We start from the raw sequence: 256,869 nt of genomic DNA, 5'->3' as shown, positions 1-256,869 counted from the left end.
CACATTACCACGGATACCAGACTTCGATGAGTGATTACTCAGATCTAGAATGTTGTCATTGATGAGAATGAGTAAAAAAAAATTATTGACATTCAAAATTGACTGTGTAAATATCCAGCCTGTATTGTAGTTTCATAACAAGAGACAAATCTTCAAATGCACAGTATTTATTTATTCGGAGTAGTGCAGGCATTCACACAGTCTTGATTTATAGAATCTGTTTGTTAAGTCTGCGATTTAACTGCAGACCGTTTTTCTTATGTCTCCCCTCGGTGCAGGCCATCAACAGCCATAAAAATGACAGTATGTCATAGACAACTGCATTTGGTGTTTAATTCGATTCATTAAACTTTTTTTTCTGTTTTGGGTGGTAAAAAGAGGGGGACCATGTTTTATTAGTTTAAACCATTGACAGATTTAAATTATATGAATGACCATCTCAGTATCATTATTTCAGTATAGCTGGTCTGAGTGAAGGTCAGCCTACATTACAAGGGAATAAGGGACCAATTTCTGCTTCCATGTGTCTGGCTATACACACTTTTAGGAAGTGCTTTTTTGGTTTTGCTGTTGATATGTCACGTGATAAATCCCAAGTTATCAATTAAAAGTTTATGGAAAAACTGCACTTGTCCTCATGTGAAAATTACAGTTGATTAAATATTCTACAGCTGTAATGTCATCAATCATATCAAACTTTATTTACATAGAACATTTCTTACAACAAATGCATTTCAAGGTGTTCAGTCATTGGATGGGGTGTTGTCTGAGTGGGGCACAGATAATGAAGAGCAGGGCATCAAGGCATTCAAAATGGCTACAGGGATGGTGTGCAGGAGTCAGGGCTTTGGGCTTTGGGTCTGGGATCCTGGGTGCCTCACCGGATGGTCTGGTGGGCACCACAACAGTGGTGGAGGTCAAGTGTCCCTATGGTCCAAGGGAACCTTGCCATTGAAGAGGCAGTGTCGAAGGATTTCTATATCCAGGAGGAGGCAATAGGGGCCAGCTGCGACTTTGTCTCTCAGAGCAGTCATCCCTCAGGGTCTCTATGCCAAGATGGCGTCGCTGTGAGAGGGAGTGATTTCTCACTTGTACAAGCAACTTTGAGGGTTAGGTGGTTAACAGTTTAATTTTGGCTATGAATGTAGCTAGAAACAAACTATAGCTGGTTTTAGCTACATACGGCAAGTTTAGAGTTAATTTTTGTCAAGTCGAATGGGAAGAACACAACAGAAAGAAAACAGAAGACAGAATATCCAATCCTCACAGAAGATGGCAGGCATGCTAGCTAGCAACGACGAGAGCCAGAGTAGCATGGATAGACAAGATGCCGCAAGCTCAAGCAAGAGAAAGATCAAAACGGACCAGGACGAGATCCTTGCAACCTCTTTACCTCAGCCCCCAATTAAAAATCCACCGGAGAAAAAAGTTAACTTCTCACTGCAATCCAGACCCTGACTACTAAACAAGACGCCATTTTCTCTAAAGTTTCCATCATAGAGTGGGCTACCAAAGAAATATCAAAGAAGATTGATCATTTGTCTGTGACTGTCCGTCAGCTTCACACAGTTTCTAGAGAACGAGCTGAAGAAACTGCAATCCCAAAATGATGAGCTGTGTGATAATGCAGCTGAACTTCAACGGTACTGTAAGAGCAAAATTACAAGATTATGTTATAATACTGTTTATGCATCAAATAGTTTTAATGAGTACTTTCTAATCTATGTCTGTGTGAACTGAGAGGAGCCTAAAGATCTACAGCTGGCATTCCAGAGATAAGATGTGGTGGGTGTAACTGATATAGGGATAGCCTGGGGGAGTAGAACATACAGTGCCTTGCAAAAGTATTCACCCCCATGGCGTTTTTCCTATTTTGTTGCATTACAACCTGTAATTTAAATGGATATTTCTTTGGATTTCATGTAATGGACATACACAAAATAGTCCAAATTGGTGAAGTGAAATGAAAAAAAATTACTTGTTTAAAAAAATATTTTCTTTTAAACTGAAAAGTAGTGTGTGCATATGTATTCACTCCCTTTGCTATGAAGCCCCTAAATAAGATCTGGTGCAACCAATTACCTTCAGAAGTCACACAATTAGTTAAATAAAGTAAACCTGTGTGCAATCTAAGTGTCACATGATCTGTCACATGATCTCAGTATATATATACACCTGTTCTGAAAGGCCCCAGAGTCTGCAACACCACTAGGCAAGGGGCATCACCAAGCAAGTGGCACCATGAAGACCAAGGAGCTCTCCAAACAGGTCAGGGACAAAGTTTTGGAGAACTACAGATCAGGGTTGGGTTATAAAAAAAATATCCCAAGCTTTGAACATCCCACAGAGCACCATTAAATCCATTATTTTTAAAAATCCATTATTAAAAAATGGAAAGAATATGGCACCACAACAAACCTGTCAAGAGAGGGCCGCCCAACAAAACTCACGAACCAGGCAAGGAGGGCAATAATCAGAGAGGCAACAAAGATACCAAAAATAACCCTGAAGGAGCTGCAAAGCTCCACAGTGGAGATTGGAGTATCTTGTCCATAGGACCACTTTAAGCCATACACTCCACAGAGCTGGGCTTTATGGAAGAGTGACCAGAAAAAAAATAAGCAAACATGTTGGCTGTTTGCCAAAAGGCATGTGGGACGACCCAAACATATGGAAGAAGGTACTCTGGTCAAACCTGTTTCAGTCTTCCAGAGATTTGAGACTGGGACGGAGGTTCACCTTCCAGCAGGACAATGATCCTAAGCATACTGCTAAAGCAACACTTGAGTGGTTTAAGGGGGAACATTTAAATGTCTTGGAATGGCCTAGTCAAAGCCCAGACCTCAATCCAATTGAGAATCTGTGATATGACTTAAAGATTGCTGTACACCAGCAGAACCCATCCAACTTGAAGGAGCTGGAGCAGTTTTGCCTTGAAGAATGGGCAAGAATCCCAGTGGCTAGATGAGCCAAGCTTATAGAGACATAGCCCAAGAGACTTGCAGCTGTAATTGCTGTGATCGGTTACCTGCTCAGATAGCTGATGTTTAAAGTTAGTGAGGGAAATGTAAGTTTCCAGCTTCAGCGATTTTTGCAATTCGTTCCAGTCACTGGCAGCAGAGAACTGGAAGGAAAGGCGGCCAAAGGAGGTGTTGGCTTTGGGGATGACTAGTGACATATACCTGCTGGAGCAGTGGTACTGGTACCTCGACTTGGGAAATTAATTAATATCTGATGGACCCCCCTCGCAATGTCATCCTGCGCATCACTATGCACCATTTACAGGGACATCATTTGGAAATTGGCCAAGAGGAACAATTTTCTGGATGAGAAGAATCTCCGCATCAGAGTGGCTCTGATACCACAGGATCAGGCTGCCAACGAGAAACTGTGGCCATTTAAACAGAAGGCTCGACAAGAGGGAAAGAAAGCTAGGTTCAAGGGCCCATATGCGTTCATCAAAGGAAGAAAGATTACTGGTTATCTCTGGTGACATGACATGAACCACACTTGGCTGTACATTCACTGTACAGCCAAGACTGAATTTACTGTTCAAACTATAACTTATGTACACTTGCCACCCCCCCCCCCTCCCCACCCCAAAAAAAGGTTAGTTAAACTGTTAGTCTAGTTTGAGTCTTTCTTTTTTTAAGAGTTTCTTTTCAACTCAACAAATATCGTTATTTTTATTTAACCTTTATTTAACTAGGCAAGTCAGTTAAGAACAAATTCTTCAAATAACAAATGGTAAATACCAGAAATCTTCACAATAAAAAAATTGAAAAATATTTCACCTTTATTTAACTGGCAGGTCAGTTAAGAAAGAAAATCCAATTTACAATGACGGCCTACCCCGGCCAAACCCTAACCCGGACGACGCTGGGCCAATTGTGCGCCGCCCAATGGGACTCCCAATCACGGCCGGTTGTGATACAGCCTGGAATCGAACCAGGGTCTGTAGTGATGCCTCTAGCACTGAGATGCAGTGTCTTAGACTGCTGTGCAACTTGTTAGCCTGAATTTCAGGGATTTGAGGGATCTTACAAAAAGGAAAGATTTATTTTTATATTGTAAACGCAGTGATGCAGATGTTGTCCTTCAGGAAACTAATTAGAAACTAAAATTAATTAATTAATTTTTGAAATCACAATTGGGAGACATGGCCTATCTCAGTTGTCGTATCTGGCCTATCATTAAATGTGAAGACTGTATATTATCAAATCAATTATCTAGGTTTAATTATTACGTAATTAAACTAATCATGTAAACATTAGTCTCACAACTCAATCGCTGGTTTAAAACTGTTTTCTGCCCCTCTGAAAATATAGAATTTGTAGATAATTGGCCCTCTTTCTGGGACTCACCCACAAACAGGACCAAGCATGGCCTGCTGAGGAGTGATGGACTCCATCCTAGCTGGAGGGGTGCTCTCATTTTATCTACGAACATAGACAGGGCTCTAACTCCTCTAGCTCCACAATGAGATAGGGTGCAGGCCAGGCAGCAGGATGTTAGCCAGGATGCCAGCTTAGTGGAGTCTGCCACTAGCAAAGTCAGTGTAATCAGCTCAGCTATCCCCATTGAGACTTTGTCTCGATCTAGGCTGGGCAAAACTAAACATGGCAGTGTTCGTCTTAGCAATTTCACTGGAATAAAGACCTCCTCATTTCCTGTCATTATTGAAAGAGATTGTGATACCTCACATCTCAAAATAGGACTACTTAATGCTAGATCCCTCACTTCCATGGCAGTTTTTGTCAGTGAACTAATCACTGATCATAATCTTGATGTGATTGGCCTGACTGAAACATGGCTTAAGCCTGATGAATTTACTGTGTTAAATGAGGCCTCTCCTCCTAACCATATCCCCCACACATCCCGCATAGGCGGAGGTGTTGTGAACATTTACGATAGCAAATTACAATTTACCCCAAAAAATGACTGCGTTTTCGTATTTTGAGTTTCTAGTCATGAAATCTATGCAGCCTACTCAATCACTTTTTATAGCTACAGTTTACAGGCCTCCTGGGCCGTATACAGCGTTCCTAATGGAGTTCCCTGAATTCCAATCGGATCTTGTAGTCATGGCAGATAATATTCACATTTTTGGTGACCTTAATATTCACATGGAAAAGTCCACAGACCCACTCCAAAAGGCTTTCAGAGCCATTATCGACTCAGTGGGTTTTCGACCTACTCACTGCCAGAGTCATAGTCTGGACCTACTATTGTCCCGTGGAATAAATGTTGTGGATCTTAATGTTTTTCCTCATAATCCTGGACTATTGGACCACCATTTTATTACGTTTGCAATCGCAACAAATAATCTGCTCAGACCCCAACCAAGGATAATCAAAAGCTGTGCTATAAATTCTCGGACAACCCAAAGATTCCTAGATGCCCTTCCAAACTCCCTCCACCAAACCAAGGACGTCAGAGTACAAAAATCAGTTAACCACCTAACAGAGGAACGTAATACCCTAGATGCAGTCGCACCCCTAAAAACAAAAAACATTTCATGAGAAACTAGCTCCCTGGTATAGAGAAAATACCCGAGCCCAAAATGGTCTGCAGTTCTGGCCTGCTTTAGATCTTATCTGTCAAGATATCAGTTTGTCTCTGTAGATGGTTTGTCCTCTGACAAGTCAACTGTAAATTTCGGTGTTTCTCAAGGATCCATTTTAGGACCACTATTGTTTTCACTATATAATTTACCTCTTGGTGATGTCATTCGGAAACATAATGTTAACATTCACTGTTATGCGGACAATACACAGCTGTACATTCCGATGAAACATAGTGAAGCCCCAAAATTGTCCTCCCTAGAAGCCTGTGTTTCAGACATAAGGAAGTGGGTGTGGGCAAATGTTCTACTTTAAAACTCGGACAAAACAGAGATGCTAGTTCTTGGTCAGAAGAAACAAAGATCTTCTTTTAAATCTGACAATTAATCTTGATGGTTGTACAGTCGTCTCAAATAAAACTGTGAAAGACCTCGGCGTTACTCTGGACCCTGATCTCTCTTTTGACGAACATATAAAGAATGTTTCAAGGACAGCAATTTACATCTTTGTAGCATTGCAAAAATCTGAAACAAAAATGATGCAGAAAAATGTATCCATGCTTTTGTCACTTCTAGATTAGACTACTGCAATGCTCAACTTTCCTGCTACCCAGATAAAGCACTAAATAAACTTCAGTTAGTGCTAAAGACAGCTGCTAGAATCTTGACTTGAAACAAAAAACTGTGATCATTTTACTCCAGTGCTAGCCCCTCCACACTGGTTTCCTGTTAAGGCTAGGGCTGATTTCAAGGTTTTTCTGCTAACCTACAAAGCATTACATGGGCTTGCTCCTAACTATCTTAACAATTTGGTCCCTGGCGTCGTAGCTGTCCTTCCTGAGTCCTCTGCTACTCCCGCCAAGGAAGGGTCTCGCATCCTCCCATGATTTCCTCCCATGTCCAAAACTCCTTAACCTCATGAACACGCTGCTTGGTCCTTGCTTGGCTGGATATTCTGTCACGTTCGTGATGAGACGGACCAAGGCGCAGCGTGTGTTGAGTTCCACATCTTTATTACGGTGAAACTATAAACAAAAAACCAACAACGAAACCTGAAAGTAGTGGTGCCACATGCACATACACAAAACAATATCCCACAAACACAGGTGGGAAAAATGGCTACCTAAATATGATCCCCAATTAGAGGCAACTATTACCAGCTTACCATAGAAATATTGAACTAGAACACCCCCTAGTCACGCCCTGACCTACTACACCATAGAGAACCAAGGGCATGACAACATTACTGTATTGTACATAGGCTGGTCATCTAGGTTTGTATCTGTAGACTTTCCATCACCATGGAGAAAAACAATGTTTAATACAGTAATTGAGTACATTGAGACATCCAGTGGTTTGTGATTTTTTTTACATGTTTTATTTATTTCACCTTTATTTAACCAGGTAGGCTAGTTGAGAACAAGTTCTCATTTACAACTGCGACCTGGCTAAGATAAAGCAAAGCAGTGTGACACAAACAACACAGACTTACACATGGAATAAACAAGCGTACAGTCAATAACACAATAGAAAAAAAGAGTGTATATACAGTGTGTGCAAATGGCGTGAGGAAGTAAGGCAATAAATAGGCCATAGTAGCGAAGTAATTACAATATGATGTGGCTCAGTTATTCACCGACATTCACAAATTACATTATGCTGTAGAGACCTTTGATAATTCACTGTTAAGGGTTCATAAACATTTTTCTATGACTTATAGCTTACATGGAAAAAGTAACCATTATTGACACTGGAAGGCTGCTGTGCTTGATCCCATGTACAGTGCATTTGGAAAGTATTCAAACCCCTTGACTTTTTCCACATTTTGTTACGTTACAGCCTTATTCTAAAAAATTATTAAATTGAGGGAAAAAACTATCTACACACAATACCCCATAATGACCAAGCAAAAACAAGTTTAACATTTTTTTTTGCAAATGTAAAATTACAAAACTTAAATAACATTTACATAACTATTCAGACCCTTTACTCAGTACTTTGTTGAAGCAACTTTGGCAGCGATTATAGCCTCGAGTCTTCTTGGGTATCACGCTACAAGCTTGGCACACCTATATTTGGGGAGTTTTTCCCATTCTTCCCTGCAGACCCTCTCGAGCTCTGTCAGGTTGGATGGAGAGCGTTGCTGCACAGCTATTTTCAGTTCTCTCCAGAGATGTTCAAATGGGTTCAAGTCCAGACTCTGTCTGGGCCACTAAGGACATTCAGAAACTTGTCATGAATCCACTCCTTTGTTGTCTTGCCTGTGTCCTTAGGGTTGTTGTCCTGTTGGAAGGTGAATCTTGTGATGGAAAATTCTAATCAAGTGGGAGAGTTTGTTTGAAGAAATGGCAATCATTCTTTGAACAACTTCGCAACGCTCCACTTCTGCTCAACTTCCTACCCGATCTCGTCCTGTCCTGTTTGTAGCCATACTAGCCTTCATAAACATGGGTTATGCCTAGTCCTAGACTAAGCAATGCCTCTTAATGCAGATCTCCATTGACAGAAACTTCGTAGTCTAAGACTAGGCTTCATCTCTGACTGTGTAACCTACATATAGTGTGTCACAAACAGCTGACTTTTCACACTACACTCACTGTGTGGTTTCTCATTTTTCCTCATGGACCTGTAGCAGGAAGCCCTTACGCTGACCTCTCCTGTCACTTTGTCCCTGTTCGAAATGTTTGGAATAAAAAGAATGAGCAATCATAATGTTAGCTAGCTACTGTAAAAGGCATGTCTTAAACTACATTACAGCTTTCAGTAAACGTCATTGTCTGGTCTGATAGGCAACTTGGCTATACTTAAGTTACCTTCGTAGTTGAAAAGGTAACTGGAGCCAAAGTTTGAATCGTTTTTCCAACTTGGAGGTCGGTGCTTTGCTACTTGTCTTGGCCAGACGATGTACATCCGTCACTGTTATCTTTGGCAGCTCTTGCAAGCGCCTTGAGTAAAACAGTGCCATGGTTGGTAAGGTAGGGGGGCGTTGGCTAATTGCTAGCCACCTTACTAGTTAGCTAGCTAAGTTAGCTATTAACGCGCTAAGAGGCAAAAGAAGATACAGAACACAATAATCGAATTACAAAAATCACTAACTGAACGGATATGCAGAATTTTCAACAAGAATGATTAAAAAACACTCTAGAAATATGATTATATTAATACATTATTAATATAATTATGAAACGAGCGACTTCGATGCTAGTATGGCTACAAATAGGCTGACAGGACGCGATCGGGTAGGAAGTTGAGCGGAAGTGGGCGTTGCTACGTTGCGCAAAAGGGCTGAATACTAAACGGTGTGGATCATTCACACAAAGAGAAGTGACTATATATGTTATGCCAGACTGTATAGACAGAGGTATCTGAGTTAGTGACCGGCAGTTGCTCCATGGACAATCTCGGCTTGTTACTTTGTAGTTAAGTCTGTACTGAACTCACAAGCTCCGGTATCTGATATATTATTGAACCAATATTTGTTCGACACAACGCGTCCATGCACGATGATGCATACAGGTAAGATGGGCTAGCGTTAGCTAGCTAACGTTACATTTTCAGATATTACACGTTTTCTCATTTTGACAGAAAGTGCCTTCATTTCAAGCTAGTGTACTGTTAGCTAGCTGGCTCCCTAGCTGACGTTATTATGTGTTTCCCAGAGCCGTGTGCTGTTCTAGTTCGAGCCTAATGTTAGGGAGCTAACATTGAACATGGTTGGTTAACTCCCATCGCTATGGCATTGTTCATTGTTGCTTAATTAGCTAACGTTCGCTGGCTGGCTCGTTAGCTAACGTGATGTGTGTGAACTTACACTTTGTTTACCTAGCTAGCAAGCTATATGTCTTAAGCTAAGTGTACTGTTAGCTAGCTGACGTTATTATCTGTTTCCCAGAGCCGTGTGCTATTATAGTCAGAGCCTAATGTTAGCTAGCTAACATTGAAAATGGTTAGTTAGCTCCCAGCACTGTGGCATTGTTGCCACTGTTTATTGTTTAACTAGCTAACTTTGGCTGGCTGGCTCGTTAACTAACGTGACATGTACAGCACATGTTGAATATGGCCGGTGTCAGTAAACGTCTGCAAAAAAAGTGTAATGAAATTGTTGCTAGCAGAGCTGGTGAGGGTGTGAATTATGCTGAATGCTGTAGACAAAGAGCTCTTCACTAGATGGCAAACTATTCACAGGTGGTTTTTCTCAAATGAGTTTACAAGTTGAGCAACTTTCAAAGCAGAATTACTTTCCCATTGTTCCTCAAATGCAGGGTATGGTATACCATTTTGTAGCTCTGAGTGTCTACTTTTTCTATAATGTGAAAAACACTATTTCAAATTTTGCTACTTAAGACCAAAACTGGTGACTCACCACCTGGATATCAAAACTGTCTAAACTGTTTCTTTGTCATTATGGGGTATTGGTGTAGATTGATGAGGAAACATATTTTTATTTAATACAATTTTTCATAAGCTGTAACCTAACAAAATGTGGAAAAAGTCAAGGGGTCTGAATACTTTCCGACTGTACAGTGCCTTGCGAAAGTATTCGGCCCCCTTGAACTTTGCGATCTTTTGCCACATTTCAGGCTTCAAACATAAAGATATAAAACTGTATTTTTTTGTGAAGAATCAACAACAAGTGGGACACACAATCATGAAGTGGAACGACATTTATTGGATATTTCAAACTTTAACAAATCAAACTGAAATTGGGTGTGCAAAATTATTCAGCCCCCTTAAGTTAATACTTTGTAGCGCCACCTTTTGCTGCGATTACAGCTGTAAGTCGCTTGGGGTATGTCTCTCAGTTTTGCACATCGAGAGACTGACATTTTTTCCCATTCCTCCTTGCAAAACAGCTCGAGCTCAGTGAGGTTGGATGGAGAGCATTTGTGAACAGCAGTTTTCAGTTCTTTCCACAGATTCTCGATTGGATTCAGGTCTGGACTTTGACTTGGCCATTCTAACACCTGGATATGTTTATTTTTGAACCATTCCATTGTACATTTTGCTTTATGTTTTGGATCATTGTCTTGTTGGAAGACAAATCTCTGTCCCAGTCTCAGGTCTTTTGCAGACTCCATCAGGTTCTCTTCCAGACTGGTCCTGTATTTGGCTCCATCTTTCCATCAATTTTAACCATCTTCCCTGTCCCTGCTGAAGAAAAGCAGGCCCAAACCATGATGCTGCTGCCACCATGTTTGACAGTGGGGATGGTGTGTTCAGCTGTGTTGCTTTTACGCCAAGCATAATGTTTTGCATTGTTGCCAAAAAGTTCAATTTTGGTTTCATCTGACCAGAGCACCTTCTTCCACATGTTTGGTGTGTCTCCCAGGTGGCTTGTGGCAAACTTTAAACAACACTTTTTATGGATATCTTTAAGAAATGGCTTTCTTCTTGCCACTCTTCCATAAAGGCCAGATTTGTGCAATATACGACTGATTGTTGTCCTATGGACAGAGTCTCCCACCTCAGCTGTAGATCTCTGCAGTTCATCCAGAGAGATCATGGGCCTCTTGGCTGCATCGCTGATCAGTCTTCTCCTTGTATGAGCTGAAAGTTTAGAGGGACGGCCAGGTCTTGGTAGATTTGCAGTGGTCTGATACTCCTTCCATTTCAATATTATCGCTTGCACAGTGCTCCTTGGGATGTTTCAAGCTTGGGAAATCTTTTTGTATCCAAATCCGGCTTTAAACTTCTTCACAACAGTATCTCGGACCTGCCTGGTGTGTTCCTTGTTCTTCATGATGCTCTCTGCGCTTTTAACGGACCTCTGAGACTATCACAGTGCAGGTGCATTTATACAGAGACTGATTACACACAGGTGGATTGTATTTATCATCATTAGTCATTTAGGTCAACATTGGATCATTCAGAGATCCTCACTGAACTTCTGGAGAGAGTTTGCTGCACTGAAAGTAAAGGGGCTGAATAATTTTGCACGCCCAATTTTTCCGTTTTTGATTTGTTAAAAAAGTTTTAAATATCCAATAAATGTCGTTCCACTTCATGATTGTGTCCCACTTGTTGATTCTTCACAAAAAAATACAGTTTTATATCTTTATGTTTGAAGCCTGAAATGTGGCAAAAGGTCGCAAAGTTCAAGGGGGCCGAATACTTTCGCAAGGCACTGTAATGTAGGCCTATCATCTACTGCCGTCATGCTCTTGAAGGCACTTAACGTAGAACTGTGTTGGTGTTGAATTACAGGAGAGTGAGACCAAATCATGGACGCTGGACAGAGTGGATTTCAGTTGTAACAAAAAAGCAGTTTATTGAGTCAAAAGATATCTTGTCCTGCAGTTTAACGTGCACGGACCTAGTCATATGACTCAGTAAGGAGTCAGCTGAAAAGGGACCTAGACAGAGGTTGCAGCAGATTTTATACATGGAATAATGTAGGTGGAGTCTTGTCGTGTTGGTCTTCTGACTGGTCCCGAAGAGTTGGAGGCGGGCCTGCTCCAGCCAGAGCAGGAGCCCCATTGGTGCACAGCAGAGTCCTCTGCTCTTGGCACCCGACCAGTAGAGAGGGGAGTGAGGTGTGTGTTCGTGCGATGGAATGTCTGTGTGTCAAGGAGTCGTGAGATAAGGGGAACTGAAACTGGCAGTTTATGGCTGGGGCTAGGGTGCGTGCAATGACTTGAGTCAGGCGGATTAGTTTGGCGCTCTATAACTGTTTGTGCGGTTAGTATCCTTGTAACAATGGGGAACCATGTTTTGTGCAACACCAGTCTTGTGTCTCAGTCATGGGGTGTGTTGTGCAAGCTTTAATCCTATGGTCACAAGCAGGCTCTAAAGCAGCCTGAGGGCACTAAGGCCACTTAAATGATGCTTAATATATGTGCTTGATATATGAGCTATGAATATGTGTATATATGACAACTGCCAACCCGCCATGCCATCTGGAAAGCTCCTGGGTGTGCAGGCTTTGCTTTTGATACAGCCCTGAAAAGCTCAAGTCTTCTTTATGGTCCTGTTGATCAGCTGATGTTTAGGCTACAATATGGTTAGACCAGGGCTTGAGAATATGAATATGTTCTTTAAGATAGGAGACAGAGCCAATCATGTAGGAACCAATCCAATGAATCATGTTTATGTATGTTTTATGTAGCCGTACGTAAGGAACGCCCTTTTAGAGCTCACTTCAGACCGGTACTTTATGCATCGAAGTTTGACTGTGACCTTGTCGTAGAAATATTCGGCCAATAATATTTCTCAGATGCCAGAACTTGTGAATTCAAATAGACTTTATTACAAAGTAACAACCTGAGTACTTCCATGGAACAACTGATCTTTTCAGTCTCGGCACTCTCCTTTTATACAGTTTTACCCTTACGTAACATACATAATAATTTACATAAAGTGGAGTGACTTATACCCTTTAGCCTTGGCCACCCTTATCTTTTTGCCTTGCACTCATTTTTAGCTTAGTTTCCATTCTCTTATTTGCGTAGATTATATTGATGGCGTGCACTCCTAATGTAGGTGCATGTCTAATTGTGCCTATAACTGATTAACTAATTTGTCTGTCCAATGGCCTTCACAAGACCAGGCATGACCCAGAATGGCTAGGCCTGTGTTGATCCAACTTTGCACAATCATATGGATTCTGTTTTCATTCTGCTTACACATGTCTAATGGTTAACCCAATATTGATTCTGCTTACTACTTCTAAAAAAAACAGTATAGATACTGGAAAATACCCACAACCTCTGTTGTGGATATTCATACTGAGAGTTTTCTTCAAACAATCATCATTTAATATTGATTAATTATTGCTATCATGAAGCCGTCGACACAACACTCTTGAGTGTGTTGCCGAGAGCTTAACCTTTACAGACAACGCAGAGTTCTTATATAGCTGTATATAGCTGAGAAATGCTTGTTGACGTTTTCGATAATCATGGATCTATCGGTGGTGACCGTGTTACCTAGCCTCAGTGCAGTGGGCAGCTCGGAGGAGGTGCTCTTGTTCTCCATGGACTTTAGTGTCCCAGAACTTTTTGGAGTTAGGGCTACAGGATGCACATTTCTGCCTGAAGAAGCTGGCCTTTGCTTTCCTGACTGACTGCGTGTATTGGTTCCTGACTTCCCTGAACAGTTGCATATCGCGGGGACTATTCAATGATATTGCAGTCCGCCACAGGATGTTTTTGTGCTGGTCGAGGGCAGTCAGGTCTGGAGTGAACCAAGGGCTATATCTGTTCTTAGTTTTGCGTTTTTTGAACGGAGCATGCTTATCTAAAATGGTGAGGAAGTTACTTTTAAAGAATGACCAGGCATCCTCAACTGACGAGATGAGGTCAATATCCTTCCAGAATACCCGGGCCAGGTCGATTAGAAAGGCCTGCTCGCAGAAGTGTTTTAGGGAGCGTTTGACAGTGATGCGGGGTGGTCGTTTGACTGCGGACCCGTAGCGGATACAGTCAATGAGGCAGTGATCGCTGAGATCCTGATTGAAGACAGCGGAGGTGTATTTGGAGGGCCAGTTGGTCAGGATGACGTCTATGAGGGTGCCCTTGTTTACAGATTTAGGGTTGTATCTGGTGGGTTCCTTGATGATTTGTGTGAGATTGAGGGCATCTAGCTTAGATTGTAGGACTGCCGGGGTGTTAAGCATATCCCAGTTTGTCGCCTAACAGAACAAACTCTGAAGCTATATGGGGGCGATCAATTCACAAATGGTGTCCAGGGCACAGCTGGGAGCTGAGGGGGATCGGTAGCAGGCGGAAACAGTGAGATACTTATTTCTGGAGAGAGTAATTTTTAAAGTTAGTAGTTCGAACTGTTTGGGTATGGACCTGGAAAGTATGACATTACTCTGCAGGCGATCTCTGCAGTTGACTGCAACTCCGCCCCCTTTGGCAGTTCTATCTTGACGGAAAATGTTATAGTTGGGTATGGAAATCTCAGAATTTTTGGTGGCCTTCTTAAGCCAGGATTCAGACACAGCAAGGACATCAGGGTTGGCAGAGTATGCTAAAGCAGTGAGTAAAACAAACTTAGGGAGGAGGCTTCTGATGTTGACATGCATGAAACCAAGGCTTTTTCGATCATAGAAGTCAACAAATGAGGGTGCCTGGGGACATGCAGGGCCTGGTTTACCTCCACATCACCTGCGGAACAGAGGAGGAGTAGGATGAGGGTGCGGCTAAAGGCTATCAAAACTGGTCGCCTAGAGCGTTGGGGACAGAGAATAAAAGGAGCAGATTTCTTGGCATGGTAGAATATATTCAGGGCATAATGCGCAGACAGGTATGGTGGGGTGCGGGTACAGCGGAGGTAAGCCCAGGCACTGGGTGATGATAAGAGAGGTTGTATCTCTGGACATGCTGGTTGTAATGAGTGAGGTTACCGCATGTGTGGGAGGTGGGACAAAGGAGGTATCAGAGGTATGAAGAGTGGAACTAGGGGCTCCATTGTAAACTAAAACAATGATAACTAACCTGAACAACAGTATACAAGGCATATTGACATTTGAGAGAGACTTACAGTGAGGCATACAGTAATTGCAGGTGTTGATTGGGAGGGATAGCTAAAACAGCAGGTGAGACAACAGCTAATCAACTAGCACAACAACAGCAGGTAAAATGGTGTTGACTAGGCAGAGCGGGTCATATTAACTACACACAGAGCCTGAGTTCGCGGCTGGGATCTGACAAATAAACATAAACAAACAGAATGGAGTACCGTGATTAATGGACAGTCCAGCAGGCATAAGCTAAGTGATCAGTGTCCAGGGGGCAGCAGTAGATGGGACATGGAAGCCGCCACTACGCTAGCGACACAGCGTTTAAAGTTAGTAGCCCGGGGGTGGTAGGGGGGGTTGGCAGGGAGATGTGCCTGGCTCACGGCTAACTGGTGCTAGCTTCGTGGCAGTGGCGTTAGCCAAGGTCCAGAGTTTACAGCAAGGATCCGGTGGAGTATTGGGCTCTAGCTGTGTATGAGTGTGGTTCGGGTGAACAGCTGAGTAGGCCGGGAAGTGGGCCTCGGGGATAGCTTCGGTACTGCGTGAAAGCTAGCTGTGAAGATCAGAAGTAGTGGTCCAGGGATTACGGCAGGAATCCGGCGTTGTTGTGGAGAGACAGTTCGATACTGGTAGACTGGCGAGTATTATCCAGGCAAAAAAAACTGTCTGGCTGTGCAGAAGGTAAAAGCCGCTAGCAGTGGGTAACAATGACCAAATAGCTTCTAGCTGGTTAGCTTCTGGAGGTTCTTGAATGTGTTCTAAAATTAAAAATAATAGCGATTCCGTATCACATTTGGTGAGGCAGGTTACCGGAAGGTGTAATTGAATTAAATTCTTGCTCCTACTTGAGACGCAGACGTCTCAAGTAGGCACCTGGAAATGCAAATGCGCTACGCTAAATGCTAAATGTACTCGTTAAAACTCAAACGTTCATTAAAACACACATACGGGGTATTGAATTAAAGCTACACTCGTTGTGAATCTAGCCAACAAGTCAGATTTTTAAAATGCTTTTCGGCGAAAGCATGAGAAGCTATTATCTGATAGCATGCAACACCCCAAAATGCCTGAAGGCGACGTAAACAAAATAATTAGCGTAGCCGGCGCTACACAAAAACGCAGAAATAAAATATAAAACATTCATTACCTTTGATGATATTCTTTGTTGGCACTCCTATATGTCCCATAAATATCACAAATTTGTATTTTTCCCGATTTAAATCCGTCCATGAATGCCCAAAATATCCATTTGTATAGCCTGTCTGCATCACGAAAAAAGCTCTCTTCCAACACGCAACGTCATGTTTAAAAATTATTTAAGTTGCCTATATTCTTTGACAAAAAAACTTCAACCTACTTTTATAACCCAACTTTAGGTATTTGTAAACGTTAATAAGCGATCAAATTGATCACTGGGCGATCTGTATTCAATAGCAGCTACAAAAGAAAAGTGTCCATTTTTCAATCTTCCAAAATCGATTGAGGTAGGCTGGATGGAATCATGGATCTATTTGTAATGTCTCAAAGGATTTTTGTCAATGAAAATGACGTTTTTGGCGACATCGTGTGGAAGCTGTAGGAATTGCATCAGTCTCCATATTAAATTTGGTTTCCTTTAAATAATCCATGAAAGGGGCGCATGGATACTTTTTTCAGATTTCAGTGACCAGTTTTTCTTGCGCTTTTCGATGAAACACACGCTCTGTTATAGTCACAGCCGTGATTTAACCAGTTTTAGAAACTTCAGTGTTTTCTATCCACACATACTAATCATATGCATATACTATATTCCTGGCATGAGTAGCAGGACGCTGAAATGTTGCGCGATTTTTAACAGAATGTTCGAAAAGGGAGGGGGTAGGATAGAGGTTAAAAATTGAGAAGAGATTGAAAATAAATATGGGTCCAGTGAGTGGTTGGGCTGGCTGGGGACACGGCGATTCAGACAGTTAGCAGGCCTGTGCTAACAAGCTAGCAGTTAGTAGGCTGGGGCTAAACAAGCTAGCAGTTAGCAGACCGGGGCTAAACAAGCTAGCAGTTAGCAGACCGGGGCTAAACAAGCTAGCAGTTAGCAGACCGGGGCTAAACAAGCTAGCAGTTAGCAGACCGGGGCTAAACAAGCTAGCAGTTAGTAGACCGGGGCAGGCTAGCAGTTAGCAGGCCGAATTAGCAAGCAAGCAGATAGCAACGGCTAGAAAGTTAGCCTTTGGGGGATGTCGCGATGGGGTTAAGTCTGTTTATGCCTCTTCATGCGGTGACCGATAGACCGGTCGTGGAATTAGTAGGGTTCCAAATAGCTCTAGGTAGCCAAGCAGGCCTAGCTGGTTAGCATAATGGGCCTTCAGCTGGCGTTGCGCCTGGGTCCTCAGGCAGATTATGTCGGTATTCCAGTCGTAGGGGATCTGCGGGGTTCCATGCCCCGTACCGGCTGTAGAAGGGGTCCGGATATTGTAGCCCAGGAGTATGCTTCGGTGGTAGCACAGGAGCTCTGGCCGGGCTAGCTTCAAGCTAAGTGGATGGAAACGCTAGCCAGGAGTAGTCATCCGGGGTTGCGGTTAGCTAGTTGTGAAGATCCAGATGAAAATGTTCCGTTTGCGGTGAGAATCCGGGGATAAAAATAATAGGTCCGTTATGCTCTGGTTAGAGTCGCGTTGTTCGAACTGGCGAGGGCTTTCTGAGCTAAAGGTTAGCTAATGACCGCTAGCAATGGTTTGCTGACTGATAGCTGGTAGTTAGCCTGCTAGCTTCAGTTGAGGGGTTCCAGATCCGAAGTCAATTTAAATACTTAAGAAAATAAAAAAGCAGATCTACGCTACATTGGGTGAGGCCGGTTGCAGGAGAGTATTTAGCTGTTGAGGTTTAGTCAAATATTTTAAAAGATATGCGAAGAAAAATATGTAAAAAAAAAACTATATATACAAGGGACAGGACAAGACGCCTGACTGCTATGCCATCTTGGATGGCATGTAGCGTCACCTGAATGATAGCTCAGCAGGTAGTCAGGAGCTGTGTTCAAATATCCATAATAACATACTGTATACTACATAATGAGTATATACTACATACTGTTAGTTCATTTTAGTATGCTTTAAACAAACGGTATCGTTTCAGTTGAGCGTACTAGCGCTTCGTCTGTCTACAGGAAGTTGATTCTGTTGCTTTGCAACCTCTTGCTAGCTTGTTAGCATAACAAATGACTAGCTAGACATTTTTACAATTTCGGGTGTGTTCGAATCTGAAGTGCCAGAGAGCGCTCAGTGTGCTCTGGGCATTCATAAATTCAGAGCTTTGTCAGATTGTCCATTCGTAGGGTTGATCCGAGCGTTCTGACCTTACAATGGCAGTCAAGCACTCAAGCTAACTGGCTAATGTTGGCTAGATACTTCCAGACACAAATGTGAGAACACCTCACTCTGACCATTTTACTCGCCCTAGCAGAGCTGGTTAGGCTGTTTTCATGCTATCCAGAGCGTTGGTGACTGTAATTGCATTCAGCCATTTTCCAACCAAAGAGGAGTCACAAAAAGCAGAAATATAGATAAAATTAATCACTAACCTTTGATAATCTTCATCAGATGACACTCATAGGACATCATGTTACACAATTGTTACTGTAATTTCATTATTCCAATATGTTTTCATTAATTGAATTCACTTAATCTATTTTATGAGAATTTGTAAGATTCTTGTTTGCATAAAATAGACAATAATAGATAATAGTATTTATTCTCGGAGCGCGCTGCCATGTAACAACGAACAACAGTTTATATACAAAATATGACGTCATTGGTGACTGAATCTCCCCCTCTCGACCGAGACAAAGCAATTTTAAAAGTTAATTCAAAGTTCATTATGACCCACTAGCACACACACAGGACACACAACATATCTGAATTAACTCTTGACCCCTCACCATTATCGATCACCACTTAGCTGACAGTTCTAGTTAACAAAAAACCTAGGAATGCACTCACTGCCTTATCTAAAACACCCCAGAGCTAAGTTTCGTCGGTTCAACCATAGGTTAATGACCCTATCTGCTTAATTAATCCACAACCCATTCCTTCCCAGGCTAGTTGGAATGGTGTTCATTATGTTTAATTACTCCTTGTCCATGCCACATAATCCCTTTTTATGAACTCATATTGTTAATCAGATATAATAAAACAGAGTATAAGTTTACTTAGTTACAGTTCTATTTAAAATGAGGATATTGTTTAGTCATTTATTCATTAAATTCCTAACAACAATACATGTATGTTTTTGTTTTGTTTGGTAAAGTTCATATTTATATCCAAAAATCTGAGTAGTTCCAAAACATCTGGTGATTTTTGCAGAGAGCCACATCAATTACAAAAATGCTCATAATAAATGTTGATGAAAATACAAGAATTATGCACAGAATTATAGATGCACTTCTCCTTTAATGCAACCGCTGTGTCAGATTTTTTAAAAAAACGTTATGCTTTTTCGGTAATCTGAGTACGGCGCTCAGACAACAAAATCAAGCCAAACAGATTTCCGCCATGTTGGAGTCGATGTCAGAATAACATGATAAATATTCACTTACCTTTGATCTTAATCAGAATGCACTCCCAGGAATCCCAGGTCCACAAATGCTTGTTCTGTTTGATAATGTCCATAATTTGTCAAAATAGCTCCTTTTGTTGGCGCGTTCAGTACAATCTAAACTCACCAAGCGCATTCACTAGTTTCAGACAAAGTTTTAAAAAGTTCCGTTACAGTCCGTAGCAACATGTCAAACGATGTTTTAGAATCAATCTTTAGGGTGTTTTTAACACAAATCTTCATTAATGTTCCAACTGGACAATTCCTTTGTCTGTACAAATGAAGCGGAACATAGCTGCTACCTTTCACGTGAGCGCGCCAAACCGAGGCTGTGGCACTCTGCCAGACCTCTCACTCAAAGAGCCCTTATGAGCCCCTCCTTTAGAGTAGAATTGTCAAAACAGGTGCTAAATACTGTTGACATCTAGTGGAAGCCTTTGGGAAGTGAAACATAACTAATATCACACGGTATATTCAATAGGAGCTGAGTTGAAAAACTACAAACCTCAGATTTCCCACTTCCTGGTTGGATTCTTTTCTCAGGATTTTGCCTGACATGAGTTCTGTTATACTCACAGTCATCATTCAAACAGTTTTAGAAACTTCAGTGTTTTCTATCCAAATTTTCTAATTAAATGCATATTCTAGCTTTTACGGCTGAGTAGCAGGCAGCTTAATTTGGGCACGTTTTTCATCCAAGCTTCCCAATACTGCCCTCTACCCCAAAGAAGTTAATCATGCCTTTGTTTGTGTGTGAAGTTTCCTGACACCAGCCATATTCAACGGGTGTTGAGCGTTTCTAAATTCATCAGTTAGTCTGTGTTCTTGTTACGAGAATTATGTTATCAATGTTCATAAACTGAACCTCAATTAAACCCAGAATTGATAAGATTCTAGTTGAATGAAACAGACAGTCCCGGCCTACAATAGCCAGAATGTTTATTTACGAGAGCTGTAAAAATCATACAATGCACATAGCCTTTTATACCTCACATTTGGTCATAAAAATGCCCCTCCTCTCTAACCCTGCCAATTTTGTTTACAGGTTTTCTCCAACATATACATTGCTTATCATATCCTACAACATGTTACATAATCTACTGCAAGCCTAACGGTTTCCCCCCTCCCTGGGTGGGACCTCCTTCCCTGTTATCAGTTTCACAGCGGTCACAAGTTGTCTGCACAGTTCCTTCTCTGCTAACAGTTCCTCTTTTTCTATGCACATACAGTGCACAATTATTCAGCCCCTTTACTTTCAGTGCAGCAAACTCTCTCCAGAAGTTCAGTGAGGATCTCTGAATGATCCAATGTTGACCTAAATGACTAATGATGATGATTACACACAGGTGGATTGTATTTAAGTCTCCGTATAAATGCAAATGCACTGTGATAGTCTCAGAGGTCCGTTAAAAGCACAGAGAGCATCATGAAGAACAAGGAACACACCAGGCAGGTCCGAGATACTGTTGTGAAGAAGTTTAAAGCCGGATTTGGATACAAAAAGATTTCCCAAGCTTTAAACATCCCAAGGAGCACTGTGCAAGCGATAATATTGAAATGGAAGGAGTATCAGACCACTGCAAATCTACCAAGACCTGGCCGTCCCTCTAAACTTTCAGCTCATACAAGGAGAAGACTGATCAGAGATGCAGCCAAGAGGCCCATGATCACTCTGGATGAACTGCAGAGATCTACAGCTGAGGTGGGAGACTCTGTCCATGGGACAACAATCAGTCGTATATTGCACAAATCTGGCCTTTATGGAAGTGGCAAGAAGAAAGCCATTTCTTAAAGATATCCAATAAATAGTGTGGGCCTGCTTTTCTTTAGCAGGGACAGGGAATATGGTTAAAATTGATGGGAAGATGGATGGAGCCAAATACAGGACCATTCTGGAAGAGAACCTGATGGAGTCTGCAAAAGACCTGAGACTGGGACGGAGATTTGTCTTCCAACAAGACAATGATCCAAAACATAAAGCAAAATGTACAATGGAATGGTTCAAAAATAAACATATCCAGGTGTTAGAATATCCAAGTCAAAGTCCAGACCTGAATCCAATCGAGAATCTGTGGAAAGACTTCATGATTGTGTCCCACTTGTTGTTGATTCTTCACAAAAAAATACAGTTTTATATCTTTATGTTTGAAGCCTGAAATGTGGCAAAAGATCGCGAAGTTCAAGGGGGCCGAATACTTTCGCAAGGCACTGTACATTCAAGAATTCTAGTCGTATGATTCAAACACATTTCACTCTGTTATACAGTGACAGATTGGAATACTGTTGGTTAATTCTAGCCGTAATATTACTTTAACCGTATAAATCATTTAGTCATTATCTTACCATTACCTTAAACATTCTATAACAGTTCTGGCACACTCTGACGAGAGTGCTCTGAAATCTGAGTAGATAGCTAGAATTAACAATGTCCATTGAGACTGCACAACGACTATACCGCTTAGCTAAGAATGACGTGAATAAATAAGTCTCTACGTTGGGTAGTTAGTTAGTATACTGCCTGGCAAGTTCAATGTATTAGTAGCCAACTAGCCTTAGGTAACTAGCTAACATACCGGTACATACTGCTGTAATGCTATGTGGTTTGTAAGGATGGTGTAGCTAACAAATTGTCAGCCAACAACATAGTGTAACTTAACTTATTTGAAAAGTAATTTACTTTATTACATTGCTCAACATTTTAACATTTGTCATAATTAGTTAAAGCAATTAATTTGTATCCTCTCGTCGAAATCGGATGCATTTTTCCTGCCGTTGTCTTCAAATCTGAAAATGCAAAGCCACGGCCATTTTCTGAATTGCGTTATGGGCCCTAAAAGCACGGAAATAGTGTCCACCGCTTGTATACTTTGTATTTTGGCACATTTAGTACGACACCCTGGAACTTTTGGCATACTAACTATGACCAATAAGCATACTACATACTAAATTTACATTTCAAATAGTGAGGTTAGTTTGAGTATATGAATACAGCTAGGTACTCTGGGACCAGAACTAGGGAACGGGGTCGAATCCTGGCGACGGCATATTATTTTGAAAATGGTTTTGTTAAATTACACTTTCTGCGCATTGTTGTTCAAACAATTTAATTTTATTTAGTCAAGTACATGTTTCTGTCTTAAGCATCCTAAATAATGCCATAGATTCAAAGTGGAAGGTGTGAACTTGTATGGTAACTGATAGTAGGCTACTAAGTAAGACCCGCGACTAGCTGCCGTGCCATGACGATTTTATGAATATTGTGTAACAAAAACTTCTATATGAACATCACACTGCTTTTCATTGCTGACCAGCACATGTCACAAATGTGCATTGTGTTAAAAGCTCAGAGTAATAAACTGTTTTCTGGCACAATTTGGTAAAAGACCCAAAGGCTTCAGAAAGCCTCAGTTTCCCATCACCACCATGTCTGAATGAACCAGAACTAATTTCTGTGTTTTAGTACTACAAGCTGGAGAGCTCTGAAGCAGGCAAGTTTAGATGTTTACATGTGTGATTTACAGATGCGTGTATGCCACAAGATGTGACTGACTTTTTAAATTTTTTTATATATACATTTTTTTTATATCTGAATTAGGCCCACAGAATTATACCTACGGAGGAGCGGCTTCTGTGGAGGAACTTTATTTGGCTTAACGCTGGACTAGAGCTAGCTAGCTAACAAGCTTGTGTGTGCAGAGCAGTACCAGAATTGACCTTTTTTGTTATTAATACATCTAATGTGAAACGATAACTATAATATCCTGAACTAGCATAGAAAAAGTTAATCCATTCATAAATAATTTAAACTCTATCTTCTGAATCACACTTGTAACTTCAGTACTGTTGCTTACACTTCGGGGGGGGGGACTTAATTAAAAAAAATATATATATATAATAAAATATATTTGCAGGCTAACAATAAAATATAATTCCTAATGTGATTAGTAACCTAGGCATATGACAAGATTTGGTAACAGAAGTCACTGCAGCCTAAAGTAAATATATATGAATTTTCCAAAATGGTATAATTAATCCTGTCTATACATTAAATAATAGAAAATACTTCACCAGAGAATATTACTTAGCCACAGAGGATCATTAGCTTCTGTAAAAAAAAAAAGATGTGCGGTGGATTGTTTCAAATTACAAGTGTGTAGGCCTATATGTCTAGTTGGGAAGCTGGCAATCTGGGCAGCGCTCGTGGCCGAGATGCGGCTATCAGTGAAAAGCAATACAGCTAAAATATGTGTACCGATAATATCTTGAGTATAAGATATTGGCACATCTCTCCAGAATGTGCTCAGCTCTGAGCTGTCTCCTGCTAAATCTAGCACATTCATTGTGTTAATTGTTTGCCCTTTTGATTTGTAATTATTTTTTGTCATCAATGTGTTTGGAGCGCTCCATGTGAGCAAGGAGCGTGTGTCTGGTTTCTCTGTCAACATCAAGGAGACAGAGATACAAGTAGGCTAACTGGCCTGCTGTTAGGTTCTGAACAAAACGAGTAAACTCAAACGGATGACTAGAAAAAGCTCAAACCATGTTTATTCACCCACTGGTTCATACAGCTGCAAAGACAACATACAGTTGAAGTCAGAAGTTTACATACACCTTCGCTAAATGCATTTAAACTCAGTTTTCACAGTTCCTGACATTTAATCCTAGTAAAAATTCCCTGTCTTAGGTCTTTTAGGATCACCACTTTATTTTAAGAATGTGAAATGTCAGAATAATAATAGAGAGAATGATTTACCCCACTGGTAAAACATATCAGCTAGTGTTGTGGAATATTGACTCAGAAATATTACACCTTTACTGGAACTTGTGAATTCAATTTAGACTTTATTACAAAGTAGCAAAGTCGTACAATTCCATGGAACAACCGTCTTTCTCAGCACAGACCTTTCCCTTTATAGCATTACATCCTTACATAACGCATATGTGTACTCCCCATATGCAAATTAAACAACTCCCCTTGTCCTTTCGCCACCATTATCTTTCAGTCCCAGTTCTTGCTTGTTCACGCCCACATCTGCTTTGACTTAAATTATAATGGTGGCATTTTATGTATTTTATTGTATACATATGTTTCACGTATTGGTCATTTTGTTACCATCCTGTCTCCATGTTCTCCTGACATTAGTATGTCCAGATGTAACAAATGTAGTTATGGGCATTAGCTAATTAGCTCAGAAACAGCAAATACACTAGGTGACATAATTTCTACATCTAGCCAATGTAATTATTGGTATGATCTTTTCTCAGAAATAGCACATGCAATTTGTGGCATCGAATTATCTCCCACACTAGCCTATCTGTCATAAGACTATGCTGCCAGATAATATGATGAGGGCTTTGTAGTACCAGATTGCTATACTTTAAATCTAGATTTTTGGGGGGATACAGGCTATGTTGGTTACTGTGTGTGTGTGTTGCGCTAATCGCCTGTTTATCATGTGTTTTTTCACTTCAGAAATGGTTTCATTCAAGGCAGTAGGCGAAACTGAGGAGACCAGGAGAATGCAGACCTATACCTGGACCCAAAGTGGACTGGATCGATCCGTCGCTGGACAATCCTCAAGTCCCCAAGTTACCAGTGGTCAGATGAGTGAGATTCCAAGCAGCTATTCTCGTCAATATGGGCCAGTCAGACCAGCTGTCCTGTATATAGAAGGTGGTCAATGCCTACCACACAGCGGACAAGTAACCAGTGGAGGTTACTGGAGTGGACCGACCCTCAATCAACAGGCTTCAATGGTTAACATAAACTCATCTCAGCATTCACCCACCAGAGAGCAAGTTCTGATGGGTACTAGTCCCCTTTTGACATCACTCTGGACTAACAATGCAGCGGCTCCTCAATCAACTGGTGTTACATCACAAAGTGGAAACCATCACACCTTGCCCGGAAGGGTTAACAGTGTAGCTCTTCCCAATTTCCAGCAGGGACAGGGGTTTTTGGGTGTTAAAAATAACAATCCACAGAGGCTCGTTAAGGATGGTCAGGGTGCAACCATTCACTGCCCCCCTCATATTAATGCACCACTGAATGCAAATGTTATGTATCATATAAGCCCAGCGAGTGGCAGTCAGCAGCTTGTACTTGGCAGACAAGATGGGGCCTCCAGTGGTACCTCTGCTTCTCTTGCAATGGGTAGGAGCCCCAACCATGTAAATCATGTAGTGAGTGGGCAGGATTCAAGAAGGATAGCAGTTCAAGCTCCTCATCAGGGAAACCCACAAACACCAAACTCTTTGCAAAGTGCACAGGAAACAACATATAACCAACTGTTGTATTTACTTCAAAATCAGAACAATGACAGCAGGACTGAGATGAACAGGGTTCAACATGGAGCACCTGTCCACACTGGCTCATCAAACCACAGTCAGATGTATCCCTCTCAACTTCTCACTGGCATCAACAACCAGGTCAATGTACCAAATGCTGCAATGGGAATGCCAATGCATAACATTAGCCAGAATCCTCAGTACAATGTACAAAGTACAAAGTATAACCCCCCTTTTAATAATTCTCCAAGACATGTCCCCATCTGCCCTAAAAGCCTTCCCATCCCACCACAACAGAACAGACTCCCATCTTATTGTGCAAATAATAACAGTCAGTTAGGGCCCATTGGAAATAATGCACACCATGCCTCTCATCCTAGGCTCCATATCCAAGGCACAGTCCCTACCCTACATTACAAGCCAGACTGCACCAATATTCTGGTATCCAACACTGGACCATCTCCATCTGTGCCAAACTATAGTATACAGTCCTCAGTCCAGCACAACCGTGAAACCGCGCCTCCACCATACCCAGTCCAGCAGATACGTAAGTCCGCGCCTCCACCATACCCAGGCCAGCACTCCCATGGGCCCGTCCTGAACAAGACAGAACATGTGGTTGGGGCAGGAGCACATTTTCTGCAACACTTGCCTAACCAAGGCGCAGCCCCTACCCTACATTACAAGCCAAAAAACAATTATGTTCAGTTATCCAACACTGGACCATCTTCATCTGTGACAAACCATGGTATGCTGTCTTCAGGCCAGCGAAACTGTGAGTCTGTGACTCCGTCACACCCCATAAGACAGGGCTATTACATAACAGTAACAGAGGACGAAAGTGGAAATGGATTTAGAACAGAAAATTGTATTTTCATAGGAGATAAACCTAATGAAAGTGCTCTGGTCTCGCAAGGATCATCTGCAAGTAATGCCCCCTCTGTTCTTACGGCACAGAAGGCCATTGCAGTTGTACAACCACTATCGCAGTGTATGCAGACAAACACACCTCTACATGTGTCTGATAAAATCTCCTTGACCACCCAAGCTATGTCTTTCTTAACAGGTGTTGGAAATGTGAGCAAACCTGGGGAACATTCTTGTGTCCAAAGTCCATCACAAGGCCAAACAACCCTTGCTCGATCTGCTTCTTTGACAAATGAATCAGAACAAGAAGTCCCCAGGATCAGACTAGAATCAGGGGCTGATAAAACATTGACTCAGGGTTCAGAAACTTCTGATGTTGAAATGGCCAAGACATATTCATGTTTTAAGTCTCAACGGTCATTATCAAATGGGTTACGTGCAGAGAAATTTGATTCTCAACCATTATCTAATGTGGAATGTCAAGCCACTCTGAGAAAAGAGTTAGCTGACACAGAAATGACCACTCATGTGAATGTTAACCAATTGAGTGAGGAAACAAATGAAAAAGTCGATTCCGATGAGGACATTTTTGATTTGTCCTCCATTCCTGTAATCAAATGGACCCTTGGTAAATTGAAGGAGTTGGTAGATACTGTGCAACGTCAAAAATGCACTGCCACACCAGTTGAAAGCAAAATACTAAGCCTCTATTGGGATGGAGATGGGCCAAAGCTTATGGATGCTGCAAGATCTGGTATGTTACAAAATATAATGCAAGAGGTTAGATCTGTGTGTGGCGACGATGACGATATGTCATCACAGTCTGTCATATTTTCACAAGCCAGGCGCAAAAACTGGGGTCAAGTTGAAGAGAAATGTGCTATTCTTAAACATGATTCTGTTCACCCCGAGTTCCCGGCACAAGAGTCATCATGGTTGAACACAAATAAGCAGCTTGATGACATAGACAAGGAGTTTGGATTCCCATGGTCACTAAGATATGACCAAAAGACTCTTCAAAGAGGAGATGAACAACCAAAACTGATTTGTACCGAAAATGAAAAATCTACAGCCTCTGCCATTGACATGCAGACTGAGGTCACTCAGGCGACGAGACCAACACCCTCTGATTCTGATGCTAAAGAAATTCAAGGGTCAGGTTTGGCACACAGTTCCACCCAGACCCTCTCACTGGTTAAGAGAGAAAAAGCAGGTATCATTTTTAGTGACCCATTTTCCTCCCTGGAGATCAACGTGCTGACACCAGAAGAGGCTTTGCAGTTTTTCAGTGGGCAGCTACTACAAGATGAAGTGAACGAAGACCTGTTGGAATTGCCAATGGAAATGGATGCGGAGCTGATTGAGTTGAAAGATTACTCAGTGGAGGATAAATCATCTGAGAGGGTAGATGTGAAGTTGACTGATTTAAAACTCAAAAACAAAGGGGATGTCCAATCAGAAGATTACTGTTGCCTCTCTCGTTGGATGTCAGTGTTCAGTGGGTCCACCAATTCTTCGTCCTGCAAATGCCAATACAAGACGAAATTGGGTTCAGCAAAGGCCACTCTGAATGCGACGGCATTGGTTGAGGTAACATTGTCTGTTGAACCCAGCACAACAAAAGCAGAACAAAGGGAATGCGTGCATTTGTGTAAATCAAATGGCACAGCAGAAGAAAAGCGTGAAGAGAATCCTGTAAAAAATGTGAATCCTCAATCTTGGAAATCTACAGGCATTGAAGAATGCCAAACAATTGTCTTGTCTGATAGAAAATCTGAGACTGCTCACATATACACAAATGGGGTGAAGAGCTTGCCTTTGTCAAAAGCCCCAGCACTGCAACTCCCCATCAACCACACAAACATTGTTGAAATTGAAGAGGTCTTCTCGCGTTATGAAGACTTAATCAAAGTAGCCACCTCAATGTCGGAGCTAGTTTGGGACGATGTACAGCCAAAGCAGAAACTACCAGGTCCGTTCCAGAAACATGTGGAATGTGTACAAGAACTTGGTGTTATTTTGGAAGAAGGAAACCCTAGAGGTAGTGAAGTCGTTCCTACAGCTCCCATTCCTACTTCTAATCTGCAACCTGAAGTAACAGACAAAATCGGTTTCCTTACATCACTTTCCTTGGCACAAAGATGTCACAAACATCTATCTCCTAAAACAAATTGTAGCTACAAGGTTAAACAAAAAGGGGTTGGACTCAAGAGAAGATGTGTTGAAAGTCCTCATTCAAATGTGCCTGTCCCAAGAAAGCAAAGGAAAATGAGGGACGGATTAGGTCCCTCCTTTCACCTTGTTCCTGAGGTCAACTTGACTGATGATGATGATGAAGATTTTGAGCCCCCCAATACAACTACTTCTAAGTCTTTGGAAGAAGAGAAACATTCAAAAGGTAGCAATCTCCAGAAGCCAACAGAACATGGAATTGGGAACAACATTTGCAGGGTTGGCACAGTAAGTCTAGCCTTGTTTGGTTCCACGCTCCAACGCAAGGACCATAATGCTTCTCGAGCCAGACCTTTTGCAGACAATGCTCCAGCACCTCCTGTAACCCTCAGTGTGAATGTCAACTCCTGGACAACGGAGCCCTCCGAGACCAGTCCTCCAGTGGAAAGCCCAATCAAACAATGGATCTTAAGCGAGTGGAATAATAGTTTTATCCCGACAAAGACAAAGTCCAGGGGCAAAGTGCCAAGACTACAAAACAGAAGAGGCGTTGCTCCAAAAATGATTTGTGCTGAAATGGCTAAAAAGATTGTTGCCCTCACCAACACAGATGGAGGTGCATTATCCTCTGAAAGGCGAGCCACACCAGAAAGAACTGTAAAGGCCAAGCAGACTTTGCGGCGCATTGAAAGAGAAAGAATCTTAAGCGGCCTGAAACTCAGACTGAAGAAATCTAGGATTGAGGCAGTGCCATCCGGTATCCCTGATATAGTGGAAAAGGGTAAATATGAAATCGGAAACCCTGCTTCTTTGCCTCGTGAGGAGAACAGTCTTATGTTTAGTGTGCTGCCGGAGTCATTCAACTTCAAAGAAGTCATGGACCCTCCGACACAGACAGGTTCAATGAATGGTAAGTAATACCAACACAGATATGCTTGCTCCTACTCCAGTTAATGTTACCTGTAATTAGACATTTATTCCTGCTCTTTTCACATTGAAACACTTTTTCCATCAGACATGGCTGGTCCAGTTGCTGTGAAGGCTGAGAATCCTAAGGCAATAGTCCAAAAATCCAAAGGTAATAAAGCATGCTGTCTATTCAACCATGTGTTGAAAATGTACTGTACAGTGGCGCAAAAAAGTATTTAGTCAGCCACCAATTGTGCAAGTTCTCCCACTTTAAAAGATGAGGCCTGTAATTGTCATCATGGGTACACTTAAACTATGACAGACAAAATGAGAAGAAAAAAAATCCAGAAAATCACATTGTAGGATTTTAAATGTATTTATTTGCAAATTATGGTGGAAAATAAGTATTTGGTCACCTACAAACAAGCAAGATTTCTGGCTCTCACAGACCTGTAACTTCTTCTTTAAGAATCTCCTCTGTCCTCCACTCGTTACCTGTATTAATGGCACCTGTTTGAACTTGTTATCAGTATAAAAGACACCTGTCCACAACCTCAAAACAGTCACACTCCAAACTCCACTATGGCCAAGACCAAAGAGCTGTCAAAGGACACCAGAAACAAAATTGTAGACCTGCACCAGGCTGGGAAGACTGAATCTGCAATAGGTAAGCAGCTTGGTTTGAAGAAATCAACTGTGGGAGCAATTTATTAGGAAATCGAAGACATACAAGACCACTGATCATCTCCCTCGATCTGGGGCTCCACGCAAGATCTCACAATACTTATTTTCCACCATAATTTGCAAATAAATTCATTAAAAATCCTACAATGTGATTTTCTGGATTTTTTTTCTCATTTTGTCTGTCATAGTTGAAGTGTACCTATGATGAAAATTACAGGCCTCATCTTTTTAAGTGGGAGAACTTGCACAATTGGTGGCTGACTAAATACTTTTTTGCCCCACTGTATGTATTGTGGCCGCTGCCTACATTGCATTTTCCATATCTTTGTAAGGAAAGCATTTCTTGTATCTATTCAGTTTGTTCCCTATCTCCATTTATTCCTTTCTGTCAAATATGAGGATGTAGGTTGTTTTATTTTTTGTAACATTTATTGTAACAAATGAATTATTACTCCATTTAGGTGTATGGTCTGTTGGCATTCAGAAGAGATATTGTCCTCTCACCTCTTTGACCATTAAAGTTCCCAAGACTTCCTCCACCACCTTCCAGAAGTTTCAGAAGAAATTCAAGCAGAAGAAGTAGGCCTGGCAGCTGACCCACGACAAATTGTATTGCTTCCAGTTATGGACTGGGGGAGTGGAGTGAGGACTGTCGGATGACAATCTGATTCTTGTACCTTGTTTCCCATGGAAATATATGTACAATTTTTGTTTTTAATGACAAATGTTCATAACCAATGTATTTTCTTTGGGAATGCAGAAATTGACCTCATTGTGGTAAGGTTGGGCAGCTCATAATACAGTTATTATTTACTGTAGTTAGCGTTTACATTCTTAAGTGACTGAGAATTTATCTGACAGTGTCCTCTCTACCTCAGGCCTGACAGGTGTTGGTTACACTTTTCTTGGCTCTGTTATTTACTTAACAAATAAGGAACACTCAATGTGCACTTATAAATCAGAACAATTTTAATCAAAATACAGCTGTAGACAGAAGTCAAACATCACACATACAACTGATGTCTCTCCTGAGTTCTGCCAAATAGGAAAAGTCCAAGTTGCTTTTAATATGCTTGCAGTCAACCCCTAGTGATGTAAATGCCTACGTCATTACCTTCTTCTCATGAGTCAAAGTTTATGCATGCACAGCTATTCAAACAATAGTTCCAGTGTTATCTAAAGGCTCAGCAGTAAATGCCCACTCCCCAAGTTGATTTATGGTGGTATGTCTGACTCGTCTCTTATCTCTTTCACTCCCCTGCAGGGTTCTGTGTCTATGAATCTCTTATATTTGAGGCACTTTCTCACAGACACCTTGTTTTGACTGCAATAACTCACATCTCTCAGACCGTTTCTTATAAGAAGCAGAGACTAGAAAATAACTGGAACAATATTACACCTTATAATGCACATATATTGTTAATCTGTAGTCTAGGACCCTATAAATGTAAGGGGGAGGGCTCTTATAACCCTTCCCCTTCTATTAATACAACCTAAGCATAACCAATTATTATTATACATCAAACATTTGGTGCAGCCCAAGTCATGACCCCAAGTTGACCCCATCACAGGCAACATTGCGAAACTTAATCTAATTTAAAAACCCTAAACTAAAGTTTTGTGTGTCATTGGATGGCTGTTTTTGTAATGTTTATTTTCTTGTCAGTGTTGTAGCTGACATTTTTGGGGGGTAAACAGTATTTTATGCAAACCTCATGTTTACTGTTTTGAACTATGCAAAATTGACTGCGGTTTGTATGAATTTGTAAGATATCATTCTGCCCACCTCTCTACTGTTCCCTTTTACAATCTTATAACAAGTGGGTACCTTACCAATAGTTATTTTTCTGGCTTTTAAATCGATTCCGTTTGTTGACGCGGGATGAACAGTATTGTATGATTTAGAGATCCTAAGCCAGCTGAAACAAGGTTGCTTTGCAGTATTCTGGATGCATATAGCAGGAAAACTATGTATTTGTTCTACCTAGTGTTATTTCTTTATGTTGGTATATGTTATTTGTTTCTATAAAAAAAATGTACACTTAAAAATATATTGTCAGCAGCATCCTTCACTTGGCTCTTGTTGATTTTATAGGGGACTAAAGTAAGACAGGCAGGGTGCATTCTTACCAGAGGTGTCTGTTGGTTAGGTGTGAATGCTAACCCTTTTTATGGTTAAAAGAAGGCTATATAGACTAAAGTGTAGTACTGGGATGCAAACTCAAAATGTAATACATTTCTAATCTGCAATTCTAAATATCTGACATGGTACACGTGTGTATTCTTTTTTTTTAAGCCCATAACCATGTGTGTGAGGTGTTTACTTTTGTTTCAAAGTTAATCATCTTTAAACACCAGTCTCAACATCAACAGTGAAGAGGCGACTCCAGGATGCTGGCCTTCTAGGCGGAGTTGCAAAGAAAAAGCCATATCTCAGACTGGCCAATAAAAATTAAATATTAAGACGGGCAAAATAACACAGACACTGGACAGAGGAACACTGCCTAGAAGGCCAGCATCCCGGAGTCTCCTCTTCACTGTTGACGTTGAGACCGGTGTTTTGTGGGTACTATTTAATGAAGCTGCCAGTTGAGGACTTGAGGCGTCTTTCTGAAACGAGATACTCTAATGTACTTGTCCTCTTGTTCAGTTGTGCACCGGGGCCTCCCACTCCTCTTTCCATTCTGGTTATAGCCAGTTTGCGCTGTTCTGTGAAGGGAGTAGTAAACTGCGTTGTACGAGATCTTCAGTTTCTTGGCAATTTCTTGCATGGAATAGCCTTCATTTCTCAGAACAAGGATAGATTGACGAGTTTCAGAAGAAAGTTATTTGTTTCTGGCCATTTTGAGCCTGTAATCGAACCCACAAATGCTGGTGCTCCAGATACTCAACTAGTCTGAAGATGGCCAGTTTTATTGCTTCTTTAAATCAGCACAGGTTTTCAGCTGTCCTGACATATTAGCAAAATGGGTTTTCTAATGGTCAATTATCCTTTTAAAATTATAAACTTGGATTAGCTAACACAACGTGCCATTGGAACACAGGAGTGTTGGTTGCTGACAATGGGCTTCTGTACACCTATGTAGATATTCCATAAAAAATCAGCCGCTACAATAGTCATTTACAACATTAACAATGTCTACACTGTATTTCTGATAAATTTTATGTTATGTTAATGGCCAAAAATGTGCTTTTCTTTCAAAAACAAGGATGTTTCTAAGTGACCCCAAACTTTTGAACGTTAGTGTATATGGATAGAAACATTACCCCCAGGTTGAACTGGGGGAGGTCATCAATAATCTGGTAATGTGAAATTTCCTGGCAATGATTGATGCCCAGTACAATTCTACAAACACTTGTCACAAATTACTAAAGCCTGTTACTTATGTTCACAGCAGCTATTAGTACAAAAGCAATCTCTACTGAATTTTTTTACATAATCCATCATACCAGGAACTTGGAACGCTCCAAAAGTGGCAGTATCGTTAGATGCTGAAAAAAATATTTGGAGTAGAATGGGCATAAAAAAGTAGTTTTTTTGTCTGTTATCTTGTTGGATTGAGCTATTGTACCATCATTTAAGTTATCAAGGGAGACAAGGATGCTGTCTGTCGTTATCTATTTGCTTTAGCCACAGAACACACAACGCCACCGTTGCAGGAACAATCCATCACAGCTGCTTACTGCCAGAGGCCAACCAACAGGATACATCCAGACAGACTGGACTCAAGCAAGAAGTGTGGGAGCTAGTGTAATATATTATTGATAGGCTGGGCAGATGCTATACTGAAGTAGCAAGGACATAAGCACGAAGGCGTACATTAAGCTGAACATAAGTGCAAAGGCCAAAGCCAGAAGCACTTAGGACACCAGGACAAATCAATACTAGAAGGACACACCAAGGAGAGTGCTTGCCAACGGACCAACAGATGGGACATAAGCATGATAGATATATAATTTTTTTTAGGACATGAAAGGGTCCTGCCACCATTATAAACTAACCAAAAGCAGAGATGGGCGTGAACAAGCAAGAAACTTGAACTAAAAGATAATGGTGGCAGAAGGACTGAGGGAAGGAACTTCATTTGCATGTGGGATAGACTGATATGCTGTATGTGTATAAAAGCAGGGCCAGTGCTCAAGGAAAACGGTTGTTCCGCAGACCAACACGGCTTATGAATTCACAAGTTCTTGTAAGTGTCATATTTCTAAGACAATTTCCACCACAGAAGACATAGGGAACCATTATCTTGGGAATTATGTTATGTGAGATCAAATGCATAACATGAGTGAACTGGTGCGGATCTCAAAGATTATTTTTTTTTTACCTTTATTTAACATGGCAAGTCAGTTAAGACCAAATTCTTATTTTCAATGTCAGCCTAGGAACAGTGGGTTAACTGCCTGTTCAGGGGCAGAACGACAGATTTGTACCTTGTCAGCTCAGGGATTTGAACTTGCAACCTTTCGTTTACTAGTCCAACGCTCTAACCACTGGCTACCCATGAACACAGGGAAATATCATTCATTTTTTAAAATTGTTTTTTTACTTTGACACATGAAATGTACTGTATCCAAAGTAACCATGTGATTTAATATTGCATGTTATCTATATCAGAGAAGGCTGGTGGGAGGAGCTATAGGAGGGCAGGCTCATTGTAACGGCTTGAATGAAATATATGGCATGGAGTCAAACACATTTTTTCCATTAGTTTGTTTTTGGTACCATTCCATTGATACCATTCCCATTACAATGATCCATTCCTCCTATAGCTACTCACACCAGCCTCCTCTGGAATATATATATATATATATATATATATATATATATATATAGCAAGCTAAACATTTCTCCCTACTGAAAAGCCAATTCTGACGTGTTTTACGAAACTAATAAGAATTGCCTCTGGCCTGCGTTGAAACGGCTGCCAGTTTATGCGCATCTCTATTCTCCTGAACACGCAACAAAGCCGCATGCTCACACGACACCCAAACATTAGTTTGTTTATGTTTCTCCAACTGTACCATGGTAATGAATGTGTCCGGAGTCGGGAAGAGACAGACAGCCTGCATTTCTCAGCCAGTCGAAATCATGAATCACCTGCTATCATTTTTATGGATATATACAAAGAAATGTCAATTGAAAAAAGGTGAAACGAAGTACCGAGGTAAAAACAGTTTCATTTGGATTTTCGACGGATATTCACGCTTTCAAACCTCAATAGCTTTCAAACCACTTGAGCCACAGACTCCAAATAAGTATCAAGATGTTGGAAAATTGCGCACAACATTGCACAGCTATTTTCACGATTTGGACATTAATTCGCTTTCCAAAGCTAATAAACATGTGGAAATGTGAGCAGCATTTTGTATTACTAGTTGAATTCGATATGGAATGTAAACAAAGTACAAACTTTCTTACATTTCAATAGTACTTGACTCAAACAAGGTTCAGAATGTCCACTGACTACCCTTCTATACTGCACAACCTTTGATTTGTTCATTTTCATCTCACACGTTTTTACATATACTTTCGCATTTCAATAGTTCCTTGGTCATGTGACCTACTGATTTCAAACAAGGTTCAGAATGTACAGTCAGTGGACCTACACATTGCACACCATTTCATTTGTCAATTTTCACCTCACACGTTTTTACATTCATTTTTCAAACTTTATAATTTCAATAGCTCCTTGGTCATGTGACCTAATGACTTCAAACAAACTTCAGAATGTCCACGGACTAGCCTTATATATTGCACACTCTTGTTTGTGTTCTGTAAAATCACGTAGTGTAATGTACATTTTTCATAGTTTTACATTTCAATGGCTCCTTGGTCATGTCAATTACACACCTAAGAAGCGTGCAGTGGATATACACCCATATTGCATAACCTCTAGTCATGTATCTTCTATATTGTTGTAAATTAATATTAGTTTGACAATTCGGGGGTTCAGTCCAGTGTTGTGTTAACCCTTTTCTTTAATATTTATCTATAATAATTGGTAGTTCTAAGTACTTATTTTCCCTGTTTTTTATTTTGCCACAGTATTTAACAGCGGTACACAATAGGAGAGGGACAGATAATATTTCCTTTCGTCGTTAATATCCATCATAAATGAAAAGGGAAAAGTACGAGAGTCATGCTAAGAATTGTCCAAAGCAGGGATGGAGAGTGAGCTAGTGAGGTAGGCTGCAGTGGGCTTGCTGGTCAATACATATACTGAGCATGTAACCACAGTAATGGTGGCCAGAAAATCAATGAATAAAAATTGAATATTGACAAATTAAGCAGAAATTGTAGACCTTTAATATTTTCCAACATGTCAACAGACACTTAACTTAAATTAAGTATGAAACATTTCACAGTGTTAACTTTCTCTTTATCCCTAGTTGATGTACATTTCAGAGCCTCTTCAGTGTGGATGGGGTATAGCATACATTTTCAACAACAAAGACATCACTTCCAGTTCCAGTTTCTTCACTCTGAACTCTTGTCTTCATTCGTAGGCACAGCACATGGAATCACTGTTGGCATGCAAAACATTCAGTCTAAAACAAAACAAAGCGTAACATGTTATAAATAATATCAAATATCAATGCAGTATGACAAATTAGCCATCCATTGTGTTATATCATAAATTGTCTTACATGCCGTCACTGTTGGCAAAAGATTATAAACATGTTAAATAAAGTTACTAACCCAGTCAGTCTTTGGCCCACATCCAGGGTTCTTTATCAGTGGCAAACATGAAGCAGTTGTTGGCTTTGTTGAACTCTGAAATCATAGGCATGAACTGAACATGTGGTTGTCCCACACAACTACATAAAAATAAAGAATTTACATTTACTTTGAATTAAATGTCATTACATACCTGACATTTTGAATATATCCTCAGCCATTTCTTTTTGCAGTTGCTCCATGTGTTTTTGCGAAGGTTCTATATCAATTTGGGAGGGGATAAAATAGAGTTGTTTGACCTAATTGTCACATAACAGCTAACCATTCATCATTGAAAATATAACTATCAAACCTGCATTACAAAGACCCCCAGCTGAAGGTGTCCTGCTGCATGGTGTGAGTTATTTCCCTCCTTTCTACTTTATGTCCACCCAGTTGTCTTTTCCATGGCAGGATCTTCTCATTTTGAAGTATTCTCTTTTTTATGTAAACATAATGGGATTCTGATTAGTTATAGGCAAATGAATACACAGGCCAAACAAAACTGTATGCTGATTTCCTTATCACTATAACCTAGTAGAGTTAATTTCCTTTATGCCCCATTCTACACACAGCCTAAATTATAGACACTGAACCATTTACAGGACAATAATAAAAGTAGCATATAGGATCCAACCCTATCACAGAGTGAATAAATGTAGTGTTTGTAGACTTAAAGAAAAAAAATATTAAGTGACAGTTTCATCAGTACGTGCTTAATTAAAGAAAGTCATATCACAAAGATCACAGATACTTCTATTTGCAATAGCAATTTATGATATATGCAGTTGAGGAATATTCCATGTACCAACACTACATGTAGGACGGACATAAGACATTCCCACATACAGTATATATGTACATAGAGGCATTTTTCAGCTATGATTTTATCTGGAATGGATATGACAATGGGGCAGGACAGGACGTAATACACCCTTACGCCAATCTACTTTTTGATCTTCTTGACTTTTTATCTGGTAAACTGCTACTATGTGTCAAGAAAAGAGCCCCAATTAGGGTTGGTGTACTCCAGTAAAAAAAAAGGCTAGTTTAGAGTAAAAACGATTGCCCTGTGTTCATAGGGGCATGAGAGACTAGTTAGTCTATGGTAGAATTGAGTTGGCACTTTATTGGCCCAAACATCCACAGACCCACAAGGTTGAGGTTACTCATGGACAGTAATTAGTAAAAATACAAAGAAGGATGTCTCTCATACCTCTGGCACTTTAGTCAGACTGCCAGACTATATAAAATGTTTATGATGGGGCCGACAATGGAGTTGCCACAGAGACCAATCAGGAGAGAATACAAACAGGTCAAGGGTGCCAATTGAAAGTCAAGGGGTGTGTCTGTGCCTTTTGGATTACTCTCTCTTTACAGAGAACCCCTGTGGTTCAAGTCAAGAGCTACCCTTCCCCTTTCAGTCTGCTCTGCGCATGTCTGAAAGTGACAGTCAGCAACCACATTCACATTGTCATAAAAAATTATTACACTTATGAATGTATGTAAAATGCTAATATGTATTAGATACAGTACAATGGAAAAACTATAGTCCACTGACTACATAAGGGTAGTCAGTGGACATTCTGAACCTTGTTTGAAATCAGTAGGTCACATGACCAAGGAGCTATTGAAATTTGAAAGTTTGAAAAATTAATGTAAAAACATGTGAGATGAAAATGGACAAACTAAATGGTGTGCAATGTGTAGGCCCACTGACTGTACATTCTGAACCTTGTTTGAAGTCAGTAGGTCATATAACCGAGAGCTATTGAAATTCAAAAATGTAAATAAATATTTTAAAATACTGCGAAATGTAAATTGACCAAAAAAAAGTGTGTGCAATGTGTGTCTATGCCATCAGGTTAGCTACAACCAGTTTAGAAAGTTTTAGGAGTAATGGTTTTAAAAAGAGCTATTGAAATTTGAACAATTTGATTTGTCACTATGTTGACAGTCCCTAACTGCTGTTGGTGAACGTGAGGAAAACTAGGCGAATATCCGTCGAATATCCAACCTGAAACTGTCTTTACCTCGGTAAATGAAGTGCAGCTAGTTTGCAGTCTTTCCAGCTTCAGTTTGAAGTGATTGTTTTAGCTGTGTTGTTGGCTAGCTTCTCTGAACAGTGACCTGACGAGTGAGCACATTTTCTATGCCATTAGCTCATTGTTATCGATGTTCCAAATACATGTCACTAGAAAACAGCTTAAGCAAATGCAAGTGCAGTTACTTTGTTGTGATTCTGGCTGCACTTTTTAACGTGACTGTAAATTAGACGTAGTTGGCTACAGTAGCAAGCAAGGGATAAGAACGTTGCCTTCCAGTATGGCAATGGAACATTTAGAATGAACAACTGGGTCACATCCATAGATACAGAACAAAAAGACCAGCCAGCTTGGGTAGCAACTCTAGATTTGTGTCGGGACTATGTCTTGAGGAAGGATGAAATAGTAACATTTTTAATAAATATGTAAATTATTATTTGAATATGTTGGTAACCAGTTGTATAAAAATGATAATGCCCTCAAAGCCGGTGTTTCGAGGATATTGGCACTGTGGTGAACGCGCAAGCACACTCATTCAATTCTTCATTGCTGCGACTTGCTTGCTAGTTGGGATTTGATCATGTTATGTTGCGTTTCATTTTATTTTTTTATGTCGGTTTGATCGCGGGGGAGGCACTAGTAATGTCTTCAGTTTTCAGTTTGGCTATTTGTTTTAAGTGTATTAGTCTATAAATAAATCTCTTTGCCAAAATTCGTCATCTCTCCCATGTCTTTTTCGACTAGTAGTTATTCTGAAATGTTTATTGCTTGCCTACAATTTACTCCCTCTGTGTTTAATATAACACACATCCATGCCTATCCTGGGGTCTATCCTGGCACACTTCAGCGAGGCCTGGCACACTTCAGAATCATTTTGGTGACCTATCGTGCCCTCTGATGTGTGCCACAGGAAGTATTAGACTAGTCACAAAAGGAAGTGGTTATTTCAGCAATAATAGTTTTCAGAGCACTCTACTGTTCTCTACCCATCCCTCAATCCCCCATCCCATCGTGCTTTTCCCTCTTATGGCTTTTCCTTTAAAAAAAGTAAACTTTTTCTGTTTTAGCTTTTAAGAATGTAGGTACAGTAGTAATAATAAAATAATAATAAAAAATAAAAAAATTACTCTGGGTGAAAAAGGAAGTTCAAATATATAAGTCAACATGAGTGCATATCCAAAATCACAGTAAACTGTTCTAATAATATTTTTTTTAAATAAGAAAAAATGAATAAATGTATAATAATATAATAAACAAAACTATGACTGAATGTGCCTCCATGAAGAATCCCCTCCCCAATAGGTCACTTCGCCCTCAATAGGACACCCCCAGCACCTCCACCATCCCCATCAACCTCCCCCCACCCCATGCCCCATGCCCCTCAACCACAAAACACAATAATGATAATAATAATAATAATTGAAATAAAAAAGATATACACACAGATGTACAGTATATATCCATAAACATATTCACAGGACACTCAACTTATCTCTTATATCTTGTCCTACATTATCTATTTTCCTTCACAGTTGTGAATTATAAAGATTGTAATGATATTAATAGGCAGTCAACCGAGCAAGCTTTCTACATTGACACCTTTGAAATGACTGGCATTTGGGGGAGCAAGAAATGTGTGTAAAATGTGTGTGTGCCATATGTGTGTGTAATATGTGTGTGTGATGTGTGTGTCTTTCTGTCTGTCTAAACTTGAAATGTTATGCTGCCATCCCAGAAGAGGGCTCTGTTCCTCGACCCAATGGGGGAAAGTGCCGGAAAGATAAAAAGATGCCAGGTCAAGGTCATTTTACAATGGAATGAATAGTCTTCGAAATGCTATGCTGTTATTTACCTCTATATTGTAATCAATAAAGTGTTTCAAAATGCTGTACTTGTATTAACATATATGTTCAGATCATTCCTGAGAGAGAAGGGGGGTAAAATCTCCAAATGGGCGTGTGGTACCCTTCCTCACCCATGCCAACAAGAGGCTACTTCTTGTGGAGTCTTTGCCTTGAAAGTAAGTATGAGAGTATATACATAAGTAATGCACAATTAACCTACTGAAAGTATACTGACTAAAAGGCTAAACAGAACTGTCAAATTATATAATAGCTGTGTCGTTGTAGTCTTGCGAATTAGAATCTTAAGTGTAACATAATTTTTTTGGGGAAAACTGAAATGCCCATCAAATTATTTTCCCAGTTTGCTGAATGTGTTCTGAAGGAGGAGTCGATTGTCTTTTTAAATACGGACAAAGATGTTAACATCATGAGAGAAGAAATAGCACTCACTCTCCTCCAAAACACTCTTATGTTCAATTTGTAATTTAAAATAATTGGAGATATATAAACATTTATATGGATCTTTCAAGGTTATCTTTGATCCAACTTCTGACTAGATGGCCAATAAAACACATGTATTTAAATATTTATGTTACAAGAAACCTTTACTATTCCCTTGTTCCCTGTTTGCTCAGAAAAATACATGTAAAGATGTATAGTCTACTTGACATTATGTTTTGCTAGATGATCTGAGCCAAATGTGCCACTTCTGTGGGGAGGTGGACAATAATGAGGGAGGCTGAGTAATTGCTTGTTCACTTCTAAAGGCACCTTTTTCCGAGTACGAATTTGTATAAGCAGTAATATTTCTAGAGGTAGTATCGTCTGCTTTGTCTGGTAATTAAATAATTGTAATTCAAGAAAATCTATTTAATGTTTTAAATATATTAAACATTTTTCATCATAAATTTCAGATTGGTTGTGACTGCTGCCCACGATGGTTTAACCAGTCCTGTATGAAAACCATCCCATAATTGGAGGATTATGTCTGCGCTGCCTGTCAGGACTAGGTTAGCCTTGAGTTCCAGGCGACGGTATCACCTGGAAAACTTTCCATAAAAAGTGGACTAAATGTTCAGTCAAGCTGTTGCAGCTTTCCAATATTTGTTTGTTATTTATTGTGTTTTTATATTTGATTTATTGTCATTTTATATCTTATTATGCAAAGATCGAAATATGTGTTTCTTATTTAATGTTTGTTTACAAACTTCACTTTCTGTGATGTTTTTGTGTTATTGGGTGATAATATTTGTGTATTATCTTTATTTTAAACATTACAAAATGTTTCTAAAATAAATGTTTATGTTTCTTTATACTCTAATAATGCTTTCTGTGGCACACACCACTGGTCAACATGAGTAACCAAAATGATTCTGAAGTGTGCCAGGCCTTGCTGTCCCAAGACAGAAGGGGAGGGGAGAATTTTGGCAGGCAAGAAAATAGCCTTGCCCCCCCTTCAAGTCGCAGTAATGAAGAATTGACGCAGCTGCTGCGAGTCATGTCATCACGGGTCATGGTGACCGACCTAAACATCAATCCACTGCAGGTTCTGGAGAACTACTATGTGTGCAGGTTTTCTTCCCAGTCCAGTACTTATCTCGTCCACCTGCGGCTCTCTCACAATCATACCTGGGGAGGTGGTTCGCCCAGCACTAATCAAAATCGTGGTATTCATTCTGTGTTACTACTTGGCTAGAACCAACTCCTGATAGCGGTCTCAAAATCAGAGCGCTCTACATTGATTCTTATAAAGTCTAAATTGATTTCGACTGCGCTTGCCCTCAGCTGATGCATCCTGGGACACACACGCTGGACATGCTGAACTGCAGAGTGTCTGACTCTGCCCACCGACAAATCCGGTGTCCGCTGCTCTGGAGGATCTGTCTGCAGGGCTACCCGTGCATCGCCTCAGAGGGTACTTATTTGTCATGCCCTGATCTGTTTCACCTGTCTTTGTGATTGTCTCCACCCACCTACAGGTGTCACCCGCTTTCCCTATTAGTCCCTGGGTATTTATTCCAGTGTTCCCTGTTTGTCTGTTGCCAGTTCGTTTTGTCAAGTCAACCAGCGTTCTTTTCCATGCTCCTGCTATTTATTATCTCTCTTTTGCAGTCCTCCCGGTTTTGACACTTGCCTGCCTTGACTCTGAACCCGCCTGCCTGACCATACTGCCTGCCCTGACCTCGAGCCTGCCTGCCACTTTGTACCTCCATCTCTCTGACCTTATGCCGGTCCATAGCTATTCTCTTGCCTGCCCCTTCGATTATAATAAATATCAGAGACTCAAACCATCTGCCTCCCATGTATCTGCATCTCGCCCTTATACTTATTAACTACCAAAAGTAACCATATCTGTGTTTAAAAATATAGTTTGTATATACTTTGTAAAATGTTTTACAACGTTTACTATTCTGTTTGTCAGCACCTCTGCCAACATTATCTAGTGTGCAATAGCTCATGTTTTTACTGTATTGTAATTGTATTGTAAACAGAGGTGGCCAATACAATTACAATAATTTACTATACAACACTATGACAATGTAATGTAATACAATTACATAGCGCTCTACAACTTAAATTATGATTTGTTGGTTCTCTGGGTTCATCCTGTCATCTGCATAGGGGTTGTTGTCTTAACCCCAACCTGGCTTAGTTTCACAGATGCCAGGATGATTTAGAGACAATGAAGGATTATTCTAAACTCTTTCTGGCTATCTCTATCTCGGTTACACCCACCACATCTTGTCTATGGAATGCAGTTTTTAACTCATGTGTCAGCTCAAGCCATCTCTAGTGACAATACACCCAGATTAGCTGCAGGGATTGGACACCATAAAGACACAGCATTAGTAGAACAGAAATATCTTACTATTAGTTAAATATGAATTGTTAACCATTAATATCAAATAAATGAAGTAAATACTTAATTTCTCTCACAACATGTTCTCTGGAGTGACGAATCACGCTTCACCATCTCGCAGTCCAATGGACAAATCTGGGTTTGGTGGATGCCAGAAGAACGCTGCCCGAATGCATTGTGGCAACTGTAAAGTTTGGTGGATGAGAAATAATTATCTGTGGCTGTGCATTCGGGCAGGTAGCATTCTCCTGGAATCCGCCAAACCCAGATTTGTCCATCGCACTGTCAGATGGTGAAGAGTGATTAGTCACTCCAGAGAACGTGTTGCCACTGCTCCAGAGTCCAATGGCGCCGAGTTTTACACCATTCCAGCTGACACTTGGCATTGCGTAAGGTGATCATAGGCTTGTGTATGGCTGCTCAGCCATGGAAACCCATTTCATAATGCTCCTGACGTACAGTTATTGTACTGACGTTGCTTCCAGAGGCAGTTTGGAACTCCGGTAGTGAGTGTTGCAACTGAGGACAGACAATTTCTACTCGCTACAAGCTTCAGCACTCGGAGGTCTCGTTCTGTAAGCTTGTGTGGCCTACCACTTTGTGGCTGAGCCGTTGTTGCTCCTAGACATTTCCACTTCACAATTACAGCACTTACAGCACTTACAGTTGACTGGGGCAGCTCTTGCAGGGCAGAAATATGACGAACTGACTTGTTGGAAAGGTGGCATCCTATGACGGTGCCACTTTGAAAGTCAGAGCTCTTCAGTAAGGCCATTCTGTTGCAAATGTTTGTCTATGGAGATTGCTTGACTGTGTGCTCGTTTTTATATACCTGCCAGCGACGGGTGTGGCTGAAATAGCCAAATCCACTCATTTGAAACGGTGTCCACATACTTTTGTATATTTGGTGTATAGCTGGTTAGTGCTTGTCCCCTGGCCAGTATATTGCCCAGAATGTAAGAGACGGGCCACAGTTCTGGTCTTGTATTCTAAAACCAACAATTTGGAGTGAGCAGTCTGAAATGCATTTCTGTGGTTAAGTAATGCTTACTTACTATTGCAGCGTTTTCTATAATAAAGTTATTTCTATCATTATCCGAGCCAAAGCCTTGAAGGTATCTATTTGTACTAGTGCAAAGTGCTTTGCAAATTTTCATGTAACCGTTGACTTTCAGGTACAAAACTCCAAAATGCTTGGTTAACATTACCTGCGCTGAAGACACCTATATTCGTCTGCTAAATAAGGACTAGCAATGGCCCAGTGCAGTGCTTTTTGTGGGAAAAAAATGTAAACTAAATGTATTGGCGTGTTTGCTAGCATTTGTAACTTGAGTCTGATAATTATCTGTACAAAACAGTTAGTCTAATGATACTTGTCGTACTCTAGATGGCACGGTATAATTAACTTGACAATGGAGACTGATGTACTATAACTTTTGGCTTTAAATCTGAAGGGTGGCAAGAATTGTCACTGTGCGCACTTCAAACTGAAAGACCGCTCATTAACATATCCCCTTGACCTTCAACCTCAAGAGTGATACTGATTGGCTGTTAAACATGGGAGTTATGGACTATCATTAAAGGTGTATAGCTCCATATATTACACTTGTGGAATATAAAAATACTTGCTTGATATGTTGGATGTTTTAAAGAAACACCCCTCAAGATAAGAGTGGAGCTGAATGGAGAGCGAGAACTTTCTCTGCTGAGTTTATAAAACTGTAAAGAGTGTTTTATGTACAATTGTCAACTAAATTAGATAAACTTCACTTTTTCAATAGTAGTAAAATCAATCTGTTCTTTTGTTTTTTGATATGCAGTCTCTCCCTACTCAAGTGCTGTTGGGGTATATAAACTACAGAGTCAGAGAATTTATCCCAAGACCAATGCAGTGTGATAATTGTAAAGATGTTGGTCATGTAGCAAGTGTTTGCAGAAGGGAGAAGCTGAGATGTCCAAGTTTTGGAAAGGATCATATTATTTGATATAAAACTGTCCAGTTAGTGGTAGCAATACAACTTTTTGGGTGTAGTTTGCCATAAAACCCACAGAAGAAAAAGAAGAAGCTCTTCTAGTGGTGGTGTAGGAGGAGCTCCATAGAAACCTTTGCATACTAAGGTTGTGATTTTCTTTCAGTTTCAGATGTCAGAGTCACAGCACCAACAACAGTCACTCAAGGTAATTTCCATTTCAAACGTACAATAGGTTTTAGGTTGAGGACATTAACAAGTGCTTGTTGCGTGTGATTTGTTTTATAGCCTGCTTCCTGCTTTTGAGAACAATGCCTTTTACTCAAACCATTCATCGAAAGTTCTCACTAGTGTGTCTGTCTCCTCTGAAAGGCGAGAACCTCTGATTGTCATTGAAAGATGCTGGCAAGTGTGAAAATAATACAACCAATCGACAGATGTAACTCATATTAGTGATATGGGGGCTCTATAGCCCATTCAATAGACGGTAAACATATATCGTCTATTCACGAAGCTGTCTGCTGCCTGAGGGAAATTCCCCGAAGCTGCACAAATGCTCTGTCTAAACGTCTGTACGCCTCGCTTGCAATCCACCCCAAAACTATGTTTTTGTATTTGGTTCTTTAGTCCGTTGTTGACATAGTCCCACAATGTTTAGCTTGTCAGCAATCAAGTTTTCAAGATATCTAACTTTCAAAATACAGAAATCATCCCTGTATGTTCACCTGTGTGTAACTGAAAAATACTGTCAGCTGCAACTGGGTTAAAACAGTTTACAGTAAGTGTATATTTTGCTTTTCTGAAATTATTTTTGGTGTGATATGGAGGTAAAGTAGTTCGCAGAGATCCAGCTGTGGTCCATACGTTCTGCTGAGAACCCAAGACGGAAAGCTGTTAACCCCCCTTGGGTTCTCGAGAGCAAGGCAGTCTATTGAAATGAGCTGCTTACGAATTATTTCCTTGTCAGCACTTGTTATTCAGTTACCTCCTAGAGGCAATATGAAAAACAGTTTAGGTTGTAGAATTACAGTTCTGTGATTTTTGGAATGGCTAAGACAGATGCTATTGCTTTGAATGATCCTAAGCAGGGTTTGCCAGCCAACACAAAGGGGTAGCTACATCATATCCATGACATCACCAGCAATTTTCTCCATTAGAATACCCATTGAAAGTGCATTGTAGTCCAGGACTTGGCTTAACCTGGGTCTGGGGAATCAGACCTTATTGTTTGTCATAACTACTGCTGTTCATTTGTCATTGATTGCTCAACTGAACATGACTTCAAAATCAAGGCCAAATGAAATGCACTTCCCTCAGCTTTCACAAGAGCTTAAAAACTGCACATTAGTCTCACATCGGATGTGTCTCGGAGATAAGCAAGTTTCCCTTCCTCTGCTTGACTAATGTTCGAAAGACATTAACTGACATTACTCAGTGCCAAAGTAGCTATGGAAATAAGAAGTTATGGTTACAAATGACCAGAAAACCTGATGTATCCATTTCGGATTTTATTATTTATGTAATTAGGTGGTAACAATGCCTTCCCTGCGTGCACACACACACACATACACACACACATATAATGTCTAGCTGAAGAGAGAGAGGCGTCTCCAGAACTTGTATGACTGTTGTGATTTTTTTAGTTGTTATATATAATAAGGCAAGTCAGTTAAGAACAAATTCTTATTTACAATGACGGCCTACCAAAAGGCCTCCTGCGGGGACTGGGGATTAAATATATTTTTTACATTTTTATCAAATATAAATGTAGGACAAACACACATCACGACAAGAGACAACAACACTACATAACGAGAGACCAAAGACCGCATAGCAAGGCAGCAACACATGACAACACAGTGTTTAACATGAATTATTGAACTAGTTTGGTGCTGTCAACAACAAGGTCAGTTGGACAGGTTAGTATACTGCTACGGTTGATAGACTTTCTCAGAGCTATGATTTGGGAAAACCTTGTCTAATGCATTTCTTAATCCACTCTTTTCCCTCCAGCCATGGACATCATAGATCCCATCTTGGGCATAGCGGAGACGCTTTACTCTCTATGTGGTGAAGTGAAAGCCAATAAGAAGCGCTGTCAGCGTTTGGCCCAGCGCATAAAAGCCTTGGATGAGCTGGTGAGAGCAGTCAAGGTGAAGGGACTGGGGCAAAAGCCTTCCCTTGTGAAGAATGTCCTATGCGAGCTCAAACTCACCCTGGAAAATGCCCAGGACGTGGTTAAGAAATACTCCTGTGCCAGCTACCTGAAGCGCATCCTGAAGGCATACGACCAGGGAGATGATTTTGGGAGTTTAAATGAGCGTCTGAATGATGCGGCTCAGGGGCTGTCGCTAGCCCTGCAGGTGGATCAGAGTGACGATCTACTTCAGGAGTCTCGAGAGACGACACGATGGAGAGAGGATGAGGCTGACAGGGAGAGTGATCGTCTGGAGCTGCAGAAATGTGAGACAGCTCTACCATGCCGTTTCAGTGCAAGGTCATAATCAAATGGCCTCTCTGTATGAGCAGGTAGGGAAAGCTCAATTTGTTGATCCTGCTGACTACCCCAAATTTATTTGTGTGTGTGTGTGTTACTGTTATGTCCCACAGTGCTACTGTCTCTGGCGGAGGACACGAAGGAAAGTGTGGACACAGTGCATGAGAAAGTGGACTCCACCGAAAAAGACGTGAAAGACATCAAAGCCATGTTGGAAACCTGTAAGTAAGCTTCTATGGATTAATTGTCATTACAAAATGTACTTGTAACTGTCGCCGTTTCTAATTTCTTACTGATTTCAACCTGCGCCCGATGATAAAGGAGACTGTGAGTATATCCTATCGGCACAGTTTTGCATCCTACATCAGGCCAGCATCCCATGGTCTCTCCATTCGCACTGTATTTTGCGTGACGATGTGCTGTGATACCTTCAGTTTTCTGTGTTATTGGTTTGATGTGCCTATGTGACTTGCCATCTCAGTGACTTTGTTGTGTGTTTCCCATTGACAGTAATGAAGCCCAGTATTTTTCATGAAGACATCAGAGAGATCAAGCCAGAGGAACTGATCTACGACGTGCCCAAAGAGCCCTTCATCAAAAATGACAATTCGGAGATATTCAAAGGAGAGTACAACAAATTCACAGTGGCCATCAAAAGATACGCCTACTCAAGGGGCACAAGCCTGAGGTATGTAGCGTAGCATACAGGACGTCTCAGAGAGTTCTTGTAATATCAGCTTCGGTGCTAAATATCTATTTGTTTTAATGGGCTAAGTGTGTCCCACACAGTCACATGAGATGCATCTTTAAAAAGGAAGTGGAGACTATGAAACGCTTTGAGTCACCAAACATCCTGCGAATGTTTGGGATCTGTGTCCAGGAAGAGAACGGTGAGTGAGCTTCTGTATTTGTTTTACAGTATGTGTAATAATTGCTGAAGAAATATAAGATGGGATCAAATCACCATGTGATTGCAGGATATTTCAAAATGTTTTTTATTTTACCTTTATTTAACTAGACAAGTCAGTTAAGAAATTCTTATTTTCAATGACAGCCTAGGAACAGGTTAACTGCCTGTTGTCAGCTCGGGGATTTGAACTTGCAACCTTTTGGTTACTAGTCCAACGCTCTAACCACTAGGCTACCCTGCCACCCCACTTCAAAATGTGATGATGATGTGCCCTTGTTGCATTTAATAATCTTTGTCTCTACCGTGGTTGTCCCGCAGGACCCAATCCAAACTTCCTCATTGTCATGGAGTTTTGTGAGAAGGGCAGTCTGAGAGAGGTTCTGGATTCCCAAAGGAAGCTGCCCTGGGACAGAAAGGCTCGCTTGAGTCTGGATGCAGCACGGGGCCTCTACAGGTAACAGGTTGATGTTTATTGTCATGAATCTTGACCTGAAGGCAGTAATGATGGGCTAGATGGGCAAGCTGCTTTTTGGTCTTGATTGAAGGTATTTTTTTAGGCATTAGGTTTAGTAGTGTGGTTAAGATTAGGTTTCAAATCTGATTTTGTGTCTTTGTGGCTGTTCCAGCTAGTGACCACTGCAGAGCTGCCTCCAGGGCAAAATTCGTGACAAAAAAATGCCAACCTACCTACAGTTATACAGTACCACTATTTAAGTGAATCTCTTTACCTTGTGCCCTACACACATGAAACCAGACAGTACACCTATTACACATGACACACGGAGCCCCATCTCTATCATATCTTTGCCATAAATGTGTTATATTGATACAATTTTAGCTAAGGAATCGATCTATCATACATTTTTTATAGTTGAGTAAGTCTTTCTCTTTCGCTCGCTCTCTTTCTTTCTTTAATTCATATACACTACCGGTCAAAAGTTGTAGAAAACCTTCTCATTCATGGGTTTTTCTTTATTTTTACTATATTCTACATTGTAGAATATTAGTGAAGACATTAAAACTATTAAATAACACATATGGATTCATGTAGTAACCAAAAAAGTGTTAAACAAATAAAAATAGATTTTAGATTCTTCAAAGTAGCCACCCTTTGCCTTGATGACAACTTTGCTCACTCTTGCCTTTCTCTCAACCAGCTTCACCTAGAATGCTTTTCCAACGGTCTTGAAGGAGTTCCCACATATGCTGAGCACTTGGTGGCTGCTTTTTCTTCACTCTGCTGTCCGACTCATCCCAAATTATCTCAATTGGGTTGAAGTCGGAGGATTGTTGGAGGCCAGGTCATCTGATGCAGCACGCCATCACTCTCCTTCTTGGTAAAATAGCCCTTACACAGCCTGGAGGTGTGTTGGGTCATTGTCCTGTTGAAAAACAAATAATAGTCCCACTAAGCACAAACCAGATGGGATGGCGTATCACTGCAGAATGCTGTGGTAGCTATGCTGGTTAAGTGTGCCTTAACTTCTAAATAAATCAGACAGTGTCACCAGCAAAGCACCCCCACACCATGACACCATCTCCTCCATGCTTTATGTGGGGAAATACATATGCGTAGATCATCCGTTTACCCACATCGCTTCTCACAAAGACACGGCAGTTGGAACCAAAAATCAAATATTTGGAGTCATCAGACCAAAGGACAGATATCCACCGGTCTAATACCATTGCTGTGTTTCTTGGCCTAAGCAAGTCTGTTCTTATTGGTGTCCTTTTAGTAGTGGTTTCTTTGCAGCAATTTGACCATGAAGGCCTGATTCACACGGTCTCCTCTGAACAGTTGAGATGTTTGTTACTTGAACTCTGTGAAGCAGTTATTTGGGCTGCAATTTCTGAGGCTGGTAACTAGTGAACTTATCTTCTGCAGCAGAGGTAACTCTGTCTTCCATTCCTGTGTCGGTCCTCATGAGAGCCAGTTTCATCATCGTGCTTGATGGTTTTTGCGACTGCACTTGAATAATCTTTCAAAGTTCTTGAAATGTTCCGTATTGACTGACCTTCATGTCTTAAAGTAATGATAAACTGTCGTTTGTCTTTGCTTATTTGAGCTGTTCCTGCTATAATATGGACTTGGTCTTTTTACCAAATAGGGCTATCTTCTGTATACCCCCCTACCTTGTCGCAACACGTCTGATTGGCTCAAATGCATTGGCTCAAATCCACAAATTAACTTTTAACAAAGCAAACCTGTTAATTGAAATGCATTCCAGGTGACTACCTCATGAAGCTGGTTGAGATAATGCCAGTGTATTCTTTATTTTTACTATTTTCTACATTATAGACTAATAGTGAAAACATATAAACTATGAAATAACACATATGTTATGTAGTAACCAAAAAAGGGTTAAACAAATCAAACATTTTGAGGTTCTTCAAGGTAGCAACTCTTTGCCTTGACGACAGCTTTGCACACTCTTTTTATTCTCTCAACCCGCTTCATGAGGAATGCTTTTCAGTTGGAAACTATTCATGCAGCTTATGATCCAACTACTTAAACTTCTATCCAACAATACTATACAGTATGCTCTGGCGTTTCATCTTCTCTAAAATGGTGGGTACATTGTATCAGTGGTCTGCGCCTCTCTCACAAAAGTTCACATAAAAGAGAAAGTGTATCCTAATCACATTGAGCTGTCATGACTAGCCAATCCCTCTCTAATTGTAGATTGCACCAGTCGGAGGAGAAGTTTAAAGTGCATGGATGCATCAACAGCAGCAGGTTCCTGGTAGATGCTGGGTACAGAGTGAAGGTATGAGGTTCAATGCAGCCCCGTACACATCCATGTGTGTTTGACACTACAAAGTGATACGTTAAGTACTCTATCTGGATGTAATGTTCTGTTCTTTGTTATACATGGGTAGCTGGGAGGTTTTGAGCTGGCCAAAACCGAGACGTCATTGAAGAGGACAAAGGATAGCAGTAGAAGCTCTTTATACTACAGCTCCCCTCAGCAGCTTGAGAGTATTAATCATAAGTACAACAAGGAATGTGAGATGTACAGGTCAGCTTCAAGTCAAAATACTACGCTCTCAACCATTGAACCATGAATGTAAAATCACAAACTCATTATAGTACCTTTTTTTAGAAAGTATTCACATCCCTTGACTTTTTCCACATGTTGTCGTGTTACAGAGTTTAAAATGGATTAAATTGAGATTTTGTGTCACTGGCATGCACACAATACCCTGTAATGTCAAAGTGGAATATTGTGTTAGAAATGTATCAAAGCTGAAATGTCTTGAGTCAATAAGTATTCAACCCCTTTGTTATGGCAAACCTAAAGTTCAGGAGTGAAAATGTTCTTTACTAGTCACTTAATAACTTGCATGGACTCGATCTGTGTGCAATGATTGTGTTTAACATGACTTTAAGGACTACCTCATCTCTGTGCTCCACATATACAATTATCTGTAAAGTCCCTCAGTCGAGCAGTGAATTTCAAACACTGATTCAACCACAAAGACCAGGGAGGTTTTTCAATGCCTCTCAAAGAAAGGCACCTATTGGTAGATGGCTATAACTAAAACAGAATATTCCTTTGAGCATGTCAAAGTTATTAATTACACTTTGGATGGTGTATCAATACACCCAGTCACTACAAAGATACAGGTGTCCTTCCTAATTCCGTTGCGGAGGAGGAGAAAACCGCGAAGAGATTTCATCATGAGGCCAATGTTAACTTTAAAACAGTTGCAGTTTAATGATTGCGATTGGAGAGAACTGAGGCTGGATCAACATTGTAGTTACTTCACAATACTAACCTAAATGACAGAGTAAAAAGAAGGAAGCCTGTATAGAATCAAAATATTCCAAAACATGCATCCTGTATGCAGTAAGGCACTAAAGTAAAGAATGTGGCAAAGAAATGAACTTTATGTCCTGAATATGAAGTGTTATGTTTGGGGTAAATCCAACAAAACACATCACTGAGTACCACTCCATATTTTCAAGCATGTCATATAGGCAGCGGTCGGAACCAAAATAATTTTCCAATCGTTTTGTTCTGAACAGAACCATTATTTGTGTTACGTTGCTGTTCCGACCAGCAAAATCACGTTCTGAATTTATTTCAATTTTTACATTTAGCTCGACATTAAATTTCTAAACCAATCAGTGCGGACAGAGCAGCTTACTATGGAGTGGGTAAGCAATTTAATCTGCATAGGAAAGTTGTTGAGAGCAAATTGTATTTTGCCGTAACATCATGGTTTAATCATAATAAAAGAAACGCACACACTGACATTTTGTTGGAAGCTTGCCTTGAAGCGCTGGGCATCGTTCAATTACTTTGACCTTCCAGGTTGGTTTAACATTGGATCAGAGGAAACGCTATCTAGCTAACAAGCTTGTGTGTGCAGAGCAGCACTATAATTAAAAACACGTTTTATCTTTTTTGTAGTTTAATAAATCCAATGTGAAACGTGATGACTTTAGTATCCTTAACTAGCATTGAAAAAGTTAATCCATTCTCTAATTAAACGTCTCTCCCTAATTTCTAAATCATGCTTGTAATGTCATCAGGAGGCTATAGTAACCTATGCTTCAGAGGGGAGGCACATACGCACACCCACTGGCAAAGATCAGCTGGCAGGCAGACACTCTGTTATTGAGAAACTCAGCGAGGGCTTTGCATAGGTACTTTGATGCGATATTTGTGGGACTAGAAAAATTGCCTGGAGCGTAAAATAACATGTATTAACCGGTTCCCATGCTTTTAAAATAATGGTTCTGTTCCGGAACTGTATAGATCACTAGTTTCAGGCTCTGTTCCTCAAAGTTATTTTTCGATTCTGTTTCCTGAACTGGTTCCAACCCTTGGTTATGGGTATGTTTGTCATCAGCAAGGACTAGGGAGTAAAAAAACAAAATGTAATTAAAAAAAAGACTAGAGCTAAGCATAGGCAAAATCCTACACTCTTAGAAAAAAAAGTGCTCTCTAGAACCAAAAAGGGTTCTTCCTGGCACCAACAAATGGTTCTCCTATGGGGACAGCCGAAAAACCCTTATGGAACCTTTTTTTATTATATATATATTTTTTGTAGGAGTGTAGAGAAAAACCTGCTTCAGCCTGCTTTCCAACAGACACTCTGAGACAAATTCACCTTTCAGCAGGACAATAACCTAAAACTCAAGGCAAATTTAACACTGGAGTTGCTTACTATGACGACATTGAATGTTCCTGAGTGGCCTGGTTACAATTTTGACTTCGCCTTAAATCGCCTTAAATCTATGGCAAGACTTTACAATGTCGTTCTAGCAATGATCAAGAACCAACTTGACAGAGCTTGAAGAACTTTTCAGATAATGTGCAAATATTGTACAATCCAGGTGTGCAAATCTCTTAGACTTAACCAGAAAGACTCACAGCTGTAATCACTGCCAAAGGGGATTCTAACATTGACTCAGGGATGTGAATACCTATGTTAATGAACTAAAAACACGTTTTCACTTTGTCATAATGGGGTATTGTGTGTAGTTTGGTGAGCAAAATAATATATTTATTCCATTTTGAATTCGAGTTGTAACACAATGTGGAATAAGTTAAGGGGGGTATGAACACTTTCTGAAGGCAATGCAATTTTTTCAAATGTTGAAATGGTCTCTGTTGTTCTAATGTAGGCCCCTCAGGCCTAAGTCTACTGCAATTTAACTCTGTTTAAAAGTGTTGTGTTCTTTGCAGTTTTGGCATTGTCCTTTGGGAGATTGCAACCCGCAAGATTCCCTTCAGAGGTGTGTCAATTAGTGACAAGGCTGTGTGTAACAAACACTATCAGCAATATCAATGACACTGTATATCTGAAAATAGCATGGTTGGGGTTTCTCTCCCTCCTAAGCATGTGCTTGCTCTGTCATATTTAGAAATATATCATTACATTTCTGTTTTCTCTTGTACTTCTGATCAGACTGCTCACACAAAGAGGTGTATCAGATGGTGTGTGAAGACAAATATACTGAACCTCTTCCTGAAGACTGCCCTAAACAGTTGGGGGAACTGATCAACGACTGTCGCTCCTATGACAGCTTCCAAAGGCCAACGGCAGGAGGTAATACCTTCAACACACACAACTAATAGGCCTAGATATACAGTGTCCTCCATAATTATTGGAACAGTGATTCAGTTTTTCTTCTTTTAGTTCTATACTCTCAAAGTTTGGATTTTAAATCAAAACAATTACTCCCGGGTGTTGGATTCTAGCTTGAAATATACTTTTTCATGTTACCAGACTAGAACTTATTGACTACTGTGCATGTGTAAGGAATGTATATGTTGGGGCCAATGGAGGATGGATAAGAACTAGGTCTATGGAATGTTACGGACTTTGACGAGGGAGTGCAGAAAGTTTACGTTCTGTCAACATGTTATTGTTAAATCTCATGGCTCCTAAGGCTTGAGGGAAAGAGCAACAGTATGGTTTAAGTCACTGATAAAGTAGGACAGTCGAGGATTAGGGAGACGCAAAGAATTCGGCCCGAGGTCACTTCCGATGAAGTGAGAAGGAACAGTCCTCTCTCACACCCACGTACTTCCACGCTCACAAAGGTTATAGTGTGAGGCAGGGCTAGGACTACACCAGTGAGAGGAACCAATTAAGTTCCTGACTAGCAACTGAGATGTATTGGCTGTCTAGATGTGCAAGGAGTTGACTCCGCCTAGTAGGAAGGTATAAATATATATGCTTGTGTAGACATGTCTTTGCAGCTATATGACCCAGTGGGTGAATAAACTTCATTTGAGCTTTTTCTAATTGTCTGAGTTTTTACGCTGTTCAGAACCTAACGGGTTAAAGTGCAGACTGTCTGCTTTAATTTGAGGGTATTCATCCATATCAGGTGAACTGTTAAGAAATGACAGCACTTTTTGTACATGATCCCCCCCCCACCCCCACCCCCCACCCCATTTTAGGGCACCAAAAGTATTGGGACAAATTCACTTGCTGTATGTGTATTGATGTAGTAAAAAGGTAAGTATTTGGTCCCATATTCCTAGCATGCAATGACGGCATGAAGCTTGTGATTCTACACATTTGTTAGATGCATTTGCTGTTTATATATACCAACTTGATTGATGTATTCCCTGCATGCTATAAATATGGGACCAAATACTTTACATTTTAATACAAGTGAATTTGTCTCAATACTTTTGGTGGGGGACCATGGGCAAAAAGTGCTATAATTTCTAAACGGTTTGCCTGATATTGATGAAAATACCATCAAATTAAACCTGACAGCCTGCAAATCCAAACTGTTGGAGTATAGAGCCAGAGGAAGAGAAAATGCTTCACTGTCCCAATCATTACGGAGGGCACTGTATGATCTACTGTAGGCCCACATACACCTGTCCATATTGATTCCTTTTTTGTCCTCTCAGTTATCCTTGTTTCTTATTTCCATCCTTATAATCATCATTAAGAGGTGTTATCATACCCAGGACAGATTGAGTAATCAAGTTTTTCTGTTCCACAGTGTTAGTGGACAAGCTCCGCAAAGTGGTTGAGCAGCTAGAGGAGGACTAACAAACAGAGGTTTCCATCCCCAGAGTACTCCGAAAAGAGGAAAACCAAAAGCGGTTATCAACCCCAGGTCAAAGGAAGACCAATTTACTGTCTCTCATTCTTTATGGGATTAAAACTTCTTCTGGATCGGTGTCCCATCCATGGGACGGTTGAGCTAATGTAGGCTAATGCGATTAGCATGAGGTTGTAAGTAACAAGAACATTTCCCAGGACATAGACATGTCTGATATTGTCAGAAAGCATACATTCTTGTTAATCTAACTGCACTGTCCAATTTACAGTAGCTATTACAGTGAAAGAATACCATGCTATTGTTTGAGGCGAGTGCACAATTTTGAACATAAAATTATTAATAAACAAATTAGGCACATTTGGGCAGTCTTGATACTTACATTTGAACAGAAACGCAATGGTTCATTGGCTCAGTCTGAAACTTTGTACATACACTGCTACATACAAAAGTACATACAAAATCTAAATAGCACGTGATGGCCTTTATCTTGCATTTCAAAGATGATGGTACAAAAAAATACAAAACTTTTTCTTTGTATTATCTTTTACCAGATCTAATGTGTTATTCTCCTACATTCCTTTCACATTTCCAAACTTCAAAGTGTTTCCTTTCTGTCGTGTCTTTGGCTATGCCGGATTAAGTGATATGACATGCTATGCTATAAAATAATTTATCCGTAAATATATCACCTGATTGAGCTAATCGTGTAAATGTAATTAACTAGAGTCGGGCACCACAAAATAATATTTATAGAGCTGTTATCTTCCGAATAAACTCTTGAAGACCTAGTAATATTTTACATCAATAGCAGTCAATATTAATCCTCCTCTTAATTCAGTCTCATCTGAAAGTTGTAAATTATTTTATCTGCACGAACCCTGGCTAACAAGTTGAATCAGCAATACAAAATTGGGGTTAATTATTTATTTACTAAATACCTAACTAATCACACAGGATTACACATACACACAATTAATCATAACTTGATTACAAATTACATCATAAAGGAAAACATCCCTAGCGGGCGGAACAGATATGACAGCTTGTTACACAAAGGAAAAGGGGCTGGGTTGAGTGAAAGAGTGGGAAGACTGAGGAACAAAGGGAAGAAGCTGGGCTATCGTAAATACAGTATCTTATGCATCCTAAATTACCACCCATTTGGAAAAGGAAAATGCAATAAATATTTACTCTGAGCTGCGCTTCAGTAGGTTGGTGGTAGATGGAAGGCCATGTTGCCAAACCAAGTCCTTTGAAGAATGTCTCTGGTGGTCAATTGGGTACGTTGTAGTTACTTTGTTGTGTGATACTCTGTCTGTTCCTTCCTAACCCTCGTTTGCAGCAGCTATTGCTAACTCAACGGCTAGGAGGTATCCCTTCTGTAGTGAAGAGTTCAAAGTTCATAGTATTTGCAACCAAAGCTCACGCTGATGTTGGCTTCGTTCTGTAGTTATTATCTGAACCATTCTGACATAGGACTGTCGTCCTCACGTCCTCAGAACAGGAAGTTATGTTGTCGTCAAGGGCTTATATAGGAAGGGAGACAAGGGGTGTGTTTCATAGTTTTACAACCTCTGTCTCTTCACGTGGGCGGGCCACTAAGTGAGCAGCCCTATGTTATGAAAACCCACATCTCACATTTTAGAAGCTAAAATCACATTTCATCCCATCACAAATAATTTAATATTCAAACATTTAAATCGAACAACAATTCCATGTGAATCCGGTAACTCTCCCTACCTACTAATGTTCCCAGACTCTCTAGGTTAGCCAAGGGTTTTGCAAATGTACCCTCAGTAGGGTAGAGAGAGGAAAAAGGGGGGAAGAGGTATTTATGACTGTCATAAACCTACCCCCCAGGCCAACGTCATGACATTTCAAATGGTATCAAGAATATGCATATCCTTGCTTCAGTGCCTGAGCTATAGGCAGTTAGATTTGGGTATGTCATTTTAGGTGAAAATTCACTTGAAAAACAAGAAAAAAGCAGCAATAGTACTGTTTGTCCATTTTGAGACGCTATAGTCAGTATAAACTTCTGTCACCTCTACTGGTGCTCGACGTCGCCAGTTTACTAACCACCGATCCTGGCAACCCATCTTTACACACACCAGGCAACCCTCATTATGCACACCTGTATCTCAGTCACACCTGGTCTTCATTACTCCCTTGATTACTCACCCTTTTTATATAGTAATCTTCTGTTAGTAGTCGTCAGGTAGTATTGTTTATGTTTCCATGTCAGGTGCTTCTCTTGTTTTGTATTGTTCATTATTATTAAACTCACTAACTGCACGTGTTTCCTGACTCCTTGCGCATACGTTAGAACTAGTCTGAATTAATCTAAGATAACTCAAGAAATCTGTCATTAATTTTGACGTTTTTGCTGAGGAGATCTTAGCCACGCAATTTTACATCTAACTAATATGTTTGGTGCAGTATTTCTCAATGAAAAGATTTGCAAGAAAATTAGTCGTCTCACGTTGAATGACAAAGACTATTGAAGAATCCCTATTGTTGACCAATCACAGATGAAGGGGTGTAGACTTCGGCATGCCTCCAGAAGAAATGTTGTGTTCCCGAACAGCTGAAAAAAAAATTAACCGAAGTCGAAAACAAACAAAAAAAAGTCACAAAATGTCATAACATCACAATATGTAGTCATTATATATGCATGAACTCTTCCGGCTGGGAAGCATGCAGAATTCTTTACCAGGGTCGACATCATTGGCTACTACTGAGCTTGGCAGCTGTAATAATTTGGAGGGTGCTTATATTTGTCCAGTGTTTTTTGCATATCCCATTCTCCCTGAGACACCCTCAGAGAGTGGGGTCACAGCCTGGGTCTACCATTCAACGGCGACCCTGGAGTTTTACTTTAGTGCCATATTGCAAACGGGATGTATGTTTTGGAAGGCTTTTATTCTTCTCACTCTGTCAATTTGGTTAGTATTGTGGAGTAACTACAATGATGTTGATCCATCCTCCATTATTTCATATCACAGCCATTAAACTCTTAACTCTTTTAAAATCACCAATGGCCTCATGGTGAAATCCCTGAGCGGTTTCCTTCTTCTCTGGCAACTGAGTTAGGAAGGACGCCTGTATCTTTGTAGTAACTGGGTGTATTGATACACCTCTAAAGTATAATTAATAACTTCACCATGCTCAAGGAGATATTTAGTGTATGTTTGTTTTTTTACCCATCTACCAATAGGTGCCCTTCTTTGCGAGGCATTGGAAAACCTCCCTGGTCTTTGGTTGAATCTTTTTGAAATTCACTGCTCGACTGAGGGACCTTACAGATAATTCTGTGTGGGGTACAGAGATGAGGTAGACATTCAAAATTCATGCTAAAATAAATTACTATGAGACTTGTTAAATATATCTTTACTCCTGAATTTATTTAGACTTGCTATAAGAAAGGAGTTGAATACTTATTGACTCAACACTTCAGCTTTTACTTTTTGAAAACATAATTCCACTTTGACATCATGGGGTATTGTGTGTAGGCCAGTGACGACAAAAATCTCAGTCTAATCCATTTTAAATTCAGGCTGTAACACAAATTGTGGAAAAGGTTGAGGGGTGTGAATACTTTCTGAAGGCAGTGTATCCCATTCTCCCCGAGACACACTCGGAGAGGAGTTACGGCCAGGGTATGCCATTCAACTGTGACCCTGGAGCAATTAGGGTTAAGTGCCTTGATCAAGGGCACATCAACAGATGTTTCACCTTGTCAGCTCAAGGATTTGAACTAGCAACCTTTTGGTTACTTGCCCAACATTATAATTGCTAGGTTACCTGCCACCCATATTTATATCTGAGGCTTAGCATCATTGCGAACCAGATTTCTGTGATAACAAAGGGAATTTGGAGGTGTGGCAACACAATACTAGCTGAGTCTCCGAGCCACACACCATATATTAATACTCTCTTGCCCTGTGATACAACCAGGGTTACTCAAGATAGCTTGCTGGAGAGAGGAGGTGGGTTGAGACTATTGGGTTATTAGTTATTACGAGGATGATGGCACTGTACTGTATGACTGGAAATCAAGAGGGGAAGGGGTATGTATCTTCAACAACAGAAATGGTGTGATGACTGTAGCGCAGTGGAAGTCTTGACACATTGTTCACACATTTTGAAATACCTGATGGTCAAATGTCGACCCTTCTACCTCACGAGAGAGTTTTCATCTGTTATCGTGACTGCTGGCACTTAACTGTACAAGGTTATAAACAAGCAGGAAACCATGCACCCGGAGGCAGCTTTCCTTGTTGCCAGTGACTTAAATTCCACGTCATTAAGACACGTAATGCCCAATTTCCATCAACACGTCTCCTTCACCACTAGGGGCGATAGATAAAGTCCTAAGCCCCTCTTACTCTACTCAAAAGCAAGCATACAAGGCCGTCCCTCGTCCCGCTTCTGCAAATCAGATCATGTCTATATCTATACCCCTGCTTCCTGTCTAAAAGCAGAAGCTCAAACAGGAAGTATCCGTGACGGGCTCCGTTGAGAAATGGTCCTCCATAACGGAGGCTATGCTACAAGACTGCTTTTCTAGCACTCCGCCGATAGCATTGATGAGCTAACCACCTCCGTCACCGGCTTCATTAGGAAATGCATCGGCGACGTCGTCCCCACAGTGCAGGTTTGCTGCTTCCCCAATCAAAAGCCCTGGATTAACACTGAGGTTGGCGCTAAGCTAAATTGCAGGGCAACCGCAAACAGGACTATCGCCGCCAACCCCGAGGATACGGCTGAGGACACAAACAAGTACAAGGAGTTCCGCTACAACTTCTGCGGAGCCATCAAACAAGGAAAAGGACAATCTAGGAACAAAGTGGAATCTTATTACACGGGCTGCGACGCAAGTGACAGGGGCTACAGTCCATTATGGATTACAAAGGAAGATCCAGTCGTGATCTGCCCAACGATGCCCCTCTACCAGATGAACTCAATGCTTTTTATGTATGCTTTGACAAAAACAATACCGAGCCGTGCACAAGGGCAACCGTTGACCCAGGGGACTGGGTGATCTTGCCCTCCGAGGCTGACGTGAGTAAGGTTTTTAACCTTTTCACGTGTGAGTTCCAAATTATCTCTTAACGGTCGCCCCAGCGTGAGTTTTGATTGTTACTCAACAGGATAGTTAACCCGTGCTGCCCTCCAACCAAGGCACTCTGCCTGTTAGCCTATAGATACAGTGGGGCAAAAAAGTATTTAGTCAGCCACCAATTGTGCAAATTCTCCCACTTAAAAAGATGAGAGGCCTGTAATTTTCATCATAGGTACACTTCAACTATGACAGACAAAATGAGAAAAAAAATCCAGAAAATCACATTGTAGGATTTTTAATGAATTTATTTGCAAATTATGGTGGAAAATAAGTATTGTGAGATCTTGCGTGGAGCCCCAGATCGAGGGAGATTATCAGTGGTCTTGTATGTCTTCCATTTCCTAATAATTGCTCCCACAGTTGATTTCTTCAAACCAAGCTGCTTACCTATTGCAGATTCAGTCTTCCCAGCCTGGTGCAGGTCTACAATTTTGTTTCTGGTGTCCTTTGACAGCTCTTTGGTCTTGGCCATAGTGGAGTTTGGAGTGTGACTGTTTGAGGTTGTTGACAGGTGTCTTTTATACTGATAACAAGTTCAAACAGGTGCCATTAACACAGGTAACGAGTGGAGGACAGAGGAGCCTTTTAAAGAAGAAGTTACAGGTCTGTGAGAGCCAGAAATCTTGCTTGTTTGTAGGTGACCAAATACTTATTTTCCACCATAATTTGCAAATAAATTCATTAAAAAAACTACAATGTGATTTTCTGGATTTTTTTTCTCATTTTGTCTGTCATAGTTGAAGTGTACCTATGATTAAAATTACAGGCCTCTCTCATCTTTTTAAGCGGGAGAACTTGCACAATTGGTGGCTGACTAAATACTTTTTTTGCCCCACTGTATATATACAGTTGAAGTCAGAAGTTTACATACACTTAGGTTGGAGTCATTAAAACTCGTTTTTCAACCACTCCACAAATTTCTTGTTAACAAACTATAGTTTTGGCAAGTCGGTTAGGATATATTTTTCTAACAATTGTTTACAGACAGATTATTTCACTTATAATTCACTGTATCACAATTCCAGTGGGTCAGAAGTTTACATACACTAAGTTGTGGTAAAATGGCTTAAGGACAACAAAGTCAAGGTATTGGAGTGGCCATCACAAAGCCCTGACCTCAATCCTATAGAAAATTTGTCAGCTGAACTGAAAATGTATGTGCGAGCAAGGAGGCCTACAAACCTGACTCAGTTACACCAGCTCTGTCAGGAGGAATGGGCCAAAATTCACCCATTTTATTGTGGGAAGCTTGTGGAAAGATACCTGAAAAGTTTGACCCAAGTTAAACCATTTAAAAGCAATGCTAACAAATACTAATTGAGTGTCTGTAAACTTCTGACTCACTGAGAATGTGATGGAAGAAATGAAAGCTGAAATAAATCATTATCTCTGCTATTATTCTGACATTTCACATTCTTAAAATAAAGTGGTGATCCTACCTGACCTAAGACGGAATTCTTACGAGGATTACATGTCAGGAATTGTGAAAAACTGAGTTTAAATGTATTTGGCTAAGGTGAATGTAAACCTCCGACTTCAAATGTATGTGTGTGTGTGTGTGTATATATATATCCTGAGGTCTGATAAGACCCCGAGTTTGAAATAAATGTTTATTTACGAAACGGGGCAGGCAAACGACAGGTCAAGGGCAGGCAGAGGTCAGTAATCCAGGGCAGAGTCCGTAAGGTACAGAACGGCAGACAGGCTCAAGTTTAGGGCAGGCAGGGGTCAGTAATCCAGGGCAGTGTCAAGAGGTACAGAATGGCAGGCCTGATCACCCATGACGATGAGATGATCTACAGGGAGGCGGTCAGTGACCTGATCGTGGACTACAGCGCCGCTTCCCAATCAGAAGGTTCAAAAGATTTAGCATAGTTCCTCAAATCCTCAAAAAGTTATACAGCTGCACCACCTAGTCACCTTACTACACATCTTCTTTTTTTTACCTCTTTTGGATTTCATGGATTTCATGGTAGTTACAGTCTTGTCTCATTGCTGCAACTCTCGCACTGACTCATGAGCGGGTCAAAAAAAAAAGGTCAAAAGCCGTGGGTCCCCTGAAGCACAACCCAACATAGCTTAGCTTTTTGACACAATGCCCGCTTAACCCGGAAGCCAGCCCCACCAATGTGTCGGAGGAAACACTGTACACCTGGTGACTGTGTCAGTGATTACTGCGCCCGGCTCACCACAGGAGTCGCTAGTGCGCAATGGGACAAGAGCATCCATGCCGGCCAAACCCTCCCCTAACCCGGATGACGCTGGGCCAATTGTGCGCCGGCCCATGGGTCTCTCAGTCGCGGTCGGCTGCAACAGAGCCTGGACTCGAACCCAGAGTCTCTGGTGGCACAGCTAGCACTGCGATTCAGTGCCTTAGACCACTGTGCCACTCGGGAGGCCCCTACTACACATATCTAACCCTATCATTCCAGTATCCCTGCACATTGTAAATATGGTATTGGGACTGACCCTGGAACTGACTGTGTAATTTAGCTTACTTTCTCATGTTCTTATTTCTATTACTCATATGTTTTTGCTCTACTGTACGTTTTTAAATTATATACTACTACTGATATTGCTTACGGCATTGTTGGGAAAGAGCAAGCAAGAAAGGCATAATGTACCTGGCGAGTGCTTGTCCCCCTGGCCAGTATATTACCATGAATGGGTCAGAGAAGGGCCACAGTTCTGGTCTTGCACGCCAAAACCAATAGTTTGGTGTGAAAACTCTCAAATGGATTTCTGGAGTAACGTTTTTTTTACTATCTAAGGTTTCTGTAATAAAGTTATTTATATCATTTTCCGAGGCAAAGCCTTGAAGGTATATATTTGTACTGTACTAGTGCTAAGTGTTTTGACAATTTTTATATAACCCTTTTTACATAGAATGTAAACTTTATCCTAACCAAGAACAGCACAAGCTCGTTGTTCCCATACTGAAACAAAAGATGACAGGACCAAATGTACAACGGTTTTAAGATGCCCCCGTACTACAGCAAACAATACTTTGGGTTCCGCTCCACTTTTAGCAAACACAGCGTTGTTTTCTATTTAGTTCTGCTTTCTTTTGTGCGGCTCAAATTTTAGAATGCGTAGTGTGCGTTGGACCCTTAAGGAGGATCATATCGACTCTAAGCTTCTCCTGGATGGGGCCAAAGTACTCAATTGTAAAAGAGTAAAACTATGAAGTTAAAATAAATGCTATTCATAAGGTTTCTTATATTTAGCAAAGCAGACTGCACAATTTGTGTTTTTATTTTATTTATGGTCAGACTGGCACACTCCAACACTCAGACATAATTTAAGTAGTTATTTTAAGTACTGTTACTTACAGTGCCTTGCAAAAGGAAAAGTGGTGCATGCATATGTATTCCCCCCCTTTGCTATGAAGCCCCTAAATAAGATCTGGTGCAACCAATTACCTCCAGAAGTCACATAATTAGTTAGATTACACACAGGTGGACTTTATTTAAGTGTCACATGATCTCAGTATATATACACCTGTTCTGAAAGACCCCAAAGACTACAACACCACCAAGCAAGCAGCACCATGAAGACCAAGGAGCTCTCCAAACAGGTCAAGGACAAAGTTGTGGAGAACTACAGATCAGGGTTGGGTAATAAAAAATATCAGAAACTTTGAACAAAAACCCATTGCTCCAAAAAATGTATATGCAAACACGTTTGGTGTTTGCCAAAAGGCATGTGGGAGACTCCCCAAACATATGGAAGAAGGTACTCTGGTCAGATGAGACTAAAATTGAGCTTTTTGGCTATCAAGGAAAACACTATGTCTGGCGCAAACCGAACACATCTCATCAACCCGAGAACACCATCCCCACAGTGAAGCATCATGCTGTGGGGATGTTTTTCATCGTCAGGGACTGGGAAACTGGTCAGAATTGAATGAATGATGGATGGTGCTAAATACAGGGAAATTCTTGAAGGAAACCTGTTTCAGTCTTCCAGAGATTTGAGACTGGAACGGATGTTCACCTTCCAGCAGGACAATGACCCTAAGCATACTGCTAAAGCAACACTTGAGTGGTTTAAGGGGAAACATTTAAATGTCTTAGAATGGTCTAGTCAAAGCCCAGACCTCAATCCAATTGAGAATCTGTGGTATGACCTAAATATTGCTGTACACCAGTGGAACCCATCCAACTTCAAGGAGCTGGAGCAGTTTTGCCTTGAAGAATGGGCAAAAATCCTGGTTGCTAGATGTGCCAAGCTTCTAGATGTGATTGCTGAAAAAGGTGGCTCTATAAAGTATTGACTTGGGGGGGTGAATAGTTATGCATGCTCAAGTATTATTTTTTTGTCTTATTTCTTGTTTGTTTCTTCAAAGTGGTAGGCATATTGTGTAAATCAAATGATACAAACCTCCCAAAAATTCATTTTAATTCTAGGTTGTAATGCAACAAAATAGGAAAAATGCCAAGGGGGGTGCATACTTTTGCAAGCCACTGTAAGTATTTACACCACTGTCACCTTCCCACTGCACGCTCAGTGCTATTTTTGACATATTTCATAACTTTTGATTGATTGGACAAAATACATTTATTTAAACATTTGGTCATTTGGGGTCCCTTGTTAAGCAAGTAGGTACGTGGCATGCTATACTGTGTTTTAGCAGGCAATCACTATTGTTAAGAAATAAATTAGATAAGCAGACCTGAACTGAAATAAACCGAGGAAGTGCACAGCTGTAGCCTATTGTATGTTGTAGTGGGGTTGTAGGAGGAGCTCAAGACAAACCAGCGTCAGTGAACATAAAGGGTGTGGTCTCCTTTCAGTTTCAAAAGTCATTGAAGTCTCTGCACCAACAACAACAGCCTCTCAAGGTATGTTTAATTTCAAACTTACGATAGATTTTAGGTTGAACAGAGAACAGTAACTGCTTATGATGGATGTGATCTTTTCTGTAGCTGAACTGTTATACTAACTGTCCTTAAAAGTTCAAATTAACTGTATACTTAATGGCAAACCTGTATGGGTATCCTAAAGCCTGCTTCCTGGTGTTTGTGAGCAATGCATTTTGTTCAAATCATTCCTCATAAATCCACGAGCAAGGCCTCCAAATCTGGGCCATTGGGCTCAGTTGGGGTGATGATGTCTCGTAGTGATTTTGGGAAATGCGTTTTAGCATTGCAGCAATTTCGTAGTGTGGTGGAAAAAAACACTTGTAAGACATTCCAGTCTCAATATGCACGGGAAAACCAATTCAACTCGCTCTTAGTTCTCACAGACATTATATAAAGACCCAGGATGTGTGGGGGTGTTTCACATGCCGTTCGTGTGAGTCAGCCACTTCTGCTTATCCCTAGTTAGCAGTCCCATAGGCAAACAGACAAATCATGCCAAGGACACACGATTGAGAGCATAGCAGAGAACAGAGCAATCTTACAGAAATGAAGAGGAAAAGGATGATCGGTCCCTTCTTCAGGCCATATAAGATACCAAATTAAATGTTCCTCCTCCACAGTTGCTTTCTCTGCGTTACCACTCATCCCTCTATCCCATACATTTTTTTCCCATAGGGATTTTACCCTATGACAAAAAATGTCAGTATACAACAAGTTATTACTCACCCGTTAATCATAACTTTTCACACACACAGCTAGAACAGGGTTTTAGAAATATGTTTAGATATAGGACCAACACAGGATCCACGCATTAACCCCACAGAAGCCTTTTTCCAATATGGCCGCCAAACAACTCTGTTCTCATCTGACCATACCAGCATGAAATATTATTGTAGTATGCCCAGTAATATCTTACAATGTACATAGTGATGTAGAATACACAACCAAATGACTCCAGTGTACCAGGTACATAAAGATGTTAAATTATTCACAGAAATGTGGTAAGAATGTGTCCTGTCAGAATCAAAGCTGTCAGAATCTGTGTTTTCTGAGTATGCTTTGATCCTTTTTTGCTATATTTAATCTTCAATCACTTAAAATGTATTTATACATGTAAAATGATATAAAATGTTATCCTATTAACTGTTTTAATTTTGAGAACTATAAACCTTCCATTACGATGTTATCAAATCCAATGTTGGACCTGTTATCAGGTTTTAGGTATGACCCAGATGCAGACAGTGTCAAAGAAACAAAAGTTTAATTCTAGTACAGGGGCAGGCAAATGACAGGTCAAAGGCAGGCAGAGGTCAGTAATCCAGAGAGGGTGTAAAAGGTCCTGAATGGCAGGCAGTCTCAGGGTCAGGGCGGGCAGGGGTCAGTAATCCAGAGAGGGTGTAAAAGGTCCTGAATGGCAGGCAGGGTCAGGGTCAGGGCAGGCAGGGGTCAATAATCCAGTGAGGTGGGGCAAGGTATATAACGGCAGGCAGGCTCAGGGTCAGAGCAGGCAAAACGGTCAAAACCGGGAAGGACTAGAAAACAGGAGCAAGAACAGACAGGAGCAGCGGAACAAACGCTGGTAAGTTTCACGAAACAAAACGAATTGGTAACAGGCAAACAGGGAACACAGGTATAAATACACAGGGGATAATGGGGAAGATGGGCGACACCTGGAGGTGGGTGGAGACAAACACAGGTGAAACAGATCAGGGTGTGACACTTGTTGAGACCACTTATATTAATCTATATTTTTGGCATTCTAGTAACAGACCAATCTGCTATGGCCCCATAGTAAGAATACACCTTCATTTAGAATAGCTATGTGTAATGGTTTTTAATCCTATGTTTTATGAAATGTGAATAGGATAATGGAATAACGTTGTATAGGTTACAAGATAACTTTGTATATAATTTTCATAATCTTATATCCACGAATACTCACATCTGCATAACCATTTTACATGTTTGAAGATTAAATATTGCAATTATTGATCATGTCATCTTCAGAAAACAATGATTCTGACAACTTTTTGGGCACATTCTTACCAAAATTCAGTGAATTATTTAAAATATTTATATACACGCCTCCCTCCGTATTTATCTGGACAGTGAAGCTAACATTTTTATTTGGCTCTATACTTCAGCATTTTGGATTAGAGATCAAATGTTTCATATCTGTTTTACCTTTTTAGAAATTAAAGCACTTTACTGTATGTATCTAGCCCCCCCACCCACCAATTTGAAGGTCTCATAAGTATTTGCACAAGTAAAGTGTTCATGTGTATACGAGATAATAGAGTATTTCAGGTGTACTGTACTGGTTGAGTAACTCTGCACATCTCGTAATGGTGTTACAGTATGAGATACTCAACACCAATGTATTTCTGAGACTGACCTCCCAAGGACCTTCATATTTTATTTGATTTAACTTTTATTTAACTAGGCAAGTCAGTTGAACAAATTCTAGGCGAGTCAGTTGAGCAAGTCAGTTGAACAAAGTATTATTTACAATGACGGCATTCTCTATGGACTTACCTTTCACCTTTACTACATTAGTTAACAGTTTACTACAGCAGTCACCAAGTTGACACAGATTCTCAATCTCACCCATGTGAATGTGGATGTAGCTGATAAAAACATCTCTAAAAAAGGTATCGTACCATAGAGTATGAAGGTCATCAAACTTGTTTCTGCAAGTGGTATGCAATTACCATTGATATGAGTAGGTCTATATCAGCATACATTTAAATGTGAAGATTTACAGTATCTTATATAGGGCCCCGCATTAAATGACGTAAGCTTATAAAGGCTTCATAAAGCCTTCGTAAACTCGACATAAATGTGTTAAAAATCATATAACCATATGTCATGCTTTATAAAGGTTCTTTAACCTCTCTAGGGTATGTGGGACACTAGCGTCCCACCTGGCCAACATCCAGTGAGATTGCAGAGTGCCAAATTCAAATATAGAAATACTCATTATAAAAATTCAGAAAAGATACAACTATTTTACATAGGTTTAAAGATTAACGTCTTGTGAGTTACACAAGTCAGAAATAGAGATAAAACTAATCACTTACCTTTGAAGATCTTCATTGTTTGCACTCAGAAGATATTCAATAAACGTTCCTTTTGTTCGTTAAAGTCTCTCTTTATATCTGAAAACCTCTGTTTTGTTTGCGCTTTTTCTTCAGTAATCCACAGGCTCAAACGCAGTCACAACAGGCAGACAGAAAAATCTAAATTGTATCTCTCCTATAGTGCTCCATGCATTTTAATGAGGGAAATAAGTATTTGACCTCTTTGCAAAACATGACTTAGAACTTGGTGGCAAAACCTTTGTTGGTAATCACAGAGGTCAGACGTTTCTTGTAGTTGGACACCAGGTTTGCACACATCTCAGGAGGGATTTTGTCCCAGTCCTCTTTGGAGATCTTCTCCAAGTTATTAAGGTTTCGAGGCTGACGTTTGGCAACTCTTGCACTGTTTAGCTCTGAAGCCTGGGGGGAATTTAGAACGTACGGGGGAATTTAGAAGGTACTGTGGATCGCTAAAATATCCTAATGATTATGAACAACACACTTCTTCAATTGAAATGTTGTGGTGACACTATAGGAAATATGGGTTGGTATGGTTTGGAAACCTTTGATTGAACATGATTTGGAAAGACACACACCTAAGGTCCCACAATTAACAGTGCATGTGTAACAGTATAGACTTTACGCCCGTCCCCTCGCCCCGACCTGGGCGCGAACCAGGGACGCTCTGCACACGTCAACAGTCACCCTCGAAGCATCGTTAACCATCGATCAACAAAAGCCGTGGCCCTTGCAGAGCAAGGGGAACCACTACTTCAAGGTCTCAGAGCAAGTGACGTCACCGATTGAAACGCCACTAGCGCGCACCACCGCTAACTAGCTAGCAATTTCACATCGGCTACACATGTCAGCAATAACCAAGCCATGAGGTCAAAGGAATTGTACATAGAACTCAGAGATATTTTAATCTTTATTTAGCTAGGCAAGTCAGTTAAGAACTAATGCTGATTTACAATGATGGCCTACCCCCGACAAAACTCTACCCCTGGACGACGCTGAGCCAATTGTGCCCCGACCTATGGGACTCCCAATCACGGCTGGTTGTGATACAGCCTGGAATCAAACTAGGGTCTGTAGTGACGCCTCTAGCACTGAGATGCAGTGCCTTAGACCGCTGCACCACTCGGGAGATCTGTGTTGATTCACAGATCTGGGGAAGGGTATCAAAACATTTCTGCAGCATTGAAGGTCCCCAAGGACACAGTGGCCTCCATTTTTAAATAGAAAAAGTTTGGAACCACCAAGACTCTTCCTAGAGCTGGCCGCCCGGCCAAAATGAGCAATCAGGGGAGAAGGGCCTTGGTCAGGGAGGTGGGGATATTTTTCAGCGGCAGGTACTGGGAGATTAATCAGGATCGAGGGAAAGATGAACGGAGCAAAGTACAGAGAGATCCTTGAAGAAAACCTGCTCCAGAGCGCTCAGGACCTCAGACTGTGGTGAAGGTTCACATTCCAACAGGACAACTACCTTAAGCACACAGCCAAGACAACACAGGAGTGGCTCTGGACAAGTCTCTGAATGTCCTTGAGTGGCCCAGCCGGAGCCCGGACTTGAACCCAATGACCTGAAAATAGCTGTGCAGCGACGCTCCCCATACAACCTGACAGAGCTTGAGAGGATATGCAGAGAAGAATGGGAGAAACTCTCCAAATGCAGGTGTGCCAAGCTTGTAGCATCATACCCAAGAAGTCTTGAGGCTGTACTCGCTGCCAAAGGTATGGAGTAAAGGGTCTGAATACTTATGTAAATGTAATATTTCTGTTGTTTTACTTTAATAAAATGTACAAACATTTCTAAAAACCTGTTTTTGTTTTGTCATTACGGTTATTGTGTATAGATTGATAAGGGGGAAAAAACCATTTAATACATTTTAGAATAAGGCTGTAACGTAACAAAATGTGGAAAAAGTCAAGGGGTCTGAATAGTTTCCAAATGCACTGTATGGGGGATACAACAATCCCAGCTCTGCAGATTTTGCTGCGAAGAGACAGAATCGTTAGATAATTTGTTTTGGTACTGTCCATATGTAGCTTGTTTTTGGTTGCAGGTTCTGGAATGGCCGAAGATTTGTTTACCTGGCGCTAACTCTGTGCAAATAGCACTGCTGGGTGTTTTCAAAAGTCATAGTCAATTGATCTATAAAATAATAATACTCTTAGCAAAAATGTTTCTCTTTCATTTACAATATGTAGAAACTATGAGAATAGAAAGGTTCAGACATTTTGTGAAACGTCACAGCTCAGTTGAGAAATATATGGCAAATAGAAACTGGATAGTGTTCAGAGATAGATGGGAGGGGTTGATGGTAGCTGAAAGAGGGGACTCAAAACAAACAAAAGATAACTAATGTCAAATGTACTGTGTCTGTAAAATGTACATAATATGTAGAAGCTGGATGTAGAAGCCTAAGTGTTGTTGTCCATTAGTTTACTCCAATTTGGGGTAGGTAGGGTTAATTAAGGGAAATTATTCAAGGAAATATATATTTATAAAAAGTATATATGGGGGATTGGAAATTATACAATTACATTGATAGAAGCCACAATCTTTTTGCAATATTACAAATTATCTACACCCCCCAAAAATCCCCAAAAATGTATACTGTAGCTAGAGACATTCTCAGACCTATGTTTGGGGGGGAAACCTGTCTAATGCATTTCTAAACCTTTGTCTCTTCTCCTCTCTCCCCAGCCATGGACATCATAAAGCCCATCTTGGGCATAGCGAAGAAGCTCTATTCTTTATGTGCTGAAGTGAAAGCCAATAAAAAGCGCTGTCAGCGTTTGGCCCAGCGCGTAGAAGTCTTGGCAGATACGGTGAGTATGGTAAAGGGGCTGGGGGAAGACCCCGCCCCTGTGGAGAACAGCCTGCATGAGCTCAAACTCACCCTGGAAAATGCCCAGGACATTGTTGAGAAATACACTAGCGCCAAATACATGAACCGCGTCTTGAAGGCCTACAAGCAGGGAGAAGAGTTTGAGAGTTTGACCATGCGCCTGTACGATTCAGCTCAGGTGCTGTCGCTAGCCCTGCAGGTGGATCACAGAGAGCAGCTACAGCAGAGATTCAATGAGGAGACGCGATGGAGAGAGGATAAGGCGGACAGGGAGATCGATCATCTGGAGCTGCAGAAATGTGAGATGCTTCTACCATGCACTTTTTAGTGCAAGGTCTTAAATCAGGTAGCCACCCTGTATATGTGTACATTGGTCACTGCCAGGAGGTCTGGGCTGTTTTATGGCCAGTCACTGATCCTGCCGATTACACCATATGTAGCAGTGTGTGTGTGTGTGTGTGTGTGTGTGTGTGGCTTGACTGGGAGCAATTTCAAGCAGGTGACATTGTGCATATTTATCCCACAGTGCTACATGAGAAAGTGGACTCCACCCAAGAAGATATGAAAGACATCAAAGCCATGTTGGAAACCTGTAAGTAAGCCTCTACAGATGAATGTCCAAATGTTCCTAGGCCGTCATTGAAATAAGAATTTGTTCTTAATTAACTGGCTTGCCTAGTTAAATAAAGGTTAAAAAAAATTGTGTTTACTAGCTGCACTACTTAATTTGGAATCTGAGCAACTATTGTTTCTCATTTCTCGTTGACCTTGACCAGCGTCTGATGATAAAGGAGACTGTGTGTCTGTTTGCGTTTTCGTTCCTTTGTGGTTTATACCTTTCTCCATTTTTGTTTGACACCACAAGCACTCATGTTTCACTCATACAAACTCATACACACTACAAAACACAGCATAGTTTACATCCTACACCAGGAAAACACTCCATGGTCTCACTGCATTTTGCATGATGGTGTGTTTTCCTGTTGGACCTTTAGTTATCTGTGTTATTGATGTGTTATGTTCCTGTATGAATTGCCATCTCTTTGTTGTGTTTCCCATTGACAGTAAAGAAGCCGAGAATTTTAGATCAAGACATCAGAGAGATCAAGCCAGAGGAGCTGATCTACGACCTGCCCAAAGAGCCCTTCATCAAAAACGACAATTCAGAGATATTCAAAGGAAAGTACAACAAATTCACAGTGGCCATCAAAAGATACACCTACTCAAGGGGCACAAGTCTGAGGTATGTAGCGTAGCATACAAGACGTCTCAGAGAGTTCTTGTAATATCAGCTTCGGTGCTAAACATCTATTTGTTTTAATGGGCTACGTGTGTCCCACACAGTCAGGTGAGAAGCGTCTTTAAAAAGGAAGTGGAGACTATGAAACGCTTTGAGTCACCAAACATCCTGCGAATGTTTGGGATCTGTGTCCAGGAAGAGAGCGGTGAGTGAGCTTCTTTTTGCAGTATGTGAAATACTGTAGTTGCTGAACAAATAGGAGACTGGATACAATCACAATCATCTTTATTCATCATGTACACCCGGAATTTGATTTTGTGAAATGGTGCTGCCACAGTAAACCAAATGAACAAGCAGAATATAGATGAAAAATGTACATGAATCCTCATACAGTCTGTACACTATGAACAGCAAAAAAATAAACAAATAATTGTGCATGGTATGGATGTGTAAACAAATGTACAGTCCATGATGTGCAATGGAGTGGAACTACATATGCAGTCAGTCAGTGGCAGAGGGAAAATTGGCAACCGCATATGTGCAAGAATGTGCATAGCGAAGTACAGTTACTGTATAATGAGCAAAGTAATCAGGACATAATATCAAATCAAAACTTTATTTGTCACCTGTGCCGAATACAACCTTACCGTGATATGCTTACTTACATGGCCCTTAACCAACAGTGCAGTTCAAGAAAGAGTTAAGAAAATAAACTAAAGTAAAAAATAAATTAAATAGTAACACAATAAAATAACAATAAAAAGGCTATATACAGGGGGTACCGGTACCGAGTCAATGCGATTTGGTACAGGTTTATTCGAGGTAATTTGTACATGTAGGTAGGGGTGAAGTGACTATGAATAGATAATAAACAGCAAGTAGCAGCAGTGGGGGGAGGGGGGGGGGGTCAATGTAAATAATCTGGTGGCCATTGGATTAATTGTTCAGCAGATTTATGGCTTAGGGGTAGAAGCTGTTAAGGAGCCTTTTGGTCCTAGACTTGGTGCTCCGGCACAGCTTGCCGTGCGGTAGCAGAGAGAAGAGTCTATGACTTGGGTGACTGGAGTCTGACAATTCTTTAGGCTTTCCTCTGACACTGCTTAGTATATAGGTCTTAGATAGCAGGAAGCTTGGCCCCAGTGATGTACTGGGCCGTACGCAGTACCCTCTGAAGCGCCTTACGGTCAGATGCCGAGCAGTTACCCTACCAGGCGGTGATGCAACCGGTCAGGACAGTCTCGATGGTGCAGCTGTATAACCTTTTGAGGATCTGGGGACACATGCAAAATCTTTTTAGTCTCCTGAGGGGGAAAAGGTGTTGTTGTGCCCTCTTCAAGACTGTCTTGGTGTGTTTGGACCATGATAGATCATTGGTAATTTGGATATCAAGGAACTTGAAATGCTCAACCCGCTCCACTACAGCCCCGTCGATGTTAATGGGGACCTGTTCAGCCCACAATTTCCTGTAGTCCACATACTGCCCATGATGCTTTGTTTGTTTGATGGTTCGTCTGAGGGCATAGCGGAATTTCTTATAAGCGTCCAGATTAGTGTTCCGCTCCTTGAAAGCGGCAGCTCTAGCCTTTAGCTCGATGCGGATGTTGCCTGTAATCCATGGCTTCTGGTTTGGATATGTACGTACGGTCACTGTAGGGACGACGTAGTCAATGCACTTATTTATGAAGCCAAGGACTGAGATGGTATACTCCTCAATGCCATGGATGATTCTCGGGAACATATTGGATGAATTCAGGAACATATTCCTGTCTGTGCCAGTCTGTGCTAGCAAAACTGTCCTGTAGCGTAGCATCTGCGTCATCTGACCACTTCCGTATTGAGTGAGTCACTGGTACTTCCTGCTTTAGTTTTTTTCTTGTAAGCAGGAATCAGGATAGAATTATGGTCAGATTTGCCAAATGGAGGGCGGAGGAGAGCTTTGTATGCATCTCTGTGTGTCGAGTAAAGGTGGTCTAGAGTTTCTTTCCTGTGGTTGCACATGTGACATGCTGGTAGAAAATAGGTAAAAATTTGCCTGCATTAATGTCCCCGGCCACTATGAGCGCTGCTTCTGGATGAGCATTTTCTTGTTTGCTTATGGCCTTTTACAGATGGTTGAGTGCAGTCTTAATGCCAGCATCTGTTTGGGGTGGTAAATAGACGGCTATGAATAATAAAGATGAGAACTCTCTTGGTAGATAGTGTTTTCTACAGCTTATCATAAGTTACTTTACCTCAGGCAAGCAATACCTCGAGACTTCTTTAATGTTAGACATCGCAAACCAGCTGTTATTGACAAATAGACACAAACCCCCACCCCTCGTCTTACCAAACGTAGCTTCTCTGGCCTGCCGGTGCATGGAAAATCCCACTAGCTCTATATTATCCATGTCGTCGTTCAGCCACGACTCGGTGAAACAAAAGTTATTCCAGTTTTTAATGTCCCGTTTGTAGTATAATCTTGATAGTAGGTCATCCATTTTATTTTCCAATGATTGCACGTTGAACAATAGAACGGATGGCAGTGGGAGTTTTCTCACTCGCCTATGAGTTCTCAGGAGGCAGCCTGACTTCCGCCCTCTTTTTATCCGTCTTTTCTTCAAATAAATGACGGGGATTTGGGCCCGTTCCCAAGAAGGCAGTATATCCTTCGCGTCGGACTAGTTAAAGAAAAAATATTCTTCCAGTTCGAGGTAGGTAATCGCTGTTCTGATGTCCAGAAGTTATTTTTGGTCATGAAAGACGGTAGCAGTAACATTATGTACAAAATAAGTACAAAGATAACTTACAAATAACACAAAATAGCAGTTTGTTGGGAGCATGTAAAACGTCAGCCATCCCCTCCAGCGCCATTCACCAAACTAAAATGTGATTTCAGAATATGATATCAAAATGTGATGATAATGTGCCCTTGTTGCATTTAATAATCCTCTTCTCTACCGTGATTGTCCCGTAGGACCGAATCCAAACTACCTCATTGTCATGGAGTTTTGTGAGAAGGGCAGTCTGAGAGAGGTGCTGGATTCCGAAAGGAACCTGCCCTGGGACAGAAAGGCTCGCATGAGTCTGGATGCAGCACAGGGCATCTACAGGTAACATGTGAATGTTTATTGTCATGAGTCTGGATGCAGCACAGGGCCTCTACAGGTAGCAGGTTGATGTTTATTGTCATGAGTCTAGTCGCAGCACAGGGCCTCTACAGATAACAGGTTGATGTTTATTGTCATGAGTCTGGATGCAGCACAGGGCCTCTACAGGTAGCAGGTTGATGTTTATTGTCATGAGTCTGGATGCAGCACAGGGCTCTACAGGTAGCAGGTTGATGTTTATTGTCATGAGTCTGGATGCAGCACAAGGCCTCTACAGGTAACAGGTTGATGTTTATTGTCATGAGTCTGGACGCAGCACAGGACCTCTACAGGTAACAGGTTGATGTTTATTGTCATGAGTCTGGATGCAGCACAGGGCCTCTACAGGTAACAGGTTGATGTTTATTGTCATGAGTCTGGATGCAGCACAGGGCCTCTACAGGTAACAAACAGGTTGATGTTTATTGTCATGAGTCTGGGCGCAGCACAGGGCCTCTACAGGTAACAGGTTGATGTTTATTGTCATGAGTCTGGATGCAGCACAGGGCCTCTACAGGTATACCACCATAGAAATTAATATTTTTTACCCTGTACCCTTCATAAGTAGACAGGTCACAACACCTATTGCACATGACACAAAGAGTACCACCTCTATCATATTGTTGCCATAAATGTGTTATGTCGATACAATAAAGAATTGATCTATAGTCTGTACCTTCCCTTTCTAATCTCTACCCTTCTACCTCTCCAAAAGTAGAAAGTCATGTATCTTGTCCACACATGAAAGGGCTTCACCAGAGTGGTGGAAAGCAACGCCAATAGCTGGCTAATAATGTCGCACCTCTAATAGCCCTGCCACGGCAAAGTGTCACAGGTAACATGGCAGGTACAATTTGGCCATATTCGAAAGAGGAACGTTAAATTCCTGTTCATGTGTCTACAATCCACCTACTAAAACCTCTGTCCACCATTATTAGTATGTGCTGCTTCTTCTTCACTAAAATAATAGGTACACTGGATCTGTGCCCTGTACCTCTCTCACCAAAGTTCACAGCACTAGAAAGTGTACCATAATCACATTGAGCTACCCTGTCAAGACTAACTAATATCTCTATCACTATAGATTGCACCAGTCGGAGAATAAGTTTAAAGTGCATGGATGCATCAACAGCAGCAGGTTCCTGGTAGATGCTGGGTACAGAGTGAAGGTATGAGATTCAATGCAGTCCTCTACACAGCCATATGTGTCAGGCCCAGAACGTAAGGCCACTGCTAAACAGAGGTAGAGGTTGTTTTGAAGATGTGTAGTTGATGTTCCATGTTTACAGTGTTGCAGTACTCTATCGCAATGTAATTGTTTTGGGTTCTGCTGTGTGTGGTCAGCTGGCAGATTTTGAGCTGGCCCAAACAGAGACGTCGCTGAAGAGGACTAAGGACAGGAAGAGGAGCTCCTTATGCTACAGCTCCCCTCAGCAGCTTGAGAGTGTCAACCATCCCTACAACAAAGCTTGTGAGATGTACAGGTCTGCTTCCAATCAGACTTACAACACACTCTCCACTTTTGTAAATGAATGAATGTCTAAATCACAGAAATTATTTTGTGTTCAAATGTTCTTTTTTGTAAATTAATGAATGTCAAAATCACAGAAATTATTTTGTATGTTCAAATGTTCTCTGTTGGTGTAATGCAGGCACTAAATATACTCAGAGTTCACTCTGTTTGAATTGTTGTGTTCGTTGCAGTTTTGGCATTGTCCTTTGGGAGATTGCAACCTGCAAGATTCCCTTCAAAGGTGTGTCAACTCCATTAATTTAAAGGCTGTGTGTAACAAATACTATCAGCAATAACAGTGATACTGTATATCTGAAAATAGCATGGTTGGGTTTTCTCTCTCTCTATAAGCATGCAGTAGTTGCTCTGTGATATTTAGAAATGTATCATTCAATGTCTGTTCTCTTGTCCTTCTGATCAGACTGCTCACACATAGAAGTGTATCAGAGGGTGTGTACAGAAAAATATACTGAACCCGTTCTTGAAGACTGCCCTCAACCGTTGGGAGAACTGATCAACGACTGTCGCTCCTATGACAGCTTCTACAGGCCGACAGCGGGAGGTAATGCAACACAACTAAATGGCATATGATGAATTTTCAGGAACATACATTTCTTTCAGCTGTTCCAAATGGATTCCTATTTGTCCTCTCAGTTATTGTTTCCTAATCAAGTTGCTCTGTTCCACAGTGTTGGTTGACAAACTGCGCAATGTGGTGGAGCATTTAGAGGAGGACTAACAAACACAGAGGTTCATCTCCATCTCCAGAGTTCTCAGAAACATGGCCGGAGAAAAGAAAAACCATGAACCGCTATCATCCCCACTCCTCAGGTCAAAGGAAGACCAACCAATCCCTTGCCAAAACCTTTGTTTCTGGCAAACCTTTGGCCAATTTGTCGCAAATTTGCAGCAAACTCATATTTTCAAAGGGAAATGTTTTGGGGCAAACTGTTGCTGTACATTTGCGGCAACGCGTGAACTTCTGGTCAAGAATCTTGGAAAGTTTTGGTGAACATTCTATTGTTTGCTGCAAATATGCTGCAAACTCAATATGAATGTGCGAAATTGGATCAGGTTTTTGGTTGCTGTGTGTTGACACTGAAATGTTGTATCTACATAAAACAAGTCACATAACTTAAAATGAACTTACTTCACAGAGAAAAAACAACATACTAAATAAATGTAATAAATATGCTAAACATGTATTCAGTGTCTTAAACAGATACAAATAAATCCAACTTGAAATCATTAGCATGGTAATGACGAAAAGAGCAAAGACTGGACATTTCTCAAATAAATACCTTCAGTTAATTACATATCTTTACATCTGTACCTCTATCTCTCCCCCTTGGGGTGTGTGGGTGTGGAGTGTCTTTGAAGACCCTGTTTTACACCTGTTTCACCTTTACCCTTTAGAAAGAATTCTCAGCTGTCCATATTTAATGGTTAACAGGTAGGCTAATTTAGGGGGTCCCTTACACACAAGGGAACTAACTATATGTACACAAGTGGAACCCCAAGTGTCTTTGAACCAACTGTTTAAAACCTGTTTCACCTTAACCCTTTTAAAAATGGGGGGGGGGGGGGGGGGGGGGGGATTATATTAGATTATATTTAATGAGAAATACAATCTAATTAACAAATGTTTGCATAACCAAAGACATGACAACTGGCTCCAACATTGTATTTAGCTAGCTATAAGACTTTCATATTGGCAGTAAGGTCAGTGAGAATAACAATAGACAATAGTTATTGTTGGTAGTTTAGGGATACATATAGTGAAGGATCATGAATGTTAAATTTGTTAGAAATGTTAGATTTGTTCACAGTGGGAATTTTGAAAGAGGGGGATTAGAACCCCTAAAGTAATAGTGGTAAGAAAGATCATAGTTTCAGATTCAGGTCTAGGGGGTTAATAACTTTTTGTGGATACTACTATTCACACTATGTGGATTATAAACATGTACAGACATAGAGAACTATCACATCAAGAAGGTGTAACAGTGATGAATGGCTATTCAATGTACAACAGTCGTCATCTGTAGCAAGCAATACGTATTAAATATACATCCATGACTGAATGGTTTCATGAACTCCTTTAAAGGTTTTGTAAGTAAATTGTAACAGGCCTCATTCAGCAGTCTGAATTAACCTAGAGTCACCAAAACATCAATGCTTAGAGAAGCTCGGAGATTATTCCACAAGTCATGTGCAAAGAGCTGATTTACTGAACTCTGTACAGACCAAAGGAATTTCCAGAGCTAGCAATCCCTGAGACGGTGTATGATAACTCTGACTCGTACTTCTAATGGTTATTGTAGATGTTAGCTACAGAGGGAGTTTGCAGTATGTCAAAGAGCCTGTCAAAGGCAAAGAGAGCAATTCATTGACCTACGTAACTAACTCATCAATATGTTTTTTTTTTTAAAGACAGCTGAATGTCTATACAAATACACCATACTAGGTACACACACTTCAACATACTAGGCACACACACTTCAATCATTAGAATCATGTTTGTGCACTCTAGAAAACAACATATACTTAGTTTGACACGTATTCAATAATAATTTAAGGTCAATAAAGGTTTTCTGCAAAATAATGAAAGCATACTGTAGTTCAGATAGATCATGATCAGCAGGTTGGGCGATAGAGTACACAGCTGTATCGTCTGCATACAGGTGCAGGTGTCATGTTGTCTTGTCTCTGTCCTTTCCCTTCACCCTGTCTCCCTCTGCTGGTCGTGTCAGGTTACCTTTTCTCCCCTTCTTTCCCCCAGCTGTTCCCTGTCTCCTCCTAACTACCCATTCACCCCGTTCCTCACCTGTTCCCTTTTTCCCTCTGATTAGGTCCCTATATCTCCCTCTGTTTCTGCTCCTGTCCTTGTCGGATTCTTGTTTGTTTGTGTTTCATGCCTGAGCCAGACTATCGTCATGTTTGCTGTAACCTTGTCCTGTCCTGTCGGAATCTGCCGGTCTATCTGAGCCTACCTATGTTTTGTTATTAAAGAAGCTCTGTTTAAGTTAGTTCGCTTTTGGGTCCTCATTCACTCTCCATAACAGAAGAATCCGACCAAGAATGGACCCAGCGACTTCGGATCCTCTCCACTCAGCCGTCGGGATCCAGGGAGCGATGCTAGGCAGACACGAGCAGGAAGTGTCTGCTGCTCGACATGCCGTTGAGACCCTGGCCACCCAAGTCTCCAACCTCACAGAACAGGTTCACCATCTCCGCCTCGATCCACCGGCCACTTCCAGGGCTTTCGAATCTCCGGAGCCCAGAATCAATAACCCGCCGTGTTACTCTGGGGAGCCCACTGAATGCCGCTCGTTCCTCACCCAGTGTGATATTGTGTTTTCTCTCCAGCCCAACACTTACTCCAGGAGCACTGCTCGTGTCGCCTACGTCATATCTCTCCTTATTGGACGGGCTCGTGAGTGGGGCACGGCAATCTGGGAGGCAAGGGCTGAGTGTACTAACCAGTATCAGGACTTTAAGGAGGAGATGATACGGGTTTTTGATCGATCTGTTTTTGGGGAGGAGGCTTCCAGGGCCCTGTCTTCCCTATGTCAAGGTAATCGATCCATAACAGACTACTCTATTGAGTTTCGCACTCTTGCTGCCTCCAGTGGCTGGAACGAGCCGGCTTTGCTCGCTCGTTTTCTGGAGGGTCTCCGCGCAGAGGTAAAGGATGAGATTCTCTCCCGGGAGGTCCCTTCCAGCGTGGATTCCCTGATTGAACTCGCTATTCGCATTGAGCGACGGGTTGATCTGCGTCACCGAGCTCGTGGAAAGGAGCTCGCGTTCTCCGTTGCCCCCCTCTCCGCATCACTACCATCTTCCTCTGCCGGCTCGGGAGCTGAGCCTATGCAGCTGGGAGGTATCCGCATCTCGACTAAGGAGAGGGAACGGAGAATCACCAACCGCCTCTGTCTCTATTGCGGTTCTGCTGGTCATTTTGTCACTTCATGTCCAGTAAAAGCCAGAGCTCATCAGTAAGCGGAGGGCTACTGGTGAGCGCTACTACTCCTGTCTCTCCTTCAAGATCCTGCACTACCTTGTCGGTCCATCTACGCTGGACCGGTTCGTCAGCTTCCTGCAGTGCCTTAATAGACTCTGGGGCGGAGGGCTGTTTTATGGACGAGACCTGGGCTCGGGAACATGACATTCCTCTCAGACAGTTAAGGGAGTCCACGGCCTTGTTCGCCCTGGATGGTAGTCCTCTCCCCAGGATTCAGCGTGAGACGCTACCTTTAACCCTCACTGTTTCTGGTAATCATAGCGAAACCATTTCTTTTTTGATTTTTCGTTCACCTTTTACACCTGTTGTTTTGGGCCATCCCTGGCTAGTTTGTCATAATCCTTCCATTAATTGGTCTAGTAATTCTATCCTCTCCTGGAACGTCTCCTGTCATGTGAAATGTTTAATGTCTGCTATCCCTCCTGTTTCCTCTGTCTCTTCTTCACAGGAGGAGCCTGGTGATTTGACAGGGGTGCCGGAGGAATATCACGATCTGCGCACGGTGTTCAGTCGGTCCAGGGCCACCTCTCTTCCTCCACACCGGTCGTATGATTGTAGTATTGATCTCCTTCCGGGAACCACTCCCCCCCGGGGTAGACTATACTCTCTGTCGGCTCCCGAACGTAAGGCTCTCGAGGATTATTTGTCTGTAGCTCTTGACGCCGGTACCATAGTCCCCTCCTCCTCTCCCGCCGGAGCGGGGTTTTTTTTTGTCAAGAAGAAGGACGGGTCTCTGCGCCCCTGCATAGATTATCGAGGGCTGAATGACATAACAGTTAAGAATCGTTATCCGCTTCCTCTTATGTCTTCAGCCTTCGAGATCCTGCAGGGAGCCAGGTTTTTCACTAAGTTGGACCTTCGTAACGCTTACCATCTCGTGCGCATCAGGGAGGGGGACGAGTGGAAGACGGCGTTTAACACTCCGTTAGGGCACTTTGAATACCGGGTTCTTCCTTTCGGCCTCGCTAACGCTCCAGCTGTCTTTCAGGCATTAGTCAATGATGTCCTGAGAGACATGCTGAACATCTTTGTTTTCGTTTACCTTGACGATATCCTGGTTTTTTCACCGTCACTCCAGATTCATGTTCAGCACGTTCGACGTGTCCTCCAGCGCCTTTTAGAGAATTGTCTTTTTGTGAAGGCTGAGAAGTGCACTTTTCATGCCTCCTCCGTCACATTTCTCGGTTCTGTTATTTCCGCTGAAGGCATTAAGATGGATCCCGCTAAAGTCCAAGCTGTCATTGATTGGCCCGTCCCTAAGTCACGCGTCGAGCTGCAGCGCTTTCTCGGCTTCGCGAACTTCTATCGTCGTTTCATCCGTAATTTCGGTCAGGTGGCCGCTCCTCTCACAGCCCTTACTTCTGTCAAGACGTGCTTTAAGTGGTCCGTTTCCGCCCAGGGAGCTTTTGATCTCCTCAAGAATCGTTTTACATCCGCTCCTATCCTTGTTACACCTGACGTCTCTAGACAGTTCGTTGTCGAGGTTGACGCGTCAGAGGTGGGCGTGGGAGCCATTCTTTCTCAGCGCTCCCTCTCTGACGACAAGGTCCACCCATGCGCGTATTTTTCTCATCGCCTGTCGCCGTCGGAACGTAACTATGATGTGGGTAACCGCGAACTGCTCGCCATCCGGTTAGCCCTAGGCGAATGGCGACAGTGGTTGGAGGGGGCGACCGTTCCTTTTGTCGTTTGGACTGACCATAGGAACCTTGAGTACATCCGTTCTGCCAAACGACTTAATGCGCGTCAGGCGCGTTGGGCGCTGTTTTTCGCTCGTTTCGAGTTCGTGATTTCTTATCGTCCGGGCTCTAAGAACACCAAGCCTGATGCTTTGTCTCGTCTCTTCAGTTCTTCAGTAGCCTCCACTGACCCCGAGGGGATTCTCCCTGAGGGGCGTGTTGTCGGGTTGACTGTCTGGGGAATTGAGAGGCAGGTAAAACAAGCGCTCACTCACACTCCGTCGCCGCGCGCTTGTCCTAGGAACCTTCTTTTCGTTCCCGTTCCTACTCGTCTGGCCGTTCTTCAGTGGGCTCACTCTGCCAAGTTAGCCGGCCACCCTGGCGTTCGGGGTACGCTTGCTTCCATTCGCCAGCGTTTTTGGTGGCCCACCCGGGAGCATGACACGCGTCGTTTCGTGGCTGCTTGTTCGGTCTGCGCGCAGACTAAGTCCGGTAACTCTCCTCCTGCCGGCCGTCTCAGGCCGCTTCCTATTCCCTCTCGACCGTGGTCTCACATCGCCTTAGATTTTGTCACCGGACTGCCTTCGTCAGCGGGGAAGACTGTTATTCTTACGGTTGTCGATAGGTTCTCTAAGGCGGCCCATTTCATTCCCCTTGCTAAGCTTCCTTCTGCTAAAGAGACGGCACAAATCATCATCGAGAATGTTTTCAGAATTCATGGCCTTCCGTCAGACGTCGTTTCGGACAGAGGTCCGCAATTCACGTCTCAATTTTGGAGGGAGTTTTGCCGTTTGATTGGGGCTTCCGTCAGTCTCTCTTCCGGCTTTCACCCCCAGTCTAACGGTCAAGCAGAACGGGCCAATCAGACTATTGGTCGCATCTTACGCAGTCTTTCTTTTCGCAACCCTGCGTCTTGGTCAGAACAGCTCCCCTGGGCAGAATACGCCCACAACTCGCTTCCTTCGTCTGCGACCGGGCTATCTCCTTTTCAGAGTAGCCTCGGGTACCAGCCTCCGCTGTTCTCATCTCAGTTCGCCGAGTCCAGCGTCCCCTCCGCTCAGGCTTTTGTCCAACGTTGCGAGCGCACCTGGAAGAGGGTCAGGTCTGCACTTTGCCGTTATAGGACGCAGACTGTGAGGGCTGCTAATAAGCGTAGAACTAAGAGTCCTAGATATTGTCGCGGTCAGAGAGTTTGGCTCTCCACTCAGAACCTTCCCCTTAAGACGGCTTCTCGCAAGTTGACCCCGCGGTTCATTGGTCCGTTCCGTATTTCTCGGGTCATTAATCCTGTCGCAGTTCGACTTCTTCTTCCGCGATACCTTCGTCGCGTCCACCCGGTCTTCCACGTCTCCTGCATTAAGCCCGTTCTTCGCGCCCCCGCTCGTCTTCCCCCCCCCCCCCCCCCCATCCTTGTCGAGGGCGCACCCATCTACAGGGTCCGCAGGATTTTGGACATGCGTCCTCGGGGTCGTGGTCACCAGTACCTTGTCGATTGGGAGGGGTACGGTCCTGAGGAGAGGAGTTGGGTTCCCTCTCGGGACGTGCTGGACCGTGCGCTGATCGAGGATTTCCTCCGTTGCCGCCAGGTTTCCTCCTCGAGTGCGCCAGGAGGCGCTCGGTGAGTGGGGGGGGTACTGTCATGTTGTCTTGTCTCTGTCCTTTCCCTTCACCCTGTCTCCCTCTGCTGGTCGTGTCAGGTTACCTTTTCTCCCCTTCTTTCCCCCAGCTGTTCCCTGTCTCCTCCTAACTACCCATTCACCCCGTTCCTCACCTGTTCCCTTTTTCCCTCTGATTAGGTCCCTATATCTCCCTCTGTTTCTGCTCCTGTCCTTGTCGGATTCTTGTTTGTTTGTGTTTCATGCCTGAGCCAGACTATCGTCATGTTTGCTGTAACCTTGTCCTGTCCTGTCGGAATCTGCCGGTCTATCTGAGCCTACCTATGTTTTGTTATTAAAGAAGCTCTGTTTAAGTTAGTTCGCTTTTGGGTCCTCATTCACTCTCCATAACAGCAGGTCAAACTTTATTATTATTATATTTATATATTTTTGGACAAAACAATATTTCTAATGTATACAATATCGGTTTTTATTTGACATTCTAACATGTAACATAATACCTAGGTACTAAACAATATACGTGTATATGCAGCACTTGAACAGCAATTTCCCCCTTGGGTTATGATGTCTATGATACAGTGGTATCAGATACATTGGCTATTTTAGTCATCCTTTTTTATTATTTACATGTTTATAATCCAAAAGTATGTTTTTAGAGGGGCGGGAAATATTGTTCATGCTGTCCTGGAAATTATTCTAACCAAAGGAGAGAGACTTAGATTTCTTCAAAACAACTGACCTTTATTTGTTATTTACTGCAGTAATGGAGTCCTCGACACCCACCCCGGGAGGTGACTGTTGAGAAAAACAACGAGCAGAGTTGAGTTACAACCTTTATAGACGAAGCACATCCTTCTGAGCACGTGACAAACAACAGACGTGTGGAATGTGTCAAAGGTGAGGTTTTGAATGGGAGAAAGAAGTAACCCCCCAGCCAGATACAATTTGCTGTGAAGATTGTTCTAGTTGTATAGAAATAGGGGTTTGGCCCCAAAGACAATGCTCCTCCCATCAACTGTCCCCACCAGAGACATCTAATCCCTGGTATTTTACAGAAACACCAACTCATTCTATGGAATGCAGGCTGTAGGTTTTATCACCAAGCTATCATAAATCAATTGCCTGCGCCAAGCACCAGAGGCCCAACTCAGTCACACTCACACAGATGAGAAAATACTCAAAGATATTTGATGCATAAACAGTATTAAAACATAATCTTGCAATTTTCTACCATCATGTTCAACTGTAGAGAACAAGAACCTTTGGTAAATTACAGGTAGTTTTACAACTCTACTTGCAACAATAATCTAAATGTGTGCTGTGCAAAGTATTTTATTCTCAGTCCACCTAATGGATCACGTATCATAGAACCATGATAACGTGAGTTACCATTGATATACACTATTAGATTCTGGGAAATACATCCTGGTTTCTATCGCTTCTAGCATATTTATTGTGACCCATTCCTGAAAGCTCACCCTCCCAGGAACACATATGTTTGTTCCCCCACAACTAAGACCCTTTATACCAATCACATATTGTCACGTCGTGAGTGTAGGTGGCAGGGAAGTCAGGCGCAGGAGAATCAAACTTGTTATAAATGGAATATTTGAATAACTTAAAACATAAACTCCAAAACCAAAGTCCATAATAAAATAAAAGTTGGTACAAGAACCCGTCACATACCAATCCATGAAACACGAACATAACAATAAACAATCTCTGACAAGGACATGAGGGGAAACAGAAGGTTAAATACACAACATATAATGAATGGGATTGGAACCAGGTGTGTAAGAAGACATGACAAAACCAATGGAAAAATGAAACATAGATCAATGATGGCTAGAAGACCGGTGATGTTGACCGCCGAGCACCGCCCGAACAAGGAGAGGCAACGACAGTCCACTCCCCCGGTCGGTCCTGGCAATAACACCTCAGAAACCTACCCACATCCTGGTTAACTCTCTCTACCTGCCCATTACTCTAAGGGTGAAAACCTGAGGTAAGGCTGACCGAGACCCCCAGACGTTTCATGAACGCCTTCCAGACACTATAAGCTCAGGCACCCCGTAGTGCCGGAAGATGTGAGTGAACAGGGCCTCTGCAGTTTGTAGGGCCGTAGGGAGACCGGGCAAAGGGAGGAGATGACAGGACTTAGAAAACCGAACCACATCGACCAGGATCGTGGCGTCACCCTGTGAAGGTGGAAGATCGGTTATAAAATCCACCGACAGGTGCGACCACGGCCGTTGTGGAACGGGTAAGGGTTGTAACTTACCTCTGGACAGGTGTCTAGGAGCTTTGCACTGGGCGCACACTGAGCAGGAGGAAACATAAACCCTTACGTCTTTTGCTAAAGTGGGCCACCAGTACCTCCCACTAAGACAGCGCACCGTCCGACCAATCCCAGGATGACCAGAGGGGGGTGACGTGTGGGCCCAGTAGATCAGCCGATCACGGACAGCAGATGGAAAGTACAGACTCCCAGCTGGACCCTGAGGGGGAACGGGCGCTGCATGTGACACCTGCTCAATGTCCGCGTCCAGCTCCCACACTACCGGCACCACCAAGCAAGAGGCTGGGAGTATGGGAGTGGGATCCATGGAGCGCTCCTCTGTTTCAAACAGCCGGGACAGTGCGTCTGCCTTAACGTTCTGGGAGCCTGGTCTGTAAGAGTGGGTAAACACAAAATGGGTGAAAAACATGGCCCACTTTGCCTGACGAGGATTCATTCTCCTTGCCGCCATGATGTACTCCAGATTGCGGTGGTCAGTCCAGATGAGAAAGGGGTGTTTAGCCCCCTCAAGCCAATGTCTTCACACCTTCAAAGCTTTAATGACAGCCAACAGCTCCCAGTCCCCCACATCATAGTTTCGCTCCGCCGGGCTGAGCTTCTTAGAAAAGAAGGCACAGGGGCGGAGTTTCGGTGGCGTACCCGAGCGCTGAGAGAGCACAGCTCCTATCCCAGCCTCGGAGGCATCTACCTCCACTATGAATGCCAAAGAGGGATCCAGATGCGCCAACACAGGAGCCGAGGCTGGGATAGGAGCGCACCGGGCCCCCCTTCAGCAGTGAGGAAATGGGAGCAGCCACCTGACCAAAACCCCTGATAAATCTCCGGTAGTAATTGGCAAACCCTAAAATTTGCTGCACCTCCTTTACCGTGGTGGGAGTCGGCCAATTACGCACAGCTGAAATGCAGTCACTCTCCATCTCCACCCCTGATGTGGAAATGCGATACCCTAGGAAGGAGATGGCTTGCTGAAAGAACAGGTATTTCTCAGCCTTGACGTACAGGTCATGCTCCAACAGTCGTCCAAGTACCTTGCGCACCAAAGACACATGCTCGACACGTGTAGTGGAGTAAATCAGAATGTCGTCGATATACACCACTACACCCTGCCCGTGCAGGTCCCTGAAAATCTTGTCTACAAAGGATTGGAAGTCTGATGGAGCATTCATCAACCCGTACGGCATGACAAGGTACTCATAATGCCCTGAGGTGGTACTAAACACAGTCTTCCACTCACCGCCCGAACAAGGAGAGGAACCGACTTCGGGAGAAGTCATGACAAAACTACTGTTGTGGAATATTGACTCAGAAATATTACACCTTTACTGGAACTTGTGAATTCAATTTAGACTTTATTACAAAGTAGCAAAGTCGTACAATTCCATGGAACAACCGTCTTTCTCAGCACAGACCTTTCCCTTTATAGCATTACATCCTTACATAACGCATATGTGTACTCCCCATATGCAAATGAAACAACTCCACTTGTCCTTTCGCCACCATTATCTTTCAGCCCCAGTTCTTGCTTGGTTGCGCCCACATCTGCTTTGACTTAAATTATAATGGTGGCAGGACCCTTTATGTAATAAATTTTTATTTTATTTTATTGTATACATATGTTTCACGTATTGGTCATTTTGTTACCATCCTGTCTCCATGTTCTCCTGACATTAGTATGTCCAGATGTAACAAATGGAGTTATGGGCATTAGCTAATGTAGTCATGTACATTAGCTAATGTAATTATTGGCAATGGGTCATGCCTTGCTTTGGTCATGTGTTCTCTTACGGATCAATGATTTGAATTACAATGTAGCAATAATGTTCTCGCCTCGATTACTTAGAAGTGCCTGTGGTCCCACCCCTCATGTGTGCCCAGGTGTATATTTTATAGCACATATACATTCAGGATGTAAGGCTTACTAGTTATGGCAAATGTTAGGAAGACCTGGTTGTTGTGGGAAAAAAAATAAAAAATAAACAACACTTTGACCACATCTTTTCACATATGTTTTATTTGGGTCTTTTTCATGTACCATATTGCTTGGCTCCAGCCATTGGAAGCTTGGCGCATGTGCAAAGAAAAAGAACGCAATTCAATCATTGATGCATGGTGACGAATAATAATGAAATTGCAAGTAGTCATGTTAAGGTTTTGGTTAAACCTTGGAACAAAATTATAGAGGAACCATGCTCCGAGGGCTGTGCTGTGTGGACATTTAAGAGTACATGTGCCACTTATTGTTATTCAATATGTTCCAATGTTCGTAGATGACCCTCAGGGTCATGTAATAACCAGGGTGGCTGTAGAGTGGGGAAAGGTTCAACACTCAGGAGTCAATGTTATGTCTTTTGTCTTTTTCCTAGAGAGAGAGAGAGAGAGAGAGAGAGAGAGAGAGAGAATCTATTACATTAAGTTGTCACATTTACACATTATGTAACACGTTATATTAATAATTGCCTAAAAATTGGACGTCATTGTCTTTCAGAACTGTTGCAATACAAAACGTTGAAACGCTGTTAAATATTTGTTACTTTGGTATACACTGAGTCAAATAGTATACATTGAGAGCGCAATATTACACAATTTAATAATAGATCATCACTCACACACACAGGGCTTCATAGTTGTTCATAGTTTATTATCATAGTTTGATCATAGTTTGTCATAGTTTCTAATTATCGTTTCTAATCATAGTTTGAACATAGTTGGCCATACTTTCTAATCATAGTTTCTAGTCTGAGAGGTTTGATATAATAAGAGGGTCAAATAGACCCTAAGAGGGCATAGACTATTGTTTACAAACAGTATGAATAAAAACAATGGTTACTGTTCAATGGATAAATATCCTTCATTTTTTTTTAAACATACATGTCAATGAAAACAATTAAGACATTTCCTTCTTAATTAAATAATATATATCTATATACAAACATCATATTGAATATTCAACTCACCTTCAAAAACTTAATGAGGAAGGAAGGATTCCCAGATTATCTTTTAGCTGTTTTGTCTTCATGCTGTTCTGGGCTGATGGCTGTTGGAGAGGGGAGGGGCAAGGGCCTTTTATGGCCCTGCCTTTGGGAGCCTGTTCGCTTGTGACATGATGGGAGAGTGAAAGATGGCCTACATGTAAGATATTTTGTGCTACAAACATACTTCTATTTGAAGAGGTTTTGACCATTCAGGGATCTATTACCAAACAGTCATGAAATCATACAAAGATGTATGTCTACACTAAAGAATGTGAATTTGGTCATAAAAATATTTTTGACAAGTTATAAATGACCCCACCCCGGGAAATGCTAAGAAGTCTTTTGGAAGGTGAGAGGTCCCCCCCCACAATATTCAACTATGCCAGAATGTTTAAAAAAAAATAAAAAAATAAATGTACATACAAGATACGTATATTATTATCATACAATACTACACTTTAATATCCTTTAAATGTTTATATTTATAATTGTCTGTTGTAGGAAAGATTGTATTCACATATAAAATAAGGTTTTCAGGATTCTCTCTCTGTCTCTGGGTGTAGAGACCCCCATAGACCTGACACCTCTCCCCCTGAAGCCTGTAGCCTGCAGCCTTTAGCCTGGACACACAGAGACATAGGGAGCCGGATATTTCAGCCCCTTGAAGGTAAATACAATTTTAAAACCCTTTTTATTTTTCCTTCTAAAATGTTAATACATAAATGTAAACATGTCACAATTATTAAAAGTGAACAATACAATATTAAACTATGCCGGAATGTTTTTTTTACTAAACCTTTATATAAATCCAACATATTATCATACAATACTACACTTTAATATCCTTTAAATGTTTATATTTCTAAGTATTTTGTTGGTGGAAAATACTGTTCTCAGCAAGTTTCCCTGCTTGTAACCTAAAGCCCCTGCCCCTGCCACACACACACACACACACACACACACACACACACACACACACGTTCACCGTAGGGGGGTCATGAGATCCTCTGGAAAAAGACAACTGTTGTTTGTATATCCTTATTTACATATAGCCCCCCCTTATGTACATATAGCCCCTGTAAGGGCCCCACCTGTTGAAATGATGAGAAAAAAACATTGGTTTCAAAGATCTTCCAACCCCCCCCCCCCCACCCCCCCCCCCCCCCCCCCCCCCCCCAACCTTTTGAGGTACATAGACAGAGAGACAGCCGGATATTTCATTCAATGTAAATTACATTTTATAAATCTTTAGTACCGAATGCAAACATATTACACGTTTTTATTGACCAATACTACATATACATGTTTATATGTTATTATTTTTTAATTCCTTTCTTAGAGAAAAAAGCCTGGGGAAGGATCTATGGTAAACCAAAACCCCCATCAGTCTCTAAATCACCATTGTCAAGATGTGCCCGGTGCAGACATTGTCTCTTCCCCGCATGATATCCATCCAGGTTTCGTATGTTTTCTTTTCCAGGTTAGATCAACCTTCTTGCCTTTAGGCCCAGGTTCTGTCTTAAGGATAGAATGGCCCATCGACATAAATGTTCACGATGTTGGAAAATATAACACATTTCCAGTTGTTTCCTCATGTCAAGGACTTCATGATAATCTCCCCACCTGAAGCTAAAGACAGACACAAAATAGTTGACCTCTGTGCAGGCTTCTGAAAATACATACGAACTAACTGATTTGGTTGCATTTGAACTATTGAATTTGGCACAACCTAAAATTGTCACTTTGGAGTCTGGACTATATGCCACTGACAAGATTCTTATGGCTTTCAAATCAAATCACCCCTTCCAATGCGTACCCCGGCAGGGTTATTCCACTCAGGGCCTGTTTGATCTGACATAGAGCAAGTCTTATCTTAAGCCATTCTCTCATCCGCAACGCAAGAGAAAAACTCCCTGTTTTTGGTTGAAAAATGGTGATGAGGCAGCTGTTTGTGAAAATCTTCACCGTTGAATCGTCTGGTTGGAAAATGTAACCCATATGTCCGTCACTCATATCCAGCACACCATTAAAGGATTGATTCCAAGATGGCGTAGCAGTGAAGACGTGTTTGTTTGTCCTCTCGTGTACTTTTGTATTTTTCGTATTTTTTGTATATATATTTAAATTTATTTTCAATCTCTTTTCGATTTTTAATTCGATTATACCTTTCGGTAACCTGCCTCACCCAATGTGATACGGAATTGCTATTATTTTAAATTTTAGAACACATTCAAGAACCTCCAGAAGCTAACCAGCTAATTATCTACAAGCTATTTAGTAATTGTTAGCCACTGCTAGCGGCTTTTACCTTCTGCACAGATACCAGCCCTGTTTTTAGCCTGGATAATAGTCGCTAGTCTACCAGTATCGGACTGTCTCTCCACAACAACGCCGGATTCCTGTCGTAATCCCTGGACCACTACTTTTGATCTTTGCAGCTAGCTTGCAGCTAGCTAGCTCACAGCACCTAGTACAGAAGCTATCCCTGAGGCCCACCTCCCGGCCTACTCAGCTGTTCACCCGAACCCAACTCCTACACGGCTAGAGCCCAATACTCCACCGGATCCTTGCTGTAAACTCTGGACCTTGGCACCGGATCACTGCTGCTACCGATTGGCTATAGTGGCTAACGCCACTGCCATGAAGCTAGCACCAGTTAGCCGTGTTAGCCTTGAGCCAGGCGCATCTCCCGGCTAGCAAACTAAATTCTACAATACCTCTTTCGCCATCTGGCTTGGATTCTCTGTCGACACGGCGCCCCGCCGCACCACCACGACTGGTCTGCCGACGAATACTCTATCCGTTGTGCCTTCAACCGGCCTCCATCGGAGCAGACGCTCCTACTAGCCCCGGGCTACTAACTTTAAACGCCGTGTCGCCCGCGTGTTAACGTAGTGGCGGCTTCCCTGTTCCATTAATCACGGTACTCCATTCTGTTTATTTATTTTTATCTGTCGGCCCCAGCCGCGAACTCAGGCTCTGTGTGTAGTTAATCCGACCCTCTCTGCCTAGTCATCGCCATTTTACCTGCTGTTGTTGTGTTAGCTGATTAGCTGTTGTTGTCTCACCTGTTGTTTTAGCTAGCTCTCCCAATCAACACCTGCGATTACTTTATGCCTGGCTGTATGTCTCTCTCAAATGTCAATATGCCTTGTATACTATTGTTCAGGTTAGTTATCATTGTTTTAGTTTACAATGGAACCCCTAGTTCCACTCTTCATACCCCTGATACCTCCTTTGTCCCACCTCCCACACATGCGGTGACCTCACCCATTACAACCAGCATGTCCAGAGATACAACCTCTCTTATCATCACCCAGTGCCTGGGCTTACCTCCGCTGTACCCGCACCCCACCATACCCCTGTCTGCGCATTATGCCCTGAATATATTCTGCCACGCCCAGAAATCTGCTCCTTTTATTCTTTGTCCCCAACGCTCTAGGCGACCAGTTTTGATAGCCTTTAGCCGCACCCTCATCCTACTCCTCCTCTGTTCCGCGGGTGATGTGGAGGTAAACCCAGGCCCTGCATGTCCCAGGGCACCCTCATTTGTTGACTTCTGTGATTGAAACAGCCTTGGTTTCATGCATGTCAACATCAGAAGCCTCCTCCCTAAGTTTGTTTTACTCACTGCGAGCAGGCCTTTCTAATCGACCTGGCCCGGGTATCCTGGAAGGATATTGACCTCATCTCGTCAGTTGAGGATGCCTGGTCATTCTTTAAAAGTAACTTCCTCACCATCTTAGATAAGCATGCTCCGTTCAAAAAATGCAAAACTAAGAACAGATATAGCCCTTGGTTCACTCCAGACCTGACTGCCCTCGACCAGCACAAAAACATCCTGTGGCGGACTGCAATAGCATTGAATAGTCCCCGCGATATGCAACTGTTCAGGGAAGTCAGGAACCAATACACGCAGTCAGGAAAGCAAAGGCCAGCTTTTTCAAGCAGAAATTTGCATCCTGTAGCTCTAACTTCAAAAAGTTCTGGGACACTGTAAAGTCCATGGAGAACAAGAGCACCTCCTCCCAGCTGCCCACTGCACTGAGGCCGTCTTCATCGACCTGGCCAATCACCATATTCTTATCGGCAGACTCAGTAGCCTTGGTTTTTCTAATGACTGCCTTGCCTGGTTCACCAACTACTTTGCAGACAGAGTTCAGTGCGTCAAATCGGAGGGCATGTTGTCCGGTCCTCTGGCAGTCTCTATGGGGGTGCCACAGGGTTCAATTCTCTGGCCGACTCTTTTCTCTGTATATATCAATGATGTTGCTCTTGCTGCGGGCGATTCCCTGATCCACCTCTACGCAGACAACACCATTCTGTATACTTCTGGCCCTTCCTTGGACACTGTGCTATCTAACCTCCAAACAAGCTTCAATGCCATACAACACTCCTTCCGTGGCCTCCAACTGCTCTTAAACGCTAGTAAAACCAAATGCATGCTTTTCAACCGTTCGCTGCCTGCACCCGCACGCCCGACTAGCATCACCACCCTGGATGGTTCCGACCTAGAATATGTGGACATCTATAAGTACCTAGGTGTCTGGCTAGACTGTAAACTCTCCTTCCAGACTCATATCAAACATCTCCAATCTAAAATCAAAGTTAGAGTCGGCTTTCTATTTCGCAACAAAGCCTCCTTCACTCACGCCGCCAAACTTACCCTAGTAAAACTGACTATCCTACCGATCCTCGACTTCAGCGATTTCATCTACAAAATAGCTTCCAATGCTCTACTCAGCAAACTGGATGCAGTTTATCACAGTGCCATCCGTTTTGTTACTAAAGCACCTTATACCACCCATCACTGCGACCTGTATGCTCTAGTCGGCTGGCCCTCGCTACATACTCGTCGCCAGACCCACTGGCTCCAGGTCATCTACAAGTCCATGCTAGGTAAAGCTCCGCCTTATCTCAGTTCACTGGTCACGATGGCAACACCCACCCGTAGCACGTGCTCCAGCAAGTGTATCTCACTGATCATGCCTAAAGCCAACACCTCATTTGTCCGCCTTTCCTTCCAGTTCTCTGCTGCCTGTGACTGGAACGAATTGCAAAAATCGCTGAAGTTGAAGACTTTTATCTCCCTCACCAACTTTAAACATCTGCTATCTGAGCAGCTAACCGATCGCTGCAGCTGTACATAGTCCATAAATAGCCCACCCAATTTACCTACCTCATCCCCATACTGTTTATATTTATTTACTTTTCTGCTCTTTTGCACACCAGTATCTCTACCTGCACATGACCATCTGATTATTTATTACTCCAGTGTTAATCTACTAAATTGTAATTATTCACCTACCTCCTCATGCCTTTTGCACACAATGTATATAGACTCCTTTTTTCCCTACTGTGTTATTGACTTGTTTATTGTTTACTCCATGTGTAACTCTGTGTTGTTGTCTGTTCACACTGCTATGCTTTATCTTGGCCAGGTCGCAGTTGTAAATGAGAACTTGTTCTCAACTTGCCTACCTGGTTAAATAAAGGTGAAATAAAGAAAAAAAAACAAAGAAAAAAAAAACAATCAGGGGCATCACAAAGAATGGCTTCGATGGTTTTGTCATTGTGTTCACGACACGAAGGACACAATACACCGACAATTGGTCTAGGAGCCATGTTTTATTTCTTTCTTCTTTAGAGTCTTCTGTGGTTTAGCTCTCTTGGGGTTTCTTGGTGCTCATAGTGTTCACAGATCTTACTTATATTCCGGCTGACCTACCCCGGAAATTACTGTTTCATATACAAGATCCCTAAAAAGCAGAGCCACAAGTTCACTACAACATTTCCCTACTCTTTCAAATGTTCAAACACATTCCACAGGTCAACAAAGTCACTACACATGAATCACCATGACAGCTTTAGTGCAAACACATGCTTTACTTCAAAGGAACAGCTGCACTATCAGGTTACAGAAACACTCACTTGATAGCGTGAGAACATCCGGACAGGATGCACATATATGGGCATAACCACGTGACACATAAAAGAGGTCATCAATCACTTTCGGACACATGCCGAATACTGCCCAAATACAGTAAGGAAAGTGATGTTAGGATATAATAAAGTAATCCTGTACGAGCTTTTGTGCCGAATACATTATGTTGTTACAGATGTCAAGCTTATGAGCATGTGGCAGCAGTGTGTAGGAGGGAGGTTCCTAGGTGTGAGAAGTGTGGAAAAGGGCATGAGACAAGGGAATGTGTAGCATTGGGGAAAGTAGTGCATCCTTCACTCATGCTGCCAAACATACTCTTGTAAAACTGACCATCTTACCGATCCTCGACTTTGACGTTGTCATTTACAAAATAGCCTCCAACACCCTATTCAACAAATTGGATGCAGTCTATCACGGTGACATCCATTTTGTCACCAAAGCCCCATATACTACCCACCACTGTGACCTGTACGCTCTCGTTGGCTGGCCCTCGCTTCATACTCGTCGCCAAACCCACTGGCTCCAGGTCATCTACAAGACCCTGCTAGGTAAAGTCCCGCCTTATCTCTGCTCGCTGGTCACCATAGCTGCACCCACCCGTAGCACGTGTTCAAGCAGGTATATCTCACTTGGCACCCCCAAAGCCAATTTCTCCTTCCAGGTCTCTGCTGCCAATGACTGGAATGAACTACAAAAATCTCTGAAACTGGAAACACTTATCTCCCTCACTAGCTTTAAGCACCAGCTATCAGAGCATCTCACAGATCACTGCACCTGTACATAGCCTATCTATAAATAGCCCAAGCAACTATCTCTTCCCCTACTGTATTTATTTATTTTGCTCCTTTGCACCCCAGTATTTCTACTTTGCACACTAATCTACTGTCAAATCTACCATTCCAGTGTTTTAATTGCTATATTGTATTTACTTCACCACCATGGCCTATTTATTGCCTTTACCTCCCTTATCTCACCTCATTTGCTCAAATTGTATATAGACTTATTTTTCTACTGTATTATTGACGGTATGTTTGTTTTACTCCATGTGTAACTCTGTGTTGTTATATTTGTCAAACTGCTTTGCTTTATCTTGGCCAGGTCGCAGTTGTAAATGAGAACTTGTTCTCAACTTGCCTACCTGGTTAAATAAAGGTGAAATAAATTAATTAAAAAAACCCTGGCATGGAACATTGTCACAAACCATACCACCCTCTCAGGCCCTAGAGCATGAGAAGGGAGATATGGAGCTTTGAAAGATGGAAGAAATGGGAGTTTTGTTTTGGTCAATGTACGGACTCTTTTAATTTGGGTCGATTAAATTTGTTTCCCTATCACATATGGACTTTCCTTTATTTTAACTTGTTTTGCTTTTTCAATCCGTCCAGTTGGTGGCGGCAATACACTTTTTGGGTTGTAGTCCGCCATATAACCCACAGAAGAAGAAAAAAATAGACAATGGGGATGGCAAAGAAACTATGACTGCGATCAGATTATTACACCAAATGTCTTACCGTTGAAGTTAAAAGCAATGTAGTTTAACTATTTACATGGTAACCCACGAAGCTTTACACTGGCAAGGATAGTTTGGGTCACACGCAATTTTTCAAGGTAAGAAGTAGATGTGAGATGCTACACTGCCCATGCAACTAATTTAAACAGGGATATTGATGTTGTAGTTTCAATGAGCAAGGCAAAAGCCTGAAATGGACAGTGATGGTGCAGAGATGGCAGGAGCAGTGGAATAGAGATACTAAGGGCAGACATGTATTTATTTTAGGTACAGAGAAGTCGGGGAGGATGTGACAGAAGAGGAGGCAATTTTATTGTATTTTTTTACAAGATTACGGGTGGGACACAGCCGGTTAAATAAGACTTTACATGTGATAGGAAAGGATCCAAAAGGAAAGTGTGAATATTGCCAGAAAGCAGAGACCGTGGCCCATGTATAGCTACAGTGTGCGCAGTATCAGAGGGAAATAGAGACTGAGGTCTAATGAGAGAGAGAAGGGGACACAGCAAATTAAATAGTATATTGTAGAACGTAATTAGATATAGTCTCATATGTTATTTTTTAAGAGCAACTAGGCAGTATTTAGTTTCTCCCTCTCTCTGGCCCACACTCCGGTACAGTATGTGTCGGTAATGTAATGCACTATGGTTTACAACCGCCGATAAACCCTACCTAAGAAGAAGCAATGGATGGTTTAGTTATACAGATATTTGGCAACACTGCCAGCAGCAGAGACTGATCTGCGGTGAACTAGCTAGCTCACGTTACCATTCTAGCTCATTTAGGCTATTTCCAAAAAAAGTATATAGTTATGAAAACCACGTGGTGGCGTTATTCCATTGATCACATTCGAGACTGTCACCAAATAATCAAGTTGTTCATGTACTTTAGCTTTTGCTGCTTCGAGTAGCCAACGTTACTGTAGCTAGCTAGCCGAGCGGCCTTTGCTTTGGCTTCCGCCAATGTAAACTTCGTTCACCATGGAGTTGACTTCAGCTAGTCTCTCAGTGTAACGTTGGCTACTTGCCAGTTTCAAAACCTGCACATCCGTAATCCTGTTTGAGTCTTGTTTCGCTCAGCCAGCCTGTGCAGCGGGCAGCCGGCTATGGCACGGTAACTAGCTACGTAGTTAGCAGTGGCACGTGGCTAACTAACGTTAGAATTGTTAGCTACCAGTTAGCTATGTCTATTGTTACCTAACTTTTACCTTAAAACGGCAAACCTGCAGTTTCTAACAATAACAAAGCGAGTCAATGTTTTGGTCAACAGTAATCACGCTCAAATTCATAGACTGAGTTACGGATGTTTTAACCTTGTTATGAGGCTATGACGTTTGTTTACAAACATTGGAGTAAAACATCCTTATATTTTGGGTTCTGATGGGGGTACGACAGTTAAACTAAGCCATGAGGCATTTATAGCAAAAGTTAGCATTGCATGCAAGTTACATAACCTGATTTTTGTTGTCACCCTTTGTGGCTTCGGTCAGAATTGGTTCACTGTACTCACGTTTGCTTGCAATTAAGACCATTGGCTACACTAGTGTCTGAGAACACTGAAGTCAAGAGGGAACTCATTTGTAAACATCTCAGGAAGTTGGATTATCCTGCCTATTGAAGGCAATTCATTTTTAGCCCCCCACCCATAGGTTGTGAGATGGAGGTGATGGAGGCGATGGAGGTGGACTTGCAGCTGGGGGGCCCCAGTAGGGAACCAGAGCCAGATGTTGTGGCAGACCAGGTAGATCTCCCTATCGTCATCCCTGACTCTGGCAGTGAAACAGAGGACGAGGCAGATGCAGCTCCCTGTGACCCACCACGGCTCCCGAACACCTGGGCGTTCAGTCAGAACAGAGCCAGAGTGGAGGGTCAAGTTGGGTCCAGGATCAGAAGGGAGGGTCATATTGAGCCCAGGGTCACCACAGCAGCCACCCTGAGGCATCGGAGAGCCAGGTAGTTATGGTTGGACTGGATTCCCTCTAAACTGAGTATCCATACTGGAGACATAATTGTATGCTTCATTGAGTACCTATTTCACCCCATGTTATACCCATTGATTGTACCTGTATTGTTTCTGTGTGGTTCAAGGCCAGGCCTCAGGGAGCACTCCTCCACCCAGACCGCTGCTCGTGCTAGCAGCTTCCTGAATTTCCTGCTGCGAGTCCCAGCAGCCAACCAGGCCGAGGGCGACTCTGGGAGTACGACGGAGCTGAGCGAGTCGGAGGATGAGGCAGATCCCCCGGGGCCAGCAGCAGACCCTCCCAACTCGGCCGTTCCCTCCAACCCTCGTCCAAACCCTCCAGTTGCAGTCACGCCACCCGAAGGCCTTTATTCTTCAGGTAAACCAACCTCAAGTCTGATCAATACATAGCCATTTTCTACTGTAACCTATAAAGAGTGAATCTCACCATGCCATCCTGTGTATAGATTCTAATGCAACCACAGAGGCTGCGAGGACCGTGACTGGAAATCAAGTGAATCCTGAGGTAAGACCACATTCATTGCCAGTGATTGGCCTACACTCTTGGATGGGCATACTAAAATCAGCAAAAAAATAAACATATTTTTTTCAGGACCCTGTCTTTCAAAGATAATTTGTAATAATGACCATGCACCTGTGGAACGGTTGTTAACACTAACAGCTTACAGACGGTAGGCAATTAAGGTCACTGTTATGAAAACGTAGGACACTAAAGAGACCTTTCTAGTGACTCTGAAAAACACCAAAAGAAAGATGCCCAGGGTTCCTGCTCATCTGCGTGAACGTGCCTTCGGCATGCTGCAAGGAGGCATGAGGACTGCAAATGTGGCCAGGGCAATAAATTGCAATGTCCGTACTGTGAGACGCATAAGACAGCGCTACAGGGAGACAGGACGGACAGCTGATAGTCCTCGCAGAGGCAGACCTCGTGTAACACCTGCACAGGATCGGTACATCCGAACATCCCACCTGCGGGACAGGTACAGGATGGCAACAACAACTGCCCGAGTTACACCAGGATGCACAATCCCTCCATCAGTGCTCAGACTGTCTGCAATAGGCTGAGAGAGGCTGGACTGAGTGCTTGTAGGCCTGCTCTAAGGCAGGTCCTCACCAGATATCACAGGCAACAGCGTCGCCTGTGGGCACAAACCCACCGTCGCTGGACCACTGCTCTTCACTGACGAGTTGCGATTTTGTCTCACCAGGGGTGATGGTCAGATTCGCGTTTTATCGTCGAAGGAATGAGCATTACACTGAGGCCTGTACGCTGGAGCGGGAGTACATGATCCACCAGCCATACTGCTGCTGTGTGATTTCCTGCAAGACAAGAATGTCAGTGTTCTGCTATGACCAGCGAAGAGCCCGGATCTCAATCCCATTGAGCACATCTGGGACCTGTTGGATCGGAGGTTGAGGGCTAGGGCCGTTCCCCCCCCAGAAATGTCCGGGAACTTGCAGGTGCCTTGGTGGAAGAGTGGGGTAACATCTCACAGCAAGAACTGGCAAATCTGGTGCAGTCCATGAGGAGGAGATGCACTGCAGTGCTGGTGATGATTAGCTCGTTAGTGCAGTTTCTCTAGTAGCATTGTGTGCCATTTTTATTTATTCCCATGCACTGTCAGAAATATCATGCATCATCTCTCTGTCCCCTCTAGGTTGTATCAGACCCACTAGCCTCCAGTGCACCGGCCCTTCGATTGTCCCAGGGGGATGAGGGGGAAGGGGAGACCTGCTCCATCTGCTTTGAGCCCTGGACCACGTCAGGGGAACATCGCCTGTCCACCCTGCGCTGCGGACATCTCTTTGGCTACACCTGCATCGCCCGCTGGGTGAAGGGCCAGGGCCAGGGAGCCAGGTGTCCCCAGGTCGGTGTCTTCATGTCTGTCTGTCAGCCTTGGTATGTGTGGGGGGAGAGGACTGGAATTGCTCCTGGTTCCACTATGAACAGGACAATTGAAAAGGTCTGCACTCAGCATTTGAAAGAAAGGAGAATCTGTTCCATCCTAAGTGGAAAAAAACGAGCTCCTACTTCCACTGTAGTGACTGGCACCAGGTGGAATCTGTGCTGGAGGCGCAGCTTCCTCAATCATTAAAAAATGAGTCGACACTTAAGAAATCCCCTCTGAATTACTTACATCTGAGAAAATACCACCATAAAATATGACCCCCAAAAAACAATTGACTTAATACGCAGACAGTGACGTGAAGGCGTCCCATCAGACTCCGTCTGGCTCTTGTAATGATCTTCTGCTGTATGTCTGCAGTGCAACAAGAAGACCAAGCGCACCGATATCATCCTCCTGTACGCGCGCAAGCTGAGGGCTCTGGACAACACCGAGCAGGAGAGTATGAAGAGGTGAAGTAGCTGCTCACCTCTTTAGTTTATTTTCTGAACTGCTGATATTGGCATGAATCTGACCTGATTCACTACTGTAGCAAGGGAGCTGTTGAGAGTGAGTGTGTCTGAATGTGTTGTGTGCAGGTCACTGGAGCAAGAGCATTCACTGCGTAGAAAGGCTGAACTGGAGTCAGCGCAGTGCCGACTACAACTGCAGGTGATGACAGACGAATGTGGGGAACTGCACAAGCAGCTACAGGTACTTTATTCCCATTGCTTTACCGGTCATCCCCCAGTCTCCCATCCATTTATCAGGTGGACTAGAATACCGAGCCCTAATCATTGAGATTAATCTACCCCTAAATCCACTATGATGATTGCATGCAGACTTTCAATGTTTTTCTGATCACATACTGTATCTGCTATTCTTGACTTGACTTCCATTGGTATTGAACAGTGCAGGTGGGTCACTTTTTTTTCTTCCTTCTACCTCTGTCAGGAGCTGAAGACTCTGATGGCCCAGCCTGGCTGTGGGCCCTCACAGAGCTCAGCGGCGTCTCTCTCTGGGCTCTTTCAGAGACAGGACAGCACCCAGGTGGGCCACTATGTCTTCTCCAAGGCCGTGCTGGTGTCCCAGGTGGGGGGATGCAGGGTGCTGTCCTACTGTGAACCCCTCAGCTGCCTGCTGGCCTCTCAGCCCTCCCCACACACTAGCCTGGTGCCCGGTAAGACCTTTGATATGCTTTCAGTACAAAATAGCTGTGAACATTTGTTTTTTTGCACAGATTGTATAGATGTGAAAATATCAAAGGGAAGTATGTGTTACCTCTTGGAATAATTTCTCCACCTTTGCTCTCTCTTCCCCCTCCTCCCTCTGTGTCTACCTGCCAGGCTGCGGGGTGAAGAAGGTGAGCACGTTGAATCTGAAGGCCTGCCAGTACATTCCCATCCATGTCAAACAGATCAGAGGCCTGGCCTTCAACAGACAGGCCGACAGCCTCCTGCTCTCCGCTGCCCTGGACAACACCATAAAACTCACCAGGTAACCAGATAGTCTGCTTCTAAGCAGAGAGTCTGTGTCTAAGCAGAGAGATTTATCAGGACAGTGTGTTCCAGAATGGCGTTGACTTCATAGCCCCAGGCTCTGATGGAGAAGAACATTGAACTTTTCTGAATGGCAAGAACCATTCAGACCTAATATTGATAACAAAACCCTTGATGGTTAATAAGGACAGTATTTTCCTTTCTAAATCTAATATCCTAACTGTACCATTATTCTCCTGCAGTCTAATGACCAACACAGTGGTGCAGACCTACAACACAGGCAAACCAGTGTGGAGCTGCTGCTGGTGCCTGGACAACAACAACTATGTGTACGCTGGTCTCAGTAACGGCTCCGTGCTGGTGTATGACACCAGGGACACCAGCACACATGTCCAGGAGCTACAGCCACTACGTTCCAGGTCAGTCTGACAGCCAGGCCAGCGGGCAAAGGTAATCTAGTCTGTATTTGACACCACAGTTTAAACTACACCTGTCAATATAACCTAGGTAGGGCCGAGAGTTTTACCTTCTTCACAACAGGATCTGACCAGGTACATTTCTGGGCTTAGATTTTGTATTTTATTTGTTTTGTTACTCATTTTCAAAGTTTGTGGAATGAATATTAATTTATATGGTGTGTGTGAAATGTAATTCACATAGTGTAATATATTATAATATGTTATACAATTTTAGTATGCAGTGTGATTTTTAAAACCACAGGCACCAACCATGATCTCTGGCTTCTCCCAGGTGTCCCGTGGCATCCCTGTCCTATGTGCCTCGCGCCGCCTCCAGCTCGTTCCCATGTGGTGGCCTCATCGCAGGCTCTCTGGATGGGGGCTGCTTCTGGGAGCAAGTAGACGGGACCACCTACAGACCCCACATGTTGCCCCTGGAAACAGGAGGCTGCACAGACATCCAGGTGCAGCCAGAGAGCAGACACTGTTTGGTCACCTACAGACCAGGTGAGATTATACCATCCTGGGGAGGACTATGAGGGGCAATGTAGGGCCTAAATAAATGTGTGTGTCTATACACTACCGTTCAAAAGTTTGGGGTCATTTAGAAATGTCCTTGTTTTGGGGGGGGGAAAGCAAAAAAAAAACTCCTCTTTCTATTCTGGTTAGGGCCAGTTTGCGGTGTTCTGTGAAGGGAGTAGTAACCGGCGTTGTACGAGATCTTCAGTTTCTTGGCAATTTCTCGCATGGAATAGCCTTTATTTATCATAACAAGAATAGCCTGACGAGTTTCAGAAGAAAGTTACGTTTCTGGCCATTTTGAGCCTGTAATTTAACCCACAAATGCTGAGGATCCAGATACTCAACTATTCTAAAGAAGGACAGTTTTATTGCTTCTTTTATCAGAACAACAGTTTTCAGCTGTGCTAACAAAATTGCTAAAGGGTTTTCTAATGATCTAATGGCCTTCTAAAATTATAAACTTGGATTAGCTAACACAAAGTGCTGTTGGAAAACCGGAGTGATGATTGCTGATAATGGGCCTATGTACACCTATGTAGATATTCCATTTAAAAAAATCTGGCTTTTCCAGCTACAATAGTCATTTTCAAAATTAACAATGTCCACACTGTATGTCTGATCTATTTTATATTATTTTAATAGACAAAAGTGAATTTTTTTTTTCTTTTTCAAAAACAAGGACATTTCTATGTGACCCCAAACTTTTGAACGGTAGTGTTATTTATTTATATATATATATACACACACACACACACACACACCAGGAGAAGCCCATTGAGACCCATAGTCTCTTTTTCAAGGGATACCTGGCCAAGAAGGCAGCAACAATTAATACATTACATAATTAAAACATACATGATCCAGCCTAAAAAAATCATTTACACTCCTCCGTAACAGTCTTCCATCAATATTTTAAATTCATTCAGGGTCACTAACATATCTAGATGAAGCATGGATTGTAGACTATTCCATGCCTCTGGTGCACAAGAAGAGAAGGCAGTCTTGCCTAATACTGTGAATGTCCTGGGGATTTAAGTAGCAACCACCTACCAGACTGGGTATGGTGACTGCTGGTGGTGTAGGAGACCAGACTACAGAGGTAAAGAGGGAGTTTACCCAAAAGGGCTTTGTAGATGAACACATACAAATGCTTCTTTCTGTGCATATAAATTCTGTGCAAACCTACCAATTGGTGCAAGGTGCAATGGTGAGTGAGTGACTTGGCATTTTGTAATAAAGTGCAAAGATGCATGATAAAAAGTGTCCAGTCTCTGTAAGACAGTGGAGGCTGCATGCATATATAAGTCGCCATAATCAATTACAGAGAGAAAAGTGGCCTGAACAAGATTTTTTTCTAGCCATAAGCGGGAAGCAAGCCTTATTACGAAAATAAAGATCACAAGATTATCCACATGAACTTTAAAGGACAACTTGTCATCAACCAAATATCTAAGTGTTTGTAGGATGACACTTTTTCAGTGGTTCAGCCACCAGATGTGACAATGCTAACCTTCTCTGGCAGAGTTCTAGCTCTGGTAAAGGTCATGAATTTAGTTTTTTGTACATTCAAGACCAGTTTCAGACCATTAAGAGGCCTGCAGTGACAAAAACAGTCTGGAGTTCTTCAACAGCCTGAACCAGAGAAGGAGCACATGAATATATGACTGTTTCATCTGCATATTTGCTGCCCCTTCACTGAGACCAATGTTTTTGAGTCTAGCTAGCAACAATTCATGGTCAACTGAATCAAAGGCCTTTGATAAATCCACAAACAGAGTTATAGACCGATTGTTTCACTTATAATTCACTGTATCACAATTCCAGTGGGTCAGAAGTTTACATACACTAAGTTGACTGTGCCTTTTAAACAGCTTGGAAAATTCCAGAAAATAATTAAGATTCTGACAGGCTAATTTGATATAATTTGAGTCAATTGGTGGTGTACCTGTGGATGTATTTCAAGGCCTACCTTCAAACTCAGTGCCTCTTTGCTTGACATCATAGGAAATTCAAAATAAATCAGCCAAGACTTCAGAAAACAAAATTGTAGACCACAAGTCTGGTTGATCCTTGGGAGCAATTTCCAAACGCCTGAAGGTACCACGTTCATCTGTACCAACAGTAGTACCCAAGTATAAACACCATGGGACCACGCAGCCATCATACCGCTCAGGAAGGAGACGCGTTCTGTCTCCTAGAGATTAATGTACTTTGGTGTGAAAAGTGCAAATCAATCCCAGAACAACAGCAAAGTGTGAAGATGCTGGAGGAAACGGGTACAAAAGTATCTACATCCGCAGTAAAACGAGTCCAATATCGACATAACCTGAAAGGCCGCTCCACAAGGAAGAAGCCACTGCTCCAAACCCGCCATAAAAAAGCCACTGCACATAGGGACAAAGATTGTACTTTTTGGAGAAATGTCCTCAGGTCTGATGAAACAAAAATAGAACTGTTTGGCCATAATTACCATTATGTTTGGAGGAAAAAGGGGGAGGCTTCCAAGCTGAAGAACACCATCCCAACCGTGAAGCACGGGAGTGGCAGCATCATGTTGTGGGGGTGCTTTGCTGCAGGAGGGACTGGTGCACTTCACAAAATGGATGGCATCAAAAGGGTGAGAAATTATGTGGATATATTGAAGCATCAGTCAGAAAGTTAAAACTTGGTTGCAAATGGGTCTTCCAAATGGACAATGACCACAAGCATACTTCCAAAGTTGTGGCAAAATGGCTTAAGGACAACAAAGTCAAGGTATTGGAGTTGCCATCACAAATCCCTAACCTCAATCCTATAGAAAATGTGTGTGCAGAACTGAAAGTGTGTGCGAGCAAGGTGGCCTACTAACCTGACTCAGTTACACCAGCTCTGTCAGGAGGAATGGGCCAAAATTCACCCAACTTATTGTGGGGAGCTTGTGGAAGGCTACCTGAAATGTTTGACCCAAGTTAAACAATTTAAAGGCAATGCTACCAAATACTAATTGTGTATGAAAAATTCTGACCCACTGGGAATGTGATGATTGAAATAGAAGCTGAAATAAATAATTCTCTCTACTATTATTTTGACATTTCACATTCTTAAAATAAAGTGGTGATCCTAATTGACCTAAAACGGGGAATTTGTGGTTGGATTAAATGTCAGGAATTGTGAAAAACTTAAATGTATTTGGCTAAGGTGTATGTAAACTTCTGACTTCAACTGTATATATTTATCTTTCTAATTAATTCTGCCAAGTTATCTGAAAACCAGGTATGGTCCTTTCCACTGATTCTACATTTCTTCACATGGGCATGCTTATCACAAATGGACACAAATTTCATATAAAAATAGTCCCAGCCAGTGTCAACATCAGGAGTCAGACGTACTCTGTCAATATTATGGTACAGATCATGTAAGAATGCTTGCTCATCAAACTGTCTAAAATGTCTTTGAAAAATATAACAGGGTTTGGCTTCGGTAATTTATTTTGTATTTCTAACACAAGCAATATGCACAGTGATCACTGACATTACAGAATATCCCAGATGTGTATTTGTGAGGGGTATTTGTTAGAATAATGTCCAATAGAGTTGATTTGTTAGGTGTTCTGGGATTTGGTCTTTTTGGCACATTAATTAATTGAGCGAGATTCAGGGAGTCACACAGTTCTTTAAAAGAGTCCAATACAGATGTAAGCATGTCCCAGTTCAAATCTCCTAAAATAATGAATTGAGAGTCATTTTGCTAGTGCAGGACATCAGAGTTAAGTGCATCTCCCGAAGCCGAGGGCGGTCTGTAGCAGCCGACTACAGTGATGTGTGAGTCCTTATATATATTTGACCGCCTTGTGCGCAACAGGCTGAGCAGTCTGAGCACTGATGGAGGGATTGTGCGTTCCTGGTGTAACTCGGGCAGTTGTTGTTTCCATCCTGAACCTGTCCAGCAGGTGTGATGTTCAGATGTACCGATTCTGTGCAGGTGTTACACGTGGTCTGCTATTGCAAAGATGATCAGCTGCCCGTCCTGTCTCCCTGTAGTGTTGTCTTAGGCGTCTCACAGTACGGACATTGCAATTTATTGCCCTGGCCACATCTGCAGTCCTCATGCCTCATTGTAGCATGCCTAAGGCACGTTCACGCAGATGAGCAGGGACCCTGGGCATTTTTCTTTTGGTGTTTTTCAGAGTCACTAGAAAGTCCTCTTTAGTGACCTAAGTTTTTATAACTGTGACTTTAATGTAAGCTGTTTGTGTCTTAATGACTGTTCCACAGGTGCATGTTCATTAATTTATGGTTCATTGAACAAGCATGGGAAACCGTGTTTAAACCCTTTACAATGAAGGTCTGTGAAGTTATATGGATTTGTTTTACTAAATGTCTTTGAAAGACAGGGTCTTTGCTGAGTTTGTCTCACTCACTACCAGCCACCCTTTCCTTTGACAGCTTTGCACACTCTTGGCATTCACTCAATCAGCTTCACCTGGAATGCTTTTTCAACAATCTTGAAGGAAGATGAGTTCATCAGAGTTACAAGCCTCAGAAATTGCAGCCCAAATAAATGCTTCAGCGTTCAGTTAAGACGCATCTCAACATCAACTGTTCAGTGGAATCAGGCCTTCATAGTCCAATTGCGCCAAAGAACCACTACTAAAGGACACCAAAAAAAAGGAGGAGAGACTTTCTTGGGCCAAGAAACACAAGTAATGGACATTAGGCCGGTGGAAATCTGTCCTTTTTGGTCTGATAAGTCCAAATTTGAGATTTTTTGGTTCCAACCACCGTGTCTTTGTGAGACGCAGAGTAAGTGAACAGATGGCCTCTGCATGTGTGGTTCCCACCGTGATGCATGGAGGTGTGGGGTTACTTTGCTGGTGACGGTGTCTGTGATTTATATAGAATTCAAGGCACACTTAACCAGCATGGCTACCACAGCATTCTGCAGCAATACGCCATCCCATCTGGTTTGGGCTTAGAACTATCATTTGTTTTTCAACAGGATAATGACCCAACACATCTCCAGGCTGTGTAAGGGCTATTTGACCAATAAGGAGAGTGATGGAGTGCTGCATCAGATGACCTGGCCTCCACAATCATCCAATTGAGATGGTTTGGGATGAGTTGGACCGCATAGTGAAGGAAAATCAGCCAACAAGTGCTCAGCAGATGTGGGAACTCCTTCAAGACTGTTGGAAAAGCATTCCAGGTGAAGCTGGTTGAGTGAATGCCAAGAGTGTGCAAAGCTGTCACCAAGGCAAGGGGTGGCTACTTTGAAGAATCTCAAATATAAAATAGCTTTTTTTGTTTGTTTGGTTGGTTACTACATGATTCTGTATGTTATTTTATAGTTTTAATGTCTTTCACTATTATTCTACAATGAAGAAAATAGTAAAAATAAAGAAAAACCCTTGAATGACCAAACTTTAGACTGGTACTGTTAATGTAATAATTTTTTCTGCTTTTTACTTAGTACTGGGTCTTTGTTGTCCTGGCATCTCTCTGTTTGCTGGATTAATTCTTATATTCCAAAGCAGGTGTTTTGTTTTAGCTTGTGCTGGGCTGTAACAAAAGCCTATACTCCCCATTTAGCTCTCCAGGACCAGGGTAGGTGACCACTAGCTCTCGTATTTAGACTGACAGTCTCTGTGTGTGATCCCGTCCAGGGCGCTCCAAGCCATCGCTGCGCTGTGTTCTGATGGAGCTGAACAGGACCCCCCAGCAGGACGCGGCTCAGGAACCCTCGTGTTCCTGCTACCCAGTCCAGACATTCAGCGCTGGCTCCTCCTGCAAGCTGCTCACCAAGAATGCCGTGTTCAGAAGCCCGGCCGGGGAGGGCTCCACTCTGGTGTGTGCCGGGGACGAGGCCACCAACTCCATCATGGTGAGCCACTGGCATGGATGCAATTTTGTGTGTGTATTTTTACTTTATTCAGTTAATATGGTTGAGATTCGTCATTACCCCCCAAAATGTCAACTTTGACTGCATTTACACATGACCCCTCAGTCCTAATATCTCTGCCCCAGAATGTCTGATCCTCACAAGATGATGTGCTTACTGTTCAGAAGTGTCTCTCAGTAGTTAGTGGGAATCTATACCGTCTGAGAATTATTTTGGTTTGCTAATGCCCAAGTTTTACCAATATGATGGAACATGCTGTATGCTTTATCTGTTTATATGCATGGCTTTGAAGATAATAATTACACCAAAAGCATATATACTATAAATATGTTTATTCCATAGTCTATGTATTTAAGATTTAAAGTATGATTTAAGTTTGTATTGACTTAATCAGTAAATTTGGATAGGATCTGCGACCATCCATCCTTTTTGTCTGCTTGTACTTTTTTCCACTTAAAAATAACATTACAGTTTCAATTTCTCTGGCCCAGAAAGTCTGAATCTTACGAGGTAATATTCTCCTGGGTCAATGGGGTCTCCTGCAGTTTTCTGAGAGGCTCTACATCATTTGAGATTGGTCTTAAGTGGCGCTACAGACCAACTGTAACTGAACACATCTGAATGTTCAATTACAGGAAACGAATATAAACGCAACATGCAACAATTTCTACGATTTTTAAATATTATTTTTTTTGGTCATATAAGGAACTGTCAATTTAAATAAATGCATTAGGCCTTCATCTATGGATTCCACATGACCGGGAGTACAAATATGCATATGTTGGTCACATATACTTAAAACAACTAAAAGGTAAGGTCGTGGATCAGAACCAGTTAGTATCTGGTTTGACCAGCATTTGCTTCATGCAGTGTGACACATGTCCTTCGCATCAGGCTTTTGATTGTGGCCTTTAATGTTGTCCCACTCCTCTTCAATGGCTGTGTGAAGTTGCTGAATTTGGCTTGAACTGGAACACGCTATTGATCCAGAGCATCTCCAAACATGCTCAATGGCTGTCATGTCTGGTGAGTATGCAGGCCATAGAAGAACTGGGACATTTTCAGCTTCCAGGAATTATGTATAGATCCTTGTGACATGGGGCCATGCTGAAACATGAAGTGATAGCTGCGGATGAATGGCACAACAATGGGCCTCAGGATCTCGTCACAGTATCTCTGTCTGTTATCCGTAGCTTCTGCCTGCCCATACCATAACCCCACCGCCACCATGGTGCACTCTGTTCACAACGTTGACATCAAACTGCTCGCCTGCACGACGCCATACACCTGGTCTGCGGTTGTGAGGCCGGTTGGACGTACTTCCAAATTCTCTAAAACGACGTTGGAAGTGGCTCATGATAGAGAAATGAACGTACAATTATTTGGCAACAGCTCTGATGGACATTCCTGCAGTCACCATGACAATTGCACTCTACCTCAACTTGAAACATCTGTGGTATTGTGTTTAGCTTCAAAACTGTACATTTCAGTGGCATGTTATTGTCCCCAGTACAAGGTGCGTGCACCTGTGTAATGAACATGCTGTTTAATTAGCTTCGTGATATGCCACACCTGTCAGGTGGATTGATTATATTGGTAAAGGAGAAATGCTCACTAACAGAGACGTAAACAAATTTGTGCACAACATTGGAGAGATGTTTTTTGTGTGTTTGTAAAATTTTGGCTATTTGTTGTTTGGCCAAAAGTGAGATGTTCCATAAGCAAGTGTCCACATAATCTGAAATCATTGGTATTAATATGGAGTTGGTCCCCCCCCTTTGCTGCTATAACTGCCTCCACTCTTCTGGGAAGGCTTTCCACTATATGTTGGAACATTGAACCTCTATGGGGGTGCCACAGGGTTCAATTCTTGGGCCGACTCTCTTCTCTGTATACATCAATGATGTCGCTCTTGCTGCTGGTGAGTCTCTGATCCACCTCTACGCAGACGACACCATTCTGTATACTTCTGGCCCTTCTTTGGACACTTAACAACCCTCCAGATGAGCTTCAATGCCATACAACTCTCATTCCGTGGCCTCCAATTGCTCTTAAATACAAGTAAAACTAAATGCATGCTCTTCAACCGATCGCTGCCTGCACCTGCCCACCAGTCCAGCATCACTACTCTGGATGGTTCTGACTTAGAATATGTAGACAACTACAAATAGCTAGGTGTCTGGTTAAACTGTAAACTCTCCTTCCAGACTCACATCAAACATCTCCAATCCAAAGTTGAATCTAGAATTGGCTTCCTATTTCGCAACAAAGCATCCTTCACTCATGCTGCCAAACATACCCTTGTAAAACTGACCATCCTACCGATCTTCGGCGAGGAGTTGATCAGGCTTCAAAATAGCTTCCAAAACTCTACTCAGACTGCATCCAGTTTACTATCACAGTGCCATCTGTTTTGTCACCAAAGCCCCATATACTACCCACCACTGCGACCCGTACGCTCTCGTTGGCTGGCCCTCGCTTCATACTCGTCGCCAAACCCACTGGCTCCAGGTCATCTACAAGACCCTGCTAGGTAAAGTCCCGCCTTATCTCTGCTCGATGGTCACCATAGCAGCACCCACCTGTAGCACGCGCTCCAGCAGGTATATCTCTGGTCACCCCCAAAGCCAATTCCTCCTTTGGTCGCCTCTCCTTCCAGTTCTCTGCTGCCAATGACTGGAACGAACTACAAAAATCTCTGAAACTGGAAACACTTATCTCCCTCACTAGCTTTAAGCACCAGCTGTCAGAACAGATCACTGCACCTGTACATAGCCCATCTATAATTTAGCCCAAACAACTACCTCTTCCCCTACTGTATTTAGTTATTTTGCTCCTTTGCACCCAATTATTTGTATCTCTACTTTGCACATTCTTCCACTGCAAATCTACCATTCCAGTGTTTTACTTGCTATATTGTATTTACTTCGCCACCATGGCCTTTTTCTTTTGCCTTTACCTCCCTTGTCTCACCTCCATTGTATATATACTTATTTTTCTACTGTATTATTGACTGTATGTGCAACTCTGTGTTGTATGTGTCAAACTGCTTTGCTTTATCTTGGCCAGGTCACAATTGTAAATGAGAACTTGATCTCAACTTGCCTACATGGTTAAATAAAGGTGAAATAAAAAAAATTGCTGCAGGACTTAATTCCATTCAGCCACGAGTATTAGTGAGGTCAGGGCGATTAGGCCTGGCTTGCAGTTGGCATTCCAATTCATCCCAAAGGTGTTTGATGGGGTTGAGGTCAGACCTCTGAAGGCCAGTCAAGTTCTTCCACACTGAGCTCGACAAACCATTTCTGTATGGACCTCGCTTTGTGCACGTGGGCATTATCATATTGAAACAGGAAAGGGCCTTTCCCAAACTGTTGCCACGAAGTTGGAAGCACAGAATCATCTAGATAGTCTTCACTCTACATCATACAATGACAAAGGGGCCTAGCCCGAACCATGAAAATCAGCCCCAGACCATTATTCCTCCTCCACCAAACTCCACAGTTGGCACTATGCATTCAAACCCAGATTTGTCCTTTTGGACTGCCAGATGGTGAAGCGTGATCCATCACTCCAGAGAATGTGTTTCTACTACCCCAGATTCCAATGGCGGTGAGCTTTACACCACTCCAGGCGACGCTTGGAATTGCGTATGGTGATCTTAGGCTTGAGTGGGCTGCACTGCCATGGAAACCCATTACATGAAGCGCCCATCGAACAGTTATTTTGCTGACGTTACTTCCAGAGGCAGTTTGGAATACAGTAGTGAGTGTTGCATCTCAGGGCAGACTATTTTTATGCTTCAGAACTTGGCGGTCACATTCTGAGCTTGTGTGGCCTACCACTTAGTGTTTGAGCAGTTGTTGCTTCTAGACTCTTCCACTTCACAGTAACAGCACTTACAGTTGTCCAGGTCAGCTCTAGCAGGGCAGAAGTTTGATGAACTGAGTTGTTGGAAAGGTGACATCCTATGATGGTATCACATTGAAAGTCACTGAGCTCATCAGTAAGGCTATTCAACTGCAAATGTTTGTATATGGAGATTGCATGGCTATGTGCTCTTTTTTTCTATTTTTTAGTACACCTGTCTGCAACGGATGTGGCTGAAATATCCGAATCCACTTATTTGAAGGCGTCTCCACATGTTTTTCTGTTTTAATGTATTGAGTCTGTTTGATCATCTACTCAGTTTTAGTTAAGAATTTCAGGATATTTGCCCTAAATCTATTACTATTTCCATTATGACCATTTTAACCATATTTGACCTTTGACCACTTAATTTTACATGACATCCGGCCTTACTTTGTATTACCCCATTGTTTGATCTAGGATTGATGACAGCCTGCAACAACAAAAACGAGCACTTTTTCCAGGTTGGCTGATTTATTATTAGATGTTAGGCTCAGTTCAAATTTACTCCACTGTTGAGATTGATTCTTCCCAAATGGTTCAACTGTTTTGTGGTTGAAAGAAATCCATAAAAGTGAGAGGCTTGACTCTGTTTTGATGCATTTGGGGAATAGTTTGAATTATAGAAAACTGGCTTGAGCTTCACATTGAGCCATTGTTTCTAATCATGTCATCTTTTTTCCCCAGGTGTGGGATGCAGGGAGTGGATCCCTGATTCAGAAGTTGTCTGCTGACCTCCCAGTGTTGGACATCTGTCCATTTGAGGTGAACCAGGGCAGTTACCTGGCCTCTCTCACTGAGAAGATGCTCAAAATTTACAAGTGGGAATGAGGAGGAATTATGGAGGACACCACCAGCATAGAACATGTATGAGTAGCACGGCTGCTGCACTGTATAAATGGCATCCATTTAGTACAGCCTTTTCTTACCCAAAGTCACTACAGATAAACTTTTTTATTGGGTTTGCATAGCAGTAGCGGGACTGGAGAGCCATCACACTGCTGCAGTGTTATGAAGGAACTGATAACTGGAGTGCCTGTATAGATACACTACTGCCCTAAATGTTTACATTAAGAATCACAGAGGACATCCTATCAAAAAATGATTTTTCTTGTTTTTCGATGCATGTGACGATCAGTTAGTGTTGTCAGTTAACCATGCTGTCGACTCATTTTTAAATGTGTTCCATCTCTGGTTTTAGAGACGGATCCATGGATGAAAATCAGGACATCAATGGCTTGTTACATTTCCTGGATCCTGATTGGCACAACTGATCAGCAAGCTGCATTCAAATAATTTATTTAAAAAATCCTTCTGGATAAGTTTCATTTTTTTATTTCCTTATTTTATTTCCAGAGGAAATTGTGTATTTTATAACAAATGTTTGTATAATTTGTAATGTAATAAAATAGTAATCATTGGTTATTTTTCATCCTGACTTGTGATTGTGCATCTTCAGTTTCAATGTCTAACGTTATTTTCATAAACCATCTTTTTTTCAGATGTTTTCAACCATGTCTGTATTCTGTCTAGAACTATATTTTAGAGGTCAGTAATCAATCAGTTTATATTTTCATAAGCAAAATATCCGTAACAGTACAGGGGTTTGTCAAAAACAAAATAACTGACAGGAGTCGGATAATAGAAACACAAGTACTAGATTATCTCATAGTTGGCTAATGAAAATGTATTAGTGGTTTAGATTCCGAACTATATTCAATTGTGTTCATTAATTGCAAGTAAAATGCTGATTGATGGTGATCCATTGTCTTTGAAGTTATTACAGAGAAACAGTAACGAAGCGGACCGTATCTGTTTCCGCAATTCGAATTTCACTCTAGAAAATATAGATCTATGACTGAGATTGCCAACAACGCACACGCAGACGTATGCAAGAAAACGTCCCATCACTAGTCGTAATTTGCAGCTAGCAATCCTAGCTAGCTAGTTATCCGAAGATGGCGGCTTGTAGACGTGTTCCTCGTCTCCTGCTTTTGATGTCTATCTTTTTGTATGTGCATCCCATTCGAGAGGATAAATATCAGATCAATGGAGTCGCCAAGCCTCCAGTTAGTGTTGTTATCCCGGCTCAAAATCCAGGCGGAGCACCGGCTGCTGTAAACGGAGCTCCAGTACTCGCGGCCCTGCCACTTCGTAGACGCACTAGCGGCTGGAAGCTGGCCGAAGAGGGGGCTTGTCGGGAGGACTTGACAAGGCTTTGTCCGAAACATTCCTGGAACAATAACCTGGCTGTGCTTGAGTGCCTCCAGGATAGGAAAGAGGTATGTTGGATTGTGGGCGATATTGTGGCCCGACCAAAACTTGGGTGTGCCTTGGCTTGACTCAAGCTAGCATATAACGTTATCCAGTTAACGTTAGCTAGCTAACTACTAGCCGATGCTAGCTATTAGTTGGCTACTTAGCGAGCATTTACTATCTCGCTGGTTGTGTTTCAAAAATAGGATATAGAAGTGATTGCAATTGATTATTCAATATGCTTTAAGAGCTTCATCATTCGACAAGTATAGCCACTGAAATAGTGCCACTTTCCCCCCCCAGCCATTTAGGACCGTAGTAACGTTTATTAAAGTCACAAGTTTAGCTAACTTGCTAGGCAGCTACTGTAACGTTAATACCTACAGATGTGCCAAGCTAACTATGTTGACCTTTGTTAAACTAGCAATGGCTAGCTTGAGCTTCTAATGATATGTTGTGAGTCATGTCCATTCCTGGTCTAACACATCTGTCGTCCTATATGTACATTTCGCCAACATTTCCAGCAATGTCCTGTTCAGAGTAAGGATAGGAGGAGATTGTTAGATCTTAAGTGTAGATTCAGTGACCTTTTTTTAAAAAAAAGCTTCCAGCCAATGGTTATGGTTAGGCTTGGGAAAGTCAATCACTACAGTAATATGTGGTGAGTTGCCAGTCTATCCTAATCAGGTGTTTGCAGCCTGAGTCTCAAGGCAATGGTCCTGTTAGCTCAAGGGGCTAGTACCAGCAGTGGTCTGAGAGTAATCCGCTTTTTGGTTTGTTTTCCTTGATTGTTAGACTCTAGACTAGAGTATATCTACAGCATTAGTGTCTATTGTAGTTTAGAACAGGGGTTGGTGCTGATTTTGTTAGGTAAGGATCTTGTTCTCTGTTAATGACCAGTGGTTGCTCTCTTCATTGTAAAATGCTGATAATTATTAATTCATTTATTTTCACCAGATTTCAGTGGCCTGTTTTCATTGAGGATGCTCAGTCAGTGGTCTTGGCTCAGCTCTTTTGGTGTGGGTAGTTTTAGAGGTACACAGCCATTTCCCTGTCTCCAGGCTGCTGCTCACTGCCAGCCTCCATGGTAGTTGTGATTTTGTTTACTTGGTCAATTCACAGAGTAGGGAGGAGGCCATGGCAGTATGACTTTATTTTCAGGACTCATGGCTTGGTTCGTTTAGTTCTGAGTTTTGAAGGTCCTCTTGAGTTCTGTGTTGTTGAAAAAGCTTTTCTGGGGGAATTTGAGGCATTTTTGCAATGTCTCTCAGGTTGAAGAGTTTCATGGCTATTTATAGTCTCAATAGGGCTAAACATGCATTGTAAGCTTATAGTTGTTTTTTTTTTAAAGAAAAATCCCCAAATGATATAATTGGTCCTTTTAATTAAATGACTTTTCATTCATTCTGACAACTGCCGTTTTGTTTACAGCAAATAGGCCTAAACGTTGACGTCTAGCCTTAATCACTGTAGGAAATGTGTTGTTTTCATTTCACACTATAGTTTTGTGCAGAGTGAGGTTAATTCTGGTTCTGCTACCTTGGCTCTCAGCCCATGGCTCTTCTTTGAGTGTGAATTAAGTGGACAGATATTTTCCTCTCAGCTTGATGAAACCTTAATAAACTGGTCCATTCTCAAATTCACAGAAGCTCTAAACGGGCACCTGTGCAGGCGTGTACTGCTTTCATGGTTTCTGAGGTCAAGGATGGGTCTAGTCAAATTGTTTAAAGATGACGACAAGAAGCATCTTCCTCTTCCAGACACAGGGCTCTGCAGTGCAAACAATTTACTCACATACTGGTATGCACCTAAATATTTTGCTGTGAACCTCGAATTTTACTTCAGCTCCACCAATGCACATAGAAAAAAATTGTCCAGATAATTGTTGAAATGATTACTTCACTCTACCGCGGCCCCTGAGTGCCATGGAGAATACATTGAGCGCAGATTCATGATCGTCATGCTTGCACCATTACTACAAAAAAAATGCTTTTTACCTAAAATCATTTTACTTGTGCTCCTACATTTTTCAACTTACACTACCTGACCAAATGTATGTGGACATCTGCTCGTTGAACAACTCAATCCAAAATCATAGGCATTAATATAGAGCTGCTGACATAATGGCCTCTTCTGTGAATGCTTTCCACTAGATGTTGGAATATTGCTGCTGGGAATTGGTTCCATTCAGCCACAACAGCACTGAGGTCGGGCACTGTTTTTGAGTGATTAGGCCTGGATCGCAATGGGCGTTCCAATTCATCCCAAAGATGTTCGATGGGGTTGAGGTCAGCGCTCCGTGCAGGCCAGTCAAGTTCTTCCACACCGATCTCAACAAATATTTTTGTATGGACCTCGCTTTGTGCATGGGGGCATTGTCATGCTGAAACAGGAAAGGGCCTTCCCCAAACTGGTGCCACAAAGTTGGAAGCACAGAATCAATCATCTAGAATGTCATTGTATGCTGTAGCATTAAGATTTCCCTTCACTGGAACGAAGGGGCCTAGCCCGGACAATGGAAAAACAGGTCCAGACCATTTTTCCTCCTCCACCAAACTTTACAGTTGGCACTAAGCATTCAAGCAGGTAGCGTTCTCCTGGCATCTGCCAAACCCAGATTTGTCCGTTGGACTGCAAGATGAAGTGGGATTCATCACTCCAGAGAATGCCATTCCACTGTTCCAGTGTCCAATGACCGCAAGCTTTACACCACTCCACCCAACGTTTGGCATTGCGCATGGTGATCTTAGGCTTGTGTGTAGCTGCTTGGCCATGGAAACCCATTTCATTAAGCTCCCGACGAACAGTTCTTATGCTGACATTTTTTCCAGATGCAGTTTAGAACTCAGTTGTGCGTGTTGTAACCTAGGACAGACAATTTTTACATGCTTCAGCACTTGGCGGTTCTATTCTGTGAGCTTGTGTGGCCTACCACTTCGCGGCTGAGCCGTTGTTGCTCCTAGACGTTTCCACTTCACAACAACAGCACTTAGTTTGACCGCGGCAGCGCTAGCAGGGCTGATATTTGACTTGTTGGAAAGGTGGCATCCTATGACGGTGCCACGTTGAAAGTCACTGAGCTCTTCAGTAAGGTAATTCTACTGCAAATGTTTGTCTATGGAGATTGCATGGCGGTGTCCTCGATTTTATACACCTGTCAGCAACGGGTGTGGCTGAAATAGCCTAATCCACAAATTTTGAAGGGTTGTCCACATACTTTTGTGTGTGCTGGGCGCACAATTGGCCCAGCGTCGTCCGGGCTGTCACTGTAAATAAGAATTAGTTCTTAACTGACTTGCCTAGTTAAATATGTTACACACACCAACCACACTGACCAAAAAGTTATTTGTTGGAATTTACGTATGTCCCCATTACCAGTAAAACAATCTAAACCTATTTCTTTCACTTACTTGCTGTGCTGTTTCGTTGTTCTTTTTTCAGTCGTTTCATTCTCAACCAGGATTTATATGCAATGCCCTTTGGGTCTTTGCTTGTCAAATAACACTGTTTGACCAATCAGGACCTGAATATGACGGCACGTCACATAATTTAACGCGTTCATATTTTTTTTACGTAGCTATTACACATTGATTACACTATCACTCATATTTCATATGTCACAACGATTCATCGATACCCCTAATCCTTATTGTGGCTAGTTTCACAGCACATAACCTGGTCCCGCCGAGCCTCACTAGCCAGATGAAGCTAGCTGGCTGCTTATAACGTTAGCTTTGGGCAACAGGGTTAAGTAGCTGGCTAGCTATTGTTTTCATAAACTGAAGTTTAATTTCAATAGGTGGACAACAAGTGGCAAATATAGCTAATTCTTACTCACAAGGATTCCTAAATTATTTGCTAAGAATAATGAAAATGACTGCAGTTTCTACTGATCATCGTTTTCAGACTGGTTGCGTTAGTGCTAGCTAGGTACCAAGCTAAAGCTAGCTACCCCAGAAGTTGAGCTCAAACAAATGATGCTTTATTATCAATGCGGTATTGTAAGCACATTGTTCTTGGCCTGTGTTTGCTTATTTGCAGACTTATTTGTACAGCTTTGACAGTGCTACTGTATCTTTTTTTGACACGTAAAGACCCAAATGGCATCCATAGTGTGTATGCCGTGACTCTAATATCAGTGACGCTACTATTGTGTAACTTCGGTAGGGAAACATCTGAAAAATAGTGCACTTGGTAGTGCATACCGGTGCTCGACCAGTCGGCGAAAGCCAACATGACCCATGACAGAGAATGGTTGATTGTCAAGGGGAATGAATTCGATTATCCTGGCTTTAATGGATTTCACCTTTGAGTTGTCTCGCTGAAATTGTCTTACTCTTTCAAATGACTGCTCGATCCACACAGCAGACATTGTGGGCTAGGTTAGGAATGCTGTGTTGCACGTGTAGCGCAACATTTTACGTGGCGTCATTACGTCATGTACCTACGCTATGTAGGTATGCACGGTAGCTTTGACATCGGAATTTAATATGGGCGTTAAACTAGACATCGGGCTGATACCAATGTTGGCATTTTTATCTAATATTGGCCAATCCGATATGTTCGCCGATTTATATCCTGCATCCCTAGTCGAAAGCGTTCCACAGGGTTGCTGGTCCACATTGACTCTCATGCTTCCCACAGTTGTCAAGTTGGCTGGATGTCCTTTGGGGGGACCATTCTTGATACACACGGGGGAAACTTCAGCGTGAGAAATCCAGCAGCGTTGCAGTTCATGACACAAACCGGTGCACCTGGCACCTACTACCATACCCCGTTCAAAGGCACCTACAGTGCCTTGCGAAAGTATTCGGCCCCCTTGAACTTTGCGACCTTTTGCCACATTTCAGGCTTCAAACAGTAGGGGTATGTCTATCAGTTTTGCACATCGAGAGACTGACATTTTTTCCCATTCCTCCTTGCAAAACAGCTCGAGCTCAGTGAGGTTGGATGGAGAGCATTTGTGAACAGCAGTTTTCAGTTCTTTCCACAGATTCTCGATTGGATTCAGGTCTGGACTTTGACTTGGCCATTCTAACACCTGGATATGTTTATTTTTGAACCATTCCATTGTAGATTTTGCTTTATGTTTTGGATCATTGTCTTGTTGGAAGACAAATCTCCGTCCCAGTCTCAGGTCTTTTGCAGACTCCATCAGGTTCTTCCAGAATGGTCCTGTATTTGGCTCCATCCATCTTCCCATCAATTTTAACCATCTTCCCTGTCCCTGCTGAAGAAAAGCAGGCCCAAACCATGATGCTGCCACCACCATGTTTGACAGTGGGGATGGTGTGTTCAGCTGTGTTGCTTTTACGCCAAACATAACATTTTGCATTGTTGCCAAAAAGTTCAATTTTGGTTTCATCTGACCAGAGCACCTTCTTCCACATGTTTGGTGTGTCTCCCAGGTGGCTTGTGGCAAACTTTAAACGACACTTTTTATGGATATCTTTAAGAAATGGCTTTCTTCTTGCCACTCTTCCATAAAGGCCAGATTTGTGCAGTATACAATTGATTGTTGTCCTATGGACAGAGTCTGCCACCTCAGCTGTAGATCTCTGCAGTTCATCCAGAGTGATCATGGGCCTCTTGGCTGCATCTCTGATCAGTCTTCTCCTTGTATGAGCTGAAAGTTTAGAGGGACGGCCAGGTCTTGGTAGATTTGCAGTGGTCTGATACTCCTTCCATTTCAATATTATCGCTTGCACAGTGCTCCTTGGGATGTTTAAAGCTTGGGAAATCTTTTTGTATCCAAATCCGGCTTTAAACTTCTTCACAACAGTATCTCGGACCTGCCTGGTGTGTTCCTTGTTCTTCATGATGCTCTCTGCGCTTTTAACGGACCTCTGAGACTATCACAGTGCAGGTGCATTTATACAGAGACTTGATTACACACAGGTGGATTGTATTTATCATCATTAGTTATTTAGGTCAACATTGGATCATTCAGAGATCCTCACTGAACTTCTGGAGAGAGTTTGCTGCACTGAAAGTAAAGGGGCTGAATAATTTTGCACGCCCAATTTTTCAGTTTTTGATTTGTTAAAGTTTGAAATATCCAATAAATGTCGTTCCACTTCATGATTGTGTCCCACTTGTTGTTGATTCTTCACAAAAAAATACAGTTTTATATCTTTATGTTTAAAGCCTGAAATGTGGCAAAAGGTCGCAAAGTTCAAGGGGGCCCGAATACTTTCGCAAGGCACTGTAAATCTTTTGTCTTGACCATTCTCAACCCGAATGGCACACACACAATCCATGTCTCAAGGCTTAAGTCTTTATGTAACCTTTCTCCTCCCCTTCATCTACACCGATTGGAGTGGATTTAACAAGTGACATCAATAAGGGATCATAACTTTCACCACGATTCACCTGGTCAGTCTGTCATGGAAAGAGCAGGTTCTTAATGTTTTTAATGTTATGTATACTCAGTGTACGTGCTCCTTGTAACAAAGGTCAGCTTAGCCCTGCCCATGTAATAGAGAACTAAGATCACTACATTTGAAGTTCATATTCAGTTTAGAATGAGTCACATAATGTTCAGCGTACTTATGTACTTTCCCTTTCTGGAATACACATTATTTCCAGTGTTCTATTTGTGACATTCAAGGTCGTGTGGGTTGATGGTCACTAGTTATATTATTCTCATTTGTGCATCTCTCCTTTCATGAAGGATTCGATACGCATCTAGATACTTTTGCTCAGATACTATACATTAACAATACGTTTTTATTTTGAAACTATTGGGTGTGATTCAGCTTGATTAGGGGAACGAATTGATGCATTTCAGTAAGATTTGATGGACTGCCATACCCTGTTCACTTGTCTTTTGTCTTGCCCATTCACCCTCTGAAGGGCACTCACACAATCCATGTCTCAATTGTCTCAAGGCTTAACAATCCTTTATCCTGTCTCCTCCCCTTCATCTACATTGATTGAAGTGGATTTAACAAGGGACAGGATTAAGGGATCATGGCATTCACTTGGAGTCACCTGGCCAGTCTGTCATGGAAAGAGCAAGCGTTCTTAATGTTTTTGTACACTCAGTGTGTAAGCTATATACTGTATTTAGCTGCTATTTATACACTTGTTCATATAACCTAACAATGAGGGGGAGGGAGTAAGTCTGCTTGAGGATAAATTCAAACTTGAGACTCGCCTGGTCTTCTGAAGTCCTCATTGCTGCTTCTCTCTCTCTTTTCTCTTTCTTTCTGTGTGTCTGTGCTTCTCTCTCTTTTCTCTTTCTGTGTGTCTGTGCTTCTCTCTTTTTTTCTGAGTAGAGGCCTATAGTAACTACAGTATGCTACTTTGTCGCCGTGTATTTTTGTGTGAAAATGTTTTCACCACGCACTGTCAGTCCAGGTTATAGACCCGATTTTGTTTTCTATACTGATTTGCCAAGCCGGAGAGCCTTTCCTGAGACATTGTGCATTATATGTCCATTGCGCTGCACACAATTTAAACGTAGTCTTGAATGATGCATGCCAGTATACCAGAGCGAAGGGACTGCGAACACACAACTCAAACTGCGTTGCAACCGTATGAACTAAATAACTAACCACTTTTTTTGTTCAAGGTCTGTTTTCTGCTAAAGATGATAGACCGTCTGTTTGCATCTGCAAATTTATTATCTACTATCAAGACGATCTGTACCCGGAGCTTCCTATACAGCTAATCTCCTTCTGTAACATTTTGAGGCTGGCAATTAAGGAGAATGAGAGGCTCAATTAAAGACGTTGCAGAACTGCTGTATTTGAAGCACCCCTCCCTTCTGCCCAGTTTGTTTCCCTGATGTTGTTACGGCAATCAAGCTGTTTTTTTACCATCCCTGTAACTGCGGTGAGAGATTGTTTTCTAAACTAAAACTTATAATGAACTACTTAAGAAGCGTTAGGCTCTCGGTCTGATATGCGCTTTTGAACATCTGTGGTATCACCACTCATTGCACTGGCACCACCGTTGTGGCCTTGCCCGTGGCATTTGTTCACTGATATCCCCTTACTTTCAATTAGTGGTTTTAAAAATATATATTTTTCAATGCCTGAGGCACTTTTTCCATCATACTTGACTTCCTAGTACGTATGGAAATGTCAATTATCTATATAATTGTTTGGAGAATTATTGATATAGATAATTATTGATATATTATTATAATTTTGATATGTAAAAACGGCTTTCCATAAAGTCACAATCTTATTGTTTTGACTTCCTACAAGCCTCTCTGGCTGGTGTTTTAGAACATTTGATGCTGTCCGAATAGAATAGTTATTGTCCCCAGATTAGGGCTAACTCCAATTAGTCGACTGGGTGATTGTTTGGTCGTTAAGCTGTTGGTTGACTGAGATCGTTTAAGTCGAGCAGTAACAGATAAATGTTTATAGTACCAGTCAAAAGTTTGGTGACACCTACTTATTCAATGGTTTTTCCTAATTTAAAAAAAAATATCTACATTGTAGAATAATAGTGAAGACAAACTATGAACTAACACATGGAATCATGTAGTAACCAAAAAAGTGTTAAACAAATCTAAATATTTTTGAGATTCTTCAATGTAGCCACCCTTTGCCTTGATGACAGCTTTGCACACTCTTGGCATTCGCTCAAACAGCTTCACCCTAGAATTATTTTCCAACAGTCTTGAAGGAGTTCCCACATATTCTGAGCTCTTGTTGGCTGCTTTTCCCTTCACTCTGCGGTCCAACTCATCCCAAACCATCTCAATTGGGTTGAGGTCAGGTGATTGTGGAAGCCAGGTCATCTGATGCAGCACTCCATCACTCTCTTTCTTGGTCAAATAAACCTTACACAGCCTAGAGGTGTGTTGGGTCATTATCCTGTTGAAAAACAAAGTATAGTCCCACTAAGCGCAAACCAGATGGGATGAATGCTGTGGTAGCCATGCTGGTTAAGTGTGCCTTGAATTCTAAATACATCTCTGACAGTGTCACCATCCCAACTCCTCCATTCTTTCTAAGAACACACATGTCATGTAACGTTAGCTAACGAGCCAGCTACCTTTAGTGAAACAAACAACTGAGCACAGTGCCAAATCATGTCTTTATTACCCTGCATGGGTATGCTGGGAGCTAACCAACAAATGTGCTTTACCAAACTTTATTGAAACTATGCTTGGTAGAAATAGGTTGTTTCTTTTTGTGTGGCGGCAATGATTCTGCCGTGGCACAGCGCCACACTTGCATGAACGCTGAGGAAACACTGCATAGCGTATGTAAGCAATGTGCCCACACTCTCTGGCAGCTTTCATGGCTGGGATAAGTTCTTTCTTCTTCTGGCACACAGCTTCAGGATAGTTCTCTTTGAGGAAGATATACGTTCCTCTCAAGTTCTTGGCTCTTTCCAGAACAGCTACCTTGACCTTGCTACCAGTAACTTGACCACTATTGGCCTGGGCCTGTCACCTGAGCCAGTGGTGGATTTTCCAGTCCTGTGGGCGTGCTCCACCACAATCTTCCTCTGCTCCATCTTCCGTGTCTGAGTATTTCCCTCACTTTCTCTTCAGACTCTGTCCAGGGCTCTGCAATTCTGTCCACAACCATGTTATTCCGCCTTGATTACTTAGAGTGCTGTCATCTTGCCGTTCTCCTGTTTGAACTCATCGAGCTGACCCTAGGAGAACTGCAAACTTCTTCAGGTCCTGGACCTCTCTGGTCAGGTCACCCATTCTTTTATTAGTTGACTCCACGAGTATTTGGACAAAACACTTGAAGCTATTTTCTTGTTGTACCAACTGCTTGTAGAACTGTTTGTTTAAAATCCTTCACCTGTGATAGAGACAGCTCTGTCCTCAACTGTACTCCTGACGGTTTTGGACTTTTGTCATGGTAACAACATAGGTCAGGCTGTTATTCCTCGCAGTTCTAGACAGGGCAGGTCGGAGGGAAGATCGTAAACATGAACAAAAGTCTGGGACAATCCGCAGTCCCAGCCACAATGGCTGTGTCGCGGGCTGCGTTCACGCTCTCAACCCTGCTAGCTTGAGAGGCAGCTAGTCTAGCTGCTACGTCAAACAGCTGTTTAGACCCGGCCTTGGTCAGCAGGATCACTGGCTAGATGGTAGCGATCCCAGCAACTGATGCCAACCACTTTGCAGAATCCAAACTCAAAAGGTAACTAGCTAGTAACAAAACTGTTTCAATAGACGTTCAAAACTTTACAAAACAACAAACCTAGCTCTCTCTAAATGCACACACTTCAATGGTGCAGAAGGCAGTGTGTTGAGATTCTTAATGGCCAGATATCTAGAAACAGTGACAAGAAGCTGCCATGTGGGGAAACGTATGTGCCTTGTTTCAGCTAGTTTTAGGCGATCGTGTTCTTCATAACATGTCTTGTTTGAGGTGTTTTGACTGATGTCGCGTCTATGCAAAAAGTTGCTAGCTAGATGACCAACAACAGTAACAATGTATTTGAGATGTGCAAATTGATTTATGTATCCAATAAACATTGGGAACGAAATATATTTTACATGCGGTCAACAATCTAAGCCAACACCGTCTGTTTTGCCCCATTTGTCACTAAACAACCAACCCGTCTGTGACGTAGTCGGCAATTTTCAGAGACAACTTTTGGCTCGTGAACTCTACTTTCTAAGCTACTGGCTGAAATTATACAAAATTTCAGCAGTGCATCTTTAATTGAGATTTTTGCCTGTTGGTCCCACACGACACTGACCATAGCTTTGCTTAGTGACTTTTCCCCATGATTTATGTCCTTAGTCCTAATGTGACAGACTTTTTGTAGATTGAATTAGGCGGCACAGAGAAGCTCTGGGTGCATTGGTAAAGGGGGGATTATGGTATTTTTATGATGTAGCCTAGGTGTCAGTATGGATACACAGAGTGCCCTGGCTGCTCATTGATCCTATCCATAAAACAGTGTGGGTTAGTAGAGCCGGGCAATATAGACACAAATCCATATCATGATAAATTGACTGAATTCTAGGGATGAAATTAAACGACAGGGTTATTTAACTGGGGGTCTGCCGGAACTCCACTGCAGGGTGTCTGTGAAAATATAAGTAAAATAAGTATACAGAGAAGGAAAAATGCTGGGCAGTGATCAATTAAGACACAAAAATAAATACATCCTTTCAATGTTATGAATATCGCTAGCAACAACATTGAAAATAGGAGAATATCTTCTTTGTAATGATGTCCACTATTTCTCAACCCCTATTATTGAGCAAATTACACTCTGTAGAGCCAATTACACAGTATCTGACAGGCTTTGAAAAAGCAGCAGCGAATAGGCTGCAAATTATATTCTTTATGGTTATGATCATAGTTTGACTGTCTTCTCTCTTATTTCTCTCCAGGAAACAGAGATTGCTGCTGACTGCAACCATGTAAGTGTTCTGAACTCTCCCCACATCATTAAACCATCCTTTCAGTTTGTGTAACTGAATGTGAGTCATCATTTTAATACAGCGTTGTAAGCAGGTCTGACCACAAGAGGGGGCTATCACGCCCTAGCTGAAATTCCCCACACACAGTGGCCTTGTATTCCTAGGCTTTGAGCTATCAATAGACATGTTTAATGTTTATTCTCTCCCCCAGCTCCTTTGGAACTACAAACTGAACCTGACGACCGACCCCAAGTTTGAGTCTGTGGCTGTGGAGGTGTGCAAGACCACCATCACCGATGTAAGTTGGCTGGCTAGCTTGCTTTATGGCTCTGACTATACGTCCCTCATGCTACTAGTGTCACTGTTCCTGGCACCTAACAACACAAAGCATTTTTAATTGGTAGAGCATCTAGTAGTAACACACACCACTTTGAATACCCTTAAGTAGGCCTAAAGCACCCATGCCCTTAGCTGGAAATGGGGGGGGGCCGCCGCCTCTAATTTTTTTCCTTTTATTTCGATAATTATGAATTAGTTTTGGCTTAATCCCTATGTTCATAGGACTTTGATGTCCAAACTAATATCCCTTTCAAACCAAGATGAAAACCTGACAACGTTTTGTCGACTGAAAGGTATTGCCGGCAAACAAAGCCTGTACTTTTATTTCTGCCAACCAACCTAGTCATGATTGCGGTAATTAATTTAAAGTTCTCGCCAACCCCTCAGTATAAATGTCCCCTTTCATCTTACCGGCTTTGGCACCCATTAAATCATGAACATTCTATTGTTGTTGTCCGACTTGTCGTTGTTATTATGAAAAAGTAACACACAAACGGCAGTATGCATGCAGCAGACTGGTCCAAATAGCAACGTTACCTGCTCTATTTAGGACATGTCAATCTAGCAAGCCAGGCAACTTTCTGGACAATGTTTTGGTTTGTTGCTACTTTTTTAGCTAGCCCGCTATCTATCTAGGAACCGAAGTGTTGGTCAGAGTTTCCCAGGGGACCCTCATTACATTAGAAAAATTGAAGCCACTTGCAATATGGATATCGCACATTGTAATTTCGATAATAATTTGAGTAGTTGTGCAGCCCTACAACATACCATGAATCCTACGTGAATTAGGTATCATATAAGTAATACAAATATTGTGACCATGAGAAACACAATCTGCAATTTTCTTTTCCTCCTTCCTTCAGATAAAAGAATGTGCAGCGGAGGAGAGAGGGAAGGGCTACCTGGTGTCCTGCCTGGTGGATCACCGCGGTAACATCACAGAGTACCAGTGCAACCAGTACATCGTCAAGATGACCAGCATTGTGTTCAGCGACTACCGCCTCATCTGTGGCTTCATGGACAAATGTCGCGAGGATATCAACACCCTGCACTGTGGCAGCATCTCCACCGGCGAGAAGGTAATAGGCTGGCTCTAGCCTTCATACACACCGATCAAGATGCTTTTTTGGAATAACTGCTCAAGCCTTTGGATTTGTATGAATCTGTCTCTGTGCTATATGTAGAGGTAACACAAACACAGACAGGCGCAGGATGTGCTGGTCTCTAATTTGTTAGTTTGGTTTTGAGTTTTTTTTTTGTTGACACGTGTTTAAACATGACATGACTACATGAGGTTTGGGCATAGGGTGGTCAGGTTTGAATTACTGCCTTCGTTATGCTACTTTGAGCTCCGGTGTTAGGCTCTGGCCAGGAGACTAGCCTATTTGCTCTCCCTACAGTCGCATACTTACCTACAGTGGGTATTATAAGTATTCACCCCCCCCTTGGATTTCTTCAAAATGTTGTTATAAAATGGGATTAAGATGGATTTAATTGTCATTCTTTGTCAAGTATTTACACAAAATAAACTGCAATGTCAGTGGGGGGGCATTTTTTTCTTTCTCAAAAAGTACTAATAATTTTAAAAAAGGAGGCTTTGGAAGCTAATGATAGGCTATTTGACATCATTTGAGTCAATTGGAGGTGTACCTATGGATGTATTTCAAGCTCAGTGCCTTTTTGCTTGACATCATGGGACAATCAAAAGAAATCAGCCAAGACCTCAGGAAACAAATTGTAGACCTCCACAAGTCTGGTTGATCCTTGGGAGCAATTTCCAAATGCCTGAAGGTACCACGTTCATCTGTACAAACAATAGTACGCAAGTATTAACACCATGGGATCACGCAGCCATCATACCGCTCAGGAAGGAGGTGCGTTCTGTCTCCTAGAGATGAACGTACTTTGGTGTGAAAAGTGCAAATCAATCCCAAAACAACAGCAAAGGACCTTGTGAAGATGCTGGAGGAAACAGGTACAAAAGTATCTATATCCACAGTAAAACAAGTCCTATATCGATGTAACTTGAAAGGCCGCTCAGCAAGGAAGAAGCCACTGCTCTAATTTTACATAATTATGACATGACATTGAAGGTTGCACAATGTAACAGCAATATTTAGACTTATGGGATGCCACCCGTTAGATAAAATACGGAACGGTTCCATATTTCACTGAAAGAATAAACATTTTGTTTTTGCAATTATAGTTTCGGGTTTGACCATATTAATGACCTAAGGCTCGTATTTCTGTGTGTTTATTATAATTAAGTCTATGATTTGATAGAGCAGTCTGAGTGGTGGTAGGCAGCAGCAGTGTCGAAAGCATTCATTCAAACAGCACTTTGCTGCTTTTGCCAGCAGCTCTTCGCAATGCTTGAAGCACAGCACTGTTTATGACAACTCCCGAGATTAAACTGGCAATACTATAGTGCCTATAAGAACGTCCAATAGTCAAAGGTATAAGAAATACAAATGGTATAGAGAGAAATGTTCCTATAATAACTACAACCTAAAACTTCTTAACTGGGAATATTGAAGACTCATGTTAAAAGGAACCACCAGCTTTCATATGTTCTCAGCAAGGAACTTAAACGTTAGCTTTTTTTACATGGCACATATTGCACTTTTCCTTTCTTCTCCAACAGTGTTTTTGCATTATTTAAACTAAAGCTACACCACTGTTCTAAGCGAGAAGAGTAGTCATTCAAAAATCATGAATTATTACAAATGTGTGATTTGTTAAGCAAAATTGGACTCCTGAACTAGTTTAGGCCTAAACAAAGGGGGTAAATACTTCTGCAGCAAATATTTTTGTTATTTAATTTTTTATTAATATGAAAAGATTTGTATAATACTCTTTTCACTTTGGCATTATGTAGTATTTTCTGTAGAAAATCAAATATTTATCAATCCCACTTTGTAAAAATCCAAGGGGTGGTGATTACTTATGATATCCACTGTACCTCCTATCCACGCTTCCTACACTCCATGTTAACAAATATACAGTACCAGTCAAAAGTTTGGACACACCTACTCATTCCAGGGTTTTTCTTTATTTTTTTTTACTATTTTCTACATTGTAGAATAATAGTGAAGACAAACTATGGAATGAGTAGGTATGGAATCATGTAGTAAGCAAAAAAAGTGTTGAACATATCAAAATATATTTTAGACGTTAGATTCTTTAAAGTAGCCACCCTTTGCCTTGATGACAGCTTTGCACACTCTTGCCAAACCTCTTGACTGGTACTGTATTTTTAATCCTGGCTTCCTCTAATGAATTATTAATTTGTACAAGATGATTAATGACCATGCCTTCGGAAATCAAATCCCGGTCTTCAGGGCAACCCAACAGCAATAACTCCTCACACTGAATTACATTTTAAATTTTTAAAATGTTATATTTAGCTTCTCTATATTTACTAGCATCTGTCCTCCCCTCTGGCTGTTTGTATGTTTTTGTGGTTGTGTGTTATATTAAATCGCACACAAAAATCATTTGAAAGGAAACATTTTATAACTGATTCAAGCTAACAGTTATTCAGGCCTCACACAGAGATGCATAATCAGTACACGAAGGCCCATCCGTGTGCGAGCCAACTCTCTCCCCATGTACCCATGTTCCTAAGGACGTGCACTCCCAAGGTGAGGTGATAGCGTGCCTGGAGAAGGGCCTGGTCAGGGAGGCAGAGGAGCAGCCCGGGGCCCACGCCATCGGGGCCAACTGTAAGAAGGCCATCATGCGCGTGGCCGAACTTTCCTCAGACGACTTCCACCTGGACCGATACCTATACTTCTCCTGCCGGGAGGACCGCGAGCGCTTCTGTGAAAACGTGAGTACCTTCCCTCCCTCTCTCTCGCTCCTTCCCCTTTCCCTCGCTCCTTCTCTTATTCCCTCAAGTCTTTTCATTTAATAAGAGGCATAATATTAAGATTCAGAGTCTGATGCGTTCATACTTTTATCAGAGTTGAACCCTCAACTCACTGAAAAGTTGTTTTTGTCACTTTGTGAATGTGAAAAATATTTGCTAATTGAATTACAATTCCATTGTCTTTGATTTATAGACTCCAGCTGGAGAGGGCAGAGTTTACAAGTGTCTCTTCAACCACAAATTTGAGGAGGCTATGTCTGAAAAGGTACTACTTCTGCTGTTTAGCCTGATGGAAATTTCCCAATGGAGAGTCATTACCAAAATATCAATATCCATTGTTTGCTACTTGTCATTTGTCCATACGAATAATGCTCTGATTGCAAGGCATTTTGTCAGCATGGTTGGCTGTATAATCGAGAGAAAATAGTTAAATGGTGATGCTGTCCTTCCCCTATGTTAATTTAGCTGATAAATCAGGACCACCACTCCCCAAAATATATTTGACAATATCATTTTTGGGATGGTGAAACTTTTCAGTGTAAACTTAAAGCTGCAATATGTAACTTTTTGGGCTACTCGAACAAATACACATAGAAATGTGAGTTATAGATCTGTCTTTCTCATTGAAAGCAAGTCTAAGAAGTGGTAGATCTATGTGCTCTATTTCTATGCTTCTCATTCTTAAGTTTCCTTTCTGCGTCTTTTACTTTCGGTTTTAAACACCACCTTCAAACATTAGAAAATACAATATTTTTAGTTATTGGAAAAATACATTATATTCAAAAGTATGTGGACACCTCTTTAAATTAGTGGATTCTGCTATTTCAGCCACACCCGTTACTGACAGGTGTATAAAATCGAGCACAAAGCCAAGCAATCTCCATAGACAAACATTGGCAGTAGAGTGGCCTTACTGAAGAGCTCCGTTACTTTCAACGTGGCACCGTCATAGGATGCCACCTTTCCAACATCAGTTCGTAACATTTCTGCCCTGCTTGAGCTGCCCCGGTCAACTGTAAGGGCTGTTATTGTGAAGTGTAAATGTCCAGGATCAACAACGGCTCAGCCGCGACGTGGTAGGCCACACAAGCTCACAGAATGGGACCACCGAGTGCTGAACCGCATGGCTCGTAAGAATCGTCTGTCCGTGGTTGCAACTGCCTCTGGAAGCAACTTCAGCCCACAAACTGTTCATCGGGAGCTTCAGGAAATGGGTTTCCATGGTCGAGCAGCTGCATGCAAGCCTAAGATCACCATGCACAATGCCAAGTGTCGGCTGGAGTGGTGTAAAGCTCACCACCATTGGACTCTGGGAGCAGTGGAAACGCGTTCTCTGGAGTGATTAATCACACTTCACCATCTGGTAGTACGACGGACGAATCTGGGTTTGGCGGATGCCAGGAGAGCGCTACCTGCCCCAATTCATTGTGCCAACTGTAAAGTCTGGTGGAGGTGGAATAATGGTCTGGGGCTGTTTTTCTTCATTCAGGCTAGGAGCCCTTAGTTCCAGTGAAGGGAAATCTTAATGCTATATTATACAGTGACGTTCTAGATGATTCTGTGCTTATACAGTTTGGGGAAGGCCCTTCCCTGTTTCAACATGACAATGCCCCCATGCACAAAGCGAGGTCCATACAGAAATGGTTTGTCAAGGTCGGTCCTGCACGGAGCACTGACCTCAAGTCCATCGAACACCTTTGGGATGAATTGGAACGCTGACTGCAAGCCAGGCATAATCATCCAACCTCGCCAATGCTCTTGTGGCTGAATGGAAGCAAGTCCCCACAGCTATCCAACATCTAGTGGAAAGTCTTCCCAGAAGAGTGGAGGCAGTTATTGCAGCAAAGGGGGGACCAACTCCATTTAATGCCCATGATTTTGTTATGAGATGTTCAATGCGTAGGTGTCCACATACTTTTGGTCATGTAGTGTATTTTACAGTGGTGTAGACAGTATGTTGATTCTTTACACTATACATGGCTTATTTTGTCTCACAGTTTAAAACAGATGCTGGGAAAGTTCTGGGACGACAGATCCAAAATTCATACAACCACTGCACATAATACTTTTTTTTTTAAAGCAATGAGGCTGATGCAGCAGATCAGACTGTTTTTAGTTGTATTTCTTCATATTATAAGGTCAACAATGCGCATGGCTGTAGGCTACGCGTGACTGTTTCAAAATACAATTAGTGAGAACACTGATCTCAAAAGTGCATTGCACGCGCAAGTGGTTTCATATAACACAGATTAAACTATATATTACTAATTTGACTGAGATTATGTCTTTGGCTGCTGGACAATAAAATAACTTTGAAAACCAATAGAACATGATATGTTTTTGTTTCATGGCATTAAACAATTTAAGTTTATGGTTAAATAGTTTCTAAATGCTGATCGCCTCTGCCAGTGGCGATTTTAGCATGTAAATCTTGGCCGGGCAAAAAAAACTAATGTGGAATGCATGCCAGCAAAGCCACTACACAATACTAAACAATATATTAATTTCACTATAACAACGACAAACGGTGCCCATAATCTGTTAGGGTTTACATAAAGCTGTCCCAACATCAATCCCAACATTTTACCACTGCTACACCTGGCTATCAGTGGAGCCTTGTCTGGCAGCAAAACAGTTCATTCAGCCGCATTTACTGCCTAAAAAAAATTATATGGCTGACTTGCTTAATCAAATGTGGTTTCTAATGAAATTTTCGATTTAGACATTAATGAGCGAACTAGGACGGACGTAGTCCATAACTATTTGTTTAGCACTTTTGAAATGTACAATGTCAGAAATCAGAACATGGGCCGTTCTTAGTGTTCTCCTTATATACCAAGTCAGAACCGTAGGATAAATAAAGGGGGCATATAAGCAGACGATGAAAGCTCTTACAATATTCAATGATGACATTTCTCTAAAACAGATTATAGGCTACAGGTTCACCACCAAGTCAGAACAGTAGGTGAAATGAATAGACCAAATTATTATGGTGAGGCACATGGGCGACTAACATCTTACTACACAACATACAGTTAGTATTTCTTTTTTAGCTACAGTATACATATCTCGCTGGCATATATCATTTATACAGCAGCATTCAATACATTTTTGTGCTCACTTGAACAGTAAGGTGGTCCTTTGTGGGCAAATTTTGTCATCAAAGTCTGGCATTCTCTGGATTTATGGTGCTGTCAACACAACTGGGAACTCGGAAAAAAACAAGGTTGAATCATAATGCCGTAATTGATTTTTCAGGTTGTACCTCCCATTCTTTCTATTCTGGTTAGATCCAGTTTGCGCTGTTCTGTGAAGGGAGTAGTACACAGCGTTGTACGGGATCTTCAGTTTCTTGGCAATTTCTCGCCTGGAATAGACATTATTTCTCAGATCAAGAATAGACTGAGTTTCAGAAGAAAGTGCTTTGTTTCTGGCCATTTTGAGCCTGTAATCGAACCCACAAATGCTGATGCTCCAGATACTCAACTAGTCTAAAGACGGACAGTTTTATTGCTTCTTTAATTAGCACGACAGTTTTCAGCTGTGCTAACATAATTGCAAAAGGGTTCTGATGATCAATTAGCCTTTTTTAAAACTATACACTTGGATTCGCTAACACAACGTGCCGTTGGAACACAGGAGTGATGCTTGCTGATAATGGGCCTCTGTACGCCTATGTAGATATTCCATAAAAAATCTGCCGTTTCCAGTTACATCATTTGCAACATTAACAATATCTACACTGTATTTCTGATAAATTCAATGTTATTTTAATGGACCAAAAATGTGCTTTTCTTTCAAAAACAAGGGCATTTCTAAGTGACCCTAAACGTTTGAACGGTAGTGTATATATTTTTACATTGCTTGCAAACTGATGTGACATGTATTAATGCTAACATAACAGGAAAGCACCAATTTCTATTTTTAAATATGTTTTTGCAAAAAATGTGGGGCTCAAAACAGGTGGGGCTCTGAATGACGGGTCGCCATTGGCCTGTGTGGTGCGCAACAGGCACTGTCCTTCACGCTCCGGTCTTGTGACGATTTGATCTGAATGAACCGTGCCTCGAGTATGTCAAGAATCAAGCCTTTAGACCCCTTTAAACTCAACTCTGGACCACGAAGCCATTTCCACTGCTTGCTTCATTGTTCCCATCTAATCAGGGACTGATTCAGACCTGGGACACCAGCTGTATGCAATGAATTATCAGGTAGAACCGGATATCGTAGGGCAATAGTTGAATACTCCTGCTTTAGACGTTAAATATGAATTATTCTTTATTATATTTGTCAAAAGGACTTGTGTTAAGCCTATATTTATGTAGGTAAATTAAGTGTCATTAAAGTTTGGCTACACTTTCTGGCGCTTCCCTCGTTAGCACCGGTTTGGACACAAGGCTATAGCCAATAGCATATGCATATCACCTACACTTTGACATGTAGGCTTTTTTATTTATATACATTAAAAATGTATTTGAATATTATTCCAATGTTGGCGTTGATCCATCTGAGTAATTGTTTGAAATGTATTCTGAACAAAACTATATAAACGCAACATGTAAAGTGTTGGTCCCAGCTTTCATGAGCTGAAGTGAAAGATCCCAGAAAGGTTCCATATGCACACAAATATAATTTCTCAAATTTTGTGCACAAATTTGTTTACATCCATGTTAATGAGCATTTCTCCTTTCCCAAGATAATCCATCCACCTGACAGGTGTGGCATATCAAGAATCTGATTAAAACGCATTATCATTACACTGGTGCAGCTTGTGCTGGTGAAAAATAAGTGTGCAGTTTTGACACACAACACAATGCCACAGATGTTTTGAGGGAGCGTGCAATGCTGACTGCAGGAACGTCCACAAGAGATGTTGCCAAAGAATAGAATTTTAATTTCTCTACCATAAACCACCTTAAAGAATATTTGAGAATTTAGCAGTATGTCCATCCAGCCTCACAACCACAGACTAAGTGTAACCACGCCAGCCCAGGACCTCCACATCCAGCTTATTCACCTGCGGGGGCAGCTGAGACCAGCCACAAAGACAGCTGATGAAACTGAGGAACATTTCTGTCTGTAATAAAGCCCTTTTATGGGGGAAAAACTCATTCTGATTTGCCTGGGCCTGGCTCCCCAGTGGGTGGGCCTATGCCCACCCATGGCTGCTCCTCTGCCCAGTCATGTAAAATCCATAGATTAGGTCCTAATAAATGTATTTCAATTGACTGATTTCCTTATATGAACTGTAACTCAGTAAAATTGTTGTGTTTTTGTTTAGTGTATATATTCTTGTCCACTTAATTTATTTTATTTACTTGTCCCAGACAAGGACAAACATTAATGTTGAGTGTAGAATTGCAAGAAACTAGCTTTAAAGAAACTGCCCAGTGAAAATATCACCTTTAAAAGTTTGTATTAACGCATACTCAAATAATGTTGTTGACTCATCCTATAAAGTATAAATTGGAGAAAAAACACTTCAAAAACCGGTATATGCCCACACCATTCCAACAAAGAAAAGCTGCTTTTTAACATATTTTTGGGAAATAACTGTTTCACTGCTATTGTAATTAATTATAGAAATCTGAAACACTGGGCAGTTACTTTAAAATAGCAAAATGTTGTCTCTGTGGCCAAGAGGAGGGCCTCTAAAATTTTGGGTGGAGGCAGCGCCATTGGCCATGGCCATGACCATTACCACGCCCACAAATCCTAGGGGAAAAACTGGAAAGTCTGTTCTGGTCAATCTTTTTTTGTTCTTTTGGCCATTAGTCAATAATTGTGAACAGAGCTGTGGTGTGTTGTGGCTGTCCTCCACAGTGCAGAGATGCTCTGACCACTCGTCAGAAACTGATTGCCCAGGACTACAAGGTGAGCTACTCCCTGGCCAAGGCCTGCAAGACGGACCTGAGGAAGTACCGCTGCAGTGCGGACACCAACATGCCCCGCGCCCGCGAGGCACGCCTCTCCTACCTGCTACTCTGTCTCGAGTCTGCCGTACACAGAGGTTGGGCTGGCTCTTGTCTTCCTAACCTATATCTGTGTGTCCACCTGTTCGATCTCTTATGTTTTGTAAATGTACAGTACCAGTCAAAAGTTTGGACACACCATGTTTGTTTTTTTACTACTTTCTACATTGTAGAATAATAGTGAAGACACAAACTATGAATTTACAAAAAAGGTGTTAAACAAATCTAAATATAAAACATATTTTAGATTCTTCAAAGTAGCCAACCTTTGCCTTGATAACAGCTTTGCATACTCTTGCCATTTTCTCAACCAGCTTCAAGAGGTGTTGGAATGCTTTTCCAATGGTCTTGAAAGTTCCCACATATGCTGAGCACTAGTTGGCTGCTTTTCCTTCACTCTGCGGTCCAACTCATCCCAAACCATCTCAATTGGGTTGAGGTCGGGTGATTGTGGCGGCCAGGTCATCTGATGCAGCACTCCATCACAAACCAGATGGGATGGCGTATCGCTGCAGAATGCTGTGGTAGTCATGTTGGTTAAGTGTGCCTTGAGTTCTAAATAAATGACTGACCGTGTCACCAGCAAAGCACCATCACACCACCTCCATGCTTCACGGTGGGAACCACACATGCGGAGATCATCCGTTCAGAGCCAGTTTCATCGTAGTGCTTGATGGTTTTTGCGACTGCACTTGATGAAACATTCAAAGTTCTTGTAATGTTTCACATTGACTGACCTTCATGTCTTAAAGTAATGATGGACTGTCATTTCTCTTTGCTTATTTGACCTGTTCTTGCCATAATATGGACTTGATCTTTTACCAAATAGGGCTATCTTCTGTATACCACCCCTACCTTGTCACGACACAACTGATTTGCTCAAACACACTAAGAAGGAAAGAAATTCCACAAATTAACTTTTAACAAGGCACACCTGTTCATTGAAACTACCTCATGAAGCTGGTTGAGAGAATGCCAAGAGTGTGCAAAGCTGTCATGAAGGCAGAGGGTGGCTAATTTGAAGAATCTCAAATCAAAATATATATATATATATATTTAACACTTTGTTGGTTACTACATGATTCCATATGTGTTATTTCATAGTTTTGATGTCTTCACTGTTATTCTACATTGTAGAAAATAATACAAATTAAGAAAACCCCTGGAATGAGTAGGCATGTCCAAACTTTTGACTGGCAATGTATACCTTTGGAGTACAAAACGCATATGGGGTCATTCTGGTCTTACTTTTAGTGTTTTTCTCTTCAGTTAATGAAATTAAATGTCTTTCAAGTGCGCTACTTGCAGTTCCCGCATGACATTTCCTGACGTGTGTGTGTATGTGTTCCAGGTCGTACAGTGAGCGGGGAATGTCAGGGGGAGATGTTGGACTACAGGAGGATGTTGATGGAGGACTTCTCTCTGAGCCCTGAGATTGTGCTGCATTGCCGTGGGGAGATCGAGGCCCACTGCTCCGGACTCCACCGCAAGGGACGCACCTTGCACTGTTTGATGAGGGTAGGCCGAGGAGACCTGGGCGCCATCGACAACCTCTGCCAGAAAGCTGTGAGTTCAGTTCACCTACAAAATCTCACCATAGATATTAGAAGATGAGTTCTCAAGACTGAGATTAAGGGCACAATCATTTAGTTTGGAGCTTTAAAGAGCAGCCATGGACCAGAACAAAGTAGACACAGTGTACACAGGTATCCGCTCCAAATAATGTTTTTTTTTTTTTTTTCAACTTTTATTTCTATCGGTTGATTTGGTTGTTATTGACCCCCCTCCAGCTCCAGACTTTGATCCAGGAGGCTGACCCTGGGGCAGACTACCGTATCGACCGGGCCCTAAACGAGGCCTGTGAGTCTGTCATCCAGACAGCCTGCAAACACATCCGTAACGGAGACCCGATGTGAGTCACCAAAAATCTTCCACTCCCCTGCTCACTTTACATAGATAATAGGAAAGAGAACTACCAGAACAGTGATTGAAAAAAATATATCATCATTTATCTGTCATGCTTCAGCTCTGGTAATGTGTGTTTGTTGTGTAGGATCCTGTCGTGTCTGATGGAGCACCTGTACACAGACAAGATGGTGGAGGACTGCGAACACAGGCTGCTGGAGCTGCAGTACTTCATAGCACGGGATTGGAAGTAAGTGGCAATGCTAGTTTATGGGGATCCTCCATACATTCAAAGCCTTTTTAACCACTGTATCGTTCATATAGGAGCCTGACCAGGCTCCATGTAAGGGTTTTTATTATGACTGGTCACTGCATTTTCCTGGTATGGCTTTTTCCTACATCGTGCTCTTGCACTATGTGACACTAAACACTATGTGACAACTGCTGATGTAAAAAGGGCATTCGAGATGCATTTGATTGACTGACTGTCCCTTACACGTTCTGCCTCCCAGACTGGACCCCATCTTGTATAAGAAGTGCCAGGGCGACGCCTCCCGCCTGTGTCACACCCACGGCTGGAACGAGACCAGCGAGATGATGCCACCCGGCGCCATCTTCTCCTGTCTGTACCGCCACGCGTACCGCACAGAGGAGCAGGGACGGCGGGTAGGATTGCACCCATAGACATACATGCATTCATATTTACATACTGTAGTAGTCAAAGGTTTGGACACACCTACTCATTCAAAGGTTTTTCTTTATTTTGATGTTTTCTATGTTGTAGAATAATAGTGAAGACATCAAAACTATGAAATAACACATGGAATCATGTAGTAACCAAAAAAATGTGAAACAAATCAAAATATATTTTAGATTCTTCAAAGTAGCCACCCTTTGCCTTGATGACTGCTTTGCACACTCTTGGCATTCTCTCAACCAGCTTCATGAGGAATGCTTTTTCAACAGTCTTGAAGGAGTTCCCACATATGCTGAGCACTTGTTGGCTGCTTTTCCTTCACTCTGCGGTCCAACTCATCCCAAACCAACTCAATTGGGTTGAGGTCAAGGGATTGTGGAGGCCAGGTCATCTGATGCATCACTCCATCACTCTCCTTATTGGTCAAATAGCCCTTGCACAGCCTGGAGGTGTGTTGGGTCATTGTCCTGTAGAAAAACAAATGATGGGCTGCAATCTGAGGTGCAGTTAACTCTAGTGAACGTGTTCTCTGCAGCAGAGGTAACTCTTGGTCTTCCTTTCCTGTGGCGGTTCTCATGAGAGCCAGTTTCATCATAGCACTTGAAGGTTTTTGCAACTGCACTTGAAGAAACTTTCAAAGTTCTTGACATTTTGCAGATTGACTGACCTTCATGTTTTAAAGTAATGGTCTGTCGTTTCTCTTTGCTTATTTGAGCTGTTCTTGCCATAACAATCTGTTAATTGAAATCCATTCCGGGTGACTACCTCATGAAGCTGGTTGAGAGAATGCCAAGAGGGCAAAGCTGTCATGGCAAAGGGTGGCTACTTTGAAGAAACTCATATAATATACACTGCTCAAAACAATAAAGGGAACACTAAAATACCACATCCTAGATCTGAATGAATGAAATATTCATATTAAATACTTTTTTCTTTACATAATTTGTGTGATTTTGTTGTCAGCACATTCAACTATCAATGGAAATCAAATGTATCAACCCATGGAGGTCTGGATTTGGAGTCACACTCAAAATTAAAGTAGAAAACCACACTACAGGCTGATCCAACTTTGATGTAATGTCCTTAAAACAAGTCAAAATGAGGCTCAGTAGTGTGTGTGGTCTCCACGTGCCTGTATGACCTCCCTACAACGCCTGGGCATGCTCCTGATGAGGTGGCGGATGGTCTCCTGAGGGATCTCCTCCCAGACCTGGACTAAAGCATCCGCCAACTCCTGGACAGTCTGTGGTGCAACGTGGTGTTGGTGGATGGAGCGAGACATGATGTCCTAGATGTGCTCAATTGGATTCAGGTCTGGGGAACGGGCGGGCCAGTCCATAGCATCAATGCCTTCCTCTTGCAGGAACTGCTGACACACTCCAGCCACATGAGGTCTAGCATTGTCTTGCATTAGGAGGAACCCACGGTCCACCGCACCAGTACACGGTCTCACAAGGGGTCTGAGGATCTCATCTCAGTACCTAATGGCAGTCAGGCTACCTCTGGCGAGCACATGGAGAGCTGTGCGGCCCCCCAAAGAAACGCCACCCCACAACATGACTGACCCACCGCCAAACCGGTCATGCTGGAGGATGTTGCAGGCAGCAGAACGTTCTCCACGGTGTCTCCAGACTCTGTCACGTCTGTCACATGTGATCAGTGTGAACCTGCTTTCATCTGTGAAGAGCACAGGGCGCCAGTGGCGAATTTGCCAATCTTGGTGTTCTCTGGCAAATGCCAAACGTCCTGCACGGTGTTGGGCTGTAAGCCCAATCCCCACCTGTGGACGTCGGGCCCTCATACCACCCTCATGGAGTCTGCTTCTGACCGTTTGAGCAGACACATGCACATTTGTGGCCTGCAGCAGGTCATTTTGCAGTGCTCTGGCAGTGCTCCTCCTGCTCCTCCTTGCACAAAGGCGGAGGTAGCGGTCCTGCTGCTGGGTTGTTGCCCTCATACGGCCTCCTCCACATCTCCTGATGTACTGGCCTTTTCCGGGTAGCGCCTCCATGCTCTGGACACTACGCTGACAGACACAACAAACCTTCTTGCCACAGCTCGCATTGATGTGCCATCCTGGATGAGCTGCACTACCTGAGCCATTTGTGTGGGTTGTAGACTCCGTCTCATGCTACCACTAGAGTGAAAGCACCGCCAGCATTCAAAAGTGACCAAAACATCAGCCAGGAAGCATAGGAACTGAGAAATGGTCTGTGGTCACCACCTGCAGAACCACTCCTTTATTGGGGGTGTCTTGCTAATTGCCTATAATTTCCACCTGTTGTCTATTCCATTTGCACAACAGCATGTGAAATTTGTCAATCAGTGTTGCTTCCTAAGTGGACAGTTTGATTTCACAGAAGTGTGATTGACTTGGAGTTAAACACAATGTAAGTGTTCCCTTTATTTTTTTGAGCAGTGTATATTTTTATTTGTTTAACACTTTTTTGGTAACTACTGTACGTGATTCCATGTGTTATTTCATAGTTTTGCGGTCTTCACTATTATTCTACAATGTAGAAAATAGTACAAATAAAGATACCCTGGAATGAGTAGGTGTGTCCAAACCGTATGTCTTAATATACTCATGATTGACAGCAGCGTACTGCACACAGGAAATGCATCAGTGCCTAATGTAGAGGAATAGCGATATAGATTTACTTGCAATAATCACATAAAGAACTATTGTCTGAAGTGATCTTAGACCTTTAGAAATACCGTACATCTGTCCTCAGTACATCCTGAAAGTGTTGTCCTTTTTAAAAGGGGAATGCAGTGGAACAAACAGGAAAACAAGGTTACATTGTAAGTAAGTTCAGTGATGATGATTATCGTGATGTGATTGGGTTCTGATTCCTGAAGATGATTCTGATCAAAATAAGGGAGAATGTGGGCTTTTTTTTGTTGCTGTCGAATGTCAATTTGAACACATTTCTGAAAATGTAACTATATATCTTATCACTTGATGTATCAGTGTGCACCTTTACATGTTGAATGTGGCATTGGTGTCAGAAGTGGAATTAGGTCATGTAATGGTCTCTGTACTCGGGAATGATCTTCAGCCTTGCAATGAAAATGACTATAATCTGAATAATCTCTGAATATTTGACTGGAATGGTTGCTTGGTGACATTGACAACGTTGGGATAATGTCTTAATGTGATCACCCAATCAATATACTGAAGGTACACTACAAGCAAAATTATCATTCATTTTGATGGGACATCCCATTAGCCTTGACGCTTGCTTGTCTTTCTTGGGCTCCAATGTCCCCTACTGCCTGGTTGTCGCTTGTCCTGCATCCTCAACAGGGTTGGCCTCAATTCCATTTGATTTCAGGAAGTAACCTGACTTGTAATTGACCGAATTGAAAGGGAATTGACCCCAACCCTGATCCCGAGTTCTATTCTTTGATATTTCCTAGCTGTCTCGGGACTGTAAAGTGGAGGTGCAGCGTATCCTCCACCAGAGGGCGCTGGATGTGAAGCTGGACCCGGAGCTGCAGAGGCGCTGTATGACCGACCTGGGGAAGTGGTGCAGTGAGAAGGCAGAGTCTGGACAGGTACTGGAGGAGACCACCTGCTGTCTTTCTCACACAATTATTATCACTTGCATATTAAACCATATCATCCATCTATTTATTGTAGCCTGTAACTGCTGGCGGGATCATTTTTCTTTAGAAGGCTTTGTACTCGTTAACTATAACATGTGGTCAACCATGTTGGGCTTAGACCAGGGGCACAGTAATAATTGCACAACCATGGTGTATGTTTTCTGTATTGAAGTCTGACATGGTATTTTTGGGGTGTTCCAGGAGCTGGACTGTTTACAGGACCACCTAGAAGACCTGGTGTCAGAGTGCAAAGATGTGGTGGGCAACCTGACTGAACTGGAGTCTGAGGTAAGAAAGGAGTACCAGGGACACGTTGACCGACTGCTCTGTGTGAGGAACTGGCTGTGGTAAACTATGGTTGGTCACATGGTAAAAGGATGTTCTTCTCTCCTCCCACCAGGACATTCAGATTGAGACCCTGCTGATGCGAGCCTGTGAGCCAGTCATCCAGTCCTACTGTCACGTGAGTCCTACCTCTACCCCAGCGATGAGGGGCTATTCATACCACCAACCCCCCCTTTTCAATTCCACTACCAATGACAAGGATATCTATCCTGCCAAGAGTCTAGAATTTCAAATGATCCATAATTAAAAAAGAAATGTGAGTTTTAGATCTGTTGTTCTCATTGAAAGCAAGTCAAAGAAGCGGTAGATCTGTTCTATGTGCGTTATTTCCATGCTTCCCATTTTAAGTTTAGTTTTTGTTCTTTCTGTTTTGTACACCAGCTTCAAACAGCTGACAATACAATATTTCTGGTTATGGAAAATATATTTCACAGTAGTTTAGATGGTACAATGATTCTCTACACTATACTTGCGTGTTTTGTCACAAACTGACACTAGGCGAACTATTTGAATTTTAGTAACCAGGAAATGGCGGAACGATTTCTACATATCTTTAACTGATTTCACTGATTCTTATAAGGACAAGAGACATACTGTATTTCAATGGCTTTGTATTCTGACTCTAACAGCACTCCAACTTTTTTCCTTATGGTCTTTGGCTCCTGACCACTTTCTATTTTTCTTACTCTCTCTCCCAGGAGGTGGCAGATAACCAGATCGACACGGGGGATCTGATGGAGTGTCTGGTGCAGAACAAACACCAGAAGGAAATGAACGACAAGTGTGCCGTGGGCGTCACACACTTCCAGCTGGTGAGTCTCTGTGGCCCAACTCCAAATATACTCCCAACACTGGTGTATTTCATTTGTCTTTATTTTATTCAACCTTTATTTAACTAGGCAAGTCAGTTAAGAACAAATTATTATTTACAATGACAGCCTACCAAAAGGCCTCCTGTGGGGACGGGGGCTGGGATTAAAAATATAGGATAAAACACACATCACGACAAGCGAGACCTAAGACGACAACAACAGCATGGCAGCAACACATGGCAGCATGGTAGCAATATAGCATGACAGCAGCACAACATGGTATCAGCACAAAACATGGTAAAAATGTTACTTGGCACAGGCAACAGCATAAAGGGCAAGAAGGTAGAGACGACAATGCATCACGCGAAACAGCCAAAACTTTCAGTAAGAGTGTTCATAATTGAGTCTGAATGAGGAGAGACAGAACAGACTTAAACAGGCCAGTTTGAGTGTTTGTTGCAGCTCGTTCCAGTCGCTAGCTGCAGCGAACTGAAAAGAAGAGTGACCCTGGGATGTGTGCGCTTTGGTGACCCTTTAACAGAATGTGACTAGCAGGAAGTATGTTGGATGTGGGTTACAGTAGATATCTCAGATAGGGGGGAGTGAGGCCTAAGAGGGTTTTATAAATAAGCATTAACCAGTGGTCTTGTGACTGGTATACAGAGATGACCAGTTTACAGAGGAGTATGGAGTGCAGTGATGTGTCCTATAAGGAGCATTGGTGGCAAATCTGATGGCCGAATGGTAAAAAACATCTAGCCGCTCAAAAGCACCCTTAACTACCGATCTATAAATTAAGGACCCGTAATCTAGCATGGGTAGGATGGTCATCTGAATCAGGGTTAGTTTGGCAGCTGGGGTGGAAGAGGAGTGATTACAATAGAGGAAACCAAGATTTATTTAACCTTAGTCTGCAGTTTTGGAATGTGCTGAGAGAAGGACAGTGTACCTTCTAGCCATACTCCCAAGTACTTGTATGAGGTGACTACCTCAAGCTCTCAACCCTCACAGGTAGTAAGTACACCGTTGGGGAGAGGGGCATTCTTCTTACTTAACCACATGACCTTTGTTTTGGAGGTGTTCAGAACAAGGTTAAGGGCAGAGAGAGCTTGTTGGACACTAAGAAAGCTTTGTTGTAGAGCGTTTAACACAACATCTGGGGAGGGGTCAGCTGAGTATAACACTATCATCTGCATATAAATGGATGCGAGAGCTTCCTACTGCCTGAGCTATGTTGTTGATGTAAATTGAGAAGAGCGTGGGCCACTCACTAGGTGACAGGCTGTGGCTGAGACAGCAGATATACCGACTTTATACACTGCACTCTTTGAGAGAGACACCAATACTCCTTAGCTGACCCACAAGAATGGAATGGTCTACCATATCAAAAGCTTTGGCCAAGTCAGTAAAAAATAGCAGCACAACATTGCTTAGAATCAATGGTGACATCAATTAGCACCTTTTTAAGGTTGCAGTGACACATCCATAACCTGAGCGTAAACCAGATTGCATACCAGAGAGAATACTATAGACCTCAAGAAAGGCAGTCAGTTGATTATTGACAAGTTTTTCCAACACTTTTGATAAACAGGGTAAAATAGAAATAGGCCTATAACAGTTAGGATCCGCATGATCTCCCTCTTTAAATGAAGAATGCACTGTGGCTGCCTTCCAAGGAATGGGAACCTCCCCAGAGAGGAGAGACAGGTTTAAAAGGTCAGAGATAGGCTTGGTGATTATAGCAACCTTTATCAAGAAGAAAGGGTCTAAACCATCTGACCCAGATGTCTTTTTGGGGTCAAGTTTAAGGAGCTCCTTCAGCAACTCGGACTCAGTGACCGCCTGCAGGGAGAAACTTTGTAGCGTGGCAGGGGGAAAAGAGGTAGGAGCATCGGGGCTAGTCGCGTTTAGAAGGGGTGGTAGATTAGGAATTGTTGGACGGGCAAGGAGGCGTGGCCGAATCAAATAGCACTCCTGATCTGAAACATAATAAGTATGTGTGTGTGATCCCTGTGAGAATTGCACCCATGCCCTTGACCGTCGATTCACTCCCATTTCTCTGCTCTTTCCTTCTTCTTTTGCTCGTCCCTTCTCTTCCCTCCCAGGTCCAAATTAAAGACTTCCGTTTCTCCTACAAGTTTAAGATGGCCTGCAAAGAGGACGTGCTCAAGCTCTGCCCCAACATCAAGAAGAAGTGAGTGCTGCCTGAGTGAGAACCCAGAAATAGTTAAGCAAAATGTCAAACAAACGTTCTCTCTTTCGCTCCCCTCTCTCTCATTTTCTCCAGGGTGGATGTAGTGCTCTGTCTGAGCACCACGGTGAGGAACGACACTCTGCAGGACATGAAGGAGCAGCGTGTGTCTGTCAAGTGTCGTAAGCAGCTGAGGGTGGAGGAGCTGGAGATGTCTGAGGATATCCGTCTGGAGCCTGAGCTCTACGACTCCTGTAAGCAGGACATCGGGCGGCTGTGCCAGAATGTGGCCTTTGGAAACGCACAGGTCAGTATTATTGATGCGTGTTCTAAACACATTCCTCTCCATCTGATTCCTATCAGCCGGACGACAGCCTCTCTTGTCAGACAAAAGCGTTTAGCAACGGTGATATTTCTACATGAGACTGATTTGACGAGGATGACGATGACGATGAAGACGAGTGCCCTCTCTCTGTCATAGGTGATCGAGTGTCTGAAGGAGAACAAGAAGCAGCTGACCCAACGCTGTCACCACAAGGTGTTTAAGCTGCAGGAGGTAGAGATGATGGACTCGGAGCTCGACTACCAACTCATGAGGGTCTGCAAGCCGATGATCCGGGTATGTACTTTTTCACTGCGTCGTTTTAGCACACAAGGACACAGGTCCAAACACAAGGAAAATGCAAGGAATGTAAGGAAGTCTTCAACAATGTAGTTATGCTCGAAGGCGCCTCTATCAAACCATGATTGCTGATTGCATTGCGTCTGGAATTAAATCTGAGTGTATTTTGTATAATTATAATTTTCTGAAGAAGAGGTTCCTGGCGGTTAGTAAAACTGTCAGACAGATAGGATGAATGGGGCTTGTGGTGCCTGTTGGTCTCTCCCATGCATATTCTCTTCCAGTGCTTTTATAGTCCGGGACTCTTACAAGAGAAAAGCTGCATGGTCTGTGGCTCCCATGCAATGAATGTAATTTATAATAACAACCAGCGTTTCGACAGCTACGCTGCCTTCATCAGGGTTCTATCTAAGTTTCATAGTGTTGTCTCTGTCTCTACCAGCGGTTCTGCACTGAGGCTGATGCCAAGAACATGCTGCAGTGCCTGAAGCAGAACAAGAACAGCGAGCTGATGGACCCCAAGTGTAAACAGATGATCACCAAGAGACAGATCACACAGAACACGGGTAGATACTGAACACAGACACATACACACACACACACACACACACTATAGCGCACAATCAGAGGAGGCTGGTGGAACAAGCTATAGGAGGACGGGCTCATTCAAATGGCTGAAATGGAATTAATGGAACAGTATCAAACATATGGAAACCACATATTTGACTCAGTTCCATTTCTGCCATTCTAGCCATTACAATTAGCCCGTCCTCCTCTGGCTCCTCCCACCAGCCTCCACTGCTCACAATCTGAGCAGAGATTATGGCTTCCAGTATGCAAACACAGCACCTCTGTAGCATTACATGTCCCATCTGTTCTCACCCGATATCTAACCACGGGGTTCTCACCCTGTCTCCTCTCCCGTGTGTCCTGTCCAGACTACAGATTGAACCCGGTGCTGAGGAAGTCGTGTAAGGCTGACATCCCGAAGTTCTGCCAGAGCATCCTGAACAAGGCTACAGGGGACAGCGAGCTAGAGGGACAGGTCGTCTCCTGCCTCAAACTCAAATACGCCGACCAGGTCAGAATGCATTGGGTTACTGCATTGGGTTCACCTTTTTTGTTGGTGGGGGGGGTTTGTTACTACCACGTTGAGGCGTTTTTCTATTTTTTTAAATATCTCTCTGTTTACGTATGTGTACTAAACGCGTAATGTTGTCCACAGCGTCTGTCTCCTGACTGTGAGGATCAGATCAGGGTTATCCTGCAAGAGTCAGCTCTGGACTACAGACTGGACCCTCAGCTGCAGCTGCACTGCACTGACGAGGTGAGTCGGCCTCCCGGTCCTACGCAAGACTATTTCTGCTGTCTTACGCACGTTAAGTTTTTTTTCCCCCCACATTGGGGAAGTCACCGAGTTCACACACCCGTCTTGCGTGTCAGATCTCTCGGCTGTGTCCCGAGGAGGCTGCGGCCCAGGAACAGACTGGTCAAGTAGAGGAGTGTCTCAAAGTCAACCTGCTCAAGATCAAAGTGGAGGGCTGCAAGAAGGTGGGTGGCTCTCATCTCCTCACCTCGAATGTAACCATGTTCCGCTGTCCGGGAGTCAAGAGTCGAGGCGGGAAAAATCCCTCTCTTCTTCACGCCTTTCTCTGTTTTCTCTGCAGGAGGTGTTGAACATACTAAAGGAGAGTAAGGCAGACATCTTTGTGGACCCTGTCCTCCACACGGCGTGCGCTCTGGACATCAAACACCACTGTGCTGCCATCCCGCCAGGACGAGGGCGCCGTGAGTAATGCACACGGTCAATTTGTATACACACCTCTGTCCCTCGTACACACGTCTCTTACCGCTTCGGCCCTTTTTCACTTTGTGTTGAGTAGCCTTACAACACTGCTGGAGCTAGAAACAGGAGCATTTCGCTGCACCTGCGATAGCATCAGCACAATATGTGTGCTCAACCAATAAAGTTTGAGTACCTGACAGTGTGCGTTGGCTCCTCCTCAGAGATGTCCTGTCTGATGGAGGCCCTGCAGGACAAGAGGGTGCGTCTGCAGCCAGAGTGTAAGAAGAGACTGCAGGACCGCATCGACATGTGGAGCTACGCTGCCAAGGTGAATAAGACACACACACACACACCCACCAGCAACAAGTCACTAGCTTGGCTAAGCACTCACACCCGAGTCCCTTCAAAACAAGTGAGAACCTGTCAGACATTACCACCATACTTTTTACGGCACTTACATCTGTTCGCCCTGTCCCCCCGGACACACCCGTTCACGTTTTCTAAAAATTCTTCAAAAACCTGTCACTAAAATTCACACTCCTACTCAATGAATGTGACTTCACACTGTTCAGTGTATAATTGAAGCCTGCATATATAATGGCTGATTCCCTCATATTTGCGAAGGCGTACCTGAGATTTGGCTGCAGGAATGGCAGGAAGGAATATACAGTCGAAGTCGTAAGTTTACATACACGTAGGTGGGAGTCATTAAAACTGTTTTTCAACCACTCCATTTCTTGCTAACAAACTATAGTTTTGGAAAGTCAGTTAGCACCTCTACTTTGTGCATGACAGAAGTAATTTTTCAAACAACTGTTTACAGACAGACTATTTCTCTTATAATTCACTGTATCACAATTCCAGTTGGTCAGAAGTTTCCATACACTAAGTTGACTGTGCCTTTAAACAGCTTGTAAAAATCCAGAAAATGATGTCATGGCTTTAGAAACTTCTGATGGGCTAATTGACATAATTTGAGTCAATTGGAGGTGTACCCGTGGATGTATTTCAAGGCCTACCTTCAAACTCAGTGACTCTTTGCTTGACATCATGGGAAAATCAAAAGAAATCTGCCAAGACCCCAGGAAAAAAAATTGTGGACCTCCACAAGTCTGGTTCATCCTTGGGAGCAATTTCCAAACGCCTGATGGTACCACCTTTCCATCTGTACAAACAATAGAATGCAAGTATAAACATCATGGGACCACGCAGTCGTCATACCGCTCAGGACGGAGACGGGCTTTGTCTCCTAGAGATGAATGTACTTTGTTGCGAAAAGTGCAAATCAATCCCAGAACAACAGCAAAAGGACATTGTGAAGATGCTGGAGGAACGGTTTACAACTGCACATGGGGACAAAGATCGTACTTTTTTTGAGAAATGTCCTCTGGTCTGATGAAACAAAAATAGAACTGTTTGGGCATAATGACCATCGTTATGTTTGGAGGAAGAATGGGGAGGCTTGCAAGCCAAAGAACACCATCCCAACCGTGAAGCACAGGGGTGGCAGCATCATGTTGTGGGGGTGCTTTGCTGCAAGAGGGACTGGTGCACTTCAAAAAATAGATGGCATCATGAGAAGGAAAATTCTGTGGATATTATTAAAAAATATATATTTCACCTTTATTTAACCAGGTAGGCTAGTTGAGAACAAGTATATACAGTGTGTGCAAATGAGGTAGGATAAGGGAGGTAAATTATATTGAAGACATCAGTCAGGAAGTTAAAGCTTGGTTGGAAATGGCTATTCCAAATGGACAACAACCCCAAGCATACTTCCAAAATTGTGGCAAAATGGCAACAAGGACAACAAAGTCAAGGTATTGGAGTGGTCATCACAAAGCCCTGACCTCAATCCTATAGAAAATTTGTTGGCAGAACTGAAAAGGCGTGTGTGTGCAAGGAGGCCAACAAACCTGACTCAGTAACACCAGCTCTGTCAGGAGGAATGGGCCAAATTTCACCCAACTTATTGTGGGAAGCTTGTGGAAGGCTACCTGAAACATTTGACCCAAGATAAATAATTTAAAGGCTATGCTACCAAATACTAATTGAGTCTATGTAAACTTCTCACCCCCTGGGAATGTGATGAAAGAAATATAAGCTTAAATAAATAATTCTCTCTACTATTATTCTGACATTTCACATTCTTAAAATAAAGTGGTGATCCTAACTGACCTAAAACAGGGAATTTTTACTAGGATTAAACATCAGGAATGGTGAAAAACTGAGTTTAAATGTATTTGGCTACGGTGTATGTAAACTCCCAACATACAACTTACATTGTACGTACATCATTGGAGGCTGCTGAAGGGAGGACGGCTCATAATGATGTCTAGAATGGCATCAAACACATAGAAACCATGTCTTTGATAGCATTCCGCTTCAGCCATGACCACGAGCCCCCCCCAGTTAAGGTGCCACCAACCTGTGATAAACATGCACAATGACCTGCATGTCATTGTGTCAGTAAGGGGAAAACACTGCATGAAACCTTTTACTCTTCAGTTAATGGAGACACACACACTCCCTTCCTCACAACACTCTCAGTCTCCCTGACTCTCATCAACACACACGCAAGCTGCATTTAAGTAGCACCAGAAATAGATTTTTACATTAGGCCTATAGGAATCCTATCTTTTCAAGCACATCTCACAAGTAGCAGACCATTTCCCTTTCTTCCTGTGCCAGTCAAATGTGCCTTAACCTACTGTCAATTTACCAGGTTGTTAGCTGTCTCGGTAACGACTGAACAACACCAATAATTAGCGACCCAGGATTAGTTTAAAAACGGCCCTGCGACATGGTTTGTGAAATTTATATTGAATGTGCCCGAATCCAGATAGAAAGGAAAAAGGCACCTCTTTTTTTTTAACCGTTTCGACTAGAGACGAGACGTTTCCTCTGCTGTGAAGCTGCAGAGTTGAGGCGAGACGTTTCCTCTGCTGTGAAGCTGCAGAGTTGAGGCGAGACGTTTCCTCTGCTGTGAAGCTGCAGAGTTGAGGCGAGACGTTTCCTCTGCTGTGAAGCTGCAGAGTTGAGGCGAGACGTTTCCTCTGCTGTGAAGCTGCGGACTAGAGCATGTGAGCGGAGTTGAGCGGTTGGAAATCTAACTAACACCCATCTATTTGTGTGACTACCTGGACCTACCAATTGGTTTGAAGTATTGAAACCAAACCATATGCACTTGAATTATAAGTATTTGAATAAACATGAAAAGGTGAATGTAAGAAGCAAACATCATTTCAGATAGGCTACATGTCATATTAAGCAGCATATAACACACTAAATGGGTCAGGAGACAGACAGGGAGCCTAAGAAGGAACAACAAATGTATTATTTAGGCTATATTACTTCAAGGCTATAGCCTACAAAGAAATGCATTTGTGAGTGCGACCCAATAGGCTGGTAGGGATATAAAGCGCTCAGCATTTAAATAACATTTAATTGGCTTCAGTCTCATGCGATGGTGCCTGGAGAGCCGGCCAGCAGCGGAGAATATCCTCTCCTTACTTGCAGAGCCACTGGGGATGCAGAACACCCGTTTGGCCACTCTTGCCAGGCTGGTTAGAGATACAGAGTTGTTTTATTTTTTTTCTGTAGGTAGGCCCAAAGGATTTTAGGCAATGACACACTTAGTTATCTACCCACCTCGTTCCTTTCATTTAGCATGTGCACATAGTAAGTACACCATCATGCTTTGGAGATAGGTGTCTTTTCAGATTCCACAATGATTCTTTAGTTACATCACTGCACTCCCTCTCTCGCTCTTGGTCCTCATCTTTGTAAGTCACCTTGATTTAGCACCTGTTTCTTTCTGAAAATATTTAGTGACCTCCATGACAGTAGCTAAAGCAAGGGGCTATAGCAGCACACAAGTAGACTACAAAGGCATGCTGGGCCGGGCATGCCCTGAGCTCCTGAAGTGAGTTCTACTGGAGGCCGACACTCCATCCTTTTGGGAATCTCGCTGCATGCTCCGGTGAAATTGGGCGCGTTCCGCTCCAACTTCGCTCTGCTCACAGACTAGTCTGTGTTCTTGGTTATAACAGGCGATGAAATAACCATGTATCCACATTGCTCGCTTTGCAAGCTGCTCCAATGTAACACATGTACAAATCTAACAGAAGAGTCTTCAGGGTCTGGGTCTGCATCCCCGCTCACCATCACGGCTAAATGATGTTTAACAAAACTGATGGAGGAATAGATGAGCATGAAGAGCAGGCTGAGAGAAGCAGGTGAGTGAGGGCTGGTAGGGGATGCAGAGAGAAGCAGGTGAGTGAGGGCTGGTAGGGGATGCAGAGAGAAGCAGGTGAGTGAGGGCTGGTAGGGGATGCAGAGAGAAGCAGGTGAGGTGAGGGCTGGTAGGGGATGCTGAGAGAAGCAGGTGAGTGAGGGCTGGTAGGGAATGCAGAGAGAAGCAGGTGAGTGAGGACTGGTAGGGGATGCAGAGAGAAGCAGGTGAGTGAGGACTGGTAGGGGATGCAGAGAGAAGCAGGTGAGTGAGGGCTGGTAGGGAATGCAGAGAGAAGCAGGTGAGTGAGGGCTGGTAGGGAATGCAGAGAGAAGCAGGTGAGTGAGGACTGGTAGGGGATGCAGAGAGAAGCAGGTGAGTGAGGACTGGTAGGGGATGCAGAGAGAAGCAGGTGAGTGAGGGCTGGTAGGGGATGCAGAGAGAAGCAGGTGAGTGAGGGCTGGTAGGGGATGCAGCTGGCTGATTTACAGCTGCCCCACGTGATATGCGCATGAAAGTAAAAGGGATGTTATTAGAGAGCTGTGCATACCGGAGACTAGTGGCTGTTGCTGAAATTCAACAGACTTTATACACATTTTATAACAGGTGCCAGCAGGTTCTTTAGATCGGTAGGGCTGAAAAAGTATCATATGAAACAGTACTACGGTATTTAAAAATGTTGGTATCATTAAGTTTTTTGTATGGGGATATTACTTCGTTACTGGTATACCGTGCAACACTACAGTGGATGCTTACCCTCCTATGGTCTAGCATTGAACTCATACAATTTCACATCGAAACCTCTCTACTTTTCCATAATTTGATTGACACCCACACCTGCTCCCCTCTGTCCCTCCCAGGTGGCCCCGGCCGAAGGATTCTCAGACCTGGCCATGCAGGTGATGACCTCACCCTCCAAGAACTACATCCTGGCTATGATTGGCCTGGGCGTGTGCGTTCTCTTTCTGTTCGGCCTGCTGTGCGGCCGCATCACCAAGCGAGTAATGCAGGAGCAGAAGAACAGGTAGAGAGGGGGGCCTCAGAGGGTCCCAACAGCAAAAAAATACCTGGACAGGGCCCTCCCTCAGCATAGCCCCAACTGCCCCCACCTCAGCCTGACTCCATGTACAAACCATCTTCCCCTACCTTCTCTCCCCCTCTTTTACCCCCCAAGCCTCCACGTCACTCCCTGAGACTGGGCTCTGTGGGGGAGCCATTCAAGCTTCCCTGTCATCATTGCTATGTCGTCGGAGGGCCACTTTGGGGCCTGGCCTACATTACCCAAACTCCCCTATGGTGGTTGGTCTCCCAGTTTCACTGGTGTGAGAGCCCACATGCCCCAACTGTGAGACCGACACATAACCCCTCCAACCCCACTCCAGTGTCCAGTGTACTGATGAAAGCCAAGTCTTCACGTTATGTTCTACAGGAGACGTCTAGAAGGACGATGCCGCCACCTTTAGTCCTCTATCGCTCCACTGCTAACCAGCTAACGCTAACAGACCTGTACTGCCGGGGTAGGCCAGCCTGCAAGGCCATAAGCATTATTTTTTGATTTGGATTCTGCTTTTGGTTTCTTTTGCAGTGTTTTATTTTTTTTTCTGCCTCATTTAGATGCAATATTTATTTTTCTTTTAAGAAATGTTGCATTTGTGGGGGGTTGTGGGTCAGAAGGGGAGGTGGGTTCTCAGTAAGCATGAAGAGTTATTATGTGAGAAAGAACCTCTCCTTACTTACGGCCTGCCTTGGAGGCTTTCAATGATTTCAGTACTGATACTATTAGCGTGTGCGTGTGTGTGTGTGTGTGTTTGTCTGAGGGTCTGACAGTTGTGAAAGAGGAGTAATAACGCTGTTTTTCTATTATATTTTTGTTCTTCTGAGAGGACGTGGTGGTTGACAGACTTCAGGTTGCCGATGGGTATTAGAGTCACTGATTTGCCATGGGACTGCCAGGTGTGGCGTTGAACTGTCCTCCACTGACTGAGCCTCATGGGAGAGGAGTCCTGTAGCCTACAGTGTATTATATCAGTCTTACACTCCTTAAAGCTGATGATAATTATATTGATTACTCTATTTGTGATTATGCTGATAGACCTGGCAGTGTATCATAGCTCCAGTGGCAAAGGATGCCTGCTTAGATAGTACAGTCTGAAGCGGTACTCCAGGCACTCCATGCTTGGCCGGTGGTAGGGGTTAGCATGATGCTAACTTAGTGGGTGGAAATGGTAGAGAAGCGGTCTGCATCAAACAGACTGGCGTTCACACACATTTCTCTCAAGGTACTCCGTTAGCAGTGAGCATTTGACAGAGAGCTGGTTCTAATTTGTCCTGAGTGGACACAACACTGACGGATGCAGAAAGATAAGTCTCCTTTTGAAAACTGTCTTCTAACAAGTGTCTCATCTGGTTTTCAAGTAGTGAAACCTGTAGGGTAGCAGGTTTAAACCATTGGGTATTGGTATTGAAGAATGGTTGGTGGTACAAAGGGCCAAGAAGAATGGGAAGAGAAGAAAAAAAAAAGAGAAAAAAAGATACAATACAGATTAATGCTGAGAGATGTGAAGAGTTTGTTTGAAAGGATACTGGAACAGTTGCACATTTTTCTGTTATTCTATATATATATATATATACCAATACCCATATATATATTTATATATATATTGATATTGTTTGCTCATAGCCTTATTTATTTGTTTACTAATGGTCAAAGTTGGTGAGTCCTTTTTTGATTTGATTGTTCTCTTGTTGCCTTTTTCTTCATTGCCTGTGAAGTACCCTGTTGTTAGACCAGGTTAAGAGTAGCCACAGCCTTTCACCTTACCTTTGAGCGAAGCCTGTTAGCTGAGGCTAGGTTAAGGGAAGCGGGTGGTGCTGGGGACGAGTTTGGGGGAGGGGCTGGATGTTGTCACTCCAGGAGTGTCTTGGCTCGGTTTTAGTTACTGAACTCTAAAGTACTTGTTCAGGTGGGATCTAAACTTTAACCAATCCAAACAGAGGAAAGCCCTCTCAAGGAGGAGTTCAAACACGTTCTCATGATGATTCAACAATCGCTTTCTCAAAACAAACTGTCATGCCATGTAAATGAGTCTGTAGAGTTTTCCCCTCATTGCTACTATGTCATTGCCTTGTTCTTGAATTGGTGTGAGCTGTGAGCGCTTCCCTCCTTGCTTGTAAAAACAATTGATAAATGTAATTTAAATGGCCTCCGCTGTAACCATGCAAAAGGTAGATTTGTCAATGTGTGCCTACTCTGAAAATCCCAGATGGGGATCCCCCACATACATTAATATATATATATCACACACACACACACACTAGAAGCCGCTAGCCTACTCTTAACTCCCCTTCAAACTGAGCAGAGGTGTGTGTACATGCGCCCCTCAAAGCTGTCACACGCCAGACTTGGGAAAGGGAAACACTCCAACAAAGACACCTAGTTTGGGAGAACTTTATTTTTTTTTTATACCAGCGCTCCTGTCTCAAGACAGCATTGAATTCTGTTGAGTAGTTCAATCTATCAATACTTACTGTTAATTTAGTCTGTCAAAAGCTTTCATCCAGTCAAAATTAAATTACTATAACAATGACTATAACATATGATTAAGATTATGATGATAAAATATGTTTTGTAATTATGTTCTTGTGTATAAATGTATGGAGGTCCTTTTGCTTTCATCTCTGATTATGCCATGTCACAGAATAACAGTGCATTTCCCTGGTTTTAAGTTCTGTCCTATACCGATGAAGTTGGACAATTTGTTAATAAAGTCTGCCGGTTTTTATAATGTTGTCCACTGTTTTGTAGGCACAGGACTGACAGGAGTCAGGACAGGAGGGAGGTTATAGGGCTGGCCAGTCTCCCAAAAGAACACTAACCTACATTACCACTCAGATTAGGTTCCAAACAAGGAAGGATCTGTGTTCATTCCAGCCCGTCGCACACAAATCCTCTAGTCTATGGCTACGAGAAGCCAGGTTTGATAAACAATTCTGAAGCACACCCAGTGCTCTGTGGGCCTGACTATACTAGACTTGGCCATTCAAGGTAGCTAACTACATTCAGGATGAATACCAAGAATGCCAGAGGTGGTCTCAGGCCATGAGGCGGCTAGGTAGACTAGTGGTTAGGATTATTGGGCCAGTAACCAAAACATTGCTGCTTCGAATAAGAGCGTCTGCTGAATTGCTCAAATGTTTAAATATGATTAGGGAATTACATGTCTGTAGGGAACACGCTTCTTTGCTTTGTGCTCTACTCGTCTGCTTGCATGTGGTTAACCCTTCATGTGTCCAACCTCAACCTGCTCCAGTAGTCCGAGTTGGATAATACAGCTCCCAATAAAATCATTTCTACAAAGAAGGGCCTTATGCAGAATACACAGACATAAATTATGTCCCATTCCCCATGTAGACTAGCCTCGTGACCATCTGAAGTACTGACCTGTGACATTCTGGATATATGTGTGTGTGTATGTATGTACACGCATGTAGGAGTTATTTCCAGCTGCTTCCAGTCATGGTCAGATGGATGGGTAGATGACCGTGTGGAGGCCAGAGACTGGGACCGATCCTGTGTTTGCTGTCTGACACTGGAGTGTTACATTTTTTCCAGCCTAGTTCAAAACCACCCCACTCTGCCTTCCTCTGCATACATGGGTGGATGGATAGGTAGTTTACACTCTGTAAGGATCAGGTGCACCGTATAGGACTTTTTTAGATATTGTAGTTTGAGTGTTCTTTGGATGGTGGATGGAGACATTTGCCAGTTGCTGGGAGTTAAGAAAACCAGGACCAGCCCCTATCATCTGCAATGTGATGGGATGGTGGAACGTTTTAATTGAACGCTCATCGATCAGCTGGCCAAGACAGCCCCAATACCCTTGTGAGTGGGACAAGTGTCTCATCCATGTAGCCCTGGCATACAATATGATGTTTGATTACATGCACATTGAAGCATTGCATGCTCTATTGGTAAATGGATCCATTTTTATTCTATGAACTATTCAGGAAATGTCCAATAAACCAAAATGGTAACAACTGAGAAATGAAGGTACAGTACATATAGTTTGAAGAGGACCTGCAATCACAAATACCTTACACAAAACCGAACATGTACAAAACATTTAATATAGACCACTAAAATACTGAAATTCTTAATACATTTCTCATGTATATGCATTATAGCTGATGTGGTGGTCTGCCTTTGATATTAGAGCTACAGATTCCATAGCCCAAAGAAACACATTGTATTCCCCACTGAAATTAAACACACCGAACCATTCTGGTTTACTCATACAAATACCTAAAATTCTCCAAGGTGATAACAAGGGAGCAGCCTAAAGCCTGAGGAATGTTTATCCAGTTCCTCCAGTTCCACACCTGACAGTGCTCTCTCATCACCCCCTCCTCCTCCCTTCTTCCTTTCCATCACTCTAGAAACCGTAGGGGGAGACGAAAAGGGTGACCTTGGTGAGGTAGCGTCCCAGCAGGGCTTGTCTCTCCAGCTCGCTCATCTCTACCTCTGCCTCCAGTGTAGCTGGGCCCTGCAGAGGGCTCACCAGGAGCAGGGTGCCCGTCTGCCTGCCAGAGCGCTGCATGCTAAAGTGGCTGCGGCCGCGACTCCCCAGCAGGCCGAAGCGCAGCGTGTCACCCAGCACACGGGCCGCAGACACCCGGAAGAGCACCCTTGGTGTGGACATGTTGGAGACCACGGGCATGAAGTGGAAGGAGACGGAGTTGGGAGCCTGGGTGCAGGCCTTGTCCCCCACCACACACGGGTTCCTCTCACACCGCCTGGGACAGGGACAGAGGAGGGTTCTTCTTGTTTCACCCAGTAAATATAACTGAGAAATACATCCAAACTCACCACCTCAAACCATTGTAATAATGTTGTTTTCTATTGTATATCTGTCTTGATTGTAGTAGTTATTTGTATGAGCAATAAAAAAATAATTGTCTAGAGCAAGGGGTAATTTGGGTGAATGAGGTTATGTGAGCCAAATGATGGGTGGAGCTGCACTGTGGTGACAATGAAATGAAAACGTTTTTCTCTCTCCACAGAAACAGCTAAATTGTATGTTTGTTTTAAAATGATTGAGAGTGTAGAGGAATCTCCTCCTCCATCGAATCAGTGCAGTCTCTTAGTGCAAAACCATAACATGATTTGGTTAAAACAGGAAGCATAGTGACACCAGATCGGATAGAAGTGGTGTTTTTGTTACAGCTGTTACTCACATGGGAGAGGTCTTGATGTACGTGGCGTTTGTGATGCGAGGACACTCCACTTGCACACACTGGAACCCCCCGTACGTATTCACACACACCTGGTCCAGGGTGCAGTTGTGAAGTCTGCTCTCACACTCGTCAATATCTATCCAGAGGTGAAGGGGGGAGAAAAGAAACACAAGTAACCAAGACTGGTCCCCACTGAGCCCACGACACATCTCCAAAGCTTCAGTTTTACTGGAAAGACATTGTCATATAATGCAGAGTTACCAATAGTTCCCATTGCAGTTACGAAGCAACAAAGGCCATGGACACTAGTAGAGCTCAATATCAGAGGTTGTATCAAAATACAATCTCCCTGTAACAACCACTGGCTAAGGCCAGGGTACTGTGGTAGCGCTTATTGGTGGAATGGTCTGGTCTGTGGTCCTGACCTTTGCAGCTGCGGTTGTCTCTGGCCAGGTTGTAGCCGCTAGGGCACACACAGTGGTAGCTGCCAGGGGTGTTGATACAGGTGTGCATACACAGGCGCCCAGGCTGTGCCAGCGGAAACAGCTGACACTCATCCATGTCTGAAACACAGTTCCTCAATATATCACTGATATACAGTGAACAAAAATATAAACACAGCATGTAAAGTTTTGGTTTCATGAGCTGAAATAAAAGATCTCAAAATTATTTTTTTCTCTCAAATGCACAAATTAGTTTACGTCACTGTTAAAAAACATTTCTTCTTTGCCTAGATAATCCATCCACCTGACAGGTGTGGCATATCACAAAGCTGATTAAACAGCATGATCATTACACAGGTGCACCTTGTGCTGGGGGACAATAAAAGGCCACTAATTTGTGCAGTTTTGTCACACAACATAATGCCACAGATGTTTCAAGTTTCGAGGGAGCGTGCAATTGGCATGTTGACTGCAGGAATGTCCACCAGAGCTGTTGCCAGAGAATGTAATGTTAATTTCTCTACCAAAAGCCGCCTTCAACGTTGTTTTAGAGAATTTGGCATGTAGTCCAACCGGCCCCACAACCACAGACCACGTGCATGGCGTTGTGTGGGCGAGCGGTTTGCTGATGTCAACGTTGTGAACAGAGAGCCCCATGGTGGCGGTGGGGTTATGGTATGGGCAGACATATGCTATGGACAACAAACACAATTGTATTTTATCGATGGCAATTTGAATGCACAGGGATAACGTAACAAGATCCTGAGGCCCATTGTCGTGCCATTCATCCGCCGTCATCACCTAATGTTTCAGCATGATAATGCATGACCCAATGTCGCAAGGATCTGTACACAATTCTTGGAAACTGAAAATGTCCCAGTTCTTCCATGGACCTGCATACTCACCAGACATGTCACCCATTGGGCATGGGATGCTCTGGATTGACGTGTTCCAGTTCCCGCCAATATCTAGAAACTTCGCACCGCTATTAAAGAGGACTGGGACAACATTGCACAGGCCACAATAAACAGCCTGGTCAACTCTATGTGAAGGAGATGTGTCGCGCTGCATGAGGCAAATGGTGGTCACACCAGATACGGACTGTTTTTTTGGATCCAAGCTCCTACCTTTTAATTAAGGTATCTGTAATCAACAGTATTCCCAGTCATGTGAAATCCATAGATTAGGGCCTAATGAATTTATTTCAATTAACTGATTTCTTTATATGAACTGTAACTCAGTAAACTCTTTGGAATTGTTGCATGTTGTGTTTATATTTTTGGTCAGCATATATAGAAAAAACTCCAGGCTACGTATTTTTTAAGCTCTGATGTATTGGGTCCACTTCCAAAATCACAACTGTACACTGACTGCACTCCTATATAAAATCCCATGACAGACAGCTCTAAGATTGTCTGGTTCTAAGAACCGATTGATTCTTAAAAGTGAAACACATGAATTAAAGGAGCCCTTGGTAAGGTTTGGCCGTAGGTAAGGTTCGGCCGTTCTGACCTGTGCAGATGTCGCTGTCGCGGCCGCTTATGGTGAAGCCTGCATCACAGATGCAGTGGGAGGAGCCCTGGAACTGGGTGCAGCGGGATGGACGAACGAAGGCCGAGAGGGGGGCAGAGGACGTAGAGATGGAGGAGGATGAGGGGGAGGGGGAGGAGGAGGAGAAGTAGGACGGCGTGGGAAGGGCGGCGGGGATGTTGCTCACAGTGTTTAAGACTGGGGAACAAAAAGGGACCATAAATATTACACCACTAAGCAGAGCAAGTAAGAGCAATGAGACAAAGTCTACACGTTACAGTACAGTATTAAACAAGGGGCTCCCCATTCATACACAGAGATAGTACTCCAGTAGTGTTGAATATTACCTACAGTAATAAATGACGCACCATATCATAGTAGAATAATACAATGGTATCATTCTAGGCACGGAGGGAGCAGAGACACAGACAGAAGTGGGCTCTGACTCACCCCTGCATGTGGGCTGCTGGCCGCTCCACTTCAGAGACGCCAGACACACTCTGGTCTGGGGCCCTAGCAGCTCATAACCTGCCTTACACACAAAGTGCACCTCGTGGCCCACACCAAACACCCTCCCCAGTCTCCTGCCGTAAGCCAGACTCTCAGGCTTAGGACAGGTGGCTGGACAGGGAGAGGGAGAGACGCACAGTACAAACAGTAAGACAATCATGACACTTTCAGACGGACAAGCACGAGACAAGACATTGGCAATGGTAAGTCCAGTAACTGTCAAAGCGCTAGTGCAAAACTATACAGTATATACAGTATATATTATAAAAGAGAAAAAACATCCATGTGCAAATGGCAAGCTATGCAGTCACTGTATCTCACCGTTGTGCGCCTTGGTGGTGTGTTTGACGGTACTGCTGTTCATTAGGGCATTCAGTCTCTTCCTCAGGGAGCGAAGGCTCTGCTGGTAGGAGGCCTCCTGGGCTGACAGCAACTTCTCCACCTGGTGCAGAGAGCTCTGCAGCTCCTGCCTCGACGCGCAGTCCTGTGGAGGGCACAGCAAGGTCCAGATCATTCAGTAGACAGCCACAATTTTAAGATTTCAGTTGTGGGGGGAATTGGCCCTAAATGCTTTGGGTGAGTGAATGAAAGATTAAATGAGTTTACTGTGGAGTAACACTGTAGTGGGTTTCAATGACTCAAATCAACATGACAAGAGATACCTACCTACCCAGGTTAGTACATTATTCATTACAGATCAGCGGTAGGAGACATATTACTAAAAACCCGAAGGACTATGTCAATAGCTTTCCTTGCACATTCTTGGGGAAAGTGGATATTTTATGTCAAATGTGCTTTATTTCAAGTGCAAACTATAGACAGTCATGTTTGGCTCCATTCAATGGGAAACACCCACTGAGGTATCACCAGTGTGTGGCTGCTCACTTCACACAAACAAAATAAAAATGCATACGTAGTATTTACTGTAACAGGAGTAAAAGGTGTTAGTTCCACAGGTGAGGTTTTCAGTGTCAGAGCTCCTTGTGAAATGTTTTGCACCAATTACTGAAGTCCCACCTGTGTGAAAATGTCGTGTGTCAGGAATTAGAGATCGACCACAAACAGTCTCCAATTTCTCCAAATGTGTAAGGAACACTTTCTAGTGGCTCTGCCTCAACTTAGATAGCTTTTTCAAACACAATTACACTGTTAAGACTATAATTACAGCCCTGTGCATTGATATAAGAGAATATGAAAGAGCAAACGTGATCCTGGAGGTCAGTCTTTTTTTATTGGCACAATTTGCCAGCTCCTAGGTGTCAGAATGCCATGGACATCTTGTTTATGCAGCTGGATAAATGCTCAACTGAATAGAATCCATTCACTTCACCATAGATGCCTTTTGGTAATACAACGTCACAACATCACTACAATATGGATTTAGTATCAGTAGGGCAATAGTTGTGCATGTCTTTGCATTACAATTAATCGTTTATTTTTGATTTTTTTTTAAGCAGCAAGCATTTAAATAAAGTGGTAATTTTAAAAATCGAAGCAATATTCCATTAAAAAGCAATCAGTCAAGAGAAACAAAACCAGAGCAATAGTTGTTGGCTAGAACACGTGTTGTACTCACCTGGCCATGGGCAACGTAGAGATGATGCAAACCCCAAATCACCATAACAACACTAAACTGATTCATCATCATGGGGGGAAAAAAATCCTCTTCACACTTTCACCTGGATTCTTGGTCAATAACAAAATAAACCAATTAAAATAAGTTACCTTAATATAGCCTACAGTTTTTAGTTGTTTAAATATAATAGCCTACAAATATAAATGAATGCTCTTTCAATTACAAGAGTAAGACTCATTCAAACATGACAGCGATCTGAACAGTAAACACAGCAAACATTTCTCCTCTACTTTTTTTAGAGAGCAGATGCCACATTTCTCCCCGCCCAGTTGGGTATTTTAAAGCCAAGACGAGGAGCTGAATCCACCACTAGCAGAGTAGTGGGTCGTACATCTGCATAGAAGTAAAACCGTGGCTTTGATTTCAGATACTATTGTACCAAAATAGAAGGCTAAATTATAAGGCAATGTTTCTCAATTGGTAGGTTTCAATGGGCTAATATATCTTTTCGTCATCTTTTGCACAAAAAAAACATGGTTTTAATGTGTACAGTATGGTAGACCTAGGCCGGACTGCTGCTGTGACACCATGTGCTCACTCTTTCCAGCAAGATACTCTTTCCACCTTTCATGCGCAAAGTCTCCCCTGTGTTTTTAGTTGCGGTGTGCTAGATATCCACAAGGTGACACCTTGTTGTTTGGTGCCATGTCCAGTGGATCCAGGGCTCGGAATTCTCCTGTCTTTAGGAAGATTTGAAGTAGTAGCAGAGAACTAGTCTGGTATTTTATAATTAGAGGACAGTGTCATGATATGATTCAGAGACTTATTGCGAATAGTTGCTATGGTATTTGGATTTTACAGTGAGACAACAGCTCCAGATCTAAATCCATATTACATTTGTCATTCCTTAGGCCACTGCTCTAGAGCCACAGAAAAGGGGAGTTAAATGAGTGATGTGGAGAATTAATCTGTGTAGTGTAGTCTGCAGGGCCAGCGCTTGTGTGTGTGTGTGTGTGTGTGTGTGTGTGTGTGTGTGTGTGTGTGTGTGTGTGTGTGTGTGTGTGTGTGTGTGTGTGTGTGTGTGTGTGTGTGTGTGTGTGTGTGTGTGTGTGTGTGTGTGTGTGTGTGTGTGTGCATTTGCTTCTCTCCAGGGCACGGAGAACCTGTAAGCTTGCATAAAATGGGGGATTTAGAAAGGACATGATAGGAAACAGCCTAACAGGGACAATGACATTGGGATTAACTGTCAGGCTAACGCAAGCAATATTTTCCTGCGGAATTGAACTCAGTTGCTGCATTGTATGGCAAACTAGAATGCAATTACTCAGCCGGTGGCGATTGGAGGAAGGGATGACAATTACAATCCTCTTATGAAAACCGCTGTCTCTTAATGACTTTCAGTTCAGGCGAGCGGAGGAAGCCACTACCAATTAACGCACAGAATACCTTTATCAGGCCTTCATACGCACACACACACACATACACACTGCATAGGCACCAGACTGAGAGAATACTGAGATATCTAGATACATTAAGAGCAGCTCAGGTGTATTAGCTAACTGTTCCATCCAGGACCATAGAGATGAATAAGCCCTCTCTCTGCATCCCAGTGGACTATCATCACCCACCGTGGGGCTGCTGGTGTTAACTGGCTCCCTGGCCTGCTGCCTCTGACAAGCCATTAGTGGTGAGCCGCTCAGCTCTGTCTGGAGGCTGTATTAATTAGGGAAGGGGTAGACAGAACCATCCTGGAGTTCACTGATCCTCAACACCGCTGCCTGCCTGCCTGCAGCCACAAACCGCTGTTTGCCGGTTCTCTTTATTGAAGAGCCATGATGAGGATGTACTGTATGTTGTTTTCTATACAGTGCGGTGGTGGATTTGTGGGTGTGTTACTGTGTAATGAAGTAGGTTTGTGTTGTTTCTCATAGGTGCTGATTGGTGGAAGACTGGCTTTCCTTCTGAAACTGTGAATCATTGGAGTGATACAACATGGTTGTGCAGGCTACAGACAATGTTTTAACCATCAAACACACACAAAGCAAGAACAAGGTGATCTCTACTATATTGAACTCACTTGTTTGCCTTCAATGGAAATGTCTTTCAGCCTAGTTTTAGTCCAGAGATGCTATGCTTTTGAGTTGATACTACAGCAGCATATCCTCATTGGAATTCATTGTAAGTGTAGTAATGATAAGGGGTTGCTGACGGGGGTAAACTTTGTAGATAAATAAATTAACCTAAGAGAGCACAATCCACCCAAGATCATCATATCCTTATTAGATAGGACGAGTTTAATTAAAATGTAATCATTTAATGGACTTTCTAATTAAAATGGAGTTCGCTGATGGTCTCTCTCATTAGCTCGACAGGGTGCAGTCGTGCGATGGCTGCTTTTATAGAACTTGAGAACTCTCTCTCTCTCTCTCTCTCTCTCTCTCTGTGTGTGCGTGTAATGTGTAGGTGTCTGTTTCTTAAAATGCTGAGATGTACAGTGTGTACTATATGTAACCAAACTGTTCTCTAAGGATAAACACATGAGAATGAAGCAGTTCCTGATGCATGTCCTCAGATCATTGTACAGTCTTCAAGTAAGCTCTCTACAATTAAATCATTCAAATTCAAATTCTTTATTTTTACTATTTTCTACATTGTAGAATAATAGTAAAGACTTCAAAAATATGAAATAACGAACATGGAATCATGGAATAACCAAAGAAGTGTTAAACAAACGTATTTTATATTTGAGATTCTTCAAAGTAGCCACCCTTTGCCTGGATGAAGGCTTTGCACACTCTTGGCATTCTCTCAACCAGCTTCATGAGGTAGTCACCTGGAATGCATTTAAATTAACATGTGTGCCTTGTTAAAAGTTCATTTGTGGAATTTCTTTCCTTCTTAATGCGTTTCAGCCAATCAGTTGTGTTGTGACAAGGTAGGGGTGCTATACCAAACTCCATATTATGGCATGAACAGCTCAAATAAGCGAAGAGAAACGACCGTCCATCATTACTTTAAGACATGAAGGTTAGTCAATGAGGGACATTTCAAGAACTTTGAAAGTTTCTTCAAGTGCAGCCGCAAAAACCATCAAGCGCTATGATAAAACTGGCTCTCATGAGGACCGCCACAGGAAAGGAAGACCCAGAGGTACCTATGCTGCAGAGAACACATTCACTAGAGTTAACTGCACCTCAGATTGCAGCCCAAATAAATGCTTTACAGAGTTCAAGTAACAGACGCATCTCAACATCAACTGTTCAGAGGAGACTGCGTGAATCAGGCCACCTTGGTCAAACTGCTGCAAAGAAACCACTACTAAAGGACACCAATAAGAAGAAAAGACTTGATTGGGCCAAGAAACACGAGCAATGGATATTAGACTGGTGGAAATCTGTTCTTTGGTCTGATGAGTCCAAATTTGAGATTTTTGGTTCCAACCGACGTGTCTTTGTGAGACGCAGAGTAGGTGAACGGATGATCTCCATATGTGTGGTTCCCACCATGAAGCATGGAGGAGGAGGTGTGATGGTGTGGGGGTGCTTTGCTGGTGAAACTGTCAGTGGTTTAGTTAGATTTCAAGGCACACTTAACCAGCATGGCAACCACAGCATTCTGCAGTGATACGGCATCCCATCTGGTTTGCACTTAGTGGGAGTAGATTATTTTTCAAGACACCTCCAGGCTGTGTAAGGGCTATTTGACCAATAAGGAGAGTGATGGAGTGCTGCATCAGATGACCTGGCCTCCACAATCAAATCAAATCAAGTGTATATACAGTGCCTTGCGAAAGTATTCGGCCCCCTTGAACTTTGCGACCTTTTGCCACATGTCAGGCTTCAAACATAAAGATATAAAACTGTATTTTTTTGTGAAGAATCAACAACAAGTGGGACACAATCATGAAGTGGAACAACATTTATTGGATATTTCAAACTTTTTTAACAAATCAAAAACTGAAAAATTGGGTGTGCAAAACTATTCAGCCCCCTTAAGTTAGTACTTTGTAGCGCCACCTTTTGCTGCGATTATAGCTGTAAGTCGCTTGGGGTATGTCTCTATCAGTTTTGCACATCGAGAGACTGACATTTTTTCCCATTCCTCCTTGCAAAACAGCTTGAGCTCAGTGAGGTTGGATGGAGAGCATTTGTGAACAGCAGTTTTCAGTTCTTTCCACAGATTCTCGATTGGATTCAGGTCTGGACTTTGACTTGGCCATTCTAACACCTGGATATGTTTATTTTTGAACCATTCCATTGTAGATTTTGCTTTATGTTTGGGTTCATTGTCTTGTTGGAAGACAAATCTCCGTCCCAGTCTCAGGTCTTTTGCAGACTCCATCAGGTTTTCTTCCAGAATGGTCCTGTATTTGGCTCCATCCATCTTCCCATCAATTTTAACCATCTTCCCTGTCCCTGCTGAAGAAAAGCAGGCCCAAACCATGAGGCTGCCACCACCATGTTTGACAGTGGGGATGGTGTGTTCAGCTGTGTTGCTTTTACGCCAAACATAACATTTTGCATTGTTGCCAAAAAGTTCAATTTTGGTTTCATCTGACCAGAGCACCTTCTTCCACATGTTTGGTGTGTCTCCCAGGTGGCTTGTGGCAAACTTTAAACAACACTTTTTATAGATATCTTTAAGAAATGGCTTTCTTCTTGCCACTCTTCCATAAAGGCCAGATTTGTGCAATATACGACTGTTGTCCTATGGACAGAGTCTCCCACCTCAGCTGTAGATCTCTGCAGTTCATCCAGAGTGATCATGGGCCTCTTGGCTGCATCTCTGATCAGTCTTCTCCTTGTATGAGCTGAAAGTTTAGAGGGACGGCCTGGTCTTGGTAGATTTGCAGTGGTCTGATACTCCTTCCATTTCAATATTATCGCTTGCACAGTGCTCCTTGGGATGTTTAAAGCTTGGGAAATCTTTTTGTATCCAAATCCGGCTTTAAACTTCTTCACAACAGTATCTCGGACCTGCCTGGTGTGTTCCTTGTTCTTCATGATGCTCTCTGCGCTTTTAACAGACCTCTGAGACTATCACAGTGCAGGTGCATTTATACGGAGACTTGATTACACACAGGTGGATTGTATTTATCATCATTAGTCATTTAGGTCAACATTGGATCATTCAGAGATCCTCACTGAACTTCTGGAGAGAGTTTGCTGCACTGAAAGTAAAGGGGCTGAATAATTTTGCACGCCCAATTTTTCCGTTTTTGATTTGTTAAAAAAGTTTGAAATATCCAATAAATGTCGTTCCACTTCATGATTGTGTCCCACTTGTTGTTGATTCTTCACAAAAAAATACAGTTTTATATCTTTATGTTTGAAGCCTGAAATGTGGCAAAAGGTCGCAAAGTTCAAGGGGGCCGAATACTTTCGCAAGGCACTGTAAATGTATTTATATAGCCCTTCGTACATCAGCTGATATCTCAAAGTGCTGTACAGAAACCCAGCCTAAAATCCCAAACAGCAAGCAATGCAGGTGTAGAAGCACGTTGGCTAGAAAAAACTCCCTAGAAAGGCCAAAACATAGGAAGAAACCTAGAGAGGAACCAGGCTATGAGGGGTGGCCAGTCCTTTTCTGGCTGTGCCGGGTAGAGATTATAACAGAACATCGCCAAGATGTTCAAATGTTCATAAATGACCAGCATGGTCAAATAATAATAATCACAGTAGTTGTCGAGGGTGCAGCAAGTCATTACCTCAGGTGTAAATATCAGTTGGCTTTTCCCGACCTCAACCCAATTGAGATGGTTTGGGATGAGTTGGACCGCAGAGAGAAGAAAAGGCAGCCAAGAAGTGCTCAGCATATGTGCAAACTTCTTCAATACGGTTGGAGAAGCATTCCAGGTGAAGTTGGTTGAGAGAATGCCAAGCATGTGCAAAGCTGTCATCAAGGCAAAGGGTGGCTACTTTGAAGAATCTCAAATATAAAATATATGTGTTTATCACTTTTTTGGTTACTACATGATTCCATATGTGTTATTTCATAGTTTTGATGTCTTCACTATTATTCTTTAATGTAGAAAATAGTTTAAAAAATAAGAAAAACCCTTGAATGAGGTGTGTCCAACCTTTGACTGGTACTGTATATACAGTATTTTCACACTATGAGGTTGGAATAATACTGTTAAATTGTAAAAATTATGATCATATCCTTTTAGTGTATGAGCTGGTTGAAAAGAGCGACTGAAATGTCAGCCTGTTTTGGTGGGATGGAGTTTTGGCCTGCTTGGTGACATCAGTTAATAGACCAATAAGAAAGAGAGTTCCAAACCTCTCTGCCAATAACAGTTTGTTTTCAGTTTTCCCCTCACCTCTCAGACCACTCCAGACAGTCTTAGCTAAATTCTTGCTTTAGAAATGTGTCTTTGCTAATAAGCTATTTTTGTTTCTTTTTGACCATTTTAATTGAAAACAATCACAGTAAGGTACTTAACTTTTACCCAGAAATGATTTAATATTGAGATAAAAACAGCTGCATTGGACCTTAAATGACTATGCTACTTGTCTGCCATGGAGAGTGAGTGATGAATATGTGTAGTGTGGTCTGCAGGGACTGTGTGTGTGTGTGTGTGTGTGTGTGTGTGTGTGTGTGTGTGTGTGTGTGTGTGTGTGTGTGTGTGTGTGTGTGTGTGTGTGTGTGTGTATGTCAGGCCCGGCTCCAGGATGAAATGCCTGAGGGGGCATTTAAAATGTTAAACCAGTATTGCTTTAGAGCCCTAATAACACAAGGTAGATTGGTCGTGCTACTGTTAAAACATACAAAAATTTATCTGAAATGTAGCCATTAACATCTACAACCATTTCTTGATATAATAACACAAGAAAGATATGTGCCCCACTACCACATTTGTATCCAAAATGCAGCTGTAGCTGCAGTCGGCCTTAACCTCATATGGGCCTACCAACACGCATATATCAGCTTGAGAGGATGAGCACCACTATCTTATCAAAGATTCTTACAGACATCGCTTAACCTGTTGAGTGTAGGGGGCAGTATTTTGGATGAAAAACGTACCCAAATGAAACTGCCTATTTCTCAGGCCCAGAATCTAGAATATGCATATAATTGTCAGATTAGGATAGAAAACACTCTAAAGTTTCCAAAACTGTCAAAATATTGTCTGTGAGTATAACAGAACTAATATTGCAGGTGAAAACCTGAGGAAATTCCAACCCGGGAGTGCTGTTTTTCCTGAAAGCTCTCTGTTCCATTGCCTTTTTCTATGGCTTCCACATGTTGTGAACAGGCTTTAGACATAGTTTCAGGCTTTTATTTTGACAAATGAGCGAGAAAGATCACATTGCGTCATTGGATGGCTGTGTGCCAGCAGCGTTTTGCATGCGCAACAGCTTGGAGCAAACATTTTCTCTCTCTCTCCTATTGAAGAAGCTACAGTCCGGTTTAAATATTATCGATTAAATATTGTAAAAACAACCTGAGGATTGACTCTAAAAAATGTTTGACGTGTTTCTACGAACTTTACGGATACTATTTGGAATTTTCGTCTGCCCGGTCGTGACCACTCAAGCCTGTGGATTTCTGAACATAACGCGCCAAACAAATGGAGGTATTTTGGATATAAAAATTATCTTTATGGAACAAAAGGAACATTTATTGTGTAACTGGGAGTCTAGTGAGTGCAAACATCTGAAGATCATCAAAGGTAAGTGATTCATTTTATTGCTTTTCTGACTTTCGTGACCAATCTACTTGGATGCTAGCTGTTTGTAATGTTTTGTCTGCTGAGAGAGATGTCCTTACATAAACGCTTGTTGCTTTCGCCGAAAAGCTTTTTTGAAATCTGATACGCCAGGTGGATTAACAACACGCTAAGCTGTGTTTTGCTATATTGCACTTGTGATTTCATGAAAGTTAAATATTTTTAGTACTTTAATTTGAATTTGGCGCTCTGCAATTCAGCGGAAGTTGACGAAAATCATCCCTCTAACTGGATGGGTGCATCAAGAAGTTAAACTTCAATCATTACAACTATTGGCTACAATTCTGACAATTTTTTGACAATACGCAATGAGCGCCAGGTGCTCAATGTTTTAAGTATGGGAGAGTTTCAGAAAAGCAAACTAAGTCAAACTAAGTGCATATTCTACAGTCATAGCTGATGTGTAATGTCCTACATGGCAGTTGCTAACTTGAATCTGCCGTGAATAAGATTAAATGCCCATTCCGAGAACAACACACACTTGTTTTGAGCCCCACATTTTTAGCATGTTATAATGTATGTTTTTCATGTTATTTTGGCATCAATACGTATCACATGTCAGTTTACAAACATTGTAAAAATAATATATCATTGAGTTAATAAAGCCGCATACAAACATGGCCTCTTTTTTGTTTTCTTGAATAAAGTAGCTCCAAAATGCAGGTGTTTCAGCCTTGCTCAGGGCTTTCTGTGGTGGTTGGGCAAGCCCGCAGAAAATAGGGAGCGTTGCGCCGTGATTGGCTCAGTATTATGTCACTCATGGGGACTTTACGTCACTGCCAAGTATATGAGGAGACCTTGAACATTTTAGCCGTTCGGCTGCTGCCATAGAAGTGCCCATCCAAGAAGGCTCATAGTCATTGGCCACAGATAAAATGATGTCAAATCACGTTATATGTACAGTAGCTTTGATTGGACTGATCATGTCAGCAACTTACTTTCAGAATCTTATTTAGCAGTCATCATCATTAATCAAGTCGACAATCTACTGGCAAATCCTTTTTAATCCTTGTCATATGAAGAGACATAATAAAGAAAAATTACAGATAAAATGTATCTGTGTTCATCGGCCATTGGACATAAACATTACACAACAACTTGGAAATCACAAATTCAACGACTGCGTGTGGTCTGTGTGGCTGTGTGGTCCCAAATCTGGGAGTAAGGGGCTCTTTTCCAAATTTAAAATGATAAACATTCAACATTGACCAGGCTGTCAATGATGCACTTAAAACAACTGTTAACTTGGAGGACCGCCGCGCCACCTTCCTGTTCAAGTGAGCATAGCATGAACAATGTGAGTCCAAAATTGTATTGTATGCTGCTTCATAAGTGATGTAATATGCCAGGGAGATATGTACAGTGGGGCAAAAAAGTATTTAGTCAGCCACTAACTGTGCAAGTTCTCCCACTTAAAAATATGAGAGGCCTGTAATTTTCATCATAGGTACACTTCAACTATGACAGACAAAATGAGAAGAAAACAAATCCATAAAATCACATTGTAGGATTTTTAATGAATTTATTTGCAAATTATGGTGGAAAATAAGTATTTGGTCAATAACAAAAGTTTATCTCAATACTTTCTTATATACCATTTGTTGGCAATGACAGAGGTCAAACGTTTTCTGTAAGTCTTCACAAGGTTTTCACACACTGTTGCTGGTACCCCTCTAAATGTTGCCTACTGTTCTGACTGTTCTACTGTAGCCTATAACCTGTTATAGAGAAATGTAATCATTGAATATTGTAAGAGCTTTCATTGTCTGCTTACAGTATATGCTCCCTTTATTTATCCTATGGTTCTGACTTGGTGTACAGGGAGAACACTGTAAGAACGGCCCATGTTTTGAATTCTGTCGCTGTACATTTCAAAAGTGCTAAACAAATAGTTATATTGACTAATGTCCGTCCTAGTTCGCTCATTAATGTCTTAACCAAAACTACAGATTGCCTCTTATCCGCTTCTCCTCCCCTTGCGCCGTAGTTTGTACATCTCAATTGACATTAGAAAGCTCAATTGTTTAAGCAAGTCAGCCATATCAGCTATGTTTTTTTTAAAGGCAGTAAATGAGGCTGAATGAACTGTTTCGCTGCCAGACAAGGCTCCGCTGATAGCCAGGTGTAGCAGTGGTAAGATGAAGGGACTGCTGTTGGGATTCTGCTGTTGGTACAGCTTTATGTAGGCCCTCACAGTTTGTGGGCACCGTTTGTCACTGTTATAGTGAAATTCATGTATTGTTTATTGTTGTGTTGTGTAGTGGCTTTGCAGGCATGCATTCCACTTATTTATTTTTTTGCCCCACCAAGATTTACATGCTAAAATCGTCACTGGATGTTATCCTAGTGCTGTTGTTGGTGCTAGGCCCTGGCTTTTCTCGATCTTGTTGGTCAGCAGGCAGCGTGGGGATGGGCGGGTATTACATTTGCTGCTAGGCTCCTCAACCTCGGTGGTCAGGCCAGCAGGCCGCTCGGTGAGCTCGACATTGCACTCGACTTGGTGGTCCTCCATTTTTTTGCGCTTGGCTGTGCACAACCATTTTCAGATATCCATGCTGATTAGCTTGCTATAATTATTCATCTCGTGGTGACCAAAACTTAATGAAGCTAGTAGCTACTATCTAGCCTATTATTAGCTGTCTGGAAAAGTGAACAGTTTTTCCCTCTCTGTGAGAAAAAAAAGTACATTTGAACCCGCCCTGGCTGGGATCCGATGAGCTTCCTGAACAAGGCAATGAAGGCGGTGACTTACGACATTCTGCCCAATTAAAAGGCATTTAGGGATTTGAACTACTAAATAGTACATTATTACATCCCCCCTCCCTCCCCCTCTTCAGATCATGAGCGCACACCCGGCGTAGCCTCTGTCCTGGTCTGCACTACTGGCAGGCCCGAAACGCTACATTGGCAAAACCGGGATTGTAATTGATATCCCATTTGTTATGTTTCTGGGGAAACAAAACTGGCGGGGCACAAATTTTATGCCCGACTTAGAGTCAGCTTTGGTGTGTGTGTGTGTTTGTGTTTATGTGTACAAATGTAGGATGTTATTTTGAGACGGTTTGCTACAGCAGGAAATGTGAATTACTTTGTGGTTTATAATCAACCCATTTTGTTTTTGTAGTGGTTGATAAAGGTTTTCGTTAGGGCAAATCAAGTCTGACGTTTTAAAGTGGAAATGACGAGCTTTAGAAGCCTTTTTAAACCTTGAATACACTACAAGTTCGTATTTCCTGCAACAAGAGGGATCGAATTAAGATCCTGCATCTGTGTGTGTGTGTGTGTGTATGTGTGTGTGTGTGTGTGTGTGTGTGTGTGTGTGTGTGTGTGTGTGTGTGTGTGTGTGTGTGTGTGTGTGTGTGTGTGTGTGTGTGTGTGTGTGTGTGACTGACAGTGGTGAGGGGAGGGAGGGCGTGAGGATCTCTGACGTGATGGAGCTTTTATGTCGCTCATGCGTGACTCCCTCTGTCCCCCCGCTGCGTGAACGATGAAACAACGGCTGTTTTAGTAGCGAGTGAGTATTGCTGACACCGCTTAGAGAGATGGAGATAAAGAGAGAGAGAAGTGGGGGGGGGGGGGGGGGGGGGGGGGGTAGCAGTCGGTGAGAGACAGAAATAGAGAGAGAGAAAGAGCGAGAGATAGAAAGAAAAAGGAGCAGTCTGGGACAATCTGCGAGTGAAAAGTTGAGACTGTGCTGTTCCTATCCAACCAAATACAATCTCCTGTCTGTCCTGCACTTGTCTTTCACAGGTTGATGATGAGGCACCTTTTTAGGCCCAATCTAGCAAGCAGCTGCTGTTTAGTTCTGCCCTCTCAGTAGATGATTGGCAGGGATGAATCTGAAGAATGCTCAATGGAGAGCTCTCACTTTGCTTTATCAGGAGATGGAGACGGCAATACAGATTATAATCAGTTGCTTTCTTAAATGCTGCCCTAGCCACTATTTCTCATGCAGCACAGTAGCCAACATGTCTTCTCTTGTTTCGTATTACAGTACATTTAATGCAGTGAGTGAGGTGGTGCTTGAACTCTAGTACTTTCGGCTTTGTGTCTGCCTCTGAACCAGGAAATTAGGTTTTTCCCACAGCCTCCCTCTATGATGCTTGTCTCTGCTCGGGGATCTGTCCTCTCTCTCTCTCTCTCTCTCTCTCTCTCTCTCTCTCTGCCTCTGCCTGTCTCCACTTCTACCTCAGTACAGCCTGCATTCCTCCAGTCCTTCTGTACCTTTGCTACTTCAATAAACAGTGACAATTTCTGAGAGCTCTGTGTGGCTGTGAGCATCCACACAGCTGTAGCATTCACTCCAGTCCACACAGCACCCCCATGCCTGTTACAGAGTGGGTCAGCCCACCAACCCGAGCTCACCGCTGTGGAGTGACATGGTACATCCCGCTGGTACAGTTCTTAGAGCGCGGTCATTGATTCCAGAGTGAGCAGTCTCCTCTCCTTTCCGCTCTGTTAGGGTTGCAGAGAGACACTGGGAAGGAGAGATTAGAATAAGAGAGTCTCCGCTGATTCTGTTTGTTTGAAGGCATTCCCCCCCCTCTCTCGCTCTCTCTCTCCATCTTTCTCTCTCTCTCTCTTTCTTTGTTGTCTCACTCTCTCTCTCTTTTCTCTCTTTTCTCTCTCTCTCTCTCTCTCTCTCCCTCTCTCCCTCTCTCCCTCTGTCTCCCTCAGTCTGGTACCCTGTTCAAGAGTGAATACCACAGCCTAAGACGTGAGTATAGGGCAGCCTGCCTTTTTTGTCTCTCTCTCTCTCTGTACATTTTTTATATAGGAACCCTCTCTCACTCTCTTTCCTTCCTTCCTTCCTTCCTTCCTTCCTTCCTTCCTTCCTTCCTTCCTTCCTTCCTTCCTTGTGTGGTAGTAATTAAGCACATTGATGATGCGTAAGCGCATATCGAATGTGAACACTGTATGTTTATTGTGCCTGAATTTAAGGTGAGAAGTATTATCCTTTTGATGAGCACGACTGGAACATATTCCGTGCGCAGATACCTAACAAAATTTGTTCAAGGATGCTCGATTATCTGTGCAATAGAAGGGAAGCCTCATAGCACACAGGCAGTAGCAACAGGAGCATGTGAGGATGTTGATGATATGGGTTGATGTGATCTAAAGGTAGCTTGCGTGTGTGTGGTGAGCTGAGGTGATTGAAGAGGCTATGTAGATCAGTATCTGCCAGGAAGGCAGGAATCAATCAGATTTTGCAGCTTGGGCCAGAGCAACTACAGCCTCTGTCACTCACACACTGGGAAAGACAGAAAGTGGTGTGTGTGTGTGTGTGTGTGTGTGTGTGTGTGTGTGTGTGTGTGTGTGTGTGTGTGTGTGTGTGTGTGTGTGTGTGTGTGCGCGTGCGTGCGCGTGCATCTGCGTGTGTGTGTGTGTGTCATAGACTGTATGGTTGTTGTGTGACCCTTGTGCAGTGGATGTGAAACAGAAGGTTGCTAGTTCGATCCAATCTCCCTGCTTGGGGCAGAAGAGAATGCACTCTGTTACACTTGCAACATACAATTGATTTCCAATAGTTCCACAGATTTCCGCATTATCACATGATGCGGTCCACTATTATAGTTTCATTACATTATAATAAAAAAAACAAGCTACTATTTATCCGTTTGCCTCGCTAGGGTCATACTCCTGATGTTATTTCCTTCCAACTGCTGAAAATGAATGTCCCCATACAATCACTAACCACAGTGCATAAAATATATTCTCTTACCACTCTCACTCTTTCTCTTTCACTTTCTCTTTCACTGCGCTGTACGTGTTTCTCTAACAATACAAAGTAATACAAAAATGAATAGCCCTGATCATTCATGCAAAATTACCCATAAGCAAGCTGTGAGTGTTTCCGTGACCTGACAGCGATATGAATCTCCACTGTTGGCCGATTAATAGCTGCCAGCCAGGCAGCTAACAGACGGCAGGTGACGGTCCTCATAAACCCAGCACTAAAAGGGTAATGCACTACAAACAGCAGTGTGCCTTTCTTTCATAAACAATGCTGCCATGGGGTGTCACTTCTGTCAGGGCGGGCTGTTGCTGCTGCCGGAGTCTGATGTACGTTCAACATTGTGTCGTGTGCTGCTGGCTGGCTGGCGCTTTGACAGAAACATACAGTATTGCCACCGATGCGACTTCATTGGTGTCAAACATGAAGGGTCTTAGGGGCCTTCAATGATAACGGCATTGGATTTTGTTTGTGCAGTGCTTTTCCCTGGTTCTCAAAGTGTGTAGGCCTATATTGTGTAGAGTAACTCACCTGTTATTCAGAGATGAGATCACCAAGTCACCAAGTCACCAAGTCACACTTACTTGAGTTTAGAGTACGTTTTAAGTCATAAGATCCAAGTGTCAAGTTGAGTCCTAAGTAGAAAGGGTTGAGAGGAGTCAAATCCAAGTTCTGTATTGTCAAACTATGAAATTATAGCTATAAACTGCAATGTGTGTTTGATTGAATTGCGCCCTTTGTGTGGACTAAGACAAGTGATGCTGGATGGACAGGTACAGTAGAGAGGGTGAGGAGAGAGGAGGTAGAGAGAGGGCCTGTCAGTCAGGCCCCTGGGTGAAGTTGAGGGAGTATGCAGCTCTATAGTGTTGACAGACCTTTTAAATACATGCAACATAGACGTTGCTGCATGACAGTTAACCTTCTAAGATAAACATAGCATCATTGAAATAAGCGGACATCTGTCAGTGCATCTGTCAGGTCAGTTAGTGAGACCAGCAGTAGAGAGGAGCAGCTCAGCCTTCAACACCATAGTACCCTCCAAGCTCATCATCAAGATCGGGGCCCTGGGTTTGAACCCCGCCTTGTGCAACTGGGTCCTGGACTTCCTGACGGGCCGCCCCCAGGTGGTGAATGTAGGAAACAACATCTCCACTTCACTGATCCTCAACACAGGGGCCCCACAAGGTGCTACTCAGCTCCCTCCTGTACACCCTGTTCACCCATTACTGTGTGGCCACACACGCCTCCAAATCAATCATCAAGTTTGCAGACAACACAACAGTAGTAGCCCTGATTACCAACATTGACGAGACCTGGCGGAGTGGTGCCAGGAAAATGACCTCTCACTCAACGTCAACAAAACAAAGGAGCTGATCGTGGACTTCAGGAAACAGCAGAGAGAGCACGCCCCTATCCACATTGACAGGACCGCAGTGGAGAAGGTGGAAAGCTTCAAGCTCCTCGGCGTACACATCACTGACGATCTGAAATGGTCCACCCACACAGACAGTGTGGTGAAGAAGGCGCAACAGCGCCTCTTCAACCTCAGGAGGCTGAAGAAATTCGGCTTGGCCCCTAAGACCCTCAAAAACTTTTACAGATGCACAACTGAGAGCATCCTGTCGGGCTGTATCACCGCCTGGTACGGCAACTGCACTGCCTGGAACCGCAGGGCTCTCCAGAGGGTGGTGCGGTCTACACAACGCGTTACCGGGGACACACTGCTTGCCCTCCAGGGCACCTACAGCACCCGATGTCACAGGAAGGCCAAAAACATCATCAAGGACATCTACCACCCGAGCCATGGGCTGTTCACCCTGCTATCATCCAGAAGACGAGGTCAGTACAGGTGCATCAAAGCTGGTACTGAGAGATTGAAAAACAGCTTCTATCTGAAGGCCATCAGACTGTTAAATGGCCATCACTAGCCAGCTACCACCCAGTTACTCACCCCTGCACTTTAGAGGCTGCTGTCCTATATACATAGGCATTAAATCACTAGTCACTTTAAAAAATGTTTTTAACTAGGCAAGTCAGTTAAGAACAAATTCTTATTTTCAATGACAGCCTAGGAACAGTTGGTTAACTGCCTTGTTTAGGGGCAGAATGACAGATTTTTACCTTGTCAGCTCGGTGATTTGATCTTGCATCCTTTCGCTCTAACCACACCTGCCGCCCCACTTTAATAATGGAACACTAGTCACTTGAATAATGTTTACATACTGCTTTACTCATTTCACATGTATATACTGTATTATATTCTACTGTATTTTAGTCAATGCCACTCCGACATTGCTCGTCCTAATATTTATATATTTCTTAATTCCATTATTTTACTTTTAGATTTGTGTATATTGTTGTGAATTGTTAGATATTGCTGCACTGTTGGATCTAGGAACACAAGCATTTCGCTTCACCCACAATAACATCTGCTAAATATGTGTATGTGACCTATAACATCTGCTAAATATGTGTATGTGACCTATAACATCTGCTAAATATGTGTATGTGACCCCCCCCCCCCAAAATGTTTTTTTATTTGATTTAGAAGAAAAGAAACGGGTGGAAGAGAGCAGTCTCTTGAGAGAAAAAACAAATGACAGTAAGCCCTCTCTCTTGCTCTCACGTTGGATCTTGGACGGCTACTTTGACAACATCTGAGTGGACATGTGCCGTAGAGCTTTTTTCATTAAAGATTTGAGAAATGTGGAACCTTTTCCAACACACAGCATGGCTCAAATGAGATCAGGAGGAGAAAGTAGAGAGAGAGAGAAAAAGGATGAATGGGGAGAGAGAGAGAGAGAGAGAGAAAGAGAAAGAGAGAGAGAGAGAGAGAGAGAGAGATAATGGGTCAGTTCTGGTCAGGGAACTCTGCATTGACAGACAGGTACATGTTGGAAGGAGTGAAGCAACATGACTGTGGGAGGCAATTAATTTGACTCTGGCAGACAGAGGGCAATTAGGCTCAGAGTCCTCTCGTTAATATTTCCTTCTGGGAGAGTGTATGTGTGTGAGTGTGTGTGTCTGTGTGTACGTGCGCGTGTGTGTGCGCATACCAGTATTTGTGTGTCTGTGTGCGTGCATGTGAGTGCCAGAGGTTGTAAAAGGTCAGACACTATCTGGCAGGATATTCTGCTCACCTGTCCAACTCCATTCCAATTTCCCCAGGGGGGTTGCTTTACAAGGACACACCTGTCCTTACACCTGACATTACTGAACCTCTAAATGGATATAACTTTATAGCCGTCGTTGTATTGTGTTTCAGATAGGACCATGACTGGGGAACTGAGGCCAAGTCGCCCAAAGGCAGGAACCAAGAGAGCCAGCAGTGAAGCCTTCGGGTGAGTCCAGATTCAGCCTCATTAAGGTCATGAACCTCACAACTACAGATATAGGATGTTAATTTTAGTCACTTTTCTACAGAAAGAAAACAATAATGCATCAACAGTAAATGTGAATTGTATTATAATTAATGGACATTTGCAGGATAACTTTGTAAAACTGGTAGTGTACTTGTGGTTTAAAAAGGCTTCTGAAGTCTGTAATTCTTTACATTTCAGACTTTACTTTCCCTTACGAAAAATGTACCAACCCCTACAAAACTGTCCATTAATTATAATCCACACAATAATTCACATTTTCTGTTGATGCAGGATTATTTTCCTTCTGCAGCAAACTGGCTCAAATTAAGATCCTACATCTGTAGCAGTTTGTTGTTAAAACAGTATAGTTACCAGGGTGTTGTTGTAGTATTCACTGCTACTTCACTACATGTTTGGCCTTGCTGAATGTGGCTCCATAGTCTGTCTGGAAGCTCTGGGACTGGGAGCAGCTGCTGCAGAGGAATGCCTTTGTCAGGCTGATTCTGTACAAGGTATCCCAGCCCAGCCCATAGCTTATCCCAAGCCTTAAGCCTGGTTCATACTAGGTCTAACGACATGTTTTAAAGTGACAATCCCAAAGTTTGTATATAAACACAGCTAGCCAACACCCCCCAGATCCTGCAGCCATGCTTCCCTAGACAGATTACAGAGGATTAGCAGACATCAGAACTTCATCACTGGTCTGATGGTCTGATTAATGGACAGACTAACGGTTTTCTTTAGGTGAATGAGAGTCGGACCAAAATGCAGTGTGGTGGTTATTCATGGTTTTTTAATGAAGAAAAACTATATATGAATAAACTAACAAAATAATAACTGTGCGAAAACCTAAACAGCCTATCTGGTGACAACAAACACAAAGACATGAACAATCCCCCACGAAACACTCAAAGAATATGGCTGCCTAAATATGGTTCCCAATCAGAGACGATAAACACCTGCCTCTGATTGAGAACCACTCCAGACAGCCATAGACTATGCTAGAACACCCCACTAAGCCACAATCCCAATACCTACGAAAACCCCAAGACAAAACACACCACATAAATAAACCCATGTCACACCTTGGCCTGACCAAAATAATAAAGAAAACACAAAATACTAAGACCAGGGCGTGACACAGACAGCATGGATGTCAGCCCACCAGCAGCCCAATATCCAGTCAGTCTGTGCCCATAGTCACATCCCAGTCCTATTTCTTTGTGGGGTTAACTCTCATTGGGTCACTGGGGTGGCCTCTATCAATCTATCCCTGAGACCTGCTGCTACTGTTGATGCTGCTGTGGCTGCTTGAAAAAACCAACACACATCAAATGTATTATCACTGCATGCAGACAGACAGGATTAGGGTGTTTTTGAAAATGTGATGAAACTTTGAAACTGTTATGGTGTGCGACCTGTGCAGACCTAGTTCCATCCCCATGATGGAAGCCTCTACTCTTACAACGGAATTCTAATCCGTCACATCCTTTTGCCAATTTAAAACAGCCATGCTACAGTGTAACTGTATTTTTTGGTGCAATGGCTCCACATTTACATTATTGGTTCTTCTAATGGGACACTTAGTTTTCATTAGAGAGGAGAGACAACAGGCAGAGAAGAGCAGGTTGAGGGAGGCATCGACGCCCATCCAGCTGCTGGGCGATGCAGTACAGTACACCCACAGACACTCATAGCTTCTCTGCAGTCCCTCAATACATATTGATTGCAAATAAGATGGTAATGGGAGACAGTTCTCATGGTCATGTCAGTGACCTGAATATTCCCCATAGCCCGTTATTGTATATGGAGATAGTGGACATCAAATCAAATCTTATTTGTCTCATGCACCTAATAGAACAGATTTAGACGTTACCAGGAAATGCTTACAAGCCCTTAACCAACAATGCAGAATTTGTTTTATTTTTTAAGTAGGTATTACGGCCTCCCGAGTGGCGCAGCGGTCTAAGGCACTGCATCACAGTGCTAGAGGCATCACTACAGACCCGGGGTTGATCCCGGGCTGTGTTGCAGCCTGCCGCGACCGGGAGACCCATGAGGAGGCTTCCAATTGGCCTAGCGTTGTCTGGTTTACACGGGACCCAAACCGTCTGCGTGCGTGCACCATCGCGCCTAAATTTATTTTTTCCCCCCACACCAAATGCGATCACGAAACGCAGGTTAAAATACCAAAACAAACTCTGAACCAATTACTTTAATTTGGGGACAGGTCGAAAAGCATTAAACATTTATGTCATATATAAATAAATAAATAAATATATATTTACGCAGACGCTCGTTGACGTGCGCGAGCAGTGTGGGTGCAATAATTGAATAATATGAATTTCTGAAATTATTTGGCAACGCATGCGACGTGAGCGGAGTATTCAGGGTATTAGGGGAGGGTTTGACCGGCCGGGATGTCCTTGTCCCATCCCTGCATCCTGAGTCCGAATGGGAGTTGCAGCAATGGGACAAGACTGTAACTCCTACCACTTAGGGAGAAAAAGGTGTACATATAAAAATAAGGGAAAAAAGTAGGTAGGGGTGAAATGACTATGCACAGACAATGGACAGCAAGTAGCAGCAACGTAAAAAAGGGTGTCACTGCAAATAGTCCTGGTAGCCATTTGATGAACTGCTTAGCAGTCGTATGGCTTTGGGGTAGAAGCTGTTAAGGAGCAGTTTGGACCTAGACTTGGCACTGCGGTACTGCTTGCCATGTGCTAGCAGAGAGAACAGTCTATGACTAGGGTGGCTGGAGTCTTTGACAATTTATAGGGCCTTCCTCTGACACCGCCTGGTATAGAGGTTCTGGATGGCAGGAAGCTGGCCCCAGTAAAGTACTGGGCCGTACGCACTACCCTCTGAAGTGCCTTGCAGTCGGATCTCGAGCAATTGCCATCCCAAGCAGTGATGCAATCAGTCAGGATGTTCTCCATCGTGCAGCTGCAGAACTTTTTGAGGATCTGAGGACTAATGCCAAATCTTTTAAATCTCCTGAGGGGAAATAGGCGTTGTTGTGGCCTCTTCATGACTGTCTTGGTGTGTTTGGACCATATAGTTTGTTAATGATGTGGACACCAAGGAACTTGAAGCTCTCAACCCACTCCACTTTAGCCCCATCGATGTGAAAGGGGATGTGCTCTGCATTTATTTTGCTGTAGTCCACTATCAGCTCTTTTGTCTTGCTCACATTAAGGGAGAGATTGTTTTCCTGGCACCACACTGCCATGTCTCTGACTGTCTCTTCGTTGTCGGTGATCAAGCCTACCACAGTTGTGTCGTCGGCAAACTTAATGATGGTGGTGGAGTCGTGCATGGCCATGCAGTCGTGGGTGGACAGGGGGTACAGAAGGGGACTAAGCACACACCCCTGAGGGGCCAAAGTGTTGAGGATCAGCATGGCAGATGTGTTGTTGCCTACCCCTACCACCTGGGGGCAGTCCAGGATCCAGTTGCAGAGGGAGGTGTTTAGACCCAGGGTCCTTAGCTTAGTGATGAGCTTTGAGGGAACTATGGTGTTGAGCTGTAGTCGTAGTCAATGAACTGAGCTGTAGCTGTAGTCAACGAACAGCATTCTCACGTGTTCCTTTTGTCCAGGTGGGAAAGGGCAGTGTGGAGTGCAATCGAGATTACATCATCTGTGGATCTGTTGGGGTGGTATGCAAGTTGTTGTGGGTCTAGGGTTTCTGGGATGATGGTGTTGATGTGAGCCATGGCCCGCTTTTCAAATAATTTCACGGCTACCGACGTGAGTGCCACTAGGCGGGAGTTATTTAGGTAGGTTACCTTGGCGGTCTTGGGAACAGGGACTATGGTGTTCTGCTTGAAATATGTAAGCATTCCAGACTCTGTCATGTCAGGGAGAGGTTGAAAATGTACGCGAGTATGCGTCCTGGTAAACAGTCTGGCCTTGCAGCCTTGTGAATTTTGACCTGTTTAAAGGTCTTACTAACATCAGTTATGGAGAGCATGATCACACATTTGTCTGGAACAGCTGGTGCTCTCATGCATGGTTCAGTGTTGCTTGCTTCGAATAGAGCATAGAATCTCCATGCCTCAGAGAACATCAGTCTCATCCCAGTTAGATCCTCCAGAACACCCAACCCACTCTCAGGAGGGTCACTAGACTGGAGCACAGGAGTACTAACCCATTCCTCTTTATAGTCTTCCTCCCTGCATTCTAGTGAGTGCATTAAAAACACAATTCCAATTCCCCTCCTTTGCCTTGGCTCCCGTTTCCTCCACAATGCTCCTCCATTCACAGTCACGTAGCGCCAGACTTCTTCCCATAATTTCCCCCATAAACACTCAAAAGGCAAGCATCAGAACCCAGGAAGCTGATACATATTTCATAGGAACTCCTCATGAGGCCGGAAGAATGGATAGCAGTAGGACCTATCCGCATACAGAGTAGAGTTCTACAGATGTAGGATCTTAATTTGATCACCCTGTTAAAACGTGTAGTGTATTTGAGGTTTAAAAAGGCTCCTGAGGTTTGTAATTTCCACTTTGAAAATCCACTTTGAAATTGACTTGATTTTTCCTTACGAAAAACATAGTCATTCACATTTTCTGTTGCTGCAGGATTACTTTCCTGCATTGTAGAAACTGACTCAAATTATTATCCTACATATGTATTGCTGCAAATGTTGAATAATGATCATTATTTCTATAATGACTTGTGAGTACTTTCTCTCTCTTAGGGTTTAGTGGATGGAGAAGAAAAGACACTGTCAGTTATCTGAGTTGTACACTATACAGCACTCTACCCAATAGTCATGTGTTGTGTTTGTCTGAGCTAGGGGAGAACAGTGATGTAAACTCCATAAGAGTTCTGATTTGGTACCAAGGAAGCTATCTGCTGTCTGTGGATTGTGCAGCTTCAGGGTCCGCCACAGAAATTAGGCCAATTTGCTCTCCTCCCCTGCTAAAATAATTCACTCTAGCTGGTTAATGTCTCCTCCTTCAGCTTGGCTTTGGGGTGTCTTGGAAGGTTGAATGATAGTACTGTATTGGATTCAAAACACTTACTTCAGCAATTGCTGGGGGGGGGGGGGGGGGGGGGGCTGAGTGACGCAGCTGTCGAAAGTACTACAGTACTACAGTACTGAGGCACCACTACTGCCGGCCATGACCGGGAACACCATAGGAAGGCGCACCATTGGCACAGTGCGGGGTAGGGGAGGATTTGGCCGGGAGGGCTTTCCTTGGCTCATCGCGCTCTAGCAACTCCTTGTGGCGCCTGCAAGCTAACCAAGGTTGTAATTTGAGAAAATGGGTTACAAAAAAATATGATTGTAGTCATACCATCCTGAACACATTTGGTAGCTAAGCAGGGTCGGGCCTGGTTAGAATTTGGATGGGTGACCACCTGGGAATACCAGGTGCTGTAAGATCTAAACATTTTTTTTTTTAAATAAATTAAGTTTAAATTATTGACATGACTTTTCTTCACAATACTGATTCATCCATGTCAGAGATTACACATTTGAATTGTAACCATTGTATGGGATCGACCTAAGCACTGAAAATAACCCAAGAACTCACCACCGTGGTTCCGAAACTGAAAGACGCAAAAAGAAGCAGTAGTCGTTTGTCTGTAAAACTTGCTTTCAATGAACAAAATGTCAAACAATATCTATTATCTCTGCTCATATCCCCATCCATCACAGTTGAATCTCTTTGTGAAGGTTGTGTACTGTCCCATTCTGTTTCTGCCTCATCTGTCTCTGTAGTGCTCTCCAAACCCCTTGTCTTACTCTGGAGCTATCTGACTGAAGAGCTGTCCCGATGGGGAGCCCAAACATGTCACCTGCAATGGATCTCTTCCCCTCCATCCTCTGGATTCACTCACAATTAGTCAGACATAATGCAATCACTCTAAAGGGCTTCTGTTTCCTGCTTCCTGCTTCCTGCCACTGCTAAATGAATCTGTCAGAGGAGCCTTGCTAGCCCAGAGACCAAGTGCTTCTTCTTCATCTTCTTCGTATTCTTCATTGTGCTTGTACACACACAACAAAAACACACACAAGTGTGTGCACGTCGACTTGCAGTAAACATGCCACACGGACAGACAGACGGACGGCTCAGTCCCAGTGCAGTAGTAAGAGGCAGGCCACGACCTCGCACATAATTAGTCTGTGGTAGCATTGCAGTGGGATCATTCTATATCAGTCTAGCAATGCCACTTAGAAAAAGACTAGACAACAGGCGGGATTCATGGCTTTGTTTTATTATGTGATGATAAAGACATGGATTATCCACAGTAAGCAAATGTGGCATCAGTGTGTCGTAATAGTGGTTGGTAGGTTATCTAGGTAATCACACAGTACTTTCAGGGATCAACTCGTGAAAATGTCAATGCTATTTTCTTTTGGTGCATTATGAATCATACAAAATTCAATTTCCTTAATCTCGTAGGAACAATAAGTCTTGTCGACTGTCATCAAAACATTAATATCCTTTGGAGTATCGCAAAGTATTTGTCAAGATTCCAATAATTGGGAGAAAAACACTGTATGCCTGGTTCCTTTTCTCTTTGAAAGAACATTGGGTGCAGAATTTGGGTGCATTGATACAGAAAAGACACCTAGGCTGTCACAGTAGACCATCATTCCACATTGCATATTGCACAATTACAGTAATGGGAAGAAAAACAAATGAGATTGCTCGCTTCGCAGCCAGTGAGGACTGTGCTTGCCGCTGGCCTTTCAGAGCTCTAGAGAGCTGCCCTTTCACTTTAAAAGAGTGCAACATCCATTTGATCTGAGTTACAGCCCAGCTCCCCAGTTCTATAAAAGCAAATAGAGCCAGCGTTTTAAAGATCAGCCCAGAAGAGATGGAGAGATAATATGGAGCTCAGAGGCTTTACAGGCTGTTTTAGAGTAAAAGTCCCTACACTGTTGTTTTGATCACACTGTGCCTGATATACCCATAAACTCACCCCATATTTTACACCTTCTCCAATTGAGCAGTGGAGGGAGGCTAGTGTTTCTAAGTACTGGGTCCTGTTACCTGACTAATACTCAAAGGTCCATCCATATTGAGTGCTTCATCTATAGTGATAAAAGAGAATTATCTCTACGGGGCTTTATCTTGTTTATTTACGGACTCTGCCCTTGTGCAGCACATGAGCCCCATGCATTAGAGCTAATAGTGCCAACTGCGACATCACAGAAAGGTACACTGGAGTGGAACCTCCTCTCTCTTCTTCCTCTGACGTGATCGACTGATCATACCCTTGAGTGTGTCATTTGGGTTGTTTCTCAACAGGGGCACGGGTTTCACTTCAGGTTTTGGCTGCGTTGAAAGTCTCCGACAGCGTCACAGAATTCACAGCAGGCTGAAGGCCTCAGGGCATCTACAACCAAACTTGTTTCAGGAGAGGTTTTAATTGGCTCAACAGTGGAAAAGTTCCATATGATCAAAGCGTATGTTTGGGGGTTTCAGTTTGAAACTGTGCCTTGATCTGTTTGGCTATGTTCACAGTAGGCTACATTGTGTTCTGCACACCTATGGTTGTGTTTTATATCTTCCGTATTTTTCTCTTTCGTTCCTGTGTTCAATGTGATTGTAACACATAGACAAAGCAAGAGAGGGAGGGAAGGAAGGAAGGAAGGAAGGAAGGAAGGAAGGAAGGAAGGAAGGAAGGAAGGAAGGAAGGAAGGAAGGAAGGAAGGAAGGAAGGAAAGGGGAGAGAGAGAGACGGAACGGTAATTATGTCTTTGGCCTTCATCTCCTGCTAAGATGTGCGTTTAATAGGAAAAGATGAATCAGCACTTCCTTTGAACAGAAAAATAACAGGTTAATTATTATGTAATGTAAAACTCCAACCATTAAACCTCCCCGTCTCTCTTAGAGACAATACATTCAGTATGGTAAGCTTTGTTTTACCAGCAAAGAACAAACGAAAGACGGGAACAAATAACAAGGCAGCAGACAAAAGGTTATGACACATACAGGTGTTTTGCATTTAAAGATCCCCTTGCTCCGTCAAAAGAGGGACTATTGAAAGAACATTCTGGACCAGTTAATGCTGCATTGTTGATGAAATCACTAATACTGCCATATAATCTCAGTACCAACAATTTACCTCAAAACTTGTATGTTGGGGTCGCCAGATTCAGCCTTTGCATAAGGTTTATTGTATAAGACACAGTGACATCCTCCTGTATTTGAGCCTCTGCCAGTCTGCCTGCATGGCCGCTTGTCGCTGTATGTCTGTCATAATTCAGCTTCAATCGGGGCCGCCCTTCGATTTGAGAGGAGCTGAAGTGGCAGGAAATCAGCTCCTCGGCCCATTAACCCTGGTCACGCTGCAGCCAAGCTGATTTATTACACAGCAGCACACTTCTGAGGGCTCTACATTAAATCAGAATACATCTATCTGGGGGAGGGAAGAAGGAAGGGAGGGAAGGCAATGTGACATGACTGGATTTTAACCTTTATTTAAGGATTTTTCTTCAACTGTCGCCTCTTTTTATGGCAGATGGTCCAGCACCATCCTCAGACAATAGCTTTAATTTTTGGTGCAATTCTCATTTCTGGATAGGGCTTAAAATACAGGATCAAATCTTGCTATGTCACATGATTGCGCAAAACACAGGGCCCTTCTCATCTCATTCTATCTTTCTGTGTTGTGTACACTAGCTAGTTGCTTATTTACCTTTGAGTACTCCTTAGCATGGCCAGGGTTGGGGAGTAACTGATTACATGTAATCTGATTACATTTTTTTATTTTTTTACAACTGTAATCAGTTACATTAAATTACAGATACTTTTGAAAAGTAGATGATTACTTACTTCTAGGATTACTTTTAAATTCATAAAGGATGTTTGCGGAAAAAATACATTAATGACACCTTTCTGTTTTCTCAATGACATTCAATTCAGCATTGAAAAAAAACCTGGGTTTAAGTTTGTTCCACCTGTTCCTGTTCCACCTGAGAGAGTCTGACCTCAAGTCAGAGACTACAATGATGACACCAAATGTTACGTTATAACTAGTAACTGTAACAGATTACATTTACAAAGTAACCTATCCAACCCTGACCATGGCTTACCTACAGTATGTCGACCAACTTACTTCACTTCTGCATACCTTGCTCGGCCTTAGCTTACTCCGTACCATACAGTTTTACCTCATTTTCTACCTTGGTTTACCTCTGCTCTATGTACTGAGCTTCAAACAGCTTACCTGCAGGAGGTATTTGTCTGGATGAAGCACTAAAGATAAACAGGATTGTTAATCTCCACTGCAGCTGGTCAAACCAGAGAAAACAGAGAAAAAGAAACAGATTGATTTGCCTCCTAGAATAAATTCCTTTATTAATACTAATAGTGTTTCACTGTAAAGGCCTTTATCCCTGGTAGCCTATCCTTTATTATATGCAGTGCTGTGCAATACAATATTTTAACACATGGGAACAACAAATCGCTGCCCTAATGAACCCATATTAGATGGTGGGAGTGTTACTCTTCACTGTTATTATAGATCAGCGGGACTAAACAGCCCAATAAATAGTAAATGCATGGGGAACATAGAGACACTACAGGGCAAGTGCGTATAAAGTTGAATTATCTATGCCATGATATCTAATAACAAAGATGCAGGTACAGATGTAGAATCTTAATTTGATCACTATTTTGTTGCTGACAATTTTCCTGCAAAGCGGGAAATGTAAACTGGTAGTGTGTTTGAGTTTTAAAAAGGATTCTGAAGTTTGTTATTTCCACTTAGACATTTCAGTCTTGATTTAACCTAACGGAAAATGTATCATCCTCTACAACAAAATGTCAATGAATTATAATCCACATAATAACTCACATGTCCTGTTGCTGCAGGATAATTTTTCTGCTGTAGTGAACTGGCTCAAATTAAGATCCTACATCTGTAATTTTGTTGTTGTCCTCAGACAGATCAATAGTAATAGTTAAATGCTTGGTTATACACAACTCAATATGACTGGTTCACTGCACCACTCAATAGTAAATGGTGAGGAGTTTGGCAGTACCCAAAATCAATAACACAGTTAAATGCTGATTAATACCCATTAAAGCTGATGAAGATGAATGGAGCAGAGTCATGCAGGGCTTTTAATGAGCAGACAGCAGGACTAGAGCTTTTGCCTTAGCTTTCAAAACGACTGGAGCTATATATCATTTTAGCTTACAAGACCCTGTGTTTAGTGGTGGTGGAGGGATGCTGTTTTGAGCTTTGAGTCTAATACAGATAAGCTCTCTCTCTCTCTTTCTCTCTGGTCATCTCACTCACTCTCCATTGATAGGTTTAGGCTACTACATGATCCACAAATTTTCCCTATACCCATCATGAGGTTGCTACAACCCAGCCTACGAATAAAAGTTTATAACAGGTCGAGAGTCAAATTGGAGTAATCAAGGTGACAGACAGTGACACATTCAGAGACCTTGCACACTCTTGCCTGCATCTAGCTGATCTAGGGTGTAATCATTAGTCCAAACCGTTGCAAACGAGAGTTTCTATCGGACAAATTCAGGTAGATTTATCCCCGTTTTGTTCCCTTTGCTTCCGTTTAAGAAACATTTTTCAACGGAATTGGCGAATGAATACACCCCTGATCATCCGCACACACAGTTCACTTTCATAGCATCCACATACAAAAAGCATCATCACTTTGCTTGTTGTATAATTCCTTCTTGCTTCTACACAATCACTGCCTTCTTACCTTTTCCCTTCGCTTGGGGTCTTCAGTGCCAACACAACAGCTGTCTGTGACCATAACCGCTAACTGCTACACACAGTCTACATCGTTGTCAATGTCACCATATCAGCTAACGTCATGGTAAACATAACTCCTAGAACTAAAGCATTAGTAAACCGGCTACAATCACGCAGAGCAGTGTACAGCAAGCAGTTTAACAGTTCCACTGGCAGCCCCGGTGGCAATAAATTAATAAAAGCGAAAGCTTACCTTGACTTGGAAGAGTTCCAGTGTTGGATAGAATTAGCCAGCTAGCTAATTTGGGAATCCAGATGGGGGCAAAGGTACAGGTCGCCAGGCAGAGTGGTCAGGCAGGCGGGTTCGGTCGGAGTCATGACAGGCAAGGGTCAAAACCAGTAGTGCGAGAGAATAGAGATTGGAAAAAAGCAGGAGCTGGGACACAAAACGAAGGCTGACTTGAACAAACAAGACAAACTGGCAACAGACAAACAGAGAACACAGGTATAAGTACCCGTGGGATAATGGGGAACATGGGAGGAGGGTGGAGACAAGCACAAGGACAGGTGAAACAGATTAGGGTGTGACACTGATCCTTTGATTGGGTGGACAATATGTCAGTTCATGCTGCAAAAGCTCTGATAGGTTGGATGACGTCCTCCAGAAGTTGACATAATGACTTTGGAAGTCTTTGGAAGGGGGCGAGAACCATGAGCCTCCTATGTTTTGTGTTGAAGTCAATATACCCAGAGGACGACGGAAAATAGTTGCCCTCCGGATACACCATAGACCTTCATTGCAAAACAGTGTGTTTTAATCAGTTAGTTGGTGACGTGAATATACACTGAACAAAAATATAAGCGCAACATGTAAAGTGTTAGTCCCATGTTTCATTAGCTGAAAGAAAATATCAAAAAAATGTACCATACGCACCAAAAGCTTATTTCTCTCCAATGTTGTGCACACATTTGTTTAAATCCCTGTTAGTGAGCATTACTCCTTTTCCAAGATAATGCATCCACCTGACAGGTGTGGCATATTAAGAATCTGATTAAACAACACGATCATTACACAGGTGCACCTTGTACTGGGTGCACCTGTAAAAGGCCACTCTAAAATGTGCAGTTTTGTCACACAACACAATGCCACAGATGTCTTAAGTTTTGAGGAAGCCTGCAGTTGGCATGCTGACTGCAGGTATGTCCACCAGAGCTGTTTCCAGTGAATTGAATGTTCATTTCTCTACCATAAGCCACCTCCAACGTCATTTTAGAGAATTTGGCAGTATGTCCAACTGGCCTCACAACCGCAGACCATGTGTATGGCAGACTATGTGTATGGCAGACCATGTGTATGGCAGACCATGTCTATGGCGTCATGTGTGTGAGCGGTTTGCAGATGTCAAAGTTGTGAACATAGTGCCCCATGGTGACGGTGGGGTTATGGTATGGTCTTGGATGGAATGGAATTTTGATAACTAAAAGATGGATTGGGGTCTTTTAATTGTCATCTCTTTGCAGCAATGGCCGTTTGCTTTCCAAACAGTTTTTCCGCGATTGCTTTTTTAAATATTGTGATATGCCTGGCTGGATCTCTCTGCTTTTCACTGACAGTTGTAACTCAACATTCATATATTCTATTTGGAATATTCAGCGCTCGCTGCCCAAATTGCGTGCCCTTCCGACTGTAGGCTATGCGATTTAAAACAATCCACAGCTTTTTTTGTAAAGAAGCTAATGATCCTCTGTGACCAAATCATGCTTTCTGGTGTAGTAGCCTATTTTGAATGATTTTATTTATTTCTTATATACAGGAGTAAGCTAATTAGGTTAAATCATTTTGGAAATTTAAATACATTTACCGTAGGGAAAGCTTAGCTTCCCCTAGCCTTATGGACACACCGCCTACACCTTTTAATGTGTCAGAAACACAACCAGCCATGATGTTTTCATCTGATTGTCAAACAGGCACTCCTGTAGGCAACCCGGCACATTTGTTCACTCACAAAATAACTTCAGCATCCAAACCCACCCCAACAGTGCATTGGGCTCCCGCTATTTGATGAATGGAAAGAGACATCAGTTACACCACACCTATTGCGATGACATTCTGCGATTGTCATTAGGCCTACACTTGTAGCCTGAATTAATGCATCCACTGTTGTTCATGCGTGCCTCGGTCTCAGCCACTCATCTCTGCCTTGTCTGTGAGTGTCTCAGCCACTCATCTCCACTCATCTCCACCTTGACAAAATGTAAGTGTTCTCCTCAAACCACAATGCAATTTGGAGCGTATGCTACCTTATTCCCAGTCAACTCACACATTTTTCAGGTGGCTGACATGCAGTAACGTTCAAAATTGGTGTAATAGCCTATAGTTTTTTGGGCATGTTGTATTAATTAGATAATGTTTTACCGGTATAGCGTATGCCCACTATTTCTTAGTGGGTATGGGCAGGCTTAAGCTAATTGCATTTTATCGATGGCAATTTGAATGCACAGAGATACCGTGAGGAGATCCTGAGGCCCATTGTCGTGCCATTCATCCGCCGCCATCACCTCATGCCGTGTCGCAAGGATCTGTACATCATTCCTGGAAACTGAAAATGTCCCAGTTCTAGGCCTGCATACTAAGATCAACAGATGCATATCTGTAGTCCCAGTCATGTGAAATCCATAGATTAGGGCCTAATGAATTACTTTGAATTGACTGATTTCCTTATATGAACTGTAACTCAGTAAAATCTTTGAAATTGTCAAACAATCACTTAACAAAGGCGCTCCTGTAGGCAACCCGGCACATTCGTTCACTCACAAAATAACTTCAGCATCCAAACCCCAACAGTGCATTGGGCACCCGCTATTTGATGAATGGAAAGAGACATCAGTTACACCACACGTTTATATTTTTGTTCAGTGTATTTAGTATAGTTTTATCTAAAAAGGACAACTTTTTTCATTTCACTATAATAAAAATAAAAAAATTACCTGAGTAGGACGGTCCTCCCCTTCCTCCTCTGAGGAGCCTCTACTGTTCAGTAGTACTTTCATGAGGGTGGTGTGTATTGTGCACTTCACAGAGAGAGTCAAAGGCTGAGTCAAGGCTGGAGTTGATAGTTGCCGGTTTACATTCTACCCCATATCTGTGATATCTGTGATACAGGGGAGTCCTGAAACCATTGATACAAGTGTATCAATAGTCCACTTCTCCCAGTGTAATAAAAATGTGCTGGGATTGTAACCCTAATCTTCTATTTCATGTCTGAAATGTGGTCTCTCGCCTGCTATAGTAGAATGGCTCCTGAGAGCAAAACTGCATAGCATGACCGTTTCCCCTCCCTTTCTGCTTGACCTCCCTGGTCGAACACAGAGCCTGTTATTTGACCAGTCAGCAACAGCCCCTGTGATTTTGAAAACCATTCAACCAAAACTGTGACAACGGACAGGAAAGGTCCAAGAGGGGGAGCGGGAGCACACTTCACTTTCCCGATGAGTGTGAAGAAGAAAGAGAGGCTTTGTCCCCAGAGTAACAGGGATTCCACAGGTCAAGACAAGATTATAGCGATGTTAAAACATAGCACATCAGCCTTAAGTGTCTGTATCAATCTGTCTTCTCCATGGACAAGCCACCTATCCGTCTTCATTGACCCGTGTTCTATCCTTCCCCCTTCTAACACCCATCATACCCCCTCACGCCCTCCAATGCACAGCTACCGTATCATATTCCTCTTTCCTTCTCTTCTCAGATCTGACTATGACCTGGAGTATGACAGCTATCCAGATGACCTCTACAACAGGTAGGCAGCTGTACTGCACCTGCTCTCACCTACATACCTATGTTATAGGAGATTCTTGTTCTTTACTCGCATGGACCAGTAAAAAACAGGCTCTGTTATGATCCAGTTTTCTTGTTTAGAACTCGTACTCAGATGTTATATGTAAATACCCACGGGGCAAAAATTGGTTGAATCAATGTCGTTTCCCTGTCATATCAACCCCAAAGAATCAATGCGATGACGTTGAATCAACATGGGAACACTGATTGGATTTGCAAAAAGTAATCTACTTTGAACCTAAATCCAATGACATAGTGGCATTGTTTGTTGATTTCAAGTTGAATTCACATTAGTTGACAATTCAACCAAGTTTAAATCCAAATTAGACGTTGAATTGACATCTGTGCCCATTGGGGATGTTCTCTTGTGCTGCAAAGCCCCTTCTCAAAGTGAGTGCAATTCTCTAGTCTTCCCTCTCCTCCTCTTTGATTGCATGTGTCTCATGGACAGGCTTATCTCTGACTCCTGATTCGTCTAAGAGGAGGAGTATGGCTGCTTGTGAAAGTCATGCATGTTGAATATGATACCAGAGAATATACTGTACCGCCTTAGTGTTAACTCCTTTTAAATCCCCTTGCCTGGTACAGCCCAAATGGCTACACAGCACAAAAGACACTTGCATTGCTTCAGTAACTCTGTCTGTCTATATTATTCCACAAGTGATAACAGTGAGACTATGGTGAAGGGCCACAGGGAGGGAAATGCTGTGGTGTTCTGAGGGGAGTCTCAAATTGAGCCCGTTCTTTGCATTGAGGCTCCACTTGAATAGCCTAATTAGCCAGGCTTTGATTGGCTGCAAGGAGTGGGCCCTCTGTGTCTGGTGCTGATAAAGGACGCTGTGGAGAGGAGAGATAAGAGAAGAGTGTGCAGAAACTTCTGGGGGAGGGGGGCGTTCGAGCAGCGAAATGGGGACACTGAGAAAGCATCTATCTATATCAAAGAGCTGCTGATGCTTTGTCTGCAGGGACAGCATAGATAGGGATTTATGAAATATGATAAGCATGTCCATATATACACTACCGTGCAAAAGTTTGGCGTCACTTAGAAATGTCCTTATTTCTGAAAGAAAAGCTAGTTTTATGTTAATTAAAATAACATAAATTGATCAGAAATACAGTGCAGACATTGTTAATGTTGTAAATGACTATTGTAGCTGGAAATGCCTGATTTTTAATGGAATATCTACATAGGCGTACAGTGGCCCATTATCAGCAACCATCACTCCTGTGTTCCAATGGCATGTTGTGTTAGCTAATCCAAGTTTATAATTTTAAAAAGCTAATTGATCATTAGAAAACCATTTTGCAATTATGTTAGCACAGCTGAAAACGGTTGTCCCGATTAAAGAAGCAATACAACTGGCCTTCTTTAGACTAGTTGAGTATCTGCATTTGTGGGTTCGATTACAGGCTCAAAACGGCCAGAGAAATGAAGGCTATTCCATGCAAAACATTGCCAAGAAACTGAAGATCTCGTACAACGCTGTGTACTACCCCCTTCACAGAACAGCGCATCTAACCAGAATAGAAAGAGGAGTGGGAGGCCCCGGTGCACAACTGAGCCAGAGGACAAGTACATTAGAGTGTCTAGTTTGAGAAACAGACGCCTCACAAGTCCTCAACTGGCAGCTTCATTAAATAGTACCCACAAAACACCAGTCTCAACGTCAACAGGGAAGAGGTGACTGGGATGCTGGCCTTCTACCCCTTAATCACTATGATAAAAATAATAGTTTTTCTTAACTATATTTTTAACAAAGCTGAGATCTACTGTGAGGTCTAAAGTGTAGGAATACAGGTGAAATTTACATTTACAGACACTTTTATCCAGACATACTGTTCTTAAGAAAGCTAGATAGAACCCCTCGACTTTTTCTACATTTTGTTACATTACAGCCTTATTCTAAAATGTATTAAATAAAACATTTTCCTCAGCAATCTAGACACAATACCCCATAATGACAAAGCAAAAACAGTTTTTTTGAATTCTTTGCAAATGTATTAAAAATAAAAAACTGAAAACTGAATAGTTATGTAAATACCTTATTTAAATAAGTATTCAGACCAACATTGAGCTCAGGTGCATCCTGTTCCCATTGATCTTCCTTGAGATGTTTCTACAAATTGATTGGAGTCCACCTGTGGTAAATTCAATTCATTGGATATGATTTGGAAAGGCACACACCTGTCTATTTAAGGTACCACAGTTGACAACCATCTCTGCAGCACTCCACCAATTAGGTCTTTATGGTAGAGTTGCCAGATGGAAGCCACTCCTCAGTAAAAGTCACATGACAATCCGCTTTGAGTTTGCCAAAAGGCAGCTAAAGACGCTCAGACCATGAAAAACAAGATTCTCTGGTCTGATGAAACCCAGATTGAACATTTTGGCCTGAATGCCAAGTGACATGTCTGGAGAAAACCTGGCACCATCCCTACGGTGAAGCATGGTGGTGGCATTATCATGCTGTGGGGATGTTCATCAGCGGCAGGGACTGGGAGACTGGTCAGGATCAACGGAAAGATGATGGAGCAAAGTACAGAGAAATCCTTGATGAAAACCTGCTCCAGAGCCCTCAGGACCTCTGACCGGGGTGAAGGTTCACTTTCAACAAGACAACGAGAAGCCACAAGTCTCTGAATGTCCTTGAGTGGTCCAGCCAGAGCCTGGACTTGAACCCGATCGAACATCTCTGGAGAGACCTGAAAATATCTGTGCAGCGAAGATCCCCGTCCAACCTGACAGAGCTTGAGAGGATCTGCAGAGAAGAATGGGAGAAACTCCCCAAATACAGGTGTGCCAAGCTGCCAAAGATGCTTCAACAAAGGACTGGGTAAAGGGACTTAAAACTTATGTAAATGTGATATTTCCATTTATCATTTTTAATAAATGTGCAACATTTTCTAAAAAACAGTATTTGCTCTGTCACAATGGGATATTGTGTGTAAATTGACGAGGGGGGGGAAAAAACAATTTAATACATTTTAGAATAAGGATAATAACGTAACAAAATGTGGAAAAACTAAAGGAGTCTAAATACTTTCCGAATTCACTGTATCTCAGTTATAGTAAGTACATTTTTCCTCAATAAAGTACCTATAAGCAAAGTCAGTCCTAGTAGGGGGGGAGTCAAGAGCAAAAGGCTTTTTTTATGGGGGTGGGGGATGGGTGAGGAGGTGGTGCACAGTGGGGTGCTGTGGGATTATTTTAGATACTCTATGAAGAGGTAAGGTTTTAGATGTTTTTGGGAAGATGGACAGGGACCCTGCTGTCCTAGCTTCAGGGGGAAGATGATTCCGCCATTGGGTTGCCAGGACAGAGAAGAGCTTTGACTGGGCTAAGTGGGAGCTTCCCTCCCGTAGAGGGAGGGCCAAGAGACCCGAGGTGACAGAACAGAGTACTCGGGTTGGGGTCTAGGGTTTGAGCATAGCCTGAACGTAGGGAGGGGCAGTGCCTCTTGCTGCTCCGTAGGCAAGAACAATGGTCTTGTAGTGGATGCGAGCTTTGACTGGAAGCTAGTGGAATGTGGGGAGAAGCGGGGTGACATGAGAGAACTTGGGAAGGTTGAACACTAGGTGGGCTGCAGCGTTCTGGATAAGTTGCAGGGGTTGGATGGTATAAGTCACTGCTTTGATGTTTGCAGAGAACGACAGGGTGTTGTCCAGGATCACGCCAAGGTTCTTTGCACTCTGGGAGAGGGGCACCATGGACTTGTCAACCATGATGGAGAGGTCTTGGAGCTGGCAGGCCTTCCCTGGGAGGAAGAGTAGCTCTGTCTTGTCGATGTTGAGCTTGAGGTGGTGGGCCGACATCCAAGCTGACATACTGTATCTGCCAGGCACACATAGATGCGTGTAGCCACCTGGGTGTCAGAAGGGGGACAAGAGAAAAGTAGTTGAGTGTCATCCACATAGCAATAATAGGAGCGACCATGTGAGGATATGACGGAGCCGAGTGACTTGTTGTATAGAGAGAAGAGGTGAGTACCTATAACCTAGCCCTGGGGGACACCAGTAGTGAGAGTATGTGGTGCAGACACAGATCTTCTCCATGTCACCTGGTTGGAGTGGCCTGCCAGGTAGGATGAAATCCAAGAGTGTGCAGAGCCTGAGGCTTGAATGGAGAGGAAGAGCTGATGGTTCATGATGTCGAAAGCAGAGGATAGATCTAAGAGGATGAGAGTCAGCTTTGGTAGTGAGGAGAGCCTCCGTGACACAGGGGACAGCAGTGCTTAATTTGTAAATCGGGAGGTGCTGGAACAAAAAGTGAGCATGAGAGGGGGCTTCCCTGGGGAGTTCTGAGGTACCGGAATGCGTGGAAGAAAAAGTAACCTTTATAATTAAGCATTGCATGCATATCATCGCATTTGAGTAATGGCATAAGGCAGTAGAGTAGATGCACTTACAGAAGTTGCACACATGGGGATCATTTTTAGTAGCTTAGGGTCCAGGAAAAATGTGGCCTTTTATAAACGCATTTCACGCAATTCTACGTCATTTTACATGACTGGAGACTTTGCCAGAATCTTTTCTAATACCACACAAATGATCGAAATGGCAGGGTACTTTGACACTGAGAAATTGACATGAATAAAAACAACCTTTTCTTGAATCCATCAATAGTGTAGGCCTAGGTGTGTGGAGACATATTATAGGCAACGATATGAGAAGGAAATTATAGTCCTACAAATGCTTTCCAGTTTAACTGAATACACATATTTAGCAGACATTATTTAGCAGACTTAATACAGTAGAATAGAATAAAGCATATACATGAGATGAGTAAAGCAGTATAAAACATTATTAATGTGACTAGTGTTCCATTATTTAAAGTGGCCAGTGATTCCATGTCTATGTATATAGGGCAGCAGCCTCTAAGGTGCAGGGTTGAGTAACTGGGTGGAAGCCAGCTAGTGATGGCTATTTAACAGTCTGATGGCCTTCAGATAGAAGCTGTTTTTCAGTCTCTCGGTACCAGCTTTGATGTACCTGTACTGACCTCGCCTTCTGGATGATAGTGGGGTGAACAGGCCGTGGCTCGGGTGGTGATCTTTTTGGCCTTCCTGTGACATCGGGTGCTGTAGGTGTCCTGGAGGGCAGGCAGTGTGCCACCGGTGGGGAACCACCCTCTGGAGAGCCCTGGGGTTGCAGGCGGTGCAGTTGCCGTACCAGGCGGTGATACAGCCCGACAGGATTCTCTCAATTGTGCAACTGTAAAAGTTTCTTAAGGTCTTAGGGGCCAAGCCAAATTTCTTCAGCCTCCTGAGGTTGAAGAGGCGCAGTTGTGCCTTCTTCACAACACTGTTTGTGTGGGTGGACCATTTCAGATTGTCAGTGATGTGCAAGCTGAGGAACTGGAAGCTTTCCAACTTCTCCACTGCACTCCCGCTATGTGGATAGGGGCATACAATACATAGCCTACCAAATATTATTCATAGCAAAAAAACATAAAACAACAATTATTTAAGAATGCTTTGGTACATAAATGGTCAAGCCTCTTCTCCAAAACTAAACAAATTCTAGTCATCACCTTTGAGTGTAAACTGTATTATTATGCATACTGGATGGACTGGTTATCTTATCCTACACTCTAAACTTTCTATCCATGAGTCTGGGAGAGAATTTATAGCCCCAGGCTATGCTGTTGGTTCGTGGATTGTCAGGGGGCTTACAATTAGGCTATTAGGCTATTAGGCAATTAGTGAATTTGTATTTGATTTTGAATAGCCTAATAGTAAGGCATTTGTCAGAATTAATTGGGTGACACATTACCTTTAGTTATCCAGAATATCTCACCACCATGTGTTTCCATCTCCTCTTCTCTCTCCTTTAGACATATTCCTTTCCTGAGCGAGCAGACAGGCTGTTTAGTTAAATATGTTTAGTTAAACAGTTTAGTTAAATATGTTTTGTTGCAAAAACATGTTACTATCGATTTTAAGGAACAGATTTCACTTGGTTTCCCAAATTAAGCACTGGGTAGCTGCAGGAACAAGGTTGGAAAGCCCATTGCATACAGAGTTTGGGCGGAATATCACCTGTCTTGCCAGCGAGAGCATGCACCTCAAATAGTGGTTGATGCCTGGAGTAAAATAAGTGATATTATATTTATTTCTCCGAAGTAGCCTACAAAACGGACCGGTTGGAAAGCGCCGGCTATTCGGGTGCATACTGATGGCGTATTTCCCCTCCTGCCCCTGTTCCTATCCATTTGATAATTAAGCAATAATACATGAGAGGCCATGTGTTATGAATTTTTTTACCATGGCTGTAATGTGGTCATAGCCACGAGGCGAAGCCCACCACAGCCATGATAAAAATGTCATAACACATGGCCTTGAGTGTGTTATTGCTTTTATACAAACTATCAATTTTTAAACAATACTGTACATGATGCTACATTCACTAACACGGGTTATAATCATCCATTTTAAATCCAAACTAATTTGACATATTAGTAAAGATGAGATTAAATTGAGAATGGGTGAAAATATGGGTGAAATAGGGGTGAAAATATGATCACTTTATGAGAGAACAGCTGTGAAGCCTGAAGCAAGGAACAGAGTGCAAGTTCTTTTGCTACTTTCTCGAATCGTCAATAGCCTATAGTTTAACCATGCAGTCCATATATGTTTAGACTTCTAAGACATTCTAAGGTTTGTATCATTAACAACTTGTTACATCTGATCCTGCCACGCCCTCTACTGCTCATCCTGTCTCTCCTTGACCTGCAGCATTCCTGGAACTCAAGCGTAGCTTCCTTACTCAGCCCGACCCAGAACTCCAGTTCATTGTGGAGGTGGACGCCTCTGACACCGGGATAGGTGCTGTTCTGTCTCAACGTTCCCCCTCTGATCAAAAGGTCCACCCATGTGCATTCTTTTCCCTTAAGCTCTCACCTGCAGAGAGGAATTTTGACATAGAAAACTGGGAACTTATTTGGGATAGGGGGCAGCATTTTCACTTTTGGATGAATAGCGTGCCCAGAGTGAACTGCCTCCTACTCAGTCCCGGATGCTAATACATGCATATTATTATTAGTATTGGATAGAAAACACTCTGACGTTTCTAAAACTGTTTGAATGATGTCTGTGAGTATAACAGAACTCATATGGCAGGCAAAAACCTGAGAAAAAATCAAAACAGGAAGTGGGAAATCTGAGGTTTGTAGTTTTTGAACTCAGCCCCTATCAAATTCACAGTGGTATATGGGTTATTTTGCACTTCCTAAGGCTTCCACTACATGTCAACCGTCTTTAGAATGTTGTTTCAGGCTGCTCCTGTGAAGGGGGGCCGGATGAGAGCTGTTTGACTAAGGGGTCTTCCAGCAGCCTCGTTCTCAGTCACACGCTTTCACATAAGAGGTGTCTCGTTCCATTGCTTTTCTACAGACAATGGAATTCTCCGGTTGGATCATTATTGAACATTTATGATGAAAACATCCTACAGATTGATTCTATACTTAGTTTGACAAGTTTCTTCGACCTGTAATATAACTTTTTGAACTTTTCGTCCGACTGGACCAGAACGCGCTTTTGGATTTGTTTACCAAACGCCCTAATAAAAGAAGCTATTTGGACATAAATGGGCATAAATGATGGACAGTATCGAACAAAACAAACATTTATTGTGGAACTGAGATTCCTGGGAGTGCATTCTGATGAAGATCATCAAAGGTAAGTGAATATTTATAATGCTATTTATGACTAATGTTGACTACCCAACATGGCGGATATTTCTCTGGCTGGTTTGGGCTCTGAGCGCCGTTCTCAGATTATGCTTTTTCCGTGAAGTGTTTTTGAAATCTGACATAGCGGTTGCATTAAGGAGAAGTGTATCTAAAGTTCCATGCATAACACTTGAATTTTCATCAACATTTATAATGAGTATTTCTGTGAATTCATGTGGCTCTCTGCAATATCACTGCATGTTTTGGAACTACTGAACATAACACTCCAATGTAAAATAAGATTTTTGGATATAAATATGAACTTGATCGAACAAAACATACATTAATCGTGTAACATGAAGTCTTATGTGTGTCATCTGATGAAGATCATCAAAGGTTAGTGATTCATTTGATCTCTATTTGTGCTTTTTGTGACTCCTCTCTTTGACTGGAAAAATGGCTGGGTTTTTCTGTGAGTTGGTGGTGACCTAACATAATTGTTTGTGGAGCTTTCCCTGTATAGCATTTTTGAAATCAGACACTGTGGCTGGATTAATGAGAATTGTATCTTTAAAATGGTGCCTAATACTTGTATGTTTGAGAAATTTGATTTATGAGATTTCTGTTGATTTGTATTTGGCGCCCTGCAATTTCATTGGCTGTTGGCGAGGGGTTCCGCTAGCAGAACAGGGTACACTGTACCCCCCTTCATCGCGTGGACTGACCATAAAAACCTGTCCTACTTCCAGACCGCCAAACGTCTGAACTCCCGGCAAGCCAGGTGGGCCTTGTTCTTCGGTAGATTCATTTTCCCACTCACTTATCGCCCCGGTTCGAAGAATAGCATACCTTATGCCCTCTCTCGCCAGTTCACCACCGACAACACGGGTACCGAGCCAGAAGCCATTGTGCCATCCACCTGCATCGTTGACGCCGTCGCCTGAGAGATCGAATCCCGTATCTGCCAGGCTCAGCAGAACCAGCCTGACCCATGTGGTCCTAGTAATGCTCTGTTTGTTCCAGATTGTGTTCTTCCAGATTGTGTTCTGGCCATTCTACCCACCTCACCTGTCACCCTGGTATGAACCGGAACCTCGCCTTCCTGCGTCTGCGCTTTTGGTGGTCCAAAAGGGGTTGTGCCCAGAACAAAACCTCCACTAAACCCACTTCTGGTCTGCTTCGCCCTCTTCCCATACCCAGTCGACCATGGTCACACATAGCTCTGGACTTCGTCACTGGCCTTCCCCCATCTAACGATAACTCCATCATCCTCAGCATTATTGACAACGTTTTCCAAAAAAGCTCACTTCATTCCCTTCTCCAAGTTCCCGTCCTCCAGGGAAACTGCGGACATGTTAGTATCCCATTTGTTTTGCCTGCATGGCATTCCCACTGACATCATTTCCGAAAGAGGACCCTAGTTTACCTGTCAGGTATGGAGATCCTTCTGTTCAGCTCTTGGTGCCAATGTCAGTCTTTCTTCTGGATATCATCCCCGGACCAAAACCTCGTCAGGTATGTCACCCTTCGAGTGTGCTCTGGGTTATCAACCCCCCTTGTTCCCCACCCAAGAGGTTGAGGTTGCAGTTCCCTCAGTCCAGGACCATCTGCGCCATTGTCAACATACCTGGAGGAAGGCCTGGGCTGCCCTTCTTGCCTCCAACAGGACCCAGTCCCAAGCCAACCATTGCCGGGCCTCAGCTACAGTCCACACCACAGGTCAAGGTATGGCTGCCGCCACTCCCCCAGTACTCTGTATAAAATAAATAATTCAAATACTGAGCTATATTGACTGCTCCAAAAAAATGAGAAATTGTATTATTTTATGCTAAAACAAGTTCTCAGAGAAAGAGAATTTGTTTAACAAGTAATAATTCAAAATGTTCTCAAACAATTATTGACACCCCTGTTTTCCATACCTTTCAATACCTCAACTTGAGAGGATAATGCCACTGGGCCTTAAAAAAAAAGTTGTATGAGTTGGAGAACACTTTGGGAGGAATCTTAGACCATTGCTCCATACATAATCCTTCCAGATCCTTGATATTATTACACAGTACCCAAACCGGTCGTGCGTGCGCAATGGTGCGCCATCGTGCGCAAATTGATTTTGTCCCCCACACCAGAAACGATCACGACACGCAGGTTGAAATATCATAACAAACTCTGAACCAGAGTTATATGAATTTGAGGACAGGTCAAAAAATATTAAACATTTATGGCAGTAGCTAGCTTGCAGTTGCTAGCTAATTTGTCCTATTTAGCTAGCTTGATGTTGCTAGATAATTAGTCCTGGGATATAAATGTTGAGTTGTTATTTTACCTGAAATGCACAAGGTCCTCTACTCCGACAATTAATCCACACATAAAACAGTTAACCAAATCGTTTCTAGTTTACTCTCCTCCTTCCAGGCTTTTTCTTCTTTGAACTGTATATGGCGATTGGCATCTAACAGTATTACCATGACTACGACCGGCCTCAGTTCATCTTTCAGTCACCCACGTGGGTATAACCAATGAGGACTTGGCACGTGGCTATCTGCTTCTATAAACCAATGAGGAGATGGGAGAGGCAGCGCGTTCTGCACCACAAATAGAAGCAACTTCTATTTTAGCATCTGGCAGCACAGACACTCGTTGGTGCGTGCGAGCAGTGTGGGTGCAATGATTGAATAACATGCATGCGACGCAAATGGTGTGGTCAACATGATAGTCTGTGCTTATGGACTGCCCTCTTCAATTCAAACCAGAGGTTTTTAATGGGTATCAAGTCCGGAGACTGAGATGGCCATTGCAAAATGTTGATTTTGTGGCCAATTAACCATTTCTTTGTGGATTTTGATATGTGCTTTGGGTTATTGTTTTGCTGGAAGATCCACTTGCGGCCAAGTTTCAGCCATGATGCCCATGGACCCAACGACCAGTGGTTTTGCTGGAAGATCCACTTGCGGCCAAGTTTCAGCCATGATGCCCATGGACCCAACGACCAGTGGTTTTGCTGGAAGATCCACTTGCGGCCAAGTTTCAGCCATGATGCCCATGGACCCAACGACCAGTGGTTTTGCTGGAAGATCCACTTGCGGCCAAGTTTCAGCCATGATGCCCATGGACCCAACGACCAGTGGTTTTGCTGGAAGATCCACTTGCGGCCAAGTTTCAGCCATGATGCCCATGGACCCAACGACCAGTGGAAGCAAAATATCCACATAACATCAAAGATCCACCACCAAATTTGACAGTAGGTGTGGGGGTATTTCTGCTCATGCATTCTCATTTTGACGCCAAACCCACCAATGGTGTACGTGGCCAAAGAGCTCTATTTTTATGTCATCCAACAAATGTAAACACCTGGAGTTTGGTAAATTACATTGGTACTTGGATTGGACCCGGTGCTTTGGTCAGATTGCAAGAAAATAGAGCTCTTTGGCCACACACGCCAGTGGTAGGTTTGGCGTCGGAATGGGAATGTGTTCTCCAACACATAAAACATTTGAGAAAAATGCTCAGGGCCGTTGAAAGGTATTGAAAACAGGGGTGTCAATCGTTTTGACCCCTTCCCTTTTGAGAAAAAATGTATTACTTGTTCAACAAAATCTCTTTCTCTGAGCAATTGTTTTAGCTTAAAATAATATAATTTCCCAATTTCTCGGAGCAAATGTATTAGTATAACATATTAACCCCACCTTTTTGGCAGACAATACAGCTCAGTATTTGAAATATTTATTTCAAACAGTAATTTTTGCTCATCATTATAAAAGGTGTCAATCATTTCAGAGCCCACTGTATGTATTTTTTCTTATTTTACAAATAAAATCAATAAAAAAATCAACTACCTTGTACCAAGGGTACACAATTCAACCTGTCTGAGTTGGGGGACCTTGGGGCTATTATTTTCTCATTACCCCATTTCACCGTTTAAATGGCCTTTTAGGTGTCCTTGCTTATTCACAGCTACAGTAGCAAGACTCATTGACAGGGTTTTTCCTGTGGATTACAGAAGGTGACAGCTCTTATTTCTGTACACTGAAAACTCAGCATTTTCACAGATAGAGAAGATGACATGGCTCATATAATGGTATCCCTAGAAGTACTGAAATAAGGGACCATGTTTCTATGGGTAATTCCATCAATGAGGTGTGTGTGTAGAAAAGCTATTGCCCTCCAATTCTTACCCCCTGAACCTAAAACACCCCCATTTCTTATTGTTTTGTTCCCCAATCAGTGCAGTATATAGGAGCTGCCTCTCCATATCAGGCTCAGCTAGCAGATCATATGATGATGCAGTGCTTCCCTGAGGGCTGCGGGTAGTGGGGCAGCAGGTTTTCTGTAGTGAAACTATCTATTGACCCATACTGTATCCACATGACCTGACATTCCCCCTGGTTGTCCGCCGCTGGTGGTGATTTCACAGATGGGTGAACACAGTCTCCCTGCATAGCTGACTGGACGCCTGGCCACCCGCCCCACTGGTCCGGAGAAAAAAACACAGCTCAGGCCAACTGTGGAGCACTGTGAAGCAAGGGGGAAACACCACAGCCATGGAGGGAAAAGGGCTGAGAGGGAGAGGGGATGACAGAATGAAAAACGAGGCCCTTCACAGCCAGCTCAGGCATTGCTGATCCGTTCAGTCCCTTCTCCCCTCTTTCTTCTGTCTCTATCTCATCTCTTTCTCTTCCTTTACTGCCCCTCACACAGCCACCGCAATACAAGGCGATTTAAGAAGTATCCTTACTTCATCCTACACTGGTGTAGGATTTAGAGTGACTATACACTGAGTGTACAAAACATTAATGCTCTTTCCATGACAGACTGATCAGGTGAATCCAGCTGAAAGCTATGGTCGCTTATTGATGTTACTTGTTAAATCCAATTCAATCAGCGTAGATGAAGGGAAGGAGACAGGTTAAAGAAGGATTTTTAAGGCTTGAGACAATTGAGACATGGATTGTGTATGTGTACCATTCAAAGGGTGAATCGGCAAGACAAAAGATTTAAGTGTCTTTGAACGGGGTAAAGTAGTAGGTGCCAGGCGCACCGGTGTGTGTCAAGAACTGCAATGCTGCCGGGTTTTTCATGCTCAACAGTTTCACGTGTGTACAATGAATGGTCCACCACCAAATTGACATCCAGCTAACTTCACACAACTGTGGGAAGCACTGGCCGTGCTGCTGCTCCAGTTTCAACTGTTCTGCCTGCGGCTATGGAACCCTGACCTGTTCACCGGACGTGCTGCCTGTCCCAGACCTGCTGTTTTCAACACTCTAGAGACAGCAGGAGCGGTAGAGATACTCTCAATGATCGGCTATGAAAAGCCAACTGACATTTTCTCCTGAGGTGCTGACTTGTTGCATCCTCGACAACTACTGTGATTATTATTATTTGACCATGCTGGTCATTTATGAACATTTGAACATCTTGGCCATGTTCTGTTATAATCTCCACCCAGCACAGCCAGAAGAGGACTGGCCACCCCTCATAGCCTGGTTCCTCTCTAGGTTTCTTCCTAGGTTTTGGCCTTTCTAGGGAGTTTTTCCTAGCCACCGTGCTTCCACACCTGCATTGCTTGCTGTTTGGGGTTTTAGGCTGGGTTTCTGTACAGCACTTTGAGATATCAGCTGATGTACGAAGGGCTATATAAATACATTTGATTTGATTTGATTTTGAGTCAACATGGGCCAGCATCCCTGTGGAACGCTTTTGACACCATGCCCTGACAAATTGAGGCTGTTCTGAGGGCCAAGGGGGGTGTAACTCAATATTAGGAAGGTGCTCCTAATGTTCTTTACACTCAGTCTATATGTCCTTTTTACAAACGACCAACATCTGATTTACAGTGGATCCAAAAAGAGCTTGGGTAATTTTGTCAAACAATCATTACCCTTTCACTGAGTACCAGGCATCATCTTATAGGATTGTCTTTGAATATTTTAGTATAGAGTAAACTCACTTTGCACTGTAGTATGAAATGCTTTCCCTGATGCATTCTCCTTGAGCTGAGCATATCAAGTGTGTGAAAAAAATATTTATTGGTAGTTATCTGCTCTGCTGAGGATTTAAAGCTTACAAAGGTACAGTACTCTTAAAGTAACACTTTCTCTCTCTCCTTCATGGACTTTTTTTTGTTGCCAGAGAGTACATCTAGAGTACAGTAGGTAATCATATTCAGTTCTCAGTAAAGCCAACTATGTACCTTCAGTTCTTTTTCACTTCCATAAAGTACTGTATGACTCATACACAATTGTGTATAATGTAGTACAAGTATGTTCTTTTTAATTTATAAACAGTTAATGTAGAACGGCAGATACAGTGCATTCGAAAATTATTCAGACCCCTTCCCCTTTTCCACATTTTGTTATGTCCAAGCCTTATTCTAAAATGGATTAAACACAACATTTCCCTCATCAATCTACACACAATACCTCATAATGACAAGACGAAAACAGGTTTTTAGAATTTTTGCCAATGTATTGAAAAATATATTTATAAATACCTTCTTTACATAATTATTCAGACTTGAAATTGAGCTCAGGTGCATCCTGTTTCCATTGATCATTATTTGTATTTATTATGGATCCCCATTAGCTGCTGGCAAGGCAGCAGCTACTCTTCCTGGGGTCCAGCAAAATGAACCTTTCTGGTGCAGGCGTTCCGCTAGCAACCCACCTCGACAACATCCGGTGAAAATGCTGGACTGAGGGGCAGCTCGGGACAGAGGGGCAGCTCGGGACAGAGGGGCAGCTCCGTACTGGCTGACGACTCTGGCAGATCCTGGCTGACTGGCTGCTCTGGCAGATCCTGGCTGAATGGCGGTTCTGGCAGAACCTGGCTGACTGGCTGCTCTGGCAGATCCTGGCTGAATGGCGGTTCTGGCAGATCCTGGCTGACTGGCGGCTCTGGCTGCTCCATGCTGACTGGCGGCTCTGGCTGCTCCATGCTGACTGGCGGCTCTGGCTGCTCCATGCTGACTGGCGGCTCTGGCTGCTCCATGCTGACTGGCGGCTCTGGCTGCTCCATGCAGACTGGCAGCTCTGGCTGCTCCATGCAGACTGGCAGCTCTGGCTGCTCCATGCAGACTGGCGGCTCTGGCTTCTCCACGCAGACTGGCAGCTCTGGCTGCTCCATGCAGACTGGCAGCTCTGGCAGCTCCTTGCAGACTGGCAGCTCCTTGCAGACTGGCAGCTCTGGCAGCTCCTTGCAGACTGGCAGCTCTGGCAGCTCCTTGCAGACTGGCAGCTCCTTGCAGACTGGCAGCTCCTTGCAGACTGGCAGCTCCTTGCAGACTGGCAGCTCTGGCAGCGCTGGACAGGCGGGAGACTCCGGCAGCGCTGAACGGGCGGGAGACTCCGGCAGCGCTGTAGAGGAGGAAGGCTCTGGCAGCGCTGGACAGGCGGGAGACTCCGGCAGCGCTGGAGAGGAGGAAGGCTCCGGCAGCGCTGGACAGGCGAGGCGCACTGTAGGCCTGATGCGTGGTGCTGGCACTGGTGGTACTTGGCCGAAGACACGCACAGGAAGCCTGGTGCGGGGAGCTGCCACCGGAGGGCTGGTGTGTGGAGGTGGTACTGGATAGACCGGACTGTGCAGGCGCACTGAAGCTCTTGAGCACCGAGCCTGCCCAACCTTACCCGGTTGAATGCTCCCGGTCGCCCTGCCAGTGCGGCGAGGTGGAATAGCCCGCACTGGGCTATACAGGCGAACCGGGGACACCGTGCGCAAGGCTGGTGCCATGTAAGCCGCCCAAGGAGACGCACTGGGGACCAGATGCGTAGAGTCGGCTTCATGGCACTTGGCTCGATGCTCACTCTAGCCCGGCCGATACGCGGAGCTGGTATGTACCGCACCAGGCTATGCACCCGCACTGGGGACACCGTGTGCTCCACCGCATAACACGGTGCCTGCCCGGTCTCTCTCGCCCCCCGGTAAGCATAGGAAGTTGGCGCAGGTCTCCTACCTGGCTTCGCCACACTTCCTGGGGCTGATTCTCGGGCTTCCATCCACACCGCCGTGCTGCCTCCTCATACCAGCGCCTCTCCGCCTTCGCCGCCTCCAGCTCTTCTTTGGGGCGGCGATATTCTCCTGGCTGTGCCCAGGGTCCTTTTCCGTCCAATTCGTCCTCCCATGTCCATTCCTCCTCGCGCTGCTCCTGCTGCCGCTTCTCCTGCTGCACCTTGGGGAGGCGACACTCCCCTGGTTTTGCCCAGGGTCCTCTCCCGTCGAGGATTTCTTCCCAAGTCCAGAAGTCTTTATTTCGCTGCTCCTGCTGCTGCCCGTTACCACGCCGCTTGGTCCTGTTGTGGTGGGTGATTCTGTAACGGTTTTCTTGTGTTGAAGGAGAGGCGGACCAAAACGCAGCGTGGTGATTATTCATGGTTCTTTAATGAAGAAACTATACATGAATAGACTAACAAAACAAGAAATGTGAAAAACCAAAACAGCCCTATCTGGTGCAAACACAGAGACAGGAACAATCACCCACAAACACACAGTGAAACCCAGGCTACCTAAGTATGATTCTCAATCAGAGACAACTAATGACACCTGCCTCTGATTGAGAACCATACTAGGCCGAAACATAGAAATACTCAAATCATAGAAAAACAAACATAGACTGCCCACCCCAACTCATGCCCTGACCATACTAAATAATGACAAAACAAAGGAAATAAAGGTCAGAACGTGACAGTGAGTTGGGTGTGTTGTCTATGTTCCGTTTTCTATGTTGTGTTTTTGCGTTTGGCCTGGTATGGTTCTCAATCAGAGGCAGGTGTCGTTAGTTGTCTCTGATTTAGAATCATACTTAGGTAGCCTCTTCCCACTTGTGTTTCGTGGGTGTTTATTTTCTCTCTTGATGTATGTCACCAGACAGGATTGCTTCGGTTCGTATCATTCTCGTTGTTATTTTTGTTTTAGTGTTCTGAGTTGAATAAATATCGTCATGAACACGTACAACGCTGCGCTTTGGTCCGATCCTTGTGACTCCTCGTCAGAAGAAGAGGACGAGCGTTACAGAAATAGTCATCATAAACATTCAGAAAAAATACAAGTGTTATACATCGGCTTAAAGATTTACTTCTTGTTTATCCAGCCACTTTTCAGATTTCAAAAAGGCTTTATGGCGAAAGCATACTATGCGATTATCTGAGGACAGCGCTTACAAAAGCATACAAACATTTTACAACCAAGTAAAGGAATTACAAAAGTCAGAAATAGAGATAAAATGAATCACTTACCTTTGAAGATCTTCATCTGGTTGCAGTCACAAGAGTTCTAGCTACACAATAAATGTACATTTTGTTCGATAAAGTCCCTCTTTATGTCCCAAAAACTCTGTTTTGTTGGCGCATTTTGTTCAGTAATCCACTGGCTCAAAGGCGGTCAAAACATGCAGACGAATACATCCTAATAGTACCGGTAAAGTTCGTTGTAACATGTCAAACGATGTTTATAATTAATCCTCAGGTTGTCAATTGTCTAAATAATCGATAATATTTCAACCAGACAATAGCGTATTCAATAGAAAGGAAAAACAAGGAAGGGCGCTCACTCTGTCATGCAAGCAAACCAGCACTGCATGATTCTACAGTCCACTGACAGAAAGGTATCATTCTTCTTCATTTTTTAGAAAACAAGTCTGAAACAATGGCTAAAGACTGTTGACATCTGATGGAAGCCATAGGAACTGCAATCTTGGTCCTAACCCATTAGATACTCTATAGGCATTCAATTGAAAATACCCACATCAGAAAAATCCCACTTCCTGGATGGATTTTCCTCAGGTTTTAGCCGGAGCCAGTTCTGTTATACTCAAAGACATTATTGTAACAGGTTTGGAAACTTTAGAGTGTTTTCTATCCAAATCATCCAATTATATGCATATCCTAGCCTCTGGGCATTTTCCTTATGGACATTTCCCAACCTGGAATTAAAATAGATTTTTGGGGGGGTTTGTATCATTTGATTTACACAACATGCCTACCACTTTAAAGATGCAAAATATTTTTTATTGTGAAACTAACAAGAAATAAGATTTTTAAAAATGAAACCGTGAGCTTGCATAACTATTCAGCTCCCCAAAGTCAATATTTTGTAGAGCCACCTTTGCAGCAATTACAGCTGCAAGTCTCTTGGGGTATGTCTCTATAAGCTTGGCACATCTAGCCACTGGGATTTTTGCCCATTCTTCAAGACAAAACTGCTTCAGCTCCTTCAAATTGGATGGGTTCTGCTGGTGTACAGCAATCTTTAAGTCATACCACAGATTCTCCATTGGATTGAGGTCTGGGCTTTGAGTAGGCCATTCCAAGACATTTAAATGTTTCCCCTTAAACCACTCGAGTGTTGCTTTAGCAGTATGCAGTTGTCCTGCTGGAAGGTGAGCCTCCGTCCCAGTCTCAAATCTCTGGAAGATTGAAACAGGTTTCCCTCAAGAATTTCCCTGTATTTAGCACCATCCATCATTCCTTCAATTCTGACCAGTTTCCCAGTCCCTGCAGATGAAAAACATCCCCACAGTATGATGCTGCCACCACCATGCTTCACTGTGGGGATAGGATAGTGTTCTCTGGGTGATGGGAAGTGTTGGGTTTGCTACCAGACATAGAGTTTCCTTGACAATTTTAGTCTCATCTGACCTCTGTGTTTGGGGAGTCTCCCACATGCCTTTTGGCAAACACCAAAAGTGTTTGCTTATTTTTTTCTTTAAGCAATGTTTTTTTCTGGCCACTTTTCCATAAAACCCAGCTCTGTGGAGTGTACAGCTCAAAGTGGTCCTATGGACAGATACTCCAATCTCCGCTGTGGAGCTTTGCAGCTCCTTTGGGGTTATCTTTGGTCTCTTTATTGCCTCTCTGATTAATGCCGTTCTTGCCTGGTCCGTGAGTTTTGGTCTTATCTTAATCTTATTTAGGGGCTTCATAGCAAAGGGGATGAATACATATGCAAGCACCACTTTTCCGTATTTATTTTTTATAATTTTTTGGAACAAGTTCTTTTTTTCATTTCACTTCACCAATTTGGGCTATTTTGTGTATGTCCATTATATGAAATCCAAATAAAAATCTATTTAAATTACAGGTTGTAATGCAACAAAATAGGAAAAATGCCAAGAGGGATGAATACTTTTGCAAGGCACTGTACTTCATGTGGAATAGAGATCCATGTAGTCATGGCTCTATGTAATACTGTGTGCTTCCCATAGTCTGTTCTGGACTTGCGGACTGTAAAGAGACCTCTTGGGGCATGTATTGTGGGGTATGCATGGGTGTCCAAGCTGTGTGCCAGTAGTTCAAACAGACAACATGTCTCACACCTCTCATAAATACAAGTAGTGAAGTCAATCTCACCTCCACTTTCAGCCAGTAGAGATTGACATGCATAATTATTAATTATAGTGTTCTGTGTACATCCAAGGGCCAGCCATGCTGCCCTGTTCTGAGCCAATTGCAATTTTATTAAATCCTTTTTTGAGGCACCTGACCACACGACTGAACAGTAGTCAAGGTGCGACAAAACTAGGGCTTGTAGGACCTGCCTTGTTGATAGTGTTGTTAAGAAGGCAGGGTAGCGCTTTATTATGGACAGATTTCTCCCCATCTTATCTACTGTTGTATTAATATGCTTTGACCATGACAGTTTACAATCCAGGGTTACTACAAGCAGTTTAGTCATCTCAACTTGCTAAATTTCCACATGATTTATTACAAGATTTAACATAGGTTTAGAGTTTAGTGAATGATTTGTCCCAAATACAATGATTTTAGTTTTAGAAATATTTAGGGTTAACTTATTCCTTGCCACCCACTCTTTGTCAAGTGCTGCAGTCATTTCAGTTACTGTGGTAGCTGATGTGTATAGTGTTGAGTCAGTGTCAGTGGCATGTTGAGTCAGTGTCAGTGGCATGTCGTTCGTAAAGATTGAAAAAAGCAAGGGGCCTAAACAGCTACCATGGGGAATTCCTGATTCAACCTGGATTATGTTTGAGAGGTTTCCATTAACGTACACCCTCTGTGTTCTCTTAGACAAGTAATGCTTATCCACATTATAGCAGGGGGTGTAAAACCATAACACATACATTTTTCCAGCAGCAGACTATGATCAATAGTGTCAAAAGCTGCACTGAAGTCTAACAAGACAGCCCCACAATCATTTTATCAACAATCAATCATCTCTCAGCCAATCATCAGTCATTTGTGTAAATGCTGTGCTTGTTGAGTGTCCTTCCCTATAAGCGTGCTGAACATCTGTTATCAATTTGTTTACTGTGAAATAGCATTGTATCTGGTCAAACACTTTTTTTTCCAGAAGTTTACTAAGGCTAATTGGCTAATTGTTCAGCTATTTGAGACAGTAAAGGGGGCTTTACTATTCTTGGGTAGCGGAATGACTTCTTCTTCCCTCCATTCCTGAGGGCACACACTTTCTAGTAGGCTTAAATTGAAGATGTGGCATTGAGATGTTTCTACAACTTGATTGGAGTTGGACATGATTTGGAAAGGCACACACCTGTCTATTGCATGTCAGAGCAAAAACCAAGCCATGAGGTCGAAGAAATTGTCTGTAGAGCTCCAAGACAGGATTATGTTGAGGCACAGATCTGGGGAAGTGTACCAAAACATGTCTGCAGCATTGAAGGTCCCCAAGAACACAGTGGCATCCATCATTCTTAAATGGAAGAAGTTTGGAACCACCAAGAGTCTTCCTAGAGCTGGCAACCCGGCCAAACTGAGCAATCGGAGGAGAAGGGCCTTGGTCAGGGAGGTGACCAAGAACCCGATGATCACTCTGACAGAACTCTAGAGTTCCTCTATGGAGATGGGAGAACCTTCCAGAAGGACAACCATCTCTCCAGCACTCCACCAATTAGGCCTTTATGGTAGAGTTGCCAGATGGAAGCCACTCCTCAGTAAAAGGCACATGACAGCCTGCTTGGAGTTTGCCAAAAGGCACCTAAAGGACTCTCAGACCATGACTGGGGACTGGAAGACTAGTCAGGATCGAGCGACAGATGAACAGAGCAAAGTACAGAGAGATCCTTGATGAAAACCTGCTCCAGAGCGCTCACGACTTAAGACTGGGGGCGAAAGGTCACCTTCCAACCGGACAATGACCCTAAGCACACTGCCAAGACAGTGCCAAAAAAGTAATACTTTCCGAATGCACTGTATTTCCTTTTCAAGTCAAGTAAGAGTTTAGTGTGGTCCTCAGTAAGGAAAAGGCAACAGCAACCCTCACATATAAGCCTACCTGATCCCCTCCTTGTGATCGCTTTTGATCCCCTGATTGACAGCAGCAATATGTTAGGGGTTTTAGTAGACGGAGGTCAGGATCAATCTTCAGAGTGACGGGAGTTGGGTGGGGGGATGAGGAGTGTATGGGCGGAAACCATAGACCATAGGCAGCATCTCTGTCAAACTACACAATCTCAGAGATGACTACCTCTATCTTCTCTGGGATGTCACACATACACACACAGCTGCAGTGATCATGCTGGTATCGGAAGAGATGCCTGCACTTAGAGAAATGAATGGGCTGGTTAACCTCAAACGCTCTGAGAGAGAGAGAGAGAGAGCGAGAGAGACACTGAGACACTGAGACACCGAGACACCGAGACACTGAGATATATTAAGAGAGACAGAGGAAGAGAGAGAGAAAGAGGGGATATGCTACCTTTTAGCCCAGACCAGTGCAAATCAAAGCTCCCCAGAGCTATTTGGCGCACCAGGCTATGAGATCAAATGAAAATCGATTACATCAGTATATCACTGTGATTATCGAGTACATTTACTTCATATGTAATGGCACCAAATGGCTTATGAATATTATAAACGAGTCCACTATTTAATTTGATTGGCATGAATAACCTAAAACTGAACATTTGTCTGGAGGAAGGTGTTTTCACTGCTGCCAGCCTGCCAGGAAGATTGAGTCTCCTCCTACAGTGGACAGTATATGGAAAGTCCATGGTCAACTCTCTTTTGGGAATTTAGGAAAGGTTGCTCTGACACATCAGCAGATTATTGTTTTAAAGAGCATGCGTTTATGAGACTTAGAACCTATAGCTGTCATTGCCTGGTCCTATCATCTGGTCAGGAAATCCTTAGGACCCTAGGACCATAAGTAAGGTTTTGTTTACTTACAAATATGACAAAGTACTTACTGTATAATTACTTATTAGATCATGTTGTTTCCCCACAGGGTGTTTGACTACCAGCGTGTCCCAGCCTCCATGATGCCAGCCCCAGTGGAGCCCAGCCCTTTGAAACACTCCCATGGCCCCTCTTCCTCCTCCGGCCTGCACCGCTCCAGAGACAGACTACAGGGCAAGAGGAGTACTCAGCGCACCGGCTCTTCCAGCAACAGGGCTAAGTGTAAAGGACCCCACACACTGTAACACACACACTCACAACAGACTCTTTACAATGTTAGCTCATGCACACCTGCACTCACACACACACACTCACCACACACAGACACACTCGTAAAAAAAAACTCATTACAGGGTGAATGTCATCTGTGTATGTGCACTTAGCATTTTATCTTGAATGTGTGTGTGTGTGTGTATATCGGCTTCTTTGCACTGACTATGTGTGTTTGTATGTACGTGCCTATGAATCCACTTGGGAGTGTGTGTATATTGAATGCCTGAGTGTTCCTCCTAGTGTAATGCCATGTCTGCATGGGGGGAAGCAGCCCTGGGAGCCCCAGGGCACAGTCAGAAGCACCAGATGGTCTCTTCATTAAAAGCCTTTGACTGCAGGGCCCCTCTCCTTCCACTACCCAGCCTATCAACATGCTGCAATTATACCAAGTTAATAGTGCATAACAAATAAGAATTGTTTATACTAGTTTATTACAAGCCTTAATAGTTTTTACTGCCAGCCCATCATAGGGGAATTAGATTGTCTTTGTAGCTGCAGAGGTCAAACAGCTTTTAATAGTAAAGAGTTTCAGGGTTGTTTTCTCAGAGCTGGGGTTGTGATATGAATTTCCCATTAAAGACCATAGGCTAGTGGAGAGGAGATGTTAAGGCCCTGGGAGTGAGGGTGCTTCCACTACACTAAGTGATGGTGGCATGCATGGGAAAGACAAAGTGAGTATGTATGTGTATGTGAGTACAGGCTTCAACACCATGAACTATTACAGGCCTCTCTAGGACAAATCCTATTTTAAGATCTGCACTCACAACTTGGACTTTCGTGCAAATCATACATCAATGTTAATGGGAGATTTATGTCATTTTCTCTCAAAAGAGGATTATTTCTTAAATCTAAATGTCTCTCTTTCCTTTCTCCCTCAATTGCTCTCTCCCTCTTTCTCTCCCTCTCTCTCCCTCTACAGTGAAGCTGGCAGAGCTGTTGGCCATAAAGAGTGAGTTGACTCTGATCAAGGTGCAAATTGATGGACTGCTGGACAGTGTGGAAAAGATGGACAGACGGAGAAAAGATCACTCAGGTAGAAGGGTTGGAGCCTGGACTGGAGAGTTTATGTCATATTATAAACTTGATGTTTCGAGCCCTGAATAATGATTGGCTGACAGCCGTGGTTTATCAGACCGTATACCATGGTATGACAAAACATTTATTTTTACTGCTCTAATTACATTGGTAACCCGTTTATAATAGCAATAAGGCACATCAGGGGTTTGTGATATATGGCCAATATAGCACGGCTAAGGGCTGTATCCAGGCACTCCTGGTTGCGTCGTGAATAAGAACAGCCCTATTGGCCATATACCACACCCCATCGTTCCTTATTGCTTAACTATCTCGTCATTAGGAGCTTAACTTACAGAATTTCCCCTGCTAACATTACATTGTTTTGTAATCCTCTTCAGAGTCAATGATAATGAGAGATAACACGTGGAGGGGAAAATGACTATTCATTGATTAAAGTAAAGAACTACTTAACATGGCCAAAATTATGTGGACGTTGAACATCTCATTCCAAAATCATGGGCATTATCATGGAGTTGGTCCCCCTCTGCTGGTATTACAGCCTCCACTCTTCTGGGAGGGCTTTCCAGTAGATGTTGGAACTGCTGGGACTTGCTTCCATTCAGCCACAAGGGCATTAGTGCGGTTGGGCACGGACGTTGGGCGATTAGGCCTGGCTCGCAGTCGGCATTCCAATTCATCGAAAAAAGGTGTTCAGTGGGGTGTAGGTCAGGGCTATGGGCAGTCGAGTCAAGTTCTTCCAGGCAAACCATTTCTGTATGGTCCTCGTTTTGTCACGCTAAACGGTTGCATCAAAGCACAGACTTGACTAGAATGTCATTGTATGCTGTAGCATTACAATTTCGCTTCACTGGAACTAAGGGGCCTAGCCCTAACCATGAAAAACAGCCCCAGACCATTATTCCTCCTCCACCAAGCTTTACAGTTGGAACTATGCATTCGGGCAGGTAGCCCAGATTCGTTCATCGGACTGCCAGATGAGGAAGCGTGATTCATCACTCCAGACAATGCGTTTCCACTTCTCCAGAGTCCAATGGCGACGAGCTTTACACCCCTCGAACGGACAATTGGCAATGCGCATGGTGATTTTAGGCTTATGTGCGGCTGCTCGGCCATGGAACCCCATTTCATGAAGCCCCCGACAAACAGTTATTGTGCTGATGTTGCTTCCAGAGGCAGTTTGGAACTCAGTAGTGAGTGTTGCAACCGAGGACAGACAATTTTTACACAATATGTGCTTCAGCACTCAGTGGTCCCATTCTGTGAGCTTGTGTGGCCTACCACTTTGGGGCTGTTGTTGCTCCTAGATGTTTCCACTTCACAATAACAGCACTTCCAGTTGCCCGGGGCAGCTCTAGCTGACTTGTTGTAAAGGTGGTATCCTTTGATGGGGCCACGTTGAAAGTCACTAAGCGCTTCCGTACATTCCATTCTACTGCCACTGTTTGTCTAAGGACATTGCATGGCTGTGTGTAAGATTTTATACACCTGTCAGCAACCGGTGTGACTGAAATAAGCAAATCCACTAATTTGAAGGGGTGTCCACATATTTTTGTCCATGTAGTGTATTGTCATCAGATTATTGTGGGCCCATTATGACTACTATCTATTATCATTTGGGGCATCTTGCATCAGTGAGCACTGCATCAACAGAAAATGTAAAAAATGGGCAATGCCTAGAAGGTAACCGTCGGCAGGCTTTGTTGTGCACAGGACTGGGACGTTGGCTACCGTTGACAAAGAAAGCAGTTCAAAAACACAGTTAAAGCAATATTCTATGGACTATATTCCACAGAGAGGTACACTGAAAACTATCACGCTCAACAATTGTGAAAACAACTGTGTGCGTGTGTCTGGTCCAGATTCACCTCTGACCGGGGAGGGCAGTGTGTCGGACTCAGTGAGCAGTCTGGACGACTCCCCTGTCAGCCTTCACCACAGACAGAGAGAGAGCCCAGAGCCAGGAGAGGCCAGCGATGATTACCACCAGCACCACCACAGGGTAAACACAAAACTCTTCCTCCTCCTACTGGTGATTGCTCACTCCTGCACCTCAGCAATGTTATATTACTGTTTGGTTCGTGAGTGAACGTTTTACATTATCATAGATTTTCATTATTTGTTCTGAAAGTGCATATCTTCTACATGTTGTGGAATGGGCATGCAGATCACTGTAGCATTGGCTGTCACAGTTGCAATAGTTCTGGAAAAGTGTGTGTGTGTGTGTGTGTGTGTGTGTGTGTGTGTGTGTGTGTGTGTGTGTGTGTGTGTGTGTGTGTGTGTGTGTGTGTGTGTGTGTGTGTGTGTGTGTGTGTGTGTGTGTGTGTGCGTGTGCGTGTGTGCCATAGAACAAAGAGAGTGAGATATGGGGAGATGATAATTGATTAACTATTGTTCTCAGATTTTGGGACTCGTACATACATTACATTCTTTGCGCCCATCTCTTCAAAAGAAGAGTAATTATCTACAATTACAGCCAAGTGTCTCCCTACCTGGCTGACACAATAAGTGTTCTGCCTCCGTACCACTGTTCATTATCTATACCAGGCTGTGTGGGCTGAGCGGTAGGTGTGTTCACCAGGCAGGGGAGCCATTGTTTCTCTGACAGTTGAGGGGGAAAGGGGGAGGAAGATGGAAGGAATGAATAGAGACGAGTGTTTACCAGTCAACCACAATACAGTATCCCAAATCTGTCCTAATGGCAAGGAGTAATAACACTTCCTAGGATTGCCAGGGAGTGTCACTCATCCCTCCTAAACTTGGTTAAACAGATGCACAGATGGAGAGTTACAGTGACAGCGAAATCTGGTAACTGTCAGATAACTGTTTTTGTGATCTGTGAATGTGATGGTTTCTGTGATGGTGAGCAAATGTATCACAGTATGTTTCATGTCAGCATATAAAGTCTCACTCGCTCTTGTGATTTCTCAGATACATAACCATCATTCTGATCTGGAAGATAACATGTGAGGAGATCAGGTATACATGGCTAATAAAGGTGATCTGTCAGGATTATAGCACTCAACATGATTGTTTGCATGTGGATTCTGTTACATTTCAGTGTGTAATTACATGTTAATAAGAGTGTAAGTAAGTATTGGTTCATTCTCAACTATCATTATCACTTTTACTCTCTCCAGACTCAATGAACCCAATGACAGCAGCACAGCGACATGGAGAGGGATTCAAGTGAAGAGGAGTGATCATCTCTGATCACAGTCAACTTGGACAGAACCCTCAAATACACTGTACCTTACAAAGTTGGATCTTCAGTGAATCTTTTCTTTTGATGAGTAAGAAATATTTCCCTGGTTACCCTCAGTTCCTTTCCTACAGTAAGCTTCTGTCCACCTTCGTGTCTCCAGCTCCCCTTTGTAACAGGTTCCTACAGACTTATGGACTCAACAAAATATGGCAGCTTTAAAAAAAAATGTGTGGTCTCTTGAAGAATGGGTCTGACAACTGATATGCATCACACAGACAGACACACCCACATTTATACAACTACAGTTGAAGTTGGAAGTTTACATGCACTTAGGTTGGAGTCATTAAACTCGTTTTTCAACCACTTCAGAAATTTCTTGTTAACAAACTATAGTTTTGGCAAGTCAGTTAGGACATCTACTTTGTGCATGACACGAGTAATTTTTTCCAACAATTGTTTACAAACCGATTATTTCACTTATAATTCACTGTATCACAATTCCAGTGGGTCAGAAGTTTACATACACTAAATTGACTGTGCCTTTAAACAGCTGGGAATATTCCAGAAAATGATGTCATGGCTTCAAAAGCTCCGGATAGGCTAATTGACATTATTTGGGTCAATTGGAGGTGTACCTGTGGATGTATTTCAAGGCCTACCTTCAAACTCAGTGCCTCTTTGCTTGACATCACTGGAAAATCAAAAGAAATCAGCCAAGACCTCAGAAAACAAATTGTAGACCTCCATAAGTCTGTCTCATCCTTGGGAGCAATTTCTAAACGCCTGAAGGTACCACGTTCATCTGTACAAACAATAGTACGCAAGTATAAACACCATGGGACCACGCAGCCGTCATACCGCTCAGGAAGGAGACGCATTCTGTCTCCAAGAGATGAACGTACTTTGGTGTGAAAAGTGCAAATCAATCCCAGAACAACAGCAAAGAACCTTGTGAAGATGCTGGAGGAAACAGGTACAAAAGTATCTATATCCACAGTAAACCGAGCCCAATATCGACATAACCTGAAAGGCTGCTCCGCAAGGAAGAAGCCACTGCTCCAAACCCACCATTAAAAAAGCCAGACTACGGTTTGCAAATGCACATGGGGACAAAGGTCGTACTTTTGGAGAAATGTCCTCTGATCTGATGAAGCAAAAGTCGAACTGTTTGGTCATAATGACCATCGTTATGTTTGGAGGAAAAAGGGGGAGGCTTGCAAGCCGAAGAACACCATCCTAACCGTGAAGCAAGGGGATGGAAGCATCATGTTGTGGGGGTGCTTTGCTGCAAGACAGGTTGGTGCACTTCACAAAATAGATGGATTCATGAGAAAGGGAATTTATGTGGATATATTGAAGTAACATCTCAAGACATCAGTCAGGAAATCAAATCTTGGTCGCAAATGGGTCTTCCAAATGGACAATGACCACAAGCATACTTCCAAAGTTGTGGGAAAATGGCTTAAGGACAACAAAGTCAAGGTATTGGAGTGGCCATCACAAAGCCCTGACCTCAATCCCATAGAAAATTTGTGGGCAGAACTGAAAAAGCGTGTGCGCGAAAGGAGGCCTACAAACCTGACTCAGTTACACCAGCTCTGTCAGGAGGAGTTGGACAACATTTACCCAACTTATTGTGGGAAGCTTGTGGAAAGCTACCCAAACGTTTGACCCAAGTGAAACTATTTAAAGGCAATGCTACCAAATACTAATTGAGTGTATGTAAACGTCTGACCCACTGGGAATGTGATGAAAGAAATAAAAGCTGAAATAAATAATTCACTCTACTATTATTCTGACATTTCACATTCATAAAAAAAGTGGTGATCCTAACTGACCTAAAACAGGGAATTTTTACAAGGATTAAATGTCAGGAATGGTGAAAAACTGAGTTTACATGTATTTGGCTAAGGTGTATGTAAACTTCCTACTTCAACTGTACATTGGTAATGTTGTACTGCCACTTAATGTATTCAGATCACCACAGATTAGGAATATGTAATTAATAAATTGATATAAATAGCCATTCGAGATTGGCCAGGCATCGGACAACAATATTAGGCATCTACACTCCCTGTGTGTTCTCCTCTACTTTGCATATTTGTCTCTACCAACTTCCCATAGCTTCCACATTAGTACTGTCAGTAGCTAGGTTTCCATCCAAATGGAGACGGATATTTATGCAAATATTCTAAAATCGGCATAAAGAAAATATGCACATTTTCCCACTAGTGGTGTGTTTTCATTCCACCAAACGGACTTGTTGTGGATAAAAAAAATAGTGAGTGATGACATAGTGCACATACAAATAACTTGTGTGGTTAAATTCCCATGTACCGAAAAAAATCCCCACGCTAAATAGGTTTCCTTCGCATTTTCAACTCTACTGATGGTTGGGTCATGAAATACAGTATGTTGCGTCATCGCGAATGTGCCCACTCTGGTATTGGCACGTGCGCTCTGTAACAGCTATACTGTTACATATACATGATGAGATTATTATGGACTAAAGAGCGAGATTATTTATATTTGTCAAATGGCAGCCAAACATAGATCATCATATCACTAGGATAAGACTCTACAATATGTATTGGAAAGGACTATCATGTGTTGTCATTATCAGTAGCTAGGTTTCCATCCAATTGGCAACAGATTTTCATGCGAATATTCTATTCTAAAATCCGCATAAAAACAAAACAACATAAAAACAATGTGCACATGTGTTTCCATCAAATTCCTTGTTGCGGATAAACGACTGTGCGTGATGACATAGAGCAAATAAAAATAACATTTGCGGTTAAATCCCCATGTACCAAATAAAGAAATACACGTCAAATGCATTTCTTTCGCATTTTCAACTGTACTGATGGTTTTCCCACAACCAATCTTGGGTTATATAGCGGTGTATCTGCGCGCGGTTAGCTAGGGCTCATGTAACATGATGAGATTATTATGGATTAAAGAGCGATATTGTTTTTCAAACGGCAGTCAAGCGTCGATGATCACGTCACCAGAATAATAACCTCGATATTTATTGGAGCATTAAGCTCATCACCTTGCACTTTCACAACCCTGTTCAATTCATCATCATTTATTTAATATGTAGCTAATAAACTGCATGCTTTCCCGACGAGTTGTAGTGGGAGGTCCACACCACAAACCAAGTTTACTTCAATATGAGGGTTATCGATACTTGCGCCTAAAAGCGTTTCCACCGACATTTCCCGCAAAATTAATTTTACCGAAACAAAAAGATCCTGTATTTTGTTTTGTAGACATTTGGAAAGTTTACCAACACTTGTTCTGTTTCCATTATGCCTGTCATACCATTTCTTATCAGACGTACTTTACTTGCATACAAAGGTTGGATGGAAACCTTATTGACTTGAGGAGGAATTTGTTGATTGCGTTATTCTGGGGACAATTTCGGCTGGCATCAAAACTATTTTCTTTACCCCAGGAGGTGCTTCAATGCCACAACTAAAAACTATTATTCATTGTAAATAGTCATAACAATTGCCATTTAAAAATACTACAGGGTTGTTCCACGAAATTAGTGCCTTTTGCTTCCCTTTGATATTTGAAGTAGAAATTGTGCACAAATATTGCATTTTAAAAGCCTCTTAAATGAAGTGCCATTGAATATAGATCACATTGGATTTCAATACATTTGATTTTTAATAAGAATAAAAAACTTGCTAAAGTGCCAAAAGTCAGCATTTTGACATCCCTCTCTGTGCATCCTCTGTGACCTCAAGGAAAATGTTAACCCTCTTCTTAACCCCAACATTTCTCCAGGATTTCATCATCATTGTAAAGCCCTAGTTATTTTGTTGCTTTGACCAAGTAATTTCTGAAGATTATTTATTTATTTAATATTATTAGTGATACATTTTAAGGTTAAGAAAAACCCTGTCCCTCATTTTAAGGTCAACCCTGTTATGTAAACTGAACACTATTTTAGTATGCTGAAACTATTCCTTTTAAAATATATTTTTTTTCAAAAGAGACATTAAACTTTGAACAGTCAAATCAGGTGAGCTCGTTCTACTATTTTTTTTGTCAATTTCTGGTGTTTTGTGGTGGAGAACTGAGTGGGTAAAGCATAAGATGTTGCCCATAGACAGGCTAGAAATTATTTTAACAATTTCGATGTTTTTAGTGAAGCTTGCATTCAATTGCCTCTCCTTGTTGCACACACCAAGCTTCTATTCCCACTGTCACAAGGGGATTCATGTCTGCTTTAAGTTGTCAACCTTGTTACTTTATTTGGCACTTAATAGGCATGCAATTACTGTAGTCATTTCTTTTTTTACCTCTTCAGATGGGAACATTTTGTTTTTTTGTTAAGTTGAACATGTGCTCTTTGTGACAGAATGTTACAATTTTGTGAAATAAAATGTTTTTATCCCCAGCGTGTTTAACTATTCAAAAGGCACCTAATTGGTGGAACGACCTTACTGTATAATGTTGTACTGTATTTTAAACCATGGCTATTTGAAAACAACTGTTAAAATAAGTATATTTCACTTTCTTTATGACCAGCAAGAAAATAAATCCAGACTATTTACTCTGGAAAAAATAAAGTTGAAGATGTGATGGTTTTTCATAGATTCCCAGTATATTATTATATTAAGCATTTGCGTTTACTTTGCATTATTATATATGTTTCATGAAGTCTCGTGGTTTTTTGTGTTTATAAAATACTGAATGTAAACTATATTGTTGACAGTAGTAAAGGTATGACTATTTTCGTATAACTGAGTATGCATATTTATTTAACATACATTTGAGTAGCCTAAGCCTAGAAATGTGGTGGCTTATTGTTTGGCAGTGTTCTCTGTACTCAGTTCAATAATTTACCTGACTTGTAAACAATTAGTAATTAGGATATTATTTTCTTTATTTTTATCTGTGGACTATTCTAATTTGATTGTCTATTTTATATTGTCTTGTTATGGGCAATTAAGTTGGCCAGGCAACCACAATAAACACTGTATCAACCATGTGGCTAAACTTTGTCAATGTTGACAAGATACGCATAGACCAAGGGCTCTATTCCATCCCGTATAAGACATCAACCGATCGCTACCTGCACCTACCCGCCTGTCCAACATCACTACTCTGGACGGCTCTGACTTAGAATACGTGGACAACTACAAATACTTAGGTGTCTGGTTAGACTGTAAACTCTCCTTCCAGACCCATATCAAACATCTCCAATCCAAAGTTAAATCTAGAATTGGCTTCCTATTTCGCAACAAAGCATCCTTCACTCATGCTGCCAAACATACCCTTGTAAAACTGACCATCCTACCAATCCTCGACTTTGGCGATGTCATTTACAAAATAGCCTCCAATACCCTACTCAACAAATTGGATGCAGTCTATCACAGTGCAATCCGTTTTGTCACCAAAGCCCCATATACTACCCACCATTGCGACCTGTACGCTCTCGTTGGCTGGCCCTCGCTTCATACTCATCGCCAAACCCACTGGCTGCATGTCATCTACAAGACCCTGCTAGGTAAAGTCCCCCCTTATCTCAGCTCGCTGGTCACCATAGCATCTCCCACCTGTAGCACACGCTCCAGCATATCTCTCTAGTCACCCCCAAAACCAATTCTTTCTTTGGCTGCCTCTCTTTCCAGTTCTCTGCTGCCAATGACTGGAACGAACTACAAAAATCTCTGAAACTGGAAACACTTATCTCCCTCACTAGCTTTAAGCACCAACTGTCAGGGCAGCTCACAGATTACTGCACCTGTACATAGCCCACCTATAATTTAGCCCAAACAACTACCTCTTTCCCAACTGTATTTAATTAATTTATTTATTTTGCTCCTTTGCACCCCATTATTTTTATTTCTACTTTGCACATTCTTCCATTGCAAAACTACCATTCCAGTGTTTTACTTGCTATATTGTATTTACCTTGCCACCATGGCCTTTTTTGCCTTTACCTCCCTTCTCACCTCATTTGCTCACATTGTATATAGACTTGTTTATACTGTATTATTGACTGTATGTTTGTTTTACTCCATGTGTAACTCTGTGTCGTTGTATCTGTCGAACTGCTTTGCTTTATCTTGGCCAGGTCGCAATTGTAAATGAGAACGTGTTCTCAACTTGCCTACCTGGTTAAATAAAGGTAAAATAAAAAATAAATAAATACATAATTTAAAGAAATGTCCTATTGAGCGGTCGGCTCTGCAGCGTTAACTATGAATGCAGTCTCCATTAACGAGAGAACATTGCTTTTATTACATTTCCATCACAATGTAACGATGAATTTCCACGATACAGATTGAATAGAGCCCCTAGTTTATTTTCGAAATAGGTCTGGTCATCCTTTGGCACCGGACATTTGTTTGCGCACAGTCTTGTAAAGTAGTCTACTTAAGTAAAAATACGTTAAAGTAGCATCCTACTTAAGTCGTTTTTTGCGGTATCTGTGCTTTACTATGTATATTGTTGAGAACCTTTACTCCACTACATTCCTAAAGAAAACAATGTACTTTTTACACCATACATTTTTCTTAACACTCAAAGGTACTCATTACATTTTGAATGCTTAGCAGCACAGGAAATGGTCCAATTCACGCACCTTATCAAGAGACCGTCCCTGGTCATCCCTATTGCCTCCGTCCGATCTGGCGGACTCACTAAACACAAATGCTTAATTTGTAAATTGTGTTGTAGTGTGCCCCTGGCTATCTGTAAATAAAAAATAAAAATACAAATCGTGCCATCTGGTTTGCTTAATATAAGGAATTTCAAATGCTTTATACTTTTACTTTTGATTCTTAATAAGTAGACTATATTTTAGTAATTGCATTTTGATACTTACGTATATTTAAAACCAAATACTTTTAGACTTTTACTCAAGTAGTATTTTACTGGGTGAATTTCAGGTTTACTTGAGTCATTTTCTATTAAGGTATCTTTACTTTTACTCAAGTAAGACAATTGTGTACTTTTCCCACCACTGTTTGCTCATAGTGAATCCAAAGTGAGTTGCCCTTGCAAAGAACGAAAGTGAACTCTTTTGTCATGTTTGAAACAACTGCATGATCAGGTAAGTGATGAGAACCAAATAAACTTTAGATTCATATGCTGGCATAAAACAACAAGTTATCGACATCAAATCAAATCTAAATGTATGTGTCACATGCGCCGAATACAACAGTGAAATGCATACTTTACAAGCCCTTAACCAACAACGCAGTTTTAAGAAAAATAAATGTTAAGTAAAAAATAATTTAAAATAATTAAAAAGCAGCAGTAGAATAACAGTATCGAGGCAATCAATATACAGGGGGTACCCGTACAGGGTCAATGTGCGGTGGCACAGGTTAGTCGAGGTAATTGCTCGCAAAACACCAGTCTCAATGTCAACAGTGAAGAGGCGACTCGGGATGCTGGCCTTCTAGGCAGAAGTGTTAATGTTGAGACTGGTGTTTTGCGGGTGCTATTTAATGAACCTGCAAGTTGAGGACTTGTGAGGCATCTGTTTCTCAAACTAGACTCTAATGTAGGTGTCCTCTTGCTCAGTTGTGCACTGGGGCCTCCCATTCCTCTTTCTATTCAGGTTAGAGCAAGTTTGTGCTGTTCTGACAAAATACCGATAGGCACAGGAATGACAATGAAAGATGAAAGGTGCATGTTGTTTTAAATTAGCGGAACACTGCTTCTATGTTATTATGTAAATGGTGGTTTATTCTACATAGACATGTAACTACATTTGAAAGCTATCAAAACACTTAGTTTAGAATATCTACACTGAACAAAAATGGTCCCATGTTTTTCATATGCACAAAAAGCTTATTTCTCTAAAATGTTCTGCGGGAGTAGTACACAGCGTTGTATGAGATCTTCAGTTTCTTGGCAATTTCTCGCATGGAATAGCTATCATTTCTCAGAACAAGAATAGACTGACGAGTTTCAGAAGAAAGTGCTTTGTTTCTGGCCATTTTGAGCCTGTAATCGAACCCACAAATGCTGATGCTCCAGATACTCAACTAGTCTAAAGAAGGGCAGTTTTATTGCTTATTTAATCAGGACAACCGTTTTCAGCTGTGCTAACAATTGCAAAATGGTTTTCTAATGATCAATTAGTCTTTTAAAATTATAAACTTGGATTAGCTAACACAACATGCCATTGGAACACAGGATGGATGGTAGCTGATAATGGGCCTCTGTACGCCTATGTAGATATTTCATAAAAAATCTGCTGTTTCCAGCTACAATAGTCATTTACAACATTAACAATGTCTGCACTGGATTTCTGATCAATTCAAAGTTATTTTAATGGACAGAAAATGTGCTTTTCTTTCAAAAACAAGGACATTTCTAAGTGACCCCAAACTTTTGCACGGTAGTGTATATAAAGTGTAATATTGATTGTCGAATGAGTGTTTATGTGTGTGTATATGTCTATGTGGTTGTGTGCATGAGTGATTGCATGTGTGCTAAGGTGCAGAAAATCTTAGCAGGTGGTCAGTCCAGCTCAAGTGTTCGGCAGTCTGATGGCTTGTAGATAGAAACGGTCTCTTAGCCTGTTGGTATCAGACCTCATGCCCCAATACCACCTGCCTGATGGTAAGTGAGAGAACAGCTCATGGCTGGGGTGTGTGGGGTCTTGATGATGCTGCGTTCCTTCCTCAGGCACTGTTTTGAGTAGATGCCCTGGATGGTTGGGAGCACGGTCCCAGTGGTGTACTGGGACGTCTTCACCACTCACTGAAGGGCATTGCAGTTGTGGATGTAGCAATTCTCGTACCAGGCCGTGATGCAACTGGTCTGGATGCTCTCAATGGTGCAGCAGTGATATTTGGAGAGGACTCGGTGTGGCAAGCCACATTTCTTCAGCCAATGTAGGAAGTAGAGAAGCTGTTGAGCCCTCTTGACAACAGTGGTGGTATTGTTGTTCCATGACAAGCCCTTGGTGATGTGGATGCCGTGGAACTTAACATTTGACATGTTTTTGTGTATTTGAATCATTTAGCAGACACTCTTATCCAGAGCAACTTACAGTAGTGAGCTCATACATTTTCATATTTGTTCGTACTCGTCCCCTGTCGGAATCGAACCCACAACCCTGGCGTTGCAGGTGCCACGCTCTACCAACTGAGCCTAATGGGACCAACTCTACTGCAGTTAAGTTGTTGTGGATTGGGGCATTTTCCCTCCTCTGCTTCCTGAAGTCAACAACCAACTCCTTTGTTTTGCTGACGCTGAGGGACAGGTTGTTGTCATAACACCACAATGCCAGTTCACTTACCTCTTCCCTATAGGCTGACTCGTTGTTGATGGTTATCAGGCCTACAACCGTGGTGTTGTCAGTAAACTTCATTATGGAGTTGGTGTCATGTAAATCCACACAGTTGTCGGTGAACAGGGAGTACAGCATAGGACTGAAGACACACCCCTGTGGGGTCCCTGTGTTAGGAGTCAATGTGGAGGAGGTGTTGTTGCCAAACTGCACATCCTGTGGTCTGCCTGTTAGTAAGTCCAGGATCCAGTTGCAGAGAGTGGTGTCCAGACCCAGGGTTCTGAGCTTGGTGTCGAGCTTGGAGGGAACAATAGTGTTGAATGCTGAACTGTAGTCAACAGTATTCTTACACAGGTATTGCCATAATTCTTCTTGGATCACTAAAATTAGGATCTGTTTTAATCTATTTCATAATTATTTTTATGTTTATTGATCAGATATTATGCATTTTAGCACAATTTCCTCAACTACCAGCGGGGAAAAAAGTTAAAAACAAATTAATTTCTAAAATGTTTTAACATTGCCCACCTAATGAAAAGGCCTGAGTTAAACATAACACTGAAAACCAATATATTTCAAATAAATTTTGTTTTATTTTGTCACCTTTTCTGGATCTTGTTTTTTGCCATAATTACATGTTATTTTTATGTACACAAATTTAATAAAGAACAAATGGCATACTATCAGATTGAGCCAAAATTACTGACATTGAAATTGTATTTTTCCTAATATTTCCTAAAAATGGTGTTTGAAAAAGTCTTGATGATGATGATAAACTGAAGTCATATGGTGGCAAAATCTAAATGATATCACAAACATTTAAGTTACTGACAACTGCTGCTACCTGTGCGTTTAGTACTTGCTGGATATTTATATTTCTGTATGTTCATCATAAATGTGCAAATTGTATAATCTACCTGTCAAATTGCTTGTCCATGATGAAATGTGCGTGTGTGTTTATCAGCCAATCACAGAACAAGATCGAGTTCTGCAGAAGGACCCAAAGTCGTCGTATTCGCGCATGGATGATTTTATTTTTTATTAAAGTTGTACACTTGTATCTATTGAACACTTCGTATACTTTTTTTCATTGCATTTTGAATATGCTTACATTTTATATAATTTGTCAACCATATCCAAATAATACATACAATTTTTGTCCATTCCAACATAAATTGTGTCAGGCATGATTATGGTCAGGTTATTGGAGTCCTCAATGGTCAAACTCTGGACGACGTTCTTGCATTTAAAAGCCAAGTACTGTGGCTGTTATTTAATATTATGACACCGTTGAAGTGTAAGGGGACACCATATCAAGAAAATCAGATATTATTTCTCAGAGTGGACGGCAAGTGGCAGCCAGAGAATGGCTCAAATGTTGGTGCTTCTCTCGACGGCTGCTTTGCCTTTACGGATCGCAGTAAAACCTTGTGTACGCAGTTCAGTGGTGTCGGCAAAGAATGTATCTGTGCTGCCCGTCTACCGTGGCTGTTCTGTCAGGGTAAGATTGTTTTATGTGATTATTCAGCCAACTGAAATTAGGTGTACGCTAATTAGCCATTCTAGTTAGCTAGTTCTATAGCGTTACAGCATACAATCAATCCGTGGCTAGAACTGTTATGACTGTCAGGACTATCTGTGCCTCTTAACTAAACTCCGCAACAACAAAAGTCACTTTTTTAGGACCCTGTCTTTCAAAGATAATTAGTAAAAATCCAAATAACTTCACAGATCTATATTGTTAAGGGTTTAAATACGGTTTCCCATGCTTGTTCAATGAACCATAAACAATTAATGAACATGCACCTGTGGAACGGTCGTTAAGACACCAACATCTTACAGACGGTAGGCAATTAAGGTCACAGTTATGAAAACTTTGGACACTAAAGAGGACTTTCTTCTGACTCTGAAAAACACCAAAAGAAAGATGCCCAGGGTCCCCGCTCATCTGCATGAACGTGCCTCCTAGCAGCATGCCAAAGGCATGAGGACTGCAGATGTGGCCAGGGCAATAAATTGCAATGTCTGTGCTGTGAGACGCCTAAGACAGCGCTACAGAGAGACAGAATGGACAGCTGATCGTCCTTGCAGTGGCAGACCACGTGTAACAACATCGGTACATCTGACCATCACAACTGCCTGAGTTACACCAGGAATGCACAATCCCTTTATCAGTGCTCAGACTGTCTGCAATAGGCTGAGCGAGGCTGGACTGAGGGCTTGTAGGCCTGTTATAAGGCACCAGACAACACCGGCAGCGTCACCCATGGGCACAAATCCACTGTCGCTGGACCATACAGGACTGGCAAGAAGTGCTCTTTACTGGCGAGTTGTGGTTGTCTCACCAGGGGTGATGGGTGGATTCGTGTTTATCGTTGAAGGAAGGAGTGTTACACCGAGGCCTGTATTCTGGATTGGGATCGCTTTGGAGGTGGAGAGTCCGTCATGGTCTGGGGCGGTGTGTCACAGCATCATCGGACTGAGCTCGTTGTCATTGCAGGCAATCTCAACCCTGTGTGTTACAGGGAAGACATCCTCCTCCCTCATGTGGTACCCTTCCTGCAGGCTCATCCTGACATGACCCTCCAGCATGACAATGCCACCAGCCATACTGCTTGTTCTGTGTGTGATTTCCTGCAAGACAGGAATGTCAGTGTTCTCTGGCCAGCGACGAGCCTGGATCTGCAAATCTGGTGTAGTCCATGAGGAGGAGATGCACTGCAGTACTTAATGCAGCTGGTGGCCACACCAGATACTGATTGCTACTTTTGATTTTTACCCCCCCTTTGTTCAGGGACACATTATTCAATTTCTGTTAGTCACATGTCTGAAATTTGTTCAGTTTTTGTCTCAGTTGAATCTTTTGTGTAAATGTTTGTATGAACATATGTTAAGTTTGCTGAAAATTAACAGTTGACAGTTTCTCTTTTTGTTGCTAAATTTAGCTAACATAGCTACTAACGTTACTAGGCAGTAGCTCAACTGACTAGCCAAGTAGCTAGCTAAACCAGCTATGATAACTCTAAATGCTTTCCTCTTCAGATTCTTGCACAAAATAAGTTGTCATCTCATGGATTATATTCATCTCATGGACTACTTTACTCTGCTGAGCCTCCAAAAGGTAAGACCCAAGAGATGTGTCTAAAAAATGTCCTGTGTTAGACTGCATAGTTCTGCAGTTCATGAAGCTAATGGAAATTCAGATCAACTTATCTTTTGATGTAAGATCTCCATAAGGGAGATCTCCATAAGGGAGATCTTACTCATAAAGATTGGTTTAAGCGTCGACCTAGGCTGCCCTGACTCACTCTCCCAACCTAGATGGGTTCTATTAATCAACACTGGCTGGACCAATGTAATGCTATCATTCACTCTTGCTTGGCAAAGGGAAGGAATCACGTGGCAGGGGAGGCCGTCGAAGTGGCAGGAAAAGAGCAGGGGAAAATTGGTGGAGCCGCATGAAGAAGGTATGTGCTGTGAATGGTCTGTCTTACAGTATTACTCCCTATCCCATTGCTTCCCAACCAGAGGTACTTGAAGACTCATGAGACTGTAGGCTAACTGCTAAAATGCATATGAGGGTGTACTCCAGGCAGAGCGAAATTCAGTTGGTGGCACAGTAACCAAAACCTTTTGGGAACCACCGCCCTATTCTGAGGGATGTTTACATCTACTCGTGTGATTTTTCTGAATGCAGATGCTTCAACATGGGACTTTTTAAAAGGATTTTTCTCCTATGTTGACCCTTTCCTCTGCCTTACTAGGGAGACATCCCATGGGATGAGAAGGAGTTCCGTGCCCTGGCAATGTTAGTAACTGGGATATCATCTGCCGCACTCTACAATCAGTTCAGTGACACAGCAAAGGAGATCACCTGGAAGGACTTTGTCCATCATTACCTTGGCAGAGGAATGGTAAGAACAAAATGAAACAATTCAGTGAGATTACTGTACATGGAAATGCATGCTGATTTTTAATATTCTTGATGTAATTGTTCAGTTACAGAACTTATTTTTTTGTTTCCATCGATTTGTCATGTCGGTTTCTTTACAACTAGGCCTTCCTAAACAGTTTATTCTCTTCACAGGTTGACCGTTTAGTGGTTGTCAACAAACAGTATGTGAGAGTCATTCTATTACCAGGAGCTGATGAGGTACGTGGAAACGGACCATTCCCTGGATCTGAAACGGTGACAAACTTTAGACGATAGCATGATGACTCGCTTGATTTAGATTCACTCAGGATGAATCATCTTTCAGTAGAATATAGCAAACAAGGTTTAAATGAAGTTAGTATTTTGTGGTTACATTGGAAGCTGCAGCCTTATCGACGAGGTTGACGTTATTGACGTGTGTTGGTGGTCTTTCCCCAGAGCCAAGTGTGGTTTAACATCGGTAGTGTGGACACCTTCGAGAGGAACTTGGAGGTGGCTCACGATGAGCTGGGCGTGGAGTCCTCTCATAGGACAGCTGTTGTGTACAGCTCAAATCGTGACTGGTGAGTTAATACACACGGGCTGTGCTGTTAATCACATTTTAATAGAAATTGCCATATTGACATGCGCAATATCCATATCGCTGCGACTATTTGAAACGCCACTTAGCTGTCTGTAACACCATTTTTTTTAATGTATTTACTTTTGATTTATTGCTCGAGTTGGTGCAGTTCTATCTCTCCTATTTTTGACACTTCCCAATCCCACACACACACCAAGCCCCGTCCTCTGTCTCTTAAGTAGGTAGTTCCTCATGCTCGAGATTACTCTGCATGCATTCACCAAACACCATGCAGTCAACCGATTTTTCTAAACCGGAACAATGAGCATTTCCACTGATTCTTTAAAGACCTGCTCCAGAACTTTGACTAGGAAGTATTTTTTCCAAACTTACCGCATTGGGTTGGATGTGTTTTAATGTGTAGTTCATACATGCAGAATTTATCTTAAATAGCCACAATCTCAAGTTTGAAAGCGACTGTTTTCTGAAAGCCATACTAGGGTATTTCCCCCACATTGGGCCAGCCCCATAACAATTTGAGTTTCATCCAATGAGCTTCAGCCCCTCTCCATTTGAGTGACAGCTAGCAAGATGCACACAGCAGACTGAGGGGAAGCAATGACGTGGCGCACATATCTGTATGTGATGTAGTACCCATTTTCTGGGGCCCACTTTTTGCTCATGAATGCTACACTGAACAAAAATATAAACACAACATATAAAGTTTTGGTCCCCAAACATGAGCTGTTAAAAGTCCCAGAAATGTACAAAAAGCTTACTTATCAACAAAAAAAAAATATCTTAGTGAGCATTTCTCCCTTGCCAATCCATCTGACGGGTGTGGTGTATCAAGAAGCTGATTAAACGGCATAATCATTACACAGGTGCACATTGTGCTGGGGACAATAAAGGGCCACTTTAAAATGTGCAGTTCAGTCACACAACACCATGCCACAGATGTCTCAAGTTGAGGGAGCGAGCTATTTGCATGCTGACTGCAAGAATGTCCACCAGAGCTGTTTGTAGAGAATGTAATATTAATTTTTCTACCATAAGCTGCCAATGTTGTTTTAGAAAATTTGGCAGTGCGTCCAACCGGCCTCCCAACCACAGACCATGTGTAAATGCCAGTCCAGGACCTCCACATCCGGTTTCTTCACCTGCGGGATCGTCTGTAATAAAGCCCTTTTGTGGGGATGAACTCATTCTGATTGGCTGGGTCTGGCTCCCCAGTGGGTGGTCCTGGCTGCCAAGTGGGTGGGCCTACCCATGGTGGCTGCACCCCTGCCTAGTCATGTAAAATCCATAGATTAGTGCCTAATTTTTCAATTGACTGATTTTCTTATGAACTGTAACTCAATAAAATCTAATTGCTTTGTTTAAATTTTTATTCAGTATACTTTCAGAAATACTGGCTAAAAAGTATACAAGTACCAGAGAATCTCTTTTAATATAAATCCACATTTTCTATATTTTACTATTAGTTTGTAACTTGTTCTCTGCAAAATGCTAGTTAGTTGGTCTTTAGCAAGCTGCAAATGTGCCCCAAAAAATGCTAATCTATAGCTAGCAGGCTAGCTAAATCCACTGATAGGGAAAATCCTGCTAGCAAACCTTTGCTCTAATACAGGCCGGTACCAGTGGTCGAGTATATCAGCATTTTTTTGTGCAACAGTTTTCTTAATCAGAGGAAAAGGCAAATAATATTCTGTTTGTCTGAATGTACCCATCGATTTCAATCTAATTAGGTTTCCATGGCAACCAACTCTTCCCTTTTTCATTTGTCATGCCAAACAAAAGTGCCCACTGTGTTCCAACCATAAAATTAGAATGATTATTCTATGAACAGTTTGCCCAAGTGAGTTGATCTATAATATCTAGTGAAATTGTAATCACAATATTTGGTACAAAAATTGCAATTTGATTATTTGCCCATATCGTGCTGCCCTAACTTGTTTGTATATCCTTGGGGGAACCTACAAATTACATTTAAATTGAATCTCAACCCCTTACCCTAATTGTAAACCTACACTTAAAATAGCGTTTGTCCTCATGGGGATGTGGGAAATGTCCCCACATTTTACTATTCTTGAGGGGATTTTGGGTATACACGAGGCTAGAAAAATACTACACACACCTCAGCAATTCATGCCTCCACCGGGCTAGACTCTTGCTCACCCCAAAATTGGAGGCAGACTTGAGTCAAATTTCACAATCAAGCTGATGTTTTAACTGAGACCTTTTATAATTTGTCCTCCTACAGGACATTATTGATGCACGTGATCTCCACCCTGGGGCTGATTGGTTTCCTGCTCTTCTCCCTGCGACGGAGACCAATGGGAGGTGGTGATTGGACCGACTTCACCCAATCCAGCATAAGCGAATCACCAGCGAAGATGATGGACAACATAAACACCAAGTTCAAGGATGTTGCCGGCTGTGAGGAGGCCAAGCTGGAGATCCTGGAGTTTGTTAACTTCCTGAAGAACCCCCAGCAGTACCTGACCCTGGGGGCCAAGATCCCAAAGGTAAGAGATGGGACATCTGCAGTCATACTAGTCCTGAAACACCTTTCAATGTAACGTCAAGGGAGAAAATGTGTTTTGATTTTAGATGTGGTATGACTTTTCACAACCCATCACAAGTGAATGTCCCTTTTTTTAGACTTTCATATCAGACACTGTTTCAGGTATTTTAAATCTCATGTGTGTGTTCTCAGGGTGCTGTGCTCTCTGGACCTCCAGGCACAGGCAAGACCCTGCTGGCCAAAGCCACAGCAGGAGAAGCCAACGTCCCCTTCATCACAGTCAATGGCTCAGAGTTCCTGGAGATGTTTGTGGGTGTTGGGCCTGCCAGGGTGAGTACACAATAGAGCCAGAGGGAACACTTACTGCTGACTTCATAACATCCATTTCAAGTCAAATTATGCACATTTTAGATTATAGCTGAAAGTAGTTATAGCTAGCTAACCACAGGGATACATTTCGATCCATTTTACTGGAAATACTTTGCTTAGAGGCTGTGAATGAAGCTGTTTTAAGGACCTAGTATTCTCCCTGTAGGTGAGAGACATGTTTACCTTGGCCCGGAAGAACGCCCCTTGTATCCTGTTCATAGATGAGCTAGACGCGGTGGGCCGCAAGAGGGGCGGGGGAGATTTTGGGGGCCAGAGTGAGCAGGAGAACACTCTCAACCAGCTGCTAGTGGAGATGGATGGTAAGTATGGGTGAAAGTTTCCCCATCTAATATCACTATCATAATGTTTGTTAATTGGATATGTGTCCCCTGTTTGTTACTCTGTGATTTCATTTGTTATAAAGCTGTTATTGTCCACCATTACTCTAAATGGTTTACTTTGATCTGTAATGCATATACTAAGTTTCATTCCCTGGTATTTTTCTTCTAGGGTTCGATACCAGCACTAACGTGGTTGTCCTGGCGGGTACCAACAGACCGGACATCTTGGATCCTGCACTCATGAGGCCTGGTAGATTTGACAGGCAGATTTACATAGGTATGGAATCATAAAATTAAACTGGAGCTCAGGCAATTTCAGTGTTATGTCAACTTGCTGTATATTTGTATTGATATCTAATACCATTCGGTAAGACTATGTACACCTTACGTAAGGACTTCATAACACATTTTATAACCCATACATAACAATTTTAAAATCAGCAGACTATATGAGCATGTCCACGTTTCAGGCCCACCTGACATCAAAGGCAGAGCGTCCATCTTCAAAGTGCACTTACAGCCCATTAAACTGGACCCTGCTATGGCCAAAGACGGATTGGCCAGGAAGATGGCTGCCGCCACACCAGGCTTCACTGGCAAGTTGAGCTGCTCTGTGTGAGAAGATGCCATGTTGATTATCTTGACTTTTTAAACATCCTCTCGGTCTTCATCAGGAGCCGACATAGCTAACGTGTGCAACGAAGCTGCCCTAATCGCTGCTAGACATCTCAACCCACATGTGGAAGGAAAACACTTTGAGCAGGCCATCGACAGGGTCGTCGGCGGTGGGTACAATGTCTTCCATCGCCTTCTCTTATTGTGTCGTCTCTGCTTTGTAAATGTTACATATTTAGGAAGATTGGGTGGGGATTCAATGGAAACTTCCATTATTTCTCTCTCGCTATCTCCCTGTAGGTCTTGAGAAGAAGACCCAGGTGCTGCAGCCCAATGAAAAGAAGACTGTAGCATACCATGAGGCTGGACATGCAATAGTGGGCTGGTTCTTGGAACATGCTGACCCACTGCTGAAGGTAATGCCCTCTTTTAAAGGCCTTGTTTTGTTTATTTGGTCGGGGGTTGCCAAACGAATAAGTAATATTACTATTAAAAAAGGTTTTTGAGCACTGCATACTATAAACTCTGCAGAACCCTCCACTCCTTTGTTGGTGTGAGTGAAGGCCAGCTGTTTGGCCTCTGACCTACACATGATTCAATAAAAGGAGACCTGTGAGACTTCTTAGTCATTATACTGTCCAACCATGAGTCTGAGCTTACTAGATCCCTGTGAAGGTAGCAGTCTGCAGTGGCCTCTTTGTGTGGCAGTTGAGGTCATTTCACGAGGTGCCCTATGTCAGTTTGTTTTGAAGCCTAGCCACAGTGTTGGGCTATGATTTGATGTGAATTATTTAATACATGATTCAACCACATGTGCATACAGTGAGATGGTGTCATGAAAAGACATGGCATTTTTAAATTGTTACTGGAAATTTGAGCAGATAATTTCTCTTAATGTGATTTATGTACGTACCATATTTATATTTTATCAATCAGATACAAATATCAGCCAGGATCCGAATGACACTTTACTCTTTGTGCGCATCACCCATAGATATTAAATCACCTGCATGTGTAGGAGTGGGCCATTGCTCAAGGATTTGATTGATCAGGATTCGCATTTGCCGACGCCAATGGCGACAAGTGTTCTTACTGGGTACCTTCCATTACGAAAATGTGGTGCCTGTCATTTGACTGGCAGCGTTTTAATTGACCGGATCCATATGCGTTGGTTGTGCAACCTGATTAGGGGGTCCTCCCACGGTGCTCAGAATGCCAGAAATCACATTTTTAGATTATTGGCGTTCAGTTTAACAGAACATGCAACTCTGATTCGACCATGTGCGTCGTTCTTACCGAATTCCGATGTTAGAATACATAGGTGGCGCGAGCAAAAGGCTCGGACGCTTTTCCTCAAGTACATTTAATTAAATAGCCAAAATTAGAAAAGGAAAAAAATAGGCTATATTAGAAAGCATGATTTGGCCACAGAGGAACATTAGCTTAAGAAAGAAGTTATGGCTTGTTTTAAATCGCATAGACTAGGTTCGGGAAGGGGCCGCAATTTGTGCAGAGCGAGCAGCAAATACCAAATTGAGTTACGACAGTCAGTGAAAGGCAGAGACTCAGCCAGGGATATCGCAATAATTCAAAATGCAGTCACGACAGAAATGGATATTGCTGTAAATAGAAGACATTGAAAAGACTCCAATCTGTCTTAATATCAACTTAATTGAGTAGCGTATCTTATTAGCACCAGCGGAGAACATCGGCCATATCCCCAGTAAGTGTGCATATTCACTGTCTATCATTGGGTCATTGCCAATTTTGTTAGTTTTTTTTTAACAATTTCTTCCAGGTTAGTTGGAAGTCATACTGTATTTGTCTCCCCTTAGGCCCAGAGTTGGCTAGCCTGTAACTTGTCATTTTAGCAGAATATTTTTGAATGTCTAAAGTCATACAATGTAGTATAATTGCATGAAATGTGTTGATGAAAGGACAACATTTTCCTGTGATATAGCCATGGCCTACTCCACTACTTTTTGCGAACAGTGATTATTAGACTATCTTACATATGTCTGCAAATGTGAGAATGCTTCATTATAAATGTGCATTTATTAGCTTCCCCGAACGTGAAACCCATGCACCGCCTAACTGTCCACATTTACTTTTCTTCAGCCAACAAGATGAGTAACGAACATCAAAATCACCAGCCTATATCTATCTACTATCCCCCATAGTAAAAAGTTTACCTAATGCTTGTCCTTCTGTGCCAGAATGAAATGGCCTATTCCAAACAGACTCTGTGACAGTTATCTGATGATGGATCCCAAATTTATACAACCAGAAGGCTTATGGGCTACATGCAGAAAACATAAAAAAAGCAATGCGTCTCATGCAACAGATCAAAACGTTTAGCTTAAAATGTTGATAAACCATTATTTATTCACATAAGTGCAGAAATGAGCACAAGGCATCAGGCAACACAGGAATGTTCGTTCAGTAATGTAATTTGCGGGACAACACCATTGTTACCGAGATGAAGATATCCATTGGACATGTAGGAGGGAATATGACTAGGATTGTGCCTTTGGCTGCTGGAAAATGAAATATAAAGGCTACTAGTTTCAATGGCGTAAGGAAGTCTTTATAAAATGAAATAACTGCCTGGTGGGAAAAATGTCTAGTGTACTTTGAAGCAAGGTAAATGTGTAGTTTTATGTAGTAAAACGTTAAGGTTTTAAACAATTAAGTACGTGTTTTCGAAATGCATAGGTTTCCAGCTCATTGCAAAGTGGTGTGAAGCGCTGAAGCCTGCGCTAGTTGCCTGTGCACTTGAATGGCATATGGGAATCTCGCTTCAATTTACCATTTTGAGGGAGAAAAATATATTTTTTATTTATATATCTTTTTACATGTGATTGCCTTTAGAATTGTTGCGCAATGATGGGGCTTATTAAAGCACACGTTTCACTCCAGCATCAACAAACCGCTTTTAGAGCTGTATCAGCAGCTCTCACGCTACACGACTGGTATTTCAATCAATGACTCGGTTAAAATGAAATATTTCTCAATGCGATTTTTTTTCTCCTCCTACTGGACAATTGACCAGCTCCAATTGTATTTATCGGCTTTTAATTTTTTTTTTTTTTTTTTACAAAATCCGGCTATTACCAGCTAACTGAAACACTGTCCGACACAAAGACATTACAGACAAAATACTTGCGCACACGTCAATGTTTTTAAATGCATCTATGAGTTAAACATACAGTACATGTCAGGAGGGAGACACAGTTGGACGTTGCAGCAGCAGGTAGGCCTAGCCTATAAAGAACAAACTAGTAACTACGTAGCCAATTCAAAATATATATTGTACCTGCTAGTTAACATTGTTTTCATGTCTTGACCTAAACTTTCCAATGACACTCGCAAATAAGGCCATACAACGTTGATTTACATTTAGGAAAGATTCATTTTAAACTTTTATTTTTTTAAACAAATGATTCACTTCCTCACAGTGAATTGAATCATGTGACTCAAGAGTCTTAACAGTAATTTTAGGGAAAAAGATTAGATGTAGCACTTCTCTTGCATTATGTGGCTTCAACTTGTTTTGCAGATGTACTTCCAGTTGATTTGGGAATCCAATGTATGGGACATTGCAACTCAATAGATGCTAGTCAGCCTGCAAAGTAAACACAATTTTATTTTACCTTTATTTAACCAGGCAAGTCAGTTAAGAACAAATTCTAATTTTCAATGACTGCCTGTGGGTTAACTGCCTGTTCAGGGGCAGAACGACAGATTTGCAACCTTCCGGTTACTAGTCCAACGCTCTAACCACTAGGCTACCCTGCCGCCCCAGAAAAGGTACATTTCCTGAAGAGAATTTGTGGGCTTGCTTCAGCAGAATACAATTATTTGTAGCCTACCACAGCCATTTAATTTTCGATATATATTATACTTTGTGGGGCATTAAGTGCCTTGCACAACGAACGAAGATGGTGCATGGGATCAGAGCACCCTACCTGTGTTGATATACTTTCATAGAGACGCTGCAAATTGTTGGTCATGGAAACTTGGTTAAGTCATGGAGAAGTCATAAAATTCCATCTGTCAAAATGTGTATGAACCCTGGATTTGTAAAGTGGATTTTCTTTCACTATTCTAATGCCATGTGTTCCTCTTCTCTTCCTCTAGGTGTCCATCATCCCCAGAGGGAAGGGGTTAGGGTATGCCCACTACATTCCCAAGGAACAGTACCTGTACACGCGGGAGCAGCTGTTAGACAGGATGTGTATGATGCTGGGAGGACGTGTGGCTGAACAGGTCTTCTTTGAGAAAATCACCACAGGAGCTCAGGATGACCTGAAGAAGGTCACCCAGTCAGCCTATGCACAGGTACTGCAAGGATCATCAACTAGGTTAAGCCCCGGGACTTTTTTCTGGAGCGGATGGTCAAATTGACAGCAAGAAGCCCAAACAGAGATGTTTGACTAAAACATAATCATTTGAAACCTTCCTTACATTTTGTATCCTATCACGTGTCTGTATACTTGGGAACAGATGTCTTAAGTCAGTCACTTGGTGCTTGTTTTCCTGACGTTTTTACAGTCATGTCAAAATGTAAATTCCACACAAGGTTATCTGGATTTCGCCTATCGGATAGGATTAAATGCGTAGAAATAGGAGTCCCCATTCAAGTCAATGATTCGTCTGTTCTATTCATTCTATTTCTATGCATTTCATAATCTCTTATAGGTGAAACCTAGATGGCTTTTGAAAAACTGTGCCCAGAGCTTTTTAAATGACTCCCCAGATAGTCAAAAAAGCAATGGTCACAATTCAACAATATTGATAGGAATTTGTTTTGGGAAGTGTTGCTTTGTCATAGTACCTGTTCTATTTATGATTCCCCCCCCCCCCCACACACACACACACACACACACACACACACACACACACACATCACTTCTGCCCTCCAGGTAGTGCAGTTCGGGATGAGTGAGAAGGTAGGCCACGTGTCGTTTGACCTGCCTCAGCAGGGGGAGATGGCGATGGATAAACCTTACAGCGAGGCCACGGCAGAGCTCATAGACCAGGAGGTCCGAGACCTGGTGGACAGCGCCTACCAGAGGACCATGGAGCTCATTATGGACAAGAGGGAGTGTGTGGACATGGTGAGACTTGCATTGACCTACATGAACATCATGTCGTTCCAAGATTTTCAGAGTACTCTTTATGCTGTCTTATCAAGGGTACACCATCTAAACTCAGCAGAAAAAGAGACGTCCTCAAACTGTCAACTGTTTATTTTCAGCAAACTTAACATATGTTCATACACTTACACAAGATTCAACAACAGACAAACTAAACAAGTTCCACATACATGTGACTAACATAAATGGAATGTGTCCCTTACCCGAGAGGTTATGTGGAACGTTAGCATCCCACCTGGCCAACATCCAGTGAGATTGCAGAGCGCCAAATTCAAATATAGAAATACTCATTAGAAAAACATGTTTAAAGATGAACTTCTTGTGAATCCAACCACTGTCAGATTTCAAAAATGCTTTACGGTGAAAGCATACCTTACAATTATTTGAGAACATAGCCCAGCAGACAAATCATTACAAACAGTAACCAGCCAAGTATAAGAGTTACACAAGTCAGAAATAGAGAATTAATCCCGTACCTTTGCTCTTCATGTTTGTACTCAGAAGACATTCATTTATTCAATAAATGTTCCTTTTGTTCGATAGTCTCTTTATATCTGAACCTCTTTTGTTCGCGTTTTCTTCAGTAATCCACAGGCTCAAACGCAGTCTCAACAGGCAGACAAAAAATCTATGTATCCGTAAAGTCCATAAACATGTCAAACGATGATTATATTCAACCCTTGGGTTGTTTTTAGCCTAAATGATCTACAATATTTCAACTGGACAATAACATCGTCAATATAAAAGGTAAACAAAGGCAATCTCTCTGGTCGCGCATGAATAAGCTCTGACACGGCAGGGTCCACTCATTCAGACTGCTCTTATTCCCTCATTTTTCAGAATACAACCCTGAAACAATTTCTAAAGACAAGACATCTAGTGGAAGGCATAGGAACTGTAATTTGAGTCCTAAGTCAATAGATACTGTAATGGCATTGAATAGAAAACTACAACAAAAAATTCCTACTTCCTGAATTAATTTCTCAGGTCGCCTGCCAAATCAGTTCTGTTACACTCAGACATTATTTTAACAGTTTTGGACATTTTTGCGTTTTCTATCCAAATCTACTAATTTATATTATATGCATAGCCTATCTTCTGGGCCTGAGTAGAAGGCAGTTTAATTTTGGTATGCTTTTCATCCAAAATTCCAAATGCTGCCCCCTACCTTAGAAGTTAACAAAGGGGGAGGTCCATGTCTGTTCTGGCCACCAGCTGCGTTTAGTACTGCAGTGCATCTCCTCCTCATGGACTGCACCAGATTTGCCAGTTCATGCTGTGAGATGTTACCCCACTCTTCCACCAAGGCACCTGCAAGTTCCTGGACATTTCTGGGGGGATTGGCCCTCACCCGCCAATCCAACAGGTCCCAGACGTGCTCAATCGGATTGAGATCCGGGCTCTTCGCTGGCCATGGCAGAACACTGACATTCCTGTCTTGCGAGAAATCACTCACAGAATGAGCGGTATGGCTGGTGGCATTCTGATGCTGGAGGGTCATGTCAGGATGAGCCTGCAGGAAGGGTACCACATGAGGGAGGAGGATGTCTTCCTTGTAACATACGGGGTTGAGAGTGCCTGCAATGACAACGAGCTCAGTCCGATGATGCTGTGACACACCTCCCCAGACCATGACGGACCATCCACCTCCAAATCGACCCTGCTCCAGAGTACAGGCCTCGGTCTAACACTCATTCCTTTGACGATAAACCCCAAACCGACCTTCACCCCTGAGACACAACTGGGACTTGTCAGTGAACTTTTTGCCAGTCCTGTCTGGTCCAACGACAGTGGGTTTGTGCCCATAGGTGATGTTGCCGGTGATGTCTGGTGAGGACCTGCCTTACAACAGGCCTACAAGTCCTCCGTCCAGCCTCTGTCTATTGTGGACAGTGCGCTCTAATGGAGGGATTGTGTGTTCCTGGTGTAACTCGTGCAGTTGCCATCCTGTACCTGTCCCGAATGGTATGATGTTCAGCTGTACCGATCCTGTGCAGGTGTTACACATGGTCTGCCACTGCGAGGACGATCAGCTGCCCGTCCTGTCTCCCTATAGCGCTGTCTTAGGCATGTACGGATTTGCCCATTTATTGCCCTGGCCACATCTGCAGTCCTCATGTCTCCTTGCAGCATGTTTAAGGCATGTTCACACCGATGAGCAGGGACCCTGGGGATCTTTCTTTAGTTTTTTTTCAGAGTCAGTAGAAAGGCATCATTAGTGTCCTAAGTTTTCATAACTGAGCTTAATTGCCTACTGCCTGTTAGTGTCTTAATGACCATTCCACAGGTGCATGTTTATTAATTGTTTATGGTTCTTTGAATAAGCATGGGAAACTGTGTTTAAACCCTTTACAATATAGATCTTTGAAGCTATTTGGATTTTTATGAAGTCTTTGAAATATTTTTTTTTTCTGCGCTAAAACAACCTAGTTGTCCCTAGAGCTGCTCTTTGGCTCTGTCATTCCTGATGTGTCATGAATGTCACTGAGCTCACTGCAACATTACTGTTCTTTTCCTCTCTCCCCAGGTGGGGAAGTGTCTCCTAGAGAAGGAGGTCCTGTACAAGGCGGAGCTGCTGGAGCTGCTGGGGCCACGGCCGTTTAAGGAGAAGCTGACATATGAGGAGTTTGTGGAGGGGACTGGCAGTTTTGAAGAGGACGCCAGCCTGCCAGAGGGCCTGAAGGACTGGAACCAGGAGAGGGGACGTAGCTGAGGAGCCTGCCCCAGTTAAGGAGAAACGGGACCAATAGGCAGGACATCCAGTGACTGGCGACCTCTTAACCTAAAACCTATCTCAGCACAACACGCATCACTTCAATCATGTAGCCTAGGCAGAAGGGAGGGTTTGGGTGGACTTAGCATAGTACAGTGTCCAGGGACCTATTTATCGGAGTTCAAAGCAAACTTTCAAGCCCAAATTCAGATCTTTCATTCCCATTTTTGGGGTAAGCCACATTTTACTCAAAGGAAAAATATGATTGACAGTGGATGCATTGATTTGCTCTTTTTTTAGGACTTTGATTTACTTCTCTCTCCACATATGTTTCATATGTTTGTCATAACTGAATCATGTACAGTCGGGTACAAAATGATTGGCACACTTGATGAAGATGAGCAAAAAATACTTTATAAAATAAATGCATAGTGAGCTATATTTTTATGGGACTTTTTTTATAATACAATTGCTCCCAGAAGGGTAATCAAAATTATTTGCACCCTGTTTTTCAATACTGTTGAATATCTCACCTAAGGGCACTGAACCTTTTTTTCCTAAAATGTTTTATGAGATTGGAGAACATATTTGGAGTGATCTTAGACTATTACTCCATACTGAATCTTCCCAGATCCTTGATATTCTTTGTCTGCCCTTATGGACTCAATTCAAACCACAGATTTTTTGAATGGGGTTCAAGTCTGGATACTGAGTTGGCCATGTCAAAATGTTGATTTTTGTGGTCAATTAACCATGTTCTTTTGTGGAATTTGATGTGTGCTTGGGGTTATTGTCTTGCTGGAAGATCCACTTGTGGCCAAGTTCAAGCCTCCTGGCAGAGGCAGCCAGGTTTTTGGCTAAAATGTCCTGGTACTGGGTGAATTTCACTGCACCATTGACCTTAATATCTTACACAAGGTATGGGGTTCATTCTTTTGACACCAAAGCACCACGGGTGTGCGTGGCCAAACAGCCTCAGTATTTTTATCTTTTCTCATCTTTATCAAGGGTGCCTATCATTTTGGACCTGACTGAACATCTGCACCATAAGACCAGATTGTTTTGATATGTTCAGCTATTTATTTAAAAAGGGACTTCCTCCCTGTAAAATGAAATTCACAACTGTATTTGTTTCCTTCCCTCAAATGAAGGCTACATTTCTAATCTTGTTCATCTTTATCTACCAATGACAGAGTTACTGGTTATGAAATATGCACTGCTTAGAGTATTCATATCGTAGTTCATCAAAATGCCAGAAATATACTTCCTTAGATGTGTGGCCATTTGCACTGCCTCCATCTCTCAGGCTTGCAATTGTAGGGTGTGAAAGCTTAAAGGGATACTTCAGGATTTTGGTAATGAAGCCCTTCATTTAGTTTCCAGAGTCAGATTAATTGTCTGATTTCAGTTTGAAAAAAGTTGCTAACTAGCATTAGTGCAATGCCTTGAAGTCTATGGTAATTGCTAGCATGCTAGTAGATTTCATAGACTTCCAGTCATTGCGTTAATGCTAGTTAGCATTGGCTCGCGAAACTACCTCTAACTTCTTTCATACTGGATGCAAAGACATAAATGGTGTCCGTGAGTTCATCAAACTCCGGCGACGTAGACAAAGGGCTCCGTTGTTCAAAATCCCGAAGTATCCCTTTGACCACAAATTATAACTGACTATGCTCAGCGAGTTTGTTTTTAAGGATGCTATGCTGCTCCAGGAGTGCGCTACTGTACATTTTTCAACAGCACATCTACAGAATTATAAACAAGTTGCTACCTCACTTCAAAGCGATGTATTAAACTCAATTGCCTTCGTATAGGTTTGTGACAATTTCCTGTATGTCAGTACTATAAATGTTTCCACCATTTTAACTGATCAGCACGGAAGATTCCTAATAGTTTATAATTATTGATTTAATACTCCAGTATTGTAAATATGTTTGCATAAAATGTATGTGTTGCTGGTGGTTTGGCTTGTGTGCACTTACCACTTTAACAGGCAAATGTACCTTATGTTCTCCAATTACTGGGGACAAAGTAGTTTTCCATTTGGATTATAAATAAGATGCTGTGTATGAAGGCAATGGGTATACTACCATGTATAAAGCATGTTTTTGTTTACTCTGCTTACTGCCACCAACCATCTGCTTGTAATTTCACAACTTTTAATGTTACTTTCAATAAACTGTTTGCATTTGATTTTGATTGCATTTGTGGTAATGTTTTAGTGTAGGTATTCATTTGAAGCTGTAAGGGGTTAAGCACAATGGAGTAATACTTTCAATGTCAAAGTACTTTTCAGTGCATGTTCTGAGACTAATGGAAAAATAAGTTTATATTCATTGTAATATGGCGTCTCACATGTAGTCCTCACCTAGTTCCAGTGCATTTGGAAATTATTCAAACCCTTTGACTTTTTCCACGTTACGTTACAGCCTTATCTTTAAATTTGATTAGATATTGCCCCTCCAATCTATGTGATAAGTATTCAGACCCTTCACTCAGTACTTTGAAGCACCTTTGTCATCTTGGGTATGACACTACAACCTTGGCACATGTATTTGGGGAGTTTCTCCCATTCTATGCAGATCCTCTCGAGCTCTGTCAGGTTGGCTGGGGAGCATTGCTGCACAGCGATTTTTTTCAGGTCTCCACAGATGTTCGATCAGGCTCTGGCTGGGTCACTCAAGGGCATTCAGACACTTGTCCCAAAGTCACTTGCGTTGTCTTGGCTGTGCTTGGGGTCATTGTCTTGTTGGAAGGTTAACCTTCGTCACATCTGAGGTCCAGAGCGCTCTGGAGCGGGTCTTCATCAGATGTCTCGGTACTTTAGTGCGTTCATCTTTGCCTCAATCCTGACGTCTCCCAGTCCCTGCTGCTGAATTACATCCCCACAGCATGATGCTACCACCACCATGCTTCACCGTAGGCATGGTGCCAAGATTCCTCCAGACGTGACGCTTGGCATTCAGGCCAAAGTGTTCAGGCTTGGTTTCATCAGACCAGAGAATCTTGTTTTAGGTCCCTTTTGGCAAACTCCAAGCAGGCTGTCATGTTCCTTTTACTGAGGAGTGGCTTCCATCTGGCCACTACCATAAAGGTCTGATTGGTGGAGTGCTGCAGAGATGGTTGTCCTTCTGGAAGGTTCTCCCATCGCCACAGAGGAACTCTGTCAGAGTGACCATCAGGTTTTTGGTCACCAACTTGACCAAGGACCTTCTCCCCTGATTGCTCAGTTTGGCTGAGTGGCCAGCTCTAGGAAGAGTTTTAGTGTTTCCAAACTTCTTCCATTTAAGAATGATGGAGGCCACTGTTCTTGAGGACCTTCAATGCTGCAGACATGTTTTTGTTCCTTTCCCCAGATCTGTGCCTCGACACAATCCTGTCTTGGAGCTCATGGCTTGGTTTTTGCTCTGACATGCACTGCCAACTGTGGGACCTTATATAGACAGGTGTGTGTGTGCCTTTCCAAACCATGTCCAATCAATTGAATTTACCACAGGTGGACTCCAATCAAGTTATGGAAACAGGATGCACCTGTGCTCAATTTCGAGTTTCATAGCGAAGGGTCTGAATACTTGGAAATAAGGTATTTCTGTTTAAGAAATGTTATGCATTATGGGTATTGTGATGAGGAAAAAGTTTTATTTAATCAATTTTAGAATAAGGCTGTAATGTAACAAAATGTGGAAAATGTCAAGTGGTCTAAATACTTTCAGAAGGCACGGTATGTACATCGTTTGAAAATGTGATTCACGTATTGAAATACGTCATGGGTCCATACTTGCAAACAGTGTGCAGGTTTAAACTGGACCTCTGTCTCAAATTGCACACCAGCCAATTTAAATCGCCAACGTAGTTGGACGTGATCCAACATTTGTTCATGAACGTGCACTTAACAGAAGTCCAACGGCTCTGATAATCAAAGCAACTAGATCCCATGCAATTGACTGACTGATTATGTACAATTGAAGTCGACAGATTACATGCACTTAGGTTGGAGTCATTAAAACTTGTTTTTCAACCTCTCCACAAATTTCTTGTTAACAAACTATAGTTCTGGCAAGTCGGTTAGGACATCTACTTTGTGCAAGACAAGTAATTTTTCCAACAATTGTTTACAGACAGATTATTTCTCCTAGAGATGAATGTACTTTGGTGCGAAAAGTCCAAATCAATCCCAGAACAGCAAAGGACCTTGTGAAGATGCTGGAGGAAACGGGTACAAAAGTATCTTTATCTACAGTTAAACAAGTTGTATATCGACGAGTCCTATATCATAACCTGAAAGGCCGCTCAGCAAGGAAGAAGCCACTGCTCCAAACCGCCATAAAAAAGCCACAAAGATCGTACTTTTGGAGAAATGTCCTCTGGTCTGATGAAAAAAAAAATAGAACTGTTTGGCCATAATGACCATTGTTAAGTTTGGAGGAAAAAGGGGGAGGCTTGCAAGCCGGAGAACACCATCCCAACCGTGACGCACGGGGGTGGAAGCATCATGTTGTTAGGGGTGCTTTGCTGCAGGAGGGGCTGGTGCACTTCACAAAATAGATGGCTTCATGAGGAAGTGAATTTCTGTGGATATATTGAAGCAACATCTCAAGACATCAGGAAGTTAAAGCTTGGTCGCAAATGTGTCTTCCAAATGGACAATGACCCCAAGCATACTTCCAAAGTTGTGGCAAAATGGCTTAAGGACAACAAAGTCAAGGTATTGGAGTGGCCATCACAAAGCCCTGACCTCAATCCCATAGACAATTTGTGGGCAGAACTGAAAAAGCGTGTGCGAGCAAGGAGGCCTACAAACCTGACTCAGTTACACCAGCTCTGTTAGGAGAAATGGGCCAAAATTCACCCAACTTATTGTGGAAAGCTTGTCGAAGGCTACCCGAAACGTTTGACCCAAGTTAAGCAATTTAAAGGCAATGCTACCAAATACTAAATGAGTGTATGTAAACTTCTGACCCACTGGGAATGTGATGAAAGAAATATAAGCTGAAACAAATCATTCTCTCTACTATTATCCTGACATTTCACATTCTTAAAATGAAGTGTGATCCTATCTGACCTAAAACAGGGAATTTTTGCTAGGATTGAATGTCAGGAATTGCGAAAAACTGAGTTAAAATTTATTTGGCTAAGGTGTATGTAAACTTCCGACTTCAACTGTAGCTGAAAGTGTAGAGCGTCCAGATCTTCATGTTCCAATCCCACATGACCCCCCCCCCCCCCCCCCCCCCTCGAGAAGTGAAGTGCAGCCAACAGCAAAATGAAGATTAAGAACAAAGAAGCTACGCCTCTCTTCAGCAAACACTGTTATGGCCTAATAATCATATTGGCTATATTACATCGAAGTATACACCTAAATGTAATCCTAAAACATTTCATAAGCATTTTTTATAATCTACTTTGTCACGTGTTATTTGACTCGATGACCTCAAAGAAAACCTCGCCCCAAGGAGAATTCGAACTCACAGTGGTTGTTTGTTACTGTCTCTGGGCCTTAGTGGATCATGCCACCAATTAGTAATAGCAGGAAGGGGTAAAGTAGAGCTATTTGACATGGCCACAAGCTTCTTCATCTTTTATTCTACTGTACGAATGTAAATTTACATGTTGTATAATCCTCATATGTCTTTATTGCTGTCAAATCACATTAATGTGTGTGAAATGGAGAGGCAAATTTAGTCATATACAGTGCCTTGCGAAAGTATTCGGCCCCCTTGAACTTTGCGACCTTTTGCCACATTTCAGGCTTCAAACAGAAAGATATAAAACTGTATTTTTTTGTGAATAATCAACAACAAGTGGGACACAATCATGAAGTGGAACAACATTTATTGGATATTTAAAACTTTTTTAACAAATCAAAAACTGAAAAATTGGGCGTGCAAAATTATTCAGCCCCCTTAAGTTAATACTTTGTAGCGCCACCTTTTGCTGCGATTACAGCTGTAAGTCGCTTGGGGTATGTCTCTATCAGTTTTGCACATCGAGAGACTGACATTTTTTCCCATTCCTCCTTGCAAAACAGCTCGAGCTCAGTGAGGTTGGATGGAGAGCATTTGTGAACAGCAGTTTTCAGTTCTTTCCACAGATTCTCGATTGGATTCAGGTCTGGACTTTGACTTGGCCATTCTAACACCTGGATATGTTTATTTTTGAACCATTCCATTGTAGATTATGCTTTATGTTTTGGATCATTGTCTTGTTGGAAGACAAATCTCCGTCCCAGTCTCAGGTCTTTTGCAGACTCCATCAGGCTTTCTTCCAGAATGGTCCTGTATTTGGCTCCATCCATCTTCCCATCAATTTTAACCATCTTCCCTGTCCCTGCTGAAGAAAAGCAGGCCCAAACCATGATGCTGCCACCACCATGTTTGACAGTGGGGATGGTGTGTTCAGGGTGATGAGCTGTGTTGCTTTTACGCCAAACATAACGTTTTGCATTGTTGCCAAAAAGTTCAATTTTGGTTTCATCTGACCAGAGCACCTTCTTCCACATGTTTGGTGTGTCTCCCAGGTGGCTTGTGGCAAACTTTAAACAACACTTTTTATGGATATCTTTAAGAAATGGCTTTCTTCTTGCCACTCTTCCATAAAGGCCAGATTTGTGCAATATACGACTGATTGTTGTCCTATGGACAGAGTCTCCCACCTCAGCTGTAGATCTCTGCAGTTCATCCAGAGTGATCATGGGCCTCTTGGCTGAATCTCTGATCAGTCTTCTCCTTGTATGAGCTGAAAGTTTAGAGGGACGGCCAGGTCTTGGTAGATTTGCAGTGGTCTGATACTCCTTCCATTTCAATATTATCGCTTGCACAGTGCTCATTGGGATGTTTAAAGCTTGGGAAATCTTTTTGTATCCAAATCCGGCTTTAAACTTCTTCACAACAGTATCTCGGACCTGCCTGGTGTGTTCCTTGTTCTTCATGATGCTCTCTGCGCTTTTAACAGACCTCTGAGACTATCACAGTGCAGGTGCATTTATACGGAGACTTGATTACACACAGGTGGATTGTATTTATCATCATTAGTCATTTAGGTCAACATTGGATCATTCAGAGATCCTCACTGATATTCTGGAGAGAGTTTGCTGCACTGAAAGTAAAGGGGCTGAATAATTTTGCACGCCCAATTTTTCAGTTTTTGATTTGTTAAAAAAGTTTGAAATATCCAATAAATGTCGTTCCACTTCATGATTGTGTCCCACTTGTTGTTGATTCTTCACAAAAAAATACAGTTTTATACCTTTATGTTTGAAGCCTGAAATGTGGCAAAAGGTCGCAAAGTTCAAGGGGCCGAATACTTTCGGTATGTCAACATGTGCCTTTTGGATTTAGTATCTAGTAGGCTAGTCAAGGGTGCATCATACAATATTGTAGGGACACGACACTTTGCAGACCTTGTGGAACAAAAGTAAACCTTGAAATTGGAGGTAAAAAATATCCCTAATTTTAAGAAATTCCGTTGGCTGGTGACTATAAAGTCATAGATCTTTGATAGGCTGATGCAGAATTTGTTACAGAAGATAATCACTGTCAGCTGGTGAAGTAAGCATAGGGTTAAAGTGTGCCAGGGGACCAGCTACAATGTAGCATTTGTGTTGATTTGGCACTCCAGCGTCAATAGATTACCCATCCCCCAACACTGTCAACCAAGAGTCAAGACTAAACCAATTAACTTTGGTGGTGTGCAGACTGGTTTTGTTTTATTCTTAAAGATGTCGCACAAACCAGAAATAAATGCAACAATATGTCCGTAAACTATATATTTACGATATTATGAATGAATTGTGGTGTATTTGGTAGCATTTTGTAGTGTGACTGATTTTACTAATTGCATTTAATACTGTACAAAGTTAGAAGTGCACTATTTGATAGATTCCCCCGCTCTCCCTACCCCGGGCTTCCAGTGGAGAGACCTGAGGTCAACCTACCTCCGCCCCCCGCACCATCTCGTACTTCTGAGTGGGAGACCTTCCCAGGCAGTAGCCTGCTTAGCTCACAAACTAGAATCAGGGCTCCCACTCCGACAAGGTTAATTGACCCACAGTTCCACATGGTGACATGATATCATTAACGTGACGTGCAAATGAGCGATAGAAAACTAATTGCGCAAATGTCACCATTCCGAAATTGTTTGTGCGGGTGCCCCGTGCCGCCCCCGGTGGCTGTCCATGTCGCCTATACCTAAATCCGTTGCCTATACCTAAATCCGTCACTGCTTGTAATGATTTCACAGGGGAAGAATTTGGCAGAAGTGAGCCAATAACCACTAGCATAAGAATTTCAGGTCCCACCTACCGCCGTTGTGCCATTGAGCAAGGCGCATAACCCTTAAGGCTGCTCTGTGGCTAACCCTCTTCTGCTCCCAGCTTTTGTGTGTGTGTGTGTGTGTGTGTGTTGTCTGGAGGGGTTGGGAATAAAATAAGACAGCAAAAAAGACACATTTCTGATTTACATTTGACAATAGGTCATTGTTGTTAAACAGTTTCCCACTTTTGT

General features: G+C 42.5%; 8 protein-coding genes and 3 long non-coding RNA genes across 25 annotated transcripts; 8 read left to right on the top strand and 3 right to left on the bottom strand.

Moving 5' to 3' along the window:
* Positions 1-8,826: 8,826 nt before the first annotated feature.
* Positions 8,827-32,587, top strand: LOC110493232. Its single transcript, XM_021567503.2, has 4 exons — positions 8,827-9,079; positions 25,069-29,832; positions 29,938-30,000; positions 30,977-32,587. The coding sequence occupies exons 1-4, from the start codon at positions 9,067-9,069 to the stop codon at positions 31,096-31,098; spliced, it is 4,962 nt and encodes a 1,653-aa protein (XP_021423178.2). The 5' UTR covers positions 8,827-9,066; the 3' UTR covers positions 31,099-32,587.
* A 4,217-nt stretch (positions 32,588-36,804) lies between these two features.
* LOC118941126 lies at positions 36,805-38,024 on the bottom strand. 2 transcript variants are annotated; one of them, XR_005037417.1, is made up of 3 exons: positions 37,391-38,024; positions 37,219-37,293; positions 36,805-37,067 (listed from the first exon to the last, which is right to left on the bottom strand). It is a non-coding gene; the product is annotated as an uncharacterized LOC118941126 (long non-coding RNA). The 2 variants fall into 2 exon arrangements; XR_005037416.1 differs by having other exon boundaries at positions 36,805-37,293.
* Positions 38,025-40,682: 2,658 nt separating this feature from the next.
* LOC118941125 lies at positions 40,683-42,442 on the top strand. The gene is made up of 2 exons (XR_005037415.1): positions 40,683-41,301; positions 41,810-42,442. It is a non-coding gene; the product is annotated as an uncharacterized LOC118941125 (long non-coding RNA).
* A 3,402-nt stretch (positions 42,443-45,844) lies between these two features.
* Positions 45,845-57,265, top strand: LOC110493186 (mixed lineage kinase domain-like protein). 4 transcript variants are annotated; one of them, XM_036952417.1, is made up of 12 exons: positions 46,061-46,163; positions 47,727-47,861; positions 47,969-48,418; positions 48,566-48,673; positions 48,963-49,140; positions 49,242-49,342; positions 49,681-49,816; positions 52,046-52,130; positions 52,243-52,382; positions 55,062-55,111; positions 55,285-55,425; positions 56,846-57,265. In XM_036952417.1, exons 3-12 carry the CDS (start codon positions 47,971-47,973, stop codon positions 56,893-56,895), a joined length of 1,437 nt encoding a protein of 478 aa, XP_036808312.1. In that variant the 5' UTR covers positions 46,061-46,163; positions 47,727-47,861; positions 47,969-47,970; the 3' UTR covers positions 56,896-57,265. The 4 variants fall into 4 exon arrangements, 3 of the variants coding, with proteins under 3 accessions (XP_021423147.2, XP_036808312.1, XP_036808310.1); XM_036952415.1 differs by having other exon boundaries at positions 47,727-47,874; XM_021567472.2 differs by lacking the exon at positions 47,727-47,861 and having other exon boundaries at positions 45,846-46,163.
* A 9,540-nt stretch (positions 57,266-66,805) lies between these two features.
* On the top strand, positions 66,806-79,959 carry LOC110493207 (mixed lineage kinase domain-like protein). Its single transcript, XM_036952425.1, has 11 exons — positions 66,806-66,877; positions 72,689-73,132; positions 73,360-73,425; positions 73,899-74,076; positions 74,178-74,278; positions 77,027-77,162; positions 78,283-78,367; positions 78,543-78,682; positions 78,903-78,952; positions 79,133-79,273; positions 79,401-79,959. Exons 2-11 carry the CDS (start codon positions 72,691-72,693, stop codon positions 79,448-79,450), a joined length of 1,389 nt encoding a protein of 462 aa, XP_036808320.1. The 5' UTR covers positions 66,806-66,877; positions 72,689-72,690; the 3' UTR covers positions 79,451-79,959.
* Positions 79,960-90,326: 10,367 nt separating this feature from the next.
* Positions 90,327-91,636, bottom strand: LOC118941124. Of its 2 annotated transcripts, none has more exons than XR_005037411.1 (2): positions 91,281-91,636; positions 90,327-90,685 (listed from the first exon to the last, which is right to left on the bottom strand). It is a non-coding gene; the product is annotated as an uncharacterized LOC118941124 (long non-coding RNA). The 2 variants fall into 2 exon arrangements; XR_005037412.1 differs by having other exon boundaries at positions 90,327-90,678; positions 91,281-91,633.
* A 7,014-nt stretch (positions 91,637-98,650) lies between these two features.
* On the top strand, positions 98,651-116,319 carry LOC110493155 (E3 ubiquitin-protein ligase RFWD3). 8 transcript variants are annotated; one of them, XR_005037410.1, is made up of 15 exons: positions 98,941-99,019; positions 100,401-100,704; positions 100,840-101,090; positions 101,179-101,237; positions 102,391-102,600; positions 103,000-103,091; positions 103,218-103,332; positions 103,573-103,798; positions 103,965-104,115; positions 104,360-104,536; positions 104,868-105,082; positions 110,739-110,956; positions 115,304-115,347; positions 115,571-115,648; positions 116,085-116,315. XR_005037410.1 is itself a non-coding variant. In XM_036952354.1 (14 exons), the coding sequence occupies exons 1-14, from the start codon at positions 98,956-98,958 to the stop codon at positions 116,100-116,102; spliced, it is 2,178 nt and encodes a 725-aa protein (XP_036808249.1). In that variant the 5' UTR covers positions 98,941-98,955; the 3' UTR covers positions 116,103-116,315. The 8 variants fall into 8 exon arrangements, 7 of the variants coding, with proteins under 7 accessions (XP_021423114.2, XP_021423116.2, XP_036808249.1 ...); XM_036952354.1 differs by lacking the exon at positions 115,304-115,347; XM_036952348.1 differs by lacking the exon at positions 115,304-115,347 and having other exon boundaries at positions 115,571-115,750.
* Positions 116,320-116,747: 428 nt separating this feature from the next.
* Positions 116,748-158,672, top strand: LOC110493154 (Golgi apparatus protein 1). 2 transcript variants are annotated; one of them, XM_036952324.1, is made up of 26 exons: positions 116,748-117,165; positions 128,475-128,504; positions 128,716-128,802; positions 129,707-129,922; positions 132,472-132,675; positions 132,908-132,979; positions 138,538-138,724; positions 140,038-140,252; positions 140,477-140,598; positions 140,740-140,841; positions 141,104-141,257; positions 144,055-144,093; positions 144,712-144,849; positions 145,102-145,188; positions 145,301-145,363; positions 145,944-146,057; positions 148,163-148,251; positions 148,345-148,555; positions 148,730-148,867; positions 149,313-149,436; positions 149,809-149,951; positions 150,096-150,197; positions 150,314-150,421; positions 150,538-150,658; positions 150,878-150,984; positions 155,751-158,672. In XM_036952324.1, exons 1-26 carry the CDS (start codon positions 116,842-116,844, stop codon positions 155,916-155,918), a joined length of 3,465 nt encoding a protein of 1,154 aa, XP_036808219.1. In that variant the 5' UTR covers positions 116,748-116,841; the 3' UTR covers positions 155,919-158,672. The 2 variants fall into 2 exon arrangements, with proteins under 2 accessions (XP_036808219.1, XP_036808225.1); XM_036952330.1 differs by lacking the exon at positions 144,055-144,093 and having other exon boundaries at positions 116,749-117,165.
* LOC110493175 (fibulin-7) lies at positions 157,503-165,509 on the bottom strand. The gene is made up of 7 exons (XM_021567465.2): positions 165,184-165,509; positions 163,929-164,091; positions 163,548-163,718; positions 163,080-163,295; positions 161,550-161,687; positions 161,125-161,260; positions 157,503-160,683 (listed from the first exon to the last, which is right to left on the bottom strand). The coding sequence occupies exons 1-7, from the start codon at positions 165,253-165,255 to the stop codon at positions 160,323-160,325; spliced, it is 1,257 nt and encodes a 418-aa protein (XP_021423140.2). The 5' UTR covers positions 165,256-165,509; the 3' UTR covers positions 157,503-160,322.
* Positions 165,510-177,320: 11,811 nt separating this feature from the next.
* On the top strand, positions 177,321-223,254 carry LOC110493153 (RNA-binding Raly-like protein). 2 transcript variants are annotated; one of them, XM_021567425.2, is made up of 8 exons: positions 177,321-177,632; positions 181,915-181,990; positions 196,463-196,513; positions 218,411-218,583; positions 219,554-219,667; positions 221,532-221,671; positions 222,601-222,648; positions 222,810-223,254. In XM_021567425.2, exons 2-7 carry the CDS (start codon positions 181,923-181,925, stop codon positions 222,637-222,639), a joined length of 585 nt encoding a protein of 194 aa, XP_021423100.1. In that variant the 5' UTR covers positions 177,321-177,632; positions 181,915-181,922; the 3' UTR covers positions 222,640-222,648; positions 222,810-223,254. The 2 variants fall into 2 exon arrangements, with proteins under 2 accessions (XP_021423100.1, XP_021423096.1); XM_021567421.2 differs by having other exon boundaries at positions 222,601-222,667.
* A 10,106-nt stretch (positions 223,255-233,360) lies between these two features.
* Positions 233,361-250,561, top strand: LOC110493152 (AFG3-like protein 1). Its single transcript, XM_021567412.2, has 16 exons — positions 233,361-233,649; positions 235,191-235,269; positions 235,536-235,615; positions 235,913-236,062; positions 236,236-236,301; positions 236,521-236,645; positions 238,908-239,172; positions 239,364-239,501; positions 239,707-239,860; positions 240,051-240,158; positions 240,352-240,477; positions 240,556-240,666; positions 240,797-240,912; positions 244,637-244,837; positions 245,422-245,616; positions 248,183-250,561. Exons 1-16 carry the CDS (start codon positions 233,515-233,517, stop codon positions 248,366-248,368), a joined length of 2,235 nt encoding a protein of 744 aa, XP_021423087.2. The 5' UTR covers positions 233,361-233,514; the 3' UTR covers positions 248,369-250,561.
* The last annotated feature ends 6,308 nt before the right edge of the window (positions 250,562-256,869 follow it).

Source organism: Oncorhynchus mykiss, chromosome 2 (genome assembly GCF_013265735.2).
Source record: "Oncorhynchus mykiss isolate Arlee chromosome 2, USDA_OmykA_1.1, whole genome shotgun sequence".
Classification (NCBI taxonomy): domain Eukaryota; kingdom Metazoa; phylum Chordata; class Actinopteri; order Salmoniformes; family Salmonidae; genus Oncorhynchus; species Oncorhynchus mykiss.
This window is presented reverse-complemented; position numbering and strand designations above follow the sequence as displayed.

Coding starts and splice junctions, on each gene's coding strand:
- LOC110493155 (XM_036952339.1), top strand. CDS start 98,956: ATGGTGCAGAGATGGCAGGAGCAGTGGAATAGAGATACTAAGGGCAGA. Junction 101,091..101,178: donor CGAAGGCCTTTATTCTTCAG/GTAAACCAACCT, acceptor TCCTGTGTATAG/ATTCTAATGCAACCACAGAG. Junction 101,238..102,390: donor GAAATCAAGTGAATCCTGAG/GTAAGACCACAT, acceptor TGTCCCCTCTAG/GTTGTATCAGACCCACTAGC.
- LOC110493207 (XM_036952425.1), top strand. CDS start 72,691: ATGGACATCATAAAGCCCATCTTGGGCATAGCGAAGAAGCTCTATTCT. Junction 74,279..77,026: donor CTGTGTCCAGGAAGAGAGCG/GTGAGTGAGCTT, acceptor ATTGTCCCGTAG/GACCGAATCCAAACTACCTC. Junction 79,274..79,400: donor CTACAGGCCGACAGCGGGAG/GTAATGCAACAC, acceptor TCTGTTCCACAG/TGTTGGTTGACAAACTGCGC.
- LOC110493175 (XM_021567465.2), bottom strand. CDS start 165,255: ATGATGATGAATCAGTTTAGTGTTGTTATGGTGATTTGGGGTTTGCAT. Junction 164,092..165,183: donor TCTACGTTGCCCATGGCCAG/GTGAGTACAACA, acceptor TGCCCTCCACAG/GACTGCGCGTCGAGGCAGGA. Junction 161,261..161,549: donor AGACAACCGCAGCTGCAAAG/GTCAGGACCACA, acceptor ACCTCTGGATAG/ATATTGACGAGTGTGAGAGC.
- LOC110493186 (XM_021567472.2), top strand. CDS start 47,971: ATGGACATCATAGATCCCATCTTGGGCATAGCGGAGACGCTTTACTCT. Junction 49,817..52,045: donor GCAGCACGGGGCCTCTACAG/GTAACAGGTTGA, acceptor CTCTAATTGTAG/ATTGCACCAGTCGGAGGAGA. Junction 52,131..52,242: donor ATGCTGGGTACAGAGTGAAG/GTATGAGGTTCA, acceptor ATACATGGGTAG/CTGGGAGGTTTTGAGCTGGC.
- LOC110493232 (XM_021567503.2), top strand. Junction 29,833..29,937: donor ACAGACAGGTTCAATGAATG/GTAAGTAATACC, acceptor TTTTTCCATCAG/ACATGGCTGGTCCAGTTGCT. Junction 30,001..30,976: donor AATAGTCCAAAAATCCAAAG/GTAATAAAGCAT, acceptor TACTCCATTTAG/GTGTATGGTCTGTTGGCATT.
- LOC110493153 (XM_021567425.2), top strand. CDS start 181,923: ATGACTGGGGAACTGAGGCCAAGTCGCCCAAAGGCAGGAACCAAGAGA. Junction 218,584..219,553: donor TTCCAGCAACAGGGCTAAGT/GTAAAGGACCCC, acceptor CTCCCTCTACAG/TGAAGCTGGCAGAGCTGTTG. Junction 221,672..222,600: donor ACCACCAGCACCACCACAGG/GTAAACACAAAA, acceptor GTGATTTCTCAG/ATACATAACCATCATTCTGA.
- LOC110493152 (XM_021567412.2), top strand. CDS start 233,515: ATGGCTCAAATGTTGGTGCTTCTCTCGACGGCTGCTTTGCCTTTACGG. Junction 240,159..240,351: donor TGACAGGCAGATTTACATAG/GTATGGAATCAT, acceptor TCCACGTTTCAG/GCCCACCTGACATCAAAGGC. Junction 240,913..244,636: donor ATGCTGACCCACTGCTGAAG/GTAATGCCCTCT, acceptor CTCTTCCTCTAG/GTGTCCATCATCCCCAGAGG.
- LOC110493154 (XM_036952324.1), top strand. CDS start 116,842: ATGGCGGCTTGTAGACGTGTTCCTCGTCTCCTGCTTTTGATGTCTATC. Junction 145,189..145,300: donor TGACTGAACTGGAGTCTGAG/GTAAGAAAGGAG, acceptor TCCTCCCACCAG/GACATTCAGATTGAGACCCT. Junction 150,198..150,313: donor AGCTGCACTGCACTGACGAG/GTGAGTCGGCCT, acceptor CTTGCGTGTCAG/ATCTCTCGGCTGTGTCCCGA.